Genomic DNA, 240,560 nt, shown 5'->3' on the forward strand with positions numbered 1-240,560 from the left:
GAGATGATGAATAGAGTTATGATTATGCAAGTGAATGGATTTCAATGGAGATAAAAGGGGAATGAATGAAATGTTTCAGAAAACTTAATACAAGTCAATAGTTGTGTTTGTGTTTTTCCGTTCTTTGTCCCTCCTGGAGGTCAAAACTATCTGAATTCAGTTTTAAACTATGAATGTCTCTAAAGTTTCCTTTTGCCCACATGAACATTTCCATGCTTTAAAAGAGACCAAAGAATAAATAAAAAGGGCTTTAAGGAGTGTCCAATAAAATATAAAGTTCTATTAGCGTGAACTTCATGAAATGCATGTCAGAAACGAATAATTATGCAATTCATGTGAATAACCAAACAAGCATGAAGCATGAAGAAGCATTGGCAACAGATGCAGTGACATCCTGTGAAATGCACATCACCACCACAATTAGTTAGTGGAACTCGTATACCGCACAAACACAGACACACAAACACACACACATTCTTGATCTGTTTATGGTTTGCTACTGACACTGAAGGCCATTTGCTGACCTACATAGGCTGCAGTGTGACTGGCTCGTAGCGGGAACGCTGCGTCCAGATGCCCTGCACTCTGCTCCGGAGTGAAAATAGGTCAGAGGTCAGGAGAAAACCAATGAAAAGGGGGGACCTCACACAATCAGCAACAGGCTCAGTGGAGAAAAACAAAAAGCACAGGCTGCTTGTTTGTGCCATGTTTGCAGCCGGCTCAGCTTGTCTGTGGGAATACTTTGGACACTGCAGGCGTGAACCCACAGATCCAGAACCGCAGTGTGTGTGGTGGCTGAGAAAGCAGTAAAGCTGAATGTTTCAGTCACGGCAGCTATAAGCCTGATGAGTTAGGCATTTCAAGGTCTGACACAGAGCTTTTCAAAGGTATTATGATGTTTACTGTTGGCTGCAGCTAGCAGGACATTCCAGTTTCACACTTTATGCAAATTCTGCACAGATTTTACAGTGTTTTCACACTTCAAATTTACATAATGAAGTGCACTCACAGATGTCAGCGTGCATACTCGATCTATTTGATTTATCACTATCTGCCTGTAATGTAGAGCATAAAAGAAACTGAAGAGCCTCTTACGGCTGCATAAAGTTGAACCAAATTGCAGCTGTTGTTCAATGTAAGAGCTGTTCACATCGGGGTCTAAATTATAACTCCAAGTTGGAAATATTGGGAGAGCTTAAACATCCCACACTTCAGGCAAAACTAACCCTAACCCCTTTTTGCCAGTTTCTAAATGGTGTGATGGTGAGTCGCAGTGGTGGAACGCTTTGGACTTGGAATAACAAAAATAATGTTTTCTGCAAACACTATGACATTGAAAATACTGACAGAAGGATTAGAAAAGATATAAACCATAAATCATATTGTTGTGAAATATCTTAACCGAACAGAAAAGAACATTTTTCTGAACTGAATGGAAGGCAAGAGAGAAACAAACAACTTCAGAAGAATTCAAGACCAGTTTATGTTTTTTTTTTTTTCCCCTTGAGGTATTGAAAGGATGGCTCCGTCATTGCACACAGTGCAAATAAGACAACAAGTTGTTTTTAAGCAGTGTGTACACAATATATACACAGATGAAATTCTTTAAATGTTTGTGGGGGGGAAAAAAAAAAAAAAAAAAACTATAAACAAGAGAATCAAATCAGCATTTAACCGAGGTGCAGACTCTGAAAACTATGCCCCCAATAAGTATGATCATATGTGATTCACACAAAACCCACAAGCAAAGCAAGAGAAAAAAAAAATCCTTTTCACTCATTGGATTACATTATGAAATTGCGGGTTTTCTGGGTAGACGTCATGAAGTCTCAGTCTCTTTCCCAGTCATCCAGGTCATGGTGATCCAAGATGCGTTGAATCTAGGACACAACTCAACTACTAATACTTGTGAGGTCCTTTTTCAAGAGAGGCCAAAAGCCCGGGTATCCTCTCCACTCGGAGCTGAAGAAGCTTCTTGGATGGCATGTGAAGCATCTTCAGTTATCTACAACCCTTTCATTTACTTATATAAGCCTCCAACATCACTGAGGTTTCCCTCACCTCCCAGACAAGGCCAGTGGTCTTCAATTCAACATTTCTTGGACGATCAGCAAGCAGTTTCAGTTCACCTGATATGACCGGCTGTAATTTTTGGTTTGCTGAATTGGGTTTATTTTAGTTCAGCTCTTCCCTGAGATTATGTAAAATAATAATAACTTCCATGTCATGTGTGCTCACCCTTTTGTACTTCCTGAAGCTTGTTTATGACTTAATGGAAAGAATTAAAGAAAATGTGATTACATGTAAAAGGCTTTTTCTTTTTTTCTTTGTTTTTGCTGCTGTTGTTTAGTTTTGTGGTGACGGAGAGAAAGATCCCTTAAGCTGAATTGCATTTTGGTCTAATGAGGCTACTGCTGTTAGGAAAATTGGTTATCTCTGGCTCCTCTGTGGTGAATTTCTCTGTCTGATTATTTGATAATTTGTTCAAAACGGTTGCTTAGAAAGAAAGTCTTTGCTCTTTGAAATTGAATTTTGTAAGTGACAGTCAGAGGGAATGGCCTTCTCCCTCAAAATAGCTGCCCTGAAACTGGCTGTAATTGTTTTATTATCATATCTGGTCTTCAATGTGCAAAGTGGGTATTTTACATACTTTGCGGGTCTCCAGAAGAAAAACACTGAAGGTTTGGGTGATACTGTAATTGAGTGTCACATGTCAGTGCCTTTACTGGAATGTTTCTCGTGCGTTACTGTTTTTACCATTGCTCCCACGCATCGCTTGAGCATCTTGGCAATTGTCACCGGTTAATTTTCCACTTTTCCCCACTCGAATGCTGCTGGTTTGACATCCAGGCAGGCAGCACTACACAGAACATCACAAACCGAGACGCTGAACCCCAACTTTTCCCCTAAGGACCTGAATTGATTGCAATTTTGTATCAAGGATGGAAAGTCCTGTGGGTTTTGTGTTGGTGGCAACTGTTGGCAAGACTGCAAAGACTTGGCACACAAATATCAAATAATAATAATAAAAAAAAAAGAAGCAGAAGAAGAGGGTGGGAGGCCAAGATGCAACACAAGCCACCAGCACTATTTACTTTAATAGTGTTTCCGTCTCTGCTGGAAAACAGATGGCGGTACACAACAGTCTCATGATAAATTATCATGAGACCGTTCTGTCACACAGTTTGTTATTTTCTCCTGCACACAGATACAAACCAGCCCACCTCAAGGCATTTAGTCAATCAGAACGCTTCATGTGTGATCTTTACTTGAGCTGAGGGCAACTCCGTTCTGCTGGGTTAGTTAACCAGTGACTGAGTGTAAAAGTCCTGGTGGAGCATAACTGCCATCTAGTGTCATGAACATTTCACCACAAAATGGTTTCAAAAGTCAGAATGCTTTATAACAACCAAGGTTTTCATTTGCAACAGACTACAGGAAAATTGACAGAAAATCAAAAGTGTTATTAATAACACTGACAATGACTCCACTATAAGTGATGCAGGAATTCACGACAATGAGCCAACATGGCAGGTTCAAGTAGCTGAAGGCTGTGAGTTTGATGATTAATTGAAATGTTCATTCTTTGTTCAGAGAAAGAATATTTCAGATTTCTTTCAACCACCAGTGGTGAGCTGCTGGAAGACCTTTCTAGCTCTTTCTGCTGCTGTTGCTCCGGCACTGATGATGTGTTCATCATGTGGCAGTGGGCGGCTTTTTGATGTCAGCGCCCATCATACTTGAATGCACGTACGTCTGTCAAAACACGTCAGTCATCTTCCTGCAGCTTAGCTGGTTTGACATACAGATCATCTGAGGATGACCTTGGCCTGATTTGAACAGCATCACAACTATTATCACCAAATTAGCTACAGTCAACCTTAAAAACAGCCAAATTGCTTATTTGCAATTTTTTTGTTAGAATATTTCATTCTTGATTATGAAAATATCAAACATTAAGCACCGTACTATCAAAACTCAATTAGAATTTTTGCCACACTATTATGGGAATAAATGGGTCAAATTCTTCCAACAAAAAAGAAAAGCCAGCCAGTTCCAACAAATTGCAACGCTAATTATTGCTTTAGTGTTGCTGCTAAGGAGATTGCCCAACCTTAGAAGAGAGCCAGCTCATACAAATATCAGTAAGCTTCATGTTTACCATGCAGACATCAGCTGGATATAAAGCTGAAATGTTGATACTTTTTGTTCAATGTCATCATTCTGTCTTGAGAACACTAAAAGCAAGCCGGGTTAGCATTCATGTTGTTGCAGAGAAACTAATTATCTAATTCAACATGTGTAATGTCACAATATTGGCAGGCAATTTTCTAGGCCATTGGGCGGATGGTGAAGAGGCTGCACCTCTGGCAAATGGTAGCTCTAACAACAGGATTTGAACTGCTATAGCACTATGTGGAATTTTTCAAAAAGCAACAGAAAATTTAACTGAACAATATTTTTTGTTTAGTTGTTTTCTGTAAGTCTTTGTTGACTTTATGCAGAAAGCTTTTGGAAGAATGTAGTCTTAGCACTAATCTAAGATTATTGTACCTTTACTTTTGTGGACTTCTCAATGCCAAGTTGACAGAGGCCAATGACAAATAACAGCAGTGAGTGAAATTTATATTTGCTCAAATCGTTATATTCAACAATGAAATAACATTCAGTTCCAGTTCATTGCATTCATTCCATGTGCATTCAATTTATACTGACATTTGATTCATTACTTTCTCTGCATACATTTAGAAATTTAATTATCTGGCTGGACAAGGTCAAACAGATTCTAACTGATTCAAACAGAAGGTGTTGACATGCAAGTACAAAGAGAGTCCCAGATATTCAGTTTTGCAAAGCATGAACAATTTCAAAGAGATGAGTATCATCTCTAGCTGTGAAATTAGCTTCGAAGTTCAAAGTTACCATAGAGACCGGATCACTATTCTTCCTCACCTCAGCCGTCTTTACAAACCTTTTCATAGAGCACACTATGGCAAATCCTGAGATATTAAAACAAGTGTTTGTCTACATTGTATTTCAGACTTAAATCTTCAAGGGCACGGCACAGTACAAAAAGTTGCACAACGCAGACTGCCCAGCAGAGAGCACTGTGACCATTTCAAAGCAGGCAGAGAAGTCTATCGGTCCTGGCAAGACTCTGCTCCAGAGCTACTGTACTATTTCATACCTCAGCCATAACATTGTTCGCCGGGGCACAGCTATGAAGTGAGAGAAACACGCTAACAATAAATAAAATGAATTGGCAAAGTAAAAAGTACATCCACAGGTAGAATCCCACACAAAAGAAAGGAAAAAAAAAAAAAATCAAAACACATTAACAGTAACTAGTGTTGCATGTTGGGACAGCTATTAACTGATCATATAAAAGCCTAATTTACAACTGAAAAATAACAACCACAAACAGCTATTAGAAGATGAGTAATGATGGATGTTTAAACATGCTCAAACAAGGCAATTTAAAGTTACTGAGAAGCCGGAGAAGGTAAAAGTGCTTGTCAATATTTAGTTCTAGAGATGACCAAACTGTGGGCATGCCAGCCATCAACTCATCTATCTCCACCACAAAGAATAATACTGTGTAGAAGAATAAGTGCCCCTTTGAAGAAACATTGAATCTTATTTTCAGGCAAAGAGCTGACGGTTGATGGCACAACCCAATATAACTGTTACCACAGCAGCTAAGCAACTTCTCTGATATCAGAAGCATTGTTTTGAATTATAGCCCTTTATTTGTCCCTGTAAATACAGGAACATGCCGTCATAATGTATTTGTATCAGAGTGCAGGATTCACATGCACGTTCCTATCTCAGTAACAGATGCTCTGTGTGGCCACTTAGCCTCTGATGTAATCGCTGGACCAACAATAAACTGATGAAATCTCCCTGTTTTTAAATGTGAATTTAAAAGACAGGCAACAGAGCAGATGAGCCAACGTCTGGCCAACATAAAGGACTGGCTGGCAGCTACAGCAGCTTTACAAATTTATTGAAGCTACCAAACTAGAGTTTTCTGATCAGAGTATTCTTTTTTGTTTTCACTAGTCAGAGGAAAGGCTGGCTAAGTGACTCATTGGTGAGGAGTTCATAACTGGGCTAAAGATAACAAACATATCTAAGAAGAAAGAAGAAAACAGCAGAAGTAATGCATCTGATGTTTGGGCAGCACTCACAAACATTAAATCTGTGTAATCATGCTGAAAAGATCTTCTACCATTTAATAAACAGACTCCACGGCGGGGTATGACGGTTGACAGGGGAAACAAGGATGTCGATATATTGGCCAAAATCAATTTGCATACAATAAATATGACCATTACATTAAGGAAAGCAATTATGAGACATACATGACACAGGAAGACATCTTCATAATGCAGAAATGTATGGGTTTGGAAAGAGGATGGGCAGGAAACAGAAGGAGGAAGCAGTCTCAAGACAGAATAAACTGAACTCAGTCACTGCGGTTATCCAGAATCTGTTGGATGCATTATGGGGGATGTACTGCTAATTAACACATGGCTGATAAGAGTTTTGTGCCCCTTCTCCTATCCCATAGGTGGTGCTAATGCACCGACAAACTGTTAACCAACTGCAAATTAAACAGAAGAAGAACAAACCCAGTCAACACCAGCTAGAACTTGAAAAATAGTTCCCATGTAAATAGAAGAGAAGAGCTGCAGGGAATTTTATCAACAATATCTAAAATTTTGAATATATTTATAAAAAAAAAATATTCTTTTGATTTGTGAAACTTCATTGACTTAAAGAATATAAATAATCAAAGACTTTTTGTTGAAGGCACAATGAATTTTGGCACTTTCACTTTGTCTATACAAAAACTTCTTTATCTTTATGTGTTTCTATGTCCTTCTTCAAACTGCTCACCAGGGACTAGGTGGTTTTAGGACAGTCGGTCCCCTGAGGTGTCTTTACTTTACCATTTGTTTGTAGACAAATGGAAAAAAATCCCATTATCATTATAATTGTCCACAGCATTGTTAAAATCTATTGTTGATTGCAACACACTGGTCCCGAGTCACGATGAAATGCTAATTCTATGGTTGGATAGTAGAAAATGACATGACAGATACAACAGGCACCACACTGTTTTTTCTGAATAAAGACCCAGATTTATGTCCTACCTCATAATCCTGTTTTATCTCTAATCCCATTATGTCAAAGAAGATGTAAAAGATGTTCTCATAAATTCTGTCTTTGCTGTTAAAAAGTAACCCAGATAAGGTCAAATAAAGTACAAAGCATTTTATTAATGCACATGACCACTGTCTCTGATTTTTGATGGAAAACAAAGGATTGGATTTTCCATTTCTAGCTTTACTCTGTTAATGCTGAAGTCTGAGGATTACTGATGTTGGCAGCAGCAAGGATGGGAAGATTGGATGGTAAACGTACATTATATAGAGAATTGAATGAATATAGAATTAATTAAATGGAGTAGAGATCAGGGCTCATGACGGGGTTTTTTATATCCAAAGGGATAATGACAATGGACTCTAATTACATTTTATTTTTTATGTTAGAAATATTTGCTGGGTTCCACTTTCAAAGGGTCAAATTGTAAATGTATATAAATATTTATATCAAGGATAGCAGAGAGGAAATGAGACTTGCGACATGCAAACCGCCCTTTAATAAGTAACATAAAAAAAATAGAGCTTGCGCTTGCAGTTAAACAGGAATACAAAATATTTATTTAATGAAAACACTATTTAATACTCTTAAGTCTGCCTTTGTTGGGAGCGTCTGTGATCAATCCCTGTGTAAAAAAATGTATCTGTAAGATAAGGCATTACTGTAAATGCTGATTGTGCAACCATCCTCTTACAGTGAGCATTTAATACAGTCGACTTGCTTATGTCACCAGTGATTTTGTGCATAATCAAAATGCCAGTAAAAGTAGAAGCCAACAAAAAGCCTGAAACTGTATTCACTAAATAGAGCCGCCTGCATATTCACGCCTCATTTCTGCTTTGTCTCATTACTTTTTGAAATGACCAAATGCAAAGTGTCATGCCCCTTTATGCTGGCTGACATGAAGGAGTCCTATGTACCAGCACTGAAGCGTGTCGCCTATCTAGTTTTTGCACTGGTTGTTATGGACAACAGACGAGCCCAGGCACTTATCTGCTCATCGCATTGTATTAAAATGCATCCGACCGACAAGTGGATGTTTTCCACGTTCCTATTCAACATAAGATGAGAGCGTTGCAGATAATTAGGTCAAACATCTTCAGTTAATCCAAAGCAGAGTCAGGGGAGAAAGAGGTGTCGAGGTCTGGAGAAAAAACTACAGATCGTCAGCATCCACCAAGAAATGGCTCCAATATCATCAGACCATTGAATAAGCTTGTTATGTGTAAAGTTTGAAGGCGGCAAACGAACCAACATAACAAAGGGACAGAAGGCTGTACTGAATATAAAACCTGCAACCCCTGGAGTCATAACCTCATTAATTATCTGTTCTCTTTTTCTGTAAGTGAGTTATGAGTTCAACAGCACCAGTAGACTTTTGCTGTGCCTATTCCTTCCAAAATAACTCATGCCATACAAATGCAAAATAAATAACTGAATAAAGCACACACACACTGAAAGGGCATCCATTTTTGTGCCATGACAGATGTGGCCATTGGTTGTGCTGGTTAATCCAGAATCCTGGGTTTGCTACAAGCAGGATTTAGCCGGGACCATGACATTAACATCTGTCAGGATCCCATCTCGAGCTTCCAAACCCACACACGGAACAAAAGTGGAATATTTTTGTCTTACTTCAATAAAGAGGACGCAAAAACAGTAATAAATTCACAACCCGAGGTAAGTATGAAAAGAATTAATCAGTGTGGAGCATTTCGTGGTCGGGATTCATTCACTTATTATGTAATATGTTTTTCCACAGTCTGCTTTCTAGATGCTTAATACATGTGACGTATCACATCTATTTCAAACATCCTGCATTTAATAGAGCTCAAACATAATTTGTATTCTAAATTGATCAACATAATATACTAATTTGCAATTTCAATGCAATTAAAGTGCTTCAGCAAGTATGACAGCTAGTTATTGTTGCTTGGTCATGAATGCACCCAAATGAATACAAAGTCCATTGAAAGAAATTAGATTTGTTTGACGTCTTATGTTATGACATATAAATAAATACTTGTTTGGCAGAATCACACTCATTGCAATTGCAGGCGAAATATATTAGTGATAAAGTTTCACTGATGATTAGATTTTTTTTTTATTGAAAGCCGGGGGTGTAATGTGGCTTAATCAAGTGGCTCCTCAGAAGAAGCACGTTTTATGTTCTCTTTGCTTCATGTCCAATCATATCATTAAGCTCTGAAGGAGCACCCATGAGGCTCATGAATGCAAACATCGGTTGCATTTTTCTGCTACAAATTTAAATCCAGACTGCTGTTCTGCGCACAATCTATGATTGAAAACTATTTACATTTATTACATGTATTCAGCTTATTAACTTAAAAATTTGCACCCTTAAAACCTAAAATAAGATGTTTAACTTAATTAACACACTTCTACTACTACTACTACTACTACGTTAGCTTTCCTTTTGAGGGTGTTAACATGTTTGGGGTCTTTTTTTTTTTCCTTCAGTTTATGTACAGTAAATACAATCACTTTAAACAACAAGCTAATGGTATATCTGAAGTGGTGCAGCCTGGTCAGCAGGTTCAGAAGCTGCTCTGTAGGCAGAAATTAATTTTGGCTCATTACCCGAGGCGCACTGAATAAGTACCGAAGTGCCAGGTCAGGTTTTATCTTGATGCTGAATATTTTATGGTATTTAAATTGGTTTGGAGGTCGAGAAGCACAGGATGCTTTGCAAAATTGGCATCAAGTACAAAAGGTATATGTGATTAATCCAGGGTGCTTCTCATAGTTTGGTTAGTTTGCCTCCATTATAATAAAAATATGTTTTGTTTATAAGCCTGATGATCAGGAACAGCATCCAAGGAATGTGTGTCCAAATTGCACCTTACAGTCCTCATATCCTTCTCTCACAATGATCCACAACCAGATGTCTGAAGTTCATCTGAATTAATGTTCCCCTTGAATGAAGGAAAAAAAAAAAAAAACATATTTTATTGTTTGAATTTTTATGATTAGACCTTTGTCACTGAATGATTTTTGAACAAAAGCAGAAAATCCTTGCCATGTCCCCTCTTACGAGATTAAAGGTCCATCAAATTATTCTAGTTCTGAGACTGTACATGGCCTAATCAGGGCAGCCATTAGGAGTTATTATGAATTATGATTATTATATTTCACATACCCACTTCAGCACTACTGCCATTTAATCTCACAAGTTCTACACCCGCAGTCTAACAACCATTTTCAAAATCATTTTTAAAATCCTGTGTGATTGGCCCTTCCAACTTTTATTGTTTTCTGCATATGGAGCCTCAATGACTTACTTTGTCTGGACTCTCGCACTTCTCTCTACAGTTTACAGTATAGGCTGTTAGCCAGTAACTCAGCGCCGCCTCAATATATATGGTATGAATTATTACACACCACATGGTGGATTCATCCTATCCCACAATGCACCATGAAAAAAGAGATGAGACGGTCTCTATTAAGTAATACAGACCTTCATGCATTGTGCTGCTGGGAAAAATATAAAAACTGCTCGGAAATGATGAAGCAAGTAGTCAGAAAGTGTTATTTCAATTTTACTGATGAGCTGAAGTCAGTAAGGTTGTAACTGTTATATTCTACGTAATCTATGTCAAAGTCTTTTCTACACCGGTAAAGAGAAAGAAAAGTTCTCTGAAAATGTTTCAACTGTTCAGTTTAGCTCTTTTTCTGTGCAAGCGTTGATTCATTTTGCCTCTCAATTCAAAATTAGATCTTTATTTCCTGTTTTGCCTCCGGGTTCAGGGTTGTTCAGAGACCAACATGATAAAGAGTACTTTACTTGCTGACTAGGGACGGTGCATGTAGCCAGCGATATATACAGAAAAAAGACCCTGACTGAAGGAAAAAAGCCTTTATGTTTTAGCTGAGGGAGTTGAAATGACCCAGAAATACCTAAGTGACCCCAAAAGATGGTTGAATGCTTTAAACGCTGAGGAAAAGAGCTTTCAGTCTTTTTTGTATTAGCATTGGAAAAAAAGCTAAATTCCTTTATGCTACAAAAGGCGAAAATGAATAATTCCAAATCAGTTGCTATATGCATGTATATAAATGTGTGTGTGTGTGTGTGTGTGTGTGTGTGTGTGTGTGTGTGTGTGTGTGTGTGTGTGTGTTTTGGACAGTTGCAGTTTTTAGAGTTTTGTATGTTTGAGTGTTTGATCTCTAACTGGATTTATTTCTGCTTCTCCCATCAGAATCTGAGGACCTAGACTGGTGTTGGCTGGCTGGAGTGGTATCTCCGTTCCTATGTGCATCCGGGCCCATTTCGCTTTGACCCATCATCATCATCATCATCATCATACGTGTGCGTGCGTGTGATTCGACCCTCTTCTGGCCTTATCAATCCACCTTTACACTGGTAGGCCTCACCCCTGAACATTTCCCCCTCCCCTTCTCACTAGACGTCTGTCTTTATAGCTCTTTTATTAGTATGATATTATTGTTAATTAAACATTAATCAAGGGTGCATCCAATGCGATTTAGTATTTATCAATGGCCTTTGGCTTATTGGTATCATCCTGTAGTGGTATTTCCCCTCACAGTATTGTTGTTACATTTTCTTTTGAGTAAAACAGCTGGCGTCCTCCAACCCGAGCACGGACCCCCGATTCAGTGTCAACTATACGGGCAGTAAATTACAGCGAATTACAGACTCAATGTAATAATTGCATTCTCTTTTCATTATGTCACATATGGAGAAGTCCTAACCCTGTTTACTTTTTAAGGACTTTGTTTCAGACCAAGAGCAATAGCAGATGAATCATGAATATTTTTTTTCTCTAAAAGTTACCCATGTTGGTATTTTGTAACCTTAGAAACAAAGATCACCTAATATTGAGGATGTATATATTTCATTCCAACCACAATCATTTCTAAAACTGAACCAAGATGTGTCATGCATAAACTATGACCCAGACAGCCAGGGCCTGAAGGTATTTTCATCTTTAGTTTTGAAATTCAAAAATACATTCAAAATAAGTTCAGCACTTTGTTTATTTCCAGGTACAGATGAAGACTTACCTTCTTTGGTTATGTTTAGTTTGAAAAATTAGGAAACTTGATACGACTCATTTCCTTCATGTTAGGTAGGATGCTATGAGTTGAATGCAATGTTAAAATTAGGTAGGAATCCACAGTTGCTTTTGACCTGCATGTACTACGGTGCTTCCCAGGAAAGCAGGAAGTACAATGTCATAAGAAGGAATTCTGGCTATAAAGCAGCTTGACCTTGACCGTGATTTTGAAAATTACACAGAAACCTGATTTCATTGGTTCCCTACAGTCAGGGCTTCTTGTGAACATTTTCTTTTTTGAAACTGAATATCTACCAAAGGTGCCTTTTAGATGCAGTGAATAACCAATTCCTAAAAGTGAGGTCTTTGACAGAATTGCCATTAAAACTCTAATCATTCTTTTGTTACTAAACACTGACCTACAGAGAATGTGTGAAATTGAGTGTGTTATTATCCCGGTCATGTCCTGCTCCTCTGTGACAGGAGGTTTCAGGTTTTTCATTTTAGTCGTGCATCCATGCTAGTCTGGGCATCTTTACCTTGAGAAGTGTTCAGACTACACTTTGTCCAAAATCTGTCCCATCAAAGGGCATTAGACAGATCGAAATTCATGCACAAAAAACAACATACATATGGCGTTGACTCAGCCACTCACTCTCCTGAGCTTTGTTTGTCAAGAACACACAGATCAGCAGCCGCATCATTGCCCTTCATGCTCTGCAGTCTGACCACCTGTCCTATGACCTGCACACAATTTGCGACCTTTCTTTTTGAATCAATGACACTTTCTCTCACTCTGGTGTATTTCTTCCAGCTCCAATACAGATAGACGGGGAAAGGTTGCACATTCTATTTGTCTTTTATGGAACAGTTTAAAATATGACCCATCCTGGTGAGTCACATGATTTTAAAAGAGAGCAATGTAGAAATGGTCTTGGCTGTTGTTGCTCTCGCCTCCTCTTGCCCTAGTTCAGTACATGCATAGATGTCCTGCACGCTGACCTCCTTTTAAGTCAATAAACCTTCCATAATAAATTTTTCTTTCTGTTCAGGAGCTGTAACTGTTTATTCTTGTCTTTAATATAACAGGTGGTGCAGTAAAGAGCCATGGGCAAGGCAGAGAGTAAAGTCCTGAGGGAGACCTCAGTCGATGGGGTTCAAACTCAGGTAAAAGCAGCTGCTCTACACACATACAAGCTTTTCTGTAGTTCAGCCTGTACTGACACAAACTGACACTCAGTCGCACAAACACATACAGAGGAACAGTGCTGGTAAATACACATGGGAAAAATATAATACACTAAAGATACATAAAACTGCCATGCCATTGTGTGTTTGTGTGGGGGCAGACTGCGGTGAAATGGGCCTGCTGCTGGGCTCTGCAGCTGTCACAGGTTATGCAACCAGGATCAGCGGCAATTTGCTTTCACGCTTAACTTTCCCACATTACAGCATCGTACCTTCAATCATTAATGCACATTACTGAGCTTTGCACTAACCATTAATATCCTGAGTGAAGAAATGACAGTCACTGGATGTGCTCAGTGATGGATTTTTTTTTTTTTTTTTTCATAAAAGATAATATTTTAGTAATATAAACTACCCATCATACACTATTAAAGGCAATTCTTCTATCAGAATAAATTTTTTGAAAATGTATTTTTACAGGTAATATCAAGGTATCATATCAGATTGGTGCTTAATGTAAATACAAAATTGGTACAAAACTGCCTGCTACTTTGCTGCTGCTTGGGAACGCAAATCAAAACAAGAGACAGTATGTAGTGACAAAGTACCATGGAATCATGAGAATTATCATCCTCACCACGGCTACTGTCATTTCAGAGAACAACAGTTTTCAGGACAATTCAGGATATCTCCTGTTCCCCAAAAAACTAACAAACGTGCTGAAAATATCTGGCTTCGGAAGCAGTGTCAGAATGAAAATCTATCAAACCGTTTTTAGCAGTTACATAGGTCCAATGTGCATTTAGCAAAACCTAGAAGCCTCCAGTGTGCAAGCAGTGATTAAATCTCTGAAATTTACCATATGGGCATATTCACTGAGTGTGGATTTTTATAAAAAAAAAAATAAATAAAATGGAAATTTAAATGGAAGCAGATTATTTCAATGTTCATATCGGACTAATATTATCGTTTGAAGTAAAACATTTTTAGATATCTTAAAACATGGGCAGACACTATCATAAAGTATTGCCATCATGGATATTACATTAAAAGGATAAACACTCTGGTATAAGCAGTATAGAGGAAATCATCATCTCATGTTACATATAATCGTGTCATTCCACCATAACACCCCACTACTGTATAACAAGTGAAATGAAACAATCAGGCTGAAAAAAAAAAAAAAAAAAAACACACACACACAAATTACTCTTGAATGCAAAGGTCAGGGGGTTCCAACAGAGTCTGACACCACTTTGATATTCACTTCAATGGTTATCTTTTCACAATTTTCAGAGAGAAAAAAGGCTTATGTTGTGCATTTGAACTGAAAAGAGCGTAATACATCAACCAAGATGTTAATATCTTCTATATGAGTCAGGAGTCAGGCTATGTGGTCTGTGTGTCAGCTGGCAGCAGTATGGGTGAAAAGTTTGGGAGTTCATCTTATTATCCAAATTCCCCTAGACTTCCCATACTGTCCGTCATTCCCTCAGCCAGTTGACCCAAATTCACTACATCCAAGTGATTGTGCCTCTGAGCTCATGCTTCTGCTTTAAAAAAAAAAAAAAACACAACACACACCCTATCACCCCCATCTCAGCTTGTTTTGGCTGAGTGGGTGCCATCTTTGTCAGCTCAGTGGTGGGCTCGACAAGGCCAAGCTGGACTGAAGTGAATTGATTCACTGGGATTAAGGATTAAGATTTCCCCAGCCGCTTTGGTGGAGTAAATCTGGGGATTATGATGTCAACAGCCTGTGGCTGCAGAGGAGGAAATTGAATAGTGAGGGACGGCAGCAGCAATGGCCCATAATTATAGCACAGCCAGTGAGAAGTCAGACCGGAGACTCCAAGTCTGTGCCTTTCTCCTGCTGAGCCTCCAGACCTCCGTAGGACACCATTTGCTGCCTTTGGGTGACAGGAATCACTAACAGAGGAGAACTAACAATGAGTAAATGTTTTGGATCTTGATGGAGCGATAAGAGGCTTTCTGTGTCACTGGTAATCCTTCCTGCCCTGGCCTGTGAAGCATCAGGTGGTGAGTACCGTAAAGAGCAACAGAGATCACTTGTTTGGAAACAAGGTGGCAGACATTTATTCCTTTCAGACTGATATCTACGGAGGAGAATGTGGAGAATACATCTGCTCAGATGCTGTAAATATGGGAAACTTTCAGAAATGTTCAACCTCACATTTGTACAAGCTCAGTGCTAACACCCTCTATGTTTGTGTGCCTTTTTTTCCTACCTAAAGCCGACCCCTGCAGTGGCTGCTCCTGCTGCTGCCATTAAATGTGAAGGCCTCACAAAAGCCGGCAACATGAAGGTAAAATGGACCCAGCTGGGTTTGGTGTTCTTCCTGGTTCTATCGCTGGTGATGACCGGCTGCTTCTTCTGGCAATATCAGCTACCAAAGGTCCTGCCAGGTAAGACATAAGCAGGCGATGTCAAAAGGTGATGCGTAATGTTGCTGATTTTCCCTGAAAAAAATTTCGATTTTAATCAATATATTAAATAAAATGTATATTAAGTACGTCTAATAATTTTACAGTTGTTTTGTTTTGTTGTTAGATTTGTCTTTTCAGGATTCAAGATACATGGCATGCCAAGAACATCCATAATATGAAAGTGGTGATTGCATTTATTGTAAGAATCAAGGTGCTTAAATAGAATTTTGATTTAAAACTAGACTGAGCAGCCAAATTTTGACCTTTCATGAGACTGTCTACCAAACTATATGTACTCTCAGGTTTGGGAGGCTCCTTCTACTCTGATCTGACTGCAGCAACAAATGCACAACCTCAGTTCCTATTGTGCTGATCAACTGTGTGATTGTTACCATGCAATTATCAGATAAAGCACCAACCTAACCTACGGCTGTTTCCGTCTGGCTGCATCTCAAAACAAAGTGTCACAATTTAAAAAAAAAAAAAAAAGTAAGTTAGGCAGCATTGAGGACTTTGAATAATTGTTCTCTATGAAGTCCTGGAAAACTTGTGTAAATGTGTAAATGTCAAACAGCAGACATCATCCCTCCAGCTGTACAAGAGCAGCTTTAGATGATAACTTTGGTATATTCTCCATGGTTTTGAGTTTCAGTCTTCTCATTCATCCTGTCATTAATGCAGTCCAATTTTCACACGTTCACACTCCCACCTGACCTTTCCTCATCAGCTCCCTGGTCTGTTTCTACTTCTGCATTCATGTTTTGTCCCATTGTCTTTCTGCCATGTGCCTCACCTTTTCAGTGCTCTGTTCTGTGCCTGTCTGTTTTAATCCTGAGTGTGTTTTTCACCTGGTCCTTGTTTTTTTGGATTCTATGCAAATTTAGTCTCTTTGTTTTTAGACGTTGCTTTTGGGTCTCTTTTCGGAGAATGAGGGCATAAACATGTTGACACTTTATTGTAAAATGTTATCAGGCTGAGCTGACATTTCTTTGAGCAGAACACACAAGCAAAAAGCTTTATTCCGTAACATTTGTGTTTGTATCTGTGTATGATCCTGTTTGGGATAAGGGGACTTTAGGGGATATCAATCATGGGAAAAGCACAGCTCCCTGCTGGCTCTGACTTGTTTCTTTATATGCACTGATACATCTTTTTCTATACATATTTAACCAAAAAAGCAAAAAAAAAAAAGCCCATGTTTTTCATTTCTAGTAATCCTTCAAAATGACAATGTAAATGATGACCTGAAGCCACAGTGAAACATATTGCGTGAGCTCAGAGTGGGACTGGGCTGCATCTCCTTTGATCCGAATATTTATCACGCATCCTGTCAAACTATATCATGTAAAATCAGCAGGGGTCATCAGGAGCTAAAGAGAGCTAACGAAGCCCCAGCCAACTACATCATACCAGCTTTTGTCACATTGATATTCTATTAAATATGAAGTTGCTGTCCTTCCGTGCGTCAAACACCTTCTCTTCCTTTCCCCCCCCCCCCCCATCACCTGGCTAGATGAAGGGATGGGTCGCAACGCTAACTCAGAGATGACATGTCCCCGGTTCCCTGAGCCTCTCCCATTGGAGCATCCCATCCCCAGCCTGAAAGAGGCCCTGGAAAAGGTGAGAGGACTTCACCATGTACAGATTTTAATCTGCAGTCGTATTTCCATCCTACGCTCAACCACGAAACCAGGAAATTCACAGGCGAACGGGGTAATCCTTCACACCAAATGCCACTGCACTTGACAAAAGGAGATTAAACATATAGGGGATGAAAAATTGAGTGTCTGTCCAAGCAAAAAGATGCCTTTCTCCACGCAGAGAGCAGCAGCATTCCCAGCTAATCGGCCGAGGAAACACTTAACACTTCAACACTCTTCTGGGCAAATCTAAGGATGTTGAGGAGTGAGTGCTCAATCATGAGCTCACCTATTTTTTATTTTTTTTTATTTAACCTTTATTTATCCAGGTGGGATCCATTGAGATTTGGCAATCTCTTTTTCAAGGATGTTCTGGTCAGGAATGACACCAGCATAGTAGCAAGAGAAAAATGACAATTAATCGACAGTGAAGCAAATTGAACACAATTTCAAGGCTAAGTGTCACAGGTGCAGCTGGTGACTAATAGTTCTGTGAGACTATGTTTAAACCCAGAAATAGGGATGAGAGATCCCATCCTCATCATGACCTGCAGGTCATTCCAGGACCATGGCCCAAAGTAGGAGTGGGTCTTCATCCCTGACTCGGTCCTCATAAGGGGAACCTTAAACTGCAGCCAACTGTTGGCTCTAAGAATGTGGGTCATCTGGACAGTAATAAACTTTGAGCATATGTATGAAGGTACCTTGCCTAAAATAGCCTTATATATTAGGATATACCAATGCCGTAACCTCTGAGTACTAAGGGAAGAAAAACCAGCAAGTGTTTATAAAGTTTAATGTTGGATCCTGAAGGCTGAGCCTGTTATGAACCTCTGAACAGCATGATAAATGGGATCCAGTTTGGCCAGAGAGGACAAGCAGGCAGTCAAGCTGTGATAAAAATAGGCTTGTAGACGCTAACGGGCAACAATAGAAAAGCATGTTCTACATCTCTATTAAAAAAACTCACTATGAATTTGAGCCTTTTTGATAAGTAGGAGATGTGATGCTTCAAATTAAGGTCCTTGTCTAGCTAGATGCCCAGATATTTGTATGAGTCCAATGTTATGTTGTAAGAACATAATTTTAGCTTTGTCAGCATTGATGACTAACTTAGTATCAAGTACAATATATTTAATGAAGTCAAGCAAAAGGTGACAGTTAAATTTAAGTTTGCTTTCACTGAGAAAAGCTTCTGTACTCACCAAGGCCTAAACAAAGTCTAGTACTGGTTGCTAACACGGAAGATTAAGTTTAGATATGCGCCCAGTGCTCTCGAACATAGAAAACAGAGTTCAATAAATCAATAATGCAATTATCTTGCAGGTCTATTTTACGATTCATATAATATTACTGCGGCAATAACTTTAACACATAATAAATGTAACCAAAATAAACCAAATTGCTCACCACAATAAACCACAACAGCACACAGACACAGTCAAAAAACTGTTTGCTTCCCAACTCAGCAACACCTGTGTTTGGGTTTCCCTCGTGAAAAAGGCCTACCTGGGCTGACCCACACAATACATACAGCCCCCTAGTGGCACGGAGCAAAATTGCATGAAATAACAAAATGAATATGGCTCATACAGCTTCTTTCATCCATATCAAGAACCCAACCAATGAAGACAGAAAAACACATTCACATTTTGATATCCATTGCAGTTAAGGTAGTTTCCGAACAACTATCTGCTCTTAATTAAATTTAACTGAAGTCTGGTCGATGTAATCCAAACAAGCAATTACATTTTTCGCCATTAAATTTCTTAATCAAATGTCAGTATTTATTTTGTTTCCTTAAAAAAATAACACTAAGTAAGAATGCATTTTTAAGCTCTTTGTTTAAAACTCTACTCATCCTACAGGAATATCAGTACAATATACCTAAGACAGAAATATGTAGAGTTGTACAGCTCGCAGGTAAATGGTCGCTGGAAGGGATACCATCAATATAACGTTATTATACGGCCATGATGCATCACTGTATAAGCAGCAAGTTTTCACTGGCTCCCAGACAGAGGATCATCTCTTGGTACAAGGTGTAGAAGACAAATTGACTGAGATGATTAATGAACGAGGGAAAAGGAAAAACTAAGTTCTCCCACGCATGTCTATCTATTATTCCATCACCAATATTTTATTAAATTTCTTTGCTCAAGCTTCAGAAAACCTTTAAAAATAAAATCATTAGAGATACTTAGGAGGGGGAAAATGTCTCTGGAGTTGCTAACAAGTTACAAATGGGACAAGAAGTCTCCAATTAGACACAGCTGTTTTCTGAGTGTTCACTAACTAACTAACAAATAAATATATAAATAAATAAATAAATAAATAGGACCTGCCAAATAGGAGTCCCATTACTTATACTTCAGGGTTACCTTCTGTTTTTACGTGGTACATCAACGTTTGGTAGCATAAAAAAAAAAAAAAAATTTAAATCACTTATTACCGTAAATTAATGTAAAATAGATTCCACTTGATAAAAATCAGATTGTCAACAAATCACCTGCTGCCATTAGCCGCTAGCCGCTAGCTGCTAGCGTTGCATTAGCTCGTTAGCTGCTATCTTAGCCGGCTTAGCTCGGGGGATCGAGAGACGTGCCTTCAAAGATTTGTTTGCAAGCTGGCAAAACAACACACTTTTCAGAGTAAACTCAAACGAGCACAACCTACCTGGTTTCGACACATTATGGTCCTTCCTCCAGGTGGATGTCTTGCTCCGGCAGAGCGTCAGCCCCGTCAGCCTCCCTGCTCTGTCGGCCATCGTGATTTTGAACGACACCGTCCTGTGGACCGGAAACTTTGGGAAGCGAAACGCCAGCGACCTTTTGTCAGGACCCCCCAACGAGTACACAATCTACAGGTGAGGGCTGCACTGAACAATAAACTTGGGGATTGGATGGACTGCTGAAATGATGAGATCACTCTAAATCAGAATCAGATCAAATCAAATAAAATCAGATTTATTTGTACAGCGCCAAATCATAACAAAGTTACATCAAGGCACTTTACATATAGAGCAGGTGTAGACCAAACTCTTTATAAATTTATTTAAAGAGACCCAACAGATCCCCCGATGAGCAAGCACTTGGCAACAGTGGCAAGGAAAAACTTCCTTTAAGAGGCAGAAACCTCGAGCAGAACCAGGCTCGGGGGGGCGGCCATCTGCCTCGACCGGTCGGAGAGAGAGAGAGAGAGAGAGAGAGATTGGGATTGGGATTGGAAGGGGGGTGTAGGCATTTTTGACACGTTAAGGGAAAGGGAAATATTTGTTGTGTCATTTTGTACGGTGGTGCATGAGGTTGACAGATGGCCTGCGGGGAGATGTGGGAGACAGCCTGGGGGAAGAAACTGTTTTTAAGTCTGGTGGTTTTGGTGAGCAGAGCTCTGTAGCGCCTACCAGAAGGAAGCTGTCCGAACAGTTTGTGTTCTGGGTGTGAGCGGCCTGTAAAGGTCGGCCCCGGTGACCTTCTCTGCAGAACTTATAGTCCGTTGGCAGTGTGTTCCTGTCCTGCTTGGTGCAGAGAACAGACTGGATGATGACCAGCAGCTCCTGAGGCAGGTTGAACTTCCTCAGCTGATGTGCAGAGGGTACAACCTGTGCTAGGCCTTCTTCCTGACTATGTGGGGGTCTATGTGTGAGGTCCACTTCAGGTCCCGAGAGATTGCAGTTCCCAGGAACTTGAATGAGTCTGCACTAGACACTGTTCTCTTCAGGGTTTGTGAATGGGGGTGGGCAGGTTCCTCCTGAAATCCACAATCATCTCCACAGTCTTGAGTGTCCAGGTAGTTCTGACCACACCAGCCAACCAGTCGGTCCACCTTGTGCCTGTACGCAGACTTATCACCGTCCTGGATGAGGCACCAATGACCGTTGTGTTGTCCACAAGCATCACAGACAGGTCATCCGAGGTACAGTGGTTGGTGTAGAGGGAGAAGAGTAGTGGGGAAAGAACACACCCCTGGGGGGGGGGGGCACCAGTGCTGATGGTACGGATGTTGGAGAAGTGTGAAGTGAAGCTGTATTTCTCATTGAAATTTGCAGAGTCTAAATATGTTGGGGTTAAAGGAGAAAAAAAATTAATGTAATGTAAAAAAAACAAACAGATTATATCAGTTTCCCTTCGCTGAAACTGTGGAAATAACACTGACAGCATTAATCTCGAGTTTCTTTAGTTATCCATTCATTCTCAGCTTATTCAAGGTTGTACATTCTCACAAAGCCGAAATTGCTTTCTCTGCTTCCGGTGCTGCAGAGAAAGCATGTTTTCATCATGGTATGAGGATTGGTATCTTATCATTTAAACAGTGTAAGCATGCACAGAAGCTCCTGTCCTTTGGTCTTGTTGCGCTCCAAGGTAAGCTATGCACTGTAAAATGGACAAGCATGTTCCAGCCTAGGTTTCTGTAGAATAAACTATAGAAGAAACTATATAAAAGTAGTTTGAGTTTAATGCAGTGAAAGATCATTTTGTTAAATTCAAGAATAGAAAAGTAAAGAAAAGTAAAGCATTTGAAAAGGAGCTTGTGCCAAACTTTTAGTTCTTATACCCAAAAGAGGAATCTTGTTTCAGAGGTGTGTGTTCTGTATTAATCAAAAATGAAGAAAAATACAATGTTGGAGAACTGAGCTCCCCCTAAAATAAAACACACTGTCTTCTGTGCCTTGTGAAAGTGCCTCAGCATCAGAGGCACACAGCCGTGAGTTCTTCTAGCCGTTCCTCTGGACACTAACCAGACACGACAAAGTGATTTAACCAAATCGAGTGACTGTATCTGGACTGTGCGTACCATATAAAGACAAGGGGTTCAATATGGCTCAAGAGGTAAGCTCAACCATCGACTAGAGGTGAACTGATGAGTGCTCTTCGCTCTATTTTTATCACGTGGAATGGTAAATTGATGGAATGCCTCTTTAACGCCTCGTTTTTCTTTGTTTATTTTATTTGTTTCCTTGTTTTTCTTTTGAGAGCCGTCTCATGAGCTCTCATCAAAACTGTCAGCAGGTAGTTGTGAAATACTGCTTGACCAAAAAGATAAGATCTAAACAGACTTCTTATGCTACATATGGCCAGAGGTCGGTATGCAGCTATGACCATAACTGTAACACAAATTTGAGTCTGAAGAGGTTGCCTTTGAAAATGATTCCTTTCAAAGTCCTTAAAAAGTACTAGGAAATGTGCAGTAAATGCTGTGACACGTTCACTGCTGCTTCTGAAAGGGCTTAGTCTCTCTTTCTGCAAATATTTTTTCTTAGAGCAGTCGAGGCAGACAGCAGGTACATCATTCATATAGTGACAACCATAAAATTCAGGCGTTTGGCAGATTTATTTGCCATAATTACCATCTTAGAATGCTTTGGAGTCAGCATTTACTGACACTAACAAACTAAAGGCTTAATAATGTGTTTGATTTAATTTAAGAAATTCAAAACAATTCCTCTAATGTTAATATGTAAAGTGGAACTTGATAATAAAAAAAAAAAAACAAGCTAATCCAGGAAGCAAGATTTCAAGAAAAACTATAGCAGTTTTCTTCTCCTTTTTTTTCTTGCAATAGATTTAAAAATTGTGAAATTGTTTTGTTATCTGTCTTTTAGAATTGCCAGCTTATCCAAAATCTTCCCAACGCTGATGCTGTACAGACTGTGGGAGGATGGGAAGATTGGGTCCCTAGATGACCCTCTGGAGAAATACGTTGAGAACTTCACCATTAAAAACCCTCTGGGGAAGACACGAGACTCTGAACTGAAGTATGTGACAGATGGGCTGATATTTCTCGACAGCGGGGAGGTTCAGATCCGCTCCTCCTCAGTCACCCTGCGTAGGATGGCTAGCCAGCTCTCAGGTGGGTAGATACAGTGGAATGGCAGTAAAGTAACTTAACATTTAGATGAACACACAAGTGCCCCGGGACTTACCCTATCAGGTGGCCGATTTCTGAGGTCTAATCAAATACAGTATGTCTCCTAGGTCTGAAGGCTGCACTCCTTGGAGCCTTTCTAACACCCAAAATCTAAAAATTGGGCTGCATTTTAAGATCTTGTGTTGAATATGGACACAACTCCACTAGACTTGCCCTGTTTACAATAGAGTATAAAGATTTGAAAGAATAAAAGAAGAATAATTGTGGTACTTTTTAGGTGAATATATTTATGATGATTGTTAAACACTTGACAAATATAGGGATAAAAGATAACAACCGCTGAGGTCCTGTGGATTACAAAGAAACAAAAATTGTCTTTTGTTTAGAGTTTGCAGATGTACCTGCAGCAGAAACGCAGAATTGTTTAGTTTCTTAACACCCTGGGGTTTCCCAGCATTTACATCCATGTATCTGCTGACCTGACGGCTGACCTTTTCATGAATAAACAGACTGCTGTTTACCTGAAGAGGGTGTAAAATTTCTAATACTTCACTCTGTGAAATTAATTAAAATAAAAGATGAGAGAAATATCTGAGGCAAAAAGAATCAGAAATCTGGGAATATGCTTCCTCGTCTCAGTTGATTTAAAATGAAAATGTGAGGAGGATGGAGAGAAGAAGAGGAAGATGTCTCATGGTCATACAATGTCATACAATTCAGCTGTGAATGGTGCTCTTTTTTATTTTGTGCCTTTTCTGTATTTTCCTGTGGGTGGATCCAGGGCTGCCAAGGAGACTTCGCGCCACGAATCTGCTCTGGAAAGGAAAAACACAATCCGCAATTAATCTGCTACAAGATGACGTCCTTGTTGCTGATCCAGGAACAAAGTACGGTTTGTTTTGCTTTGTTGTTCCTAGTATCATTTTGTCAATACGCCTTATGTATTATTATGGGATAAAATGGAAACTGTGTGAAAACACATGAACGTCTTTTCTCATTAATGTCTCTTTGTAAGGGAAAAATACATAGAAGGTCAAATTTATGATTCAGTGTTAAACTTTTAAAAATATAAATTCACATTTTTATTTAGATCATTCATGATATGAAAAGATCAAAATTATGATGTCTAAATAGGCCAATGGTGTATGACACATGACTTTTGGAAAGCAAACTTGTTTCATAGAGGTGCTGGTAGGTGGATTTGTTCCTTTTAGACACCGCCAGGTTCGAGGTTTCCCTCTACTTCTTGGATTGTGCTGAACTAAGCTAACCGTCTCCTAGCCAGATCCTAATCACGAAACTACGAGGGATATTTTGTACTTGAGCCAAGTTAGCTCTATCTCCATAACTTGCCTCTCTGCAGATGCCACTACAGCAACCTCGCCTTTGCCCTGCTTGCCCATGTTATGGCTGAGCGGGTGGCCGGTGTGGACTACCAGCGGTGGATCACAGACAACATCCTGGACCGACTGGGCATGGAGGACACAGGCTTCGAGATCACCCCGGGGCTGCAGAGTCAAATGGCTGTGGGCGTGTACTCCAACGGGAAGCCAGCCCCGCTCTATGACCTGGGCTGGTACCGGCCATCGGGCCAGATGTTCTCCACGGCAGCAGACTTGGCTAAGCTCGCTATGATGCTGTTGGGTGCGTATCACCGCAAGCTGCTGGAGCCAGACTCATTAAAGATCATGCTGACTCCACTCTTTAGGTGCGATAAGGACTACTTTGCCAACCGCACCGGGACACCATGGGAGGTCAACGAATTGATGGGCTACGAGATGGTCCGGAAAGATGGCGATCTAGATGGGTACTCTGCCACCTTCTCCCTGGTTCCGAGACTGAAGCTTGGTCTGGTAGTCCTTATGGCTGGCAGCCGGCCTCAGAACCAGGATGTGGTCAGCAAGGCTTTCAGCTATATCATCCCAGCAATAGAAAAAGCCTTCAGGGAGGCTAAGAAGGTCCTGTTTGCTCCACCAAACCCAGACCCTTACATTGGCTTCTTCACCTATGGGAACATCACCTTCTACGAGATCAAAGCCGGGCCAGACGGGGTTCTCATCATGCAGCAGTTTGGGCCTCAGATTGAGGAGCTAATCCCAGAGAAGTACAGGACAATTAAGCTTAATTACCTGGTCGACAGGGTGTTCAGAGTTGTATTTGAGAAGGAGTACCCTTGTGTTTTGCAAGTCGGCACAGCCTCAGTGTCCCTGGAAGCCCAAGATGGCCAATTATTCAACTTCTATACATTTGACAAACGCGGTCTGTCGACTGGTTTTGATGCTCCAGGACTGAATACTTACAACGTGGTCAGAATAGCCCGCAAGCCAACGTTCTCAAGCTAAGCTGCCGCAGTGCTGTGGCCTAAAAACCAGTGATGTGCCCTTGGGATCCATGTGGGACTGTAAATAAAAAGGAAGCTGTGAATATTGAAAGAGCAATTGGAGAAGTTGTGGTCACAGATAGGACTGTGTTTTTGATTCACACAGAGCAGACAGAGGGAAACACGTTCACCCAGCCGTGGGATGTTCTGCACAGAATATGAATTCATTCCTCTTCTGGATGATGTATGTTGCTGTCCTCACGCCACTGGTCCCTCATTCTGCCTCCTAAGTTAACATTTACATTATGGTGCTTGTGTTTTTCCTGCCTTCGCCTAAACTGCACCCGTGTTGTGTTGGTCGGTACCATCTTAGTGTTTCTATGAGCGAGAACAGCAGAACACAGGCTCGCACTTACTTATTTGGAAGCTCTTGCGGTTATGCACGTGAATATTTACATATATTTATTACCATTTCTGGGACTATCATTACGATTCCTTGAAATCATTATCTCATACATATTTATCTTCCATCAGGTGAAGAATCAGAGAAAGAGTTGAATTTCTTTGTGGCATTATTTTCTGAGGCAGATCAAGTCAGAGCATTTTCATGGCAAATATTTTAATACAACAAGGAGGTTGCCATGGATATCGAAGTGCTGATTTAATACCAACAATCAACCACTTACATGTGAATAAAGTACTAAATATTTTGGCTCCAACTAAGCAGCTATTAAGGACAGAGAGGCTTTTGGTTGCCTGTGTGACACTTTCCAGTGTAATCCTTATAAATGGACTCCAATTCATAACATCCTCTCACACCAAAATGTAAAAATACACTGTCCTGACTGCTGCAGGATAGTGACGGATTCAAATGTACAAAAATACCCTTCATGGGAGCAAGGGAGGATGTTTTACGTTTTTATATGAGATTGACTTTTCTAGGGATGCAATGGGAATGGTGTTGTGATTGAAATTTTGTTTAGTCATGAAGCATCAGCTGCAGTGAGTGAAAACGAGATGTGTTTTCCATGCTGCCTGACAAAATAAATGTGCTGTATCCATGTTATCCATCCATGCGTGAAATACTGGGACTGATCTTAAACAGTGCACTCAACTGTTGTGACTGGCCACAGAGTTACTGTGTGGATAGGTATTGTACGATCAAATGGAACAAACATTACACTAACATGCAAATTATACTGTTCGATGATTGTCTGCTTCTCTGGAGGCTGGGTTATTTTTAGGTAAAATATAAGATGGGGCTCATGCAGCCCTCAGAAAAATCACAGACACACAATGCAATCATGGTGACGAATAAATTCTATTGACAGAGCAGCAGAACATCAGAAGTAATCCAAAGTTAACAAAGGTAAATTAACAACAATAATAACATTAATGTGTGGGTAGCCATTTATTTGTGTAACCTTTAAATCAGGTATTGCACAGTAGCCACAATCACTTTTCATATCTGCAATTACAGTGAACAAGAGCTTAACAATCACATCATGTATATTACAGCTGACTGTCCAACAAATAACACAAGCTTAGGAAAAGCTCACAGTGAAGCATTACATTCTTTGTTTACAAGTTACACCGAAACACTGAGAGAGGTTTGACCTGTTTCCCCTTCCCAGGGACAACATTTTCCCCACAAAAAAGAACAAGAATAACCAAATGCGTATTATCATTCAGGTTGGATTTGATGATTGTCCCACTTCCCTTCACGAGGTTCAGTCTGTAAGGCATACAGCAGATTTAATGTAAGACAACAGGTGGAATAGACAGGCACTGTAGAACACCCATTATAACAAAGTTCAAAGACCAAAGTATGTCTACAAGATGATTAATGACATGTAACATGGTGAAGTAGCAGTTCAACATTTTGAGAAATTCGGATACTCACTTTCTCTCTTACTTGTATAGTGACTGTGAAGAAGCAGTCTGCTAGTTTAGCATAAAGACTGGAAGCAGTGGGAAACTGTTCCATGGGTAGAAAAACAATGCACTGACAGCATATTTCTATGGATCTCAGTTACTTGATTGTAATTATTTTTTTAACAATTAAATGCGGGGAAACGTTAATTAGTAACCATTAGACTTGGAGGTAGGTGGAGTTTAAATCTTTGGACGGAGTTTTGTAACCTATCGCCACCTTGTTTTCAGTGTTGATGTGTCGAAGATTAACAGCAGATTCTAGTTTTGATACCAAATAGATGAGAGGGTGAGAGTCACCCACCCATCTTCTCATATAAGTTTACTCTCTAAAATCTCAACTAAAAGACAGAGGTCTTGCAGGACGTCTCGTTACATGCGTACGTGAGGATTGCACTGTCCATGTTCAGCCTCATGTTAGGAGACAGCAAGTGGATGAAAGAACTACAGTCTTTGCCTTCCACCTGAGTTGTGGAGCATGAGACAGAAGAATTCAGTAAGATTTTAGGAAAGGGCGGCGAGTCTCTGACAGAGCTGTTGTCATCCGTCTGCGAACACACGAGTTCTCGGAAACACTCCCTGAACCGCGTGGAGAGCAGGCTGTAGATGATGGGATTGACAGCAGAGCTGAGGTAGAAAAGGACGCCTGACAAGATGTGGACATACTGATAAATATTGTGCATCAGGTCGGTCCAGTGGCTGATGGAACTCCACAGGAGCCGCTCGATGTGAAAGGGCGCCCAACAAACTCCAAACACAGCCACCACGATAGCTAAAAGATCAAGCCAGAGACAGAGTTAAAAAGGTCCTCTCTTAGTGTGCCATGTTATTTGTTATTGCAATGTATGATTGATTGCATTTCCACCATTACTTTTTTTTTGCGATGCTTTTAAATGCATCACTCCATAGCAGCAGAACATCAACAGAGTTTTTGAGATCTATTTGTCTAATCCTTTCACATACATTTTATTTTTATTTTTTTACTTTTCCCCTAAAGTAAACCTGAAAAGTTGGAAAATTTGACTTTCCACTTTTAAATTCTGTATCATCTTGTTCCAGCTCATCATGGACGCTATGATGTTATGATGTTTACACTGAAATGAAATATTGAAATGCTTAAACCCCTGAGTCCATGGTTTTGATGACTGCTGTATAAATACACCATACATCAAACATTTCCAGCTATCCTTTTGCATTATTCTTTGAATAATGTTTGACAGCTTTGTATTGAGTGATCAAAATATTAAAACTGCTATAATGAGTATTTCGACATAAACAATTCAGCAAATGGCAATGTGTGCTGCATTTCTACATCACTATTAGTGACAAACCCTGAGAATTATTACCCAATCCCCCACTTCCCCTCTGAGCTCTGGAGCATTATATAGTCATTTCATCTTATTGTTTGGGTTTTAAATTGCTTTTGTTCACGCTAATTGCTTGTTCTAGATTCGGCAGCCAGCTGTTTCCAGCAGTAATAGCTCTACAAACCATTTGTCCATGTGGTATTTGCATGTGTGGTATTAGAAGGCAGACAGACACATTTGATCACTATCTGGGAAACGTGGTGAGGCACAAAATGGCAATGCAAGTAGGAAATATTTGAAAGGAGACTACAGCTGAAGGAAAAAGAAAGCCTTAAAAAGGCAACTGTTCGGTGGGCCCTGTTTAAACCTGGCATTAACATCTCTCTGTGGTGATTTAATCACAAGTGAGCAGCTCTCAGCAGATGGGTGAACACACTGAAGACACACTTGAAACTCTAAAACTGATGTGGCCACATTCGTTTAGCACGTAAAATGGAAATATATCCACGCTAAGTGACCGCCTCCTCTCCAGCCCTCTGCTAAGCTCTAATGTGTTCATAATAAATTGAAAATATCTAACTATTCCAAAAGAGCAAAGCCTTATTTCATTGTGGAGCTTTGAGCTGGAAAATTGATTTGCTCTCCGTCTCGCTCACATGAACACCTGACTACCCATCTGTCGTTGTCTGGCTTCATACATAAACACATACATGTTTATTTACATATTGAGCGGATAAATTAGACATCATCACAAGTAGCCACTCGAGACACCAGGTGTGAATTGACATATTTAGAGCTGTGCCACAGCAGTCAAATCTCCTTGGTACACATGTTAATACAGAGTGTGCCATAGTTACTATGTCAACTTTAAAAATTGGCTGTAGATTTTCTAGAATTTCCCTCCACTAAAACATTATTAGATTAGATTTTCTTTATATGATATTTGTCATCCTATCTATTATATACCCTATCTAAAAAGTTTTTTTCAGTGATTGATTAAATTTGCAGCACCGATTTAAAATAAATAAATACTTAAATCCGTGATTCAAAAGTCTGAAGTGGAGATTGAAATGTGATCAGAATCTCCAGAAAAGAAAAGAAATCACCTTCTAACAAGTGGACCTCAAAATCAGTCTCGTTGTTTTTGTGAAAAAATACCTGATGTCACTGTATTTCAGTTTAAAAACACTTTTATTGATCTACACTTGGAGGATAATATTGGTCTTGCTATTGTCCATAAAGTCGAAACAGAGACCTTTGGAAACAATAACACCGACTTACTGGCTCCCTCCAGATTGGTGGAAGCAACATGAATAATGAAACACTGTGTTACTGAGCTGGTTGTCTTTGGCAGGTAAATTTTGTACTTCAATGCTTGAACTGCCTTCACTTCCCTTTATTTGTGGTGTTTAGTGCAGTTTATCAGCTGCAGAGGAGAGAATCTGATTCCTTCTATTACATCAGCTTTAGCATGCTCCCCTTTGTGAATGTTCATAATGTTTTGTTAATCCCCTTTCACGTGTGTTAATATAAATATATATATTTTTACTACTTGAGCCACTTGAGAAAACAGAGCCGTTAAAATGGATTGTACCAGAATTCAGTAACAGCTGATCTTTCCTTGTGTTATTGGATGATGGATGTGGTTTAGAATAAATAAATCATATAAATATATATATAAACCAGCAGAGGGGGCTCAGTCTCTAGTAGATGGGCTTTAAGAAATGTGTAAACATTGGATGAAGTTTCAGACCTTAGAGGATGTGAAATAGCAGGAGCCCCTTCAGAACACAAATGATCCATATAAAGATTTGACAATCCTTCATATGTTCTGTGTTTTGATCAGGTTTCATGTTTGGAAGCACAGATTAAAGAGGGGTCATGTCACGGAACAGCATTTTTTCTGGCTGAGGAGGAGGGAAATAAGACTAAACCAAAACTCACAGAGCATCTTGGTGACCTGCCTCCTCCGCCCGCTCTCAATGCTGATCTTCCGTCGGGTGTTGCTGCTGCAGTACTTTCCCAGGCTCCTGCTCGGCTGCCGGGTCTCCCTGCCCAAGTGAAGGCCCATCACCAGGTACAGCATGCTGATCACCATCATGGGTACAAAGTAGAAGCAGACGGTGGTGATCTGCATGACCATGTTATAGATCCAGAGGGGCTTCAGCACGGTGCATATGGCCGACTCCTCCATTTTCTCTGGCAGGTAGAAGATGCCATGCAGCGAGGTGTTGGGGATGGCGCAGAGCATCGACACAACCCACACAAGGGTGATGACCTGCTTGGCGTGGTGGTTGGTTGACAGGTAGCGCGTTTTGAGCGGATGCACCACAGCTATGTACCGCTCCACGCTCAGGGCTGTCACGTTGAGGATTGAGGCGAAGCAGACCGTCTCAAAGAGGAAGGTCTTGAAGTAGCAGCCACCCTCGCCAAAGGGGAATGGGTAGTTCTGCCACAGGTCATAAATCTCCAGGGGCATCCCAAAGAGAAGCACAAGCAGGTCAGACACCGCCAAGCTCACTAGGTAGAGGTTGGTGGGGTTACGCATCTTCTTGTGCTTTGCTATCACTGCACATGTGAGCAGATTTCCAGACAGGCCAGTTAGGAAGATGAGAAGGTAAACAGTGGTCACCGGCAAGAAGAAGGGAGATCGTTTTGGGCCCAGGATTTCAAAGAGATTGACTTCGCTGAGCTGTTCATTGGTGTGATTCCCAGAGCTGTTTAGCGGTATGCTGGCATTGAGGAGCAGTTTGGATGCATTTGAAAAGAAGCACCGCAGGGAGAGATCCATTTCAGGGAGGAAAGTTGGACAAACAGCAGGAAATGTCAACACGTCATGAACTCATTGGGGGGTTGGTTCAACACTGGGGTCCTGCTACGGATGGAAAAACATTCAGCCCACAGAAGAAGTGCAATCAGAGGAGGATTTTATTTGATTAACTGCCCTTTGAAGATGCTTATTGGAGTCAAACTTCAGTTTAATATTTCATAAATCACAGTTGAAATTCAGTAACTCCCTGAGTCACATTTTAATTCAGGATCATTTTTAGCATTCTATGCACTAAATGAAATTAAATTGCTATTATACTTCAACTTAATTTAAAATGGCATCCTCGAAATTGTTATATTCAGTCATCAGTAGAAAACCCGTTTCAGTTTCATATAAAATATACATCAGCAAACTTTCACATCTTAGAAGATGAAAGAAAGTGATCTTTTGTCCATCTACTTATCCATTCAATCCCTAATAATTTTTGGTCTATATATTGCCACTTAGAAGATGGGATTTGGCATCCTCACAGAAGCAGCCTGTCCCCTTTTCAAGAGGACATGAGCCAGCAGGCAGAATAGGAGCCAAAACCTTTCAAGATGAATGATATTAATCTGATAATGACTGTGCCACCTGATAAAGGACACATAAATACACTCAGAACATCTTTAACATAGGGCTTTATTAGGGATATATTAGCCTCTACTTTGTTTAAAAGATCATTAGTTTCACTTGTTTTCAGAAATAAACTGAATGTGAACTTAAGCCTGTAGTTACACCTCACAGAAAACAATTAGCTTTTAAATTGACAGTTTTCCCAAAACCATGCATGCTTTGCTGCAAAACATTGCTGACACTTAATGACAAAAACATAAAATAAAAAAAGATTCTCAGTTGGCCATAGATGATGAGGAAACAGTTTGGAGAAAGCACAAATTTGTCTCGCATTGCAATGGCAGATTAGCCCTTGTGGGTTGAGGAAGATTACTTCCACCCTAATATGGCTCAAATCATTGTCATCATCTGACGGTAATTGCACATTACACAGGTTACAACGATAGCTGCTGATGACTTCTTCAAAGGTTAATTATGCAGCCACATCTCATGCAACACACTGAAGTGATGAGGTGAGGTGATGAGAAAAACATATACAAGGTTGCAATACTGCAACTAATCTTAAAATTAAATATTATTCCACGTAATGTAGCTCTAATAGTTCTGTGGCCTTCCTACCTTGACTTTGGGTAGAAGTAAAAGTGAATTTAAATGTATTTTGCTTGATGACTTTAAAAGGTGCGTGGTAATTAATTAAATCATTATATTATTGTTGTTACACTAACATTGCCCAAAGTAAACTACAGATTGGCTTTTGAAAAAGGCAACAGTCAAAGAGTAAATTAAAATGCAAATAAGAAGAATGTTTTAAAATTGATAACAATGTCTATAACGGAGGTAAATCCTCACCTTGGTGCTGCTGTCCTGCAAGCTGCTTCTGTTGGCGCATCCCCTGCGAGCGCATGATTGGAAATGAGGGAACGGAGAGGTCCAATGAGGCGAATAAAAAATGATAGAGGGAAAGAAAAGTGGATGCTTGAGGTCGCAACAGAGAAAGAAAGAGTCAGGTGGAGGCAGCACGGCTCATTACTGCGCTTCAGCCACATCCCCCTCAGACTGAGAGGAAAGTGGAGAGATGAAGGAAGAGGGGAGGGGGAGAGAGAGAGAGGGAGGGAAGGGGCTATGATCACACATCTGCCTAATTTATGAATGACATGGTGGATGAGCTTTCATTCAACAAGTCAATTCAAAGTGCTCATAAAAGGAATCAGAAAAACATTAGACGATACTAAGTTACAATGCAATACAAATTCAAAGGATTTAAATGGAACATAAATAAACGATGCAGTACAGCGCATACAGCTGTGGCAAACAGAAAATTGTTCTGGGCGCACACGTCACATTGATTCAACACTTCATCGATCATGGAAGGTGACCACTATCCCTGCTGTTTTATTTTTCTTCAGAACTTCCTCCCTTCCCTGGACTTCCAATATCATAACAGTTAGAAGTGCAACTGATGCCACCAGGAGGCCATCATGTGACCTCCATAAAGACAGCATTGTAAGTTTTCAGACAAATGATGTCTTAGTCCACCACCTCTATTTAGAGAAGGTTTCTCTAAGTGTAGATTACCTTTTACACTCCTTATCTATGTCTGTCTTCCCTGTCCAAAACGTGGACATTGGAGTCCTCAAAAGACCTTTCCCCTTAAAATGCACTATATTGGCAGGTTAAAGTCATTCTAGGGAAAAAGGTACATGCTAGTGGTCATTTACAGGTTTGGTAGATGGGTGGAAGTCACTTCATCAAAGGACCAGAAACAGTTATCAAGTTCCTGATCCGAGAAGTCATCCCACGGTCCAGTATCCCATCAGATATCAGCTCTGATAATGGCAAAGCATTTGTGCAGAAAATTGCTCAAGGTATTTTGCAGCAGTTGAGAATCAAGTAGAAATTAGGAACTGTGTATCATCCACAAAGTCAAGGAATGCTTGAAAGAATCAATGGGACTATTAATTGCCATCCATAGATTTATATATTTACAGGAAAAGAGACGCAGGACCAAGACCCGGTCAGACCAGTGGATCCAGTGGATTAGAAATGACATTAAATGAAGATGAATCCTTCCACTATGAAATGTACGTTAAGACAAATAGTTCAACCTGGGATAAAATCAATCGGTTACCACTAAAGTTAGGCTTAGGGATAGGGATATGAACGACTTACAGGAGATTGACAGCTAAGATGAGGAGTATGATAACTATGAGGATGAAGATATTGAGGTTGAATGGGATGAATAATATAACCGGCCAAAACTTTGGACTGTTCCCCGGCCTACGTAAGAGTGTGCACACTTACAAAGATGAGCTTTGGGAAACAGCTAGTCATAATGGGTGGCACAAGTGGCCATTGCTCACAGTGAGAGGGATGACGTCTGACGAGATGTACTGAACCACCGGACACGGTCCCAACAGTACAGAGGGAAAGTTTAGACCAGAGGGCTCAGGTGCAGGCTCATATCTGGTTCAAGGCGAAGCCATAACTATTTGTATAAGTGCCCACACTGCAAGGCTGAAAAACAGTCAAACCACACAGAGTGAGCCCCCAACTGACAACAAGGTAGACTACACACGAGACTATGAATGCTTTGCCAGCGGGGGTTTCTCAAGAGAGACTAAAGGAGTGATGGAAGGGAATACAACTGTCCCTTGTAATATTACTGCTGTGGTTTCCAGAGTCACAAATAAATCCTAGATCTGGGACCAAGGCAGCATGATTTGAGAAGCCAGTGTCACTGAATCAGGATTGTGAGAATGTAATAGTGAGTCGCCCAGTGTTACACCTGCTCAGTGAACAAACCACTGGGGTAGCTGACAGTTTCGGGATGTGTGGGGATGACGTACTACGGAACGTTCTGCCATTGAGGTGGATTAGGACTATCTGCTGCAGTCAGCTACCTGGGCGATGTCAACACTGTGGTGTATCCCTGACAACATTTGCTTTAGGACACTAAGTGTGAGCCAAAGGCCAATGAAATAAACACAGAAGGGAGAATGACCATTTAGATCTTGGCTAATCTCCAGCACAAATAATATCAAGATATGTTCTTGGATGTTGGAGTGAATCTGGTAAACAGGATGAAGCCTCACACACACATCATCATTCATGTAGAAAAGACACCTCCAGGTCCTGTAATACTTTGAGATCTCTCCGACTGTTAGTCAGGCTGCTGTGAATAAAAGGAGACTCCCCATTTGACGGCTGTCGCGACATCTGGCCTTCGTTGATCCCTCGCTTTCTGCCACAACAAGAGAAAGAAAGAAAGAAACTCATAAAAGGAAAATACATTCAGTATGCTGCAATGCGGAAGGTTTGATTGCAATGTCATCAGTGATGTTTAGGAAACGTGTGTCTGCCCTCACCAACATTCAGTCACAGAGAAGGTAAAATGCTGCCACAAACCTCTCATCTCTCACACGTCTTTTCTACCACTCAACTTAATGACTTACTGACTAACCTGTCTTGCCACTCTCTCTGATCAGGATGCGTTGTCGACTCTGATCTGCCCTGAAGCCTGAACGCTGTTCAGATGGGCTGTTACAACCTCTTGTCTTGTCACCAGCCACTTAAATAGAGGTTTCACTTTGAGAGGGAAGAATGTGCAGTAATGTGCTGTTATTTCCATAAAAGTAATTTTTATTAAAAGAAGTGTGCACGTTCTCCCTCTGCCTGCACGTGTTCTGCAGCATCTGCCCTCAGTCCAAAGACATGCAGGCAGGTTTGGGTTAAATGGTGACTCTGAACTGTCCATGGGCGTGAGTGGGAGTGTGAATGGTTGTTTGTCTCAATACGTTGTCCCTGTGATGGACTGGCGACCTGCTTAAGGTCTATTCCAGCTGATTGGCTGCAGCCTCCAACACGACCCTGACTGCAGTATAGATAATGGATGGATAATGCACTTCTGTGTGTATGACTATTCAAACTGCGTCATTGAAAAAAAGAGACTGACCTATTTACTTTAAAATTGATTCTCCCCTGAAAGACAATCATCCCCTGAGAAATAGAAAGTTGCGATTCCTGTTTAGTATTCAGGGCTGGTATGACCTGGTGAGTACGTGTGATCTTTCTTGTCTAAGGTCTGTTTCTCAACATACACAGGATAAAAAGTTTATCTACGCCCTTTTATAATCCACACATTCACGTGCTTTAAAAAAAAAAAATAAATACGAAAACCGCTTTCCTAAAAATCAAAAGGATTTTTCAGAAACTGTAAAGACAACAGTCAAGACAGTCAAGATCTGACTGTGCAGAATTAGACTTCTGGACTTCTGCAGGAAGCTGTGGAAGGAAACACAGAAGAGGATGAACGTTGGGAGTATTTCAGCAGGTGGCTTCTCCTCCGTCTGTCAGCAGAGTAAAGCCCAGATTGCAACCTGTGGCTGTAGTTTGGTTTTGAGATATGGGAACATGTAGCACATTATTACTGCACAATTTCAACTGGAGCCTGCCATTATTCCTTTGTCACCGTCACGTGCAGGCTGTATAGGGTGAAAAAACGAACCACACCATTATCAGCTTTTAAGATGATCACGGCCCCCGATTTACAGATGTGGCAGATACATTCAGAGTCAACTTGCCGTGCACGTGGTCGAATCAAGGCTCTCCTGTGGGAAGTATCTGGCTCTGCCGCTGCTAAATGTGCTACTATGTTGAGTAGGTGGCTTACAGTAGTTTGCCGGCTGAGAATGATCCCATTAGAGTCATTCAAAAAGGTCAATTTGTGAGCTGGATGAAGGTAAACAGTCCCTGGTGGAGAAGTGCAAATTCATGTTGTAATTTTCTTCTGCAAACAGAATCTAATGCCTTCTCACATACAGCAGTGCACGAAAAGGATGAAACGGCGGGTCAAGAGAAAACACTGCGGGGGACCATCTGACTTGTCTGAGAGACTTTTTCCTCCGTCAGATCATCTCTAAGTGGTGAACCTACAGTACTATGTACTGCTCCTTGAGATTAAGTCTGTTATTGTTCTTTGTTGCTATAAAAATCAGCTGAATTGAACTCGAGCTGAATAGAGTTGAACGGAATTAAAAAGCAGCCTATGGGGACTTTATCCAGCATTATATTATTGATATCCTCAAACTCAGATGACACAAAACATTAACCTGCATAAAAAAAACAACACAGTTTTAGCCCATGCTGTTGGATCTCTTAAATAGAATTGAATGTTCAAAACAGGAGCGTTTATTGAAGTTTGATCATCTAAAAAAAAAAAAAAAAAGATGAGTCGTACATGTTAAGAAGTTTAATGGCACCCAGTTAAGAAGATTTCCTTCTAGGTTAAGCATATTAAATCTTACTCCACAGAAGATGCACTGCAGAGCCAGATGAGTTCTTCACTTGTGATTACTTTACTGGGCATCTAATCCTGAACATCATCCACGGATCAAACGCTATGAAACGCCTCCGTCCTTCTCGGAAAAGACGTGGCTAAATTATGTTTTGTGGTTGATATTTAATCTGTGAGTGTCTGTGCTTGACCTTCAATGCTGCGGCAGCCTCCACTGGGGCACCATCAGGTAAATGACAAATTAACAGTGCAGGATTTATCCAGTGAGTTAGTACAGAGTCACTAGTTCCGTTAAAAAGAAACGTGGAGTTAAGAAGTTGAACTTACATTAAATAAAAAACCTTGTCTGATGCTGCCAACAGATGGCACCATAAGTACACAATGTGATGTGTGCGCGTGTCATATATAACAAACTACATTTAAACTGATCTAGTATTCAGCAGTTCATCAGTTATACTTTTTGTTTGACAGTATGAGATGAAGGAAATGTTCCCTGGACACTGACATTTAAAGAAAAAGAAGAACAGGATATTTTTCAGTATGTGGATTAAATTGTTCGCTGTGGTGGGCTCGCTGTTTAATTCAGCTGTGATCAGTGTGTTCATATTGAGAAGAGGAAAACGTATATAAATGTTTTCTTCTCTTGCTCTGTGTTTGTCCCCAGCTTTTCTGGGATCATAACCAGCCACTCTTCACGGCACATGAACCCAATTATCCCGTCCAGTCTTTGGCAGGTTGTTGTTTTAAGGATCAGGAGGACTCAGTTCAGTCTTTCTCAGCGCTGTTATTTCCCAGCTTTACCTGCAGATTCCTCCAGGTGTGCTCGTATAGAGTCACATTTGTTTCTTTATTATTTCATCAAATAAAGCCAAGAAAGAGATTTGAGATCAAACCACATCCAGCTTCAGCTTTGTTTCCGTCTCCAGTTCTCTCTGCATCCCTTCAGCTTTGGTGTAACCTGCTGCTGAATCGCCAACAGCCTTGACAGATTCCTCACTACTGTTTCGACTGATTCCACTCAGCATTACCTCTTAGCTGTTGTAATAAACGGGTGGGGTTTGAGCTAGACCTGTTCTACATGAAAATTTCCCTGAGGTAACGTTTTTTTATGATTTGAAATGTTGCTTTTAATCGATTTAAAATTCATCTCCCTGTCGTAAAACCTGAAGCCCTACTGGTTCAATCTGCAGCTGGCAGAATAGCTCAGAGCTTGAAAGTCATATTTTAATCAGAGCAACACTCCGCTTGGCGGAGTGGGTATGAGCATGACCTCAAATGAATCCTCTTCCTGCCCTGCATGTGTTATAAATGTATGCTGCTGTTTTTCAACTTAGCGGTTGTCCCGTTACAATTCATGCTACTTGCATGGCAAATAAAGTCTTTTTCTGCCATGCGCTGCCCAGACAGTACCCATTGCACACAAAGTGAGCTCCATAAAGAAATGGTTTTCTGAGATTGATGTAGAATTGCTCGACTGGCCTGCCCGGGCTTTAACACCCATCCATCATGTAACAGACTAAATGAAACGTCTACTCCTACTCAGGCCTTGTCCCTCTATAAACAACTGTGGCTGACATCAGTGCACTTGAAGCAAAATTGAAGTAAATCAGAGAGGAGAGGAGGCTTGTTATTTTCTCACACATGGTTTTGGAGTGAGATGTTCAACAAGTGTAAAGTTGGTTAGTTTTTGTCAACACAGCGTAACATGTGCCCACTTCTTTGATATCAATGCTATTTATTATAGACAGGTGTGGACACACTGACCCTTCTTCCAAAATGGGTGAAGCTGTGTGAAGTGTGGCAGTTGACACTGAAGGTGCCAGAAATGTACTTAGTTTTAGTGCAGCCGCGTAATCTAGAGGATGCCATAAAAAAAACCATTTGTTGTGAAACACGTGGTGTGTGTGTGTGTGTTTCACATGGTAGGTTACCAGTTTAGCGGATCTGCGTGGTCTGAACCCTTTCTTTCAGAAAGATCTTTTGAAAAATGCAGTTTTATGAGACTGAATATTGAAGTTTTTTTATTTTTCATCAAACATATAAAAGAAATTGTGCATGACACTTTTATATTTTGATGCTTTATTTTGCAAGGCTTGCCAACTCAGTATATAATAGTGCAACATGTAAAACACCAAGTTGCAAACCAACAATGTATTTCCCGACAGTGTAATAAATATAAAGGAACTGACTGAACGTGGTGGACCGGAGCTGCAGTGGGTTATTTATTACTTTTGTGATGTATCTATCAGTGTTCTCCGCAGCAGTTCATCATATCTTTACCTTAATTTATTGTTTGAACATGTTTGGCCTTTTTGCTACTCGACTATTTTCGTAGGTGTCCTTGAATAGAGTGTAAAATATATACCAAACATAAATCAGAAGGGCTGTTCTCTTTGCTCTGTGGTGATGATTTACAGAGAAAAACTGTCACCACTCTCCATCTGAAAATAAAGTGAGATTAATACGCGTCTCTGCCTGGTATGAAGCGCCCTTCATTCCTTCAATAAAACTAAGCTGATGATTGTATCATATGAGAGCAGGCGGCGTGTTGCAGCCATCAGATTATATAATACCTTGGCCTTGACATCAAAGATGGAGTCATTTCATTTTTTAAAAGCCAACGTTCTCAGGTCAATTGTCTGTGGGGCTGTTTCTTTATTGTGTGTGGTCAGTAACCATGGCAACGTGGTGCAACTTTTTTTGACCAACACAGAAGATTCACTCAGGGGGGTTTAAAGGCCAACATAATTACAGCATATAAAATTAAATTCACATTATTCATTTAACCTAATCTATACTTCAGTGTCTGTTTGAAATTATTGGATTGACTGGAGACATTTCAACTAGTAAAAGACAATAAAACGTTGTTGTGCCTAATTACGTTGGAAAAGGCAGTGGAAACTGTGCACAGCAAATAGCAAGTGTCCGCAGGTTTACATCATTCAAGAAGCAATGATGAATCACAGCATGCGGTTGTGAGTGTAGGATGAATACAAGTAAAGCCTTAACTCATTTGTAGACATGATGTCAAAACCTTCATTCCTTTTGTATTAAAGTAATTTAATCAAGAGAGACTAATAAGAGTGAGAGAGAGAATATTTAGAGTAATGTAAATTTAGTGTGAGGATTTCGGATCTTAGACCCCAACAGGAAGTGAATCCCCACTGTAGCTATCCAAAGGTCAAAAATCCTTCCAATTAGAGGAATCTCCCCCCCCGGAGCTGGACGCTGGTGCTGGTGATGAGTAATGAATCTTGGCATCGGGATGTCTTCATGATATAAAAGGCATGTGCTGGACTTTCACAGAGCCTCATTTGACAATTCTACAAACTTGATATTGATCTGTTTGGAAAAGAGAGAAGACTTAGAGCTGCTAATGAAAACACCCTGTCCATAACTGAAAACACCTTGAAATTCATGGCGTGCTTTTTTCTCTTTGACAGGTAGTCGAGCAGAGCTGAAAAACCGGACGCATGATATCATGATAACATCAAAAGTGATCTGAGGGCGACGAGCCAGAGTCGAAGGCAGCTTGACAAACTTTGGCTACAGTTGGTGTCAACTCAAGAATACCAAGAATTTTCTGAACATGGATGCACAAACATCCCGGAAAGTGTTGTTCCACCCTCCACTTCCCAAACCCCAAACCTTGTATATGAGACACAGCTATAATCCAGTGATGGCGGCCTACTGCAGCCACAGGAGGGCGCTGAGTTACAAACTAGGTGCAAACATGAAACATCCGCTCCTTTAAACTGTGTGAAAGAATGAATGTCTGGCTGGAATGGCTGAAATGTGAAGCCAGGAAGTGCCTTAGACCTTCCACGTAATGAGCACCAGGGCCCGGCTCCGCTGGATGCAAGGAGAAGTCAAACTGTGCAGAAGTTAATAGGAAGAAGAAAGCTATTTTCCTAATGAGTTAATGCTCTCCCTTGCTGTTTTCTTTTTCCAATTGAATGAAGTTTGTTTTCTGAATTATGGCTCCATTTACAGGTAAATAGATCATAAAGCACTGAGGTGTGGCTAATCTGTGATTGACAGACAGATAATGAGGATAGAGGCCAGGGCAGGTCAGATCTTTCCCCTCTCTCCTTTTCATCTCCACCTTCTGCTCGTGGAAAGGATAAAGAAAGAAAGAAAGAAAAAAAAAAAAACTCAGGAACTCAAGGCTCATAATTGAACCCCTTTACACTATAAATAGTTCATGTCTATCTTAAGTTTCAACAAGCCAAGCAGCTCATGCTGCCTGTCCTGGCGTCACTCCAGCAGGGGAGATAAAGCAACTATAATGCGATCGTATCAGCGTGCAGCCTGAAGGACTTGGCTTTTATTTTGAGCTGAAAACATCTAATTGTCCCTCCTCTTTTTTTAATCCTCTTTTCCACTTAGCAGTAGTTTTAGCTAAATGCTGGCAATATGCTCTCATTTTGTAAATTGGGCAGACTGTTGTCAACATTTGCACTAATGCTCCATTTGTACTGCTTTACTCCGTTCACTTAATCATCCGCACATTTGCACCGCATTTTTAGTATTTGTTGAATGTGACCTTGTTTAAAATGTGCTGCCAGTGGAATATGAATTTCCCTCTGGGATCAATAAAGTAACTATCTATCTATCCATCTAAACAGAAGTAATAATATACGAAAAACATATTTTAATGTTTGATGAGTAGAAGTCATAGGTTACGGTGCTGAACGATTGTTCAGCTGCATGTTATCAGTGAAGCTGCAATTTGCACTTTCAATTCATTCACCATTTTGGATTGGCCATGCACTGTACAGAACCATGCTGTTACAGCTTTCATGATTTACAACTTGTTTGGGTCATTTGCACTAATCAGCAGTGGACCAATTAGATTGACTTTGCACTGACTGATAATTAACATTGATAAACTGATAAACATTTCCTTGTTCTCCTCCGTCACATTATCGATTCATTTTCTTTTTGTGCCTTCATCACACCTCAAAACACATGATCATATCATATACTGATGCCTAAAACCGTTTTTATTTATTTTATTTCTTTTTTTTTTAGAAAACTGTAGCGATTATTTGGTGATTAAGATGTGAATCGGGCCCCAGAAATCCTCATCCCGGCACTAATTGCTAACATATAATGTAGCTATGGAAAACGTTCTCCATGTAGGTCAGGCTCTGCCAGTTAAAGCACTGTCAGTTTCCACTGTGATGCACGTGGAGCTGCAGTGAAGCTGAATATGTCTAATCAACAGAGCTGGATAATAAGTTACCTTACTTCATCAGATAAATACGGTTGTGATTGTTTTGTGCAAGGCAGATACTAGCACAACTCTTTTTCTAATTCCCATGAAAGATAAGGCAACACTAATGACCACTTAAAGAGAAATTGTCAGATTTATCACTTTGTTGTTTATGTGTAAATCACAGTCTGATGTCTGACAAGAGCTCTGCAAAAGGTATTGTCTTCACTTTGTGTGTGCGTGTGTGTGTGTGCGTGTGCGTCATGGCATAATGTGTAAAAATATGCTAAACTATAACAGAGGCAGTTTCAAGGACTTTGGAGGAAAATAGATTCAGAATATTTTCTCAGTAAAGCTGAATTTAGGTAAGTGTGACGTCCCCCGCCATATTTTTAGAGACTAAAATATAATGCTGCAAAAAGAGTTGTGCTACTTTTAGAATGTAAAAGTACAAAACGCTGCCTTCGTCTGCTGATTTGCTGATGTTGCAGATGAGCAGACGTGTTTTTCTGAGTTTTCTAGGAAAGTGTAAGTGGACAGCAGAGAGATGGGAACAGTAGTAGATACAACACTAATCAGGGTGCTGTACGTACTACAAGTTCCATAAACAACACTGATTTATTGGTGATAATGAAAATTCTCAGGCACTCATAATAAATCTCCAGAAGCTGGATGAGTCAACAGTGTTAATTTATGGCTTTGTAGTAAAGTCACTGCCGTAAAATGATATACAGCAAAACAAACCTGAAACTTATGAGTAGCAGTGACATCCTCCGTAACACTTTCAATTTCTTACGCAGTGGCCAGACTAATTTATTGTGTAGGTTGTGTACATGAGTTAAGCAGCTTGTAAACAGCATTAGCAACACGTGTTTTCATCCAGTACATCATTCTGTATTGCGTAACAGAATTTATCTCCTGCATCTCGAAGTTTAGATTATATATTCACCTCTTATTTTTTGTGTTTTTTTTTTCCATAAAGTTATCTGTTATCAAGGCGCATAAAACACAATAATTATTATGAGTATTATATAATTATCTAACTGTTATACTTACAACCAAATTGAAATATTACATTTGATTTCACAAAAGAATATATTTTAAAATATATTTAAAAAAATAATTATGATCATTATTATTCATGTGTAGTACATAGATAATGTGATGAGGTCCAAAACGTTTCATCCTAACCTTGAGCAGGACACGGCAAACCTGATTTCATCTCAAGGTAACAAAATGTGTCTCTAATTCCCTTAAAACGTTTGTTTAATCATTTTAAGTTGGGAAAACTTTGACTTGTCTGTCATGAGCTTTAAAATTCACCTTCCCTCCACAGAATGCAAAAGAGTTGTCAGCAATACAAACGGCCGCTGAGGGTTGCTCTCAGAAAGAAAGAAAGAACGTTTAATGCTTCACTTATTTTGGAGCGATTAGTAAACAGCTGCTAATGCCAACATTACTTCTGCAGCAATAACAAAGCTTACATAAACTTAATCACTAAATCACTGCAAACGCAGCTACATTACAGCCAAACTGAAGATTTATTCTCCGTCTCCCTGCTCTGGTTATGGTGTGACCAGTCGCATACACGTGCATATATTCGTGGATATATACTCAAATAGTTGTATGTAACCAGGAGGTGGTGGAGACAGAAATGGAGTTCAGCAGAGGGTGAATACGAAAATTAGAGTCAGGATCAGACCTGCACGTCAGACCTTCTCTGAGTCTTTCTCCCACAAATTTGTCTTGAAAATGAATCCTCCAGGTCTGCTGGACGTATCCACAGGAAACTGTTTTGCTAATGTGCCTGTGCCAACGCTGATGTCATGGATTTCTGCCATTAACTGGCCGAAAGATTCATTCAACAGGTTGAACAAATACAGATCTGACTCAGAGGTTCATGATCAGCTGAAGACAATGAAGAGAGTCACAAACACTCTTGCTGACCTACTTTGGTTGAAAACGTCTGTGGTGACAGGTGACCAGATGAACACAAACATATTCTATTCACACTCAGGCTGATGATTTACTCCCCTTCAGCCTCAATGGCTGCCATTAGTCTTACCTGTCTGAGCGACCGCGCTCTCCCGTGACTTGGAGGCAATTTTTCACTTCTTGACTACAGTCAACAGAGAACCTAGCAAACAATAAATTTTGATGCAAAACTGACTCCAAATCAATACGTGAGTTGAATTATGAAGTCAAGGCTTCAAATTCGTCATCATCAATACATTAGGAGGAGCACACTCGGCTTTAGTTGAGGCAAATAAGGCTTAATGAGTTCAGGGAAATGTCAGACTGAGCCAAATCCACCGTTTGTCACCTGTAGTCCAACCGACCTCCTTCAACATTTCAACAAATTACTACACAGCAGCTTCTTCCTTTTTTTTTTTTTTTTTGTCAAGTTGTGCATCACACTTTATCACCCACACATTTACGTCAAACAGTCTTCTTCCTGCTGCTGTTTCACTTTACCTGACTGAGTGAAACGTTACACGTCTGAAATGAAGATTACTGATTTACAGCACAATCTCAGTCTGTGCACTCCCACACGTCTGCACAGACAGAGTGATGCAGACTTTGTCACAAATGATGACTAATAGAGCTTTTAAAGGAGAAGTCGGACATTATTTCATGACGATTTGTCAATACATTATCTCTAACTTCCTGCAGGATCACTGGGGGCAGGAGCTGATCCCATCATGCATTTGGGTGAGAGGCACATCAGGCAGCCCGTTCACACACCCAACATGCACGTCGTTGGATTGTGGGCTGAAACACAGCTTCGGAGAACACAGTAAACTCAAATGACATCACTGATGAGCCACAGGCCAGTTTAAGGAAATACAATGTTTTAACCAAGACCTTACCTGTGTAACCAGCCTATGAACTGATGATACCGGCCAAACACTCGCACCAACTGTGACCTTGTACTTCACACGTTCTTCCACCGCATACTCTCCTCAACACAAACACACAATTTTCTGTCCGTCCATGCTGGGGACACGAAAACCAGCAAAATCTCCCATTTGCATGAGCTGATCACCAAATATCATCCCGTCGGTTTTCTTTTCTTGGTGCATGGATTTAAACATTTTTACTCAGGCAAAAAAAAGTTCTTATCCCAAAGAGGGAAAGAAAGAAAAACGAAAAGCACAACCACGAATTCACAGAAATAGTTTTTCACATGCAAATAGGTGCAAATCAGTCATGCTCTGTGCAAAGAAATGTCTCTAATCGGCTCATCAAAAGGCTCTCAGATGTTTCACACCTTTGCACAGTGGGTGCATGCGTGGTGCGACTCACCAAGCATTATTAATTGATTAGGATTTTTTTTCACGGCCTCCGCCTGTCCTTGAAAGACGTGCCGATTAGATAGCTGTGCCACAATGGGAGTGTTACAGGATTAATTCCTGCAGTTTATCTGTGCTGTGATTGCTGTCAAATTTCTCAGCGAGCACACAATTGAGGAAAATGTCGGTAAAGATGTTCATGTTGTTGCTTGACCAAAATCTTTTACAACACAACAGTGGTGTGAAAACATTTCACAAATAACCCGCTCCACTATTGTATCTTACATTTGTTAACAGCAGTTGATTCAGGACTGCCTAGACCGGAGGGCTTAGCAAATAAATGGAACTTAATGGGTTTTTTTTGCAGCAGGGGCACAAAGCAGGAGTTTTTCTCCATTTAATTTTTCAGCGCCGCAGGCTAATGAGAAGAAGGCATCTCACTGCAGGACAGAATAACGTTTTAATTTAAATGCAGCAGGTTTTTTTTCTCCTGCTCTGGTTCAAAGCAGATGTGTTTGTGTTTAAAAGATAACATTTCAAATACTTTGCTGTCATATTGAATTTCTTACCTTATGATTCGATCCGCTTATGTCTCAACACATAAAGTAAATTATTTGTAAAGGTGTGAGTAACATGACTTCCAAGCAATATACTGGTGCTTCATCATCATCAATGGAGCTTGTGGTAACTCTTTAACCCACCTGAGGTGCGGCAGGTTCTGCAAAACAGAGCAGGCAAGTGAGGCAGGAGATCCATAAAAATAATCAGACAGGTGATGAGGTCAAAGTAAGAGTTATGATTTTCGTTTAACAACGCTGTAACACCCGTGCTACTCATTAACTCGTGAGAAACGCACCTGTTGTCACATGACTGCCGGCTACAGAGCTGTTTAAAAGGACACCGGTGGACGGAGGGGAAGGCAGACATTGAGCTGAGCACCTGCTGAGCGCAAGAAGACAAAGAAGAAGCACCGAGGCAAAACCGCTGTCACCATGAAGGCCACACTCGCCACCATCACCCTCCTGGTCCTCGCTCTCGGCTGGAGCTCTGAGGCCGTGCAAGTCGAAGTAAGAGCATCACTTTATACTTCCGTTGACCGGTGTCTTAAAATGTCTTGATACTAACGGCAGGACTTGAGAATGATCGTTTCCATTTATAAAAAGAAAAGAAGGTGGCTGCGCTGTTCCGCCTAGACTATAACACATGTGGGCTAAATGACACAAAGCCTGCATGATTGTCTCATTAGCTGAACTCTGCCTGTACGTTTCTCCTGTTCGACACAAACATACTCCTCTTCCTCCAGGAAAACGGATTGTCCTTCTCCCTGGAGGCCGTCAAGAGGCTTCAGGAGCTGACTGAGAGCCGGCTCAGCGCAGGACAGCAAAGCCCTCGACTCAGGGCCAGCACCGTGTCCCTCTGCGCCGACCCCGTGCTGCCGCAGGAGTTCCTGCCGCTCTGCAGGCAGAGGGGAGCATCCAGGTCTCTCACCAGACTAGGTGAGGCCGTCACAAACATGCCAGGCCATGAATGAGCATTAAAGCTCAGGCGGCTGCAACAGAGTCTAATTCTTTGTCTCTATCTCAGCTGCGGTTCCCATGGACGTCTGTGAGATCTGCGCCTTTGCTGCCTGCACCGGCTGCTAAACGCAAACCAGCAAGCCAGAAGAATCTTGCCAAGCTGAAGATGTGTGATTTTTTTCTTTCCGCCCCTTCAAAACTATTCCAGAGAATTTCTCAAAAATCATGAGACAGTGCCTTTTTGTCCCCACAGTTCAAAGGTTCTGACGATAGGGACATGAGATTTTGAGAGTTTTTTTTTTGTTTTGTTTTGTTTTGTTTTTTTCTTTTGCAAACTGTTACTTGGTAGCGCATTAACTACTTTATTTTTCTGCCGAAAGTTTGTACGTTTTATTTTTGGAATACCACTATTTGTTACAATCTTACCAAGCTTTGTAGACGTATTTACATTTTTCTCTTTTTTATTAACATTGTTGAAATAAAAAAGCCTTTGCTGACAGATTGGGTGTACGTTGTGCTCCTTCAGGCAAATTTTAATGCTCTTTTTATACTTTATCTGCTGCTATTCACAGATTATTCTCAATCGCAGAGAATCTGTTAGCAGTGCAGCTGGGTGGGATAAATTATTAAAATATCAAACAGAAATGACTATATCAATTATTGCTACATTAAGATAATTTACACACGCCTAATTACACATTGGGCAGACATAATACAACATTAACACTCATTCTGAGTGAACTTAACTTAAATCTCAGCTCGACTTTCTTCATGAAGTATTCACTACATTAGAGTTAATATATATATATATATGAACCAGCTCACCTAAAACTGTTGCATCGCTACCGTCAGTGTCGTTTCTACACAAAGCAGCTCAGAAAGAAAGGGCAAAGAAACTATTCCTGGAAATATCCAATTACTTGAAAAGTCACCAATAAGTTGATTTATATTTACTTCTTAACTTATCCAGGGGGGGTTTGTGGACTTGGTTTGCTCTTGTTCACCCACATCCATGGCACTGTCTGGTGACTGCTGGCTATATCTACGTGAGCAGCTGGGATATATATGTAAATATGTTTATTTTCAACCTGCTGCACAAGCTGTTCCTTTCCTTGGGGAAGCTATTCCTCAAGCTATTCATTAAGAATTAAAGCCATATACTCAAACCGCTGCCTTCATTTCAGCAGAGAAAATCTGCCCATACCCGACGTTCTGAATAGTTTATTTTGTGCATCTTATGTGATTTAGTTAAACTGGTGCAATATACATATATATAAATCTAATAGTATTGTGATGAATGTGCTAGCGCGGTATGGATGTATGTATACAACATTTCCTTAATGCACAGAAATACAAACAAAGACATTTTATGCCACATTTGCTTTGTGCCTTCTCATTATGGAAAGAGCTTCATTGTTTATTTACACACAAAGCCATTTCTGACCCAATCACCCAATTACCCAGAAGAAATGATGGAGAATACAATATATTTATTTGAATATATTTTATTTTTCTGCTTATAGAAAACATGTGTGAGGGTTTTTAACCAGAATCAGCGATGGAGAGGGGAGAGATGGGGAGGTCGTTCACTAACAGACTGCTCTCTCAGGTTCATTGAAAGTAAAAATTCACAGATCAGTCACCTCACACCTCTGCATATGATACTGTGGCTTGGTCACAGAGCAGCTGGTCACTTTCGTTCAAGGGGAAGGTATTTTCAGCCGACACACTCAGTGTAAATAAAGTTTAGATAAATTAAGTTGAATTTAACACATAAGAAGGATAATGTATGGGACCATTACCTTTCAACATCAATACGTGGATGTAAACATCCTGATGACCTTTTCACTGTTATCTTGTATTTGAAATATTCCTGATACATATGTTTGACTTGAGGTGCGTTACATGTTTACTCTTGGCTGGCTGCGATGTGCCGTGTCACATTCATGCTGTCCGTCTCCTGTTCTCGTGCTTCTCAAAGGTGGGGAGGCCACCTAAGTTCACTGAGCTTATTGTCATGTCCTGCTGGAGGTAGCTGTTAGGGGATGAGAAAATTGTGGCCATAAACGGAAACAGCATGTCAGTAACAACACTCATATGACATTCAAATGATGATTGATTGGTTTGAAGGGGCCGGGAGTGTGCCAAGAAAAACATTTCCCACAGGAAACCACCACCAGGCCGGACGGTTCCCACAAAGCAGGTTGAGCTTATGGATTCATGCTGTCGATGTTACATTCTGAGGCTGCCGTCTGTGTGTCTCTGCAGAAATCCAGATCCATCAGACCAGGCTGAGCTCCACGAACATTCTTCATCCACATGTGCATTTTAGCTCAGTTTTCAAAAGTCTCCATTAAAATGGGGATTCAGACAACTAAAATGACTAAAACACATGTTAGTATGGATGGAGACTCGGATTTCTCTTCTTTGGTGAGAAGATGCCAGCGATCGAATTCTAGTTTTTTATTTCTTTAAATTCTGGTTTTATTACATTATCAGTTCACTGTTGTGGCTGACTGGTGTGTTATACATTGTTTTGTATTTGCCACTGAGGCTGGTTGGAAATAGCTTAACCAGCTTCATAACGTGGTCATCTGGAACGGGTTTAAATTAACGTAGCTTTAGATTACAGTGTACAGTGTAACACTATTACACACTACTACCACATGATGGCAAAAAAAAAAAAAAATAGTCGACGATAGACCGTCACTATTTAACTAAAGACTTTGAAAATTACAAAAGTTTTGAACCTTTTTTCAAGTGCAGCTGTGAAGAACCATCAAGCATGATTCTGCAACACCACTGAGCAGCCAGTCATAAATAATGGCACCTCAAGCCCAGCTCAGTGCATCGAAGTTGAATCATGCTGCAAAGAAACTAGCACAGAGACTGACCAAGAGAAACAACACATGGACATTAAAGCAATAAAAAATATATATTACAGCATTCAGACGCTGAGCCTTTGGAAGCTGCAGGGAAGGCGGATGGCTCTGCTCACATGTGTGTTTCCCGCAGTGAAGCATGGAGGAGGAGGCAGGCGGCTGTGTGGGTTGATAATTGAATTAGAAATCAATTACACGTGAAGAAAATGTGCCATCCTGGCACGGGATTAATGGGACCATCACTGATTTTCACTGAACTATCCAGACCTTGCAAGGGCTATTTCACAACTCATAGAAAAATCAGGCAGTTTGTGGGAGATCTTTTGCATCATTTACGCTGTTTTGTAGACGGAGTGTAAGATTCATGTTATAAATTATCATAATTTTGTGATATCCACTTTCAATGCATCCATTTTACATCCACAGAGTCTTTCAACGTCAAAGGTCACGTGTGTTTCAGTGTTTTAATGCCTTTTCCCACTTAAGCCCTCCGTTGCTGCAGCAGCGGTCTTTACCTGCTTCTGTTCTGTTCTTCTGTTTGAAGGGTTTTTTTTTTTTTTCTTGGGGGGCGAACAAAAAAGAAAAGAAGAAGAAAAAATTTCATAAAATGTCGCAAATATCACAACTATTCAAACAATTGACCTAAATGTAGGTATACAGCCTCCTTATCAGATTGCTCAGTGACGAACATGTGTGGGAGAAACCGAGAGATGAGATTTATGTTGTGGCACTGAAAGGCTGGTTGCGTTGGTATGAAATCCAAAGTCAACAAGTGAATATCTTGCTGACGGAGGGCCAAATAATGATAGCGGTTATAAATTAAAAAAAAAAAAAGAGGATCCACAGCAGGCACAGTACAGCCACCTTCAGATTCGATTATCTTTCACCTTTCGGAGTCCCCCTACCTTTAATCTCTCTGACCTGCCCGTTGCCTTTGTTAATAAATCACTCACTAATCTGTCAAGACTCTTTATAAAGAGACAACTCAGACATACAACAACCACAGAAGAATTGTTCCTCTAAGCTGAGAAACATCTTGATTCAACCGAAAATGCGGTCACTCAGTGTTGTCGTTGTTTTGGTGCTGTGTGTGTGCAGCGGAGCTCTGGGCGTGCAGGTTAAGGTGAGTATCCTTTGGAAATACTGTTGACTTTCTTTATCTTATCAAGCTGGGTGTTTGGTTTCTTTCATTTCAGACTTTCTTTGCTCTGTTATTTATTGTCTAAAATAGTAGTTAAATAGTTAAAAAACAGTCTCTGTGGCCCAGTTTGCGAAGTGTTTTGTGTTTTACCTCATGTAGGATTAAAAAATGGATGTCAGCAGCAGGTAGTCGCAGTCTAGTCACGTTCCCTCTTGATCCCTGTGAAACCACAGCTAAAGTATCTATTCAGGCCTCTCCTCCAAGTCAAGTCCAAGTTTTTCGGCTCATTTCAGCCTTTGCACGTCTTCTCATCTCCATTAGAGAACATGAACAGCACACACGCTCCTTCAGATGAATGCACTTGCAGTTGAATAAATTGAGCTGTACTACAGATTTTTCTTATGCATCAGAGATCCTTTGGCCCCCCCCCCGACCCTTCCTGCCTCCCTCCTCTAGGTTGGAGACAGGAGCTTCCCCCTGGAGGCTGTGAAGCAGCTGAAAGAGCTGATGGATGTAAACGACAGTGCCGATCCTCATCTGTCTGATAAAAGTGTGGCTGCCGCCTGCGCCAACCCCCTCCTGCCTCAGGTGTTTCGGCCAGTTTGCCAAGCGAGGGGAACAGGCATCGTTTTCTCCACTCTTGGTAAGACTGAAGTAACGATAAGCTAAGAAACAACAGATATGAAAATGTTTTTGGATAGCGGGTTTCCATGAATTAGCTGATTTGTCTTCCTGTCAAGTTGCCTTCAAGATAAATGTGCAAAATATATATATATATATATATATATATATTTATATCCGTCTGTAAACAACACAGAGAATTTCATTCATGAGAGGGTTTGCCAGAAAGATACTTGGTATTTAATGGCAGTATAACACACGTTTTGGTCCATTTTTCAGTATTTTTCTTGTCTGTGCACTCAGCCACTGAAGCTTTTATTCATAGTGGAAATGTAACAGCTGGGCTCTTGATAAAATATTACTCAAACAGTTTGTTGGGGGCTATTTTCTGCCACAGATTAATATTTCACTGAGACAGAGTATACGAGATGTATACACTTAGTTTAAAAGACACTCGTCACCTAAATTCCTAATGTTTTTTTCATCATTTTTGGATAACATTAGGTTTGTGTGGTGCCGAGGGGCATAAACTGTATTCAAGCATTTTTCTAAACACCAACAGTACTTAGGTCAATCAACTGTATGCAAACTGTGTGTTGACAAAAATGCCATTAAGAATATAATCCAAAATTTCTAAGAGGTTGGTGAGCGTCAAGTGCAACAGCTGGACAGTCTGGCCACCTAAATGACAGCTGCAAAACTGCAAGGATCCGTGTCAACATTTGGCTTTTGGCAAACTCATGTAGGAAACAATTACAGAGGCTCTTGGAGAGACTGTTTGATCTGCAGCTTTATTACTCAGGCGTGCACTCTCTCTTGAATTTGAGATTAAAGATGCTAACAATAGAACTCAGGACAAGAGTTAGTCCACTGAAATGGATTCCTAGAGTTCTCTATCATCACATTTTATCATGCACATCCTGTAACTGCCGCCCCCATGAATGTGTCTTTGGAAAGATAAAGCCAGACAAGGGCACATGAAAAGCTGAGCAAACAGTCTTTCAGGACCATTAAAGCTCATTAGATACAAAAGGCACTCCAGTTGCCAGTAAGCGGTGGATTACACATGATAGCATGGTCAGCCTCTGGGCAGCACCAAAACACATTTTTGGGGTTACGTTGATGTTACGTTTAAAATCTTTCTCTTCCAATTTCCAGTGTATATCATCACACCTTTAGATCCTTGTGAAATATGTGCCAACCCCTCATGCTACGGATGTCTGAACTGAGGCCGCCATCTGACATTCAAACACAGCAACTGGGTGTTTCTGGGGGCTTCATCCTGCATTTATGTGTTTGACGTCCAAGGACACGGGCAAAATATGTCCCATCAACAAGCAACCAAGCCAAATGGGCCTCAAGGCTCAGTGGTCAATTTCTGAAGTTACATGCAAACCCCTGCATTGGTCTTTATTTTGATATGTTTTGGTCCTTTGCCAGTAAAGCGTCAAAAAAAAAAAGTTCTGCAGTGTTTGATTTCTTAGTTTTTGCTTTCATATTGAGCTTTTAATTGGTCTAGTTTGATGAAGCTGTTTGACAACACTGAATGCACTTTTGTTAGTTTCAAAAATAGAGATGTCGTTCATCTTTACCAGAAAGATTTAACAAGCACAATGTGAAGTCTAATGAAAACAGCTGATTGTGAATTGCTTCCTTTTTAATTCAGTACGAAATCAGTGATTTTTTTTTTTTTTTTTGGGGGGGGGGGGGGGGGGGGGGGGGTGTGAATCACTGAATTTAAAATGATTTGGATACCAGGCTTGGAAACTAATAAGCCAACCATCTACACATCATTGTTGTTTTGCTCCAATATAATCCCAAAGTTTGAGTCAGTTAATTGAATTAAAACTTTTACTCTATTGTTTTTCTGTGATGCCAGAGAAAGTAGATTCAGTCAATAATCGTTTGGCTGGAGAGCCAACGAGAGCTGATAATTTATGTGGGAGAAAAGCATTACTGACATCAGAAATCGATATGCAAGATTTCAGTGACCTGCTTCTCAGACCACAGTCCTTCAGACGCATCTGGTGACAAACTACTCACTTTCACCATCATTTAAAGCTGCAGTACTGTCGACGGCATCCACCAGTCTATAAATTCTACAGTAATGTGAGTTGAACAGATCAGACAAAAGATAGGTCATGAAAATAATGAGCTTTAACAATTATTTAATGTAATTTCAAGTGTCTCTCTCCATATTGTGCACAGTGTGCATTTCTCTAATTATTAATTAGGGAATCGATTTGTAAATTCAACGTTTGTTCTGTCTTCTGTGTCATATTTTGGGTGTTTTACTGTTTTAATACTTTGGAAGCCTGAGTTATTCCACTCATCTAAAATGACAAACTGACTGAACGAAAATATTTAACAGACTACGAGTTCAATGCTTTAAAGTACATTCGCACTATAGGAAACATTTATACATTTATTCTTAACCCACATCTGTACAATACGCACACACACACACATTCACAGTGAACTTCCCTTTCACTGTATCTTAGAGGGAAATATTGCGCTGTACCTTTCACACAGAACATACAATCTTTTCTTGAAAATATAATGCGGGATAGATTCTGAGGACGGGAGCACAAACTCAGCAGTATCAAGTAATTCAACGTCCCTTTGAGCAGATAGAAGTTTTATTTGATTGAATTGATTTTTCAATTAACAGCAAATCAGTTCAGTTATGGAAAAAGGTGGCACACAAAGTGGCACACAAAGTGGCACACAAAGTGGCACACAAAGTGGCGATACACTGCTAGTAGAGAAGTTGTGACTCTCCATCAGAAGCAAAAAGCAAACACAGACATCCCCTGAGTTTGATTTTGGTTTTTTAAACATTTTTATTTCAAATGCATTACAGTAAAATATTTTCAGTTATTATATTTATATTTATAAATATCTGGTAACCAGTGTAAAGCAGGGCCTATTGACACTGATAAATCAAATTTGCTTGATTATTTAATAACAGGAAAAAAACATCAACATCACCAGCTCAGGCAGTCGCGCCTGCCCAACAAGAAACGAAGCCGGAAGTAGAAGGGAGTGAATCTTCTGGTCATGATTGACGCGTCTTCTTCTTCTTCTTCTTCTTCTTCTTCTTCTTCTTCTGACGCCTGTCGACCTCTGGCGGTTAATCAGTGACGTAACAAAACAAACGTGTCAACGTTCCAATTACCAATTACGTCACACGCCGCCATAACATACAATTCAAATATATTTCCGGTGTTTCTTTCCTTTTCCTTTTTTTTTATTAGATAAACTTTTGGACCTCAATGAAACCGGATGTGTTTGACTTTAGTTTGTAAGAAAAACCGACAACAAACAAACAAACTCAACGTCCGTCAGTCGACAGCTGCGGTGAGTACTTTGTCTTCATCTGCTTTGGTGTGGTCCGGACCAGGTCCGGTCCAGGACCGGGTTGAGGTTCAGGTCCAGGTCCAGGTCCAGCTCTGGGTTTAGGTTCAGGTCCAGGTCCAGCTCTAGCTCTGGTCCGGGTCAGGGTTCGGGTCCAGGTCCAGGTCCAGATCCAGCTCTAGCTCTGGTCCGGGTCCGGGTCCAGGTCCAGATCCAGCTCTAGCTCTGGTCCGGGTCCGGGTCCAGGTCCAGGTCCAGCTCTAGCTCTGGTTCGGGTCCAGGTCCAGCTCTGGGTTCAGGATCAGGTGCGGATTGATGTTCAGGTCCAGGTCTAGTACCGGGTCCAGGTCCAGGTCCAGGTCCAGCTCTGGGTTCAGGATCAGGTGCGGATTGATGTTCAGGTCCAGGTCTAGTACCGGGTCCAGGTCCAGGTCCAGGTCCAGCTCTAGCTCTGGTTCGGGTCCAGGTCCAGCTCTGGTTCCGGTCCAGATCGGCTCGTTGGTCTAGGGGTATGATTCTCGCTTAGGGTGCGAGAGGTCCCGGGTTCAAATCCCGGACGAGCCCTGAGTTCCGTTTTTCCTTCTTTGATTTAAGTGTCAGTCACACTCATAACAAGCAGTCGCGTTGCTGACAGAAACTGAAATGTTCAGGAAAAATCAGGAACCTTCGTGGTTACACAACTCGGTCACATACAGACTTTTTTGTGCATCGTGGAGAATTTGGTGTCCTTCCACCGAAGAAAGAAGCAGATCAGGCCGTTTAAAGCTTTAAAGTTCGCCTGCAGGTATTTCATTCATATGATTTCATATGATTGACCCAATTCGATTCGAGCGATTTAAAAAAAAAAATCTTACAGCATGATGTGATCCAGATGTTTTCTTTCCACACACTGTAACTTTAAAGTCTTTGGACGAACATTTTCCAGATGAGCAAATAAATAATCTGCCTTGATCTGATGTATTAAAATAGATTTCAAATCGCATTTTAAAGAGTATAAAGTAGTTCAAATGAATTCCTCGACTGGAAACATAAAAAAATATTTCCGTAATCTTAATCTTTTATCACAACAATGCAATAGTAGAATATTTGAGGCGTTTTCAAAAACAGGACTTTTATCTTTCAATACTTTTTGCCATGCATGCAAACTGAATTGCAATTCCTGGTGATTTGCGGGACAAATGGAGGAATTAAAATCTGAACATTTTCCCCGCTGCTGCTGAAATGTGAAACCAATAGCTGAACAAACAGAAATACAGCGGCTGCAGGGGTGACAATTTAATAAGTATGAATGAAAGTGAGAATGTAGAAGCATAAAACATCAGTTGTGTTGTTCTGCTGAGCTGCATCCACCCACCCAGATTCCTCCTAACGACCACCAGAGGGCGCAATTATCTAAATAATCTTTGATTGTGTGCCTAAATGCTGCATGTTTTGCATATTTCTCTCCTTCTTTCTTGTTTTCTTTCTTTTCATTTTAATTCAAAAGGGAATCCATTTCAGAGCTACATATTGGCACAAGAGTGACACTCAAGTGTGAAAAGCGCGTTAGCCAGTGGCAAAAATTCATCCTACTCTTTGCCATACACAATAGAAAATAAACCCGAAGTCTGTTTTTATAAATGCATATTCTTCTGGCCAGGCAACATTGTGTTCCAGATCATGTCTTGGCTCCTTTTTTTTTTTTTTTTTTTTTTTTTAATTGGAAAACGAATTTTTATTCCTTCAAAAACAACTTATAACAAGGACAAAATGTGCACAAGAGTAAAAGCTTGACACAGCATGTTGTCAACGTTAATAATTGCTCTAATGGTAGTTGCTACAACTATGAGAAAAAGCTAAATGTACTGGCACACGCCCAAAGTTGTTTCGCTGTTCTCGGGAGGTGCTGGTTTTATATTTCTAACAGTAACTATACAGTCATCCCTCCCTCAGCTCTACTTCTTATTCAGTGCAGGGTTGAGCTGCAGGAGCTTTAAGAATACACACTAAAAGGTGTTGACTGTATGTCAGAGCCATGTTGACAGCTACCAGTCCCTTTTCCATGTAGTTTTCATATCTGCGTATTGTGGGCTCATCGGGGTTAAACTCCCAGGCTTTCTTGTTGTGACATGAAAAGAGAAACCAAGCGAAAATGTGCGCACTTTCACTTTGAAGTGTTTTAGACCTGGAACGTGTGGTCTCACGGCTATCGCTGCATTTCAAACACGTAGAAGCCGTGAAAGAGTTCTGAGCTGTTTTTCTGTATTTTTCCCAGATTTGATCTTATTGCTTGTTTTGCACTAAACACAGAATCTTAAACCTCTAAGTCCAGATTTCAACACGCTCCTGCTGCTGTCACATCAGATGAGTCAAACTCGTGTACTTCTCTTTATCACATTTTTGGAATGCAAATTTCAGCAGTTTATCAGATTCACTATTACTTACAGTATGGCAAGCTGCTGTTGGCCAGACACTGAGAGACTGCCTCTATCTGCATTATGTGAAACTCATTAAAATAAGTCAAATAAGTTGATCATCAACATTGTTATTCTGCTTCAACTCTGCCAGCAACGATATCATTTTGGGCAACTATCGCAACCAGAGATAATGAACTCGTTAGCCAGGCGATTAGGATAATGTTGGTTTCATGAGTAAGAGAACAGCATTGTTTCAACAAGCGGACTGATTTTAAAGGAAAAATTGCTCTTGAAGGATTTATAGGGGATTTCATTCTAAATGACTGAGAATGAGGTTGAATAGATCTGCGTCTTCATAAGTTGATTATTCACATAACTGTTGAGCTGTTTTTTCCTTCATGTTTGCTGGATCTCTTCTGTGATGCAGATAATGACTTATTTTAGCATTTTATTTACATTAGCTTTTGGATTATTGCACAAAGTAAAATCTTTGTCAAGAAGATTTTTTGAAGCATAAATACAACTGCCAGAAGTAAAAAGCAAATTTTAGGCCTGAGCCAAAACTACGCCACATTAAATTACCTTGTCAGCAAAAGCCTTTCCTTTCACAGAGTAAATAATACTTTACAAAAGTGTAGAGTAGAAGCACAGCAAGGCTGTCAGAGGACTGGAGTGTTTTGTTTTTTTTTTGTTTGTTTGGTATGATGATGTTTAAGGTCCTGTAATCAGCCTTATTTCAAGAGACATAAAAACTTCAATAAATCCAGACCGGGGCATTTACTGATGTATTTCAAGTTGTAAAATATAAGACAAATACACATAGACAAATACAAGTCCAGTTGCCTACGGATCAATTTTGAGACAGAGAACAATGACCTGGATGAATAAGAATCTTCATAGAAAAAATATAAGAAGAAACAAAGCTTGTGCTCACTGCAGACCTTATTCGAGCCGTTTCACCAGAAATCTTTAAGACTTTCCAATATGCTCAATGACAGAGGAAAAGAGGATGGTCTCGTCTTTAACACCACTGGATATCGCACAAACTGATTAAATAATGAGTGCTTCGGCTTTAAAAACAGCCAGCGGTTTGGCAGTATAGTACTATTAGGTAGACATGCAAACACTTCTGCACTACTGTATGTCGGAGCAGATAAAAACACATTGCTTATTCATTTAGTGGAGGCAAAAAAAAAGGGTCAGCCTCATGGACACTGTTTCAACACGTTGAGGAGTCCAAACTGGACTGTGACCGGACACTCGCTGTCTCTGAGAGGGATTTAGCTAAAGGTGGCCTCTACCTTCCTCTCCATCTGTGTCCTGCACTGATAAATAATACGCTGTAACCTACCTGTGTGTGCACTGTGGGCTTTCATGACACCTTAATGTGAAAGGATACTGCGTTTCATCAGAAGCACTCTGTATTCCAGGCACAGCTGCTGTAGATTTCCTCTCACCTTGGAGGGATACAAATGTGTTTGGCAAATTAAAGCTTCGATTGACCCGGCTGTCTATCTCTCTGCCACGCTCTTCAACAAGCTCTCTTATCTTAGGAAAATCTTCCCGCCACGCTTAATGTGGTCATGAGTGAATTATCTTGACCTGCCTAATGTTAAGTAGGATGTGCAGCAGATGATTAACACTGCTCCTCTTCACTAATGTATTACAATTAACCTAAACCCGCCTGGACAAGTGAACCATTAACTGAGCTCGCTTTGGTGTCTAGTTTACAAACTGGAAAAAATAAAAAGACTGAGTTCGATCTGGAGATGTTAAATGATTAAATTTTATGCATGGCTCATACGGGTCATGCCTTTATGTAATAATTTCCACTGCGCATTTTAGGAGTGTTTGGCTGTGAGTCACATTATCCTCCCATAACTGCTCAGCACAGAATTTCCTGATTGATATAGCTTGTTTCTGACCGATCTGCATTAACTCAGATGATCAAATGTATAGGAGCTTAAAATCTCTGTTTGTCTGTGTGTTTGTCTGTTTTTTTACAGGGGGTTCAGAATTATGAGTAAACTCGGGCAAGGTGTAGGATTGTGTTTTCTAATGAGAGAATCCTGGTTCCACCTGCAGTATTACTAAAGAGCAAATGGAAAAACTGTGTGTTTGGTACAGAGTTTCTTATAATTGAGTATATTAATCACTAATCCTCCCTTTGCTGAAAATATTTTTTACTGAGAACAGCGCAGGTTAGTGCACAAATTTTGTGAAATATTTAACGAGCCATTGGCAGCACGTGCTTACAGCTGTTCTCCCACAACAAGCAGTTTGCCGGTTCAGTTCCTGGCCTGGGACCTTTATGCATGGAGTTTGCATATTCTCCAAAGACATCACGTTCGGGTTAATTGGTAACTCTAAATTGTCTGTAGGTCTGAGTGTGAGCGGTTGTTGGTCTCTGTCTGTCTCGTGTTGTTGGCCCTGTGATGGGCTGGAGACCTGTCCAGAGTGTACCTTGCCCCTTACCCAGTATGAGCTGGGATTGGCTCCTGCAGCCCCCACGACCCGGAAACAGTGTTGGTGTCCATTAAATTTTCTCTTTCACTCTTCAAACAAAATCAAAATGTCCTCATGGCGATTTGGTTAACTATGCTCTTATTTCACCGTGTTATAAAACTTAAACAATTTCAGTAGGGTCTGAGAGGTTGTCCTTTCAAACTGCAGAACAGCGAGACAACAAGTGGAGTTGCTCACATATTTATGAACGAAATTCGTTAACGGAAGCAGAGTATAAAAATCTACCCAGTATCTAAAACCTTAAGGACAGTAATTCAGTTTGAAACAAGGCAAAGATCTACACCTCTCCGGTAGTTACACCCTCCCTGGTCAAAAGGTAATAAAAAACAGGAAGTCTAAATCAACACTTCCTCCTCAATTCACCAATGGAATCAACTGGAGAACATAAAACTCTTTATCCCATTTATCCTCACCATTATAGACAGCAGTTATTAATCACCATCAATCTATAGTGTTTACCAATGATTACGTTGTGGTTAGTTTCCTTCTGTCTTTTTAACGTAGGAACATACTAAAATATTTATTGTGTTGACATTAAATCCGCAGAAGCTGCCAGTTTTACTGATCACCCCTCTGGAGTTTTTGCAGCACAATCAGCATTCAGTCTGATGGAGGTTTGTCTCCTGAATAATAAACTAATAAACTGTGTGACACAGCCATCAGATTCATCTGTGGGCTTTGTATGAAAATGCAAACTGGCATAAAAGCTGTTTATCTCTGGAGCTGTAGCAAATTTCCCCCAAAATTGGGAACTAGGATTTGAAATTTGTTTCTCAAGGTTGGATGATTTGTGTCTGACATATAACTAAACACGGTCAAGTCTGTCTCTGTTGGAAAGAGAGAAATTATAAATTAAAGTCAGAAAAAAAGAGCATGGGAATTATAGAGTACGGTTAGAGATTAATATATGATTTGGAGGACAAAAATCTGTGAATGATTACATGTGAATATAATTTTTAGGCAATTTCAACAGTAATCACCTAAGTGGCTTTCTTTGTATTTTTCTTATCTGGCAATTTCACTCATTATGTTTTCTTGTTTTCCTGAAGCAGAGGCAGGATAAATCTCAGAAAGCTCAGTTCTGTTTTTTTTTTGTTCAAGAGAAGAATAGAAACAAAAGTGTCTTTGTGGATTTTTTTGGATTTTGAGCCTTTTGCAGTATAACTGTATGTTTCATCTGAAAAATTGTACTATTGTCCAAGATGTCTGGCACCACAAAGTCAGAACAACTTTGTATTCTTGGCGATATAATTGTGTGTGTGTGTGTGTGTGTGTGTGTGTAATGTGTATTCATAAAAAGTGAAAGCACACCAGGTGCTTTTTGATTTTGTTTTTGAGACTACCCCAAGTTAGCAATTGATTCCTTAGTTGAAATGTGTTTTTATCCAAATAATGTGTCAGATCTGGCATGACAATCAAGCAGATCCTATCATCTTTTGGCTTTGTTTGGCAAGCCAAGATTTCCTGTCACCGGTTTCACAGCCATAACGTGAGAGAAGAAAACATAAACATGTGCACACGTTTGGAAGTCTCCATGTGTAAGCCCCACGACTAGTTTTACCCAGAACACAAAGTCTCATGAGTGTTTGAACTACGCAAGAGACACAAGAGTACATCTGGAGAGGACGGATGCATTCTTTCATAATAAAATTCAGGGTCTTCACATATCTCGGCCAGTTACATACTGAAATAATATTCATGGAATAACTTGTACCAGACTACATTGTGACAAAGTCTGGGTGCTGCAACAGATTTTCATTATGGAGCTCTTATTATTGATCAAAATATATGCTTAAAATTAGAAAAATAATACCACTCAAATTTGTTTCTTATGTCTCTTTTTTGGTAAATGAATTAAACATTGAATGAATTAAACATACAAGTAATGAGTCATAACACAAAAAGTGAACAAAAGTGACTGTTCCCAGATATCCAATTGTGCGCCAGTCAAATATGCAGCCATGCTTCACACTCAATAGACACAGTTACACAGAGACACACCCACACAACATGATTGGAAGTTTTTGACCATGCCTGTAGTGAGTGATGGCGGTACAGCCAAAAACAAATTTGGAACAACAAGCTTAATGTGATCCTTTAATAATAATAATGCATTTTGTTTATATGGCACCTTTCAGGTCATCCAAAGTCGCCTTTAAACACAGATTGCGGTTGTGTCAACAACCGTGTGTGTCCACAGCACCAGCTCTGCTGCTCTACAAAGGACAGTAATAGTAACAATAATCATACATCATTGATGTGTGTTGTTGGTTTTTGTTTACCCATCTTGACAGTGAGACAGCCAGAAAGTTAGTTAATAGTCAACATTTTATCTTGAGCACATAATTGAATTTCCATTGAAGCTATATAATGTCAATATGTTATTGCCAAAATTAATTAAAAGAAAACAAATCGATCATTTCTAAGCTTCCCCTCATCTTCTTTCTCACTGTGACTGTCCTCCTTTCTGTTTAATCCGGTGTGAATGGCAGATGGACAGACAGAAGGTCTGGTTTTCAGGAGCACAGGATTACCCTCTGGTTACTGTCTGTTTACCAACATGTTGTGTAGCTCTTACTATACAATGGCCTTTTTACTTTCCAACACAGCTGCTCAAATGAATTGAATGAGATAGTAAGATTTCAGGAAGTGATGATGAAGACTTGAGGAAGAATATTAAACTTTAATTTTGCAATGTCCACAAAAATGATATCTTCGTGGGCCGCGGGGTGAAATGCAAGCTGATGTCTGCCAGGGCTTATAGTGTTTGCTCAACAGAAAACTGTAAATTTGTTCTCAATGATGGATCTCGTCAGTGGAAGGGAAGACAATGAATACCCCCCAGGGTTTGTTCAGGGAAAAGGGGGAATCCAAACTGTTAGTTATTACCACGCGCCAAAGCCTTCTCTGTCTCAGCAGAATTTCAAGCAGCTGTTCATTTGCTGCCCTGTTGAGAAGGGAAATATGAGTTATCTCTTCTAATGAAGAGTAACTGGATGCCTGTTAGCTGCCATCTAGCAAAGCAAAGGCCCCAAATATGGTGTTTTAATTGGGGGTATTATCAACAGCAGCGGCCTGTGGGAGAAGGGATATGGGTTCACCAATCAGGTTAATTAGATATTAACCGTGCTCGGTTTGTTATTCTCTTCTGTGATTGTTTGATGAGTATGACAGTTTGGGGACATTGCTTAGAGAACGATACGCCGCTGGAACATTAAAAAAAAAAAAAAAAAAATTAGAAAGTAGCAAGCTGGATTGTGACATGTGTTTGTTCAAGAGGAAGACAGCGATGTTTAGGCGGCGCTGGATGATTGGTTTCCTCGTCGCTGATAGAATTGCTGCATTTTATCGTTTCATAGAACAGATCAATGCTGAGTCTTGATGAAAAACACTTCACTCTACGACTTCATCAGGGACGATGTCACGTGCAAGATTAAAAAGATATTTTGTTTCAGTTGATCCTTCCATGAAACCGCCCAAAGGATTGTAACAGCAAAGCTGGATGATGCCAAAAGGTCACTTCATCTACACTGGATAAAACCACTGAGCCACAGTGTGAACCAGCCAAGAAAATCTGATTGTCTTTCACCAGCAGATTGACTTATTTCAGAATACAGACCGCGTTTTCCAGTTTTAAATCTGCATTTCTGTTTGTATGCTTTATATTGTTCAGCTTCTGATACCGAAGATAGTTTTGAAAGAATTTGTAACAATAATAATAATATGTTAATTAAAGTGCCATCCAAGATACACAAGAACACTTTACAGAGCAAATAAAACAAATCAGATACAAAATTAAGTAAATACGAAAAGGTTTAGTGTTGCACTGATGAATGTGGTTCAGAATTAGTTGCAGTCTTGCAGAATTTGTTGACGTAATGTGAATTCCTGCCGGAAATCCTTCCTGTACCGGAGACTGAAAATATTCCCTGGCCTTAGGTACAAGTCTACAAAACCTCATTAGATTCTTTCTGCCTTCATCTGTTTTCAGTTACTGCTATATTATGGCTTGAAAAGCTGAGTAAAGGTTAACGTGGCGTCCTCTCCCCCCACTGGTTTTCTCAAGGTAACAAGATAGTCCTCCGTGGATCAGCCTATGTATGTAGCTGAGGAGGGGAGTCAAGATGCTGGGTGGGGGAGGCGGGCCAGGCGGAAAAGGAGAGGGCAGAGGGGAAGGTGGAGGCCACAGAGAGCTCAAAGCCTCTTCCCAGAGCTCTGCTCGGGAAATTCAAGAGGAAGGAAGGCAAACAACCAAACAGGTCGATCTGGGGAAAAAAATAAAACAAGTCAAGTCAAATTTATTTAGAAAGCACGTTTAATAACAACCCCAGTTGACCAAAGTGTTGTACAGTTTCAGCTTTGTGTGTCCAGTTCAGTTGAAATCCCATTTACATAGGTTGATGTCAAAGGAGCAGACGAATCTTTGATTTTTGATTGAGAACTTTTTTTTTTTAATATGCCCGGCCCTGTGAAGAGTGCAGCTTCAATATGATGGAGAACAGACCTTTTATCTCTTTCCCCCTTTACATTCAATTCTGCTGAAAACATTATAAAGAAGAGCGGCTGGAGAAAATGACTGCAGGCTGCTGCGAGACGTCTTTCATAAATCACTTTTTGATTAGATATGGATGCACTACATTAACACACTCGTGGGCTTTTCGTACCTCAAACAACCATTTTTTATTGCATGTGTCGGTGTATATGGGCTGCCTGAGCCCATACACATCTAGTAATGTCTCCATTATGTATAAACTATACTCCACATTTCTTTCTCTCGACCTAGATTTTAAAAGGAATACTAGCTTCGCAACAATATTTGATCTCAACATCGCTCACAATGCTTTGGTAAAATAAACAAGATGTAGCCCAATTTGATTTGTGTGTAATATTGATTTTGTTGCTCAAGCAAAGATTAAATTTGTTCACAAATGACAAAAATGAGAAGATGGCCCAAAGTTATTTAAATCAGTGTATCATTTTGCTCAGAAACACAAAAGTAATGACGTTTTTGTTGATTTATGTTAAAAATAGACAAGAATGTTTGACACAGGACTGAGAAAAATTTGGTAGCTGACAAAATTTTTGCTTTGAATCTTACATAGGCTTATATTTTCACCATAGTTATTTTTGCTTTACCTAATAAAATGGGTCTCTTCCTGTGGCCCTGATAACCTATCACCATTTTAAAACATGTTGGTTTTCCTTGAGCTTCCAGCTCAGCTTTAAGTTGGACCATCAAAAGACTAAGACCCAACCACTGCACAAATCCTCTCTGAAGAAGGTGTCAGTCACGCTGCAGCTAAGAAAATGTATTTTGAAAGGCGAGGGCTGTCTGACAGAAAATAAAGTGGTGAATTTTTCAAGTTACTAAAAGATTTTTTTTTTTTTTTTCCTAACCCTGTTCATAGCAACGCATCTCTCTGCTTCTGGGCCAAATCTCCTGAGTCTACTCCTCTCCTGCAGGTAATACACTGACTCACACAGCCCCACATCAGATAACCCAAACTATCACTTCAAGGGTCATAAAAGTCAATTCAGGGACAAAAGAGACAGACGCTCCAGCTGATTTTGTCATACTGCCTCTGCGCAACAATTATTCCACCGGTACTATGGACTTGTTTCTCATCCAACCTGCAAAGTCAGTATTGTATTTGCCACGACAAGTAGCAAGTGGTGACGAGAATATTTCTGATGGAATTGTGCCTGAAGCTCAGTCACACCTCATACTTCTCATTGTTTGTGGTCGAGTCAACGTTTATCCACACTGATATGTTTTACCCAATCAATTGCATCGTAAAGCAAATTGTGAAAGGAAGAGGAATCTAACTTCATGAGTAACCAAACAACCTGCCCTCAGAGCACCATTAGCCCGCGCAGCTCTGGCTTTGGTGTTCACCCGAACCTCGTTCCAACTTTTTTGCAATACTGTGCAGCACAGGTGCACGTTCCCGGTGGATGATTTGTCAGTTAAATTGCAGCGTTTCTGCTTTTTATTGCACGATTGTTGCGATGAAAGCTGGAACTGTGACTGCTGATAACGAAAAGTATTCCAAACTGTTCAAATGTTGTCATCTAATAAATCTTTGATCGCCTTTGCTTCATATTCTATTCGTTCACTGGTACTTTAAACAAAATTACCTCACAAGAACTCCTGCATCATTTTAAAGCAGATTTCAGTCCCAATCCCAAAATGGGGACTGGGGAAAGAGATCATTTGAGCCTGCAAATCCCCAAATTGCTATTATAAAACAGCTAGATGCAGTACACGCAGTGCAGTTTTCACCAACTGCAACTACAGAAAAGCTAATTGCTCAAGAAATTGACCCAAATACCAGCATGTGTCATTTCATCATCAACTATTGACTATGTAGTGAATGACTGAAAGGAGAGGAGACCCAGTTTCACCGTTCTCATGTTCTCATTCAGTTCTCATGGATCATTGACATTGCAGAAGTGCATTAATTACACACTTGTGTTTGTTCTTGGTGCCTTATTAACAGGCCTGACCCAGAGCTGAAAACTCTTCTCAGACAGTAATCTGTGATGCCATTGATCACTTCGCTCTGGGGCTGCTCTGTTTTCGAGTGGAAGGGGGGACTGACTTGCAATCAGAGACAGGAGAAAATAAAAAATAAATAGTATTACTTTATCAAGGAGCTGACAGTTGGTAAAACGACACGCAGACATCACGAAGGAAGAACCTGACCAAAAGTGACTCCCCGACATTTACAGAGTGGAAATTCACTGCATAATCGCTCACACAGCATCTCCTCTGATTGTCTGCCTCCCAGCCGAGCAGCAAGCCAAAGAACTGCAGCTTTGTTTCTCAGCTACCAAGAACAGGACAGCTAGCAGCCAATCTAAATCACTCACGCCTGTATGAACACTAATGATTATGGGTTATGCTTCTGCTTTGAAAGGATTCAGGCAGAATTTTACTGAGTTGAGGAGAAAATGTGGGTAATGCTGGATTTTTTTTTTATATATTATTATTATTTTTCAAGTTAAAGCTGAGTTTAAAGCTGGGTTTCATGTGCTTTTCATTGGAATGTAAATTTTCTGGGCATATTCCTCCCTGCCGTTATTGGACAGTCGTCCTTCCATAAAATAAAAAACTGGCGGCTCTCAAGTTGATTAATTTCTACTTCGGCTGTTGTATTTATGACCAATGATGAAGCTGTACGGGAAAGAATACGAGCTCTTAAATGGAAATATGTGCAGAAGGCCTCTTTTTTTTTTTTTTTTTTTTCTGGGGATTAGCCCTCCTGCTGGCTGCCCACAGACAGGTGATGAGAGCTGTGAGGGGTATAGAGAAGGGCAACAACAACACATTCACCTCCTCCCATTTGAAAATATTAAGACACTATGAGATTATGAAAAGTGCAAAGTTCAAAAGCATTCAACATAGCATTTGAATAATTAGCAAGTCTAATAGCTCGCTGGATAAACATCTTTATAGAAAGAAAACACTGAACTAAAACATCGTCTGGGTTCTCCAGTTTCCTCCCACCGTCCAAAGACATCATGTTTGGGTTTATTAGTGACTCTAAAGTGTGAGTGTGAGTGGTTGTTGGTCTCTGTGTGTTGGCCCTGTGACGGACAGGAGACCTGTTCAGGGTGACCCCGCCTCTCACCCAATGTGAGCTGGGATTGGCTCCAACACCCCCCAAATCCCGTAAACGGATCATCAACTAATTCATCAATTAATTAAAAGAAGGTGTGGTGTTTTTTTCATATTAGATCATAAACTTTATCCTTCACATCACATTACATGTTTTTGCCCAGTGAATCCTGCGATGGATCGTCGTTGGGTTTATTAAATATAATTATCTGAGGTAGATTACTCCAGAGAAGGGGGGAGTTGGCATCTTCTTGCAGCCTCACTGCTCCCTTTATACAGCGGGCCGGTAGCTGTCAGCCTCGCCATGCTTTTTTAGCTTTATCTGTCTGAAGCTCTGAATCCCAACACACCAGCACCACCCCCCCCCGTTTTTTTTCAATTATTTAACCATGCCCACAGCGATTGAAAGGGGTGGATATCATGCCACAGACTGAAAGAGGGCCCCTGATGTAGAGATGGATAGATTGATTGATATGAAACATCACTCATAGTAAAAGTGGCCAAAATCAAAGGGAGGGAGATAGACGGAGAACAGAGAGGCTGAAATAGAAAGCATGGCAGTGTCACAGTGCGCTCGGCGAGATTGAAGTGATGTGTTTGATGAGTGAATTCATGTGAGCGGAGTCAGAGCGTGTGATCCTTTGATGACACAGACAGAACTTTTCGGGGTCAATCAGGATCTGTATCTACAGCACAGCCGTCACAATTTTTCTCATTACATACGGGCAATAGAGCCTCTAACTGCGGATGATGTGTATATGAGTATAAAGCCTTAAATTCTTCAAGCAGCATCACATTATATTTTATTATACAGGTTGTCCATAAAGTCTCTTTACGACTTAAAAAACCAATTCCAAAAGCAAATGAACAGACAAATATGTGGAAATTATTAAAAATGAGGAGTAGATATTTGCCTCATTTAATACACCTCTACATGGGGGACCATCATTTTGCACAAAGCACATCAAGACTCGATTTCTTGTCATGTTCGCTGTAGCATTTAAAACGCCTCATAAACGTTCCCAATGGCATCAGCGATCTTTTGTTGTAGGTCCTGTATCTTTGTTTGAAACACGATATCTTTAACATAACCCCACAAGAAGTCCCGGAGTGATATCTGGTGAACGAGATGGTCAGGGAAATGGCCCATCCCTTCCAAGGATGAGGGTTAGGGCATTTACTACGACCTATTTCATCAACAGGGGACCTGAAATACACGAATGCAATGTGATTAAAAATTTTGATAACCACTGAGTGCATACAGCAAATCTGATTAAGATATATCATCAGTAGCCTTTGTAATCAGTTTTTTAAATTGCAAAGAGACTTTATGGACACCCTGTATATATCTGCTTGACGCTATATTCATCCATTGTAATGTCAAGTTTAATGGACATGTTTTGTTTCTTCATAAGTGCTGTCCATAGTATACAGTCATAGATTTTGTTTTTGGGGATGTTCCAGAGAGCTCCTGGCCTTCATTCATTTCTAATATTTGCTGTATGAAAATTGAATCTTGAGTTGTAATTTACGTTCGCCTACATCTGCAATGTCCCCTTGTACCATTTTAACATTATTGTAGTAATATTTTACTCCACCACTACCTTAAAAAGTAAAAATGTTTCCTGTCTGATGCAGACTTGTTTTAAAAATCTTCAGTGCATTCCTTCTCAACAACAACAATGTGAATTGAAATGCTAACAGTTATGGATTAGAAAACATTTAATGAAAGTCCTGCCTTTTCTCATGATCAGGCTAAATTTTCAGTGTACATGGAAGCTGTAAAGATTTGGTGGTGAAGGCTGCTGGGAACAGTTAACACCCATCAAAGGCAGATGGACGACCACCCCCACCCAAAGGAGGAGAAGCCAAGAGCCAGACGTGGGAGCTCCCACTTATTACTCAATACATGGGTGTGCTCTGGTCTGCTACTCCTCTCCGACGGAGGATTGTGTTATTTGATGTCAACGTGGAAGAATCACAGGTTGACAAGCTCCTGATTTCTCACCTTAAATGAGACAGCAGACAGAATAAGAATACAGGCGATGGACTCAGCTGCTTGGGCAAGCTTCATTTCCACAATGTTCACATGGCAGCTTTAAAAGGCGTAGCTCACGAATAGAAAAGGAAAAAATGATGTACTGAAAAAAAATTTACATGGAAAACAAGGAACTGACAGTGACAGCATTCATCCCGCTGCAACAACAAGGTCAGACAACCTCATTACTCATTTGTTCATTATCCATATATGGGTTGGTAAACCCAATCCCAGCTCACATTGGGAGTGAGCAGGGTCACCAGTCCAGAGACCAACAACCATTCACACTCAGACCGACAGACAATTTAGAGTCACCAATGAACCTAAACAAGGCTGATAAGCTTGTGTGTAGAAACAGTTTCCTAAACCACCAAGCTCACTGAACCTCAACCAATTATTTCAAAGTTTGAATATTTTAAACATCGAGGCTTCTTTTGAACTTCGACATTGCACTTAAACTCCCACACAATATCTATTGAATTTCAGATACAGCTTCAAGTATCGTGAACACTGAGATGTTAAGTGATACCACATCAACCTGCGACAAGTGACATATATTCAATGTGAAAATAGCACACCATGGTAGGGAGAGACGACGATGCCGTCAATGTTGCAGACGCTGACGACAGTAATTGTGGTGTTGGTGGGACAGTGATGATTATATTAGTAGTTATTAGTTCTTATTATTATCTTTAACAACCACATCTGCAATCACAAAAAACCCAGAGGCCTGCCCGCGTCACTGGCATCATTTTGGGATGATGTTGTGAACGTAATAGAAGATTAAATTCTTGGTTTACTAGTTTAATACCAATGCGGGCTCAAAATCATTGGCTGATTGCTTATTAGAGAGAAGCCCACTATTCTCTTCCAGTTCACAATGATTAAAGATGTCAAGGGATTTGTGGTATGTCCATTTTTCTATGCCTAAAGCATAGGAAGGTTGAGCTAGTGGACATATAATTGGCCATTGTTCTTTGTACTATAAAAATGCAGCCAGACTTTGTAGTGCTGGGACAAGGAGTAATTTTCAGTGATTTTTCAGGTCAATCACTATCTGTGCTTTAATTTGTGTGTCTGCACTTTAACAGAAAATCCATGGCGACGTGACAGAAAGTAAATGAAGCAGCTTTCATGACGGCGTTATAAGTAACACCTTCATCATATATCAAAATGAGAGATAATGGATCCTGTTTGATGTCCAAAGTGTCCTGTCAGCGGCCTCGTAGCCATGCTCTCAGCGCGCTTTGCACCAAGGTTAAGTGTGTTTCATTCATCTCTCAGGCTTTGAACAATGTATCTAGGTGTGACGACAATGTGTCTTCTGCCTGTTTATCTCTGATTGGTGAGCAGTTATCAAACTGCGTACATTATACATATAACTGAACACATTTTTCAGACATCTTCAATACGGCTAAATTATGGACACGGTCCTCTCTGCAAACAAACAAAAGAACATAATACATACGTACACACGAACACACATGCAGGGCTGTAACACGGGTGCTCTGAAAAAACATCTGACTGTGGCTGTAAGTTAAAGTAGTCAGGAGACGTAGTTCACAGTGAAGGGGTTAACAGGCAGCGGTGCGAAGCAGTGAAACTCAACTTTGTGTAGGTACTAGCTGTATTGTGTATATAAAAAAACCATGTCTCATGTATAAGCAGAGGTTTGAGACAGAAAATTACAGTGTTTGCAGCCCTATATGTGGTTTCATCACGTGAACCTCCCAGAGACTATGGTTCAAATTGTCCGACTGGTGGGGCCAGCTCAGGCCTTTCTATAGTAGTGACTCACAAAAAAGTTCCTCTCTAGAAGCAGCTGTTTCCTTGTTTTTGGATGGAGTAACAACAACAATAATAATAATAATAATAATAAAAAAAGGCTTGGCAGTTCAATCACTTTAAAATCCTATGCATACATTGATGCTGGGGCCTTTTCCTGTGTCATCATTTTATAAAAGACAGGCTTTCATTATTCTGGAAATCTAAGAGACGTTGTGAGTCATATTTGAGGTCAAAATGAAGTTCAGGATTGAAAAACCAAGCTGAGTGTTCATGTTACACCGTCAGATACCCGTCATCATCTATGTCTAAATGTAGGATACGAAAAATAAGGCACAATTACAGGACAATGATTTGTAGCTGCCAAGAGGCGCGCAAGCAAAATCATCATCGGCAAAGTATTTTTACGTTGAAGCACGGAGCACGGCCATCAGCCATCAGTAGTTTCCAAGGAGCCGTTACGTGAGTTGATTTTTGAGGATGCACCATTGACAGCATAAGGAATTCATGTCATCCCCATTTACACTAAAATTTTCATGCTCCATGAGTCCTTTGTTTTGCCAGTGAGCATGAGATGCCAAGGAATGAACGGCTTCAGTGTATTCACATTCCACACAAGCCGCAGCAGCACCGATGGAAAAGTACAACATAAAACATAGACTTCAGAAAAGGATGTTCAAATTGCAAATTAATGCGACTCTTACATAGTAAACACAGAAAACATTTAAAATGAAGCAATCTTTGGATTTAATTTTTGAATTTCCTGAAGATGAGTTGTAATTTGTTGTTTGTCTTCTCTAAGTAAATTTCATGTCAGCTCCCATTTACTAAGCCAGTTCTTCAGTAAAACTACAAACAATAATCTTTCATAAATGTGCCGAAACTATGTTATGGGAGACTTCAATTAGTTTTAGGACTAAGCCTTAATGACACAAAACTGACATCGAAATTATCATAAAACACATTTTCTTTATTGGTTAAGAGATTTTACAACTTCTGTTATTGGACACAATAATGGCAGGTGGGCGTTTTCAGTGCGCACAAAGTGTATGACAAGAAATCTTTTGTTAATTCTACATTCAATTGCCTCTCCGTTCGGCACGAAATTTGTCCTTTGAAATGTGATGTAAATAAAGCACAATTACATCTTTTGAAAACATATGAGGTAGATTCTGTTAACTGCACATTTAATGCATTCAAATGTTTTAAAAGCCAATCTATCCATTCGGACCTACAGGGTTTACATAAACAAAAAGGTTTAACAGATCTAAAATTCCCTAATATAAACAATTGAATAGGCATATAGCCACTGAGTTCTCTGATTTTGTCTCTGCAACATCGTTTTTCACTTCAGTGCATCGGGGTGAATCGTTATTTGGAATATATTTTACATATTCAACTAAATATACCAAAACTGACAACATTCTGTTTTTATTTTATCATAACATGACGGTGCCTTAACAGTGGTCCCATGAGCAATATACTGTAGCATGAAATTTAAAAATATAAAAAGAGGAAGAAAAAAAAATAATAATAGCGACAAAAATGTGAAATCTTAAAATATGACTAGTTAAAACAGGGACAATAATCAGATTACAACTGTGGGGGTCAGGTCAGGAGAGGAGCCGGGTGACTGTGAGAAGGGCAGCGATGGTAGAGAGGACGGGACTCAAACCGTCAGTCCCACTCTGTGACACACAGTGTTTCTTGTTCTGACCGATGCAGGCCGCGTAAGCCATGACATGGGGGATGTAGTTCTGCTCATGGACCCCATGAAACAGGTGAGCCAGGGGCCCTTTGGCAAACACAGCAACGTCCTCCCCTCCATGGGTCTCCATGCTCAGAGGTACAGCTGCCTGGGCCTGGTAGTCGTTTTCCGCTGAGAGGAAGAAACACAGAGAACATTTTTAAATATTATCGTTCTTTGGAGAGAAACAAAAACAAAACTTGCTTATGTTGAAGTTTCCCTGTGGAGGGTAGGATGAGTAACAATTTTCTTGGAGTCGACTCCCAATTTTTTTTTTTTATTTTGTGCATGTGCACGTGGAGGCAGATGCTCACGTGTCTGTGAATGCGAGTACGTAATGGCAGAGAGGGACTGTGAATTTGAGTACAACTGTAAACTGCAGCCCCCAGAATGTGTCCGTTTTCATGAAAACTCACATCTTGGCCTGACAATCCACAAGGCAAGAAAAAGTACAAATATAGGAAATAACTGCCAGTGAAGAATACTTCTTCTAAACTAAAACTGGAAGTAAAATAAATAAAAACTAAAACTGGAGGCAACCCAAGTCAAGCCAAAGACTCCAAACTCATCTAAAAAGGCCAAATATAAATTCCAAACCGCACTACAAACTAGTTTACTGACTGTAGTCGATAGTGGAGATGTTCTCCCTTCCACCACTGACGATTTTGTAACCTGGTCCATTCCCGTATAAAATGGAGGTGAAGGGCTTCTGGTCGACATCACTCGTCATGGGGGCCAGACCTGTAGACAGAGACGTGTTTTCACTCCCGACAACAAAACTACGTTCCACTGATGTGCATCATGAACAAAACGTACCAAATATTGTGTTTCCTCTGGGTGTGTAGCCTCCAAAGTTGAACATATGGGAATGGTCAGCAGTAACTACAGTCAGTGTGTCGTAGGTGGAGGTCATGAGAGCAGCGCGGCCGATGGCCCGGTCCATTTCCACAGCTTCGTGCAGAGCTTGCTTCGCCTTTCCCTCATGGTGTCCGTGGTCGATACGCCCCCCTGGAAGAAGAAGAAGGAAGGTGTGAGATTCAGCAGATGTAGTGACACAACACATTTTCTGTTTGAAGACGCGCCCTTTTTTTTTTTTTTTCCCCCCTTGCTTAGCCTGGTTGAAAATTTGCTGTCATGCTTGTAGGACGTCCCCAAGTACACATAGTCAAAAAATAGCAGAATCCCTGCTTCTCCGCTCTGTAATATCAAACTGTCACTTTCTGCCTACGCTGACGTACTTCAGTCGTGTGTGCTTGTTTCAGTTAATGGAAAAAAGAGGCGTGTTTGGCAGGTGTGCTGTTCTAATTGAAGGATTAGGGTTAAAGTTGACTGCTCTGTTTTCAGCTTTTGATACTTTTTGTTGTATTTTTTGTTTTGTGTTTTGTGCATATAATGTTTCCTCAGAAGGGAAACTTAGGTGATGAGAACTTGGCAAGACATAAAAGACGTGATCTGATAAACACAGCACAGTCACAACCTCCTCCAATTATTGGCAAAGCTACTCAGGGGAGGCGTTGTCATGAGACATTCATGATAATCATTAAGCAAATGTCATTTCTCATTTATATGAAAGCATATTCTGTGTTAGGCCAGCGTTTGGTCCTTCAGCTTTAGATGTTCTACGATTAGTGTCGGATGTCTGGGATACTGAGGATGAGTCTTAGAATATCGGGTCCTCTGTGTTGTTCTAGCATTAGAAATGTGAGAAAGGAGCAGATATAAGATGGTTGTTTTCTGGTGGAAGCCAATCAGCTAAAGCTGTGATGGGAAAAAAAAAAACTGTAAATTTAAGGACAATGTTTTAAGGGGTTTTGTTAGGTTGTGTACCTCGGGCCCTCTGATTGAATGGACCACTGGGCTACAGCCCCCCATGATCCTGACAGATGAGTGCTGTAGATAATGGATGGAAGGATTACGTTTCATTACGGTTAGTAAATAAGAGCCCTGATTCAACTGAAAAATGGTTCAGTATAATCACGAATTTCCAAGTTCAGCTTTCACTTATATCTACATTTCCTTTGAAACCAAACCACAGACTGAGTCATGTTTTCCTTTGTTTTCAGCCAGCAGATGTGAAGAGTCGATTTAACTTTGTTGTTGGGAAAGTCATATCAGGTCTGTACAAGAAAGCAAAATGAGTCACACCTGTTTGTTTTCTACCGTGAATACAGTCAGTCAATAACATACACCTGCACACTTTCCCTGTTTCTAAGACGAACCTGGGAAAATGAGGATGCAGTGGCAGAAAAATTAAAAACACCCACTGGAGCCTCTAACATGGTGTATCGTATGTGGTTTAATCTGTTCACAAACAAAAAGATTTTGAACTGTGTTTTTCACGGTGCCATAAGTAAAACACCAAATAAGGGGATAACATTTGGAAGAATGGTGTTCCTCCCTCCAGCAGAGTTCACAGAGATGAGCCATGAAGCATTTCAGCTGGTTTGGCAACATGTGGTGGCCCGACACTTCCTGATGCTTGTTACTTCCGTTTTTTCCTGTCTATGCCTGCCGTGCCACACACGTTAAACTGTGTTTTTCTTATCCCTAACACCGTAAAAAGAACAACGGGCAGCAATCCAAAACGCAGATAAATCCCAGCACATTGAGCTGTCAATTCCAGCTGGTGTCTATCTAGATATATAAACTGCTAATTCACAATTTTTCACAGTTCATCCAACAAATTTGGCCTCACTACACCCCCACAATGTCTTTATCCAACATACACCCGAAGCAACCGACAACACTGGTAACTTTCTGAAATGGAAAATCTGATCTGTGCTACAAGTAGCCAGATGAATCAAAGTGTAAAAGTAAGCTGTGGGTCTCAAGCTCTCTTTTCTCATTTTGGTCCTTGAAGGGAATTCAGGGAAGGCATGTGAAGCATGCTGGTTACCTTTATAGCCAAGGTCTGACAGATTTTTGTGAAGTCCGTGAATCCAAAACAAAATTTTACTTATTTCACCGTGATAGAGACTCAAAATTCACCTTCAACAAGTAGATAAAAACCACGGGGGTTCCTTTTGAGGATCTTAATGGCCACCTCCACCATCTCAGTCAGTGAGGGATCAGTCTCCGTGTTCCTCTCCAAGTCATACATCAGATCTCCAGGTTCAAAGAGAGCTGGAATAACAGGGCACAACAAGGGCAAAGCACGGTTCATGACAGAATGTGATATAACACAAAAAAATAAAATAAAAATAAGCCCACGGCCTATGCATACACATATGGCCTCATTTACACTTCAATAAGACACTGAGACGGGAAACTCACCCAATAAGTAATCCACGTTGTTAGGATTCAGTGATAACAGCTGCTTCTTGTTCCATATGTAAAAGCCTTTCTGCACAAATAAAAGACACAAATGTACAACAAGCGGCAGCACTGCAGTCACTTTGAACTCCTAAATATGCAAATGTAATTGGGAAGTTAAAAGAGGGAGCAGAGAGCCTGAAAAAGGGGGAGACATTTACTTTATCTTTCTTCTTGTCTTTCCACTCCTCTACCAGGTTTCTCCCATCTTTCCGCAAGCCGCTTTGCTTCGCCACGCCCGGGTACTCAACGTCTGACATGTTTTTTGGAAACATGTACTTCCTCCCTCCACCCATGATCACCTGCAAAGCCGCAGAGCGCACAACGCAATTAGAGCCTGACCAGTGTTGCACCAGAGGCCCTGTCTAATGGAGTGTGGCAATTAAAAAGAAGACGAACATCAAACAGGACAACACGGTTAGTTCTTAGAAGCACTAGATACACCAATTGACTAGTTCAGTGGCGACAATAAACCTGCTCCTACAATGTATGCCAATACATCCCTCCCCACAACAACAGCGAGGAGACATTCGGTTTTAATTAAATTGCCTCTCTGATTGATTCATTGACGATTGGTCTAATCAGAATTAATCCTTTCGACTTACATCAATGTTGGGAATGTTTTCAAAGAGCTGCCTAGCAATGTCTCTGCAGCCGGCCTCCAGGGCTTCAGGTGGCATCTCATTGTCAGAGTACCAGTCTCTGTCCACACTGTGGGCGTAAGCGGCACTCGGAGTTGCGTGGTTGACCCGCGTTGTTGTCACAATTCCCACCGACTTTCCTGCAGTTGAGACAAATATGCAAATAAAACTACGTAAACTGTGGGGTGTGTGACGGTCACAGCAACCAGTAACTCCTTAAAAATATGGCCATGTAAACAACATTTTAACATAAAAATCTCAGCGTTTATCCGATGAAAGCAATGCAAATTGTAAAAAACATTTAGGGATGCTTCTATGGGTGTTGAAATAGTTGTCAGTTTTAGAAATCTTCTAGAAAGTACAACATTGAAAAAGTCAGCAGTGGAACGTCCAGGAAAATGATCTGATCTGAACTGATGAAAAACACGTCTCTGTTTGCTTTGTGTAGGAGGTCAGCTTCCTCATACCCCTTTCCCTTCAGGAATGATTGGATTTCTTATTATCTGTGACCCCTGATCTCCCACACAGCCTGATCTCACCCACAACCAGCTTATCTCAACGCTGACCTCTTAAAACCCAGGGTGCTAATTCTCCCCACATCTCCTGTCTCCTTGTCTGTGGCGACTTTGATCATTTTGTCTTGAAAGTATTGAGTTACACAACATGCCTTTAAGCAGACAGCATAAATGCTACATGTCCTTGAAAGGTAGAAGCCCATTTTTGGAAAAAATAGATTAAAATAAAAATAGATAAATAAAAATCTGAGGTTGTTCTTTGTGATGGTTAAGAAAGCTGACCATCAACCAGGCTTTTGATGAAAACTTTTTCATTTGAGATTTGGTTCTTTGTGTTGATCTGGCTCTTTGGATGAAGCATTCAACAGAGTGTGGACGTAGACAGGTGAACAACTCAACAAGGAAAATAAGAAAACAACCACAAACAATATGAAATCCTGTTGAAAACATGGGAAAACTAAGAGTTTAAAAAAAAAAGTAATTAGGAGACATCTTGTGCTCTAAATAAGGACACATCAAAAATAAAACTTTGAGTCAGGCAAATGTTACTTACAAACTGCTCTACAGATAACTTTAGTTCAAAGGATGAGCGGACTGAGAAAATGTGAATTAAAAGCATCACGTTCATAAAACACTTCAAAGTCAGTGCACTGAGCGATCAAGTCGCCCCATTGCGTGTTCTGACTTCACATAACACGGAGTAAATTCATTTCCTTTCACATTAATCACAAGCAATTCTTTATCTCTGTAGTTTGTTGTGTTACATTCATCGGCCGTCTCTCTACCTGCGTCTTTAGCCCATCTGAGGATGGAGGTGACCTCATTGCCCTGCGTCGTGTTACACTGCGACCGGACAGCAGCTGCGCTCACGCCCACTGTGCCCTCGTTGGCTTTGACCCCGCAGAGGTAAGCTGTGGCTGTGCCCGCACTGTCTGGCACCTGTGCGTTAGTGTTGTATGTCTGCGGGGACACAAACCACTGAAATATGAGTGGACTTCAGACATCAAATAGGCCTGTTAAAAAATCCCTCTGATGTAATTCAGTCGTAACACTGACTCAACCGCAGCCATCGTGGGCTAACAGCCAAACACATTTGGTATAATGGGAATAAATCCGGTTTCAGAAACTTGGCCATCTCTATATATTGTGGTTTAACACTCACCTTGAGCATAATTGTGTGCTTGCAGTTGTTCCATTATTTGACGAAAATAAACCAAAGGTCTCTAAATATTAATAGTGTCAAGGAAATATACCTGTAGTGTTAACAGTTTTGTGGCTCCAGGCTTTTGACTGAGTGCCATTTTTCCTTGATTACATCTTTCGTGGGGGGGGGCTCAAATCAGCTATCTCAGCCTTTGGCTGCGCATCGACACTTGATCTGCTTTTCTTTTTTTGTTTTGTTTTGTTTTATGAATCATATATGACCTGACCTGTACCCAATGTGACCTGGCATTGGTTCCAGCACTCCCTGCGACCCGGAAACGGATAAGCGGCTGAAGATGAATGAATGAATGCATGAATAAAGGACCTGAAACAATCAATGGCCTCGTTTACGTTCATGAGCCTTTGTCAAGAAGCCATTAATGTCACAGTAAGATCAAGACATTGTCCTTGTAGTATGTGTGATATAATAGCTGAGTCAGACCTTGGCCAAAGATACAAAAGGGAATTTATCCATCTCCAGCTGCATTTCCTCTCCGCTCTGTCCCATCAGCTGGCCCTTCAGTATTCGAGCAGCCGTCACTGTGGGAATGCCCATGCCTAAGCACAAAAACAGGTCAACTGTTAGAATTGCATTCATGTTTTCCCAGGGTGGGAAAAGAAGAGCCTGCACATGATAAATGTTAGCACGCTTTATTCCGCTGGGCTCATTGCGCCACATAAGAACAACTGGAGCGTCCTTTGTGATTTTACAAGCAGACTGGTGCTGTGAAGAAAAACATTTTCCTAGATGCAAATTACTTCCAAAACAGACACTCAAGATGGAACAGCAAAAGAAAAAAAATAAATAAATAAATAAATAAAATTTTTTGAGTTGCTGGGAAGTAAAAGATCTGCTGTAGTTTATATGAAACTTGGTGGACAAACTTTTTTCTTTGCTTATCTAAAATAAGGCAAAAGAACAGATTATTCTTCTCTGTTGACAGGAAGTGAAGATGGGTGAATGACGTCCGGTCATTCACCCATGTCTAAGTGGAATCAATGGAATCAAAAAATAATAATAAATTAAAAAAATAAATCACAGGAGAATATGAAAAACATTGTGTGCAGAATGAAAAATACATTTAATGAGGTCGTGCCTGATTACATTGCTGCTTGTTGTGCCTGTGTCCAAGCAGCAGCATGAGGATTTGATTATTTTCACACAATCATGCATTTTCACGACATAAAGTCAGGAAAAGTCTGGGAAACATTAAACAATCAGTCCAAGTCTGTTTGAAAAAAAAAAAAAAAAGTAGAAAAATGCTGCCTGTTTGACTGCACTGACATTGCCACGCATGCTGCAGTGTGGAAGAATGTTATGCCCTGCCTGCAGTCCAAACAGAGTGGAGGCCCGATGGAGGATAAAAGACCAATGAGCACCCCAGCAGCGCAGTGATCTGGTGGCAGCACTGCTGTTGTGTTTGCTGCTATTCATTGGAAAACATCTGAAAAATGTCATTTATGCTCTATTGGATTACTGGATCCTCAGTAACGTCACCTCCATCTCACCAAACTGGATTTGCTGTTATATATATTCATATATGGAAAAACGGCAGAGGGGTCAAGGCTCTGCACCAACAATTTGGGGTATTTAGCCATGAGATTACTAATAATCCCTCTGCAGCAAGGCTACCTTCCACTTTAAGTGGTTTTAAACAAAGGGGCTGGAGGAGGTTCATCAATTCTCGGCACACGTTAGGACAGAAAAACAACGATGTGTCGTCTTACCATCTCCCAGGAAGAGGATGAGATTGTTTGCTTTGTTTTTATTGAGATCTTGCAGCGTCAGAGCTTCACTCAGCGTCTGCTGGGCCCCCAAATTCCAAAAATTTGGATCCTTCTCCCTCTCTGTGCGTCATGACAAACAGCAGAGCGAGTGGTTAGCTTCGGACCGTCAGGGGATTTCAACAGATTCACTGGCTACGACAGCATTGAACGTAGTTCACATAAATCAGATTATTCTGGACTGGACAGTAAAACCACTTTGGCATGATGTAGTAACGGATTAATGTATTGACGGATCATTCGCGGACACTGCCGTGTGTGTAACCCACTCTGACAACAACATGTACTACAACTGAATAAAAAACCGCTTTGAACTTCCAGTAACAGCTGAGATTGAGTATTTTTGTGTTTTGGACCTGGTCACACTGGCTATTATGTTTTGTCACATCAGTTAGATAAATAAATAACTATGAAATGAATTGGAGTCAGATTGTCTAAAGGAAAAGGAAACAAACATTTCATTCAGTGAATAAGCTTTACTTGTCTGTTATTTAAAGACTTCCACAGGTTTACTGCTGTTATCTTTCTGAGAGGCCAACACAGGAATTCCTTTCAGATGGATGAACTCACTTCAGGATTTTTCTCTTTTCCTGACGTCAGACAGACGTCTGGGCTGTTGTCAGTGACAAATGTCCGAAAAGCAAAGCGGCCTACCTGGGAATTGTGGTTTCCCGAGGCTCCCGAAGATCAGACCGGAGCAAATGATGAGCAGGGTTGTCACCTTCATGTTGTTGTCTCTTTGTGGCTGACGTGCTGCTCTACACAGCCATAACATGCCACTTGGAGAAGCTGAAGAAGCCTGTGTGCAGTCACCTTACAGCTACAAAAGAAAAAGGCACAATACACCGGTGATTAAGTCTGTGTCATCCCATCACACACGACTTAATTTTTATTTACTCTGCTGTGATTTAACCAAGGACACTTCATTCAGCCAGATAACACACTTGTTGCTCATGCTGGAGGGGACAAAGGCAGCCCCCCCGGGGTGCTGGTTCATTGCTTAGTGTAGCCTCAACACAAGCTGCAGAGGGAAGCCGTGGTTTTACTCACTCCCTTCTCTCACACAGGCTTTCCAAATAAAGAAACCGGCAAAACAAGGCCGAGTGCAGAGGCAAAAAAAAAAAAAAAAAAAAAGAACAAGAGGGGCATATAACCAAAGGTCTGTTTTCAAATCTGAGAAATGGAGATGAACAGATTTTTTTTTTTTTTTTTTTTGACATTGCTGTTCTCACTTGTTGAAAGCAGATCTCTCAGCTCACCATCAGGCATCACAGCAGAAACAAAAGGAAACCCTGGCAAAGTTAAGCTGGAAAGCCTTGCTGGGAATGTAAGAAGCCACAACAGGGGGCCCGTATAGGTCCCGGTCAGTTAGGCTTTCTTCTGCGATTATCCACACCCTCCTCTTTTCTTCCCTGTGCTTAAAGTCAAGGTCATTTTAATGGGATTGTGCTCCATAACACTGAGAGGTTTAAGGGCCAGAACAAAGCCGATTAACGCCAAATGATTGATGGGACGCATCGACCCTTCCAGTGAGAAACTCAAACAGCCGTACTTTTATCACAAAAATCTTTGCAACCGTGCAACTTTCTCTTCTTTTTTTTGGCTGCGTATCAACAGGGTTGACTCTAATCATCTCTGCTGTCATGCACTCCGAACTGCAGGCTACAGCTTTTTCCGTTTTACAATTGACAGGAAACATACCGTTGAACTGCACATGATGAAACAGCTTACTTTTTAGCAAACTCCAAAGGCTTGCTCAGTGATTGCGCCAAGCTCCATCATGATTGATAAAGAATAAAAGGCAAGCCTGAAGCAATCACTACAAATTATCAGATCAAACCTCAACCACCAAAAGTGTAGTATGCCAGAGGGTCACTGTTTAAAGTGAAGTTCACACTCACATAAACATCCTACTTACGCCATGATGGCCTCAAATACGGCCGGGTCCACCCAGAGGCAGCGAACCAGCCAGCCTGCAGGTGAAAAAGCACAGCAGTGCCACCACGGCCATCAGCAGGAGGCCACACAGGAAGGTGGTGAGTATCACGTGAAGCCCCACTTCAGTCATGGTGTCACCGGGCATTCAGCTGCTCCAACGTGTCAACAAAACGCCGCTGTCATCAAATGGTCGCCAAAATTGCCCAGCATGAAATTATCCCATCGAGCTGAAGCCCCGAGGCGACTCACACACCTGCAGCTGCATGTGCTCCTCCAGCAGGTAGCTCCTCCAAAGCCTGGATTAGGCTTTTAATTACGCTGAGAAGTGGAGGGCTGACAGATAGAGGCTGACCTCCAAAATACTCTATCAAAAACCCCCACATTTATCTCTGCTTCGCTTCCACAAAAGTGGAGCAGATGAATCCTTTGTTGGGTTTCCAGACACAAAATATTGTTATCTCATCCCATCCTATTCGCCACCAAGGACACTTCACACAACTGTCTGCTTTTAAATAGGAAACTTGGTTTGCTTGTCACACAGTCTGTCTCACCCGGCGTCTGGAGTGCCTCTGGATGTTCATCAGCTTAAGTTAATCATGAGAAGAACTTGTTTGTGCAGTTAAAAGCAAAAAGCTCCTCAACTTTTTCGAGCCCCCCCCCCCCATTTATATCTGCAAAGGCCTCTACCGAATCATCATTATAAAACCAGGCACTTTTCTCACAACCCCTGAAATATTGAAGAGGTTGGGGGAGATAAAGGTTTGCAGGAAAAGCCCATGAAGCCATTAGAAATGTTTTTCCCCCAATATAAAACTGTCTAAAACACTTCCAAGGTTTTATTTTTTTTTTAAATCCAGCAAACATTACTCCTTACTAAATAACAACCAACACCAACGACCAACACATTAACACCTACAAGCTGGTGTCGGTGCAACAGATGAACAAAAAAAAAATATATTTCAAATCCTCATCGCATCTTTAGAGAGAAAATGGACAAACTCACACGAATGGATGCTGAGAGGAGAGATGCAAAAGCCAAAGATCAGCGGTTTGATTTCATATTGCAATCTCTCAAACCAACCTGTTATCTGTGTAAAAACACCCACCACCAAGAATTTAAAAAAACAAAACAAAAAAAAAAAAAGTTTCACTCACTGCAAGCTGGTTCTCCGGACACAAATCTACATCCAAATGAGCGGACAGTCCATTCAGCCGGTCTTCATTAAATGTGGAGCGCAGCTCTCTCAGCCCCCTTTTTATGAGGCCACACTTGTTCGGCGCTGGAGGTCTGAGAATAGCGGTCTGTGTCCCACCAGGAAAAAAAAAAAAAAAAAAAAAAAAACCTTAGAAATAATGTTGCAGTGCTGCTGGGGGAGGAAATGGACCGAGAGCGCCGCCTGTCTGACGACCGAGGAACTGCCTCCAAGGACGGAGCAGCTTCATGCTCTGACTGCTGATGATGGAGGGGAGTGGTGGTCAGCGCTATGGAGGTCGCAGGTTCGATTCCCAGGAATGCTGCGTGGGTTTCCTTCCACCGTCCAATGACTCCAAAGTGTCCGTAGGTCTGAGTGTGAGTGTGTGAGGTTGTTGGTCTCTGTCTGTCTCTGTGTGGGCCCCTCGCCCAATGTCAGCTGGGATTGGCTCCTGCACCCCCCGTGACCCGGAAACAGATGAGTGGTAGAAGATGAATGAATGAATGAATGAATGAATGAATGAATGAATGAATGAATGAATGGCTGTCGTGCTGTTTGCTGTAACCTCCTTTGGATGTCACTGTAGACCTGCTGCTGTGAGCTGCAGGAACTGAAACAAGCTGGCAACCTCATACTACCTACCCCGTCACTTATCTGCCCCTGCTGGGGTATTACAAAGGAGCTGCATATGAAATGTTTTCCAGTCAATGGCCATTAAAACTCTAAAAACAAAGACCTTTACCAGCAAAAGGAAGAGAGAGGGAGTGGGGAGGAAACTTTTCTAACCAGTTTTATTATGATAAATGAAGCAGGCAGGGTAGGCTAATGTTAACTTGATTACAATCTTTAAATTGGTACTTGTTGAAACAAAAAAGTGTGTGTTAAAAAAATGAGGAAGGGCATTTTCGTAAGTGGGAGACGAAAATTGGCAAATGTTTGCGCAAGATTTTTTGCAACTTCAACCGTCAAGTAAATAAAATACACTCAAAAATAAAATCTATTCCTCCTTCAGGGTGACAGGACTTCCAAATAGATTAACTTCACATCATCACATAACCGCATCTTTTAGTTTTTTTAGAGAAATAATCACGTAAAGTGTGACGTAAACTTCCGGGCGGAAGCGACGCGGCGGAGCAGGTTTCGGGGAACTATCTTGAGCACGAGGCGGCGGGTCTTTGGCTGCTGTAGCCGAGGCGCTCTCTCTGTCGCCGGTCAGAAATCACACCGGAGCGGCGGAGGATCCTCAGACAGCAGGGTAAGACCCAGGCCTCCAACTTTAAATCACACATACACATGTCAAGGTAATAACAGAGAGAGAGAGAAAAAAAAAGAAGAAAAAGTTTGTTTTTCTTTTTCTGAGATCCGACACAACAATAACATGCGATCAGCTGCGCGCTGGAATTGATTATCTCTGGTTTGTGTCCGGTTGTTTCCATGAAGGTAAATGTTTCACCACGTTTATATTCCTCACATTACTGCAGTTTGTGTGTCACTGGCTTTTAATCAGTTTTGCATCAGTCCTTTTTTTTGGGGGGGGTAATATTTCGAAATGTCACACACATGTCTTACTTTGTGTAACTTTGTGGGACCTTTTGGTCTTTCTCACATTTTGCTCAGGGTGCAGCCCGTGAGGTGTCAGAGTTAATATCAGCTTATCATTTCACTCACTTTAATTGGATTTTGCAACATATTAGCCTTAATGCTGAATAGATGCAGCTCCTGGAACTCAAAGCATCTCAGCCGACATGACCCATCCACTCACATTCACTATCTAAATGTTAGAAGCTCATTTGTCTTATGGGGAGAGATGGTCAGCAGCTAAGCTGAAGACATCGTCAGCCAGCCATGTGTGAGTTTCATAAGAGGGGGATCTGTGCCAGATGTAAAGTTTCATCCCCTGGTTTGTTTTAGTGTCTCTCTCTAAAGGTTGGCAACACACGCACATCCAGAAAACACACAATAAACAACTGGTTTTAGTGTTCATCAGAAAAGAATGAGGAGGCAAAAAAGTGTTGCAAGCAACCAAATTTTCTTGATAGTTTTTTTTTTTTAAAGCTCCTTCCATGCAGGAAGCAGACAGTAAACATTGCATTGAAGCCACATTATGGATTTGCATCACTTTAAAATCAGCAAGGCAGAAATGTAATCTCATCGGACTCCTAATGGTTGCCCTGTTTTTTTAAATGTCTTTTTAATTTAATGCTCCATTTTGTGTTGTTCTAACTCATAAAGAAGTTAAAATGCTGCTAATTTGACCCGGTTGGCTGAACGCTGTCAAAACAGCAGGCACCAGGGAGCTTGTTGACTGTGCCGTAGTGCACACAGAGCAGTAATAACAACGGGGACGATTGATTGGTTTGATAACGTTACATGACCCAGAATTTGTTGCGCGCAGCGAGCTTGATTTACTCTGCAGTTACTCATTACCCAGGTGTGATCATGAGCGAGCTGCAGGGCACCATAACAACAGCAGGGACAGGTAATCGCCTGTATCTGTCTGTGCCTTGGATGAAAAAGTCATTGTGAGTGAGCTTCCATGTGCCACTCCTTCTAATCCTCACCTTAGGTTAAAAAAAAAAAAAAAGAAAGAAAAAACAAGCAGTAAAGTGGGAGCTGTTGAAATTAGATTTGGGAAACAAGAAAAAATCCAGTATAACCAAACATGTAGTCTCATACAGAGTAAAGCTTTGTTCACAGCCGTTGGGGCTGTTTAAAGATAACATTTTGCAGATACAGTGATGTTGACAGAGGTCCTGATACACATCTTAAAAAAGCCTTCATTTTAGTTTTTTTTGTTTTTTTCAAAAAGCACACATGAGTAAAATGCAAACCACAGGAGTTACAATTCTGGTAAAAGTCCCTCAGCTTAGTTTGACAATCCAGCTCTGGAGTGTGGAAAAGCTGATTGCCTGGCAAAGTAGCTTTTTTGTGTGTGTGTGTGTGTGTGTGTGTGTGTGCGCGTGTGTGTAACCATTTTACTTTATCAGGGTGTTTTCTCCAAAGGAAACATCTTTTCGCAGTGGAAAGAAAGAAAATTCCAGTGGTGTCTTGACGTCAGAGGTCAGGAGCTAAAGCCTGAGACAGTTTTGTCTTTATCTGTGTCCTTCAGGCAGAAGCACCCGCCTGAGCTGAAAAGATAAATTGAAAACTGCGGCTGCAATACTCAACTTCTACATGCTAAATGGACTCCTTGATCTGTTTGTACGCTGCCTGCATGTACATGTGGACGCACAGTCGACATAAGAAACACAAGCACATACTGTATGAACATGGCACTGGTTAAAAAGCTCACATATAAGCCCAGGAGTGACTGTGCATGGCAGCAGAATACAGCAATGTGTGCAGTCACACCGCTGCAGTGAGCGAGATAACGCTGAATAGTGCAAAACACTTTGCACCATGCTTGTTTAATCTTGATGAAGAGTGGTCATGTTTCCACATGGCACTGTGGTATTTCTGGAATGTTTTCCCAGCCTTATTCCTCTCCATGAAAAGGGTTAACTGATGCCTGAAGAGGAAGTTGTTTTGTTTTTTTTTTTTTCTTTGCACTATTAGTACAAGGAGGATGTGGTACAGAAATGAAAAGCAGAAGTTAGTTATCTGTAGAAATGTTTTTCCTGTCGCAGAGGTCAGTGAGTGTCTCTGCGGCTCAGATTTTCACTTGGATTGTTTTTGGTGTGCGGCTTTTAATTACTGATCCGCTGTCTGAAACCAAATTAGAACAAACATCTGTCCAACTAGCCTTATCTGTGGCTCAATGAGCTGCCGATCTTTTGGATGCAAAATGTGTTTTCTGCCTTCCTGCATAAATCGTCTGTCACCTTCCTTCCTTCCATGTGTTTTTTTTTTTCTTTTCAGATTGATTTATTTAATTTGATGTTCTTTATGCTATACATTTTAATGAATCGCTCTAAAATTCTTGTCCCTTCTTGTCATCTGAAGTAAACTGTCAAACACTGCATCCTGCAAATGCGTGCGGCAGCCAATCCCGAACACAAACATACTCCAGTTATTCTTGGAGAAATGCCCCAGCGTTACAAATAATCACCTGGTTTGAAGGATCAGTGACGAATTACTGACGCATGTTTGTGGTTTACAGCCTCGCTCACGGGCCGCGGCCTCACATCACTTCCAAGAATTGTGGGATGATGTCCCTTCATTCTGTCAGCGTTTCTGTGGGGACACATCTTCACACTATGTGGCAGACAATAGGAGATTCTCTCTGCGTTGTGCAGAACTGGCCTTCACCGCATGCTGTTAGCATGGGAACTGCAACATTTTGTGTTTCTAAATGACTCCCAGTTGGCCCTCGGTGGGACTTCCAGTAAGCCAGGCCACCAACAGGAAATGCTCCGTTGGGTTTACATAGATGAAGCAGAACTTCTACTCTACTACCAGTGCAGAAAGTTATGTGGTGTGATGACATCAGATTTCAGGTATTAAAAAGCAGTTGGAAGTTTTAGGATTATGCAGATCAGGCTGTTATGGTGGAGATCATGACTCACTGCAGTAGGCAGAAAAGGTCAAAGCACATTTCCAATGATGTTTGTCACCATGAACAGGAAAAGGAAAGGAATGTCATCAATAACGCTTCAGCTCAAGCCGCGCAGCAACACGTGCAAATACATCTGCTCCTCGACAATTTGATGGTGTTAAAAAGCACCCAATGTGGAAAAACATTAATCTCTGTCAGCTGTTTGTTGCTCTGCATTGTAGAGTTTTCTGAGGACAATGTAGTCCCGGCGAATGTCCCCTTATTGTTAGGTGGAGCCACTGAAATCCTCTCATGAATTCCCAAATAGCATCTGTGCAAATATCAAACATCAATACTCCCATTAGGACCTTTGCCCGTTTGTGTAGGTCATTTGTTACCATTTATGTGATTGAATGTGTCCTATAAACAATCGATGTCCCCTCCCCATCCCTGTCTGTCCCTGCAGCTGTCATCACTCCAGTCCGCCGCGTTTTCTCCCAACTGTCCTTCTATAAGCCGACAATGCAACTGGGTTTACCAAACTCTGAAACATTTGAATGATATAATTGATCATTTTTGGATGAAGACGTTTCCAGCAACAATCCCTTTCTCTCTTAGTTTGAAGGGTTGATTTTTATCTTGTCTGATAGGGAAATAAAGTGGAATAAACAGGAATCTGTGCCTTTGGCTTGCTGGAAACTCGAAGGAATGCCTGTGGTGGGAACACCATTTTCTCTGTGGCATGTTTATGTGAAACAAGTGGGGGATAAAATAAATCACCGATCTGCGACTGGACTGCTTGCTGGTTTTGTTTACAAAAAGCTCTGCTCTTGCTTCCAGGGGTAAACATTTATATTCAGAAACTGGTTTTTCTTATGTTCAGTGGATGTTGAAATGGGATGATGGAAGCCAGACCACAACAGTAAGTGTCCAGAAGGACAGAGACTGAGATCGTAGAACAAAGCCTTGTCTGCAGCTGCTTTTTTTTAGTGTCTCGCAACACATGTGCTGTATGCAGAAAATATTTCACTTGGATTGAATGTAGGCAGGATCCCATCCTTCCACAGTTACCTCTGCATTCGTGTGTTTTGTATCGAGCAGCCAGCCTGGAGAAGCTTAGCCAAGGTTGAACAAGTCAACATAGCTAAGTGTCAGCTGGAGGGTCTGTACTGAAGTTTGGAATTCAGTGAAATACAGATGTATCTCTAAGAATGAACTCGAGCTCACAGCTTGGTTCACCACCTCGTAATTCAAAGATATTTTGTAAATATGGCAAAGAAAAGCAGAAAATATTCACATTGGGGAAGCTAAATCCAGCAGCTGTGATATTTTCTACTTGAAATGTGGCTGCAAAAAATTTCAAACAAATGTTTTTCAGACCAAATTTTTTCCATCGACTTTCGTGAATCTACTGCCTCCTCTGAAAAAACTGTAAAGCTTGCTTCTCAAATCCTTTTACATTGTGAAGTGTTGCAGCCAACTTTTCCAAGTGTGCTTTCATGTTTATGGCCCGCGCCACGTTGTGTTCAAGCCACCATTTGGCCATCTAACAGCGGGAAAGCAACAACAAATGTGTGATGTGTCAGTGTGAGTGACTTTGATTAATCTTATCTTTCTGCCTGGCTGGCAGGTCTTGACTCTGAAGAGGTTCATGCTGGATTTAAACAGGACTGCATTGGAGCCACTGAAATGCTATAATGATATAAATAGGTGTGCATGGTTGCAATAAAATTTTACATTATGCTTACCATTTTTTAAATGTCTTGTCTTCAAGAATATATTAATATATATTCTGTACAACACTCGCATTAATCTGCTGTGAGGTGAGTGTTATATTATCTTATCTGAGCTTTCTGCCTGCATGGTAACACTTTACTCAGCATTTTTGAATTGCCCAGTTAAAAAAAAACATGCACAAATAACTGTCGGTGGCTGTTCTTACATTTAATGAGGAGTAAACTATTTAAAATGCAACGTTTGAATGTGTCAGTGGTCTTTTGGGTCAGGCAGTAAACAGGACAGGACACTTATGCCTATCAGGTAACGGTGACCATGCAGCCACCACAAGCATGTCGTGGGAGGAGGAGATAGTTGTTTTTTTTGTTGTTTTTCAGGCTCCTCCCACAAGTTTGTCATGTCCTATAGAAAAGTCCTTGGGTGTAAACTACAACTCCAAGGTTCACACCCTCCACATTAGGTAATGCATTCACATACACACACGGTCACACAATCACTTCCACACCCTCACAATCATTCAAGTTGCTCTAGTCAGTGCGTCTTCCTGTTTTTCACTAGTTCCGTCTGCTTTCATACCGAGTTAGCTCTGACTGGGCTGAGGAGGAAGTCCAGGAAAAAAAATTAACCAAAGGAAGAACCATAAACCGGCTGATGAGGAAGTGAGGACCCTCAAGGAGATTTTACAAGGTCTTTCAGGAGGTGGCTGTTGTTGGCGTTGTGATGTTTTCCTCCTGGGGCTATTTGCCACATGCCATGGGAGCTTTGAGGGGTGTTGAAAGGAGCAGAGACATCCTTTTAAAGGAGGACTGACACATTCTTTGTAAGCAAGCTCAGTGTATGAATGCAGGAGCTCCAACCAGATGAACCAGATTCCTCCTGATGGATTTGAGAGAGAAATTGTACCCTGAAGTGCCCGAGACTGCCGAGGAATAGATGTCACACACAGAAAAGTCTCTCACAAACACATGAGTGGGAGAGGAGAGGGCTTTGGAGGAGCATGGAAGCACTGAGAGAGTCTTTTCTGCTTTTGACTTTTCAGATGTCATCGTATAAAAGAGCCACACTGGATGAGGAAGACCTGGTGGACTCCACCGGGGAAGATATCTATCCATCATCACCCATGCAGGTAAACTCACCCTCACCCTGAAAATAAACATATAGGCAAGTCTCTCAGCACTGTAGCTTTACACAGCACACTTGAAAAATGTCAAGTATTTTATAAAAGGTTTATGCCAAAATCTAAAACAATACGCTCATGCTGCGTTTTCATGGTATGAAAAATTTGAACTGTTGCACATGGTCATAAATTTAGCTCAACTCATGTGGAAGAAATGTAAAAAATTTGAAAATCATTTTGCAGCACAGTGTTTGGAGTTAGTTTTCTCTGTTGAAGCACTGAATGTTGGGTTCTTTCTGCTGATGTGTCTCATACGATGTCCAGTCCTCTTTCTTCCTGCATGCCCTAAGACAATTTTTTTTTCTAATGAGGTTTGAATTTGAGGTCAAGCTGCTCAACAGATCTGTCATGCTGCTCTAAGAGGTTTGGCATGAAAGTTGCAGGTTCAAACTTAATGAGAACTGAATAACAGACAAATCCTAAAAAAAAACAAAAACAAAAAAAAAAAAAAACAGTTGAATGCTAATGAGTGCGTTCCACAATTTTAAAATAGCTAAAAAAAATCACATTGTTAATGCTCTTACTTTTTGTTGTTTATATATATATAGTTTAATTTTAAGAGGGACAGCAAGTCCGGCTCAAATTTCAACAAATTTCAATCAAATTTTGTCAGCTAATACACAACAAACAATTTTAGAAGTGCTGACAGTAAATAAATCCAACGTTCATTATGGGTTATCTTTTTGGGAGACTATAAGACTTTAAAAACTTTCTCAGCCAGTTTTATTCATTCAGAAATCCCCACTGAGCTGAAGGTCTCCTTAACAAGACAGATCTTTAATTGTGACGTGACAACTCAATCACACCACCTTAAATCCCTGGTATCTGTTGTGTGTATTAGAATACAGAGTGAAATATTTGCATATAAACTAAGAGTGTTATTTCCCTGAATGGATAAAGAGCATGTTGGAACTTATTCCTTTCAATAAACAGCATCTTATGTGCATACAGTGCTTCAAACTGCTGCATTTGCAATTTAGTAAACATTTTACTAAATTGCGAAAAAAAAATTACTGTTAAAAATAAAGTTTTAAATAAAGTAATGTCTCCATTGTGTTAGTTAAAGATGGATTTAACACAAGCGTTCTGTGAAAAGTCTTATCGACTCTCTGCGCCCTTTCTTCTACCACTGGACTTCAAAATAAAGAGGTCAGATCCTGCAGTTAACTCAATCGTCAGATATTTAGCATGACCTGAAACACACCTGAGGAGTTCACACGGAGCTCTTGAACTTAACACTTTGAAAGGATTCTGCTTTCATCAATTTTGCTGAATGTCTAAAGTAATAAAATGCGGTTTCAAAAGACTGTGATAAGCTGCAGATGGTAAGTGCTCGGGCCTGGCTGCGGGTTTCTCTCAATTACACTCAAAAACACAGTTTAGGTCCAAACCAACCAAACATGCTGAGCTCATGAGATTAAGAAGCCGCAGTGCCTTTTACTTTGGTCACATTTGATCTGACTAACTGTTGACCTCTCGTCTGAGCAAATAGCAGTAAATTGGATTCTTATATATTCACTTCGGAGGTAATTCAGGATATTTGTGAGGTCCAAAAACTGACATTTATTTTAAGGGGGAATACTAAAAAACTATTCAGTTACAACATAGCCTGAGAAAGATTTGTCAGAGGCCCTTGAACAACCTCCGTCAGAAATAAATTACCTTGGCAGCCTCCAATGAAGCATCATTCAGTGGTAGAAGTGAAAGCATTGGGCCACTGCACCACTCATATATATATAAAAAGATCACTAACCACAAAAACTGGACTTTCCTCCAACTTAGAAATTCTTGCATGTGGTTTTGCACTATTTATCTGCTAAATTCTGCACTGGCTGACTTCCCCGTCCCCTTAAGGTGAACCACAAAAACACGAGGTATGGTTCAACAGACTTATTGTTGACTGCGTTTCACATCTAGGTCAAAAGTCTTTACGAGTGCAAGTTAAAGTAGGAGCACAGAAACAATAGAAGAATGCTTAACCTTTTTCGTGTCGGATGGTTGAACGGGGTGTGACACAGGAGCCACTGTGATTTGAAACCAAACCTGTCATCAGATCCCTGAGAAGCTGTTTGACTGTATACAATAGTTTCCACACCGCATTGGTTCAGCGCAGTAACAATGTCAAGGGCTTCTGTTTACAAGTCATTTTATGTCTTTTAACCACACTAAATCTCTGCTCACTGGGTATATTCAACTTGGATTGGATTAAATTAAGCATTTAAAGGTTTATCTTTTTTTTTTTTTTCTGTTTGTTTCTGCCATGCAGGTGACTCTGTTGCAAGGCCGTGGTCAGTCCTGTTGTTCACACAAGACACAAAGAGAGAAGAGGGTGCTGTTTTTAATGTGTATTGTGTCTGTGGGCCTGTTTATATCACTCATCACAACTGCAGTCTTCTACAAACAGAGTGAGTACAAAGTTGTATTTAAACCAAAGTTGGACTTTGGCTAATGGGTGAATCCAGATTAAAAGTCAGTCTATGTCCTGTTCATTCGTAATCAAAGTTGTTTCCCCCCCACTAGATTGTTCAATTCAAAATATATGCAAAAAGGACAACAGATAAAATAACCTGGTCAAATTTTTTGGGAAATCAATTTAAATTTGATGCTTTAGATGGACAGCACAATGCGACAGAAAGACTGAAATCAGAAGGAAAGCAGTCTGTCTCTGTCCGAAGGTCAACAACATCTTTTGGCCTGCAAATTGCTGTTTGTTGACCTGGCTCAAATAAACCAGATACGATGTGCTGCTCCGTTATCTTCAGGGGTTACCTGTGCCCGGAGCCGAGCTCGTTATTCTCCTCCTGTGTCTCGTCTTAGTGCAAAGAAAAGCTGATGACTGCCACCACTGCCTATTTAATCTACTGATATGAGAACAATACTGATCTTCTCATCATCCCGTGAACACATTTTCCATAATGTCAAGCTCATCCTGCGATGGACATCACTGTTGCTTGGTTTTATACGGGAACAATGTAGCTGTTTGCTTTGAAAGCACCCAGAAATAACCAATTGTGTTTAGGGAGGTGTAATTATTTTTTTAGACCTTAGTCTTATTTAGCTATATGGAGAAGACCAAAAGGGGCCCTGTGAGCTGTAGAGTATAATACAGTATATGTGGTTCAGTTCTTTTAAACCAGCGCCACACCAAAAAACAACTTTGAATCCCTCCCTTGAGCTTGTTCATTATGGAAAAAGGGACTAGTGGATTTACCGTCACATCAAAGCGACATTTCATATCTGTGTTCGTTTCCTCAACTTTGCCATGGGAAACCTTAATGCCACTTCCTCCCATTCAGAGCTGAACATAAGATCACACTTTGAAATAATAAAAGGAACAAGGATGAATTGTCCTTGGGGGGCTAGCCTAATCATTGCTCGTAACTTTTTCTCCGTCATTGTCTGGTACCCTTATATGGGCAGAGGGTGAAAGTCTTAAAAAGTGACTTAAGTGTTGAAGATGGACCGTGCCCTGGAAATGCACTCATGCCCAGAAATGAGACTTGCACTTCTCAAAACACTCCAAACTTTTCTCAAGCTCTTCCTGTTCTTGGGAAAAAAGTGTGGTAGGAAGTTACATTTAGACACTAACACAAGCCAAAGAGCAGTGACATGTATTTACTCAGTTAAACCCCCATTTGTAAGACCTGAGGTCACCTCCTTAATTATTTAGATGGCGTCATTCAGACTCCTTCACCTTAACTTATTAATCAGTTACCATCCAACATTGCCTCCTGCAAAGATGAGATTAACTGTCACATTTCAGCTAATTATTTGCAAAGGATTTGTACATGGAGGAATATTCCCTCTGGTTTGCATTTCTTGGCTACGAACTCTTATAAGGTAATAATTTCCAGATGTTCTGAAAACCTGTGTGCATATTTTGGTGTCCTACGAAGACATATTTTCAGATTACACTCAGCAGAGCTGAGAGAGAAAGAAATTCCAACAAGAAGAGTTAAGGTGTCTATGAGTCTAACATGCTCTCTTTCTAAAATCTTTTCTTGTGCAGCCCATCCTGGCTTGTGCTTAACAGAGCCTTGCATTACTGTAGCCAGTGCAGTAATAGGAGCCCTGGACCGATCTGTTGACCCCTGCCATGATTTCTACAACTTTGCCTGCGGTGGCTGGGTGAAGAAAAACCCCCTCCCTGAGGGCAAGTCCCGCTGGGGGCCTTTCAGCAACCTCTGGGAGCACAACATGCTTGTGATGAAGCATTTGTTAGGTGAGGCTCCTCGTCTCAAATGTCTTCTCCCCAGAAGGAGATCTATTGTATCATTTTCTGGCTCCTATTCCTTTTCGCTGGTGAAGATATTTAATATTCATTTCATGTATCGGTATGTGTATTTGGGCAGAAAACAAAACGATGAAAGGTCTGAGTAAAGCCGAGGAAAAGGCCCAGAGATATTATCAGGCCTGCATGAATGAAGCCAAGATTGAAGAATTGGGAGCAAAGCCATTACAGGAGCTAATCACCCAGGTATGCTTATTTCCTAAAGTCACCAAACATCACAAACAATCATCATTTCAACTGAAATAATGAAATTTCCTGGCAGCCAGCAGCCTCTAAGCGTCTGTCTGAACTGTGTCTGTCTTAGATTGGGGGATGGGCCCTGACTGAAAACTGGGACAAGAACAACTTCCAGGAAGTTTTACGCATAGTATCAGCCAACTATCGCACCTCACCTTTCTTCACCGTGTTTGTCAACACTGACTCCAAAAACTCCAACAGTAACATCATTCAGGTGAGATGGTCTATTCTATGCAATGATATGTAATTCTCTTGAATCACACTGGTAGATTTTATCTTTATAGATTGTGACCCACTCTTGATGACAGTGGTCTTAGATACACGCTAGCAGTTTGACATGTGAGTTCATTCCTTTGTAGGGCGTCTTAAGGTCGAAATGTAGAGATATGATCTTTGTGGAGCTTCTGATTTTAGCCTGCATGCTGGAAACAACGGGAATGAAAACAAAAGGCTGTTTGTGAGTTTTGAAAGTCATAGGATATCTCTCTTTACCCCAGGTGGATCAGTCCAGCCTGGGACTGCCTTCACGGGATTACTACCTCAACAAAACAGCAAACGAAAAGGTACTGTGAAAAAAATGTTTATTGTTTTACACCGATTTGGATTTCACAGAAGTTCAGGTCAAATTATCAGAGCAAAGCTTGGAGGCAAAATAATAATAATAATAAATAATAATTTAGTTAGAGTTTGAGAAAATCCAAAGGCTTACTGCTTATTCTGAAGAAAGTCAAGCAATATAAAAAGAGAAATACTTCATCTTGGGGCAGAGGCCATTTGCATAGTTTAGGATTATTCTTCTAATCAAATTTTATTGTGCAAACAACAAAAATAAATGCAGCTGTTTCTTCATTTCCAACCACTCACTCCTCTGGACTTTGCAGTATCTGACAGCATACCTCAACTTCCTAATTGACCTGGGGGTTCTTCTTGGAGGCTCCAAGGAGACGTCTCAGAGGCTGATGGAGGAGATTGTGGACTTTGAAACCACACTGGCCAACATCACCGTACCTCAGGAGGAGAGAAGGGACGAGGAGCTTATCTATCATAAGATGGTGGCCAAGGATCTGACAGTGAGTAACTCCTGCCTTCTTGTTATCATCTTCATCACACCTGCTGCTCCTAAGGAAGTAGAAAGTTGAGTTCAACATGTCTTTTGGGGTTTTTTTTGTGTGTAGACTCTGGCTCCTGCGGTGGACTGGATGTCGTATCTGACAGAAGTGTTTGCTCCTGTGCCGATTAATGAGTCGGAGCCGGTGGTTGTTTATGCCAAAGAGTACCTCCAGAAAGTTTCTGACGTCATAGTTAAAACAAACAAAAGGTCAGCAACTCTGATTTTTGTTTTAGTTTTTCCATTTCGGTGCAAAATACGTGAGACAGATGAGCTAAATTACTGTACTGTTGACATCAGCTATAGAGGGACAGAACCGCCTACTCAAAGAAACAGTAGTGAGCAAAACAAACAATTCATTATTTTTCTTTGCAGCCTACTCAACAATTATATGATAATGAAGGTGGTGAGGAAGATGGTTTCTATTTTGGACCAAAGGTTCCAGGATGCTGAGCAGCGCTTCCTCGAGGTCATGTATGGAACCAAAAAGGTAAGAAGTGACACAGGCAGATTTAAGCTCTGTGACTATTAAACAAAAAAAGCTGGTTTCCTTAACAGGGATCAGAGGTTTGGAAAAGAAGCATGTTCAACACATCTAAATGACTACAACTTCTTGGCATCTATGCGGTCTAGAGATTGTCCTGCATGGTTTTGTCCATTGTCCCAATACAGAAAAGGAATAAGGAATTTTATTTGTGGTGTTCAAGACACTGAGATATTATATTCAAAATTTCAATAGCAACACGTCTTTCCAGGAAGCCGGACCTGGTTTTTCCAGATAATGCCCTGACCACAGTGTGAACAGTTTTCATTGGAACTGGTCCTAGTAGACAAGGGCATTGTTTCTGGACAGAGATCTCGCTGTTGACATTTTGTATAGTTTTTCACTGTGTTGAGCACCACAAATAAAATTCCATCAGCTCCATTGTATCAGGGCAGAGGCGGCAACTCTGTGAGACAGATGGCTTAAATTTGTCGTAAATCTAACCCAAAGAATCGAATCCCTTTACATGACAGGATATTAAATTTGACGGACTGACCCATTTAGGAGATCTGATGATGAAGATGCTTAGACATTATCATTATTCTGATGTGAGTTTCAAATGAATTGGACTTCACTTTTAGTTTGGCTGTGAGAGCTCCAGTGGCCACAGCTCTTATCTGAGCGAGATTCTGTTTCCTCTGCCTGGTTTTCCACTTTTGTCAAGCTGTAATAACATTTCTAAAACTTTCTGTGTGTCTCTTTGTGTGTCTGTTCAATGTGAGGGTGCAGCTGTGACTATTTTTGCTTCTATGCCAACGTGTGGAGGTAGATTTTACAACTTCACTTGCTGAGTACTCCTCATTTCCTTACTGTGACCTTGTTCAGTTTTATCTACATACACATGCAGCCACATTTATCCTCATCCTTCCGTTCATCTGATAATAACACAGGAACTCACTTTCTATCTCGCTCTCTCTCTCTTTTTTTACTTTAAGTCAGTGAATCAGCTGGTTGACTGTGAGATTTTCATTCTGAAGTTTATATTTAAAGTAATTTGGTTTAAGACAGATGGAGCCCCAGTTGTGTATTGGCTTGCACATATCATGTTAAATGAATGTATGGTAAGGATAAAATAGGACAGAATCACAGTCCAAAATGTATCTGTGCCTCGCCAGTGAACAAACATAACAGCAATTTGATCACCTAAGAATATAGACAAACACTTGATCACATGATTCTCTAATCTTGTTCGGTCTTTGAGGTGCAACACGGTGTCTAAGACTGGCACAACACGTGCTAGTTAAAATGCCTTTTAAAAGGCTCTTTTCCCCCTCTTGTCATCACGTCCTTTGTTGCTGTACTGGTGGCCGGCTGACATGCATGGCTTCAGTTTTAAGTGTAATTTAGCCTGCACTCAGTCAGAAACATGTAAAGACTGTCTTTACTCTGTCTCCACCTACACGTGGAGCCTCTCACTCGCTGTCATCCGGTTTAGTCATGTTAATTTTGGGTAAATAGGAAGTGACTAATTGAAGCAGACAATATAATGTAAAAAAAAAAAAAAAAACCTTCACATTTCCACTCTACCAATATGAAATAACATGAGGGTGTGTTCATGTCATGTGTTTATTCCACATTGCAGAGCTGCACTCCACGCTGGAAGCTGTGTGTCAGCGACACCGACAGCGCCCTGGGCTTTGCTCTTGGAGCCATGTTTGTCAAAGCCACCTTTGCCGAAGACAGCAAGGCCATTGTAAGAGTTTCAAAATCCTCTCTCCCTCACAATGGTTCCTCCTGTTGAGTCAGATGATGGGCCTCTGAATGACTTTCCTCTTTCTCCTTTGTGCTTCAGGCTGAAGATATGGTTGCAGAAATAAAATGGGCATTTGAGGACAGCCTTAAGTATGTGGGATGGATGGACTCAGAAACAAAAAAAGCTGCAAAAGAAAAGGTGGGAGTTTCCCTGTTGCCTCCTCAGGGAGACTGTAACATCTGAAATGAGTCAAGTGTTGAATTGAAGCGGCTGAGATATGCAGCACTGCCACCTGGTGTGAAAACGTGTCCGTTTTTTTTAAATGTCATGTTTCACAGGCAGATGCGATCTACAACATGGTCGGATATCCAGAGTTCATCATGAATGGCACAAAGCTGGACAAAGTGTTCAATGATGTAGGTGAACAAGAAACTGCACTGTCTCCTCGCCATTCTGCAGCTGTTATTTATTGCATGTGTAAGTTTCCATTAAAGCAACTGTCCTTTTTTTTTTTGTTTTGTTTTGTTGTTTGTTTTTTTTTTTAGTTTGAGGTGGTGTCTGAGCTCTACTTCCAAAATGTCATGCAGTACTACAACTTCTCAGCCAGAGTCACAGCAGACCAGCTGAGGAAAACTCCCAACAGATCCCAGTGAGTTATTCCCTTTAACCCCCCCTCCCCAGGGAGAAGGTTGCATGCTCTGATGGGAACACATTGCCATTTTACCGACTCAGCAGAATACTGCTCCCATCCACAAATGTTCCTAGGCAACCAACCTCCCTCCGCTGAACTGATCCTCGTCTCTAATTAGGCTGTGAGGCAGAAGGGGGGCCGAACAGTGTCCAAATGAATCTCAATCTGATCTGTAGTCAGCCTGAAACAGCAGAAGAGGCCCAATCAATATTCACGTGGCCCTTGTTTTTGCAGGTGGAGCATGACCCCGCCAACAGTGAATGCATATTACAACCCAACCAAGAATGAGATGGTTCTGCCTGCAGGAATCCTTCAGGCCCCGTTCTACAGCCGATCCTGGCCCAAGTAGGTCTTCCACAAATAGTACTGCAACACAATGAATAGATTTTATTTGAGGTGAATAGTCACCATAGTGCGATTGCTTTACATTACTGTTACAAGACTAGAGTGGATTCAACAGGGGAGGACAGGGCTCATTGTCCACTAAAACAGTTTTTTTCTTCTCTTTGTATTGGCCACAGAGATGTTCATTCCAAATATGTTTAAGGTTTTGAAGTGAAATGATCGAAATGCCATTTTGTTTGTCTCAGGAGTAGACATCCAATAATGTCACAATGATGAATAAGCTTCAAAAAGTAGTGGCACAACATGTCCAGGTTGTTGTCTCTGTCTGTCTGCCTGTCTGTCCCATTTTTGTAAACGTGACAGTAAGAGTGTGAGGGCTTTTCTTCAATTTCGGCACTCACTCGGACTCAAGGATAACAGATTTGGTTTTGGCTCTCTGAAGTAAAAGTTCAAGGATACATTGGTATCATGCTCTGGAATGCCCAGAAGGAACTTCATTACACCTTGTTCTCTATGCTCATTTGATTCGTTTTTGGAGGCCAAAGGTTACTAGTTCAGATAATTATGATACAAATAAGGTTAGGTCTAGGATAAGGTGATGTACTGACGAGGTTTCTATAGCTAAAGGGTAGAAAGTTACGCTTACTGTGACATCATAATGTTCTGCAAAAACACTTCTGGTCATTATTTAGCAAGTATCTCAGGAAGGAGAGATCATGACTGTGTTTCCTGCAGCTGGGCTGGTTGGCAGAGGCATACAACTGTGAGGTGGCACTTATGTTTTTGTTATGTTCTGCAGAGCCCTTAACTTTGGTGGGATAGGTGTCGTCATGGGACATGAGCTGACACATGCTTTTGATGACCAAGGTTGGTTGTTTTGTGGTTTTTTTTACATTTCAAAGGATTGCAATTTGTATGATCCTTCTATTACTGAACAATCTGAAGTACAGTTTGGCAGACAGCAGTTTTTTTTTTTTTTTTTTATGTTTTATTCAATCAGGGAGGGAATATGACAAGGATGGAAACCTGCGTCCCTGGTGGAAGAACTCTTCAGTAGAGGCCTTCAAGAAACAGACTGAATGTATGATATCGCAGTACGGAAATTACAGCATCAACAAGGAGCCTCTGAATGGAAGACACACTCTGGGAGAGAACATTGCTGACAACGGTGGACTCAAAGCTGCTTATAAGGTATAATGTTAGATAGGAAGTAGAGTTCCTCTTGAATATTTTCTGAATGTGAAGAGAAGGATTCGAACATGACAATAATAGCTTTTTGTCACCAGTGTAATCAAACAGCTCGCTGCTGGGACAAGATAGCATTGAGATTATTATGGAAAGTACAGACTGTTGTTCCAGTGTTTCCTAATCATCAGTTTCAGATGGCATGCTTGGAAGGTCGTGAAACTATCGCACAGATCTCTGATTAATCTCCAGCATTCGGGTCGCACTCATTAATCTGTATTGGAAAAAGTAGGTTGTCTGGTTCACAGTGAAGCCTAGAAATGCAACAGGTGGTTATAAGTGGCCTCGACGGCCTCTGGTTACTTCTTCACATGCACACATTCTTTCCATGTAATGAAAGGTCATAGGCTATGAATTAGAAAAGCAAATAACATGGTACATGTTAACTTGACGGAAGACTGTAGAGGACATAAAAATCATCTTTTGTTCCTTTGGGCTGCATTACTTCATGCTTTTACACGTGCAGAGCAAAACAGTCATTGCATGTGTGTAACATGATCATTTGTTGGTTGGAAGGCTTATGAGAACTGGATCCAAAAGAACGGTGAGGAGGACACACTGCCGGCACTGGGAATGACCAACCATCAGCTGTTTTTCGTAGGATTTGCCCAGGTTTGTATCCTTCACAGTACCTTCTTTTTTCCCCGCATGAGCATTCTGTTGACATGTTGATGCTAACATGGAATATCTTGCTTGGTACAATTATTTTTAGTATGAAAAGCATGCAGACTTTGTGAAAACAAAAGCGCTAATTTACACAAAATTGCGGGTTTAATTACATTGAGAACTCAATTTCTTAATCTATATGCGCTGGATGCAAGTTTCCACTTCACACAAGCTGCACACTAGAATCTGATTGGCCCCAAACAAGCTGTGATGATACACAATCCTGCTCTTATGTTAAACTTGGGGTTTAAGGTATTAGTGTCAGAGTGGCACATGTCTGTGCTATCTTGCTCAACCATCACAGTTACGAACAAGAAGAAAAACAACTTTTTGACTTTAAAGGGAATTTAAGTTAAGTGTTATCAGATGGTATGGTTTAAATGAATCACCTCAAAAACACTTAAGGAGCTGTGATGGCGAGAGATTAAAAAAATCAATCAATAAAAAAAATCAATAAATGTAGTCTCTTAACTCTCTCTCTTCGATCGCCATAGAAACCACAAATAATATCAAAATACCTTGTAGAGAAACGATTACCTATTATGGAGTCAGTTTATCTGTTATTACTTTTGCAGGTATGGTGCTCAGTCAGGACACCTGAGAGCTCACACGAGGGCGTGATCACTGATCCTCACAGTCCATCACGATTCAGAGTCATCGGCACCATTTCCAACTCACATGAGTTCTCCAAGCACTTTGGCTGCAAAGCCGACGCTCCCATGAACCCGAAAAAAAAGTGTGAGCTTTGGTGATGCCTTGTTGCTTGGTGCTGTTTGTCAAATGGACACTGGGGAAAATGGCTAGAGACACTGGCAAAGTCTTTCTCAACTGGGATAACCACTGAAAGCCCTTGCACCTTACCACTTAACGCTTACCAGACTCCTTTTCAGGATAAAATGTGCCTGTTCTGTATGGAGGATAACCTTCAGTGCTTCTCCCCAACGACTCTTGGTTTAGCTCACAGCTTTCCCCAAACTCTGAACTTAGGTGTAGCTATAGTGCACTTTTAGAACACTGGACACTCAATAGATAGTTAGGAAAATTGGAGGAACCGCTCTCCAACGACTTGTTTATCACATAATGTGATCAACAAACCAGATGACATTGCATTGTCGTATAATTCACTGTGCTTAGATCTGCTTTAGTTTCATTTTACTGTGTTTTATTTATGGTAACAAATTTTTATGACGATGAAAGAAAGATGTGAAAGATTTTTTTATGTAATGGAAGATTAAGATCTGCATCCCATGTGGACAGCTTTAAAACTGCTTAGTAAGAATTGTAATATAAATATGTTTTGATACAACAACAACAATGGGACTGAAAAACTGCAATGTTTTAGTTTTTTTTTTGTTTTTTTTTTGGGGGGGGTACAATGTGGTCAAAGTTTTCTATACTGAGATATCAAGGTGATATTTGTGTTTAAATGCAAAATAACATTCTGCACCTGATATCAAGATGGATGTTCCCTACTCTTGGCATTTCATGTGTGTAAGATAAGCCCAATATAAACCAAAACCAGAATTAAATAATTTTAAAATTCACAGCAATTCATGAAACAGCTGTTTTTTTTTTATCCAGAAGATGATCATGTAGGCCAAGCCATGATGTGCCATACCTGTTTTTATGAATGAGAGTTAATCACAATGTTATTTTGTATAATAAAACCAAATTTAAAACATCTTTGTCCCATTTTTACTATTTGCTGAGGTGTTTGAAATCTGACACACATTGCACATAAAGATGTTGATGTTTATATGTTGATATATTAAACAGTTTCTCAGTTTATTACTTAGCCAACTATCAAACAAGCCTACACTATTTGTTCTCAAATACAGATCTATTTGTCTATTCCTTTCATTTAATCTGTTGAACACCTGTAAGTGTTAAATATGTTTGTGTGGAAAAGATGACATCATTATGATCCCACGCATACAAAATAATACGGCTCAATTTTTACAATTGTTATTGCGTGCTACAGGAATACATCAAAATCATTGATTTTGTACATGTGTTTCTTACATCAACATGCATATTGCTAGTTGCGATGTTTAGGAAAAGTGAATTGACAGAAATCCTGCATCTCTTAAACCGGGTCCTCACCTGAATATAAAGCGACCTTCCCTGCCTCATGCTTCTCTTCTGTTTCCAGGTTTGGAGCAAATCACTTTCAGTTCATTTTTGTCAAGCAAAAAAAAACACCAACCTCTCTAACTCAGGACATGACAGTCACTGGTGAATGTCTCTGACCTGTGGCTGTGAAACAGGCAGATCGACTGTAGATGGTGCTGTGGGTGCACAAGTCAAAGGTGTGTAGTTACCAGCTGGTGCAGAGTACAAGCCTGCAACGAAAGCTGCTGCTTTGCTCTGAATGTGAAGGCGTTTTGTCCGTTCACACATACATGCAAATAACAAGAAACATTTATGCTATTTAATATTTAGATTTTTTTTTTTTAATATAAGTGTATTATCAATAAGGAAAAACATTTCTTCAAAATTAATCCAGTGAAATTTGCATTTGAAGTGGACAGTAATAAAAAGAAAATACATAAATCACAATAATTTAATATTTCGGACTCATTATGAACGTGAACCATGCTCGGAATATCGGTTTGATTGAAGGTTCGCTGATTGGCCGAGCGGTTCCGTAACTGGCCGAGAATTGCCGAATCATATGTCCTGCCCGGACTGCTGGAAGCGGCCGCAACGCCATGTTGGCGAAGTCTCTCATCTGTGTGAGAAAAAAATGATAGAAAACAGACTTGTCGAGAAGAAAAGGTAGATCGCCGAGGGAGGGCTGAAGGATCGTGGTGGCGATTTATTTATTTCCTCTTCCTTTTTTTTTTTTTTTTTTTTTTTTTTTTTTCCTCCTCCCTCCCTCCCCCCTTTTTTTTTCCATTTTGTTTGAAAGAAACGAAACCGAGAGAGCCGGATCCGCAGAGGCTCCGGACGGGCGAGGGGAGGCTAAACCTCCCACCGTCCCCATGAATAGCACCGCTGATCCGAGCCGCGACTTTCCATGAAAAGAACAGAAAATCACGTTTGTGTTGCTGTCCGAGTTTCGGTATCCCACTTCGGTAAAAAAAAAAAAAAAAAAAGGGGAGGGGGGGGGAATCTGGGGCCTGCTTGAAGAATCCACTACGCTTGCTCTGATGTATGCAAGCTAGGCGTTGTTTGTATCAGTATTTATTAAGCTGTTGTTGTTGTTAGTTTTTTTTTTATTTGTTATTATTATTATTATTATTATTATTATTATTAGTTTTTTTTTTTTAATTTTGCAATGAGTTTGCCACCGAAAGTGGTCTCCAAACAAGCCGCTGTCGCAGTTAGCGGACCTGGAAGTGGCTCTCCGTCGAGCCAACTGCGGGCTACCCTGACCTCCGGGTCCCTGCCGCCGGGAGCCCCGACAGCCCCTCAGCCCGGCGCCGTACCGCCACCTCAGTATCCTTTCACCTGGGTAATATGGACATTTGCTTTTGCATTGATTGTATTGTGTGTATTGCCCTTCCCCTTCTGTGAGCAGTGTGTGTATATATGTGGGTTTTTTTGTGGATTTGTTGGTGATAGTAATGGATTGGATGCGGGGATGATGGTTTGGAGGGAGCGCTGGGAGGGGAGGGGACAATTAGCTAGCTGAGCATGCTAACATTAGCTTGTGAAGCCGGTTGTCAAAGCTAACGGAAATGTCAGCCCGGTTCTTTTGGCACGGCTGCCTCCTTACATTCACACACCGCCTTGTATATTCATGATAAATGAGGTGACGGTCTTTCGGAGGGGGGGAAAGCTCCGTCGCCGGCGAGCTTATAGGGCTTTGCACACCGGCTTGCCGGCTTTGTTCAGTCACCGTTGTTGGCTAGCAAGGTGCGTTAGCATTGGTACATTGGGCACCTGCTAATTTTGGAGGAAAGGAAAAAAAAGCCTAGCGATGTTCACATGTTGGACAGAAAAATTAGAAGAGAGCTGCATCTGTTTGTTGTGATATCAGGGTTAACCCCAGCGTGCACATGGGCTCGGCTTGTGGGAGTTGCACCCCGGTGCCCATTTCACATGAGAGGAGCTTCTGGAGCAAGAGTTCCTGTGCACCTTTGACAGGCCCGGTGAGCTCTGTCTGGCCCAGATAGCCTGCATAGATTAGCAATTAAAGACAAAAAGAATGAATGAATTAATTAATAAGTAAAAATGTTGCTGTGTTTGGCTTGGCATGAACATCACCAGCAGGGGAAAGCTGCTGCAAAATGTCTTCACAAATCTTAATTGTGTCTTGTCTGGTGCTATGTCCCAGAAATTCACCTCCACACGTGTAGCATGGTGTGAAGGGTTTTATCAGCATTTCTTGTCCTGGTTTAGTGCTGCAGCTGCCCTCAGATTATTGTTTTACCTCTGAGTTTAAACAAAGCAGGACCGGTTTCACTCTACCCTACATTTGGGGGAATGAAGTCACCGGTTATGTCACCTCCTGTTTTATTTACAGCATAGTGGCAGAAGTAAGTGTGTGTGTGTGTGTGTGTGTGTGTGTGTGTGTGTGTTTGAGATAGAGAGGATTAGGTTGATGTGTCCTGCCTGTCAGTGGCAGAGATGTGTCTTTTTGTGATCTGACAGCTTCTGTTGTGGTTTTAGCTCTGGGGTGTGAAGTCTCAACCCGATTTCCTGCCACCCATGATCATAGCTGCCCTGTGTTCTTGACATCTGTGAGGGGCAGTGAGTAGCTGGTTATGGCAGGTGGCAGTATGAAACCCCTTTCTTGCTTACAGTGTTGTGATGTTTTGGGTTGTATCAGAATTAGAAAAGAACGCCAAAGAATGCAAAGTATAATGGTCTCTTTATCTGGTGTGCCATGTCCTCTTCTACCTCTCCAGGCTTTTTTAAATGACTCTTAAATTTGCTTAACCTACTTTTAGCTGTATGATTGCGAGTGCCTGTGCCTACCAGCTGAGTACAGAACTGCCCCCACTCCATTTACACAATGAATGTCTTGTTGGAGAAATGACTAGAATAACGATGACTACATCTGAAGGAGAGATCAAACCTACATATTTGACTTTTTGGTTTGTCATCTTCACTAAGCTTAACTTAACCATCGCCAAAAGTGTTAAGTCTGATAAGGCTATCACAAAATCTGAAATTGAAACTCCTGTTGAAGAACTTCTGTCCATTGATCTACTGCTGTACTTGTGCTGGTGTCGCTGTTAAAGGATAGGGCCAAACCTGTAGCACGCAGGAATCACATTGCCATGCAGTGCAATTACAGTTACATAATGAGACTAAATCTTGTGGCTAAAAATTTTTTATTGGTCACTTAAAGATAAGTTATCTCACCTGTATGGAAATGCAGTAAATCCAACTTTTATTAAATTATTAGTTGTTTTGGTGTCAGTGTGAATTTTTTTTTTTTTTTTTTTTAAATTAAGATAAAGTATTTAATCTCATATTACTTCATAATATTTGTAGGAGATGTACAATTAACAGTAAGAGTGAATTTATAGGAAAATTAAAAGTAGTTCAAATATTTGTTGTGGGATCTGAAATGAAAGAGCACCCTGAAGGTCACTGGACCCAACTTTAAATGACCATAATATGAGACTACACAGCTTTTCATTTTCATGTCTGTATGAAAATGGGCCATCTTAGTGTAACAATTTGTCTGACCTCTCGCTCTCCTGAGACATCAGAGGTCATGAGAGCAGAAGTGTGTGACTCCAGTGTAGCTTGGGTGGACCGTTGGTGTATGGAAATTCCCACTTGAAGGCTGTTAGCGTGTATGATTGCGGAGTCGCGAGACGCACAGGGGTTTTGGAGTCAGGATGGTGAGGTGTGTGTGTGTGTGTGTGTGTGTGTGTGTGTGTGTGTGTGTGTGTGTGTGTGGGGGGGGGGGGGGGGGGGGGGGGGTTGTTTCTGTTCCTGGTTGCCAGAGAAACACCCAGCGCATGCGTCTGCTGCTGCACTTGCCAGACAATGGCAGCACTGCTTAACATTCAGTGCGAGAGGCCAAGGTGGCGCTTCCCACCATCTGCCAACAAAAGCCCAGGTCACCCAGCCTGCTCTCACCCTCCTTTATTTCCTTCCATCCCCCCATAGCTCACCTCATCCCACTGCTGGCCCAGCTGAGAAAGCTGAGGGCTTCTCCCTATTTTCCCTGCTCCCCGTCCAACCCCTCAGCTTTCCCAGCACAGTAGTTTAATCTCTTTCTGAAGACACTCACTACTTTTTCTGTTTCACAACTTAATAAATGTATAGTACTTCCTTATCCCTTCAGTTTTTCTTTGTTTGGACTGAAAAATGCCTGCAATTGCAATTTGAATATGACCAATGAGACAGGAATGTAATCATCGAAGTTATGAAGTGTAGCTATATCACGTATGAAACCAGCTGGTAGGTCCTATATTTTTGGACAGGTGTGTGCAGCCTGAATGAGAAGATGTTCTCATGCGTACACTGACTGTGGGATGTTATAAATAAACTGCTGAGTTGTTATGAGCCAGCATGCAGGACTGTTCTTTCCAGAGAGGGAGTGGCCAGTTGAAGAAGATATCCTGCAGACTGTCAGGAGTTTTTATCTGGAACACATTTACACATCATTTCATTTCACTCATGAGTGAGCAACTATGTTTTAATATAAAAAAAATCTTTTTAAATACATTCAGTGACTGGTGATTTAAAAATAAAAAAATCACATTAAAATCATATTGCTTTCAAATTCTCCTACAGTGTTTGATATGTACAATGAACTCTGCATTTTCAGAACTATCTCACCCACACAATGAGGCATCTACAGTGCGGCTGGAGTTCAGAATATTCACAATCACTTGTAGTGCTACTGCTTTTGCCAAAACTGTCTTGATATTTTATGTCAAATCAAGACCTTTATAAAGTCACCAATGCAATGTTGCAAATACAGTGAGACTGTACTGCAGCTGAACAACTGGATCATTGGTGTGTTGTTGGTGTGTTGTCTATCTGGTAGTGTCCCTTTCTTCACATAGAGGAGAAAAAAAAAATATATATATATAGAAAGAAAGAAAGAAATAGAAATCTTAACTGTGTGCCTGACACTCACGGTCCAGTAATGCCACCATACTCTCCATCAAAATATTTCTGATCTTCTCAAGTGGTTGTGTCCACAGTTTCACAGACGGTAAATGTCCCTGCAAAAGCAAAAGGCTGGATTGCTTTTACTGCAGTTGGTTAGCGACTGAATAGCAGGAAGCCAGGGCTAGGGGCCAGGTAGTTTTTAGTCGTTATATTTTATGCAGTTTTTCAGAGATGTAAAGTATTTTGTCTGCTGATAGAGTCTATCCTGTTTATGTTAACGTACTGTTCCAAGTTCTCACATACATCTTAAAAAATACAGTATCGCCATCGGGCTCAACCTATGGAGACAGCTAATTGATTTGATGTTCCCTCTGTGCAGGCCATGTTTCTTTGTGTTACCTTTGTGTCTTCAGGCTCATTTATCGGTATTAGTTATTGAAGTCTGAAGTATGTAGGAACCTGAAATTGGATTTGCCCTTTAAGTCTTGGAAACAGGATGTTGTTTCAGTACTATTATTTGGTATTTGTATTTTTTTTTCCCCCCACAGGGTTTACTTCCTTTGAAGTGCAGCTCAACTACCTGCCTGCTTAATTTAGTACGTTAAATACATAATACATTCTAGACTGTAACCACCAATGACGATTGTTGCTTAAGATTTGGTTCACGAGAGTTGAATCCACCAACCTACCAACTATTGTTCATACTGTCGTGAAAGAGCAGTCTCAGCAACAGCAGGCAGGCAGGCAGGCAGGCAGGCAGTGAGAGCTTTGTGAGCTCTGCTTGCTTTTATCCAAGTGTGTGTGTGTGTGTGTGTGAGTGAGAGACAGAGAGAGAGGCCAGTGGGCCAGCAGGGGGAAGGAGGGTTTGTGTCTGCACCATCTGGGCTGTCTCCACTCACTTCCTGTGCCTCCACTCTGAACACTGCACTGAGATTTCCAGGTAGACTACATCATTCAAAATGTCAAGTTCCCATAGGTTTAGGTGAAATGTACACCGTATTTATGTGACGGTAGACTTTAAATTGTGGTTTAAAAAATTTTATTAATAAATAAAAACTCCTATGCAACTATTAGTCCGTGCTAACATCACTATTGGATTTAGGTGATATTTGTCTCCCCAGCAGCTAAGTCAGCAAAGACAAAGCTCCTCTTTCACACTGATCTGCTCTTGTCTCTTTTTCTCTGTTTTTAACTTGAATGAGGTTGTTTTTCTACATAGCTGTTACACTTTAATGATTCAGCAATAGAAAATTACAGTTTGTTGAGCGATATCATCCTCATCACACCCGCTGTTTGTGGGGCTGCATCTTTTCTCCTGTCATCCCTTTTCTTTCCCTCACACACACTCAGCACTTAAGTGGCTTTCGGGTAAGCTAATGATGAAGCAAGAGCAGCAACAGCTTTTCCCTCCTAAATGTTGCCAACAGGTCAGATTGGGGTCAGAGGACAAGGAGGAGTGCTTGAAGCTGTTTTATGATCTTCCGAAGGTCAGCAAGGACACGTTTTGGGCTGGGGTACCAGAGTTTATAATGTTAACAATAAACTACAGGGCAGCCTGGCCTTCTTTCAGAGGCAGAGGGCCTGTTTATACACACAAACTTGAAGTCCCTTCAAGTTGAGTAGCTGGTATCCTCGAGGTGCGGGTCTTCCAAGAGCTCGTATCTTTTAATTTTCCCCTTATGAAATGCTCTGCTCTTCTTCTTGGATAGGTGTAATTTTACCCAGCTGGATGTTGCAGGTGCATTAACACTGTCACTCTTCCTGGAGCCGTGTCCCCGTTGTAAGTCTTTAAGTTGACATTGTGCCGACCCTCTCTCCTCATGCAGAAAATTTAATGGAGATCAAAGTAATGACTGTCTAATTAGAGCAGTCAGCCACTTTCATGGTTGTGCCTGATGCACGCAGTGGTGTTTGACTGCGAAGTGTCTCCATCTGCTTACCTGGCCGCCCACATGGGGGCTTTGACACAAATTGTATTTTACCTGAGGAAATTATGTTTTCTCTGCATGATTACCTGGATGTGACATTGTATAAATGCCCAGGCTGTTATCTGGCAACTGTATTATCTCCACCAGTGGCAGTCAAAGGGGTTATTCAGGATATCATATCTCCCCAGGTTTCTTTGATATTCATATATATATATATATATATATATACTAGCAAATCATTACAAAGCCTCCAGAAATGTGCTTTTAAAAATTTTAATTCATATCATTCAATCATGTTCATATCAAAGAGAATTTTGTTTGAGATATCTTGAGCCAACACCTCAACTAGATTCAGCAATCGGTAAATTTGGTAAAATGTTTTTTTCTCTGTCCTTGCTGCTGTTGGTGATGATCGCTAACCTCCAGGTGGACCTTTTCCCATTGCTCCAGCTGTTTGAGCGCTGGGATCACCTGGCTACGTGTTCTCAGCTCTGTTTACAGTCCCTGACACAGTTGCCCCTGCCAACTAGTGGTCACGAAGAGCGTACATATCAGGTTGCCACACAGTTGATAGCCTCTACCGCTCCTCCTGTCTGGCTCTCTGTCTGTCACTTGCCAGACCTGGGTCAAGAAGCATTTTCATACGTATCACTTGGATTTTGTGTTTTTTATGGAAGGGCCTCATCGTGACATTTCAGACCGTGACAGGTAATCTGGGAGTCGTGGAAAAAGCAGTCTGACACCCACACTGTGGGAACTACAACATTTTTCAAGTATGACTATACAAAAGCAAAAACATTGTATCTCTTTTGCTGCTTATAACACAGTATTATTGTTTCCCTTTTCACCTAAACTGTAATATGAATGTGTTGAGACCTAACCTCTAATTGCTTCTAATTTCTGCGTGCACCATATGTGTATGGGAAGGGTGTGTTGTTTTTCGAAATTCCCCTGCCAATGAAACAGATAATGCTTCCTGCTGTGCTTCTCTTCTCTCTCTCTCTCTTTCTTTTCCTTTTACGCAGTCCTCTTTGTAAATGGTTCTTCTCCCACTTTATCTCTTCCCCCACCCTCTTGTGTTGTCGGTTACAAGTAGAGGTGCTGGCAGGGGGCTGAGAAGTGACAGCCCCTGCAGGCAAGGGCAGAGTAAAGGAAGAGGGCTTGAGGGAATGGGAGGTGTGATTTGGGTGAAAGGAAGAAAGCCAGACGTTCGGTTTCCCTTAAACCATGTGACCAGCAGTGTGTGAGCGTGTCTTGTCACAGACAACTGTTTCAGCAGGTCATTAACCACGGGGCTTCCCTCTTTTATGTATTTTTTATGTAAGTTCACATTCCCTCTTTTGTCTCCTAACATCGGATTTATGTCTCCCAAGTGACTGTCATTGTTTCATGTTTTAGGAGCGTTATAAAAAGTTATCGCCTGTCCTAAACATTTGAAATTTTGTAAAAAAATTTTCTTTGCTATCATGACATAAGGATTAATCTTTTACCTTGTAGCATAAGAAAATGAGAATCAACATTTCATGCAGGTTGAACCTTAGCTGCACCCATGTAAGGGGTGAGCAGTTGTCTAATTGCCTGCTCTGTCTGTCCCCTTCCCTGAAGTGGTCCAGAAATCCATTTCAGATTTTCCCTTTAACTCCTGCAAAATGGTGAAGGTACATAGTGTACTCTGAGAGATGGGGCATTTTGGGCGGGGTGGTTGGGGGATCCATGAAATCAAACTTGCCGAGCGATTAGGGTTTGAGGAGAGCCCCTTAGACCTAAATCAGCTAATGTATTGCATAGAAACATCGAACTGTAGGATGAAAGTCTAAGCATAGTTGCATCACTGTTTTCTAAATGGTAAACTTTCTACCACTAAAGTCTTCTCACGTGGATTATTCAGCAGGGTTTAGACTTAACAAGGGAATCTAGCTGTAGAGCTGTTCACTTTTTATCTAGAATAAAACTTATTGGAGGTCTCTTTTAACCTTTTAGAGTTTGCCTTAATTCACCTTTTCTCAGAATCCCACGGGTTCAGCCATCACTGGATGACCGAATCTTCCCCACACAGCCTGGAGTCGCAGTCTACAGCGTGAGTCACTGTGTGCAGCCCCACTCACAAACTGTACTGATACCGCACTGCACACACGCACGCACACACACACACCCCCCCACCCCCCACGTACCTATACCACAGACTGTGTGTGGTCGTATAGTAAAAATGTAGCTACTTCCCTCTTACCTTGACTTAACCAAAAACATCCGCTAATTTCCCAGATTGCACACCCCTGAGCAAAACTAATGCAGTCAACCACGCTATCTGAAGTAAGTAATAATGTGCAGTACAAGTACATCGGCAGTGAAATGAATGGTGACATAGCTGACTGTGCAAGGACAGAAAAAAAAATTAGTTGGTTGTTCTGATGTCTCTGAGCTGCTTTGCTTTTTTTTTTGAGAGATCAGTCTAGTATTTAGTCTTGCCACACCAAGGTAGACCCCCCCAAAAAAATAACGTTATGGCCATTTTGTAATGCTGAAATGTTTCAGCATATTTGACTGTGTTAAAAAGAGTGGTATGTTTAGCACCATAAAAGACAACTATTGCTATAAAATTCATCCCCTCCTTAATTAATTTCAACATTCTGTCTGAGATCATGCAATTAGGAGTGTTTGACACTGAAAAATAGAAACTACTTTATTTTACATGTGTAAAGAAATCTGAGTAAAGCAAAAGTTTTGAAGATCTTTTTTTCTTTTTACCTCTTGGTAATTTTGAGAAGAGGAAGATGCTGTGATCTGACCCCAGCATGCCTGCTTTGGAAAAGTGCTGTCACTTCAGGGGGCCTCTGCCATTCAGTGACTCCTTCAGGAGTTAATTAACATTTCCTCTTTTTCATTGTTGTCATAATAATATTGAGTTACTTTTTGGTGTTTATTTTAATCTTCCTGGAGCATCAACGTCTGATTCTGTTAGCCAATTATATTTGGTTACAGGGAGCGAAAAAAAAAAAAAATCTGTCCTTGGCTGCGCTTTATTTATCATCTCATCTTCAGTGACCACTGCTCTGCTGCACTGTTTTGGGCAAGTCCTGCGATAAGCCATACGGGCATTTACCTGCAGGCAGTCATTTATCAGGGGGCTTGATAGACTAAGATACTGATTAGTGACAATGCTACTAGAGGCGCAGGCACCTCTATATTTATTGTTGCAAATCTTTTAAATGAATGTTTACTGCAGAAAGCAGACCATTAGAGCATTGATTTTCCTTTTCATGATCATGATCTGGCCAGGCGAAATGAATACAATTGTGCAACTTGTTTCTACCTGCCTGTGTGTATTTGTGCGTTCGGAGGTGCTTGTGTTTATATAATATCTGGGCTTTCCAAGAATTACAGTATACCTTAGATTTGTTGCTTTGATTATCTTGCAACACAAAGATGATGTGGCCGATGATAACATTTCTGAAATGGCTGAAGTGGGACGTTAATAGCAGGTAGCTGTTAGCATAGAAAGTCTGTGTGCTTGAAGACAGGCCAGTCCGTTGTGAACACATTTATCTATGGTAATATAAGTGGACTAGAGGCACTGCAGGTTTGATGAGATTTTCTTGCCAGAAGTTCATTTTGAGAGGTTTGTGCTGCAACAATGATGACATTCGTAGAAATACACCCTGCACATGGCATGAAACTGTGTGTTTTTGGATACTGGGCTTCCTTACTTTATTATTTTCTCCTTCCCTTCATGTACAGTCTCTATACAGCTGCTTGCCTCCCCTCCCCCATCCCATTGCTCTAAATGTCCTCAGAATCAGTCACTCGCCTGAAGCAGAGCAGGCTCCTCCCCTGGCAACAGCAGCTAGATTATTTGCTTTATCCCAGGTCATCTGAGGGAAGTGGGCCATATAGAGAAGATGGAGAAATGTAGATTGATGGATTTATACTATAGAATCTAGGCAGAATATAGCTTTTAGTACAAGGTTGACATAAGCGTAATATTTTGAGTCATACTGAGGTATATTTTTAAATGATGGTGTTGTCTGCTGTCTTAAGGACCCTTGAAAAGTCGGAATGGCCAGGTTCTGTGAAAGTAGGAGAAAATGCCTTGGAGAGAAATGGTTTGCAGAGTTTTCCAGGCTGCCTCAGTGCCTGCCTCCTGCTTTCTTCCTGCAGTATACTGTCTCATTCCCTGGTGTGTCAGGCCTGCTGCAGCAACAAGCAGCACCTGCAGTGGTGCCAGCCCACAGCTGCAGCAGCCAGAGCCCATCCTGCCACACCACAAGCTTAGAGCTCAGTCAAATCTCATCTTGGCCTCCTACTGCTCACTTGGCTGGTGCTTACCTTGAACTCTCCATCGATCCATATCCATGAGGCTTGTTTAGCATGACTCAGTTGTATCAGGTGCACGATTTCTATCACAGATGAGTAGGAATGTAATATGATTACCTGACCCAGTTTTGCCATATGAGGCCCAGACATCCTTGTACAGCATAGTTTGGCACAGTAGGCAGCAGGAGAGGCCAGAGCCCCACTTAAGCCAACCGCAGCAGGCTTCAACACCCATGCACAGCTCCGGTCTTTACCTCTCCACAAATACAGGGGTTAATCCTCGAGAGCTTAATTTACATTCCTTAGCAGGAGGGAGGACTAATGACCTGTGGAATCCTGCCACCGATTTTCATCCTCTAGATCAGTGTGTGTCTGTGTTTTCTGTGTGTCGGTCTGACATTGTGTATAATGCATACCTTACCTTGTATGTGATGCAGGTACCCAGACATGCTGGCCCTTCTTACACTGCTCATGACATCACAAAGGGACACCCTAACCTGGCGGGCACCCCGCCCGGTCATGCCCACTCCCCGGCGCTCTCTCAGGTATCAGTACCCACAGCTTCCCCATATCGCTACCCTAAGGGCTGGGAGGCAGGCGGAGGGGTGAGTTTGTCACTGTGTCCGCCGTCATCCTCTCTCCTATGCATATTTAATTTAGGTCTGTCCATTTCTCTGTTTACCTTTTCATCGCTGGTGTTGGGGCTGGGTGGGATAACAGTATCGGATAGTATCATTTCTCAACATAATCACATCAGAGCAAAATTTCATTTAAGGATGTTGTGGTTTACATCTCTAAATAGATGTTATTTGGTTTAGGTTTTTGTTTGTTTTGTTTTTTATGAAATGTGAACGAAGATGAACTTCAGTCATTTTCTTCCACAATTTGATACAAATTGTTTTGAAAAATTGTCAATTCTGCCCACATCGCCCACCCCTATCTTGCACCATTTATTTTCTTACATCAGCCTTTTACATGTTTTATTTCCCTGTTTGTCATTTTTCCATGCTTCTTCTAAACAACAGAAAGCTATGCATGATGTGTTGTTTAATGAAATTCAAAAAGTGTGTGATTTAAAATTGGGTTGAATTCAGCAGCATATATCTGCTGCCCTCTATATGGACTACCTCTTTAATCCTGATATGGGTCAGTAGGGGTCAAGCTAAGCATGCATATGGTGAAACAGTGGTAAGCTCTGTAGGCTGTGTATCGCACGGCTAACACCTATATGAACACACTCTTCTTTATACAGCCTGGGTGCTATATGACTGTGGGAACAGTCAATGGCGGATTTTTATTTATTTATTTATTTTTTTATAAAACACAGTTATTGTCATTTAATTCTGTTCAGCAGTATAAGTATAATTGTCACTGAGCAAATTTTGGCTTTTTTGGCTGCCCTGTACAGCTGCAGAGGGTCGTGCCACTGTGGGATTCCCATGGGATGAAAGGGACACTACATTGTGTCAGTGTTATAAGGGGGGGGGGAGTCGAAAAGGAATTGGCCGATAGTCTTGTCACATGCCACTGCTGTTTCAGCATGAGATCATGATGATTTACTCAAGAGTTCAGGTATGCAGGTAAATCTGTTATCACAGAGACTTATATAAGCCTGCAGCTTAGTAATGTTTAATACATCAAACCACAGCAGCCACAGCGCCACACTTTCAACCATTGCCTGTTATGATTAGACCCACGTTCTTCCTCTCAGTGTAAGAGAATGACACGGCTGCTGTGAAACTGGCACCGGAGACTGCCCTGCTGCTCTCCTTTACAAGCATGTTGCCTCTGTGAATCAACCTCACTGGAAGTATGTGACGATGCTTGCGAGGACTCTAGATGTTCCTCTTTATTGTTACAGCCAAATGGCCCACTGCCTCACCCTAAAGCAGCTTCAGTCCCTCCCCAGCCCACTATAAATAGTCAGTCAGCACAAAGTGAAATTATCACAACCATACCAGCAGCAGCTTGAGGAAGAGTAAGTATCTGTTATAACAGACCCCTGCCAAGCCCCACTGCTCACTAGATGAAGAATAAAGGAACTCAGGATTTGCAGCCCTTGAGGGTACCAATTATCTTTGCACAGGGAATAAACCTCAATCGAAAACCTTGTTCTCCTAGCAGCATCTAAAGTAAGTTTGTGTTGTGATGTTAGGGGATGTTACAGTTAGTGTTTTAAAGTGTGAAATGTTTAAATGAGATGACCAGCGACTGATTGCTGCTCAATTTAACAAACCTCCTTCTCTCTCTCTTTCCATTTCTTCTGTTGACAGTCTCCATACAACCCTGGGCAAAATGCTGGCTCCGCCCCCCTAGTGTATTCACCCCAGACACAGCCAATAAATGCACAGCCACAGAGTCGCCCGGTGAGTTTCCCTCTGGTCTTGGATTTATAGCACAACCTCCTCAGTAGAAACCCAAACAGTTTGTGGTTTACTGCGGCTGTTACTGAAAGTTGGGATTTCCTACAGTCACTGATGGAGGGTTTTTATGTTTAGAGGCCACACGGGGCTGCTCAAGGCAGAGAAGCAATTTAACATGAAATCTGTTTAATAAAAGCTACATCATTGTCCCTTCAGAGGTTAGTGTGGGTGGTGGCACTCTATCATTGCATTATACACTGTACATGACAGTCTACGCTAGTGTTGTTTCCTCCCATCCATCTCTACTGTCATTTAACCTCCATCTGACAAGCCCCTCATATTCAGTCAAAAACATATAGTCTGTTATTAGTGAATCATTAGAGATAATACCTGAGATATAAATATCATTTGGCCGGAGAAGAAAAAGTTGAAATAAGCAAAAAAACAAAAACAAAACAAAAGCATTTTTGTTAGATTACCTTCTGATAGCCAGAGCAGTAATTTTTGGGGGTTAATTTTTGGCTTAAAATAAAGTTGACTACCTGCTGTTCTCTCTGCACTGTTTCCTAAGCAAAGCATTTTTAAGATGAGTAACACAGTAACACCTTCTGTGAGAAATCTTTCACCACAAGCAGCTTAGTAATAAGTATTCAAACATTATATTGACTGTCCCTGCATTTTCTCTGTACATACACTCAGCAGCGGCATTTTTTTTAATCCTGACTTAGGCCAGTCCCCACCAGGAAAGCAAGTCTAAATAGACTTGGGTCCAATAGTTTTACCCATGCAGGAAGTCTTGCTTTGGTTTGTGGATACAATGGTAAATGTTCACCACATAGGAGATGTCAGAAATTTTGACTTTATTATCGAATCTGGGAATCCAGTCTTATATCTAAAGTCACATAAACTTCTCATAAACTTCTATTTGCACACTTTGACTTGGCTTAGTGTGCTTCATCATGAGTCTTTAAAGCTTTGTCGCGCTGTGATTTTGTACTGTATTTTCAAGCATCGACCTCCATCACTCACCTTATCTGTGTCTCTCTTATGCTCTTTCCCCCCACGCCCTTCCCCACGCTTTTCCATCACTGCTTCAATCTCCTTGCTGGACCTCTCCTTCCTCCCCCACCAGTTTGCTACGGGCCCTCGACCAACCCACCATCAGGTAATTTAGCCCCGCTGAACGCCCTTCCTGCTCCCCCTTTCTCATCATCATCATCATCACACCAGTTTGCTGCTGCCCTCTGGCATAGAACTGTTTGTGGGGTGTCTCCAATTTATATATATAAAAAAAAAAATATGAATACAGCTGAGAAGATTTTGACCATGATGGGCTTCGATTCTTGTTTCAACTTTATCCAGATATGCAGCCATGAGATGCTTCCTGAATGGTGTGATTTTTCTCTAGTCATGTTTATTTTTGTGGTGAGATTGATATTTGTGAATTCTAAAGAAAAGAATTGGTATGAAAATGGTTTTTCAGGAGTAAATGAAATAATGCTTTGGATATAATTCTCAATTATATCATCTTACAGTTTCCTGTTCTCGCAGTCTATAGCCAAACATACGTTTTTAATACATTGTTCACGCTGTTGGCATCGAACTTGATGAAATGTGACTACACTTACGTCCCCTATTGGGGATGGGATACAAAGTAGCCACACTGCTGACTTTTAAAACGTAATACACCCAATCTGTGAGCCCCTTTTCATGGTGTTACCCAAGGTATAACATCACGCCTTTTTCTGCGTGCTTATTAGCTCACTGCCGGTGATTAGATTAACCTCTCAAAGGTATCAAAATTTAGGACAAAACAAGACATTTTTTTATTCTCGATGGTATTGAGGCATTTTGATCACTACCAAAGTATCAACTTCAAAACCCAGAACTGTTTTGTGCTGCAGGATGTTGTTTGATTGAAGACATAATGTGCCGTCAGCACAGGTCTTCCAGGATATTTTGCTGAATTGTTTTATGCCTGAAAATAGAAATAGGGATATTGATATTTTTGTGCATTCATAGCTAAATCAGTCCTCTCTCCAAGTTCATGGTCATCATAAGACCACAATTTAATTTGTTTCCAGCTATTATGCTGAGGTACTGTAATGAAATGGGCTGTTTAATTGGTGTTTGGGTGAGAATGAAATTTCCCCCACAACCACAGTTAATAAGCCAAATTCTACATGGAAACAAATGACTCTTAGAATTTGTATTCAAATGCTAATCACTTCTCATTGGTAGTCTAAAACTGAGTAAATCAAGGGGTAATGTTTAATTTTCACACTGTAAGAAGACACAGTAAATCTAAGATTTGTAGCCAGTTGTCTCCATGTTACGCTGTAGTCAAGGAAAGAGGTGAGAACATCTGTGTGGAGCAGCATTTTGTGTGTGTTCATGGCTGACAGTTGTGTAAATTACTCCATGAATGTTAGACAGCTGACACTTTGTGAACCACTATCATTATATTATGAGGGGCAAAGTGACATGTTCATGTCTGGCAGTACAATGTTTATGATGTTTATATATCAACTTGTGGGTGCTAAGAGTCATAGATGGGTGCTGACTCTCAGCCCGGGTGACTTCCCGTTATCTTTGTGGTGGTTGATTCATTCTGTAATAATTCATAGAGCTGCTCACTCATAAGATTGATATGCTATTCACAACTCTGGATCCCATGATGGGTCCTGTGTTAGGTGCTGTTAAACATCCTCACCTTCTGGATTCTTTTGTGTGGACAAATTTTCACCAGACTATTAATAGTATGCTGTCAACGTGTGCGGGGTGTGTTTGCTGGTGTTCTCTGGCTGTCACAAACTGGTGCTGGGATCTCTTGTGCTACCACGGAAGTGGAGTCAGAAAGCAGATGTAACAGAACAGTGGCTTTTTATTCTGATGGAGAAAACCGCCATTGTTTCCTTGAAACACACTCAATGCACAGTAACGGGGAGCATAGAGATCAGAAAATTAATTCATTTGGGCCAAAACGCAAGTCTGTCTTCAAACAAGCATCATCATTATTTTGTTTTTATCCCCCAACTTATCAATGTAACTAACTATTTTGGATTTCAGTCACAGCTTTTTTGTGAATGTGCGTGTGTGTGAGAACCAAAAATTCAAAGCCAGTGGGACATTACTCTTACCACAAAAACACAGGACCGTTACTGCAGTGCAGCAGTAGACACTGTGGTTCAAGTTTCAAGCATCAGTCTGAGTTTGAAGTGGGATGTTTCTCTGCTGTACAGTAAAACAGTCAACCTACGAAAGGTGATGAAAGGTTTTCATTAAACACCATAATACACTTTGTCATTTAATATTTTACAAGAAAAATGGAAGACAGCAGAGTGTGGAAGTGACACCTATAAGGTTTCATAAGGTAGGCGGATGTCTATGACTCACCCTGGCCTGAAGCTCTCAACTTCACATCTGCTGCTAAGTCAGCACTGCAGGTGACAGCCAGGTCCCATCGGGGCTGGGGAACACCAATCTGGCAAAACAAGAGACAGACTGCGCAGTTTGAGGGAGAAACACCTCTTAAGCTTGAAATAAAGTGTGTTTTTGTGAGAGAGGCTTATGTGCATGTTAAGTTAAGGTGGACCACAAGTCAAACGCTGACTAGACAGCTTAACTGTGACGTTTGCACTTTTTCTGCCCCTCCACTCACTGATAAACCAACGCAGAGCTTGTTTTTTTTCTTTTTTGTTTGGAGTTGGGGCTGTTATGTTTTGGGTTTTTTTTTTTTTTTGGGTGGTGGTGGTGGTTGTTGTTTTTTTTTTTTTTTTTTGTTTGTTTGTTTGTTTGTTTAAGACCAGTCACTGTGTCAGGTGGAAGGAACTAATTGGATAGCTTCCTGTCATTGTATGTGTGAGTGTGTGCTTGTTTTCGAAATGGGGCTACAGTCTCACCAGTGCAGTATCCCATTGGCTTTTCTCTCTTTCCTGCTTTCAATACTCAAGGGAGGATTCAGGCCCATCCAGGTAACATTTATCTCTGTGTTAAAAGTTTCTCAGACCTGCATGGCACGATGAGGATCATCCTGAAATGATCCCATCCCTCCTTTCTTCTAACCTTGTACACCCCACTCATTTTCATGACAGTGTATGCTCATTAGAAAGGTCCTTTATTATCATTTTACCCCCATGTCCCATCTTTTATCCTGTTAAGAATTGTTGCTAGAGTAATAGTTCATACTTTTTTGTAGTTTTTACTTTATCCATCACTCATCTTTAATGAGCTCACACAGCTTGATGAACAGCATGCAGAAAAAAGACGATTCTTTGTTTTGTTTGCAAAGATGAGTGTTTTGGTTTCTTTATATGTCCATGTGATAAAGTGTTTTCTACTTGTTGATGATATGTAACATTTAATGATATTTATAGATGTCCATTGGACCTTTTTGTTGTTTCAGAGTACACTTAAGCCTAAGTTACACGTTGTTGCTAAGTGTTGAAAAGTTGTTTTGCCTGTTGACTCATATTTCTTGCCAGCCAACGATACTTTTTATTTATTTATTTATGGTTTTGTTTTTTTTACTGAGACTGTGTTCAGGTTGCTGGTAATGAACAGCTTCCTGGTCATTTCTGAGATATCCACAGGGTTGTTTACAATAAAGTCTCTGAACCTGACTTATTACGTTGAAGGAGATTTAGCTCTGGGGTATTTTTAGATGCCTTTTATAACATTGTTTATTCTCCTCCTCTGGAACTTGGTGTGACTGGTGACTGGTATTCCCAACCTGAACCCAGAGCTGCTAGGAAGTTGGTCACAGCTGTTGGTAGTGGTCTCTATTCAGGCTTGGCACGCAGAGATTCCACATTAAATTTTATGTGCTCTCAAAAACAAAAAGCCCATTAAACATTAGACTCCTAACTGATTGAGACATGTGCTGAATGGAAATCATTGCAGCTGCAGTTGCTTCAAGAGCTTCCCCACACTCTCCGAGGTTATCTAAAAGGCAATATTGTCATATAATGAACACAAACATGCCATGTGTCACGTTGACTGCAACTGTGAGGTTGGCCAAGTTGCTCAGGCACAAAAAGAGGTATTTGAAGTCACTCACCAGTCCAAGAGCTTTTATTTTTTACAGCTGTGAAGTCTGGAGCAGCTTATTTACAAAAGCACTTCAGAGTCCTTTGTTATCAAACTGTAGGAAAATGTATTACTTTGTCTTTATGAAAGCTTAAATATTAATTGCCAAAATTCAAGACATAAAAATCTAATGAGCACCAGACAAAGTAATTTAAATTACGATGTCAGTGTGTGTGCAGATATCAAATTTTAGTTTAGTTGATCTAGATTTACATCCATCCTTTTGCAGCAGTCTTTGGGTTATTGGTCATGTAAGTTTAAAGCCATACTCATGTTTCATTAATAAAAATGAAATCTACTGCAGTCCAAAGAACAAGGAAAAGGTAAAACAGTTGTCAAAACTAAATCTAAATAAAAGACAATCTGGAAAAAACTCTAAAGCTTTACCTCCATGATTCATTTCAGTCATGTTTAATATGTACCTTTTGTCACACCGTCATCAGGGTATCTGTACAAATACCTGCGATTGGAATAAATGAAGATATTGGTTCACTACACATTCCTCTGTTTACAGTCATGTGCCCTCTCTCTTAACCCCTGCTTTCATATAAATTATTTAATCATGGTTTTAAACCTTTTTGTTTAGTTTATTAGATTATTGTGGGGCAGGCACATGTGTGCCTGACTTTGGTAATGGCTTGTGGATTCATAACATTGCAGTCCCACTATAAAACTCAAATTGGAGTGGGTAAGCAAAGTAATTTGTAGAAGTTATGGGTGGTGTTATAGAAGCATAAAAGAGAAGTATACAGGTGTTCACATCGGCCTGAAAATCATTTAACAAGTTATCCCTCACAGTGACTGAAATGTGATGTTCTGCTGCAGTGATGAGAATTGGGGGAAATTTTTGGACCTCATTCTTTTTCCTAGCAGCTGCTGATTAAGACCAGAGTTTGGTTTTTTTTCATTGTGAAAAATGTGTCCACAGGGAGATGGACTTGTTTGTGTTGTAGATAAAGCACGACATTGTGCGGAAAAGACTGCTGCCTCTGTCTAAATGTTGTTTTTTTTTTGTTTCTCTCACATGCTACCTTCAGTTTTTCCAGAGGACTCAGATGCAGACTGCGAGGCCCACTATCCCAACAAACACACCCTCCATACGACCTGGTTCGCAGACCCCCGCAGCGGCTGTCTACCCTGCTAATCAACCAATCATGATGACCATGGCGCCCATGCCTTTCCCTTCCCCGCAGACACAGTACTACATCCCGCCGGTGAGACAAACATGCTGAACTGAGTCCAATAGTCCAATGCTGCAGTTCCAGATAATATGTGAATCTATTTTTCCGTAACAACATTTTTCTTTATTTAAATCATCAATATTAACAATTATTCTCCCAACTTGGAGATTAAGTGAAACAAATTTTGCCTTTTTGTGGGGGTGGGGGTGTGCAGCAGCTGTCAAACAGAAAGTTTTATTGTGAATTATTTTAATCACATGTTCAAACCTTAGCTGCATTAAAACTACCCATTATGTCTCTGTTTTCTGTATAGTTCAGGGTCAAAAAGAATTTTCTTATCTTATCTTCATATTTTTAACTGAAGCTGGGATTTGAATGAACTGTATTATTTTGTTATTGTTGTTATATTTGACTGCTTAGAAGTACAGGTGGTACCACTGGTGTGGGAGGAATGTAAGGATGATTTAAAATGCCTTGAATTAAATTCCAATGCTCAAAAAAAATCTAAAGTGCACTTATTTCAGGGAAATTCTCACTTCTCTATGGTGACCCTGCTGATGATTTTGTAATATGGTCATCCTTGCTTGCAGTTTCGCCACAGTACACCCTATGTGGGACCTCCTCAGCAGTATTCTGTACAGCCTCCGGGGTCTGGCACCTTCTATCCTGGTCCCGGGCCAGGGGAGTACCCTGCCCCATATCGTGAGTTAAAACAGATACACATCCAGCGATGTTGTCACACAAGTCTGAATTTTTACAAACTTTAGCACAAACACACACTAACTGCCAGCTTTGGTTCCCCGTGGGCAGGAAACCTAACAAGAGTTTTACTAAAATGCCTTTTCTCTTTTTCTTGTTTTCCATTTTCTCACCAATTCATTCAGATCCCCTCAGGTACCACCCTCCTGTGTCACCCTCTGTCCCTGCTCCCGTCCCCACAGCTGGGCCACCCTATTACCAAGGACACTCTATGTACTCCCCTTCACCTTCCATCATAGTGCCTACACCACAGCAACCTCCACCAGCCAAGCGTGAGAAGAAAACAGTGAGTATCTTAGTAGTTCTTCGGTTTTGGCCTGAAATTATTGTTCCTGCTGTTTGAGAATGTTACAAATCTCTGACAAATTAATCTACAAATCAACGAAATGTTGTGGCATTAGCTAACTCCTGAACTTTTTATTTTATTTTTAAGTTTAAATATTTGCTTTAACCTTGGTCTTTAGTGTTTGTCATGATTGCATAATAATAACAAATAAACAAAATATATAAAATTGTATCACTTTATTGTAGGATTTGATTCATTTTCTTTGCACCTCTGAAGTTATTTTTGTACTGAATATTTCACACAAGGGGAGTGTGACTTTAAAGAATTTTGTTTGTTGACAAAACAGTTTCACAACAGGACCCAGCTTGTCCAGAGCTTCTTAAGATGGAAATACTGAGTCAACTCGTAAATTTACTCCACACCGATATATAAAGCATATGTATTATTGATTTGTATTTATATAAATATTTTTATAGAACTATAGAGTTTAAGTCACGATATTTCTTGGGGTTCAACTACTAATCAGTAACTTTAAGGTTTACACTGACAGATGAGCTGCTTTCATTTTGCAGATATTTTTTTCCCCTCATATAGACCTGGTGCTTTTTGTTGTGTGTCCCGATATCAGTTGGCAGCAACGCGTCATATCACAATGCCAAATGCTCACAAACACATCATTATGTGAAGGTCTTTCAGAGACTTGGATGCTTTAGTGTGGTCTGTTTTTTTTGTGCCATTGTCCTCCCAGATCCGTATCCGTGACCCCAATCAGGGTGGCAGGGATATCACAGAGGAGATCATGGCAGGGGGTTCAGGGAGCAGGAATTCAACGCCCCCTGTCGGCCCCCCCTCCTCTACCCCTACCCCACCACAGGTATGGCTCTCTCATACTCAGCGCTCTCTCACCTACAGCACTGGAGCAGCTGATGAGACTGAGGAGAGGAGGGACATCTCTTATTTGGCCATCTCGCTCTAATTAAAAATTCACTATAGCTTTCAGTGCAAATGATACATGCCTGTTGTTTAGACTAGCCATGCACAAGTTAATTTGTATTTTTGTTTGTGGGTTTCTAAATGTGTTGAGGAATTTATTTTTTTCCAGCAGATACTGTAACCAAGGCCTATGTTCTTGGGTTTGAATTACAGATCAATATAATTATAAGTAAAAACCCTCATTACACACCAAATATGTTCAGACATGCAGGTGAGGGGTGTGACTTCATAGCAGTTTAATAAATTTATTTTAATCTTGCCAACAGCTGTTTCAATCTCAAACCTCCTTCCCTTCTGTCACTTTTTCTGGTCACTCACTCTCTTTTACAGTAGATTTCAGTCTGTATGCTCCTTCTGCGTCTTCAGAATCCATGCTAGTCCTGATCCTTATCAATTTTTATATTTCTATTTAAACCAAGAGTTTAATGTTGGGGCTCATGCTTTGCTACGAAGAAATGCTGGTAAGACTGTGGTTCTTAGTCTTTGGAACCAAAGTTTGATAAATTTAGATTAGAGGCTGAGAACCAGGTCATAGTGTTGATGTGTAAAACCACAGTACTAATGTTACATTCACACTTTATAAGAAAATTAAATTACCCAGGGCCAAAATTAGAAAGTGTAGCTGGATTCTGAAGATGGACTTTGTGACTTCTTCCTCCTTGTGTCCTTCTGTGAATGTTAACAGTGTCTTTCCTCTCTTTTTTTCTGTCTTTCTGTGCTCCCTTTGATTTCATTTCGTTATGTATATCCCTCATTTTCTCCGTCCGTTACTCTGCATTGTTCCGAGCCATTCCCCTTTTCCTGTCATTGTTCCCACATCAATCTTCATTCTCCGTGTTGTCTACTCTTGTCATCTTCCTCCTATCTTGTCCCTCAAACCTAACCACACCCCATTGGACTCCTTATTTGTGCTTAATCCTGCTTATTCGTTGATTTGTTTGTATGCGTGCTTGCTTTCATCGCTGTGCCCGTCTTTCTGGTTTTCTATGTTGCTAGTTTTTATGGCCGCACCCTCATTATCCTCCCATTTTCTACCTCAAATCACAGCAGCAGCTGAGCAGCAGCCAGACTCCAGAGCAGCAGCAACAGCAGTCATCACAGCCACAGCCACAGCCACAGCCACAGCCTCAGCCTCAGCATCAGCCTCAGCCTCCTCAGCCACAGCAAGCCCATTCTGGGGGCTACACAGTTGAGCCCCAGCAACCCCAACAGCCACAGCAGCCGTTGACAGCAGGGGCTTCAGACACCAAACCAGGGCCAGGTCTGCCCCAACAATCGTCTAAACTTAACCCACAGCTCCTAGCAAGAAGCCATTCTTAACAATCTAACCAAGGGAGTTTTAACCAATTCCATGTTTAAATTATAAACATGTCACTAGAATCTCAAGAAAATATAAAAAAGAAAAAAAAAGTATTAGCTTGTTTACTGCTGTGTCATTGCCTCCCAAGTCAAGCGACTTAAGTTTTATTGCCCCACTTTCCTCAAAGCGCAGTAACCTCGGTAGCCCTCCACCAAATCATCTTTTACTCACTCAGTGGCCTCTAATCACTTTTTATGCATCACTTTCGTTTTTCTCCCCAACACTTTATCACGCTATACTGAATGCTTTCACTTTGGTTTCACTCACAAATCAAGTGTACAGTGCAAAGTGCAGTGTCATTAGGGGTCCCTGTTTGTGAGCTATGTCACCACAACATTTTACGAAAAAGTTTTATATGACATTTGTATAATTTTTAATTTAGACTTCTGGCTGCAGTTTTGAAATCCTAACCTACATGTCAATGTTAATCGTGGGGCGGTCACAATCATGATGTTTTATGGCCATATTCCACCCTGCAGTATTTCACTTTATTTTTCCCCGATTGGATTTAAGATGAGACAATTTTGTAGTTACACTTTTAAATCACTTTTGCGTCCTATAAATGTAACAGCTGATTAAATCTTAAAGACGTGTATTTATAGGTTCTCTTCTTCCTTCCAGATGAAACACCAAAACTGGAGTCAGTTCAGAAGTCTTCTTCACCAGGGCTTGTGGAGCCTGAAGCTCCTGTGGAGAGACTGGAGGCCAACACCCCTGCTACTGAGCCCAATCCTACCGAACAAGAGCTTCCCTTCCCCTCCTCGATGACCACCCCAGTCACTGTCCCTCTCACAGTGGCCAACGCAAGTGAACGTCCCTCAGCCAGGGAGTGCGCTCCTTCAGCCTCTTCTCATTCGTCCACAGTTGTGGAGCAGAAGTCCACTACGGTGCCACCTCAGACTCCCAACACAGACAAGCCTCTTTCAGATGCCCCAAGAACTCTGGCTGCCTCGCCTGCGTTAACCCCCAAGGCTTTGAATGGCCTTTCAGAGTCAGGGACTGAGCTGGAGACTGCAGCTCATGAGCCTTCGCTTCTGCCCCCTACTGCACTCCAGTCCCAGGCCTCCACCCCTGCATACAGAGAGGCCACCTCCTCTGAAACTTTGCCTTCTGACATGAGGCCAGAAGTTCCCATTGCTGCTGCACTTGCCCCAATGGCACCTGTGGCTGTGGTGCCAGTCACCCTGACCTCAAGTCCTGCCCCAGCTATGCCGGTTATGCTCCCCCCTGGCCTTCCGCCTCTAGTGCAGGCCACAACAGAGGCCGATGAGCCGAACAAGCCCTTAGACACTAAAGATCTTGTCCCCAGAGCAGGGACAGAGGCACATGGTGGCATTACTGACAGTAAAACAGAGTCCCAGCATCAAGCACTCATCCGGAAGAGTCCCATTACAGGTACAAAACCTGCTGCATTACAGCAGTTGGAAAATTCATACTTATTTTGTTTCCATAGCTAATAACTTTTAACCTGTAGCTCATTACTTTTTCTTATGATATGCATAAACAGAAAAAAGAAGTAGCCTTATGATAGACTTTAGTGTTTGGTGAAAACCCTACAGCACACAATACAGATAATCCAGAGAATCCTGGAATTTATAGGAGGTTTTATATTTTCAAGAGCCTGTAGGTATTTTTTTATATATCATAAAGAAGAGAGCCAATCTTCCAGAAATCCTAATCATTCTTGTATATTTTAAAAGCTTGTTTATTTCGTAAAATGCTTCCAAGTAGCAAGGGACTGAATGTGCTTGGGGTGACATACATGGCTCTGTCGTTAGTCAAATAGCCCAGGGGAAGTTTGACTTTTTCCATTTATCTCCTTTTTCGACTCAAACTGTCGAATAATATCATTAAATAATAATGAATTGTTTGAATTAGGCTAGAGATGAATGAGGTTTAACACATCACATTGCATTAGGCATCTCTCTCTCTAATGCTAGCGTTTACCTAAATAGAGAGTCGTCATAGTGACGTTGTTTTGAGATTGAATAGTTCTAATGTCTACTTATACATAAAGATTTTTTTTTTCTTTCTTTCTTTTTTTTTTTTCCCTCCATCGCTTATCAAACACAATTTTCTCTTTAACATCTGCTATGGTCGTGCTATTTGCTTGGCCTTCCGTAGCTGATTGCATGCACTTCCATTTGTGTTGTTCTGCAGTAAATCAGACGGCTTCTGCTATACCAAAGACCTGGAGGAAACCAAATGATGGGATCTCAGCTGGAGACACACCTCAAAATGAGGATGAGGTAAGAAAAAAGAAAACATTAGATTGCAACTTTTAAGTATAGATAATTTCTATTTAGTCTTTGTTGACACAGAGATTAGCAATTAAGCAACTTTCAATCATGTTATGAGACTTTTTTTTTCCAAATAGTCAATGTTGCAGTTTGGTCCAGGCTTTTTGTTTTATTTTATCACAATCAAGTATCACAGGAGTGAGACCGGGGGGAAAGGCACAATGTGGGCAATAGTTCAAGCGGAAAATGTTTCCACATGTGCGGTTGGGGAAACAGACATTAATGACTTGGGGTGTTGTTATCGTCCGACAACGACAGCAAGGAGTTATCCATCATCTTCATGGCTCACCAGGCCCACTCTATGTAAAAATCAGTTCTGTCTCGTTCTCGTTTCCTTTCCTATATTATTTTGTTCTGGGCTTGTAGCTGTGGGAGAAGGGTCACATCAGCACATACCAGTGTCACAGACTGTTAAACTTCTTTTAGTCAGCACTGAACAAGGACTATGAGGCTGTAAAGCTTTTCTGTAGCTTTAGTAAGTCATTTTGCCTATTGCAGAAAAATTTATTATTTAGTTGAGCAACAATGTCAAGTACATACAGTACACCTAAGGTGTAAGCATTTGTCAAATATAGCAGAAAACACAATGTGCTTTGGATGAACCAGACAATGCAAAATTTAAAAAAATCTTAAAATTTTAACCTTAATCTTGGACACCCAATTGTTGTCATACTTGTACATGGCCACTTGACCAAGCTTATGCAATCCAGTTTTCCTTCTTTTCTATTTGTGTGTTGTTTTTCATTAATTAAACTCTCAAAAACCTTAGCTCTTTGCAAACCATTCTGCCCTCTGTGAGGAAAAATTAAGAAAAATCAGTAAGGAGTGACCAACCAAAGGATTGCTGGGTGATTTACACTCTTAATGTGTTGACTAATTTCAACCTCTCAGCAGACGACCCCTTTACAGCCTCCAAACTGATAATTACAGACAGTGTGATTTGGATAAATTGTTATGCTCATAGTTTTTAAATGTGATGGACTGTCAAATTACTACCCAGAGAGCTCATTTGTACTTACAATACCCTACAAGTTGTTCAGAGTGCTACATGAATGCCACACCAAAGTGCTTACTAATTTATTATCTCTTTAAATTAAATTAATGAAGGCCAGAATTCTCACCAACAAATATTGTGTATCTGAAACCGTAATCTTGCCTCCTGTAAGGATGAGCCCAGGCCAGTGGCTCAACCCGCTGAAGACCAGGCCCTGCCGTCAGCTCCACTGAGCAGCAGCCCTGTGCTCCCTCCATCAGCCTTCACTTCCACCGCTGCCCCAGCTCCTGCCAGCAGCCCAGAGTCTGAGAGAAAGCCTGCTCCCCCAGAGGAGAACGGTGAGGCTGACATGGAGCCCATGAGGAACGGAGCAGGCCACACCTCAGAGACAGAGAGCAGCGACAGTGGAGCCACCCCTGGAGACAAGGAGAGCTCCACAGGGGCTCCTCAGGACATGGAGGGTAAGATAGACAAATAAATCCCAAGTTTACTCTGTTGGATCACAATGATCCTACAGAGTAGGGCTGCCCTTGACTGTACTGTATACTGCGTACTGAAGTCCAGCTTTCATGTAAACCTGTGTTCTCTCTCTCTCTCTCTCTCTCTCTCCTAATTTCCCTCTTTAAACCCCGCTTTGTGCTCCAGACCTGGCCGAGACCAGTGGGAAACGTCAGTATGACAGGGACTTCCTGTTGGGTTTCCAGTTCATGCCTGCCTGCATACAGAAGCCTGAAGGCCTCCCACCAATCAGTGACGTGGTGCTGGACAAGGTAAGTTGGATGGATGGCAGTGTCGTGTGTACAGACCAATTTCTTAGCAGATAAGGAACAGGAGTTCTGGAGTTCCTAAAAAGCGGTTCCAAGAATAGAAAGTAGTAAGTAAAGCTTATTGTGTCACATCTACTTTTGTTAATTTTAGCTGCAAAAACATAACAAAAAAACAGGTTTATGACTACATCATCCAGAAAAAATTGTCTGAGAGTACAATTTCTCAAATGTGAGAATTTGCTGATTAATTTTCACCACTGTAAATAAAATGTCATTGACCTTTGGACCGTTAAACAACCAACTTGAAAACCTTGCCTCAAGTGTTGGGAAATTTTAATGCAAAACAATGTATTATTTTTCTGATGTGAGATAATTAAGCTTTTATAAGAAATATGATACATCAGTCATGAAAATAATGGTTAGACGCATTCTTTAGAATAAACCTCTATGAACTATTGTTCCTCATTATTGGCTCACAGCAACTCGCTGCGCTGTTGACATCGTGAACTGGATCAAAGATACACCACAGAAAGTTTGGTTCATTCCTCTGATCCCCACATACGTATGGGCGGAGCATATGGTTCTCTGAAATGCTGTTTTGATTAAAATCACATTGCCATTATGTCACTCTTGGCTGTGTTAGGAGCACATGCCCCTCCCCAACTTCTTCAAAAAGAACAACCAGGCCGAAGAACAGTTGATTGGTACAATCCCATAGTCTCATATTCTCTGTGGGAGACAGTGAAATCTCACTGGAGAGGAGTTGAGAGGAAGTCAAGGGCAGCTGAAAGACAAAGAGCTGGATTTGTTCTTTCCTCCACCCCCGCAACTATCTCGCGCTCTCCTGTGTCCCTTTCCTTTCTTCCCTCCTTACTTCCACATCTGGTTCTGACTTCTCTCACTGGTCAGCCTGCAGAATCAAACAAGCAGAATTTATTACCTTTTTGCTAAAAACGCATAAAAGCTGATCATGTGCTGTGACTGTCATTTTCAAGTGGTCATCTTTAATGGACCACTGGGTTAGAAATATACACACAGAGGCTGACTCCTCTCACCCTGTAGCCAGTATTATTTGGGGGATCACTGCTCCCCCTGCTGTTCGGCTCATTCTGGGTGTCCATGTCTGATATAATGTGTTGTGTATGTTGTGTGTCATGCAGATGAACCAAAATAAGTTGCCATCTCGAGTGGTGGATTCCAGGGTGATTTCCAGGGGACCTGATTTCACACCTGCCTTTGCAGATTTTGGCAGGCAAATGACTGGAGGACGTGGTGCTGCAGTGAGTCACACATGCACTCGCCCACTCTCCCACCATTCATAAAATAACGCACACCACTTCATCCACTTTGTACATGTCAACAATGTAGGGTACAAACACTGCTTTTGAATTTTTCTTTACGGATTTATAGCGTCGTTTTGGAGGTCACTTATCACATAGATTCAAGAACCTTGGTTTCAACACAGAAAAAAGCCCAGTGTTTGCTTTAAGAGTGTGTGTGTGTGTGTGTGTGTGTGTGTGTGTGTGTGTGTGTGTGTGTGTGTGTGTGTGTGTGTGTGTGTGAGAGAGATACCTTATCAGGGTTGTACTTTTTACTTTTGTCAGGGTCAGAAAGGTTGTTTGGAATAACATACATTTTTAAACTTATTGGGAAAAGGGCCCGCTCGCTGTAAGTGAAAGGAGGATATACCACTCATGTGTGTCTGTGCCTGATCGGCCCTTCTACTAAACAAAGGTTGAAGCAGGTCCTGGAAAACTTTGCATAGAGCCCAGCCCACTGCTTACCACTATTTTCAAACTTTGTGCTAAGCTAAGATGCTTCTGATTGCAGCTCAATGCTTTCAGTACAGACATAAGTGTTGTGGATCTCCCCATCTAACATTTGGTTTATAAGAGACCCAGTTGAGTGTAGAAATGTCTTCAAGTATCCTAGACAAGACATCAGGGCAGTGAGTGCAGCAGACTTAAAATGGCAAGGATTTTCAGTGAAATTATTTTTGTGTTGCTTTTCGTAAAGGCACACAAACTCTCAAGTTATTTGATATAGTGTTTCTTGACTGATTAAAAGAAAAATAAACATCCACTTAAGGCAATTAGTAGTAATCAGGCATATTTTCTTTCATTACATTTGAAGCTTATGAGCATTGGGACACGGCGGCCTCCACCCAGGAAGATCATCATGAATGTGTCTGTGAATGATGACGTTCAGCTGAAAAAGTCAGAGAATGCCTGGAAACCGGGCATGAAAAGAGAGGGCCCTTCAGAGGATCCAGAGATACAGAAAACACAGGTAGGATAAGTAACACTTAATTTCAGAATGAAGTGATAATTATTGATCCATAAATTATGAGATTTTATATTCTTACATAAAAATGCTGTTTTCTAATGTTCAATAAATTACATTTTGTGCTCCATTTTTATTTTATTTATTTTAATGCAATAGAATTAGATAATTTGCTCTTGTCATGGGAAATTGTCCTCACAACAGATTTTTAGTGTTTAAGTGATAGGTTGTTGTGATTGATGGCCTCACTGATCAGCGTCCTTGCACAACCAACCTACTCCCCTCAGGAGCTCTTCAGGAAGGTCCGCAGCATCCTGAACAAACTGACGCCTCAGAAGTTTAACCAGCTGATGAAGCAGGTGACAGACTTGACCATAGACACGGAAGAGAGGCTCAAAGGCGTCATCGACCTGGTCTTTGAGAAGGCCATTGATGAGCCCAGCTTCTCTGTGGCCTATGGAAACATGTGCCGCTGCCTCGCCACGGTGAGCATGTCTTTTTGCAGGAGAAGTGTTTGAATATCTCTCTTAGTCATCTATAGTATATTTACTAGATGTAAATAGAATGCATGGAAAATCCAGAAATATACTCTTATCACATGGGTACACATGCAATGTGCATCTGAATATATATACACAGACACACACTGTCTAACCAGCAAACAGGTTGACTGGTTCAGGTTCAGCTTTGCACTAAAGTAATATAATGCAATGAAATGCAGCACAATTTAATACAGTGTGGCATTAAGACTAAAAGAAAACATGGATGAAAAAGTCAAGTTTATAAAAATCACAGTAAAACGCATAGAAAAATCCTGGCATTTGATTCTCTTTACTTTTTTTTTTACATTTTATTTCTTTGTAACTTTCATTGTATTTCTCTACTGTGTCATGTTCACGAACAGCTCAAAGTGCCCATGACAGATAAACCCAACACCACAGTGAACTTTCGCAAGTTGCTGCTAAACCGCTGTCAGAAGGAGTTTGAAAAAGACAAGGTGGACGATGTGGTGTTTGAGAGGAAGCAGAAGGAGCTGGACTCCGCTGCATCGGTACGTGTGAAAATACTGAAACTCCTAAGTCTGTCTTATATCTGGCAAAGAGGCAGCCATGTGTTTTAATACACTCCTGGTCCTGCCAGGCGACGGAGCGCGAGCGTCTTCGGGAAGAGCTAGAGGAAGCCAAGGACAAGGCCCGGCGACGTTCCATTGGCAACATCAAGTTTATTGGTGAACTCTTCAAGCTCAAGATGTTAACAGAGGCCATCATGCACGACTGTGTGGTCAAGCTGCTGAAGAACCACGACGAGGAGTCTTTAGAGTGCCTGTGCAGACTTCTCACCACCATTGGCAAGGACCTTGATTTTGAGAAGGCCAAGGTAAGCGGCAGCAGTTCATGCTCGGACTCTGAAGTGGTGTCATAACTCTTTGCACAAAAGCGAACTAGCATCTTTCCAAGAAAGCCATGCTGTCCCTTTAATTAATAATTGTAATTTTGGAGAGATTTGAAGAATCCCTGGTTAGTACATTAAAACAATATGTTGTTGTGACGGGCTGCAGATGGAAAGTTCAAGCTGTATATTCACAAGAATAAAATGCAGCTGGTTGTTAGGATTTATTTCCTTTGCAGAGGAAACTATGATTTGCAGGTGTTTGCAGGGACACAGTTACGAGGTGATCATTTTATCAGGAGCATTTGACAACCCATCCAAAGGGTGGTGCATAGCACTATATCTAACTTTCCACCAAGCTAGATTCCTCCATGCCAACTTACTTCCAAAGGAAGTAATTCAGGAATCAGGAGATGATTCTGTTCTACAGCAGTGCAGCTCAGCCCCTGGTGGGCGTTGTTTCACACCAGCTGGGCTACATTTCAGCTTTAGAGGCAGAGGAGAAATTGTTTATGTAGGTTATGAGGAAAGAGGAATATCCCCACAGTGTCCCCACTTTGTTTTCTGTCTGACTGGCTCTTGTGTACAGATAAGCGACTCCCAGCTGGACACAGCCAGAGATTTCTCAGATGCTTGGAGAGACTTATCTGACCCAGGGGCCTTTCTGCTGTCTCTCACGCTGTTGTACTGTGGTGTTGCTTTGATCTTCATCATCTTGCAGTCAAAATCAAATCTGTGTGAAATCAGACCGCAGCTAATTCTGTTCTACTTTCTTTCTGTGTCCTACTCAAATATAGTTACACACTTAACTAGCATGTAAGCCAAGTCTTTATTTATTTATTATCTATTTAACTATTATCAAATATAATCATAAATCATTGGTTTTGTCATTCAGAAGAGTTCCCTCTTGGTTGGATTGGTAATTTCCTGAACATGGACCTTTTAATGTCAGGCCATTAAACTGATTTGGATCTGTGCTTTGGGGAGCTATTTCAGTTTTTGTGCTGCTGTCTCTCAAAATGTTCCAATTTAATCTTGGGCGGTCAAGGCAGTTCCTGCTCCAAGTAATAAACTTAACAACTGTTCGATTTAGTGAAAACCTGATGTGAAAATCACTGAAACGAGCTTTCTGGTAGGTTGACTAGATAGTTGACATAGAGAATAAATCCTTTTTGTCAAATTAACCATATCTATTCCTCTGTTTCCCTAGCCCCGAATGGATCAGTATTTTAATCAGATGGAAAAAATCGTGAAGGAGAGGAAGACATCATCTCGGATACGGTTTATGTTACAGGATGTTATAGACCTCAGATTGGTGAGTAGATGGGATTTTTTTTTTCTTTTCTTTTCTTTTCTTTTCTCCCCCCAAACTCTACATTTTCCACAGTAACTTAGGTTCAGTGTAATTTTCCCAGCGATTTTTATTTCATTGATCTCTCTGACTTCCTGGAGCATGGGATTAAGATATTCTTCTTATATCCTGCTAAATAGGAAAAACTACTGCTGTTTATTGAGTTTTAACACAGTTTCAGAAAGATGAATGAAGGGGAAAATTCAGTATAGAATAGTCAAGCTCATAACAACTCTTCAAGCTCTATTTGTTAACACATGGATTCAGATGTCAGTATAAACCATCAGATTAAAACACAGACAAAGAAAGCACAGTGTAAGTACTCGGACAGTGTCTCAGCGGGAAAATCAACTATTCATAGTCCCTAGAAGAAGTTAACATTAATACTAGCACATGTCACAGTAATACATTTTGAAAATTTAGTTAATAATAAAATACAACCCAACACAGCAATGTGTTTATTAATGGTACAGGGAATAATATTCTACTGTTATAAAGTGCCAATTTTTAAATTGCTAGTGGGTACAAAACAGAAATCATCAAACGGAGATAAATGTAACGGTACTAATGTAGATGTGAGGTTTAATCTTATTTGTTAAAGAGCCTAAACACCTCAGCATATGCATTGCACCAAATGGATTGTGGGTACTCAAATGCATCCTGGTATGAAAAACAGTGGTAGAAAAGGAAGGACTCTGAGAAATAGATATGCGGAGCAAATTCTTAACATTACAAGTGTCAAGTTGCACTTTTCCAATAGAGAGATGTCTGCACTGATTAAATTGCGATTCCCTCGTAACACTCGTTAAGGTGAACTTTTTTGAATCGACGTTTACAAGATACCAGAAACATGGTTTCAGTCCCGACTGTGCTGAGGTCCTGTCACATTTTAAATTAAAATGAGCAAGGCAAGGCAGAGGCAGTGCAAGGATCTTCTCAATTTACAAAAAGAACAAAAAGAAATCTTTGTTCAGCATCAGGATGTTCCAAATATTAATGGTAAATGATGGGTTGTAATGCATGTTGAAAGTGATTAGCTTGTTAACACTTCTCTCTGTCACTTATCATAATTGGTTAATTCATCAGTGTGTCCCCAGACATTAGGATATTCCTCTGAGATTGACAACTTCTGTGTAAGCTCTGATGTGCTTGGTGCTGTATGATTAAAAACCCACACATGCTCTCTCACTCTGTTTCGTCTGAATTGGCTCAGCTGAAGAACAAAGACATCAGTTTTAAACTACAAAATCTGTCACCACTATTTGTTTCAGGTGTTAATTCACTGTGGCTATCATTTTTCTTTTCTCAGCATAACTGGGTTTCCAGAAGAGCTGACCAGGGCCCGAAAACCATCGAGCAAATCCACAAGGAGGCGAAGATTGAAGAACAAGAAGAGCAAAGGAAAGTGCACCAGCAGTTGCTCTCCAAGGACAGCAAGAGACGGCCAGGTCAGGCCTGCAGTCTAAATCCTCTTTAAGGCTTAGAATCATATCGCCACAGTATAGTGACTCAGGAAGCTCGCAAGCATACAGGCAGACTTCCTGTCCCTATAGCCTGCAGAGACGCTATTGTGCCCAAAAACAGACAGGAAGCCCCCTACCCCCTCCCATCTGTTTGCTGACCCATAATATTTCATCATCTTTAGCAGCAAGCTACAGAAATGCTCAGGAATGTCACGCTGTCAGCCATTTTCACAGACATTTGTCTTCATTAGGTTTCCATTAAATTTTAAAGCTGTATTTTTCCCATTCGCCTGTGGGCGTGTCTCAATAGATCCAAGAGAGCAAAGAGATCAGCGTGCGCAGAGAGAAGAGACCTGGAACACTGTGCCCATGACAAAGAACAGCAGGACCATCGACCCCACCAAGATCCCAAAGATTTCCAAGGTGAGACCTGCTGTCAGGGCTCCACTAGCTGAATGGGTGCCAGGGACAAGGAAGATGCATCTTTTCTTTCTTTTTTTTTTTTTTTTTCTTTGAAATTTAATCTGCGCCATTTTGGTTTTTAAAGTCAGCGACTGACTTTATTTCCTATTGGGAGGAAAATACAGACACCCTGTTCTTGAGACTACACCTAGTGGCATGCAGGTTGCAGATCATTTTACGTTAATCCTAAGGTAACCTACCAGTCAAAGGTTTTGACACACTTTCCTATTCATTTGAATGAGAAGGTGTGTCCAAACTTTTGACTGGCAGTGTAAATTATGGAATTATGGGCCAATCCATGAATAGAGATTTAAGATTTTGGCTAGAACAGCAAACATTTGCCCCTGAAATAACAGCTTAAGAAAATGCTACATCAAAACAAAGCTCATACATTTGTGAGTCGGCAAGTGAGTGAGGCGATGACTCTGCAGTCAGCAGTTTGAATTCATCATCACACAGCTCCTCAAAAATTATACAGGTGGCCTTTTGCAGTGGCTATGCAACTCTGCAGTGACGATATTGTGTGGGTTCAAAAAACTACTTTCATTAGGCCTACAAGCAATAAAATATCTTCCATCACATGATAGATCGGGTCTTGTAGGAGATTCTGATAGTCTGTGAGCAAATCTGATCCCTGATTTGAGTTTTCATTTGAATGTCATTCGTGTTATAATGAAGGTCATTTGGTGAGTATGTTCTTTTCATGACAAATTTGTCAGATGTTTTTCCATGTTGGCCTTGAGGTCCCTCAGTGGTTGTTTCTGTTCCACCAGTGAAACCTGATGATCCTCATAACTTGGTTGATAACACAAACTATCACTGTACTCTGGTTTGTATAATTGCGCTTTACATGATTAGTAGCACAAAGTTCCTCCTGCTGGATCTATGAGGAACTACAGTGTCTTTTTTCTGTATTTTGGAGGGAGCGCCACCTGCTGGATGCACTCTGATGTTTCACTGTGATACACATAGATACAGTATCTGGTTGGTAATTGAATTCAGCCAGTACTAAAAAAAATAGCAAAAGGCTCAAAGAGCTCAAAGGAGAAACATTACTGAGGTGGGATCATCTACTGTCCTTGTTAGATTTTCACCTGTTCATTGTTGCCCTTTCTTTCTTTATGTAACTTTTTTACTTAAGGTGGTTTATTCTTACATGTTTCTCTTTCTCTTCCCTCAGCCTCAAATGGATGAGAAAATCCAGTTGGGCCCCCGGGCTCAAGTCACATGGGTCAAGGGCAGCAGTGGAGGAGCCAAAGCCAGCGACTCAGGTAAGATGACATAGTAACTTGAAACATCACAGCATGAAGAAAATCTAGAGGTACAGCACAGAACTGACAGTGAAAAGATTTTTGTTAGTGGCTTATTCATCAAACAAAAACACCAAAACTGACTCATAAGTGGAAAGCTGACCCCCCAAACTTGATTTGTGATGTATTGTTTGCGCTCCGATTTAAGTTGAACATTGAAGGAACTTCAGTTTCACTTAACACTTCATGATCTGTGTGAATGGATTGTGGTGTAGATCTCGTTAATGTGACACTTAAGGTGTCAGTGTGCATCAAACACATTGTAATGTGTCATCAGAGTGGAGTGAGTAAAACAAGATAGCCATTCAAACAGGAATAGTAGCACACATTTCGATGTCCTTCCTCGAAGGCTGCTGTTTGTACGCACGTATGGGAAACTGTGAGACGTAACTCTGGAGATTTAAAAAAATAAAATAAAAAATCACCAGGGGGAAGATGAGACCTTGTTTGGTTTCCCACTTCCACACAGTCACCCAATCACTCAGTCACTGCATGAAAGTGAGCATTTCATCATTATGTTAGGAAAGTCAAAGTAATTGTCTCACTCAGTTTCCAAATTCTGAATTCTCGCCCAACTTCCCCAAATCACATGTTGAGGCAGCTAAACCCACAGGTTACTTTCGGCCTGAAGATTGTTGGATTTAGACCATTGAATTTGTAATGTTTACTGTTTCTACTGTTCGGTTACATGCAGCCAAAGTAGCAATTGTCCTGAGTGATATCATTCTTCAACTATCCTTGATTTAATGGTTATTTTTTCTACTCAAAAATATATCTTCTCTATAAAAGAACTATCACGGACAGCTGGCCTCAACCGTTACTCTGCACTGCAGTCCACGCCGTCACCTCAGCCCTCCAACACGCCTCCACATAACCCAGACTTTGACTCCAGGAGAAATCTGGGAAGGTAAAGAACAATTTCGTTATTTTCTGTCAGGTTCCTGTTAGTTTTCCCTGTTTTCTGTCTTATTGGCTCAGAGAGCTAATTTTTCAGACCTCCTGTTAGGTATTTCAAACCCTGATTAATTCATTTCAAATATTAGGTTCATAATTATTGTTTTTGATTGCTTTGGCGGGTTTTTTTATGACTTAATCTAAGGCAATGGACAAGTGATGTCGATGAAATGTCAGTACTCAAAAATAAGTTATTCTCCTCGCTGAGGACCTAATTTCCACTTAAATCCTTGCTGGCTTTTGTAAATACATCGTCCTCGCTCCTGGCAGTCGTAGCACTACAAGCAGAGAGCGCAGCGAGAAGCCACTGACTTCTGCCCCGCCCTCATCACGGCCCGGACCCTTCATCAGGGGCGGCAGTTCAAAGGAGCTGCTGGAGAGTCAAACCCCAGAGGAGCCACGAAGAGACAGAGAGCGAGAGGGAGCAGAGCCCAGGAGGCCAAGTGTCACAGAGGACAAAACAGAGCCGGAGCGCAGCAGATTCAGAGACGCTGGTGAGATATGCCATCATGCACACTTGGCATCCAGTGATACAGGCCACAAAAAAACATGTTTTTATATACAGATACAGATTTTCTTACTTCATGTTAAATAAAAGCAAACTCTGATATTAAGTATTGAATAATCACGAAGCAGAGGTCTAAAACCAAATTTGGAATAGTATGAAGGGATAAAATTAAAAATAACAAAGCTATTGAATGTGTGGAACTACGGAAATGTTTCACAGTAATCATGAGGGGGTTTGATCAAAGAAGACAGCAGAGCCTTGTATTTAGCTCTGACCAGACAATGTTGTGACTTGTTTTTGTTTCTTTGCTTTGACAGTGAAACCTGAGCCCGTGGTCCAAACCCTGGAGAGACCTACTTTGTCTGAAGAGGAAATAGAAAGGAAGTCCAAATCCATCATCGATGAGTTCCTGCACATTAACGATTACAAGGTACTAGGATTCACACAAAATCAACAGCAGATGAGGTTTGTGGCACCTGAGCAATGACTGTGCCTGCATAGTAATTTCTGAATCAGATAATTATGTTTTGAAGGAGTCACTGAAGTAAAGCATATATTTGTGTTCATAGCTTTTAACCATAAATCAACAACTTAGTTATTTAGGTATGTTCAGCTAAGGGTAACGTAGGATGGGGTAAAGTGAGCTCTGTTTGTGTGTTTGTATGCACACGCATCTTCTTATCATCTTCCCATGTATATCATATTCCCTTTTTTATGCAGGAGGCCATCCAGTGTGTGGATGAGCTTGATTTGGGCTCTGAGCTGCACACCTTTGTTCGCGTTGGGGTGGAGTCGACTTTGGAGCGCAGTCAGATCACACGGGACCACATGGGCCAACTCCTCTTCCAGCTTGTGCAGCAGGGAATCCTGCCTAAGCCCCAGTTCTACAAAGGGTCAGTTCACGGATCTGCGTTAAAAATTTCAGTCGCTGACTGTCAGCAAGAAGACAATCACAGTATCAGTCACAGCATTGGATTCTCGTCTGCTTCCTGTGAATGTTGCTGCAGTGCACCACTTCATTCTTAAAATTGATGCACTTCATGTAAACTGTATTTTTGCTCCCTCCAAATGGTTGTTCTGGTTGTTCTTAGCCTTGGATTTATTGTTATTGAAAAAGCATTGAATTCAGCTTCCCTTTAAAAAAGGCCTTAGAAGGCATTAAAAATGGGTAAATTTAACTCTCAAAGACATGAATTTTGTCTCTTGGCTGCTGTAGGCAATACTGTACCGTAAAATGAGATGTGAATCAATGGTGGACTGTCGGGGAACATCATACACACAAACTAAAAGTGACACAGTGTCAGTCCTGCTCAGATACACTGAATTAGATTTCATTTTGATTAACCCTATAGATGATCTATTTAGAAACAGCTACATAGAGATAGATTTGATCAAGTTAATATTTCTGATCCAATTGTCATAAGTGGGGTTTTTTTGTGTGTGTGTGTTTTTCAAAACCTGTAACTGTTCAAGAAATGTTGTTACGATTGATGTGTTCACTCTACATTGATCTGGTAAAATGCTTCAATTTTTTTTTTTTTTTTTTTTTTTTTTTTGCAAGCCCCCCCCCCCCTTTAAATCTAATTGTTTATCCCAGTAAAAATAGCATACAGTGCAGTTCTGGCCTCTGTAAAATGGTTTCTTTTTATCTCCTTTAGAACCACTGGAAGAAAAACAAAACCCAACCTAATCTGTTTAACTTTTTAATTTTAGACATGATTTTAATGTTCAATATGATTTTGAGTGTTCTGAGTATAAAACTATTTTCTCTGTGTGTTCTAATCTTTGTCTCTTATTAACTATCACCATGTTTTTGTTTTTGTTTTTTCCCTTCTTAGTATTGCGCAAACTTTGGAGCAAGCGGACGACATGGCCATCGACATTCCCCATATCTGGCTGTACCTAGCTGAGCTGCTCATCCCTGTGCTGAAGGAAGGGGGCTTCTCTATGAGAGAGCTCTTTAGGTACTGAGATTATATTCCTGCCCATTATGAACATATGCGCGGCATATTACATCTGATTTAATTAAGCTTGTATGAAGGGGAAAATTGGGCAGAAAGATTTAATTTAATTTGATTTACTGTAATGTAATTTGTTGTTGCCTCCGCTGTTCACAGTGAATTAAGCAAACCTTTGCTTCCTGTGGGAAGTGCTGGGATCTTAATTTCTGAAATACTGCACTTACTATGCAAACATATGGTAAGTCATGATTACAAGTGTTTTTTGTTTTTTTTTCTTTGATCTGTACATATTTAAGTCACCTGTTCTCATTATGAAACCAGGATTATTAAAAAAAAGGCCTATGGTTATATAAATGTACTTTTTTCACTGCTATAATTCAGAGGAGAGATGTAATATTGTCTGGCCTTGTCCCCACAGAGCCATAGGACTGTGGCTTCTTCGTGGAGGGAATCTTGCCTCAACTGGACTGACTTCCTGACAGAGGGAGAGGATGTCCAGGCTTTCATCTCACAACAGGTTGTTGATAAAGGCCTCAAATCGAGGAACATTTTTATGTGAAAACTAATAAGTACGGGGCACTTTTTAAAATCCCCTTCACTGTTCCTCCTCCTCTTTCTTTTTGAAATTTCATTGTCTTCCCCTCATTTTTAAATTCCTCACTATATCATTCATTTTGACACAAACAGAAACTCCAGTTCATTCAGTTGGACAGCTGCAGCCCTGAAGCAGCTCTGTCTAAAAGGATCTTGTCTCCTGAGGAGCTGAGACGACAGCTGGAGAGACTCCTCCTGGAGGACATGGCCAGTGATGAGCAGATCTTTGACTGGGTTGAGGTATGGCAAGGGACACCTCCATGCACACGCTTGTTATTTATCAACTGAAGGAGGAGCACTCCAGACCAGATAATCAAATTTGAAAATGTCAAACATGGCATCAGTCACACATTTGCTCACATTCACATCTGGAAGCTGTCCAGTACAATTAGTCTTATCTGTTCGTCATTGAGCAAGAGCAATTGTCATTTAACACCCCTTCTCAAGGCTACCTCAGTGAGGGAGTGAAAGCGCACCCTTGGTTAACTTTCCTCTCATAGATTTCCCAGGTTTTCACGCAGGAACCAAATAAGATTGTGTCAGCTGTTTCATGCTTGAACATACAGTTCGAGTGTAGCATGATACATCAAGTCTTAAGCTAACCACATCAGCTTCAGGGTGAAAAAGTGGCCTTTACTACAAGTGATATGCAGTGGACTACTTCCTGTGTTACAGTTAGTGTGATACTAACATCAGTTTGATCCTCAGCTCCCACTGCTGACATGGACAGCACCTTGCAGACCAGCTCTCATAATATGCCAGTGTGAAGTTAACTACCATTCATCACCTATAAAACGGAGAGAACATTGTTCATTAGTTTTAACTAGTATGACTGAATGTCAGACAGACCCTGGAAAATTAGTTGTAGAGTGATATTGTGGATAACCAAGAACAATAGAGACGTGGAATGGTGGGCATCAGAGTGTTTGTGTAGATCATTTAGTAACACATCATCCACTTCCCAACACAAACCTGCTGCTTCTTCCACTACTTTGTAACACGGAAAGTTACTTTTATGTGTTCTTGTCCAAACCGCTTACATTCTTCAGGGGCATCACTGCTAAGCTGTGCTATGTGAAATTGAAAAATTGTGTGTATGGTCCTCTTCCTCTTCACTTCCCAGGCAAACCTAGATGAATCTCAGATGAGCTCGTCTCCCTTCCTGAGGGCTTTGATGACAGCTGTGTGTAAGGCAGCAGTGAAAGGTAAAGACTCCAGGACCTGAAGGAAAGACCTCTTTAGTCTGCTAAACTCACACCGCTGATTGCAATATTTACAAGGTGCCAAATTCTCAGTGCAGCAGTGCAGCATTTACTTACTCTGCCCCCTTCTTTCCTGCAAAGATGATAACACCAACTGTCGAGTGGACACGGCCATCATCCAGAGGAGATTGCCTGTATTACTCAAGTACCTTAACTCAGACACTGAGCGACAGCTGCAAGCACTTTATGCACTTCAGGCGCTGATCGTCACCCTCGATCAGCCTCCAAGTAAGTTCCAAATAACAGTTTACTCCTGCCGAACAAAGTGGGAGATTAATTTTTTTCTTCATTTTATTGTGGTGAAGAACAATCCCCATTGTGTTCACTGGTGTGTTTACACCAGTGTTTTTAGCAGCAGCAAATATCACCAAGGAAAAAATTTCCAATTTCTATCTTCTGCTGGGCACTCGAGAAACTTTCATTGATTTTGAGTTAAAAGTTGGGACCTTAAGGAATAAACTTTGAATCTGAAAGTATAAACTTGATGTAGGTTTGTTTCATCTGCCACTATAACCCTTTTTAAATTCTATTTACCACAGTAAAAGGAATAATGTGATTTCAGATAATTACATCAAATTAAATTCATAGTCAGTGATTATCCATAAATTTGGCGAGGGGGGGGGGTACTTCATAGTCATATGACTTATCAAGTCTCATATTTCATATTGACAGTCTTTTCCAATGTAGAAATGAGTCAACCCACTGGGGGCGGCTCAGCTTATAAAGCATTGATTTCCACCCAGAAAAAAGCCTTATTAGTTTTTGTCGATCAGCTAATAACTAATTTTGTTTATTTAACAGAAAACAGAAGTGGCTGTGTTTTATCTCTGCAAGTCTTTTCCTGTTAGGTATTAAAAGATTACTTCATGAGGAATTATTATTATAAACTGGGGATTAATGAATAATTGGCAGCTAGTTTTCCATTACTCCACTTCTTTGTCAAACAGCTACTGAATGTTACAGTTTGTGGTATTGATAGGAGGGCAATGACAGTTGAAACCATTAAATGGCAGATTTGTCAGGGATTACAGGAAACCTATGCTTCTTTTTCTCTCCTGCTATAAAAAGTATCAGCAGATATGACTCCTTATTTGAAAAGACCCTCATGTCGGCTGCACATTTCGCCTCACAGAGGAAAATCAAGTTTCTGAAACAAACTTTGATGTCATCATTTACTTAATGATATAATTTCCTTCTGTTTCAAAGCATCAGTCTATTTCATTTATCTCCGTCGTGTGTTCACTCCCTTCCTACGTCTTCAGACCTTCTCCGGATGTTCTTTGACTGTCTGTATGATGAGGACGTCATCTCCGAAGACGCATTCTACAAGTGGGAGACGAGCAAAGACCCCGCCGAGCAGCAGGGTAAGGGTGTAGCCCTCAAGTCTGTTACGGCCTTCTTCACTTGGCTACGGGAGGCAGAGGAAGAGTCGGAAGACAATTGACGAGAGAGACACCTGGGGGACATGACATAGTCGAACTACATCCCTACAGCAGAACAAACATTCAGAATGTGTGTATGGGCAGGACGACATGTTTACGGCTGGAATTTTTTTCTGCGGTACGGTTCTGAAACATGCCGCCATTTTGAGTTTGGATTCCAACGGCAGAAGCACTAAATACCTGTATTATACATAGAAAATATTTTTGTTTTAAATTTTAACTTACTTTTCTTTTGTTACTTTTTAAGAAGAGACTTAAAAGATACATAGGTTCTGGACTCTTTAATTTATTATTTTTTTAAGGACTGCAAATATGAAAGTTATTTAACATTTGCAGATGCTCACGACAGAACAGAAATAACAATATAATTAATTATAATAACAAAAGTAATAATTGTGAAATGGTTTGCCTCCCTGGACTCCACACTGTTTGGTTTAAAACAGGGTAAAACAAAACTATTTTGGGATGAAAGGGAAGCAGCGATAAAAAGAAGTGGATGCACAGAAACAGTTAGCATTGTCCATGTATAATGTTTGAGGTCAAGGGTTATCTCCTAATAACCAGAAAGCCTTGGCTTGCTCTGTATTGATCTGTACATACACCTCATGAGAGGTAGAGGTATGCATTCAAGAAGCGAGTCAGTCCACAGAACTGTTAAAACAAACACAGATGAACAAACCAGACACATTCAAATGAAACGAGCAAAAATGCAACTTTAAAAAGCAAATGGCCAGGGTCGCTGAACACGAAATGCTTGTAATACTTCAGACCTACAGAGCAAATTAAATGCTTGTAAATACATTAAAGACAAAAAGGTATTTAAAAATGTTGATTCTCATGATTTCTTCTTGGATTGTTTATATTTGGAAGCAACTTGCCAGATTTTGTTTTTCTGCTCGATCATAATTTGTGTGTGTGTGTACCAAATTGTGCCAGCGTTTCAGTCTCTTCTAGATAATGCCTTTGCTTCCTCAGAATTGTTTTAGTGAACAAGAGAAGCAGCTGATGGATCATCTGGCATCCAGCCCAGAGTTCACTCCATGGACACCAATCCGTCCTTTGATCTGCTGATTCATTGAAAAAGCCAACTAACATTCACTGTCTTTGCAGCTCTTCACTGTATATTTTTGAATCCATCTCTAGTTGTCGTGTATTTCGACATATAGAGTTTTATTTGTTATATTGTGGTCAGACCCTACCACATCACCCAAAATCCATTTAATACAATTGGCTGGCATATATTTTGAAAACTGGTTAATCATTGTAATTTCCAAGTACAAATGCCATACCAGCTTCTTGCTAGTGGGTAATTTTTCCACTTTTTTAATTAAAATCAATGCGTGTTTTGACTTAGGACAACCATGTTTCACTGTTTAGTTGTTTTTTGTTTATTTTTGTTTGTTTTTGCTTTTTCAGTGACTAACAATTGATGAAAGAGACGCAAGCTGTGAAATTGATCTAAAATGAAAATACTTAATTGCAGCTCTAATGGAAATTGTTACTTTAGTGGTGAAGGAAACAGCACTCAGACCATACATTGAAGTTTATTAGACTTCAGAAAGCTGAAAGAGGTTTGACATTTTATGTCGATATTCCACCTGCGTGTGTGTCTACCCCTGCTTCCAAACACCAAGAGTTGTTTCTTCTCAAGATCAAACAACATGCAAATTATGTTTATTTTATCTTATTTTGGGTAATGATTAGTCTCTAGGTGCCTAAGAAAAGATGATACAGATAGTGGGGGTCAGCGACAAACCTTTGCCCTGAACCATCTTATGTAAGTAATAGCATGTCAAATAAATCCATCGACACTTAAATCACAACACCTACCAATTTTATTCGAGGTCCAACTTTTTATTTTATTTTATTTTTTCAAGTTTTCAGTCGAAAACTACAGCTCCCATGAGTCTTAGGCGGAAGCATCCTGGCGATGTCTGAGCCGAAGTGTAGTTCTTTGTTTACACGGTCAGATCTGGAGTTACAAAGTTATTCATATTGTAACCTCTGTCACTTATCGCTGGTTATGGCGCAAACGTTTGATTTTTGTTTTGTTTTACTTGTGCAGAATAAAACTTTAAAAATTTTAGGAAAACGCAGAAAGCGTTGCCGACAGTCCGTTTCGGCGGCCATGACAGTGGGAATCCTTCGACGTACTGAGTGACGCAACGACGCAGCCAACGGTCGTAATGGGGCGGGGCTCGTAAACAGAAATCTAAATAAAGGATCGTGCAGAAATTTACTCCAAAGTGTCTCACTTTTCTCCACAAGTTAAAGGTAAGTTTGACCCTCCAAGTGTCCGGCTAAGTCGCTAATGTGCTTTTGCACGGAAGCGTCGTTGGGGGAGACGTCACAGGCTGTCGGGGTTTTTTTTTTCTTTTTTTTTTTCTTTTTTTTTACCCTACTCAATGCAACTGAAATGAATTTTATCTGCCTTGTGCGACGCCATCACTGTGTGTATAAACCAACGGACAAAATGGCGAAATTGCCGAAATTTTCTCGCAACTCCCCGTGCTGGCTCGCACAAGAAGCTTGTGAATTTATGGTCGAAGGCTGGCGGGTTAGAAGGGCAGCTTTTATAACCCTTTAAAGGCGGTCTGAGTTTGGTGCCTTTGCTCTGTGTGAGTATAATGGGCCTCAATGAATGAAAGTGGGGGGATATAGCGGTCTCGTTTTTTTTTTTTTTTTTTTCCTCCTCCACCGCGCACATACAGTGCACGACTCGGGCATTTACACTAGCGTTGTGTTAAAGTGCCCCCCACCACCACCACACCTCCCCCACCCACCCACACACACACACACACACACACCCCTGTTTTTAATGCGTTATCTTCGCCGTTCAGGTTAAATCTCGTGTGATGCCGATACGCCGAGCAGCAGCGACTCCGACCCAGGAGAAGGCCCCCTCCGCTGCCGCAGAGAAAGGTGAGGCCGGGGTCGATCATCACCTGAGACGGAGACCCCCTGAACGCAACACTGTCACACACCGATGATCACAACACATCACCACAACAACAACAACATCAACAACCCCCCCCCCTCACCCCCTCGCAGACACACACTGTATCTTCTGACTGTGCAGTCTAGAAAGTTTGTTTACAGTGTTGCACCAAAGAAGCCAAGTCTGAGCAATACTGTCATATTATGGTGATGTATGTCCCTCAGTGGTGACATTAAGAAGCTCTACAGAGCACTGTGTAATTTTATTATTTTTTATTTAAGCCATATTCTGTAAATGAGATGAGTTAATGAATTTAAACTGCCTGGGATTTCATTTTTATTTTTTCTAAGTAAATGCATACATGCGTGGGCAACAGCGGTATACTGTAGTTAAGTTAAAAAAAAAAATGTTGGAGCACTCTTTCTCTGCACAGTGAACTAGAAATAAAGGCAGAAGAGCATAAATTGTTATCTTGTATTACTTATTTTAAGTGGCAGCACAGTTTTTGTTTTGTTTGTTTTGTTATCTTTATTTTTTTTTTTCCCTCAATGAATTATTTCTCCTCCCAGAGCCTGAAGCCACCTCAGAAGAGTCACCCTCTGCTGACCAGGAACAAGCGGCATCTTCAGCCGCCACAGCCGAGGTGAAAGAAGGTGAGGCTGTCGGCCAGACAGAGCCCTCAGAGAATGGAGAGAAGGCTGAAGAAGGAGCTGAGGCGGAGAAGGAAGAACAGGGGACTGAGAAGAAAGAGTGAGTGTCCCCAGAGAGCTATTGTGCAACTCTGAACGCTGCGATATTTCACTTTGATAGCACTTTTATCTGTTTATATTATCCTTACCTCTAATGGATAACAGCAGGCTGCTCCTGTCATGGTTGCAGTGTTGCATTTCCAAAATATGTGACCTGTCACAGGCACATTCATCCCCTCTTTACATAGTTGTCAGATGGATGTACCCATCTCTTTGTCCGCAGTCTTGGAGTAGTCCTGGAGGAGAGGTTGTTGACATTAAAAACAAAAAGATGCTTAGTCCACATTTGAAAACTTAAACCAAAAACCAGTATTATTTACTATTTTTCAGAACTCTACTAATAGCACCCCAGTTGAGTGGTTGGTGATCTCATTTTTTGGGCACTTAACACTAATTAACCAAAGTATTTATGGAAAACCAAGAAGTGTCAGAAAACAATCCATAATTTTGGTAATTTCTCCTCCTTTTCTTCTTCCAGACCTCAGGAAAGCAAACATTCACCTTTCTGCACTCAGTTCTCAGAGCACTCAGAGCATACAAATTCAGTTAGGGTCAAATTATCATGGTGGTCATTAAGACAGATGTTCTGAAAATTCATTTTGTCTTTCCCGTCGGTGACAAATGGACAAAGTGACAAATGCAAGGACTGCGCGGCTGGACAGTGCGCAACACACTGCTATGTTCTCCTACTAAGGTGAGGATGTGACATAGATAAGGGTGGTAATAATCACAGTGAAATATCGCTCCTAAAGAATCAGCCTACTTCACTCACCTTGTTTCTTGCTCCTTTTGACAACAGGTTGAAGGATGGCTACAAGTATGAGAAATCCAAGGTCAAGAAGGTGAAAAGGACAATTCCTGCATGGGCTAGCATCAGCACAAGCAAAAAACTTCCTGTTACCAACTTTTCAGGCACTCAGAACAAAGTGGATAATATCCTCATTGAGGCAATTGCGGTGTGTACCGAATTAACTAACTGTAAACCTCATTAGAATCTGTTGTGTGTGTGTGTTATGTTTTTTGGCTGTTATTGAACTATGAAAATATTTTTCTGTTTTCTTTGCAGTCTTGTAATGACAGGTCTGGGGTTTCTTACCAGTCTGTCATGAAATACATTGTGAAAAAATATCCAGGGATGGAGCTTGACAAGAAGAAGTTTCTCATCAAAAAGGCTATGAAGAAGCATTTGGAGAAGGGCACAATTAAACAGGTAATCACTGCTTGTCCTTTTATTTATTTTTTTTCTTCCCCTCTCCCAACAGGACCATGAATGGCATGGTCTCAAATCAGGAAGAAGCAAAGTGTCTTCTTAATCAATACTGTTCTTTGTCTCTACCTCTTTCTGTGGTATAGTTGAAGGGTAAAGGCCTTTCAGGAACCTTCGCCATTGGGAAGCTGTCCAACTTGTCTAAGGTATGTTCCAGCCGAAGGATGAAACAAAGTGATAGATCATTTCCAATTTTAGATTTTTGTTGCGTTTGTTTGTTTCTTTCTTTCTTTCTTTTTTGGGTCCAACTCATTTGGAACAGCAGAAGTTGTATTCAGTAGCAGAAAAGCTTCATGAAGAAATACAATATTTTAATAAGTGCAATCAAATTTAATCATCATGTTAAAGACACAGTGTCAACATTTTCCCTCTCCCATTTTTCCCTATGAGACTGGGATGTGTTTGGTTGTAATCGTCATGTCTGTAAATGGATGGTGTTTTAGAAATCTGCTCAGAAGCAAGAGTCTCTGGGAGATGCTCTTCCTCTTATCATCACTCGGCTCTGTGAGCCCAAAGAGGCCTCCTACAACCTGATAAAGAAATACCTGGAGCAGCACTTCCCCAGCCTCAACATTGAGAACAGGTACAGTGCTACAATCACTTACTGGGCACTACAAATCCTGCAAATCATCTGTAATAGATGTATTTGCAGAATTAAAATATGAGAGGGGGGATGAATTAATTAATTGTTTGATTGACATTTTCTATCATCAAAAACTTGCACTCTAATGGGTGCTCAGCTTATTATATGACTTTAAAATGGTACTAAAAATATGGTAAAGATGAGTTTTTTAAAATGACGCAGTTCTGTGGTTTCACCAGGGGCCTTACGAGCACAGTGACTTACGAAAACTGTGTAAAGTTGTCTAGAGAACAGATGATTGATTTATTGACTGGCTCATCCACAGGCCCGAGGTCCTAAAATCAGCTTTAGTCAAGGCGGTAGAGAAAGGGCAACTGGAGCAGATCACTGGGAAAGGAGCCAGGGGGACTTTTCAGGTAAAACTGATTTTAACATTATTAACACACTGATTGTTTTATCTTCTAAAATCTGTGACACATTGTGACGACCCGCATGTTGCTCAGTTTTTGCTAATCAAAGCTGCTGTGGCATGAGAAGGAATCATCCCGATCCACTTTAGGATTCTGTTTGGAGACTTGATATAAGACATTGACAGTTAATCTGCCTGTTTCAGTATCATTGTTGTATTTTACTTTTTTTTTTTTTTTTTTTTTTTTTTAATGAAACATGAAAATAAAGGGACAGGCCCTCCATGTTTTTCTAATATTAAAACATGAAGCAGAAAAACATGACTGTTGCTAAAAGCTACAGATTCAAATGACAGGCTCCCTCTTTGTTACTTGCAGAATTACTTTTGACTACCATCAAGTAATTGATAATAAAATAGTGTCTATCATATTTTAACATTGTTACAGTTGAAGCGCACTGGGAACCAGGTCCTGTTGAAGGGCGGTGCTTTAGAGGACGCCATCACAGCTGCCATCACAGCTATGAATGAACCTAAAACCTGCAGCACCACCACTCTCCGCAGATACCTATTAGACGCCAATAAGGACAGAAAAGAGTACCAATTAGGTGAGATTCTTGATCACATGACTACAGGACTGTTGCTGGCTCTGCTTTTAACTTGAGATTGACTCAGTTAAGTCATTTCACATGAATCAATTTCAAAATGTACTCAAAGTTACCACTCTAAAAGTTTATAGTCTTTTTTTTTTTTTCAGTTCAGTTACATTGGATTCCAGTTGCACCCAGATGTCACTCCAGAGGAATAATGAATGCCTCAAGTCACACCTGCAGTGTAACTAATCTATATTCATAGTATCTTATTGCAACACATAGTTTCCTCCCATATCTGCTTAGATACTTAATGCACAACTCCCACACTATCTAACAATTATGCCTGGTGTAAAATGTGAACACTTGTGAAGAAATAACTTTTGTTAAAATGTATTTATTTAACTTTTTGCGGGGGTGTTTTTTTTTTTTTTTTTTTTTTTTTTTAATTATTCCCCCACAGTCTTTGGTGAAATCTACTGTAGCACATTATGAGCACAGTTAACAAGATGGACCAGTTCATCTAAAAATGTTGGTGTTTGGATTGTTTGTGATACGATGATACGATTAAGGTATCCAAAATGAATTTTCCTAAAAATAAGCTTTTGTTTTTGTAGTGGCCAATCTGAGGAGGACGCTGACAAAGTGTAAAGTGTTGGGATGGATGGAGCAGATCACCGGCCACGGCTTCACAGGGACCTACCAGCTCTCGTTCCCTTTCTATCCCAGGTATGTGAACTGCAGTTGGAAAAATGGTTCCATTTATTGACCATTTCATTTACCGCCACTCCACGCCCATACAAAATTTATCTCCAACTACTAATTAACGATCTAAAAGTGTGAGATGTAAATATTTCATGCTTGGAATAAATTTCAGTCCTCTTGAGAAATAAAAATTGTATATACTTTATATTTAAATCCAAAGGGAGCAGTTACTATTTAGCTTTCTAAGCATAAAAAAGTGTACACTTTGAAAAGCTGAAAGTTGGTGTGTGATTCAGCATTATAAATGATTTCTCTCTTTAGTCCTACCATTCTGTACCCAGACAAGTTCAAAGAGCTTCCGAAGAAAAACGCTGCACCTCCAGCCAAGCGGAGGCGGACAGCTGACTCTTCTGATGAGGACGAGGAAGAGTCAGAAGAGGAGGAAGAATCTGAAGACGAGGCTCCCTCCCGTAAGAGGTGGGTATATATATATTAACATAGACTAACATAAATGTACCGCTCTTGGTGGACAAACCTCCAAGTTCAAGGTCTTGGTGATCTTGAGATCTGTTACACATGGTACAAACATTCCTTTGGGTTCAAGTGTTAAAGGTCACAGAGCCACTTAAATACAATTTTGGCCATGACTCCTACTCATGTGCTATTTGACACATTTTAACACACAACTGTCTAAAAAGACAATGTTGAGGATTTCTTTTTATTAACTTCACAGATACATAGAGCTGCGTGAAAACACTTCACACGATCATTATTCCACACTGTAACTCAGGAAGTGGAGATTGTGACCATATTTCCTGCCCGTTGGTGCAGCTGCAGGGGGGATCCAACTGTGAGGCAGTAGGTCTAGTTCATTTCCACGGCCATAATTTCCTGGATCTTCAGTAGTTTAAATGAAAGGTGTCACTGCTCTGGACTTTGACTTACAGTCAAAGTTTGTTTTTGTTTTTTTTTTGTGTGTGTGTGCTGTCCAGTGTGGACCCGTTGCTCTTTTCATCAGTGTGTGTGATTTGTGTAACTTACTGCCCTTAAGTTTAAATCTCTGCTGCCTGTTCGCTTTTCCGTTAGGACACCTCAGAAGAGGCCTCCACCAAAAGCACGTCGTCCTCCACCAGCTAAGAAATCTCGGAGCGTCAGTCAGTCAAAAGCTAAAGGTAGGGGACGAGCCCTCACAAAGAAGTCTCCGGCCAAGAAAGCAGTGTCTTCGGCAAAGAAGTCTAAAACCACACCTGTCAAGAGAGGTGCTCCAGCAAAAAAGCCCAAAACTCCAGCCGTGAAAAAGTTGAACAAAAGGGGGGCCAAGCGGCCTGTGTCCAGGGAGTCATCCCCTCAGGAGGCTGTAATCAATAAAGAGACAACAAGGGGCGGGTCCAAGCGATCTAAACCTGCAGAGTCGACCCCTGAGAAGCCTGCGGCTAAAAAATCAGTGACCAAAGGTGGATCCAATGGGCCTGAACCAGAAGAGTCATCTCCAGAGGAACCTGCAGCCAAAAAGTCGGCGGCCAAAAGCAGATCCAGTCAGGCCAAAGCTGAAGAGTCGTCCCCCAAGCAGCCCATAGTTAAAAAAGGAGCGAAGAGCAGCAAGCAGTCCACCCGTAAGTCAAAGAGAGGGAAATAGTGAGCCCAGGAAAGCCTTCCACGAACTGGGCCGCTTTGAATATGCAGCAGTCTGCCGCTTTGTTCCAGTGCTCTCTCTTTTTAATCATGGTTTTCCCTTTTTAACGGGATAGTAGTTTTTTTATTTCTATTGTAGAATAAGAACGTTCTCCTATCCTAACATTAAGGTCACTGTAAATGAAGAGTTTCTGAATTTCCTTTTAATCATCATGTGTAGAAAAGCTCTGTTAGTGTTGCCATCCAAACTGATGTGTGGCCAGCTGCCAGCTTGAGAAACCATAGCAGGATCCGACATACCTTAACTAGAGCCATGTAGTGACCTCTGTTTTCTTATCTCTTCCTCAATCTGTAGGTGTTGGCAGCACACGTTCCTAATATTAACTGAAGTCAGATATCAGTGTTCTGGAGGTTGAAATGTGGAATAAATAGATGAAACCGTTACTAATATCGATATTTTATAAAACAGATTTTGAAGGCTGTTGTTCTGTGTCCTGGTCACCTCCTGCCCACGCAGTGCGACATCAGATTATGAACTGTTATCCATATTTGTCCTTATCTTTACGTTATGGAAATGTCTAGTCCTGCTGGTACCAGGTTGAGGGCTCAACAGATAAAACACTACGTTGGCTTCTTTTCAGAACTAGTCACCTTGGGTAAACTGCCCTTTTTTGATATCTGTGTGTAAACAGGCATATACACCGGTTGATTTTATTGCTTCACAGATGTAATTCAGTACAAAACTGTAAGAAATGTGTGTTGTGAATAAGAAAAGGAGGATAATAGCTCATACATACCCTGCATGCATGTATTCCTTGTGTTGTTAAACTTTTTTTCCAAGTCATTAATAAAATGGCTATATTTGTAAATTTGCTGTTAATTTAATCATTTAATTCAGTGAGTTTTTTTTTTTTTCATGGCTACAGAACTAAAAGAGGCTTAAGTATTTTCTTAACTTGGTGACAATCAGGTGAGTTTAGGAGTTTCCTCATTCCACAGAAAGATACTCCCCCACTGCGGGGGCTGGGACCAGAAGTGTCCCTCAAGGGATTTTCCAATAATTAAATGAAAGAGTTGATCCTTGTGCGTCCCTCTTAAAAACCTGCACTGAGGTCTCTTGAGAACAAAATTGTTTGGATCAAAAAACTGCAATAAAGATATTATATATTGATATTATTTTCACTTTTGCTGATTTGATTTTCAGTTCCAGTTCCCCCCCCACCTTTTCTTTTTTTTGATCATTTTCAGGATTTCGATCTTGTAGTTTTTATCTTTCAATGGCCAACAGTGACCCATAATGGAGCAGCAGTGCTCCAGAGGGAAAAACATCATTACTCACTGTTGATGTAGCCGGTGGCGTCCTCTAGTGGGATGTAGTATTTTGAAACCTGTACTCAACAATTACAGTCTAATCAAAAAGATTTCAAAATTTTATGACATGACAGTGACCACAAACGAATTCTAATTGGTCCCGACCTTTGAAAATTATTCACAAAAAAGTAAACATATTCAAAATAACCCAAATCATCTAAAATGAAAAGCACAAAAACATCCACAAGGAATGATTCAGCACATTTAAATATTCACTTCCTGGAGACTCTGACCTGACTGTTGATTAAATGATTTATCCAGTTTGGCTGAAAATAAAACGTATGCATGACTCAACTGACTATTATGGTTATTTGTATTATTGAGGGATCCTCGATCTCTATTTTCTTTTTTGCTTTTCATTTATTTGTACAAATGAAGAGCTCAATTCAACCCAGAATGACAGTTTGGTTTCATTTCGCGCAGAAACCTGGAATTCCTCTATGAGTTCTTCACTTCAATGGAAAATGTCCACTGTGTCTGATTACAGTTTGAGTTTGTGCACTCAGATGACAGAAACAGACGCAAGACTAACTCTTAACTCACCAACCTGCAGTCACAAAGAGGAAGCGGAGGGCCTAAAACGCTGCAGCGCGTTTATCTGTAGAAAAGACGTTCTCCAGTCTCCCTGAGTGAGCTGGATGTGATTCAAAGCCCACTTTGCAGGAGCTAAAGAGTCTTTCCCTCAAAGCACTTCCAGAATTTGACTTTTCACTGCTCCCTCTACAGTTTATTCATCCGCTCTCCTTGTTTTGTTTTGTTTTTGTAAACCTGCCGGCACACTTTAGCTCCAGTTTGTAATCCCACATCTTTTCCAGTTACACCTGTTGGTGTCACACACTGCCGAGATGATATGACAGTTTAAAAATTGTATGAGAACAGGTGAGCCCAGATGAGGGGCAGAGGTCAGGGCTTTGTGCTGTGAGGGAGATCCACCCGGAGTTGTGTGTGTGCTGTGTTGTCTACATGGCCTACTTGAGATTGTGAGGTGTATTTTCATCACAAAGGTTGCACCACAGTGAGTGATGTCAGCAGGATGAGTTGCGCAATGAAGAGGAATGTCTGGAAAAGAGGGAGCAGCAGAGGGAGGGAAGCGATCCAGCTTGTTCTGCTCCTCTTACACGGCAGAGGGAGACGCGTGGAGATCTTCCTCCTCCTCTTCCTCCGGATCAGCTCACCTGGAGGCGGCAGGTGAAGGGAAAGGTGAGTGTGAGCTGCTCCGGCCGGAGGAGGCGGAGGTGTTGGAGGTGTTGGAGGAGTTGGAGGTGTTGGAGGTCGCTGAGGCTGAAATGTGAGTTTGTGTTTCCAAAGTTTAGTTTTGGAGCCTTTTTCACGGGACTTTGGTTTGAGACGGAAACGGTTCACACTTCTTATCCAGGCCGCCGTTCGGCGACGTTTTTGTTCGGCGTCTGTTCGCTGTTTTTCCACCGACAGGCTCTTAAAACACCACAAACACCGACCGACACTTCGACGCTTTTACGGGTTTCGCGCAAACTTCGGATCTAAAAGCTGAAACAAGCTGCGCAGAGCGCGCACATGCTGGAGTCCCGCTGCGGTCCAGGACAGAAACACACAAATGCTGAAACACACGAACACACAAATACTGAAACACAGGAACACACAAATACTGAAACACAGGAACACACAAATACTGAAACACAGGAACACACAAAACACAAGAACACACAAATACTGAAACACAGGAACACACAAATACTGAAACACAGGAACACACAAATACTGAAACACAGGAACACACAAAACACAAGAACACACAAATACTGAAACACACGAACACACAAATACTGAAACACACGAACACACAAATACTGAAACACACGAACACACAAATACTGAAACACACGAACACACAAATACTGAAACACACGAACACACAAATACTGAAACACAGGAACACACAAATACTGAAACACAGGAACACACAAATACTGAAACACAGGAACACACAAATACTGAAACACAAGAACACAGAAATATTGAAATGCTGAAACACTAAAATACTGAAACACAGGAACACACATGCTAAAACACTGAGCTGTATTCATTGTGGGGATTGGTTGACTTTTTCATGAAGTGTTTGGTTCACCGTACTTGTGTTTTCACAGAGAAAAACAGGCAGCATGGGCGAAGCACCGGTCAGAGCAGATGGTACCGTGACCCGATCAGCAGAGGTAATCCTATTAATGATGAATGGGCCTTTTAAAAACCCCTCTCTGTCTATGTTGTTGTTTTTTTTAACTTGTCTTTGTTGTGAAGTATGTGGGCTCATTTCCTGTGGATGACCACTGTCTGGATGACCAGATAGAGGAACTGCACACTCAGCTGAAGCTCCTGAGAGTAAGTCCAGATGTGACCGAGGACTGCTGATATTATCAGTCAGAGCTCACCATGCAGGAATTAACGCATTGGCTGTCATCAAACAGACGTGTAAGAGAAGGCGGCCTGTATCCATCAAATTCTCCATCAAAGGTGTGAAGATGTACAACGAGGATGAGACGGTGAGGGTGGAGCTTTGTCTCTACTGTAAACATCATTCGCACAGTATGCAGTTTGAGGTTTCAGGCGTCGGGGCCCTTTTCTTCCTGTTGCAGACCCTCCTGATGGCTCATGCCCTCCGCAGAGTGTCTCTGTCCACCGCCCGGCCTGTCGATGCCCAGTTCGCCTTCGTCTCCCACAACCCGGGCAGCTCAGACGCCCAGCTGTACTGCCACGTCTTTCAAGCTCGGCATGCCAGAGCGGTAAGCAACATCCAGTTTGATTTGATATAAATGTCAAAGTTACATCAACATGCACTACATCATATTATACAACATGTTCTTGCCAACCTTTGGTAAAGAAAAACGCATCCAGTAAAGTTTTGCACACCGTTATAAATAATAATGCTCATTAAATATGAAATAAAATCCATCCATCAGGTTTTAGCGTGAGCTCTGTACAAAACGCTTCAAACTTTGGCCCACGCTCACAACACAACAATTATTATAACACCAAATTTTATCTTCACCTCGAAATGGTTTTCAGTCACTTAGCTCCACACAACTTTAACCTGAACAGCAAACTGACAAAGACAAACCAGTGTTAATGGGGCTTCATGCCTCATCCGGCAAAGCATCCTCAGCACTGTCATTATAAGATGAGCTGAGATTGAAATCCTTTCTGGATTCCCAAAGCAAAGCTGCACTCCCACCTAAATCCAAACACGTCTAAGCCAAAGTGAGCCATTTTAAATTCATAATCTTAAAACCAACAGCACCGGTTGGTGCACAAATAACTCCACACCAGGACATAATCCTGAAAGGATTCATTCATGTTGTGGCAGATATATTTAGAGTGATTAGAAAGTGAGGTTAAAGCTTATTAGAAGGATCCATTTGTGGTGTCAAAACAGTGATTAAAGGATTTTCTCTTTGCACGTATGTGTTTTTGGCAAGTTTATTGAAGGGGTAATTGTATTTACCTTTATTTATTTATTTTTGTATTAGATTGCAGTCTATCAGGTAGCTCTGAACAGCTTTCCGTGTGATGTTCCTGTCCTGCAGGCCCAGTTCCTGAACCTGCTGCTCTGTCGCTGTTTCCAGCTGTCTTACTTGGAGAAACACCCAGAGGAGGCTCAGGAGGTCTCTGGGGGCTCGACGCCTCGTCGGACGCCGTCACTACTCAACCACGGTTTCCCTCTCAGCGTCAGTGCGCTGGTCTCCTTCAGAAGAGCTCCTTTCCAGGGGCTGTTACCAGGCACAAAGGTCGGGACCCTTCAGCCATGCAATCGTACTGGCACTGCAAGATTTCCCTTTTGGTTCGGTTCATAATGACAGTTATATGTGAAATAGTTGATTATACAATAAATTAACAGAAAAAAATAAGCAGCTATTTTAAATGAATTTGGTTGTAACTTTTAAAAACAGAAATAGTTAAAGGGAAACATATTTGAATATTTCAGCTTCTCTAAAAAGATTTATGCTTTCTTCCCCAACAAGTGAATATCTGGGGGTTTGTGGGATTTTTTTTGTACAAACAAAAACAGGCTATTTAAAGATTATCTGCATCAGGTGGTCATCAATAAGTCAACAAGAGGTCCAATCAGCAACTGACTGACAAAAATAAGTGTCCACAATTAAACTGGTTTTAGTCAGACAGCACGTTCTTGTCTCTCACCCACAGACAATTCGGACATCTTCTGACGACCCCCAAAGCAGCCAAGATGAAGTCTTCCCCACCTCCTCCCCTTCCCTGGTTCGCAAGAAAGCCATACGCACCAAAGTGCTGCGCTCTGGGGCTTACCGCTCCTTCACGTTTACACCGCTCAAGCAGCGGGGCGTTCAGGAGCGCCTGAATGCATCACAAGGTGGGCCAAGTGTTCACAGAGCGCTATCAAGAGTCAGAGAGTTGATTAGGTAAAGCAAACCCTTCAGTGTTCGGTGGTGGGCAGTTACTCACTGTTGTGGTGCCAGAGGTAGTTTGTGATTTTTATTTATATCTTTTTTTACTACTTCATAAAGGTGAGGGATAATAAGCTCATCTCAAATGGATTGTCATACCATTTTATTGGCTCTTCACGGTTTATTTGAATCTTAAATTAAACCCATTGGAACACAACTTTTGTTGGGATTGCATTGGCTGTTGCTACCCACACAAATGTGTCTGGTGCAGAATTATTCCACATTTGAAACTCTGGAAATTAAACAAATTCAAATTCACGGAGGTTTTCTCCTGTATATGAAACAGAAAAAGTGGAAGACAAGACTCCTGTGAGGAGATCCCGGGCACCGAGTCTGGCCGAAACAGAAGAAGCGCTGGCTCAAGCAGTGTGGTGTTGGGCCGGTATTGCAACGTGAGTATTCTCGAGCGTTGAACATATGTTGCTGTGACAATGGATACAAAAAAACGGTTTCTCCTGAATGCATCTTTTCCGTTTCAGTGACAGCAGCTATTCCCTGCTGGCAGATGATGTTTTGGGGTCGTACCTCTTGTGCCCACATCCTAAAAAACCCAAATGTGGCTCCCTCATCATTCGCTTCCCCTCTGGCCTGACGACCCACCTCATAGAAAACCCTCGGAAAGAGAAATTCCAGCTGGAGGTAACTCATGAAAGGTTATATAAGATGGCATCATAAAGGCAACAGTGGTGAAACTCGCATGGTAGCATTTAATCATAAATGCATTTTGTGTTTCTGTGTTTCGTCTCTGTGGTAGAACTGCAAGTCTCGTTTCAGTTCCATAGCAGAACTAATTGAATACTACACAGAGACCCAGAATGAACTGCCCTGCCTGCTGAGCTGTGCCCGGGTAAACCACTGCTACGAGTGGGAGGAAATTACCAGCAAACGGCATTCTCTAAAGCTACACAAGAGCCTGGACAAAGCCAAAATTAAAAGTACCTCCAGAAAGGGATTGGTTTAAACCCTGGACACTGGTGACCTGAACGCCGACCTCCAAGGATCCAAAATAAGTGATGCCTTTTTTTTTTTTTTTTTTTCTCTCCCCTCTTTTGCATGTAAATCATGTCTTACTTTGATCACTTTTGGTGTTGTGGGAAGCATCACTAACCTTAAACAATGCACTTATTAACAGTGTTGGCACTCAATCTGTATATACATGACATTTCATGAGAGGGTACTTGTTTGTCAAGGATATAATATTTTATGCTTTCAGCTTTTATGTCTTGCAGTATATTTTTAAAATAATTTTTATATGTGCCGGTATGGCATCAGAGTTTATTAGGGTTTTTATGGATGGAGATTAATAACCTCAAGTCTGGAGTGGAATTCAGCACCCAGATTGTTGCACTTGAAACAGTTTTTTTTTTTTTTTTTTTGTTGGGGGGAGGGTTTCTTTTTCTTGTGTTGTGAATGTGTTCTCCAAATATGCTTGATCAGATCAAAATTTGAATGTTTGATTGAACTCTAATCTTATAATCTTATTCTTTCTGTGTTTAGACACTAGAAGTGGGGATATGTAAGTCATATTACACGAGCGCCCTGGCATGATAAAGCATGGCAGTGATACAAGTTATTTTCTTTATCTTATGACTTAAGGAATCTAAGTGCGTTTTTATTAATGTTTGCTAACAGTCACTATAACCAATAGTTATCTTTGTTTTCCTCATAATTTTAATTGACGATCTATGCAGTTCAATGAGCCTTGTGCACTGATGCTAGGCCAATATTTCAGTGGAATAATAGAAACCAATATGATCTGATATTAGGCCTTCTCTGCATCGTTTACTATCACAAGATAATCTATGATATTGTTTTCTTGTCTGGGGGTCACAAAACGATTGATCTTGCCCAAACCAATAAATGATTCACTTTTATTTAACTTTTGTTTGGGATTAAATGACAAGGGTCTTTTGTGTTGGTGAATAATCTTCCAGTGGTTACTGCACATACATCCTAAATATGTTCACAATGGATTTCTAATCTGATATATACTTGGTTTCCACTACAGTAGTTTTATTTGGGTACAGCCAATTAAAACTACTGTAGTTAAATGTAACAGTTCTGCTATAAATTCTGTCAATAAACCTTTAATGTTCAGTATGTATTGACAGTGTTTGGAGAGGTTTTCTAATTCAACTGTGTAAAAAGATATACATCTGAACACCTCAAACAACCTCAAAAACTGGAGCTTCAACTAATTAATATTATTCCTAAAAATAAATTGGTGCATTAATCATTAAGTCTGCTGGAAAAAATTAAAAGAAAAGGTCCTCTATCTATCAAGTCACTATTGGTAAAAGATATTTTCTGCTGATTGGTAAAATTTAAATATGTTAAATCCTGTTACCTGTTGTGAGCTTCCTGCTCGCTGTGTAATTATTGGTTGAATAGTTTTATATAGGCGAGTTTAACATTTCTTCCTTCAGTGCTGGAAAAATGAAAACAAAGCTTTAAAAATAAATTAAAAAAAATACTCATAATAGAAAAGTTATATAGTAATAGAAATGCTCTAAAACGGCAGAAAAATAAAGATATTTTGTGTTTTTATTCTAATATTTAGTTTTATTCTGACTGCCTCTGAGTTTGACCTCACAAAGATGGCCGCCGCTCTCTGGTCACTTTAATGTCCACAGTTGCTAGGCAACCGCGAAAACGCCGCAGACGGAGGAGCTGTTCAGACGGGACCGGTCAGTGTTGTATGAGGAAACATTTCTGCCTCCTTTTATCTTTATTTAAATGGTTGGTTGTTTTGTTTTGTTTTGGTTTTTTTTTTTACACTGAAATCTCTACCTATTTCCGACGGTTACGTTTTTAACCTGCTGCCGCTCCGTTAGCTCCGTTAGTTGAAGAAGCGGAGGTGAAGATCTTAGCTTGTTGTTGTTGTTGTTTTTGTTGTGTCACCTGCTGCGGACTGAGCCCCTGGGTCATGGTGTCAGAGGCCGTGAAGGTGGTGGTCAGGTGTCGGCCCCTGAATGACAGGGAGAAGGCCCTCGGCTCGGACACGGTGCTGTCCATGGACCCGCACCGCTGCCAGTGCTCCATACATCGGCCCGGCGCGGCGGACGAACCGCCCAAACACTTCACCTTCGACGGGACCTACTTCATCGATCAAACCACCGAGCAGATGTACAATGAGACCGCCTACGCTTTGGTGGAGGTGAACTCCTGCAAAGTGTATTTGTTCTGCTTTTATTTATTTTTTATCAGATTCAGGGATTGCATGTCACTGGACACTGCCTATGTCTTATTGCTCCTGCTAAACTCTCTGCAACTTCAACAGCAAACCCAGCTGACCTTTTACATGTCACTGACAGCAAACAGACCACTGATGCTCTTTGTTTTTTTTGTTTTTTTTTTCTAACAGGGGGTCACAGAGGGTTACAATGGCACAATTTTTGCCTATGGACAAACTGGAAGTGGTAAGTCTTTCACGATGCAGGGGGTGTCTGAGCCTGCAGCCCAGAGGGGAGTCATTCCACGGGCGTTTGAACACGTCTTTGAAAGCATTCAGGTAGGCAGGGATATTGATGTCATCTGTGCCACTTGTCCATTTTATGAATTTGAAGTTTGAAGAGCTCAAACCTTTTTGTTGTCTTAGTCTGACGACTGGTTTTGTCAGAGATTTGCGGGCGTGGAGGGAATAATTTTGTTTGCATCTGTTTATTTGCAAGATAGTGTGCAGAAAATACAAAATTCCTGGTGAGGGCCTCCTATTTGGAGATTTACAATGAAGAAATCAGAGACCTTTTGGGAAACGACACCAAACAGAAAATGGAGGTTTGTCTTAAGTATCAATAAACAAATCGTGATAAGATTTGAGAAGCTTATGTAACCTGTTTCTCAAAAACCCTAACCCAATTCTGGCAGTGCTTATGATTTGTGCAAATCCTGTTAAACAACTATGGTGGTTTCAGAGAATAGAAGTGGCCTACATAGCTCATTGAAGGTGAAGGTGTTTGAACAGGTTGACAGGTTTGCCTGTTTTATGAATGCCTAGCTGAAAGAGCACCCGGAGCATGGAGTGTATGTGCGAGACCTCTCCATGCACACTGTGCATAATGTGGGCGAGTGTGAGAGAATCATTGAGCAAGGCTGGAGGAATCGAGCAGTGGGCTACACGCTGATGAACAAAGACTCCTCCCGCTCCCACTCCATCTTCACCATCCATTTGGAGATCTGCAACACTGGTGAACACGCACACACAATTATAATAATACCACACAGTGAATCACGCACTAATCTGTTTAATGGGTGATAAGGATATTATTGTTTGCAAAAATCCAAGTTTTTAGAGGCATGGGGTAATATTATGATAAGCAGCTGCTCACAGATAACATTAAAAAATCATTCCACCACTGATATCAAGCTGTTTACCACTGGAGATTTTTTATAGGATGACATTATTCTTTTTGATGTAGCCACTAAATGTATATTTCTTAAAATGCTTGTTAACAAAAATCATTTAAACAAAACTTGCAGGATAATACAAATACAAACAAACAATATATCTATTAGAAATGTAACCAGCTACTAAACATGTTTATGAAGTCAAACAGCATGAGACATTGCTGTTTTACCGTCTCTGTCTTTTCTGGGATACATTTCTCCTTCTGTGGTTTAAATGTTGGGTAAAAAAAAAATCAGGTGTACAATGAATAAGAAAACTAATCACAAACAACTGGTTTACAGAGCGATGGCAATTCTAATCTGATAAAAGCAAAACATATAAATAAGTACTTGTATAAAACGCTGTACTTTACTTTAATGTTTGCATGATGACTATCAAGAGGTAATGGATCCTGAACTTCAATGAACATTTCAGACACCTATTTTATTTAACAGTAATTTCTCTTCATAGAAAATACAGATGCAAATGGGATTCCTTTATTCTCGCCCCACTTTCTCAGATGCAGCCGGCCAGGACCATTTACGGGCAGGTAAACTCAACCTCGTTGACCTGGCAGGAAGTGAGCGTCAGTCTAAGACTGGTGCTACTGGTGAACGCCTACGTGAGGCCACCAAGATCAACCTTTCCCTCTCAGCCTTGGGCAATGTCATCTCTGCCCTGGTGGATGGACGCTCAAAATACATCCCCTACCGGGACTCCAAGCTGACCAGGCTGCTGCAGGACTCTTTGGGAGGAAACACTCGTACCTTGATGATTGCCTGCCTCTCACCTGCAGACAACAACTACGAAGAAACTCTGAGCACGCTGCGCTACGCCAACCGAGCTAAGAGCATCCAGAACAGACCATGTATCAATGAGGACCCCAAGGACGCTCTGCTCAGAGAGTATCAAGAAGAGATCAAGAAATTGCGGGCCCTCTTGTCAGGCCAGCTCGGCACTGCTAGCATTTCAAGTAAATAAGTAACAATTATTGCAAACAATTTTTTTTTTTTTTTAGGTCTTTTGAAAAGCATTTAAATATACATGTTGAGAAATGTTTTATTTGGATCCGATGTCTTGGTAAAAAAGCTTTTGCTTTTTGTAATGCAGCTCTGCTGGCTGGTCAGTTGTCTGAAGTGCCCCCTGATCTTGCCTATAGGCCACAGTCAAGCACCACAGAGGCAGAGAAGGAGAAGATTAAAGAGGCAACCACGAACTGTTCCCACACCCATATATCACTTCACTTCTCTGCATGTATTGTACAAAGGTCCAGTGATTTATCTGTGTTCTGCTGTCAACAGGTGTACGAGGAGAGGCTGGCCAAGTTGCAAGCTGAGTACAATGCAGAGCAGGAATCCAAGGCAAAGCTCCAGGAAGACATTGCAGCTCTGCGTTCCTCTTTTGAATCCAAGGTGTCTAATCTGGAGAAGTCCCAAGGCAGCAGGGGGCGCTCTGGCCCAAAGAATGATAGAAAATCATCACACAACAAAGCACCACGTAAATAGTTTACACAATCAGTTTCTGTGCTCACCCTATCCAAAATAGCATTCATTCATTATCAGTCCTGACAAAACCTGAACAAATATTGAATATTTTTGTAGTTTTGTCTCCTTTGTGTCTCAAAAGCTCTTCTGTCCACACCCTGTTCACTGACACTGCTCTAAATTGTTTTGTTGACATCAGAGAACTCAAGCTCTGTGAAACAAGTCACTGAAGAAGCACTTCAAATTGATCCAGTGTCCTATAGTTCAGCAGGGGAAACCTCAGTGAAAAGGGTACTGACCAATTTGACCGTCATTGCCATTAATCATCCATAAAAATGCAGTAAAAATGCAACGGCCTGAAATGATATCTGCCATGAAATAATCAATGCATTATTAGAAACCTACTGGCTAATTTCCTTGTGTTTGTGAGCCAGCCCGATGTACCTGATGATGCCCAAAAATGTCCAGGTGGAAACACGCACAACACCACAGCAGGGGCTCTGGACCAGAAACATGCTCTGGAAAGGTTTGTGACTTCTATGACAAACTTTCAGACACATTTTACAGTTTGGCTTTATAAAACAGGCAAAGAAACAACATCCAGTACCTTACTGTTCTGCTTTCTCCCTTTCCATGCGTCATTGCTGATGATCTGCAGGCTGCAGCAGCTGGAACAGCAGGTGGTTGGAGGGGAGCAGGCCAGGAACAAAGAGTTACAGCAGCGGCATCGGCAGAGGAAGAACCTTGCTGATCAGAGGAAAGTCCAACTCATCCGTGCTCTGTCAGAGGACACAGAGGAGAGTGAAAATGTGCTGTTGACTGTTTACAACTCCATACAGGAAGAAGCTCATGCCAAAAACCAAATTCTGGTCAAGGTTCAGAGCAAGGTGGGTCATATCCACTATAGGATGAATGTGACAGGCTCTAAAAGGTTTAGCGCAGGAATAATTATGTATTTTCTTTATCATTAAGCATTAAGCAGGTTCCACAAGAACCTGCTTAATGCTGCATCATCAAGCAACCACATTGCAGGAAATCAGGACAAACTTCTCCAAAATTCTCACACTGATTTGCATTTTCTTCTATTTGTATCCCTCAGAGAAAATTGACTAGAAAATGGGAAAGTCGTCTTGTCCTGGATTTCCGGAATTGTCCCGATAACAATCGCTGTTTTGCACATCACGTCGTCAATATAAAGCTGCATATGCAGCTGCTTTCTGGGTGTTCAGTATTTTACAGACTACAAAACATTTTCTGAGGCTGTTGATAGGTAGTGTTGAACCAAAATTGCAGGTTTACAGTTGTGTGCTCTGGCCTTCAACCATAAAGCCACATTGATGTTAAAAAGAATACACTTTTATGATTTGTGCTTCAAAATGAAAACCACCTGACAGGATGAATCTGCAATAACAGCTGAAAGCAGCAAAACTGGAGATCCGTGACCTGCAGGCAGAGTTTGAGGTGGAGAGAAACGAATATCTGGCAACAATCCGCCGGCTGGAGAGGGAGGGCCAACTGCTGAACAGCCTGCTGGACCGTATGGTTCCCCTGGTGCGGCGTGACTGCAACTACAGCAACCTGGACCGTCTGAAGAAAGAAGCTGTGTGGGACGAAGACAGCACCACTTGGAGGCTGCCGGATGTGATTCTGCAGAAAACAACACTGCCCTCAGGTGTGTTATGTGAGGAGGGAAGTGCTGTTTAAAAATCAAACTCAAATTTAATCAACTAACTCTGAACTATCTTAATTATTTTCTTGCTTTATTTCTCTCTCACAGCAGTGCATCCAAAACTTTCAAGTGGCAGAGGCTCAGCAGCTGATAGTGGAGATTCATTCATGGTGTGTTCATGTTTCAAACATTATCTTTCACCCATCCACACACATGCTTACACAGCATTGCCCCTGTGTGTTTTTAGCAGACAGACGAGGACAGGTATAAGGAAATGCTGAACCGAAGTGACAGTGAAAACATCGCAAGCAGCTATTTTAAGTCAAAGAGAGCCAGCCAACTGATTGGAGGCGATGCTACCAAGGGACATGGTAAGACCAGGATCTGCAGGACTTCTTCACCAACCACTGATTAAACAGTCGTTACATTTGGAAATATAATTTCTTTGAGGAGGTGCCAATGTCACCAATTATATGAAAGATTTTAGAAAAGCTTTACGTTAAACGAAAACACATTAGAGAGATTCCTTTCTGCCCCCAAACACGTTTATAGAACTGCAGGAGTCATAATGCCAAACCAATTTACATGTGTTATTTCCTTACTCCGTCTTCTTCTGTAGTTACTCACTCTTCTCCCCTGGGTAACGGTGCAGCCCACCTGGCAACAATGAGCATTTCTACTGTGAGCCCACCCCTCAGCTCAGACTCCATGCTGCCTCGACCCTTCCGCCTAGAGTCATTGGGTGTCCCTCCGTCCAATGGTAAGGTAAAGCGCAAAAAAAGCAAAACTCACATCCAGAGTGAGGGGATTTGAAAAGACTGAATTCCTGCAGCATACACACTGACACATTTTACTGTCATCCACTTTCACTTAAAAGTTTTTCTATAATGCAATTTAAGACGCATAGTTGGTAGGAAATGATCAGCGACTTTTTGATAACCATTGCAAACCAGAAATGTTTCCAGCCGACACTTTTTTGGGGGGAGACCACTTGTGTCTCATGGTGATATTTTGATTGTAACTTTGACCAAAATTCTACCTATGTTATGACACTATCCTTGAAACGTTGCACTGTACTTAATCCTTTGACCTGAGAACTGTGAAATTCAAAATCTAGAAACTGTAATGTTTCTTTTCTCATGTTGTTTCTGTAAAGACCAATTTTAATCTGTTCCTTATCAAGCGTTTTAAACCATTGCACTTGATGCTAATTAGATAAATAAATAAATGTACCCACTTCATGACTAACTTCCTTTCCTTTTCAAAAAGTCATTTGAACTTCACTTGTTTGGAAGGGTATGAAGTGTAATAAGATTTGATCAACTGACCAGAATGTCACAGTAAATGTGAGTCCAGCGTCACGAATGGGTTAGGGGGAGTGGTGTGAAGGCAGCAGTGGTGGCAGGTAGTTCACAGTTATCTCAAGTTGCATATGACCTCTGGCATCAACACTGTGGCTTTTGGTGAAACTTTTCTAAACCCTGATAGCAACAGCAATACAGCTCATAAATGTGTATCCTAAAAACAGAATTTGATGCTTATATCAAAGTATTTATTATGAAAGTCAACAGCTACAAAAGATCCAATGTTGGAGTCTGCATTTTGTGGCTCTCCTGCAGTTCCTGCACTGAAAAAACACTGCAGTTACATTTGTATGTCTATTGAAAAACGTAATCCTTTCTGCAGCTCACTTGTTTGTCAGAGTATCTTATTTCTAACTTTGGCTCTGGCCTAATTTCTACATCCATTGTTTAATATTACTTGACCGGCAGAGACCCGTGTCAATTTCAGAATTTGACACCCCGTGTGCAAATACTAGACACAGAGCCAGACTCGTTAGGTTGGGGCGCTTACCTTACTGATAAATAACACTACAGTAGGAAACTGACATTGTAGTGATCAACCACACGCTTATTCCATTGAGATTGTGATACTGTTACATAAGAGTTGACTAGCCATTCAAATAAGTCACTGAATGGAATTAGACATCTTACATGCAAAGGATATCAGGAAAACAAAGAAAGGAAAGCACCAATATGCTACGTTCACGTGGAGGTGGGGCTCGGGATAATCGGATAATGGGAGAACAGCTGAGCAGGCTTTCTCATCACTAGAGTGCCGTGTAAGATGAGTAGAACGACTGATAGTCATTCTCTAAGTGGAGTGCTGGATGAAGCAGAGAGGAACAGTCTCTTGCAGATTTGAAGACAGGAAGGGCTTTTTCCTCTTTGTGCTTGTTCACTCTGAAAAGGCAAATCATCAGTTGCTCAACTTTAGTTCCATTTCACAATAAGACAGTCAGCATGGCTCGGTAACAAATACAAAAACTCAACTGCATAATTCATTTTCACTTTCCCACTGGACTGATGTAATATTGCAGTTATATGTTGTGAAGACAAAGTTTTCAAGACGTAATATATGAAATGCAGACTTTTTTTATTTTCAACGATGAATTAGTGAAAATGTTAAAGAACTGGCAGAAATAATCACATTGTCACTCCAAATGAACATCTTCAGTACTTAAACCATGAAGGGAGCCACTTGTCAAACATTTTTGAGACCATCTAAACAACATACACTGTTTGAGATTATAAAGAGAAGCAAATCTTTGAGCTACTTGTTTGTCATATTTTAATAATTGTGTAATGCTGATAGATGGTAGAGTATAGAAAATACAGAAAAAAAGCTTCTTTTTTTTTTAAGTAGTTTTACCAAAATGTGATAACCCCAATAAACGTATCTTTGAGGCTTTGTTCCAACTAATTTACTCAGTGATCCACTTACAGGCACATCTGTGAAAATGTTTAGTAATATATAAAAAATCTCTTGGTTTGTGTTTCCCTCAAATTGAGGTTAAGTTGAATAGCATCTTACAATGAGTGTAAGTGGCTAATTTCAATATCATTTTCCAATTCTGGCTCATTAAAAATCCCTTTTTATAGCAACAAACTCAACCTTTCTTTCTTATGTATGCAAAACTGCATTTTAAATGTTCTGCATCTCTTTTGGAGATGAATGCCTCCTTTTTCCACAGGTCTTGACTATTTTGATATCCAGTTATTAACTTAAAGTAAACACAATAAGAAATTTAGATTAGACAGAGTATCACTATCCTACCATGTTCATCCTCAGGGGTTTGAGGTACATTACTATCTTGACTGGTTATAAGGTGGATTTCCAGATAATCCTGCAACTTGCAGAACAAAAGTTATGGGGGAGGAAACTGCTCTCAAATAGATAAGTCAGCACGACCTAAATTTCAAAGTGCTGGCATTCTCTCTTAAGTTGTTCTTCATCCATATGCTTCAGATTGCCAAAGTACCAAGTGCCAAGTTGCCATTTAATGCTCTAACGCGCTTTAAGATGACGATACTCCTGAACTCTCACTAATCACTGCATCTTAGCAGGCAGGCTTCTGCTGTTTACCAGTCTTCAGTCTTTGAGCAGTCCAAGCTTTCTGAGCGCTTCTTTTCGATCACCTCCCATCCCGGGCACAACCATCACAGTATATGGAACTGTGTGTGAGTGTTTGTTGCTTACGGGCTGAGCTTCAGTTGTGGTTTCCAGTTCAGTCCCGCCATTGCTGCAGCTGTCCAGGGTAGCAGAGGGCTCCAAACCAGCTGCCTTCAATCCACTGGACTTAGCTGGATGTGATACAGAAGCAGACTGTTGGTCGCGTCTTGGGTAGTGATGGAAACTGGCACTGCTATGTAATGACTTGTTTTTAGGCTCTATGGGCACTTGAGAGTAACAAAATGAGGTGCTTCTTGATGGATTACAGTTAGATGGAGCTTTTGTAAATCTGTTAGATGTTGGATCCAAAACAGAAAGAGGTTTAGGTGGAAGTAGTGGGGCTACTGTCTCATTTTCTGGCTGCTGGTCTTTCAGGAGGCCAAGCTTTTGCAAAGCTTCTAGTCTCACAACTTGCGGATCCATCACATGCTTGACATTGCATGAAGAGTCTGACATTATCAAAGCTTCACTTGGTGTTTTCACAGGTATGCTGGGAGGAATGTTTTTGGGTTTAGGGGCCACCACTGGAGGGCTTGTCTTTGACTTGGACAGCTCTGAGTGGGATCTTTCAGATCTTGGCATGTTTCCGAAGTCTGGACCATCTGTTGTTGGAGGGAGGTGCTTGTCCAAGTCTATGGTATGATCGATTGTGGGACACAAAGGGGTTTTCTTTGTGGAGGCACTCCTTCGCAGATGAACAAGTGCCTCATAGGACAGAGGTCCTCTGGGTAAAGGACCGTCAGTGGTCCTAACCGGGTAGTCCCTGGGATTGGTACGACTATTCTCCGAAGGTACTGGGGGAAGTTTCTCATTGTGTTTGTAACCATATTTGCTGCTTGAAGAGGTGACCTGAGGCATGGAGCAGAGTTTTTTGTCCGGAGGGAGACCTGGTTTACTCAAACTGCTGCTTGCCATAACAAGAGGTGTAGGAACCAGATAGCTCTGCACAGACTTTTCCTTGATTGGTTCTTTAGAGGCATGTCTCTGTAAATCTGTAAATTAAACAAGCATACAGTTGTCACTGGATTCGCTGTTTCACGGACTAATGTATCTAATTCTACATCTGCCCCCAGAGATTAACTCACCGCTCAATTTGCTTTTACTGATGGAGGCTGACAGGTCAGCCTGTTTGGTCGCAAGGTTGCCAGAACTGGGCAGCTGGTCAGGCTCATCATTGGACAGTCCACTATCTTCCTCGGTGTCCAAAGACTCAATAGTCTCCTCCAGAAACATAAGGCAGGCCTTCTCCTCAGCCGACAGGTACTCCAGACTATCATCGCTCTGTAATTCATAATAGAAAAAAAATTATAGACATGTAGAGACATGAACTCTCAAACTGATTGATATGACTGACACTTCTTTAAACTCATCACGTCTAAATAGATACAAATCTATTCAAAAAGATTCATTCCTTGCTTTTTATTTTTCTGTATTGTTTTTGGTTTCCTTCATTGTTTTTGTCTTGATTCTGCGTTTTTTATACAATATAGGAGGACAGCAGTCTGATATTCAGGTAAGATGAGTTACTCACAAAGCCAGAGTTGGCACTGACGACACTGTCACAGCTGCCAGCACTGTCCATGCCAGTCATGGCCTCCAATCCAAAGCCACCTGGCCAGGTATCGCTTTTGGGCATCTTTGTACCCTGCTTATCCAAGGTTAGTGGCACAGTTTGTATTTCACGCTGTGAAAAGTGAATAAATGAGGAGTTAAATTACAGTTTTAATTCTTCAAATCTTGATTTAAAGATTTCAGTTAATCCATTCAGTGGATCACACCATATTTGTGTACTTGTGACTCCCTGATCCATTTTCTGTATTTTGTAAACTGTTGTAAACTGTAAAATAACTTTTTTAAAAGATAGCTTCACATACTGAGTCTATGAGAAATTGGAAGCTCACCGTCAACAAATTGTTGAAATAAGCTGACGAAAACATTTAGACTTCTCTGTAAAGAGATCAACAGGATCTAACCAAGTCTAATTTACATTTCAGAGGACAAGACACTGTGGCAAGGCCATGTCTTCTAGCTGTCAATATTTTTTTTTTCTCTTTTTTCTCTCATTGTTAATAAATAAATGACAGAGCATGCAGGGAAGCTGTAGATCAATGTCCAACAAAGGTTTCTAACGAACATGGGCAGAAAGTAAAAAAAATTAGCTGCAGGGTGAGCAGTGATCAGCACCCCAGAGTTCTGGACAGCTCCAGATCTGAGTTTATTAAAGTTCAGGATTAAATATAGATATATAAAGATAACATTGTCAGCCTCTACTGTGAGCATGATTTACATTGGCTGGATGTTGAGCAAGTGTTGAAACATGCTGCAAAAATCCCTCCTCTCAAAGTGCATTGACAATATCCAGTTTATTACCTGAACGAGATGGCATAATTGCGGATTGTTATCGGACATTACAGTATAAAAAGTCTAATGACAGGCAGCACATTGACAGGAGTAAAATTCAAAAGATTTTTAAAGCGTTAAAAGCTTAAAAACTATTATAAGTTAATAAAAACACTTCAAAACATCCAGGTCGGCATGACGTTCAATAAATAATGCTTTCATCGGTGCTTTTCATCATTTTGCTAACAGGGACAGTTTAGAAATTGGGCTGTATAGTCAAATATAGACTAAACTTCTATATCCAGCAATAAAGGATCAGATGTTGCACAACCATTACAAAAGATGCCCTACTAAATCTTATCTTCTGATGACATAACGTGAAGCTTCTGACAGAGACTGATAAGAAACAGTAGTCATGTAATCCTATTTCAGAGTCCTCAGAGTAGAATACGCTCGTGACAAATGGCTCAGTCTGTATTGGCTAAAATTCCAGTGGCTGCACATTCTGTTACAAACGTATTGTATGATTTTAATCAGGACATTTTGTAGATTTCTAAATGCCTCAGAACTCATCACCGTGTGGCCATCCCTTCTGTGCTACACTGTGGTGCCTTGGATTTTGGGGCCCCTGTTGCTCATGAATGACAGGGTATCGTAGCTCGGTCTGTTTCTGACAGATATCTGACTAGTCCCCTTGCCACATGTGACTCAGATTACGGAACACATGCCTTTGCTAATCTTCCTCAACCGGATCAGTTTCAGAAAGGGAGGGGGGCAGCAGTAATGATCTCCTGAAAGCTATATGATATCCAGTGTGACCATGTTGTCCTAACAGTATGGTATTAGGCTGTTTTTAATTTGGTTGTAAGTTCTTCCACAGAGAGAAAAATCAGTTTTATGTTTTTCCTAATAAATTGTATTACGAAGATTAGGCAATGGTTTCTTCCACCAGATGCTAAAATGTACAACGGCATCTTATTATCTCTATCAGAAATTAGACAGAGCAGGAGATTTATACTAGAACGGACAAACAAAAATTTGGACAATAAAACCCACTTTAGCTTCGTCTGGTATTGTAATAAAAGGAAAAGAATAAAGGAATACCTGTCTGATTTAACTCGAGGGAAAAAAGAAGCTTTGGATAAGTTTCAGCCCCTGAGGAGGAGAGGCTGCTTTGTCGACCAAAGTAGACACAAAAGCACTCCTGTTCGTGGTTTACAATGTCATTCCAACCTGCCTATGTAAATGTCCCTATCTGTCCTCCTGCAGGATATTAATCTGAACAGTGGAAACAAAGATAACATTTATATACCTGAGACACTGTGGCCTGATCACATGCAGACAATCAGAGCAGCCAGTGTGACCCCAAGATGATTTAAAATGGTGTTGCTTGAGTTGAGTGTCTCCCTGCTCAGAATAGAACTAGTCTAATAAAACTGTAGTTCATCTCTGACCACGCGTGACCGTTTCCAGTCAAGGTTCATCGTAAGATCGTGTACGTTCAGTTAAGTTTATCTCTATCTGTAGATTCCTGGCAAAATGGTACAAACTGCTGTTACAAAAAAAGCTTAGTAAAACCTGTGTGGTTCAAAGGCTGAGGTCACAAATTTAACCGTCAGATTCCTCAGTACATGAATCTCTGACATCATTTTGATCGTGGCTATAGGAAAGTGCAGCCATTTATTGCATTGGTGAAAATTATTATGCAACGACACCGCAGTTCAGTTCAAGTTGCCTTCAACTCTCTGCCCCCATAAATGTCACAAGTCCAAGTTTATTAGTTTATCTTTTTATAAAGATCATTTGACCCAGTTATAAGTGTCTCATCCATATAAATATAAATGTATAACATAGGCACAGAAACTATGACAAACAGTCCAAAGACTTCACATTGTGAATATCGTTTCAATAGATGCAAATATAAAGTCCAAGATCATCATCAGGTGTCAAAAGGAAATAATCATAATCATAGCATTCTTAATTTATCTAATTTAATTTAAATATCTACTTTCTAATTTATCTAAATTTATCTTCGGCTGCTCGGTGAACATCAGAGGACAAACACATTAAAGTCAACCACATAATCTAAAGTGATACCTAAATAAAACTAAGTGAATTGTGGCCTTCATACCTGTGTCAGTGATCCATTCTCTGTGTCCTGTTTGCAGTGAGCGAACCACCCTGAGATACCTGCGTGAAGGACTTTGTGCCCTAAGCGCCCGGCCAATCAGAGCGCTTCATCTCCCTTAAGACGAGCCCTCGTTGTCATAGCTACACCTGCAATAATCTGCTTCTCAGCGTGGCTTCGGACTGTGCAAACTGCCTCTTGGACAGTAAGGACCTCAACTTGTTTATATCTATCAATCAGTTAATCAATCAATCAATCTTAATGTGTCCATCAGTTTCCATTTCAACAGTGTAAAAAAACATGCTTTACATGATAGATGTGATAATAGCAATGCACTGAGGAAACACCAAAGAGTATAAAGCTACACAAGTAAATATCTAGAGCAACAATTATAACAATAACAGCAAAAACTAAGAATAAAACCCAAAATACAAGTAATAATGTAACAGACTAATATAAATGCCAAATACCAAAAATAACTAAGTTATTTGAAATAATCGTATATTAAGTGTAGTGTATTAGAAACATTAAAATTATTAAACAAATAAACAAGTAAATAAAAAATTGAACGAGTACTCCACGTCACTCACTTCTCTCCAGTATTGTAGTTCACCATGTTGGACGTGGTCTGAAAGTCTTCATGTGACCATGCAAATTATTTTCTTGGACAACTCCAACATTTCTTTTAGCCACCCACTGCCTCTTCGTCGTTGCTGCAGGTCAAACAGTGAGTGAACAAAATCTTTGATCCCATTATGGAAGATAGATGTTCCTTAAAATAACTTGCAGGTAGTATAATCCCACTGCGATGGCACAGCATCAGGGCTGCTCAGCCAAACGGGGCAGATCTCTCACAGCTGCGGATTGTCAATTAGAAATAGAGGATTACATCCACGTTTTATTTTTTTTCTTACTTTATAACTGTATTAGGTTAAAACGGACGCAGAACGAATCAGAAACACAGCAACTATTCTAAAATAGAAGCCACCTGCTTATCCGAGGTCGGGTCGTGGGCTCTAAAATAGAAATATGTAAAAAGTTAAAGGAAAACACTTGCCACACAAAACGACTCGTACACCATTGGCTATAACTTTTTATTGTGACACAACACTGAAAAAAAATCAAGTAAGTCCAGTTGTTCTGTAGTGCTTTATGTGCAACATTCATTGTTATTGTCCTTGAAGAGTCATGAGAACTTGGTTAAAACAAAATACAACAAAGCTGCTTCATAGTTTCACTTCTTTGTGAGCGGATAAATAAATTTTTACTGTAAAACTAACAATAAATGAACCAAACTGCATCAGCTAACAGGTGAGAGGAAAGAAATAACAGTAATTCACATTCAAAGAAGTAATCTGACATTTTACTTTGCATTTCATTTATTCTTAAATTCATCTCAGCATCAGAACCAAGAAAAAAATCTTAAAAAAAAAAACAAAAAACCTTCCAATCAATCATCCAATGTCAAACATTTTTTGGCAACAACTCAGCATCAACATTGCCATCGCTGATATGTGGAATAGAAATACTGATTCTGCATAACAGACTGACCTTTGAGGAAGAAGCTGATCCCACAAGTATCTTAATCCATTTCTGACCCAATGTTTAGCAGAAATAAGTGCGTACTTAATCTTTGTAGGCAGTGAGCTTCAGAGAGATAATGGCTGACTTCACCTAAGAAAGTGAGAACATTTTCCAAGTTTGTGCAAAAACATACAGTACGACAGAGTGGCCATATTTGGACAAGCGCTGCAAATTAAATTAAAACCTTTACTCACAGTTCCAAAAACACCCTGACAGCAAGACGGGAAAAAATATACTCAGTTTAAAGGTTAATGTTGATTAGCAAAGCACATAATGTATAGACTGTACCTGAACCATAAATGCATTAAGTGAGCAGAATTTCTCTTACACAGCGTGTAACACACACACACACACACAATTTAGATTTCTAGTCAATACTCCATCTTACTGTGATTGGTGTTCTGACATAGGATGCTCAAACACCCCCCATAAGGACTGAAATAGTTAAAAAAAAAATGCAGTAATATATTTATATAAAAAAAAATATTTTAAAAAGATTACTTCATACAGCATGATACCTGAAAATTACACACTAGAATTAAAAACTACACCCTTGAAAACCTGTTGTACCAATGGAGAAAAACAAAGCACTACAGGTTTTGTAAAATGTTTCAGCACCATAATTCTATATGTTTTGTTTTAAAACAAGTCACTGATAAAGGATGTCGAAAAATCAAAACAAATAAGAGAAAAAAATCCCACATAAGTAATTTGACTAATCTTGGATCACAATTTAATATGATAGTATATTTGAAAATGCATAATCTCAAACCTCAATCTCACAGGCCACTGCTCAGAAAAATCAAGGTAACGTCGCAAATAACACATTTGTATGGAGATGATTCCAAACGACTGACATCATAATCAGCTTAAAGTACTGGAAGAGTTTCTGACAAACCTCCGTCCACAAGCGAAATAAAACATGCTACATAACCAACATGATGAATAACAGTCAAACTTGGTGTGCTGCGTTTAAGACAACAGTGAGTAGGACCACATCGCAGTACAAATAATTCTTAGTGGTTGTTTTAAAACTATTCCTCGGAGGGGGGAGCGGGATTTCATCACATATATATAAGTTCAGTCACACACAGATAAATATTGGCATGTTGGTATATATATTTTTTTTAAACTGACAACACATCAGCCACAGCCCAGCCACTGAGCAATCAAAACAGATTAAAACAAATCCTAAGAATTGTTTGCATATTTCCCTGGACCCAGTTAGATCTGAAACCATCCCTAACAGGCCGACACAATGGTTTAATGACATCGGAGCACTGCAGTACCGTTTCTGACTTTGAGAACTGACAGCAATTTAAAAGTAATACTGAGCAGGTTATAGGCTGAACAGTGTCTGCAGACTCTCCATAGATGTCGCTAGACGATGTGAGGTAGAGGATCACACAAGCAGACAGACAGACTGACAGAGTTGCCAGGCACGGGGCACGGGTTTGGTGGTGGTTGTATTTGTGAGAGGGGAAAAAAAGACTACAGCTTGTTCACACTTCCCCAAAATTGGTGTGGCCAGTCTCCTTAGCATGCTCACGAGCTTCCTTTTGTCCCACCAGGCCCATCTGGCACACCATACAGCGCAATGCAAAGCGGTTTACGTCCGTGAACTGCCGCTTCCGACGTGCCTCATCTGCCAACTCGAGGGCCTGGGCCAGGATAATGTCATCTGTGGTGGAGAAGATAGTCTGCGGTGGCGTGTCAGAGCCGGGCGTTTCTTTCTGCAGGGGGTCATAGTGGATACCGTCGTAGATGAGCAGCACGCGTTTGTGGTAGCCAGCATCCTCCCCGAATCGATCCACTCGGACTGTCTGAGTGTCCACCACGCAGATCTCACACTGGTAAAACTTGGACAGGATCGACACCTCGATGGCTCCCCCCCAGGTGTCGTCACGTCTTATCCAGGAGCAGTACTCCTCGTTGGTCTTTCCCAAAACCGCTTCACAGTAAGCTGCAGGGTCACTCGACACAATCTGGGCGATGAGGCCTCGCATCTCAGGAGCACATGCAGGGTCATACACACCACCTTCCACCACATAATACACACTGGTGAAGAGGCAGGAATTGTCAGCTGGGACAACTCGACGTGCCAGAACAGGAGAGGCTTCCAGGCGTGGTGCTTTAGTTACAGTGGGGTGATCCTGAGGCTTAGGCTTGTTTTTTTCTTCCTCAACAATGAGTGTGTCCCCTGTAGACGATGACAAATCAGCACCACAACACAGTTCAGGCTGGCCAGTCTTTGATTGACAAAATTTGAGAGGAAAAGCAATATAATGATTACACATATTCATTGAAGTTGTTTTTCCGTGTTAGGTGTGTGTAGACAGGATTGAGTTCAGCCCCTTACAGAAAACAGTCTGTAACTAAACCAAAGTGATGAGATTTCTTTATAATTCTGCTTCCAATGCAATAAAATGCAGGTGAACTGAATTTCAGAATGACGTTTTAAAAACATGCTTTCTCTGTTCCTCTGGTGTTCACAAAATAATGTCCACAGTTGTATTTAAAACCTGCTTCACGGTACATTCATTTATTTAACTAATTTCCTGGAAGTACCTGATTTGATGGGGTAATCCTTGAGGTGAGCATCTCCATTTCGAAGATCAAGGCTGGAAGGTGGATAACCAACCATGATTTTCTGCACGTCACAGGGGATGCCAGTAAGCTCCTCCACCTTTGTCTTCAGCTCTTGGACACAGGACTGATGAGTCAAGCCCTGCATTATGTGGCTCCCATTTTTGGTCTTACAGCGAAGCCTCAACATCCTACCTGCAAAAGCATTCGAGAAAAAAAATAAAAATAAAAAAATAATCTCATTTCATTGAAAGTAGTCACCGTCAACTCTTAATCAAGTAACCTCCCACCACAGTTTTAACCCTGTTTGGCATCCCCTTGCCTCAGTATTTCTGTCACGATGCAAGGTAAGTAGCATAACATGACTGTTCCACCTTTCCATGATAAAACATTTGCATAGCTATTGAGGCCACCTGGAAGCTACGTCAAATCAAGTCAAAGAATATTGAATGACTGAAATGAAATTATCATTCTTACTACAAAAGCCTAACTACTACTTCTGCTGTTGTTCCATTGCTAAGCTGTTAATATGCCTCAAATTCATGTCCAGACAGGCCATCCACCTTAATTATTTGAAATGGCAGTAGACTAAAACACCTCCCTGGATGAACCAACAGCCTGAAGCTCAACACCCTCACCAATGACCACAGAATGGGTGTTTCTAAAGCAGAGAAACTGAACATTGCAGACTTTAGGAGGGAAGGCTTTATTACACCATTCTTGGTTAGACTCCATTCATTTTGGCTAAGGGGGCCTAATAATCATGCAGATCTGATACAGTTTGTGTAAAAAAGAGCGCGATTTATTTGGATTGATGAAAAACAGGCTAGACAGATGGATTAACAAATCCAACTTTCTGGAGCCTTTGCAGCAGCAGGATTGATGAAATGATCAAAATATCAGAAATGATGTTTGAGTAACAACCTGCCAGGTTTTTTTTTTTTTTTAGATATATAATCTCTGACGTCGAACGTCAAATAATCAATGAGTAAGGTCAAAAGAAAGGCCAGACACCACGACAAACTACTAGACTCAACATTTTGCTTATTTTCAAGTGCAAACTGTGTCACAGCAACTATAGTTCTGATTTAAAGTCGAGTTCCTCCTTCACTGACCTGTCTCCTCTCTGTTAAACGGACGGAAGCACTTTGAATCATCATAAAGGACTTCAACCTTTCCAAAACCCCACAGTGCTGCCTATGATCACAAAGCCTTCATTCAGAACTTGTCGTAGAGTTTAAATATTATATATCTTGGCCTTTGGTCGTTCTACCTTGTAGCTATACTTAGCTACGTTAGCTTGACTCAGCTAACTGTTAGTTGACCGACGATACGCGTCAAACATCTCGAATTTCCGATGATGTGCTGGCAATTATCGTACACAAAACAGCTTTGTAAACAGACACGTTACAATCAAAGTGCTGATGTCCTGCAGCTGCCGGGTAAAACGTCTGACAGCCAAATTTCTTTGTGTTATTTTCTTTGTTCTGTCAGTCAACTCAGCAACTAGACACACAGATAGCCGAGTAAGCTAGCAAGTAAAAATCTGAATAAAGTGGGAGCCACTTGGACGTAAGTCGACATAGAGTCGCAGTTTTTGGGGAGATTTACTCTGGGTAAAGTGAAACAAACACAGCAAACACTGAACTGAGACCAAAATAGAAAAAAAAAACAACAAAACAAACAAAAACCAACGCGGATGATGACAACGAGCTAACTATATCGCGCATCATCTGCTAATGTTAGCATGCTAGTCTGGCCGCTAACTTTACGTAAACTGGACATTTTCTTTCGAATAAACTTCGTTGAGCTCTTTAACTGCCGGGTGACAAATCTGAACACGAGTGAGCTCAATTAAAGGTCAATAAAAAAAACGAGCTAAGCGGCTCAGTTTCCTCACCTGCCGTGGACTGCAGCCCTGCTTCGAACAATACACAACCGGCCGGACTGCTAACGCCTGCAACGTCACTTACGTCTGCGTGACGTCACGACGCTCCGTACCGTACCTTGCCTTAAAGGCGCGCCCCTGGTTTTGAATTACAGTAATATTTGCAGTACGGGTAAAAAACAAAAACACATGCAGTATAAATACACACTGACTGCCTCGTTGATGGCTTTCTGCTCATGTTGCTGCCCAAAGTGGAGCAGTCAGCTATCAGTCATGATGTTGTACAGCATGCATTCATACATTCAGAACCTGAACCAGAAAGCAAATAGTTTTAATGCCAGGTATGTGCAAACACACTAGGAATTTGACTCCGGTGTTTCTATCTCTGACAAGATGAGAAGAAATGAAAAAGAAAACTATATATAAATATATATACAGTGAAACTCAGCAATAGAGGGTGCTTTACAGATCTAAAACAAAAGATTTACATTAAAAACATGACATAACAACAATGTTCTTAATAAGATAAAACAGTAAAATCTCTTTTAAGGAGAAATTACAAAGCAGTAACTAAAAAGCAGCAATGGTTTCACTGGGCTTTGTGAATGCAGCAGTAAATAAGAGTGTTTTTAGATCTGTCTTGAAGGAGGTTGCAGACCTAAAGCGTCAGGATTAGAAGATACAGTAAACGTTAGAGGTTGTGGTAAGATTCATAACATCATATTTACCTTCCATTGGGAAGATGTCATGTACTGCAAACATTCACAAGTGAAAATGTCTTGTGAATTTCTTCTAGGAAAAAACAAAACATGTGACTTGAAATCTAAATTTTATTCTCTGCTAAAAAGGCACAAATAGGCTGCTTTAAGCAGAGCAATAATTTGTCAACAATCAAACATTAGATATTCTTTTCATGGAATTTTTAGCACTGCCCAATATTTCATAAAAAATAGTTCATATGAGTGAGAATTAAAGGAGAAAGATACATTTGACTGAACAAACAGCTTCAATGTGTTTTTGTTGCAGAAATTCCTTCCTGGAATACACAAGCATGGAGAACAATAAATTAATGTAGGACGATTTACCACTTAGTGTTCATGGAGACAGAAACACCAGCTCAGTGCAAGTTTGTGCAACACAGCTTATGTGACTGGGAAAGTAAATCTACCGCTGGTATACAGAATATCCAGCAATTAGGTGCTTATACTAAAAACACAGAGAAATGCTTCCGTATGAGACACTCAGTTCATTATTTCAGTTTCCTTTAGAACCCAATAAGTATGTTCTTCAAAATCTATTATATAAGACAATGTAGATGATGGCTTTGAATCACAGCTATGAGTTGTTTGCATATGGCAGATGAGTGGATTTGTATTATAAAAATATTTTCACAGCATCTTCTTTCGGACTTGTTCTGTTTGCAAGAGTGGGTTAAAACTGACTTTCATCATAATAATGCAAAATATGCTCCTGTTATATTCAGATCTATTCATATATTTCATGTGAAGTGAGGGCATTGCATTATTTACAGTATGATGAGAATTTGCTGCAAGTTGTGTAATAGTATTTTATGCTGGCTGATTTCCTTTGACGCACATGCAGAAGAGTTTATGATACGAAGGATAAGGCCTCCAGTTCAAAGCCTCAGCATGCAGAGTAAAGACAAACAGGCAGTTGAAATGAACAGGAAGAAAAATTACCTTGTGGGGCAAATGGCTTCGTTAACCCTATCATTACCCCACACTGACTATGACTTCCAAAAAAAAACAAACAAAAAAAACAAAAACAAACGAACAAACAAAAAAAATACATTTCTATCTTTTGCATCATGTTGAACCCAAAACTTTTGCTGAAGTTGCGCTGTGAAGAAAAGACGTTTTGATTTTCATCTTCCCTCAGAAGCAGACAAAGCCATCAGTTTCTTCGGGGCTGTCAAAGTTGATTCCTTCGCACAGGGATTCCTTCAAGACAAAAAAAAAGAAAAAAAAAGAAGAAGCAAAAAAAAAAAAAAAAAACAATGTTACTGACATTCACAAATTAATGCCTTACAGCAGCAAATCCTATTTAAGGAAAGTAATAGCCTCCCAGGCAGCCAAGGACTCTATTTGATAAATTAGGTCATAATGTGAAGTGTAGCAAAGAGTTACACAACACTGTGTGCTTCTGCTCAGCATATTCTCAAGTGTTTAATTATTAATCACTTGCTGACTCAAAAATCATTATATTGTTCACCTAACTTTAATCAATACCACTCAATCGACCAATCAGTTAATATTTTCTTTCTTGCTGGCCATTATTTTACCATTTTAAAGTGTATGTTGTTTAGCGAATACCATTGTCAGAGTTCTTATGGGTGCTCTCGATGAGGCCACTGTGATGAAACAAAGGTTACGTGAGGTTAGAAAACCCCAAGGACTGAAAACCGTCAAAAACACACCTCTGCAGTGACATATTGCGTCAAAGTATTGACATGGGTTAATATGACATGGGTGTATGGGAAAGAAAATGGAGGGTTGGCTACATGTGGCAAGTCTCCAAAATACTCACAGACAGCTGCTTCCTATCTGGGGCTGTAAGACAGGGTTGGAGAAAGAGAATAGAAAGATAGAGATAGATATGGAGATGAAATGTGGAGATGTACTGAAACATTGTACTCACAAGGCAAGGCAAACAAATACACAAAAATATGAATGTTCCCTTTTAAATTTCAACACTTGGCAATTAATTTATAAAATTTTTTACCTTTAATATTCTCAAATGTGATTCGGCTTTAAAATGTGGAATTAATAATTTAGCAGATTAGTTCATTCTAATATGTTTAATATGTGTGTATTGGGAACACTTGTCACAGAAAAGTACATGGTGTCTTAAACGTTTGTGTGTTTTTTTTTGTTTTTTTTTTATGTCCCGCAATGAACTCATAAGGTTAACTGAAGGGGAGATTTCCTCAGAAAATAAGAAACATGCTGTTCTGCATATTCAAGCTGGATACAGCCCAGTGGGGTGAAGCAGGGCTCATGCAAAAAACAAACAGTGTTAGAAGAAGACAACAACCTGATCAAGACCCCAAAAATGCTGAGAAAGAGAAAGACAGATAGAAATGGGATCCATGTACGTCAGCTTCAACACGGACACTTAATTATCCAGAGGATTCAATACTGAGGCGAGGGGATGCCAAACAGGGTTAAAACTGTGGTGGGAGGTTACTTGATTAAGAGTTGACGGTAGCTACTTTAAAGGGGGAGCCTGGAACTCTTTCACTAACTTGGCTTTGCTGTCCCTCTGGCATCAGAGCTGATGGGGTGGGGGCAAGCGGTAGCCAGGGCTGGTTGCCCACGCTGTAGAGCCTGGGACGCTTGACCTGGTCGTGACTGGACAAGGGAGTGTAACTATTCCGCCGATGTATGAGAGCAGAGTCCTCCGGGATTTTACCCTGGTAGGAGATGAAATACCGCAGCCGTTAAGGAACAAACTGATCTGGGAACACACAACATCAGGGGACACCTGAGCAGACACAGTCCTCTCCAAACTGACTCCCAGCATCAGGTGAGACAACTGCAACAACGCCGACAGATAACAGAAAGAGGAGGAAACCTTTTTCAAAACAGTGGGATCACAGCATTTTTCTCAACAATCAATCTCTGTATATATCATCTCAATGTCAGAATGCAGCAAAAGCGGTAACAATGATAAGTCAGCCAAGCAAGGCAGCTTCATCTGCGATGATCTCAGTCAAAATGGGTTCATCAGCATCAACAGAAGAACTCACTTTACATTCAGTAACATGCAGCTCAAGCCAAGCTGATTGAATAAGGTTAAGGATAAAAGGAACACTGCAACACAAGGCTATAAGGAAGGAAGACAAAAAAAAAGAAGAAGAAGAAGAAGCAAGGCCTCACAGACGCTGGAGGTGAAAGTGTGCACAGAAAATAAGAGCCCATTACACTTTTGGATCAGATGTGACTTGTGTATTAATTTTTGAATTATTTGTGGATGAGCAAACAACACACACATATTTTTCATGTGATAATATTTGTGGCTTTAATTTAAACAACACGGAATGCACATTAATGCGACGATGGGGATTCTTCAGCTTGATTCCAAGCAACTTACAAGAGGGCGGTCTCGATGTGTATTTACTGCCTCCACATTAAGATAAAACATCTCCACTTTACAACCTAGAGGATATAAGACATTTGAATTTAAATGATGACCAAAGGTCAGTGGCAGCTTGAATTCATGTGTCCTCTAAGAAGGGCCTACCGTATGCAACAGGGGTTAGTTTTAGCACAGTGTGGAGGGGACATTTCATGTAGGGCAGATCTTCTGTGAGGAGCAGAAACAAGAAAAAGACAAACCACAAACCACATGTCAGGATCTGTGTGTATGAGACAGTCATTAGTCATTACCTTATGGTGTGTGTGTGTGCGGAGGCAGCAGAGACACGTGTGTTTTTTTTGACCTGCACTTTTGTCCAGGAAGTAAGCCAGCAGACAGCGCATCACAGCCTGGTGGCAGATGACTAACACGTTGACCTGTCTTTCTAACTCCATGATAACTGGCTCCAGTCGTTGAACAAGATCCTGGTAGGACTATTGATCCAGAAAAAAAAAAAACAGAGGTTTAATCTAAAAGTAAAAGGCTAAATTAGAACGTATTAGAAAGAGATATAGGTATCTGTACCTCTCCTCCAGGGTAGCGATAGTGGTACTTGTCCTGGTCTCTTGCAGCAAACTCCTCTGGGAATGTCTTCTGGATCATCTCATAGGTCATCTCCTCATACACACCCTGGGGAAGGACAACAAAATATTTATTCTTGCATCAAAAGTCTATCTAATGTGGATAGAAGCCCTCTCATTGCATATAATTCAAATGAAAAGAAATATTTTAATTTTGTGTAATTAGAAGACAGATCTATAAAAAAAAAAAAAAGAAATAGAAAAACGCTGGTCTTTTGTTTCTCCTTAGGAAGTTGCTTCATGCTTGTAAAGGAACAAAGGGTTGAGATGGTTGTGACATTAGCTGTCAGGAAGTCCCTCTGATTTCACATCATCACGTAAACATCAGATCTGAAGTGAACCTAAATCAGAGCTTTGCAATCATTCCTAGAATTGCTAAATGAGGGAGGATAGGCGACGTGGTACTGACGGCATCGATCTCGTTGAGTATTTTCCACTGCTCATAAGGCACCCCGAGTTCCTCCGCTGTCTGGATTGTCCGTCGCAGTTGGCTCGTCCACACCTTCAAATCTGACAGCTGGTGCTCCTCGATGAAATCTCGCAGGGCATGGGCGAACTGGGATGTGACAAAAAGCAGATAGAGGTTTTCAGCAGTCTTTTGCTTCATTATCTATGCATCATTAAGTCTTCAGTTTAATGGTATTTCTGCTTCATTAGATAAAAAAGACAGAAAGACATGAAAATGTGAAATGGAGAGGATGAAATGTGATAAAGGTCATGCCTCAGGCTGTCATAGCATTGAAGTTGAGTTGAGTTATCCCCCAGAGAGAGTCCTGTAATTGGACTCTTCAGGAGGCCTTGGCTGCGAGCTTCATAAAACCAGGATTATGACAAAGATCAGCCAATCCAACCTGTTTCCCTCGAGGAGAAAGCTCTGCGTCTCCTCCGATGCGGCCTTCGATGTTGTGGTTGCTCTCTCCGTGGCGACACAGGTAGATGGAGTGGGAGTGCACGTGGATGTTCATGAGGTAGTAGACAATCTTACTCTGGATGTAGTCCTGCACCCGGTTCACCAGGAAACGCCGGCCTACGTTCATCACCTTGATAAAAGACAGGTCCCTGCAGGCGGGAACAGATCAAATATTTGTTTACTGTCACCATCTAGTGTTTATCTTCTGAACTGCAAGGTGTGACTCTCCAAGCTGATTTAAAAAAAAAAAAAAAAAAAGCAGCAGTGCGATTTTACGCATCAAAAAGCAGCAAAAATCGGATTAATTCTTACTTGTCGTAGTTGTCAGGATCTAGCGGCTGGTAAGTGACCTTGTAGCACTCGATTCGTTTCAGGAAGTCATCCATTACTCTCTCTCTGTGTCTCTCCGGGTAATCTGGACTGGACACCTTCACTTCCTGTTGCAGGTATTTAGTACATCCAAACAATGTAAGCAAGCTGTCCAGCTCTGACATATCAATACAGATAGTCACAATATTAATAGATTATCTTTTGACCCAGAGCCTCATTGAAACCTTAAGTGCTGTGCGTGACATAAGACCATACCAGAATGTTAGCAGCAATGACCTCTGGGTCGTCACACACCGACTCCACAAAGAACACCTGTTGGAAAGAGAAGAACTCAGAGGTCACTTTCTAAGTCAAAGATTAAAGTTTCCTTTTTTTCCCCCCCGCTCAGCAATTGAAACTGTAATTTATCATCTTTTAGAAAAACAGCACAGTGTGCAACTGAATGACCATCATCAGGTGATGACTGCATTTCCTTCCTATCAAACCTGCAGTATTTATGTCCACGTTTGCTAGCTGGCAGCTGGCACAGAATTAGGTCTCTGTCTCTGTCACAAAATCAGTAGCAGGACATAAACTTAGCGTGAAAGTGCATTTAGCACATCTGGTAGTAAAAAAACTCTACACAGCACTTTCAAGAGCATTTCTAGATTACATTAACTTTTGCATGAGAAGTAATCTGTTTATGGTTCAGTTTAAAGTGAGCACAGACTTCTTCCTCCAAACGAAAAGTTAAATTCATGTACAGTAAAACACCGACATTAACTTTAGAACTCTTTTTATACTCGTGAAAAAGGCATCCATCAAGAAAACTGCAGTGCTTCCATCCCGCTGATTCTGGATTTAAGCTGACATAAGGAGAAGGCAGTTGACACCCCAGGTCACTTGTCCGTAACAGGGCTGACATATGGAGTCAAACAACCATTCACATTCATATTCACACCATGACTACGCCTGTATGCCTAATTTTAGAGTGGAGACTGCAAAGCGAATATTTAAATATCAAAGTCTAATTTCCAACGAAGCCCACTCGGGAAAAGATCAAATATTCACTAAATATAAACACAGCAGCATGAACAAAATTTTAGAAACCTTGCCTTGAACGCATTCTCTTTCACGAAGGCTTGAATGAGGTCTCGCCGTTCTCTTGTTGTGTTTGTTGCATCAAAAACCTGATAAAATGAAGAAAGGAAAGGAAGGAAATGTCTATAAAGGGAGTTTCCTGCGGTGAGATGTTGGTAGGAGCGGTCAGGATTAAGACTGTGATATCACCAGATGTGCTTCTGTTCTACATATTTGAAAGCTTTTGAAAAAGAGCCAACACGGAGCCACAGATGGGCAGAAAAGGCAGAGAGGGCTCACCGCGATCTGGCCGCCATCCTCCGTCAGGTACGCCTTCACATCCCGCAGAGCGACCAGGGCGCACTGTCTGGAGGAGATAGAAATGGCCTCAGCACAAAACTCTCGCTCTCTATATTCACTTAACTTTTGTGGTATTTAATTATGGGCTGCTCACATATGTGTAAATATATATAAAAGATTTGTATTTTACATGTGGTGTTGCTGTTGGAAGAACTTGTGCATGCCACCTGGGTTAGTTTTCACTAATCACACACACATACAAAAAAAAAAAACAAAACAAAACATTCAGGCTGTTTACTCAAACACTGTTTGTAGGCCTACCTCACAGTTTACTTCCTTTTCTACTCTCTGCTAACTGGCTACTGGCCGCAGCTCATATTTTGTGTATAACCTCATCTCACTTTGGGCAACACTACTGAAGTATCCCCCGTTTTTTCATGCTGCTGACAAAGAGCAAAAAGACAAACTCTCAGGATTATTTACAGCAGCTGTTTAGATGCAGGTTGGATGCCAATTCGATGCCCTGGAGGTCTCATGTCAGCGACAGAGTGACAGCAGCAGCAGCTTGTTCAATATCTGGGTCAGAATTCAATGCTGGGATGCTGTCAAGAGTCTGTCACATCTCCATGGTAGCCATAAAGACAGCCCACCTCACCGACAAACACCGGACAAAACCATGGAGGGGGGTGGGGGTGGGGCATTTATTTATTTTATTTATTTCTGGAGAAAAAAGAGGTGATTTTCTGTTATCTGAGTACAATCTAATGCTTTGTTCGTGTATAAACACTGAGCTGACCCTGGCTTAATATCAACTGCTGGCCCTGTGGTTAAAAAAAAAAAAGAGCTTAGTCACTGATGCAGCAGCTGGAGGCTGCAGAAAGGCAAACTGACTCACCGGTGACTGAAACAAATGTGATACTCAGACAGTACAGGTGCAACAACTTCTCTTATGCGAGACAGGCGACAAGTGAATGTCCCATTTCATGGATTTAATGACTGAACGGTGGAACTCACTTTCTTATTTTCATGGCTTCCTCATTGTCGTGGCGGAAGAAATCGTAGGATTTATACGCTCTGACTGCCTCTCTGCGGTACACGCCCAAGTTAAACACTGCAAAATGAACAACATTTTCGTGAACTCTCTGCCCTGGCTGTGCTTGTTTGAGGTTGTGGTTGTAAGCAAATGACAGCTCAACTGATGCTAAATTTAGCCTCCTATTCTGGGATGGATTGACACGCAGCAGAATACATTTCAATATATGTGTCATTTATGGTGAGGGGGCTCTTCCAGTTCTCAGTGATAATGATACACAGTACGATGGGACAGTCTCGAAGTCTAAGGTCTGACTATCACAACAAATTATCTTCCGGATATCTTCATGGTTTGTGGGCTGTCATTCACATACACTCCGACTTAAAATTATGAACGAATTAAAAACTGCAAGAAATTGCACAAAAAAAAAGTTGCATCCATGTAGCAAAGACAAGTTGAAATTCGGGATGTCCACACGAGCAGCGAGCTGTTTTCAAAGAGTCGGGACAACGAGAAGCACCTTTGGTTGGGACTCCTATCCAGTTGAGGTAACGTGTGAGCTTCTTGGACATGTACGTCTTCCCTCGTGCAGGCAGGCCGATCATCACGATCATTGTTGGAGAATTCGTCATGTAGGAGGCCCATGCTGCAAAGACACAAACAAACAACCATCATTAATCAATAAAGTCCTCCACAGTTATTTATCATCTGTTTTACAGAAGAAAAAAAAAAAAAAAGATGAATAACAAAGAGGAAAAGGATTCATTTATTGGATTTTTTTTTTTTTCCACAGCTGACACAGCAAACTGAAGACAACACAATAACTAGGCCATGTGTGTCGGGATTAAAATAATGATGTCACTTCTGGACATTAATGTAATGTGTGGACTGGGATTAAAAGCAGCATGTGAAATAATTAGAAGAGATGCCCGGGGAGAGAAAAGCCATTTCCTTACCACTGGGTATTTTTACACATCTGGTCATGATTTAAGGTTACTTTCTGTCCCAGCTGGACTGGAGTTTAAACGACGGAGCTTCAGTGTGATTTAGAGATAACTTGTGAATTCAGTCTTAAAGTGAACAGTTGAGGGTGTTACGTTACAGGCAAACCTGCAGACTCCAGCAGCTTGTGCAAATCTAATTGTGAGAGGAGTTTACTTACAGCATTTCTTGTCGTTTGCTCTCAGGTCTGCTTTCTTGGCCTCTGCTGAGTTGTGAGAGGTTGACATGTTGAAACGCAGTCTGGGATCAGCTGTGTGTCTCTGAAACAGACGGATCAGACATCACTGCAGCTCCTTTCTCCACAAAACTCTGTTATTGCTCTGTATCCTTGGTAACAGAGGGATGAAGAGGATGAGGAGGAAAGGAGCTGCCCCCCCCCCCCCCCCCCTTTGGCTGAAAGCACCGACTCTGCAGACTCAAAGGAGGAAGGAAAGCTCTCATTTCCTTTCTAATCGACGCGCCCCTGACATCACCAAATTCCGTGTTCTCCCTTTTTAATGTATCTTTACCTGCTCGGTGGGGGGGTGTGGTGAGGCCTGCCGGTTAGGGGCCGGTACCGGGGGGAGGGGGGCTCCGGGTCTGCAGGTACCGAGGGATCCGCGTCCGCCGCTGCGGCCGGAGGAGCCAGTCTGGTCGGCCTGTCCTTGGCGCTGAGGTGCCTCCTCTGCCGGCTGGTGTCCTTCCAAGCCGGAGGAGTGCCTCTACGTCACCCCCCCCAAACTACCGTAATGATGGGAATAGACTTCCGTTCAGTTTCACTTTTACCACTTCATAATCTGAACACTGTGCAGAGGATCAGCTGCACGATGAAGCTGAGGAAGGTGGATTAATAAAGAAAACACACCGAGGCCAACATCCAAAATGAAAAAGATGTCACTGACCTTAATCCACTGAAGTATAAATACACCCCTCTTTGCATAGTTATTTTATTAAACAATGGTCTTCAATACAAAAGGCAGACAGTGGTCAGAGTCATGGCTCTCGGGGGCCATGACAAGTTGAAGCGCTGAAACAGAACCCAAAATAAATAAAGCCCACTTACAACCACAATGTTTTCTCATTAAATAGTACAAAAAGTTTAAATCAGAACCGATTCCTATGAAAATTAATTTAGCACAAGAGCGCGCCCGCCTGATTTACTAGCTTTATACAGCGCACAGCTTGTTTTTGTAGTTAACTGAATCATTATGTTGATGAGTTACAGCGAAAAGGACAATAGTATTTACATTTCAGCTTGTGTCAAAACATTTGTACAAGACACAAATGGAAATTCAGATACACGCACTGCTATATTTAACCAAATACTGAGGAACATTCAAAGGTTAGGCACTGGGTCAGCGGTTTGGCCCCAGGGGAAAGTGTGTGATGCTACGCCAGCTTAGCAGCCGGTGATGGGGTGTGAGCGATTGTCAGAGCATCTCAGGCATGTGACCGATGAAACTCAGACAGAAGGCACAGACAATGGAGATACTGCCAGTAGGTTTGCACACTTTTTTTTTTTTGTATAGATAAGAGTCCATCTGCAGTGGTATTTCTGGTCTCCAGTGTCTGACTTTTAGTGGCTTGTTGTTTTCACATTTAAGGCTTGATTTTCCACAGCTGCAAAATAAAGAGAAGAGATTAAAAAAGAAAATTAGCGTCAATTCGGACTTTTCACAGAATAGCAAAAAAATATATGTATTTTAGAATAAAGCATTTGGTCCAGCCGTGCATCACTGATCAATCAACAATTTGGGGAAAAGTGATTCTGAGAAACAAGGAGATAGGGCAGGGAGACAACCATCTTAGCTAAGTATAAAAACTTTACAAAGTGACACTAGAACAGGAGTGGTTTGATTGGCATCGTCCACCCACATCAGAAATCAAAACTGGTTAAACCTGAACTGAACGGCCTTGCTCGAAGGTATTTAAGAAGGAAGAGAAGAAGAAGCTTTATTTTCATTCATCACACAATAAAAATTCACATTTTCAGAGACAGTAAGCGTGACCCTTAGCATTGACTGTGGCTACAGCTGCAGAAGACAAACAGAAGAATCTGGTCCAGAATGAAAAAAGAGCTCCAACTCATGGTACTGGTCATGAAGTAGGCGGGGACGTCAGACAGCTGTCGTTGGGGAGTTACGCAAATGGTGAGCCATAACCCTTTAAGCTGCTGCTGGAGGTGTGTGAGCTTGACAAGTGATTCTGATGGATGATGATGGTCCTTGAAGACCACTGATTAACATCATGTGTCTCTGTTTTAATTCCTACGTGGTATTTCGGTGTATTTAAGTAGTGAGATTCAGACGGGTGGGTGTATGGGTAAACTTTGAAGAGAGCCAGGCTCGCTGTTTCTCCCTGTTTAAAGAAATTTTCCCAGGGCCAATCCTGTCATGTGATCATGCATCACACAGGCATGACAATTAAATCTCTTCCTCTAAGCATTTTCTACATTTACCAAGACTTCATTGCTTGTAATTTAAACCACTAAATATGGATCCTATCGAAACCACTTTTGAATTCATCAGCTCTCTGCACTCATCTGTCACATCTTTTGTTTTTTGATATGCATGTTGCCAGCATGACTGCCAGATGGCCAGAAACAAATGAATAAGGTTTCTAAGATGTCCCTGTAGCTACTAACAACCCCAACACACATAGTGTACTATGCAATTAAAGAGGACAAATGATCTCAGTTGGATTTAAAAGTTATTTCAGCAATTTACTATAGCAATTCCATAAAGAGATTGTGTTCCCAAAACAGATAAAACTAACTGAAAATTAAAGCAGCTAAGCTCAAACTATCACGGGATTGGTTGCCACTCAAGCAGCAAAATCATTGAAGCCAATATGTTGCGCAGAACGGCATGTTATTCGACCCTCTGACTGTTCAACACCTGTGTTCATAGTGTGCAAGAACAAGTTTTAATAACTGCTTTCTCCCAGGCTGAATGGTGCTCTCTGTGTCTGTAAAGTGAACTCGATGTACAAGATTGATGGAGTGAGACTTCCATCTATTCTGTTCTGTTCCATCTTCTTCTGACATTATCACAGAAACCAAGCAGTTGACATTTTAACATTTAGCAGTAGAACCAAGAACGTGTCATCAACATTTGGCAGGAAGGCGCCACTCACTCTAATGTTGAAGCCGAGCAGGTCGCTGACCACAGCAGACACAGCAGAAAGAATTACTACTCTGGTGATGTTATAGATCAGCGGGTTCACTGTGAGGCCCAGCAGTCTGAAAGGAGTATCCAGCTCCTGGTGGAGATTAAGAGGGAATACAAAGTTTGCAACGTGTGTCTATACCTCAATCTAAGAAGTGGTTAAAGACATAATTTATTATGTATTAAAAACTACTGGCAAAAACAGCTCCATTGGGAATTCATTAGAAATATTAAAAAATTACATGACAATACAATCAAATGTCTTTTATACTTCTAAATGTATCTATAAGTTATTAATGATGTTTTACGTTGATGATGTAGTTACAAGATTAAGATTATTGAATTGCTGAAAAGGTGAACAGGAAGTGAGGAATTCAACAAAATTTATATCCTCAGAAATTATTAATTTCTGTCGCTGGTTAATGTTCTATTTGGCCAAAAAAATGAGGCATGACTTGTTATTCCAGTGTTATTCTATGTTATGTTCTCACTAAGTGATATTTTCTGTTTTACTTGCTGACAAATGATTGAAAACCATTAAAAGGAAGCTATGATTTCAACTCACTTATTAGTTGTCAAGTAATCTCACCAAAGTTGGAGCAGTGTTGTTAACTTTAACATGCTTGTGGTATGCAAACTGCAACTGTGGTATAACACAGTAAAGTAGAAAGTTTGGAGACTTGGCATCATTACTAGATGATTTGTCTTAGTATTGAAGCTTGGGAGAGAAGTACTGGCTAAGGCTGTAATAAAAACACAACCGCATGATCAAAAACACGGAATACAAGTGGAACTTACCTTCATCAGCTTTGTAGCTAGTTTTAAAACGTTGTTCACTATACTCAGCTCATCTTTCTTATTGGGCTTTTTCTCCATCCTCAGATACAAATTGATCTAAAACCAGGAAGTTTTACACATAGTAACCTGTTTAATAAGGAGCAAGTTAATTTGACATTGGATGAATATGCGTAATATTATACTTGTTGCACTGAAGACTGTGTGTTTTGCAGAAATTGACCTGCTCAGTCAGCAGCACCGAGGAGTTGCTGTATTTGCAGTTGGTCTCTGAGCCCAGTGTGGCCAACCGTAAAAGAAAGAGGATGAGGGAGGAGCCCCACAACATCAGCTCCCAGTTTGTCAGCGACTGCAGGAATGTCTTGTGGCTGTGTAGAAGCTGACAAAGAGCAAAAGAAGCAGAGTTTATATAAACAATCCTCAGCACTTCTTAACAGAATATATTAAGTGTTTTTTGTTTTTTTTTTATCTTAACTTTATACCTTATTTTCACTCGCATAATATCATAAAATGGTTCCATATTTTTATGTCTCAATGGAACTCAAACTATTTGCACAACATTATTAAATGTAAACAGACTGGATCTGCTCCAGCAGATATGACTGACCTGGGCACAAATGATGAATGAAATGGAAAGTGCTGAAAGGAAAATAGTGGAGACGATGACATCAACAGAGCGCTGCGGCCCCCGTCTCTGCAATAAAGAAGCAAGTCAGTGATATATCATTACAAACAAATGCACGTCCATGTCACACAGCCCAATACACACCCGGAGAAAAGAGCGCAGTGACAACCACATCTTTATGTTCTGGACTTTCTTCAGCCTGAAATGAGGGATCTCAGACTTCTTGGCCTTGCGAGCTGAAGTGAGATGGCTGAAGTACTTGGCAAATAAAAGTCTCTGTTGGGTAAACAAAGAAACAGTGCAAAATAATTCAGAAGTACGGAAAAGGAACAAGTAAGTAGTTATGTTGTTTGTGAACACACTCTGCTATTTGCTACTAGGAGGAAGATTTATTAAAAATATAAATGAATAAATTCAAGTCAGTGCATATGTAACCAGGTGTGGCATGTAATATTATTTTTAGAGCGAGCAATTCAAGTTGTTTTTTCTTTTTTTAGGGCAGGGCAAACCACTGTGTATGAAAAGAAATAATTTAATGGGACGTTATGATCTTTTATATGTGATAATAATGTTTCAACTCCCATAACACTCAATGAGAATGTAAGAAGAATAATTTTGAAATAGCTGTGAGTCATACCTACAGCGGGTCCATTTCTTTCTTTCTGTTTTGTGAGTTTGTGTTGTTTTTGCGATAATCCTGGACACAGGTTATCGACAGTATTACTTCTGACACTACTGGAATCTTCCACAGGTGATGATCATAAGTATGGAAGGGCATGAGATATTGATATCACTCGAAGGTGTAAATGAAACTCAAGAAGAGTTATGTATCACACTTGTGTGTTCATATTTAGCTTAATTATGAAGCTAGGATGTACAGATGAATGATATTTGACACAAATTGCATCACTCAGGTTCAATGTGTTTAAATTGAGGCTTGCAGACGTACAGGAGTAGAAAGAAACGATGGTAAAAATTATTATTGATTATTGTTATGTTACTGCTTCTCTGTTGGAGAGCAAAAGTGACCGCTCACCTGTTTGTATGTTCTCTCAGCCACACACATCATGAAAAAGAACAGTCCAGTGAGGCAGACTCTTTGCACTGTTGTGATGAAGAAAAAGGTGTAGGCCTGAGCGTCAGGAGGCCCAACTGCCAGTTCTGCCAGCTCTGTCGGGGACATAGAGCTAACACTTGATATGTCCAGATGCTGAGCCAAGCGGAAGGCAAAAGGAAGCAGTGCCAGGGTGACGGTCACGAGCCCCCCGAGGACGAGGTAACCCATACCCTGCTCCACTAACTTCACCTGTCAACAGGAGACAGGAGAGAAAGGAGACTCCTGGTTGTGCTGATAAATCTACTGAACTATTTTCCTCGGAGAGTCTGCTCATTCAGATATATTATACCAGTGGTTAATTAAAATTACAATGTTCATGCTGTGCTGTAGATATGGTTCTGGGGATAAAAAACAAAAACAATCTCTCTTTATGTGTAAATAAAGGTCTTTAGGAGAAATAACGGGGATAAAAAGAGTAAAATGTGCACCCGTGTGAGAATGATCCCGCTGATCTCCATCACGGACATATCTGCTTTCTTGCATTCACCCTGCTCCCATATTATGGCACTGACCCGGTCCTTGGATGGGTGACAAGCCTGCAGCCAAGTCAGCTGGCTCTACAATGAAAGCAAAACAGAAGACATCCTGTTAAATAATAGTTTCTAATGTGCAATACAAATGTAGTGAGCAGTTCTCTGGTGGGTTTAAGCTAAACTGAGTTGCAATAATTAGACCATTCATCGACTGGTCAGTGGTTTCTTTTGTTTAAAGTTGGGAGCACCAACCGACACGTACAGTCTGTAATTCCTTATCGATTGATAAAAAAAAAAAAAACAAAAAACTAGTATTAAAGATTTAGCAATCTTACTCCAGTGATTCCCTGCTGTAGGCTCTCGTCATCACTGCTCAAAGTGGTGGCTTGTGGGAGTGGCGAGCCGGTGTTACACCTTCCATTCCCCTCACTGTCACTGCTGCCTGTGCTGGCAGAGTCAGACCCTTGGAGAAGCTCCTCCCACAGCGTGTCATCAGTGTCAGAGGCAGGACGGGAGCCAACACTCGGCCTGAGACGTTCCAGTTCTCGAGGCTTTACCTTGAGGGAAGCTCCGCTGCCTTCCTGCTCTCACACCAAACAATATGACGTATAAGAGGTTTTTATTTGTTACAGACCTGGAATTTACTCAATGCTTCTTTTATATAACCATCTGAAGCTGATTTAATATATAACTCCAGTTTGATTATTCTGCGTACTAAAAGATAATATCTACAACAAATCCCTTAGAATACTAGTTTTATTAACATATAGTGAACATTTTTTTTTTACCTGTGGTCTTGGTGTAGGTTTTGGGTTAGAGTTTCTCTTTCTAACAGAAGACACAAGTGCAGGGAGTCTCTCTTGATGAGCTGGTGGGCAGATCAATTCAACTGCTTGTACCCCATCCTCTTCCTCAGTGGAGAGCTCGTCAGATGCCCCAAACCCTGACTTTCTTTTATTCTAGGCAAAAAAATTAAGAAACAAATACATTTGATGTTGTGTTTTCCAATACACGCAAAAATACAAGTAACATTTTGCTTTTGTAATCTGCAATTTACACTTTACAAGTCAATGATAAATAAAGTTCTTCTAAAAATCATATATTATCATGATTTAAAAAATATTTTTTCCAATAAGAATCTTCGATTTTTTTAAATCCATAATCTGCCCCTAGAAGGGATAGTTGAGTTAGAGCATGAGAATAACTAAATAACAATCTGACATTCTAATGAGCTTCACTAAAATATCCTTAGAAGGATTACACTAAACTGATAAACCTTTGAGGAAATTAAGAATCAATCCATCATCTAGCATTCAACACTCGTCAGTTGCCTTAATGCTGAAATTCTGGCTGTGATTACTTTGAAAATCCACAAACTATGCACGGACTGCTGCTTATAATTCTGAAAATTGCCCATCCTGCTAAAAACGAGGATTCTATATTTGCCACAGATCAAAAATGGTTTGTTTACTGAAAGATGGTGAAAGATGAATGTACCCTTCTCTCTTCATTTCTGTATAATCGCTGATTTTCTTCAGACTGCCAGGGCCCCAGCTGCTCTCCGTCCCCGCTGTCATTCTTTTCTTCAGATTTTTTCAGCCCTCTGCTCTTCCTTGGCCTGAAGGAGACAGAAATAAAGTAAAGATGGTAAATAGAGCAGCCATTCTCTAAAACTGCAGAGAGCTCCTAAGAGGCCTTACTGCAATGCTACAGGTGCAGTCTTTGAATTAATCTGTGTGTTGATGAGTTTATGCATGTGTCATGAGGTGAGAGTATGTTAGTACAAGCAAATGAGTGTGCGGTGCCTATCAATGAGAAAACTACCTCCTTCTGCGCGCAGGGCTGGTGGTGCTGCTGGCAGCTGGACTGCCTGAGGGCCACCGGCTGCACTCAGTCGACACAATCTGGCAGTGCACGGTGCCCAGCAGCAGCATCAGACACATGGGTCCAAACACCTCGCTGGCACTTGCCCCAGGGACTTCCAAGTACAGCACCACTGCTGCCACTGAGGAGAGTAAAACAAAATGGTCTCTTAAGGGATTCATTATAACAGCATTCATATTCACTAATGAGTTTTTTTTCTGCAGCCCAGGTGTAACTGAGTCTAAGCTGTGGCAAATGAGATGCTGAACTTTGGCCATATGGGATGATTTGCATGCAAGTCAAATTACAAAAAGGAATTTGAATTTGAAGTGTTTCCTGTCCATATCAAGAATCAATTAATTGCGATTTCCTTTAATCACTGGAAGTGTCATTTTGTTTCTGTGGCTTTGCCAAGTCAAAAAAAAAAAACAAACAAACAAAAAAAAAAACCCAAAACAAAACAAAACCTGAAAATCTTTAGTACCAGCCAGCAGAATTTTTAATGTCGCAGCAGTAATGAAATCATTACTGCTGCGTCATTATTTTGAGAACTACACACCCATTAAAACTACCAGGACAGCAATGAAAGGTCATAAAACAGTATATAAAGTCAGCGCACAGCTTCTCTTTAAGTATTATTTAAAGCTTTCAGTCTATTTAGTTCTCTCATGCTGGGCTTCATAGACACAGACTCTCTATGTTACAGCAGCACACGAAGGCCTGTCTTGAAGAAGAAAATTCCTGTTCTTCAGACCCTCCTTTCCATGGTGGTCGATGGTCGAATTAAGGTTGTGGTAAATGAATAGAGCTGAAATGTTTTGTTAAATTTATTGGTGTCAAACCAAAACATTATTGGTTGGTTTACAATATCTCATTATGTAAACAACATTCAAATTTGCTCACCTTGCATGAAGTACAGTACAAAGATGCATGAAGAGATGGACTTAGAGGTCACCTGGATCCACCACTGGAAGAAGAACGGGAACAACAGGACTCTGACTAGACCTTTTCGAGTCAGAGATGTCCAGGGACTCTCCGGTTTGGCTTTGCTGAATGTGGAACCTGGGTATACAAATGAGTCCAACTCAGATTTAATAATTTTATTACAAAACAAAACTGATATCCCAGCAGACACTTGACATACCAACAACTAAAAAACAAACAAACAAACAAGCAAGCAAACCCCAAAACAACAACAAATCAACCACAGCAGGTGGATAACTTAATTCTTTACCTCTCACAAGGTCAACATCAATAAGGTCTGGCTTGATGTAACATGCCTTCTTTGGTTTGCTGTCCAAACCCTGGAGGAATGGCAAAGAGTGCTTTAATTAGGAGGTGATTGACAAAATAAATACACACATTTATTTCTTTAGAGGGGCATCTTACATTTAGATTTGCCTTCTCCAGAGATTTCTCCCAGACTTGCTGATCATATGCACCGATCTGTAACAACAAATAGAACTTCATTAGGGGCAAAATTTTCAAAAGATTTAAAGCACTTTTTATGTGAAGATTAGTCACATTGAATTAATCCATAAACCTTTCGCCTTACTTTGTGCAGAGCTTACATGCCATGACTCATATAAGGAGAACTTTGTGGGTGTGAGAAATGTCCTACTGCCGAGGAGGTCATCGTGAAATTGCGATTTGCCTAATGGATGAAAGAGCTTGCTACAAACACCAGCAAAGTGTATTGCTGTGTGATACTCCACAATGTGGCAGACCAAAGGTTGCTGCTTATACTTGGCTTATAGAACAGCGATGTAATCATTAACAACATATTGCAATTGTTTTTAAACCAACATCAAATAATACAGAGGATTGCAGTCATGTCACAGTTATATTTGCTAAACTTCCATACAAAAATTCTGCAATTTTTACATATATTTGAATATATTTCATAAAGACTGTACTGCAGAAAATTCTTATTGCCTCCCTCATTACGCATGTGTAGATGTATGTCTGGAAGTTTCTGGATTTAACACCAACTCTAAAATTGGCTATGGATGTGAGTGTCCCTGTATAGATGATGAATGGATGTAGAAATCAATGTTAATTCAAAATACATTTCTTCAGCCTGTACACGTTTTCTTCAGATGACATTTAGAGAGGAGGTAAAGCGGAAATCGCTCCCTTAAAGCTGGGTTTACTGGGTGACTTTCGGATGAAATACCGGACTGACCTTCTCTTGGTACCAGGCTATTCTGGCCATCGTGGTCTGCAGCTGGATCCGGTGAGCCGGGAGTCAGGTCATCTCACACGGACTCAGGAGGAGGACCGGACACCAATCCACAAATGTTCATGAAGCCCCAAACTGGCATGAGAGTAACAGTGAAGAAGGGAAACTGCAGCCAAAGTCAATCTGACTTGTAATAAATAAATAAATAGGAATAATAATAATAAAAAAAAATCGCAATGAACGTTAGCTAACGCTAGCCGCCTGCTAGCTAGCAGCCAGGAAACAGCTCACCTTGAATAAAACAACACGGCTGGGTGTGGCACAAACTGGAGACGACCTTTATTGTCATCACAAACTTGTTGGCCTTGAAATACTTTCCTCGGCATCTGCTTGTTTTCAGGGGCGTTGCTGCGTGTTGTTGCCTGACGGGGCTAACTGCTAGCTTCGCGTCTTGCTAGCTTCAGCTCAGCTGCCACGTTTCGACGCGACTGATGTAAAAACTGCCCTCAAAAGTCACTCCCGTCTTTGTGGGCATCCACAGACAGACTGTTGTCTCTGGGGATCTGAACTTGACTGTAGCTTCACTTTTGGTTTAACATTTCTGCTCATTTTCCGCTTCCCCTTTTCAGAGTTGGGGTTTGTTGATGTTTTTGTGGTGTTTCCTTCCGCCCGGAGTTCAATCTGTCAGGCTGCATTATCGCGCAATCCTCTCCTTCAAGTGAGATTAGCAAACAGACAAAAAATAAACAAATAGAATATAACCGATTTCGTCTGACATCTTGAATAAAAACTTTCTGATTCACATTTCCACATAAACACATGGCTCCCGGTACTTTCTGTTGATTGACAGTGCTGCCTGAGAGATCAATCTGAGGACAAAATACACACAAACGAAAATGACATTTAAAGTTTAATGCTGAATTTTCATCCAATCAGAGCGCAGCAAAGAAGAGCCCGTGCAAATAAGCGGAACATAAGATTAACACAAATAAACGACATTTTCATTATTAATTGATAACTGATTACACATGAGCCATCACTAAAGTCAGTTTAACTCCCCCTTCAATTAGCTAACGCTGCTTAATATCTATCACAAAATGCCAGGTGTATAATTGTGATGGCTAAATTCCATATACCACTACTATTATATTTGTTTCTGACATTCAACATTCAATTTAACTTTTTTTTTTTTTAACTAAACCAGGCTTTAAAATATACCACCTGAGGTTTATGCCAAATCATACAATATAAAAATCAGACCACTTTATCGAGTATCAAATCACAAAACAGAGACACAAAAAAGCAGCAAATTCTCACAAGTAAGAGGCTGGATGGTTATGGTGATGATGATGACGACAGTGATTGATCTTTTCTGCTTTTTCTGCTGCAGTGCATTGCAGGTGCAGACCTCTGAAAAAAAAAAAAAAAAAAAAACAACAGAAAAAACAAACAAACACCACTGCAGACACTTCTCTGCACTACTTTATAAAGGCTCCATTGCTCAACCAAATGACAGTCATCTGTGCACAAATGCTCAAAATGATAAGGTCTGAAAGCTCTGCTGTCTCTGAGGTGAGCCAACAGCCTGCCTAGATATAGAGAGTCATTTGTCATTCGACTCCTGAGTGTCTGCTGTCACTTGGTCTTGCTCAGATGCACACACGATCTTTGCCTTGACCTTTTTGTTGGAAGAAATTATGAAGTAGGGGCTGAAAGAGGCGTAGCAGGAGGAGAAAAACACCCGCATATCAGCCACCACTGGTGACACCTTAGCCACTGTCAGCATGTAAATCCAGATGACATTATCAATCCCGAAGAAGACCACGTACAGAACCACCAGGGTGACTACTGTTTTGGCAGCCCTCATCTCAGCTCCAGCACCCTGAGAGCGATGGATCCCTCTCACCTGGCGGCTGTGGCGGCTGAGAAGCAGTAGGATGTAACAGCTTGAACCCACCATCAGAGCAACAAAGGCAAAATCCCTCCCAGTGACAGCCACCCCATTGATGACATAGGACAGGTTGTCTTTGAAGTCCACATGGCAGAAGCCAAGGTTGAGGGTAAATGCAGGAACTGTGCCATTACGTGGAGCCATAGAGAAGAAAGGGGCTGCTATGCATACGGCCATATTGAGGAGCCACAGCCACACAAAAGTGGGGAGGACCAGGGAGGGAAGTGCAAGTTTCAGTTTTGACAAACGCGGCCCAGCAGGGGCGATGGTCACTGCCTGAAACACACTGAGCATGCAGGTGACGCAAACTGACAGAGCCCGGAAAATGCGGTAGGCGTAGATCACCGCTTTGCAGCCAGGATCATTCAGCAGTTTTCTCATCCCAAACACAGTCATGGTCTGAGGGACACAGCGGGTCAGTAGCAGCATGAGGTTGGCAAAAGCCAGGTGGCAAAGGATCATGTCCACAGGAAGTAGCTTGGATTTGTTATAAATGATGTGACTGTAGGCCAACAGCACCACAGTGTTCCCCAAGATGCCCAAACCTGTTTGCAAGAGGAAGAAGACCCCTTTGATTGTGACACACAGATCCATGACCCCAAGGCCTGCACCGGTCAAGATGTGTAAAGCAGACAGAAAATCAAATCTGTTATAAATGCGTTGCACATAAACAATGTCTTCCAAGTTGGTTACAACAGATAAAAATGATGTTAATCTCAAAGTGTTCAAAGTGATGCTCACCTGAAGTTGCAGATGAAAGCGAAGCCTGTTCGACAACAGTTTAATAGCCTGTGCAAATTTCATTTTATAGCCTCAACTCTACAATGGTCTCAGCCCAGTTTGGTAATTTAACCAACGCGCTAAATCTGAGATGGTCTCAGAAGGCAAACACTGCGAGGATATATAATACAGAGTGATAAACAGTTTTTCATATGTGTCTTACAACAACAGCCAGTTACACATTTATTCAGTGATTTTTTCATTCTCATCATGCTCCCTGTTTACCCTGAAGATTAATAGATCTCTTTCCATCCATGTCCTTGTTCTGAGCAAAACAGTTTCCTTCCTTATTTGAAACACACATGAAGCTTCAGCTATCTCAAAGGATATTTCAAATCAGATTCTTCCAAAATTACAGTATATTTACGACTGAGATTCCCTCTTTGTATTACTCTTTCGTGCTGCAGCCATTGGTTAGTAGCACAGGGATGCAGATTTGAATCAATTAATTTCAACCTTTGAAGATTCAGATTAATGTCTGAAAGTATGTTTGCAAAATAAATGTTATGAAGCGATACTTTTAACCAGCAGTGCAAATTCACAGGAGAAATTCACATATGAGAGCATGTTGATTTTTTTTATTGCATTGTTTAACAGTTTTACAGAAAAAGATTGAAAAAATAAATACAAATTTTCTGGCTTGGAATGAAACTTAGTAGCGCAAGTGAGTTGTCAAATTCCAAACAAACGAGGCATGCACTAGCAGATCACCCTCCTTTTTTAATATGAATGACGGTGCTGCAGGCTGCACATCAACACAGCATTCCAAATTAGATTTAGACTTTAATGTTTGGAAATTGTTCCTTGTCATAAAAAGATATTGAGCTGCCTCAGGTTATATAAATAAATAACATATCTGGATCCTTCTGTGAATTTTCACCTTGAATGATGAGTTCCTGTTGATAAATTTCTTTGGGCATGTCAATCTTCTGAACTATTTTAATGTTATTTCCCCCCTGGAGTTAAAAAAAAAAAACAAAAAACAAAATAACAAAAAACAGAGTTAAACAAGCCCTGTGGAGACAACAGTGTGCAGTTATTGTTGATGCAAAAAGCCGCCTGATGATGCCTTGAATGAGCCATCAAGAGGCTTTTACATTCACATCTGGTGCCTCTGTGTGCGCGCCTTTCTTCCTTCATGTCCTGGGAGTATGTTAAAAAAAAGACACAGAGGAGCAGGACAATTAGAAATATAACAATATATGTCTGTACTAATTGGGGATATGGGGACAAGCAGCCATTATTTATTTATGTTTTCCCTCTCCGTGCTGACAGATGCTTAAGAGAATTTTGTAATGTACCCAGATTTTCTAGGGGGATGTACTCTATCTAAACTGTAGTAGGCAAAGGGTCCAACGTTGAAAACGCTTCAAAAATATTGATCAGTTAGCCTCTATTTTCTCTAAAATTAATATTACGTGCCAAATTAGTGTTGTTAGAGAGGCAGGATGTCTCCTGAGAATAAGACTTGAAATAAAGCTTCACAAGATATGTTGCTTCCCTGTGTGTTTTTTACGTGTTTACATGTTCAGAGAGCTAATTAAAATGGCAAGTTCAAGCATGTTCTGCTCAGGGGATTTCAACATGCACTGCATCCTGCATGGCACATTTTTATTAGCAGGCTTTTCCTCCCCTGACAAGATTTATTATTTATTCATTGTTTTCTGGCTGATGTAAATTGTTTTTTGCCTATTACATTAATTTAATTTTTAATTTTACAATAACTGTTTCCATTACAATAGTACCCTCAGAGTTGATGCAAGTTTGTGCAATATAATACACTTAGGGGCCATTTCACTAAGAACACATTTACAGTCTAATTAATTCCAAAACAGGCTCTGCAGTCAAGTGTACGTTAATGATACCTATAAAGGTCATTTTTTTTTACACTGTCACAGAGGTGGATATTAAATTACCATGTTTTAGCACTGAGGTCAGAGTTCGTCATGGTCTGGACTGGACTGCATTATATTTGACAAGGCTTCTAATTTTCTGTTCCCCCCATGTTTGTAAATGGAAAGCACAATGTCGACATGAACCTCAATGGCCGAGCTTATGAGACAGTCAGCTACTGATTTCACATATAAATAATAGAACATTTTCATTCTGTTGTTGTTTTCCTCCAAGATATTGATTTTAATTAAAGCCATATTGTAAATGTTTTATTTGCACCTTCTTCATTACTGTTCAGGAGATGTGTAATTTTAGACCAAGTAAGTCTCGTATTATTACTTAATTATTTTAGGCCAGAAATATTTTTGGAAGTTAGCCGTTTTGTAGTCAACTCAAATGAATTGCGGGGAATGTCATTTTTTTTCCCCCCAACCTTTTGCATTTTTAAGTATGCTGAGAAGGGCAACATCTTCGGCTGGTGATGAGGGAATAGTCAGTGCATTTTTCATTCTGCCAGTTAATCTGTCCCACAGCAAAAAAAATTTGGTTTAAGAAGCTTTTGGCTTAGCAGCCGCTCACTCTGATATTAATGGAGCTCACGCTCTTGATTTGCATTTAAAGGGAAGGAGAGCGCCAAAGTGACCTCCCAGGACTTTTGATTTCATTTATCTTTAAATCCACAAGGTTTTCTGATATTGTTAAAAATAATAGTCATTTAGATTGCTCAGTAAAATTGTAAAAAAATGTTTTTCCAGTCCTTTGCATTTTACAAGTTTACAGAGACTAACTTGTCAACATGCATTGCAGGCACAATGCACTTAATGTATCTTATGCACCATTAGTTCTGTGCTGTGTGCATGCAATGATTACCTTGGCATTGATATGAATTCCTCTTTAGGGAAAATAAGTCGTTCAATAACAAAATGTACATTTAACTCACGGGTAAACATGCAAATTTAGTCAACAAATATGCAATGTTGATGTGATGCTCAAAATGGAATTTTATCAGGTCATTTTAAAAGTAGCTAATTATATTATTGGCATATTTTAGTGTGATAAGTACTCTGGAAAACACATCCCATTATCTTCTAATGAGAAATGCGTTTAATATTCATTACTAAGTCCCTGCTGTGGAACATGTTGAGTTTAAATCATGTGGCACACTCACACTGATACGACCTTACAACATCCTGATGGTTTAGGTTTAATTCCATTTTTAAAACTTTTATTGCTTCGGCTGAATTACACAATCATAAATTTGTTGCTGTGTCGCGCTACAAATGAAACTGGAGGTGATCGATCATGCAGACGGAGTGGAACGTCCTCTGGCTTCCACTTTGTTTCAGCTTTCTCCACTGGAGGACACTGTGGTGTTGATATCAGACCAACCAACAAAAGGGAGGTCTTTTTAAGAGGTAAAAGCTTTGAAAATTGTTTGCAGAAAAAAAAAAAAAAATATTATGAAGTAGGTCTACCAAAGAAAACTAACCACAGTAGCATTAATTAAAAAAAAAGTGAAGAAAAGAAAAACAAGAAAGAAACAAAAGAAAAGGGAGAATCTAAAAATTTCAGCAGAACACAGCACTCATAGATACTGTTCTTTCCTTAACACTGGTTGGATCTACATACCCTTGAAGGAAACCCAAATGCGTGGCTTTCTGGATGGCTGAAACTCAGTGAAGGGACAGAAGCAGTCATCTGAATTGATCTCAAGTAATTGGAGTCTGAGGGACGAGAAGTCAATGGAGCATGAAAAACAGACCCACCAACCAAGTATAAATGAAAGTATAAGAACAAAAACTGCTTCAGCACTTCAGAAGAGAGGGATCCGAAACAAGATTCACTCCAAACCTCATCAGCTGTGACGGCTCACGGGGAAGAGCGAGACCTTGCAGAAGTATTTTTTTATGATATCACTTTGAATGTTGGGCATTGTTTAAGATTTTAAAACCAATTACAAATCAGGATATTATGAAAATCTTTGTGATTTTATTGAATTAATGAAAGTGTTTCCACTTCTTTCTGCCCCAGCAGGAATGTCATCAGAACAGTTTGTTCGTGGGATGCTCTATTTGTCCCTCACTGTTGTTGGAGTCCCCGGAAACACTGCAGTCATCCTGGCGTTCCTCCTTTTGCTGCATCAAGAGAACCGCCTACTCCCGGCGGACGCCATTATCCTGCATCTGGCCAGCGCAAACCTGCTGGTGGTGGGTGTTCGCTGTCTGCTGGAGACCCTGGCCTCTTTCCGCCTGGCCAATATCTTTGGTGATATTGGCTGTAAAGCTGTGATTTTTGTCTACAGGACCTCCCGCTCCCTCTCCATCTGGCTCACCTTTGTTCTGAGCGCCTACCAGTGCCTGAGCATTGCCCCTCCCGGATCATGCTGGGCCTCAGCTCGAGCCTTGGCAGCCCACTATCTGGGCATAGTCTTCTTCTTCCTTTGGTTGGTAAACACCTGCATGAGCTCTGCAGCCATACTCTTCTCCTTTGGCACAAAGACTAACTCTACCTTGATAGACTATGGCATTAATGTGAAATACTGCTATGTGCACTTCCCCTCAAAGGTGTCAAAAGAGGCCAATGGGGCAGCCCAGGTGGGCAGAGATGTGGTTCCAATGGCCCTCATGACACTAGCCAGTCTGATCATCCTGGTTTTCCTCTACAAGCACAGCCAGCAGGTGAAGGGACTTCGCAGCAGCAAGAGTGGTGGGGGTAGCTGTGGAAGAAGCGGCGGGGCCGAGCAGCGGGCTGCCAAAGCCGTGGTAATGCTCGTGAGCTTGTACGTGGTCCTCTACGGGGTAGATAACGGGCTTTGGGTCTACACCCTCACTGTGAGGAGGACCATGAGCTCCTCGTTTATCTCTGACCTGCGTATTTTCTTCTCCTCACTGTATGCGGCGCTAAGCCCTGTGGTCATCATTGTCTCCAACAGGAAGGTGAACGGCACGCTGAGGTGTGCGGTGCAACAGAAGCCTGTTCAGGAGAAAACCAAAAGTCTTTCTGCTATATGACATTTGCTGAGATGGCTGATTAGCTCAGATGATAAGGACTGGATTTTTCTGAAGTCTGTGTTACATGTACATGGTTCATGCTCTCTACTGGGTATGTCTTTTTTTTTATATATATACATTACAGACTAATTTATGATGCTTTTCTGACATTGTAAAATAGCTTATGGGCCTTTAGCACCTGTAACTTTGGATGAATTGTAGTAACTGTGGGCGGAGGGGAGGGGGCAAACTATTGTCTGACTCTCCAAAATTATAGAGAAAAACCACCTTAACAACTCTGCATCTCAGTAGTTGTCTGTATGACCCTCTGCTTTGCTGGCACCATCTTGCTTTGTTTGTTTATTCTTTATGTTCTTGCCATCTTAATTGGGATGATATAGAGCAAGGTGACTTAGGGCTCAATGTAGCTGTCAGATGACTTCCAACTGCCCATTTAGCTATAATTAAGGCTTTGAACAGCATCTTGGAAATGTCACGTACTAATGAGGCAGGTTAATTGTCCCACAGAGGATTGGTTAAAAACCTGATGGGAAAACAATACTGCTCAGAAAGAAGAGATGTAAAAGATGTTCATTACTCAATACTTAATTATGAGTACAATGCTGACAATGTGTGTGAGTCTGTGGGTGGTTTGACTTTAGGGACACAAAGCTGCATCTCGGCACAAGCCCTGAGGAGTTTGCTGTGGACAGAGAAACGTGGGAATTTAGGAGTCACTGTGTAATTGCCATGTCTCGCAGAAGTGAGGGCAGAAAGACAGTGTGAGGACGTAACAACCTCTGTGAGTGACAGCCTAAGAGACACAAAGTAGGGCTGCCAGCACTCTGTGATCCTGCAGTAACTCTAAAGTGCAATCAGCGCAGCAATATTCAACGGCTGTCGCAATGCAGGTAAGAAGGAGGAGAGGTCCTCTTTCTGTGCTTGTGTAGAACTGATGCATTCAATGCCCGGTTGACATCAAAGGGTACGAAAGGCCATATCTTTCAGTCACGGAGCAACGCTCACCTTTATTTTAAAAGTTACAACCATTACAAACCGTGGCGATGTGATCACAGCGATTTTTCAAAGCTCTCTCCAGATGACTAATTCCATGTGTCTTACTCTTCAAACCACTGAAATCTGATTGGCACTTTACACAGACTCCGGTGGAATGAAGGATAGAATACATGGATGGTTTCGTTGGAGCGGGGAGCTCGCTGGTGCCTCAGGTGAGCAATTACAGAAATTATTCCTCTCAACACTTTCAAGGATGCCAATCGTTCAGTTTCTAAAAAAAAAAAAAAAAAAAGCGGCAGATTGGTTAAAAGAAATAAATACATGGAAAAACTGGTTCCATTGACTTCTGTGCTGTTTCCGTGTGTGCGTTTGATGGGTGTGCCAGGCAGGCCTCTCCCTGCACAAGACGGGACCTGCTTTCTGACTGCTCTCACCACCCCGTCACTTAATGTGGAGTCCTGTTAGACATGTAGAGACGAGACACACAGAAATATAACTGTATTCCCACCAACCTTCAGCTCCCACGTCTCCCTTCCATGTAAAACTCAAATTGTAAAAGCTGAAAAATGTGCATGTTGTCATCTGTTCAACCTCCACTCACCTGCTCGATAGGACGAGACATGTGAAATGCACAAACTGCCTGGAAGAGTAACGCAACTGTCGCACAAAAAAGTGACATTTACCAAAGAAATAAAAGTAAAAATGGCAACTGCTCTGTTTCTACGGCTCTCAATGGACAAAGTGCACAAAATACAACCTGTGGAAATTATACAAACACATGCACATGCACACACGTGCACGCACGCACGCACGCATGCACACACACACACACACACACACACACAAAGCTGACAAGCTCCCCAGATGGGTCAGGTAAAGGAGGTTGAAGGGTTGCAGTAAATCCTGCCAGCCGATCCATCCCCGCTGTGCCTGATGTCAGTCTGTTTACCTGCAGCAGGTACAGGTATTTTTGTCCCCCGAGTCTACCAATCACGGAGCAGCAGCAGGGTTAAACCTCGCCCCTTCTCTGCCACAGAGCCAGTCCACACCCTAGTATTGCCTCTTTCCACGCAGGAAATTAGTGTGAAACCAAACCCTTCTCCTCCCCCACAGAAAACCTTTCGAAATACACAAACATCACGATCTGAATCACAACAATCGCTGTGTGCAGCATGTAGGAATTTGTTAAATGTTTTGTGTTATAGGGACGACTTGAAGATTCATTTACAGGAGACAGGGGGGCAGAGATAACAAGCATGGTTCAGCAACACATGGACCTCCTAAGTGAATTGATGATGACAGAGTAATTCATTTTCTTCTAAAAGCCTATCAAAGTGTTTACTTCTAAATTATCTATTTATTCAGTAACCTTGAATCTTATTTTTCTGGACAAAGCTATAATTTAATCCCTCCAAAAATCACCTCTGATGTTTTTTCCAGTTAAGAAATGCTGTGACTAACCACAGCAACTAGAAACTTGGGGCTTTATTACCGTGGTGAAAATATATCAGTAATAAACGCATCCCGCGGTACTTTTAAAACCAAATTTTATGGAAGTGACAGACATAATAAGCCCTTTTTAAGTTTGCTGATAGCGTGTTTGCCTTTCCTTCAAAGGGATGTTTCTTTGGGCATGTTGTTTAGAGGATTTATTCCCTGTTTGAGTGAAGCCACTGATGGGGTATGCCACAGAAGAACCGTTCTTCTATGTAAATCAACTCATTTAGTATTTTTTTAAGAGCAGGACAGGAAAAAAAATCCATCTGAGATACGTTTTTAATTCAGGGCAGTGCCCATTTTGTGTTCTGCAGAACAAACATAAAGAAAGTACTAAAATGAGGTGAAAATAATATGCTCTAAACTGTACCTGCAAGGAGGGGACTGGAGTTTAGCAGGATTTTTTTAATTTAGTTTTTGTACTCTTCAGTTACAGAATTGCATCTGAGTTGCCTTAAAATCCACCCAGTAACCGATCCACTCAGACGGGGAAGACACTTGGTCGAGTTTCAACTTGCCTGGAATGCTGCACTGCACAAAAGTAAAGAACAGTATGGTGGGAAGAAAACTTACACCCTTAAGACGAAAGTTAGACCTGTTCTGTTTTGACAAACACAGCAGAACCTCCTCATTTATGCTGATTACCAGCTGTTTTATAGACGTGGCTGAGATGCTGGATTTAATATCCACATAAATCTGCAGTTTCAGGGATTTAATGGTTCATCTTATGGCTCTGACTGCTTGATTTCACCAGAGAGCCCGGTGACAGCGGAGTCTGACATTTAGGAAAATGCATCAGATGAGTTAGATATGAAGATTTATCTCACTCATATACCTGTGCGTTATATTGGCAGCAGCTGCTCACCTTAGTCTGGCACAAAGAGGAGGTAAAAAGTGCAGCTCTCCACACACTGACCAACTCCAACAATAGATCATTAACACCGTCAACAATAGCTCCCCAATTAACAGAAATGTGAACATTTAGCAAGTAAAATACTTGAAATGTTAATTTAACTGTTAATTAAACTGCCTGAACAACCGCTGACTCTATCAGCTCATTTAAATCACCTGTAAATCACATATCTTTTTCATTATGTGCATTCACTAGTTTGTCTTTTTATTCCTCCTACCTTTAATTTAACTTTGATTTAACTATTTTGAATTATTATAATATTCTATTTTAATATATGTAAATCCTTCTGTAAAGCCCTTTGATTTGCGTTGTATCTGCACGATGCTTCATAAATAAACTTGCCTTGCCTTAGCTAAGCAGGTATACAGGTTTACAGCTTCATATTTACTCGACAAAATAAAGGACTGGTAAAACTGGTCCATATTGTCTCATCTAACTTGTTGCAATAGGCCTATGAGTGCATTTCCCAAAATGTCACATTATTGCTGAAGGGTGAACCAGGAGTTAGATGTTGTTTATTGAGAAGTTTTAAGACATAAACCTTTTGGTTTAGTTCCGACAAAATCCAGCAGAAACAAATGGATGTCCAAATGAGAATGGACTGTGAAACATTGCTCAATTACAACAGTGTCCCTATAATCTACAGCAGGAAGGTTTTATGGCAGATTACACCCATTTTGGGCAGGGACCACACTGGAGGAAGGAGAGGGTGTGGGATGGTTTATGCTCTTTGGCCTCAGGGCAGCAGGTTTCTGTAACTACAGGTTGGATATGCGCTGCTTTGCTGAGACTTGAAAGACATTCACCATGCTGCTCCTTACCCAGCAGTGCATCACACACTAAGGAAGAGAAAAAGAAGAAAGGACTGAAGAGTGGAAGAGGGAAGGTTGGGTTGCTGAGGTGGAAGGAAAAAACAGGATATGCATGTTGTCATATGAACTTCTGAGAAATAATTATTGAATCATTGAATATTAATAATCTCTCACACAAAAGTTGGGAATTAAAGTTTGAATTGGCTGAGGCTGAGAGCAGAGGCCTGCCCTGACGTGAACCAAGTGCCAGCATGTCAGGGGTGAATTAGGTTTTGCTTCATCCTTATTCAGGTAGTCTTAGTGAGATCAAGATCTTTTTTTTTTTTTTTTTTTAAGTAAAAGATAGATTTCATGAGCGAAATAAATGTATATCAAGGAGGAAGGAGCTTCATTGACATGTCAGTTTGCAGATATTTCTGCTTTGATGAGCCAATCCGATGCCCCTCGGGGACACAGATTCATGCTGAATGCTGCATGAATGCATAAACCCAGTGCCCAGATTTTAATCTCTTTAAATGATCGCAGTTGAAAGGCAGCGAACAAAGTCGGGTTCATATCGGGCGTTTGAAAGTTGCGTTAAACTCCAGGAATATCAGCAAAGCTGTTTCCACAACTGAGGTCTCGGCACATGTATTTCTCACCCAATAACCACCTAAACTGAAATCCCTGCTCCATGTTGACTAAGAATTTCATGTGTACACAATGTAAGTGTCTTTGTTTTTATAGTGTCTATTTGTGAATGCTCGGAGCTCTCAGTGGAGCTACTGCGGTGGAGGCGTGAAATGGATCGACTGTCTTTGATCTGAGGGGAAAAGCGAAACATAAACTGTAAAATAACTTCGAAAGAGGGTCATGTTTCAAAAGAGCAGTTCGACATTTACGCTTAATAGTGGAAGAGGAGTAGCTGCTGTCATGCCTGTACAGTTACATGCTGATACAGCCAGCAGCTGCTTAGCTTAGCATAAAAACTGGAAACTAATAAACATGTTATTTCTTGTTTGAACTGTACAAAACAAAAACCAAACCAAACCCCAAAATAAAAACAGCTTGTTATCTTGAGGTTGCCAGGCAACTTCCTGCTGTTTCCAGACTGTATGGAACGCTAAGCTGATAAGCTAACAAACTCCTGTCTGTAGCTTGACATGTGCCCGTCAAACAGGAGACTGGTACTGGTGGACTTGGCCCTCAGTCAGCAGATGAATAAGTGCTTTTCTCAGAACGTCAGAGAAGAAGGGTTATAAACCAACCAGTGGGAACAAGTTGGACCTTCAATAAAAACGTAACACAAGGTTCTTAATGCCAAAATGGAAACTGTAGTGCCAACAGGACTGCTGCCCTTTATCTTTCCCAATCTTCCCTTTAAAACGCCACAAAGGTGGAATTTTCCACAGAGCCACTTCCCCGAGTTCGCAGAGGAATGCAGACAAGATGGAGCAAGCCTGCAGAGCTCTGCTTCGCGGCAGTAACAGCGTGTTGAGGTACTTTGCTTCTGCACGCCGTGTCCACCTCCTGAAGTCTGCAGTCAGAGAGTGTGTTAAGCTCATTACTCAAAGTGTGGCTGTGTCCTGTGGCACTGCCAGTTGTCACCGTTGCTGTTGATGCTCACGGGTATCCTGCAGAGTCCAGTAATCGCCTCATGTAGTTTGAATATTGATACCATTTATTTTGCTGAGCAGTTTGAAGCCCGAACAAAAATGAAATATATCATTCAATACGCTGGTAGGTCTAAGTAAATCACAAAAAGCCCTCAAAGCGGCAGGATGTTTTAACACGTCTCTAAATTGAAAGCTGTTGGAGATGTTTACGACTGCTCTATTAAATAGCCGTAGATTGGTATCTGTGCCTCAGAGCGACAGAGCCTGTAAAGTTATACAACATGGACATGTGCTGACATAACAGCCACACATATCTCATCTTGCTTCTGCCTCCCTCCACACAAGGTGAGGAGGTGCAGAACAACGTGTTGAGGAAATTATGGAAACATTATGTACCTTACCAAGCTACCGTTGCTGGCATTTACAGAGTACATGTATCTACATACTGTATATACATTTACACAGCACTTAAAAGTACCACACAATGTCACACAATTAATGGGATGTATGCATGGTGGCAAACTGCCTGCAGTGGGGACTTGTTGGCATGTGATGTTAAGGAGTATTACTCCAACTTATAATGAAAAATTGAGTCTCCTTGAGCTTTTTCAGAACAAGTGGTGTCACTCCACCCACTTAAAGCTGAATAATACATATGATGGCTCCTCTGTGTATCTTACGGCTGCTGTCAGAGTAATTACTGAATACTTGAGCGGCACATTCGCACAGTTATTTCAGACTTTGCATGAGAGGAGTGCCTGAGCTTAATGCTTCGCGGGCTGAGGTGATTTTGTTTTAAACACAAATTCACAGACACACACTCCCCTATGGCTCTCCCTTGGTACACGTAAAAACCAAATTGTCCAACTCCTTTTGAGTGTTGTATGGATTTTAAAAACTAATTATGAACTCCTGGAACATTTTGGGAGTTTGGGAAAATCTTCCTGTCAAATCAAAAGATGCGCCTTTCAGCATTTGGAAATGGGGGAGGAGAGACTACCACCTGTTGATTGTTCAAGGTATTACAATAAAGGGCAATTTGAACAAGGTCATGTGGCAGCGCTGAGGGAGTCGCTTCCTGAATAGTTCTGGATAATATGGCTGAGAACAGTGTGACAACATGAACTCATTATTTCCAGATATGATATGACAAACAACAACAAACCAGCCTCTTGTTGGTGTCTCCTCCTCAGCTCCGTATGTAGATAAAGAGCTTGTTGTCCTCATAATGAAGGTCTGAGTGATTAATGCTTTTCAGAATCCAGCACTGTGGTGTGTTAAACTTTTCAATGTCCAAACAGCTGTGAAGTAAAACGATAACAGCACAAGTTCTGCTGACCAACAATTATCTTAGATTAGTTAGTTCAAAGCTCTGCTCAGAAACAAACGGTCACCTGGGTTTCTGTCTGCTGGCTACTTTGTGTAACTATGATCACAATTTTATTCAGACCTGTGCATCATGTGGGCTCCTTCTTTAAAGTAGAGTTCCTCATATACCAGATAATCTGCATGTAAACAGAACGAAAAAACAAAAGACACGCAATGACACACCGAGGTCGCTTAAAGGTCTGGGGGCCTCAGGCAACTGTTCATTTCTCCCTTTTGGTAATCAAGCCATGTTGGGGGGTCAAGTTGGAGGACAGTTTCTGAAGAGAAATGTTTGTGCTTGGTTTAACAAAATGGCAGGTAATGAAGGCCAGAAGCTCTGAGGCAGATCAAAATTCAGACAATAATTTCACGTCATGCATTTGTAACATTTTAGACGGACTGATTCGGAGTGGTCCTCTGAACCTTTTCCTTCCTTAATTTGTAGTATATTCTTACTCATTAAAGCTTTTGTAAAACATTCTTTTGTTATGCTGTCAGCTTGAGAATAATTCTGACCATGACTGGCCTGACTGGTAGTCCTAATGAGTCTCACTCACCAAACAAATGCATAAACATTTGAAAAGGAACATTTCTTTCAGCCTTGCAACAAACACACTTCGGTTATACCTCGCAAACAATGTGCCCAAGTCACAGAGAGAGAAAACAAGATCAGAGTGACCCTTAAAATCATATTTGAATAAGATTGGATAACACAAGAGAATGTTCTATACAAAAACCAAACAACTGCTGAACGTGTCAATGCAAGATTCTCACATATCTCTGTCATTAAATGTGTTGTTGTCACCACGTTTATTATGTAAAATCATACAGTGCATCATCTAACAATGCAGTGTTGTTTGACATGTGAAGATCTTGTTGGACTCCTCAGAAATCGCTAAATTAAAAAAAAAAAAAAAAAAAAAAAGGATGCAAAACGACCTCTGAAGCATGAAGGCACCTTTCCATTCACGATAATAAAGACGTTTTCTGCTAAGTAGGCAGCGGAGGCCACTCGTTTTCTCGCGTGTCACAGGTTTTATAGAAGTCTCACTGCACTGAATAATGTAATGACCTATATGTCTGGAAGAGCGCCACAGTGAGCCAGATGATCAATGACACAGCAGCGGTGCCAGTTTAGCTTTCATAGAACTTTTTCCTCCAGCACAGTCTCGCCTGTTCCAGCATTTGAAAACTATAATAATGATAATGTTTGAATTCACAGGCAGGTGCAGGTCATGAAGGGCGTCTCGGTGGTGAGGTTCAGCGCGATGACATAAACAGAAAGCTGTGTGTGACTACAGTTTGGCAAGACTTGCAGATTTGATGGTGGCTGTCTCAAATACACACACACATGTTCATCATTATATTTTAGCCTTGATAGATAATTATCGATAATTAGTACTAATGCAACGTACGACAGAGGGTGAGCTGAGCTAGTTGGTCACGATGATCACTGTGGTGATTACCATCAGCCGCACCTAATTTTACAGTACACATAACAGTAAATAGATATAGCTGTGTCCATACTAGAGCCCAAATAAATTTGATTTGGTCACTATTATACCAAATTCTACCATTTTTTCTGGTTCTGCCTTTTACGGCATCTCATCATTAGAAATACTGTCATTAAAGTTTTTTTTTGTTTTTTTTTTATTCTTCATGATGCACAGACCCTGGCTACCTAGATTCATCACCTAGGGGTAAGTGTAAGTCCACACCACCACCAAGATTTTTATGGTCAGCTCTTCCCTCTTATTCTGTTTGCACTTTTCATTATAGTTCATCCATTTGCTCTCATGCTATTGAGCAGTTCAACTTTCACAATCTTGTTATTTAGAAACTGAACAGGTCACAGAACAGAGGCTGTGATTACGGAGAGATAAATTACCCATCTCACTTCATGTAAATCAATAAACTGAAAATGCTTTCTTGCAGGTTTCCGTCTTACAGATAATTATCAGTGGTTATAATTGGCTCTAATTTTCTTTTAATTTGCCAATCTGTGGATCTTCGTAGCCGTAGGAGATGAAAATACGACCCATCTTCTATTGTGCATCCTCTCCAGCGGCAATCGCACACAAACACACAAACGTTCCAGGTGGATGGTGTGAGATGTTTTTACCTTGAGCTCTCTGCCATACTCCGAACCCCCTGCAGTCCTCCAAGATACACTCATTAACAGAGGAAGGCATTGGACACATCACCTCATCACCTCCCTGCAGGATCAAGGCCCTCCACCTAACCTTGGAAAATGTCCAAGCCAGCAGCGCATCTTGCCTCGGGAGGGGAGGAAGGTTTCGGGTTATGGGATGAAGGTCAGCGGACCTCAGCTTCATAAATGCTGAAGAGCTCTGCTGCTTTCCAGACAGGAGGTTTTTTTTCTGGGGCTTCTCTCTTTGACAGAAAAGGCGACCTCCAAGCATAAATCTGTCTGGCCTTCTGATGGGTCAAACTTTATTCATTTAAATCTTCAGGTGTGAGTTTCAGCCCAGATACTTATGAGATATCATCAGTCTGGCAAAGTGAAGACGCTGCCTGAAACTCCTCTATAAAGAGGGACCTCTATTCAATGGCACTTTCATCTGAAAATGTGGCCTTCAATTTTTTTTTTTTTTTGGAAAAGCAGAGTAGGTGCAGGCAGAAAAAGAAAAGCTCATTAATAAGCAAGATGGAGTCTAATGTGGAATCGACCAGAGGGTTTTTTAATGATTACTAGCCGTTCATTGATCAAGCACTCCAAGACAGGAACAAAGGATGCTTTGTGGAAGATGAGTCTTCTGCTCTTGCCTCCACTTCAGAAATTTGTAATCAAACATGTGGCCCTCAGATGTCTGCTCTTGGTTTAAAAAGGAATCAATGTCATACATTTGAAGGGTTTTTAGCCATTTTAGTGGTGCTTCTGGTGATGAAAATAATGGTCCGTCATCGAGTCCATGACTTTATTCGTGAAGATTTGGTATTATCATTTCAGTGTTTGTCATCATCCCAGAGGAGGCGAGGAAACGCTACCTTTTTATTTATCATCATTTTTATAGAAAATTTGTTGAAAACACAACCATGTCTCATTAGATGTATCCATTAGTGTTTAATACAAATTAGTGAATGTGAGTATGCTATTGCTCTGAGCTAAGATGGTTAACATGTTAAAGTCATTACGTTCACTTAGCCTCACAGAACTGCTTTGTTTTGACTGTACATGTTCACATGACGTTTATATGTTAACTGTCCAGGTCTGTTCACTGAAACATATCACAGCCAGGACCTACCTCCTTATACTCACATTGTGTCTTATCAATATTTTTACACCGCAATGATGAAAGTGTTTGCAATGAGAAAAAGTTTTGCTTGGAGAGGCAAAGTCACACAGACTCATCATCCTTTCAATTGACTGTGTTGCTCTTATAGTCTGCACTTAAATATTTATGCCTATGCTGCTTGCCCAGAGCCAAATGACAAAGTTAACAACTAGCTGGTAGACACAGTGCAGCATTTGGCGGAAAAGGAGCCAGCTAGCTGGTCTCAGTGTGCCAGGGGATGATAGAGACAAAGATAAAAAAAAATTAAGGAGACCAAAAACTGCTTATAGTGACGGATGACATATATATATATATATATATATATTATGCATTCCATTATATGTTGCTGCAAAACTGGGAGAAGTCAGTGGTTCTGGAAAAGTAATTTCTGGCATCAATAGCTCATTAAATGCACCACAAGAAAAAGACATTTTCATCAGGTAGTCAAGGCAAGGCCTCTCACAAAATTATATTCCTACAGCTGCAGCACAAGAGTGACAGATATTGATTTGAACATATGAGCTTCATGGATTCTTGGTTTGGAGTCAAAATTTGTATCCCCAAGTCGTGATCTGCCAGTGTGTCCTTATTTCTGACCTCTGTTTTGTTTTTTGTTTTTTGTTTACTTTGCTGTACCAAATTTCTTTCTTTAAAAAGATAACTCAACAAATAACAAAAAAATTATGAGCTTTTAAAAAGAAAGCAATACAGCAGCAGCAAAATAACCAGCGGCGTTGAAATAATTTAGCTATTTTCTTCCCTGGTGTGAGATAGAGGTACAGCAGCAGGAGAACATTTTAGTGGATACAGACAAATCTGTATCCTCCTTTAAAAGATTTGTCATTAAAACCATGTTGATGACACAGTGAAAAGGAATTTAAAGATAAGTGCACCAAAACCAAGACCTGCTGCTTATTTTTCCACACATCTCACGTACGGAAACACAAAAAGGGTAAAAAAAAAAAAAAAAAAAAAAAAAAAAAAAACGATCATAATTGATTGTAGAACAGCACAAAAATGACACCTGCCAAATCTGAAAGTACATTCTCTGGTCTGTCAGCAATATGTCACATTTGCAATACATTACATTGCACAGTCTTGGCCCTCCCTGAGAAAAAAAAACGTGCTGTTCGTTGCTACAGTGCATTATGAAAAGTTGCAAATGGGCTAATTTGCAGCTTTGACAGTGCCAGCCTCAGCAAAGGCGGGTAGTAATAGGTTTTGAGGTGCCGCTTCAGCGACCGCTGTGATGGGAACGCTGTGGCTGAAAGTAGGCATAGGCCAGCCTTCTCTGGAAACTCTGACAAATTAAAAACAGAAAACCTTTGACATTTATCATGTTCAGAGTCTGCAAAGGTCATTGCCTGTACTTGCTGCTTTCATTTTCCTCCTCCGTCCCCCCTGGACGTGTTTTGCTGTGATTGCTTATAGCCTGGTGGAGCTGAAAGTGGGGTGGGGAATCAGGGGCTGTGATTTGGGTGAAATACTCACACGATGAAATCATTTCTCATACAAGAAGCGGATTTATGGGGTGAACAGAGATGCAAACTTATAGAGTCTCTCTGCTGCCGCTCTGCTCTCTCCTCTGATTCACACAATGCATACTACCTGTTGTTAACGGGCCTATCATGAGGATTAGTTATCGCATCAGTTCCATAAGGCTGCTATTTATTAGTAAATTGCTGTTGTGAAAAAAACACACACAGGCATGTAATAACACACTAAAGTGCATTTCTGATTTCCTCACTATACATCATTCCACACCATAAACACAGAAAACTTGTAATCCCACTGAACCATGACTGTCTCATTTAAATGTTAATATATTTCCCATCATTCTTAATTTAATGTGCTCCCTGGCATTTTCCGTTCATCTCGGTAATGCTATCTTATGTGACAAGCCAATTTACTGCCAGAGTTGACCAAATTGCCTCGGCATTGTAATACTAACACCATAATAAATCCTTGATATACTATTCCTCCGCAGGTAATAAAAAAAAAATAATAGAATGTTATGCACATTCACCATGAAATCAATTTTCATTGATTTCCCCAGCGTTACACGTGTCACCAGATTGTGCCTTTGAGCCAGGTATGACACAGCTGGAGAAACATGACAGCTGATGAATGTGACAGAGACTGCCCTTTTTGCCCTCTTGTGTCGGGGGTGGCTTTAGTGGGGCTGAAATCAGTGTGAGAGATGGCACTAGCAGTGCGGGGAAAACAAATCAGACAGATTATAGCTCTGAAGAGAGAGAGAGGGGAGAGAGAACAGGGCGAGGCTTAACGCTGGTAGGCGTCATTTCGTGTGACCTTTTCGGGAAACACCACTGTGCGTGACCCGGAGCATGTCTGACTGTCACAGAGACAGTCAGAGGCTTCTGCTGCAGTTTCCTCCACTTCCAGTCATCCTTCAACAGGCAGACATCATGGCCGCACGATGCCTGACTACTTTCCAATTGACCTGATCATGGCCAATAACTCTGATAATCCTCAGTTCTCATTAGCTCCTTCACACAACTCCAACTCAAATTTGAATTCTATGGATTCCCCTCTGTGTCTACGAGGTAGCTTAACCTTTGATAATGCGTCTTAGTGGAGAAAACCCAGGATTAGTAGACTCATGGAAGCTATTGTGGGAGAAAAGCAGCGTCAGAAGTTGATCGTCGTTTAGTTGGGGGAATATGAATGTGGATTCGCTCAAGAAACAGGCAGCCGAAGCTTGAAATCCTCTGATTAAGACATGTAATCCTATGTTAATTGTAGAATTGCAGCATATGTTTAAATAGTGCTCACCGGGACATGCGCCATTTCAAACCAGACAAATCAGATTTGTTTTTAATGACGAATCTGGTCACCTTTGCTCTCTTTGTCATGCAAAGTCCAAAACCATAAACATGTCTGACTCAATACTGCATCTATCCTTATTGAAAACACTCAGGCCAGAATCTGTCGGCTGTTATTGAAGAACTGTCTTAAAAAACTTTGAATTTCTTTAAGCAGCTGGCACTGTAGCTTTTTTTTGCTAACCTTGCTCAAAAGAGGAGTAAACGTTACAATTTTGGGAACTGTATTCAGCTGCAGATCAATATACATTTAGCACTGCAGCGACTCCCTTAAAATTAATCCACCCAACGTGACAGAGTTGCTTAATGTGCCGCGAACAGCTTTTGGAAAACAATGAAGCTCGAGTCACAGGAGAAGAAGTAGTGTGTCCCCAGCGCAAGACATAGACACGGGGTGAGCTGTTCTCACCTCCTCAAGAACACATACGAGCCACTTTCTCAAAATACATTCCTTTACAGCGAGGCGAGAATAATCCTGTACAACAATTATTTTGATTCACTGCAGGCAGGGGAGTGGCTGCTCAGCTAATAGTACGTCCCACTGAGCCGGGTTATGACTAAACCAGCTTGAGCTGTAGCCAAACACTAAATACATGTTCACAGGAAGTCACTGTCACAGGAAAAAGTTCGGTCTCTCTGCTTGCAAGGAAAGAAGAGCAATTATTTCAACTAACTAAAATAGAATTTGCAAAAGTTGAGACAGGGATCGCAGTGGGAGGGACAAAGAGGGAACATTGTGCGTTCCCTCTCTCTCTTTTTCTACCACTTATCCATCAGGGTCACAGGGGGTGCTGCAGCCAATGGGAACAGTGTTACTACGTTAAATTGTCAAAATAACATCCGTGGGCTTGCATCAATCTGTTGCGTCTGTGTTTTCCCCTGTTTTCACATCCCTCTCTGTACTTGACGTCCTCCACAATCCGTCCTTTGGACACACTGTGTTTTCAGAGACAGATGAGAGGAAATGATTCATTCTTCAGACAAGGCCCAGGATACGAATCCCAGCTGACCTGCTGATCGGATGGCTGATATTACAGATCTTCTCCGGGTCGGATGCCACGCTACACCTATTAGGGTTTTCCAGTGGAGCATGGTGGATGGGTCATCATCTGTCTGGGTGTGACTCTGTGTGACAGCAAACACAAACCTGCCTCTCCTCTGAAAATCAACACATTGCATCACCTAATTCATACGTCAAGCCGGATAAGGAGGTGCAGAGCTGGTTGTGTGCAATGAGGTCGGTCGGGGCAGTAATACTTTAGTTCTATTATGGAATTGGCCTAAGTTGTGCGTTTTCTTATTTCTGAGGTAATTCTGCGGGTAAATGTGTCACATGCGGAGGCAGATATATATAATAATCAAAACATTTCTGATTGCTTTCAACTGGCAATTTGAAAATGTACAATGGAAGAAGACTGTCGCCGTCTGTGGTGCCGATACTGACATGCACAAACTCGTGTGTGTGCTTTTCCCAATCTATTAGGCTGACAGAGACAGAGTGGGAATTTATTTAAATAAAAATAATTACGCTAGGTTGTTTTGATTAATAAAAACCTGACAAACAAAGTGTCCATCAGAGCAGCTTTATCTGTGAAGTGCATTGATGGCACAGAGCCAATAAGCAGATTAAAGAGCTGTAATGTTAAAAGCATATACAACAGCAGGCAGATAAAAGGCCAGCTCCAACTTGCATGTTTGTTTTTTTTTTTAAATATATTTTCATTACTTTTGGATTTATTATTACTGCTTTAATTTGAGATTGTAAGATTCACCAGCCACCCAGTGTTGTTTTCTTTTATTCTTGCTATACCTGCAGAGGACATTGTGATCAGGAGTTACGTGAAGCATATTTGTCCGTATGCTGTCAGAAATTTTCCACACTAATTAAAATACCATTTATCTAACTTGATGCTTCTCTAACATCTGAGGCTTTCAGTGTTAGTATGATGGTGAAGCGAGTAGGGAGATAATATGTTCATTAAGCCTCATTTTATCTCAAACGCATGCATAAAAACGGCTTTTATGTACATTATGACTTACAAAGTATTTCCGTAAGCGTAGTAATACTGCCTGGGAGGACAAACACAAGCAGAGGTCCTGGTCTCAAACTTGACTCAAATATGGAAGTCTGACACAGACTGGCTCCATTATTATATATCATGTTCTTGAATTATTATCACAGATGCTTAATGCATATGGAGCATTTTAATGCTGTAGCTGGTTGCGGGGGAGCTTTTAAATAAATTGAATTGTGTAATTAAATCTTGTGTTGGGTGGTTTAATCTATAACAATGCATTCCATCACAAAAGATGGCCATACATTTTGATTTTTCAATCTGCAAAGTAACCATATACAACAATTAACCGGAGCTGTGAAATAAATGTATCGTGGCATATTGTACCGTGCTTTCTTGTGACAGGCTGTGGAGCGGGACGTAAAGCAACATAAAATAAATACCAACGACCTTAAAATTGCAGTTGAGCACAATATTTTAGTAAAATGTCCAAGGATGCATTTCAGCTGTAGAAATGCCTCACTTCCCCTCGGGATGAACTATAAATGGTAAATAGTCAATGCACTGCACTTAAATATCACTCGTCTAGTCTTATCAACCACTCAAATCTCTTTACGCTGCAAGCCCCATTAACATTTATTCATACACCACAACTATACATCCTGATCTTTTCTATCACGCACACACACACACACACACACACACACACACACACACACATTGGATACGTCAGGGGCACTTTGGAGCTGGTTTCTTACCCAAGGACACTTCAACATCTCGCCTGAATAAGCTGGGAATCGAACCACCTTCCTCCAGATTAGTGGACTATCCACTGTAGCTCCTGAGCTGCTGCAACTCGGACAACGCACAGTTCTTTCCCCTACTAATCTTTATTAATGTTCAAATGTTAGCATTTGAGCAGTCAAAGCTATGACCACAGTAAACATTACACCTGCTGACATGAGCTTTAATTGCTAAGCTACAGCCTCCTGTTTGCGGACTCATGAACACTTGCAGTATATCAGGCTTGTCTATAGAGATACAGTTTGTATCACTGCCAAGAACAAAAGGCTTCTGGAAAATGTTTGTGCTCTGATAAATATGGCCCCTGATGCTGATTTCAAATTCTGGGCACCTTGTCCGTAAAATCCAATAAATAGAGGGTGGCCTTGTGAAAGAACACAAGCTAATTTCAAGCTGAACCTGAACCTCTGCTTTAGCTTATCCAATAATTGAAACGATGAGGCGAAAAAAAATAATAAAATAAAAAAATAAAAAACCAGCAATGGTTGCTGAAGCACTTCCTCTCGCTCTGCCTTGCTTCCTTTTATTTGCTCAATCACTGTGCAAAGGTTTCCCTTGCCAAGGTAGTGGCACCACGCAAACTCTATTCTGAGCTCAGGCTTCATCCTCACAGTGTACTGTGAAAGAATCCAATAATAAGGCTGAAAGTAAGAGACACCCTGCAGAGATCTAATCAACACCACACATTGTACTGAGCCAGTGTCCAATGTACTCCCGGGCCGGGCTCCTCAGCAGCCATTTTCAGAAGCCAATTTAACCTCGTGAGACCCGGCGATTCATTTTTGTCCTCCATTCCTCGAATACTTTCGTTCGCACCTGACGCAGAAATAAAACATTTAAGCATGCAGCGATTTCCTCTCTGCATGTTTAAATGTTCTATGTTTGACATCAGCGATGTCCTGTTGTCCACCTGCTGTCCAAAAATTTAAGAAAGTTCTGTTTAAAAAACCTTTTCTTTTCTTTAAAATGTGCCCCCCCCACACACAACACTTTTTTTTTTTCCTCTGGATCTCAAGGGGTGAGGAATTATCATCTCCTGAGGTCTGTGGTACAATTTCCCTTTTTGAAAAATGAAACCTAAAAAACTAAATAAATAAATAAATGACATTTGTGCTGAAATTTCAGTGGTCAGCTCCCAGGACATCTGCAAGAAGGGCAATTCAGGTATCTTGCTGAGGCAGTGGTGAAAAGGCAGTGACAGACATTTTCTTCACTCCTTCACTTTCTCTTTCAGCTTGGCGACAGGGCACCTCCGCCCCTTTTCCGACCACACCGACTGACTCCATCTTACACCTAGTTTTCCATTTCACCACATTAACTTGCAGCCTGAAGGAAGGTTTCAGCCTGCTCCCGCTGAATATTTACACATGCAACATCCTCCTCTGACAAGAAAACGCCAATTTACATGGCACACACAACTACTTTCATCCAATAAGCCAGATGCAAATGAATTCCAGTAAAGAAGGTCAAACGTATTCAAGATTTTCAAAGCCCTATTTAAGAAGAAAAAAGGTCTGATCTTGGTCTAAATTTGGAAGTGTGCAGATTGCACTGAGTGCTGGCTTTTAACGCATCCTCAACATTCTTCGACCTGCCGGCTTGATGGCAAAATATTACATTTGCCAATTTCACTGTAAATTAATAAAAATCTAATAATTTGTTTCAGGTAAATTTAAAAAAGAAAAAAAAAAAAAGAAAGAAAGGCTTGACATTTCTCTGAAGAACTCATGCATATGGAGAGTTTTCCTGTGTGCAGTGGGCAGGATACCAGAGCAATTTGGCTTAAAAAGTGCATCCTGCGCCACAGGAAACGGAGAAATGCTGAGTGAGACGATCAAGTTGTGTCCACCTGTTCGCTGAGGGAATGACCTACAGGAGCAGGTAGACGTCCCAGCAGGAGAAGTTCACGCTCAAGCCAAGCATGCAGGTAATTCACAGTTGAGCAATGGAGCCATAAACCCAGCGTGGAAAAGAAGAGTGAATCGAACTTATTTAAATAAGAGTCAAAGAAGTGTCAGTAAATAAGACGGATAGAAAAGTTTCCGGGAACTTCGCAAGCACAAGGTGCCATCTGTTGTTTTGGGTAAATTTGAAATCATCCATATGACAAAGTACGCGTCAAGCGCTTTGGCTGAAATATGATGTTTTGCTGACTTTATCTTCAAAGTTACATGTTGCCCCCCCAAAACAAAAAACAACAACAACAACAACAATGCACAGTTGTTTTCTGGAGGAGCTCAGATGCTGCTATATCAGAGTTTACATGAATGATCAGGGAGGGATCACTTTGTTCTCATCATCAGTTAATTAATTATGATACAACATTGTAGTTTCATCATAGACATTAGACGTTAGTGTTAAATTGTGTCTTTGATGTTTGATTGACAAAAACTGAATAAAATGAAATATAATCACAAATCAAAGAAAGAAAACTACATGCAAAAGCGAAAAACAGAAAGAACCCAGATACCATATAGAGAAAAATATGCAGTATGCATCCATTATTACATGTTGGTTCTGTTTAACAACTCCACAAGGAGTCTGGTCTAGACTTGATTGTATGATTTGAATGAGTTGTGTATATAAACTGCACCTATAATAACTCAAAATGTGCCATTTAATTCCACATTAGCGACCTCAAGCTTATATCTAATTATTTCCGACTCAGCATCATTATAAAACTGCTTTGGTCCTTTACTTCTGCTTGATCTTCTCAATATTTACACTATTGATTTGTTGCATTATAAACACTGCGATAAATGGGAAGCCAGAAAATGTCAGTAAATGTCAGCTGATGAAAATGCATGACTGATGGGCGAACTGAGTGTTTTCCTATCAGAGTCACACTGTCTGCCTCCCCCCTCCTTCCTGACACGTTTTGCAGCATCCTGCAAAATACCTTCAGCCTCAATGAGGGTAATAAACTGATGATAAACGCTGTGCTCACATAAAAGGATCAGAGAAGTTCATATACTCAGTGATGTAACTGAGAAAACAACCAATTTACTCTCAATTCAATCAGCGGAAAGGCAGAAATCTTTCGCCTTGTACTATTTCTAGTCTGTCAAGAAGTTGTGACTGAGGTGTCTATCATTTTATTTTAATTTACAGGTTTAATTTGATTTGTGAATTGAGTGGGGTGAATATGAACAGAGCAGAAAGCTCTGCGTGCATAATCCCCCAGATCTGTTTGCTTCACACGTCCTCTTTTGGAGCAGCTCTTACAATAATGTTTCCTTTTTGATTCATTACTTCACAGGAAAAGCGCAGTAATTCAGTTTTGAAAGGCTTTACTGAACTATATATATATCGTTGGTCGTTCGTGACACAGATCACAACGTGCAAATTAAAGTCTGTTTCGTCTGTTTCTGTGGATTAGTGGTGCCAGTGTAACAGTATTTCTGGTATATTTTCATCACTGTTGTCACTTATTTTCAGCTATTCTTTCTGCTGTTTGATATCAACACCCAACAATTTCGCTTTGGTTCTCATCCAACCGCTGATTAAGTGCTTCATCATCGGTGAACATCACAAGAGAAAGACTTTGGAAGCTCCGTGTGCATCTGCTCCTGTGAAGCGTTGTCATCCTTCTAAAGTCCAAAAGCATAATCATCTGACCCAGTGACCCCCACCACATGTTTGCCCAGCTAATCAAGCGCTTTCCATTTACCGCAGAGGTTTCTGTGTTTTACAGCAACCTGTGCCGTTCTTGAAATGCAAAAACTGGCCAAAGAGATTTTCATACGAATTCACTTTGCTCCATCACCCCCGAGGCTTTTCGCTGCCACACTACATAGTTTATAGAGACGACTGGGGTTTACTAGTTGATATGATTATATATTGGTCAAACAATGGCTCCTTTACTTCAGATACAGGACAGAGAGTGTGACGTGCCTCATTTCTGCTCTGTGATCGTTGAAATAATAGTTGTTTCTGGCTGGTTGGAGCAGTTTTAAGACAGACAGTGTCATTCTTTTTAACATGAAATGACTGTGAAAGAGGGTTTAAACATGTACTTGGTAGTTACATATGTGGTATTGTAGTAAAAGACTGGAGTTTAAGCAGCAAGCCTCTGGTAAAAAGTTGTTTCTGCGGTATAAGCACGATAGAGCATGCTTTCACTTTTTATACTTTTGTGTTCCAGGAGAAAAAGTTTTCAGGAGGCTGTGGTCGCACTGTGTATCTGTCAAATTTGCTGTTACCTTGAGAAACACTGGACAGGTTTGCTGGAGTGTAAACTTCCACAAAATTCAATAAAGGGGCACAGATCTTAATGTCACATACTCTGATAGCATCAATTCATATTTCCTCAAACTTTTTAAATGCAGCAGAACAGTCACTCTGGTGCAATCTAAGTTGTTGTCTACTGCTGGTTAGCCAAAGATTGCATTTTATATTTGTGCAACTAAACTCATGTATAATCCATCCTTTACACTTTGGCTTTGTAAAAGCCAAAAAAGAAATTGCACTCTTAGGTCTTAAAAGGCCAAATATCGCTCTTGAATCCACCTTAATAGCATTTTCAGATTGTGAAAAAAGCCTGTCGTTCATACAATGTCTTCGCTTTGAGTGGACAATCACTTGTTAGCAGTAGGAGTTTAATGTGACTACGGTTTGCTGCTTGAGGCTCAGATTTTGTTTTCTTTACAGTGTATAGTTATAAATAACAGCCCTGTGAAGCTCTTAGTGTTGCTGTCAATATTCTGTCACAGAGGTGTTGTATAGAGTTTGAGGCTGGACCCTGGGGGCCTTTAGCAGCTATCACAGTCTATCTCGGGTTGCTGGGGACACTGGATTTTCACTTCAGCTCTCGTTTGCTGTTTCTCTCTACTTCCTTTGTTGCATCGCATGAAAACAGCATGTTTTGTGGCTAATAAATCAGCATGCCAGGCCACTAAAGCAGCTACAGCATCACCCACTTTTAAAGCCTAATGATTAACTAAATGTCTGTGCATTTTTAGGACGAGCATACAGGATATAGGGGGAAGCACATTTGCTTCTACTGAAGGTAAAAATCTTTGAAAACTGGTCACAAACTTCTTTTTGTCCCGTTTTATTTTTTAAAGTTGTGGAATAATACTCACTTAGTGGGCTATTAAGTCTGTATTATGGACTCAGTATGAACTTGGCGTATCTGTGTTTATGGTAATGAATGTGTCATGCAGTGTCATATTGTGGCTTGATGTGTTTATTAAATGTTTTTAGGCAACATCTGAGGTCTATGGCACCGAGGAAAGTGATACATTGGGCTTCAGCGACGGCTTTGAGGAGAATAAATTGCCCATGTTCATTAACTTTTCGTGGGAATCTGGGAATAAAACAGAACAGAATATTTTTCATGTGTCTTTCTCGCGTGCTCGAGTGTTGGGCAAAGTTAACAGTCCATAATCAGAGACGCTGCTGTTGGTGAAAGCGTTACATTTTCACCGGCTTGTCCAGATTTTCGCAGCTGCGCCGATGATTTCAAACAGTCGCACGTATGACACATGACTAACTCCTGCAAAAAGCCAACAGTTTAACCTGGTTTTGTTTTTCCTCAGGGTGGAGAACATGTAGAAAAGAGGAATTTCTATGTGAAGTCTGAGAGGGAACCAGTGAGAAGGGGGTTAGATAATTGTTTTGCAGCACAAGACTCCTTTTGATGAACGGCTCATTGTAATCTGGAGATGATGGATGCAAGCTGGAAGCCCAATGTGTATATGTGGCTGTTTAGGGAAAATACGGCATATGAGAGCATCCCAGCCCTTTTCTTTGCACAGTGAGGTGTAACGGTTCAGAGTGAAAGACTTTAATGGCTTTCAGTTGTTATTATTCTGTATGTTATGACAGCTTGATTGGGCCTGCGGTCCTTTTTCATTGCCGTGCCATTTGCATGCGCCTCCTCCCTTCGCTTCCTTCCACAGCTTTGTGTTGTTATGGTAATTTTCATGAAGTAGATTGCATCTAGCCGGCTGCTCTGCGCGGGCCCACTGACAGTGAGAGAAGCCTGGAGCAACAGCATAATAATCATAATGAACACATCAGGACGACGCCAAAGCAAAATATCGCACACACCAGACACACTAGGGCCGTTTCAGCGACCACCGCGGTTACCCAACTAACTAATTCCAGGCGTTGATGAAGCCGCAGAGATCTCCATCCCTCAGGTGCTGGACTTTCTTCAATTTGTTTTTCTCCGCACATCTGTTGGTTTGCACAGACTTGGCATCTCTCTTGTGTGCATGAGCTCAGTTAGGATTTTACTTTGGGCAGTTAATTTAAGAGGTAACTGAGCTAATAATTGAAACATTTAAAAAAATTTCAACCAATCAGATGTCTTCATTTAAGGTACAAATATAGTAAATGTTCAGTTTTGCAGTGATTTAAAAATGGAAAAGGGGTTTCTTGTGTTTATCTAATCTTTTATTGAATGCATAAATAATCTCTTGCATGTTTGCTTGTCCTGGAACTCTAAGAGGAGTTTTCCCTTCAAGTCTAAAGTGAGAATAGATGAACACATTGAGCACAAGTGGGAGCTTTCTAATGAAAAAGAAAACACTTTACTAAAAGCCCATTCACTAAATATGCCAGGAACAAGTTGTCTTCTGCATATTTCCATTTGTTTGTATGTCTGGGGGCTTGTGTTTACATTTTTTTTCTGTGTGTGTGTGTGTGTGTGTCGCAGGGGTTCATGACCACAGCACCTGATGCCATGCCAGTGAGGAGCAGCTGCCATCTGCTGAGCCCGGAGGGAGTCCACTGGCCACCCAGAGCTGCTCGGCCCTAACAGGTAGCTTCGTCTGACATCTCACACTCATCTCCAATCCACCAAACGGCACATAATGAGGGGCAAGACAGCTGGCCGATGGACCCCGTACCCCCCCCCCACAACCTTTCCCTCCCCTACAAACATCAAAAAAACTGTCAGAAGTAGCTGGCTGAGCTTTTCAACAATATCAGCAGTTCAGCGGTCGAGGGGAGTTTATCCAAACACACTGTTGGATGTGTAAGATGTGTCTCCACGTGAATCATACGACTACAGCCGCCTTTGTCACTTGCGTCCTACCTGAGGTAGGAGGCAAACATCACTCACATGATGAGGCTCCAGCAGCTGCACAACAAAGGCTCCGTCTCACAGCTTTGGCCCCCACCATGATATGTGGCTACATAGTTCAGCCTATAGATGGCAGTATTTCAAAGGAAACTTCTGCTCGCTGCTGTGTGCATTTATCTGGACTCTTAAAAATAGGAATAATAATAAAAACTCTCTCTCACATGCACGCAGGTGACTGAACTGTCAGATGTGAACAGTTTTATTACTTCTCGTTTTATGAGGTGTCAAACAGGCTTAGCCAATCAACTGCAACGCTATCTCCCTTCCAAGCCACGCCACACTGACTTCAGATGTGAGGATACATGTTTCAAAATACACAACAAAGCAAAAAACAAGCTACATCCCATCTGTACATGAGCAAGACAAGCACATTACAAAGGCAGACAGCAATCAACTTGACAAATGGACCTGTTTGAAACACTGACCTTATCTTCATCCTGTGTGCTGCTGATAACGGAGGCAGGCTGCCTCCTATTCCTGTATCTGTTTTGAACTATGTGATATTTTTGTTATTCTGTATTTAATGTATTGGTTATATATCAGTATTGTTAATTATATGATTAAGACGGATCTGCTTTAATGTATACAGCAACATTTGAAGGGTGTGTCTGTGTGCGTGTGTGTGTGTGTGTGTGTGTGTGGGGGGGGGGGGGGGGGGGGGGGTCATATCAGAATGGGATTACAATATGCACTCAAGTTGTGCCAAAAGGATGACACGACGGAGGCTGGGTCTAAAGAGAGCACATTGTACGTGAGGTGCAAGTGAACTGATGGGTGACTTCATGTATAGCACCGGGATCCAGGAGGGGGGGGGGCAGAGAGAGAGAGAGGAGGGAGGGAGAGAGAGAGAGAGAGAGAGAGAGGGGAGGGAGGGAGAGAGAGAGAGAAGGGAGGGGGAGAGAGAGAGAGAAAGGGAGAGAGAGAGGGAGGGGAGGTAGAGAGGGAGAGAGAGAGAGAAGGGAGGGGGTAAGGGAGGGGAGAGAGGGAGAGAGAGAGAGAAGGGAGGGAGAGAGAGAGAGAGGGAGGGGAGGTAGAGAGAAAGGGAGAGAGAGAGGGAGGGGAGAGAGGGAGAGAGAGAGAGAAGGGAGGGGGAGAGGGAGGGAGGGAGAAAGAGAGAGAGAGAAAGGGAGAGAGAGAGAGGGAGGGAGGGAGGGAGGGAGAGGAGAGAGAGGAGAGAGGGAGGGGAGGGAGGGAGAAAGAGAGAGAGAGAAAGGGGAGAGAGAGAGAGGGAGGGAGGGAGGGAGGGAGAGGAGAGAGAGGAGAGAGGGAGGGGAGGGAGAGAGACAGAGAAGGGAGGGAGGGGAGAGAGAGAGCGAGAGAGAGAGAGAGGGGAGGGGGGAGAGGGAGAGAGAGAGAGAGTGAGGGAGGGGAGGGAGGGAGAGAGAGGTTATGTAGCGGCTGTTTCAGAAAATGATCAATCCCTGAACGAGGCAGGAGGGTCACACTTGATACAGTCTCCTGCTCGGCGGCTGGCGGAGATGATCCCGGTTCAGATGACTTTACAGGCGGCCAGTAGAAGAAATTAACCAGTTTGTTATCTCGCTGCATCGCTGCGTCCACACGCGCACACACGGTTAATTGACTGATTGACTAATTGATCGATCGGTTGATTGGACGTTTCCGAACCAACGACATCGCCGGACCTGCTCACAAGTGAGTCTCCTCGCATTTCAAGGTGAGTGCTCCATCCTTCAGTTCGGTGGCGGAGCGGCAGGAGGGGAAAGTTGGGCAGACTTCTCGCTCCTCGGACGGAAGAGACTTCCAGTGACGCTGTGCACTCTCCAGTAGAAAACGTTCATTCATTCATTCACTCACTCATTCATCTTCTACCGCTTCAATCGGGAGGGCAACTGGAGCCCGCCCCGGCTCACAATGTGCCTGGGCGGGGTACACCCTGGACAGGTCACCGGTCCATCGCGGAGACCAGCACCCGCTCACCAGTTAACCCGGTGGGCGCAAACCCAGCCAGGCACTGGCTCTGGAGTCGAACCCGCAACCTTCATGCCTTTGAGGCAGTAGCGCTTAACAACTACCATAGTAGAAAATGCTGCATGTTGCAAACGACCCTTTTCGCCACCTGTGACAGACAGCAGATGTGGGCTGACGCTCTGTAAATGTCATTTGGGTTGTTCTGCCTCTGTTTTAGACAAACTGCTGCTGCGGCTGCCTGCCTGTGCAGACCTCTCCCTCGCTTTTTAAATCCACAACTCTTCCCACATGTGGCTGCTATCAGATCACTGTTCATCAGAGTCAAGTGCTCAGAGTGCAGATAGTCAGTCCGCCTCTGCTGCCCCGTCTCCTGCAGCCGGAGCTGGAGCAGCCTTGGCAGGAGGGGGGGGGGCACACTGGGACCCTGATAAGGCCGGGCAGGAGCTGAGATGGAGCGCCAGCCTGAAAGAGGCTGAGGCGCACGCAGCGATGGCTGTGCCAATCCCAACAATGCTGCTGACCAGAGTGGATCTTTGTTGGTCTGTCCGTGTGAGGGTGGAGGAGGGGTGGGGGGCAACCAGGGGTGGTGGAGTGCTGGCTGTTGAATTCAGGGCTCTTTCAGTCATGCTAACCAGATGAACCCCTCTTTCTGGTCTGGCTTATCTGGCTGGCCAGTTGGACTAGCTTTTATTCTCCTGGCCCCTCCAGAGCGGGTAAAGCCGCTCACAGAAACACAGAGAGAGTGGTTTCTCTCTTGGCGTGCTCGTGCCAGTTATGCGCTCCGGCACTTTATCAGTTGCCTGCTAATTTTAGAATTTAAATGAATCTCCATATTAGTTGTGTCTCTTGTTCTTTTGCAGCATTTTGACAGCAATAAATGGGGTTTGCGTTTGAGTGAAGTAGTCAAAGGTTAACTGCTCCTAACTCAAAAGAATGATCACTGGGAGACAGTAAGACATATGTCCAACACAATCCGATAAACGATAAATTCGGTCTGAACATGCCAACAGATTTAAGTCATCTGTGTTTATTTGTGCTGCCACATCAACAATTTGTGTGTCTGAGGGACAACATGGAAACTCCAAAATCTGCCGATCTTTCTTATACAACAACATCCTGTTTATTCGGGATAACCCAAAGACCTATCTGTGATCCCTTTTCACTTAATTTACTTGAATTAAGAAATTAGCTTTATATAATTCAGGGTAATTCAAGGTCTTTGGATCATCCAATTTAACTTGGACATCTCTCTGGGAAGAAAAGTTGTTACTGAGATAAAATAAAAAAAAAAAATGCTATTTTTTAATATTTCAAGGGGCATTAGGAAATTTCAATTAATTGTCATTTCAGGCAAGGACTGAAATTCTCGAGGCAGAGCATGGTGGTGGTCTAATGCCTGGACACTACGGTATTTAAAGGAGAGAGGAAAGCTTTTTCTAATTTGGGTGAACTCAACCATTAACATGACACATCCACACACGTTTGAAATTGAACTAATTCAGCGTAGATTATAAAGGCAGAGAATTATTAAGCACAAAATGGGCTTGGTCATTCATTTTTGTCGTGATGATTTTAAATATATAGGGACTCCTCTTGAACCTTGGAGGCAATGCCTGACCAGCGTAGGTGAAGTAATTGACAACATCTGTCTCTGTCATTTTCACCCCCCCCCCTTCACACCAGGACTTAAATGTTAGCTCAGTCTCCTGTATACATCAATGAGCCGTACTCTACATTAGAAAAAAAATACGCTACAGTCTGCGATATAGCTTTTGACTGAAATGACCGGCGGTTAAATTCACGACATCCATTCAGGAGTCTTTCGAATGTCAGGGCCGGTGATGTAGGTCAGGGGCAAAGGCGGCGTGCAGTCGCCAAAATAGTACATCAAGCGAATTAGTGTATGTAACACAATTACACGGTGTGTGAGTGTACAGCAGCTCACTGTTTCTACCCAATGCTGGAGACCCCCCACCTCCAAGCCCCACCCCTCCCCCCAGCCGCGACCCTGGTTGCCCACGGAGACACTGATTAAACACGACTGTTTGGATGCTACAGCCCGAGGAAGAAGAAGAAGAAGCAGGGCCCCCCCCCCCCCCCAATGTGTGTGTTTGTGTTTGTATATATGTGTCCGTACTGGATGTGTGCCTGTTCATGCTCGTCTCACTGTATGTGTGCGCGTGCACCGCCGTGTCTTTGCATGCAAGTTTATACATTAGAGAGTGACAAAAAGAGAAGAGACACAAACGCTGATATTAAATCAATAGTGACGGAAGAGACAACAAAACACTGCAGATCACCAAGCACTGCTGGCGTACTATTGTCCTCACTCTTTCCTCCCCTTAATCCCCCTTTCAATCTTCACGCTTCTGCTCGTTTCAGTGTCTGATCCAGCCCTGGAGGGAGGCACATGCACAGGTAGATGAAGTTGGAGAATAGGGATGGTGCAGAGCGGAGATGAGGACAGGGACATAGATGCCGTCGGTATCAGGAGTGAGGAAGACTAATAAAGACAGAAACGGGCGAGGAAGAGAGGGGAACAGGGGAGAGAGGTGGCGACAAGCAGCGGAGGAGAGAACTGAGAGGGAGGAGAGGTACAAGTGGAAAGCGTACAGCTCACCTGCCAGATGGCAGCTTTGGCAGCGCTCAGCATGCAGTGATGGCGGTCTTGCAATATGGCGCACCGCCTCCAGATTGTCACACCGTTGTTGATACAAACAGTGCAATAACTTTGCTGATGTGTGTGTTTTGCTTGATTTTCTTTGGCACTGGTGTGAGCAGATGGCATATGGTCATAAAGAAAAAGCTGACAAAGTTGAAGGAAGTCATGTATATTTTTTTTTTCTGGGAAAAGTATTGACACGATTATCTTTAAGTTTGAGGAGTATTTTTTCCCCAAAGAGGCAATCAAGTTGTTTTTACAGGACGATCAGTTCTCAGCTGAAAGAGCACTACGACACGTCTACAGCTGTTAAATGTCTTCTGTCCGGCTGGACGGTGAAGCAGAGAAACAGTTTGACATACTTGAGGCGTTGAGTTTGAAAAAGCTTTTTTTGTCTGACAAAAAAATGCTAAAACGTGTTTAACAGAAAGCACCAGAATCTGTTTTTAGAGCTCGTGTCATACTGCGGACAACAAAAAGATGTCTGAGTCCAAATTGGCCTGCCTACATCGGATTTGGATGGCAGTGTTCAAAGATATGGGGGGGAGGGGGGGTTGGAACACATTAATTAACTTATTCATCAAAATGTGTGTGTAGTCTGTGGAGCATTATTACAGTAGAGACATATCAAGTCTTTTTGTTTTTAAGAAAGTTAAATTTCAATGATAATCTACAAATATATAATTTTTTTAAAATCTAATTTATAGTCGCCCTTCCTTCATGATTTAGGGTGATAGGAAGCATCTGCTGAATGAGCTGCTTGGGCCCGTCTTTCAGATAAGTAAGTTATCAGTTCCTCCATAAATGCCCGGTGTGGCTGCTGAGTGGAAACATCTGCAAAACGGCCCCCATCAGGTGACGTACAACATGTCCCGGAAGCCCAGAGCACCTGCGCTACATCTGAGACTGCTGCAGTGTTCAGCCCTTGGCAGCCACAAACCAGGTGGGACTGGACTTACTTAATAGAGTCGGAGAATTCAATTTCAATATGAGGATCGAGTCTTATCAAGAAGGACCGGTAGTAGCGAAGGGAAATCATCTCTTCTATGGGTTCAGTGTATATGTGTGTACGTGCCATCCCTGAAGGAGCTTCAGCAGGGAAAAAAAAAAAAAAAACTTTTCGAAACCTGTGCCCCATTTGTCTTCCAGTGGATTTCTATTTGAGGAAAGTCACCCATGTTTGCAATCCTGGTAGACCTGTGGCCCACTTGGGTACTGTTCTTTTCACCAGGCTATGTCTATTTCTGAACCTTTCAGAAATTTCCGTGCATTTAGCAGAAATCACAGTTAGAGACTTAGGAAACGGGATAAAGTTTCAGAGGAGGTTAGAATTAGGGACGAGCAGGCAGACCATGGTGGCAGACTGAGATAATCTGGGCAGATGCTTGTATTTGTACAGCTTTTTGGGTGAATGGCCACCAAAGGCCTTATCGGCACTGAGGATTAAATGTTAAATGGGTTTCGGAGCAGCAGATACTTAGAGGGAAAGTTTTTGAATCGTATAACACGCACCATATCCCCTCCTCTTTCCTGTTTCTCTCTCCCTCGCTTGTTGTCAATCGCCATATCCTCTTGCTCGCAGTGATTTCTCAGCAGTGGAGCAGCTGTTCCTTTTGCACTGTAATTTCTTTGATCGTAATTATTCGTGCTAGCTACCTCCAACCTTGGCATCCTCCACCCCATGAAGCCATATGGACCAAGAGGGAGGAAACATACAGGCTTCTTTGGAATAAGTTCTTTGATTTCCGTGTGCAGTGGTGTGGGAAATATGGACATATGTGCTTCACAGCTTCACATGGATGCTCTGCATCACTGTGTTTGATTACTTTTTCTCATTCACGCACTTGCAGACAAATGCAATGCATTTCCCTGCCAGGTCTCCATGATTTATACATGCAAAAGCAATATAGTCCTGAACATCTGTAACCGGATCTGTCTGAGCAGAAAGATATGTTTGCTCTACAGATCAATGCCAATTAACAGACGAACAAAAAAAGGATCGAAACTTCGAAGGTGGCTGCAGACAATGAAATTACAGCCATTACAGGTTTTTAGTTACTGATCTGAATAAAGATGGTTAAAAGAGTGTGCCATACAGTACACAATATAACGGAGGTATTCTGTACTTGTCTTAAGGTGGAAGACTACAGCTCACATTTCACCACCCCCATTCTCTATTCTGTTCAGCTGCACTGTCCACAGATCCCGCTGAGCCCCGGCCAGACCCCTCTGTTTGCTGCTTCTTTTTCTTCTTCTTGTTGCACTTAAGTGATGTTAAGGATGAGGAGGTGTCGGGCAGTCGCTGCAGCACGGCTTGGATACTCATGCTGTGTGACTCCAAAGAAAAACGCAGCTCGTTCTGTCTTCTTCCGTGGTCCCTGAATTATAG

The 240,560-nt window shown here is 41.0% G+C and overlaps 16 protein-coding genes, 2 long non-coding RNA genes and 1 other non-coding gene across 28 annotated transcripts; 12 read left to right on the forward strand and 7 right to left on the reverse strand.

Moving 5' to 3' along the window:
• Positions 1-13,334: 13,334 nt before the first annotated feature.
• lactbl1b (lactamase, beta-like 1b) lies at positions 13,335-25,692 on the forward strand. The gene is made up of 7 exons (XM_029503035.1): positions 13,335-13,373; positions 15,650-15,821; positions 17,356-17,462; positions 20,191-20,348; positions 23,085-23,332; positions 24,132-24,237; positions 24,714-25,692. Exons 2-7 carry the CDS (start codon positions 15,716-15,718, stop codon positions 25,690-25,692), a joined length of 1,704 nt encoding a protein of 567 aa, XP_029358895.1. The 5' UTR covers positions 13,335-13,373; positions 15,650-15,715.
• A 2,251-nt stretch (positions 25,693-27,943) lies between these two features.
• Positions 27,944-31,739, reverse strand: nmur3 (neuromedin U receptor 3). Its single transcript, XM_029502834.1, has 2 exons — positions 30,854-31,739; positions 27,944-28,374 (listed from the first exon to the last, which is right to left on the reverse strand). The coding sequence occupies exons 1-2, from the start codon at positions 31,698-31,700 to the stop codon at positions 27,944-27,946; spliced, it is 1,278 nt and encodes a 425-aa protein (XP_029358694.1). The 5' UTR covers positions 31,701-31,739.
• A 15,351-nt stretch (positions 31,740-47,090) lies between these two features.
• Positions 47,091-47,741, forward strand: LOC115044074 (guanylin-like). The gene is made up of 3 exons (XM_029502909.1): positions 47,091-47,165; positions 47,402-47,594; positions 47,683-47,741. Exons 1-3 carry the CDS (start codon positions 47,091-47,093, stop codon positions 47,739-47,741), a joined length of 327 nt encoding a protein of 108 aa, XP_029358769.1.
• A 3,807-nt stretch (positions 47,742-51,548) lies between these two features.
• Positions 51,549-53,488, forward strand: LOC115044190 (guanylin-like). The gene is made up of 3 exons (XM_029503098.1): positions 51,549-51,620; positions 52,095-52,281; positions 53,418-53,488. Exons 1-3 carry the CDS (start codon positions 51,549-51,551, stop codon positions 53,486-53,488), a joined length of 330 nt encoding a protein of 109 aa, XP_029358958.1.
• Positions 53,489-55,506: 2,018 nt separating this feature from the next.
• LOC115043844 (uncharacterized) lies at positions 55,507-79,111 on the forward strand. Its single transcript, XR_003840748.1, has 4 exons — positions 55,507-55,619; positions 65,947-66,001; positions 77,239-77,458; positions 78,995-79,111. It is a non-coding gene; the product is annotated as an uncharacterized LOC115043844 (long non-coding RNA).
• On the forward strand, positions 56,109-56,180 carry trnap-agg (transfer RNA proline (anticodon AGG)). Its single transcript has one exon. It is a non-coding gene; the product is annotated as a tRNA-Pro (tRNA).
• alpl (alkaline phosphatase, biomineralization associated) lies at positions 72,938-84,396 on the reverse strand. Of its 2 annotated transcripts, none has more exons than XM_029502586.1 (12): positions 84,279-84,396; positions 81,840-82,005; positions 81,129-81,248; positions 79,843-79,958; positions 78,983-79,157; positions 77,647-77,822; positions 77,203-77,343; positions 77,003-77,072; positions 76,718-76,852; positions 74,546-74,737; positions 74,351-74,470; positions 72,938-73,861 (listed from the first exon to the last, which is right to left on the reverse strand). In XM_029502586.1, exons 2-12 carry the CDS (start codon positions 81,958-81,960, stop codon positions 73,596-73,598), a joined length of 1,632 nt encoding a protein of 543 aa, XP_029358446.1. In that variant the 5' UTR covers positions 81,961-82,005; positions 84,279-84,396; the 3' UTR covers positions 72,938-73,595. The 2 variants fall into 2 exon arrangements, with proteins under 2 accessions (XP_029358446.1, XP_029358447.1); XM_029502587.1 differs by lacking the exon at positions 84,279-84,396 and adding an exon at positions 82,378-82,400 and having other exon boundaries at positions 81,840-81,922.
• Positions 84,397-91,524: 7,128 nt separating this feature from the next.
• On the forward strand, positions 91,525-103,276 carry ece1 (endothelin converting enzyme 1). The gene is made up of 18 exons (XM_029502685.1): positions 91,525-91,653; positions 93,971-94,109; positions 95,714-95,926; positions 96,057-96,181; positions 96,300-96,446; positions 96,730-96,795; positions 97,114-97,302; positions 97,408-97,550; positions 97,716-97,830; positions 99,467-99,577; positions 99,677-99,775; positions 99,916-99,993; positions 100,123-100,226; positions 100,503-100,613; positions 101,413-101,480; positions 101,614-101,804; positions 102,375-102,470; positions 103,100-103,276. The coding sequence occupies exons 1-18, from the start codon at positions 91,525-91,527 to the stop codon at positions 103,274-103,276; spliced, it is 2,301 nt and encodes a 766-aa protein (XP_029358545.1).
• Positions 103,277-105,700: 2,424 nt separating this feature from the next.
• On the forward strand, positions 105,701-147,694 carry eif4g3a (eukaryotic translation initiation factor 4 gamma, 3a). The gene is made up of 35 exons (XM_029503252.1): positions 105,701-105,965; positions 113,489-113,558; positions 116,230-116,397; positions 118,066-118,158; positions 119,288-119,320; positions 122,109-122,129; positions 124,281-124,457; positions 125,015-125,126; positions 125,309-125,468; positions 126,208-126,343; positions 127,459-127,723; positions 128,444-129,217; positions 129,983-130,071; positions 131,289-131,577; positions 131,762-131,886; positions 133,044-133,163; positions 134,017-134,172; positions 134,454-134,651; positions 135,071-135,217; positions 135,307-135,543; positions 136,766-136,870; positions 138,216-138,354; positions 138,680-138,792; positions 140,012-140,102; positions 140,919-141,048; positions 141,366-141,589; positions 141,921-142,033; positions 142,324-142,496; positions 143,442-143,567; positions 143,721-143,802; positions 143,983-144,081; positions 144,252-144,398; positions 145,282-145,363; positions 145,502-145,648; positions 146,683-147,694. Exons 1-35 carry the CDS (start codon positions 105,805-105,807, stop codon positions 146,862-146,864), a joined length of 5,484 nt encoding a protein of 1,827 aa, XP_029359112.1. The 5' UTR covers positions 105,701-105,804; the 3' UTR covers positions 146,865-147,694.
• Positions 147,695-149,037: 1,343 nt separating this feature from the next.
• hp1bp3 (heterochromatin protein 1, binding protein 3) lies at positions 149,038-157,315 on the forward strand. Of its 2 annotated transcripts, XM_029503254.1 has the most exons (13): positions 149,038-149,136; positions 149,703-149,784; positions 150,370-150,550; positions 151,181-151,243; positions 151,349-151,505; positions 151,616-151,759; positions 151,903-151,962; positions 152,260-152,399; positions 152,725-152,815; positions 153,254-153,413; positions 154,013-154,124; positions 154,422-154,577; positions 155,187-157,315. In XM_029503254.1, the coding sequence occupies exons 2-13, from the start codon at positions 149,718-149,720 to the stop codon at positions 155,734-155,736; spliced, it is 1,881 nt and encodes a 626-aa protein (XP_029359114.1). In that variant the 5' UTR covers positions 149,038-149,136; positions 149,703-149,717; the 3' UTR covers positions 155,737-157,315. The 2 variants fall into 2 exon arrangements, with proteins under 2 accessions (XP_029359114.1, XP_029359115.1); XM_029503255.1 differs by lacking the exon at positions 151,181-151,243.
• Positions 157,316-158,179: 864 nt separating this feature from the next.
• sh2d5 (SH2 domain containing 5) lies at positions 158,180-163,441 on the forward strand. Of its 2 annotated transcripts, none has more exons than XM_029503256.1 (10): positions 158,180-158,303; positions 159,227-159,292; positions 159,378-159,458; positions 159,545-159,619; positions 159,713-159,859; positions 160,661-160,861; positions 161,280-161,463; positions 161,844-161,949; positions 162,037-162,196; positions 162,312-163,441. In XM_029503256.1, exons 2-10 carry the CDS (start codon positions 159,242-159,244, stop codon positions 162,516-162,518), a joined length of 1,212 nt encoding a protein of 403 aa, XP_029359116.1. In that variant the 5' UTR covers positions 158,180-158,303; positions 159,227-159,241; the 3' UTR covers positions 162,519-163,441. The 2 variants fall into 2 exon arrangements, with proteins under 2 accessions (XP_029359116.1, XP_029359117.1); XM_029503257.1 differs by having other exon boundaries at positions 158,296-158,391.
• A 1,042-nt stretch (positions 163,442-164,483) lies between these two features.
• Positions 164,484-169,910, forward strand: kif17 (kinesin family member 17). Its single transcript, XM_029502757.1, has 13 exons — positions 164,484-164,714; positions 164,922-165,068; positions 165,233-165,334; positions 165,555-165,744; positions 166,465-166,917; positions 167,055-167,149; positions 167,246-167,441; positions 167,897-167,954; positions 168,087-168,315; positions 168,842-169,109; positions 169,209-169,267; positions 169,345-169,468; positions 169,717-169,910. The coding sequence occupies exons 1-13, from the start codon at positions 164,484-164,486 to the stop codon at positions 169,908-169,910; spliced, it is 2,346 nt and encodes a 781-aa protein (XP_029358617.1).
• Positions 169,911-172,529: 2,619 nt separating this feature from the next.
• LOC115043964 (specifically androgen-regulated gene protein) lies at positions 172,530-174,246 on the reverse strand. Its single transcript, XM_029502766.1, has 3 exons — positions 174,142-174,246; positions 173,696-173,891; positions 172,530-173,602 (listed from the first exon to the last, which is right to left on the reverse strand). Exons 1-3 carry the CDS (start codon positions 174,244-174,246, stop codon positions 172,530-172,532), a joined length of 1,374 nt encoding a protein of 457 aa, XP_029358626.1.
• A 3,905-nt stretch (positions 174,247-178,151) lies between these two features.
• yod1 (YOD1 deubiquitinase) lies at positions 178,152-183,923 on the reverse strand. 2 transcript variants are annotated; one of them, XM_029503208.1, is made up of 4 exons: positions 183,865-183,912; positions 183,149-183,274; positions 181,231-181,443; positions 178,152-180,862 (listed from the first exon to the last, which is right to left on the reverse strand). In XM_029503208.1, exons 3-4 carry the CDS (start codon positions 181,436-181,438, stop codon positions 180,165-180,167), a joined length of 906 nt encoding a protein of 301 aa, XP_029359068.1. In that variant the 5' UTR covers positions 181,439-181,443; positions 183,149-183,274; positions 183,865-183,912; the 3' UTR covers positions 178,152-180,164. The 2 variants fall into 2 exon arrangements, with proteins under 2 accessions (XP_029359068.1, XP_029359067.1); XM_029503207.1 differs by lacking the exon at positions 183,149-183,274 and having other exon boundaries at positions 183,865-183,923.
• Positions 183,924-184,959: 1,036 nt separating this feature from the next.
• On the reverse strand, positions 184,960-193,172 carry pfkfb2b (6-phosphofructo-2-kinase/fructose-2,6-biphosphatase 2b). 4 transcript variants are annotated; one of them, XM_029503203.1, is made up of 17 exons: positions 193,019-193,172; positions 192,670-192,769; positions 192,028-192,153; positions 191,489-191,585; positions 190,475-190,541; positions 190,210-190,284; positions 189,371-189,427; positions 189,098-189,222; positions 188,727-188,934; positions 188,285-188,431; positions 187,820-187,924; positions 187,599-187,728; positions 187,400-187,462; positions 187,250-187,314; positions 186,402-186,569; positions 185,684-185,706; positions 184,960-185,097 (listed from the first exon to the last, which is right to left on the reverse strand). In XM_029503203.1, exons 2-17 carry the CDS (start codon positions 192,734-192,736, stop codon positions 185,022-185,024), a joined length of 1,599 nt encoding a protein of 532 aa, XP_029359063.1. In that variant the 5' UTR covers positions 192,737-192,769; positions 193,019-193,172; the 3' UTR covers positions 184,960-185,021. The 4 variants fall into 4 exon arrangements, with proteins under 4 accessions (XP_029359063.1, XP_029359065.1, XP_029359066.1 ...); XM_029503205.1 differs by lacking the exon at positions 191,489-191,585; XM_029503206.1 differs by lacking the exon at positions 186,402-186,569.
• Positions 193,173-193,419: 247 nt separating this feature from the next.
• On the reverse strand, positions 193,420-203,367 carry phtf1 (putative homeodomain transcription factor 1). Of its 2 annotated transcripts, XM_029503201.1 has the most exons (17): positions 203,002-203,367; positions 202,714-202,845; positions 201,918-201,974; positions 201,763-201,832; positions 201,432-201,590; positions 200,490-200,670; positions 200,163-200,283; positions 199,454-199,624; positions 199,001-199,246; positions 198,621-198,749; positions 198,112-198,381; positions 197,220-197,351; positions 197,058-197,144; positions 196,674-196,829; positions 196,454-196,549; positions 195,624-195,749; positions 193,420-194,108 (listed from the first exon to the last, which is right to left on the reverse strand). In XM_029503201.1, the coding sequence occupies exons 2-17, from the start codon at positions 202,741-202,743 to the stop codon at positions 194,088-194,090; spliced, it is 2,052 nt and encodes a 683-aa protein (XP_029359061.1). In that variant the 5' UTR covers positions 202,744-202,845; positions 203,002-203,367; the 3' UTR covers positions 193,420-194,087. The 2 variants fall into 2 exon arrangements, with proteins under 2 accessions (XP_029359061.1, XP_029359062.1); XM_029503202.1 differs by lacking the exon at positions 203,002-203,367 and having other exon boundaries at positions 202,714-202,993.
• On the forward strand, positions 197,183-199,021 carry LOC115044254 (uncharacterized). The gene is made up of 2 exons (XR_003840769.1): positions 197,183-197,408; positions 198,132-199,021. It is a non-coding gene; the product is annotated as an uncharacterized LOC115044254 (long non-coding RNA).
• A 946-nt stretch (positions 203,368-204,313) lies between the features above and the next one.
• ora1 (olfactory receptor class A related 1) lies at positions 204,314-205,255 on the reverse strand. The gene has a single exon (XM_029502863.1). It carries the CDS (start codon positions 205,253-205,255, stop codon positions 204,314-204,316), a length of 942 nt encoding a protein of 313 aa, XP_029358723.1.
• A 3,681-nt stretch (positions 205,256-208,936) lies between these two features.
• On the forward strand, positions 208,937-211,633 carry ora2 (olfactory receptor class A related 2). Of its 2 annotated transcripts, XM_029501992.1 has the most exons (3): positions 209,327-209,541; positions 209,637-209,777; positions 209,899-211,633. In XM_029501992.1, the coding sequence occupies exons 1-3, from the start codon at positions 209,335-209,337 to the stop codon at positions 210,343-210,345; spliced, it is 795 nt and encodes a 264-aa protein (XP_029357852.1). In that variant the 5' UTR covers positions 209,327-209,334; the 3' UTR covers positions 210,346-211,633. The 2 variants fall into 2 exon arrangements, with proteins under 2 accessions (XP_029357851.1, XP_029357852.1); XM_029501991.1 differs by adding an exon at positions 208,937-209,231 and having other exon boundaries at positions 209,369-211,633.
• Positions 211,634-240,560: the final 28,927 nt, after the last annotated feature.

The sequence above is a fragment of the Echeneis naucrates genome, chromosome 5, assembly GCF_900963305.1.
Source record: "Echeneis naucrates chromosome 5, fEcheNa1.1, whole genome shotgun sequence".
NCBI lineage: Eukaryota > Metazoa > Chordata > Actinopteri > Carangiformes > Echeneidae > Echeneis > Echeneis naucrates.

Excerpts from the sequence above, each read along its gene's own strand:
- pfkfb2b (XM_029503203.1), bottom strand. The coding sequence starts at position 192,736 with ATGTCAACCTCTCACAACTCAGCAGAGGCCAAGAAAGCAGACCTGAGA. Across the intron at positions 188,935-189,097 it reads GATCCTGACAACTACGACAA|GGACCTGTCTTTTATCAAGG; the intron begins GTAAGAATTAAT and ends TCCCGCCTGCAG. Across the intron at positions 186,570-187,249 it reads CACATCGAGACCGCCCTCTT|GGTAAAATCCCGGAGGACTC; the intron begins GTAAGTTGCTTG and ends ATCTCCTACCAG.
- nmur3 (XM_029502834.1), bottom strand. The coding sequence starts at position 31,700 with ATGGATCTCTCCCTGCGGTGCTTCTTTTCAAATGCATCCAAACTGCTC. Across the intron at positions 28,375-30,853 it reads GCAGGTCACCAAGATGCTCT|CTATCGTGGTGGCTGTGTTT; the intron begins GTGAGTTTTGGT and ends TTGATCTTTTAG.
- alpl (XM_029502586.1), bottom strand. The coding sequence starts at position 81,960 with ATGTTATGGCTGTGTAGAGCAGCACGTCAGCCACAAAGAGACAACAAC. Across the intron at positions 76,853-77,002 it reads CAACGTGGATTACTTATTGG|CTCTCTTTGAACCTGGAGAT; the intron begins GTGAGTTTCCCG and ends CTGTTATTCCAG. Across the intron at positions 74,471-74,545 it reads CAGAGGAAACACAATATTTG|GTCTGGCCCCCATGACGAGT; the intron begins GTACGTTTTGTT and ends CTCTGTCTACAG.
- lactbl1b (XM_029503035.1), top strand. The coding sequence starts at position 15,716 with ATGAAGGTAAAATGGACCCAGCTGGGTTTGGTGTTCTTCCTGGTTCTA. Across the intron at positions 15,822-17,355 it reads GCTACCAAAGGTCCTGCCAG|ATGAAGGGATGGGTCGCAAC; the intron begins GTAAGACATAAG and ends TCACCTGGCTAG. Across the intron at positions 20,349-23,084 it reads AACGAGTACACAATCTACAG|AATTGCCAGCTTATCCAAAA; the intron begins GTGAGGGCTGCA and ends TCTGTCTTTTAG.
- hp1bp3 (XM_029503254.1), top strand. The coding sequence starts at position 149,718 with ATGCCGATACGCCGAGCAGCAGCGACTCCGACCCAGGAGAAGGCCCCC. Across the intron at positions 149,785-150,369 it reads CTCCGCTGCCGCAGAGAAAG|AGCCTGAAGCCACCTCAGAA; the intron begins GTGAGGCCGGGG and ends TTCTCCTCCCAG. Across the intron at positions 151,760-151,902 it reads AGAAGGGCACAATTAAACAG|TTGAAGGGTAAAGGCCTTTC; the intron begins GTAATCACTGCT and ends TCTGTGGTATAG.
- ora1 (XM_029502863.1), bottom strand. The coding sequence starts at position 205,255 with ATGGATCTGTGTGTCACAATCAAAGGGGTCTTCTTCCTCTTGCAAACA.
- eif4g3a (XM_029503252.1), top strand. The coding sequence starts at position 105,805 with ATGAGTTTGCCACCGAAAGTGGTCTCCAAACAAGCCGCTGTCGCAGTT. Across the intron at positions 116,398-118,065 it reads GCTGGGAGGCAGGCGGAGGG|TCTCCATACAACCCTGGGCA; the intron begins GTGAGTTTGTCA and ends TTCTGTTGACAG. Across the intron at positions 127,724-128,443 it reads AGACACCAAACCAGGGCCAG|ATGAAACACCAAAACTGGAG; the intron begins GTCTGCCCCAAC and ends TCTTCCTTCCAG.
- ora2 (XM_029501991.1), top strand. The coding sequence starts at position 209,371 with ATGTCATCAGAACAGTTTGTTCGTGGGATGCTCTATTTGTCCCTCACT.
- LOC115044074 (XM_029502909.1), top strand. The coding sequence starts at position 47,091 with ATGAAGGCCACACTCGCCACCATCACCCTCCTGGTCCTCGCTCTCGGC. Across the intron at positions 47,166-47,401 it reads CTGAGGCCGTGCAAGTCGAA|GAAAACGGATTGTCCTTCTC; the intron begins GTAAGAGCATCA and ends CTCTTCCTCCAG. Across the intron at positions 47,595-47,682 it reads CAGGTCTCTCACCAGACTAG|CTGCGGTTCCCATGGACGTC; the intron begins GTGAGGCCGTCA and ends TCTCTATCTCAG.
- yod1 (XM_029503207.1), bottom strand. The coding sequence starts at position 183,898 with ATGTTTGCAGTACATGACATCTTCCCAATGGAAG. Across the intron at positions 181,444-183,864 it reads TGACATCTTCCCAATGGAAG|GTAGGATGTTGAGGCTTCGC; the intron begins GTAAATATGATG and ends ATGCTTTTGCAG. Across the intron at positions 180,863-181,230 it reads GGATTACCCCATCAAATCAG|GGGACACACTCATTGTTGAG; the intron begins GTACTTCCAGGA and ends CATCGTCTACAG.
- phtf1 (XM_029503201.1), bottom strand. The coding sequence starts at position 202,743 with ATGGCCAGAATAGCCTGGTACCAAGAGAAG. Across the intron at positions 201,833-201,917 it reads TGGAGAAGGCAAATCTAAAT|GGTTTGGACAGCAAACCAAA; the intron begins GTAAGATGCCCC and ends CCATTCCTCCAG. Across the intron at positions 201,591-201,762 it reads TGATGTTGACCTTGTGAGAG|GTTCCACATTCAGCAAAGCC; the intron begins GTAAAGAATTAA and ends TTGTATACCCAG.
- kif17 (XM_029502757.1), top strand. The coding sequence starts at position 164,484 with ATGGTGTCAGAGGCCGTGAAGGTGGTGGTCAGGTGTCGGCCCCTGAAT. Across the intron at positions 166,918-167,054 it reads CGGCACTGCTAGCATTTCAA|CTCTGCTGGCTGGTCAGTTG; the intron begins GTAAATAAGTAA and ends TTTGTAATGCAG. Across the intron at positions 167,150-167,245 it reads AGAAGGAGAAGATTAAAGAG|GTGTACGAGGAGAGGCTGGC; the intron begins GCAACCACGAAC and ends TGCTGTCAACAG.
- sh2d5 (XM_029503256.1), top strand. The coding sequence starts at position 159,242 with ATGGGCGAAGCACCGGTCAGAGCAGATGGTACCGTGACCCGATCAGCA. Across the intron at positions 159,459-159,544 it reads CTCAGCTGAAGCTCCTGAGA|ACGTGTAAGAGAAGGCGGCC; the intron begins GTAAGTCCAGAT and ends GTCATCAAACAG. Across the intron at positions 161,950-162,036 it reads TGTTGGGCCGGTATTGCAAC|TGACAGCAGCTATTCCCTGC; the intron begins GTGAGTATTCTC and ends TTTCCGTTTCAG.
- LOC115044190 (XM_029503098.1), top strand. The coding sequence starts at position 51,549 with ATGCGGTCACTCAGTGTTGTCGTTGTTTTGGTGCTGTGTGTGTGCAGC. Across the intron at positions 51,621-52,094 it reads CTCTGGGCGTGCAGGTTAAG|GTTGGAGACAGGAGCTTCCC; the intron begins GTGAGTATCCTT and ends TCCCTCCTCTAG. Across the intron at positions 52,282-53,417 it reads CATCGTTTTCTCCACTCTTG|TGTATATCATCACACCTTTA; the intron begins GTAAGACTGAAG and ends TCCAATTTCCAG.
- LOC115043964 (XM_029502766.1), bottom strand. The coding sequence starts at position 174,246 with ATGCCCAAAAGCGATACCTGGCCAGGTGGCTTTGGATTGGAGGCCATG. Across the intron at positions 173,892-174,141 it reads TCAGTGCCAACTCTGGCTTT|AGCGATGATAGTCTGGAGTA; the intron begins GTGAGTAACTCA and ends TATGAATTACAG. Across the intron at positions 173,603-173,695 it reads CAGTAAAAGCAAATTGAGCG|ATTTACAGAGACATGCCTCT; the intron begins GTGAGTTAATCT and ends TTTAATTTACAG.
- ece1 (XM_029502685.1), top strand. The coding sequence starts at position 91,525 with ATGGAAGCACTGAGAGAGTCTTTTCTGCTTTTGACTTTTCAGATGTCA. Across the intron at positions 97,551-97,715 it reads ATAGTTAAAACAAACAAAAG|CCTACTCAACAATTATATGA; the intron begins GTCAGCAACTCT and ends TTTTCTTTGCAG. Across the intron at positions 100,614-101,412 it reads TACAGCCGATCCTGGCCCAA|AGCCCTTAACTTTGGTGGGA; the intron begins GTAGGTCTTCCA and ends TATGTTCTGCAG.